General features: G+C 33.0%; 2 protein-coding genes and 1 long non-coding RNA gene across 5 annotated transcripts; 2 read left to right on the top strand and 1 right to left on the bottom strand.

Moving 5' to 3' along the window:
• The first annotated feature begins 407 nt into the window (after window positions 1-407).
• Window positions 408-125,868, top strand: Pu (GTP cyclohydrolase punch). 2 transcript variants are annotated; one of them, XM_085818273.1, is made up of 6 exons: window positions 408-780; window positions 62,742-62,851; window positions 71,930-71,985; window positions 72,075-72,106; window positions 89,707-89,791; window positions 122,699-125,868. In XM_085818273.1, exons 1-6 carry the CDS (start codon window positions 486-488, stop codon window positions 122,778-122,780), a joined length of 660 nt encoding a protein of 219 aa, XP_085674399.1. In that variant the 5' UTR covers window positions 408-485; the 3' UTR covers window positions 122,781-125,868. The 2 variants fall into 2 exon arrangements, with proteins under 2 accessions (XP_085674399.1, XP_035209432.1); XM_035353541.2 differs by lacking the exon at window positions 122,699-125,868 and adding an exon at window positions 89,876-97,284 and having other exon boundaries at window positions 409-780.
• Window positions 125,869-187,760: 61,892 nt separating this feature from the next.
• Window positions 187,761-196,044, bottom strand: LOC118194241 (RNA-binding protein Rsf1-like). Its single transcript, XM_035365457.2, has 3 exons — window positions 195,887-196,044; window positions 188,821-189,306; window positions 187,761-187,984 (listed from the first exon to the last, which is right to left on the bottom strand). Exons 2-3 carry the CDS (start codon window positions 189,300-189,302, stop codon window positions 187,966-187,968), a joined length of 501 nt encoding a protein of 166 aa, XP_035221348.1. The 5' UTR covers window positions 189,303-189,306; window positions 195,887-196,044; the 3' UTR covers window positions 187,761-187,965.
• A 186-nt stretch (window positions 196,045-196,230) lies between these two features.
• LOC118194222 (uncharacterized) lies at window positions 196,231-200,769 on the top strand. Of its 2 annotated transcripts, none has more exons than XR_004759067.2 (2): window positions 196,231-196,590; window positions 200,318-200,769. It is a non-coding gene; the product is annotated as an uncharacterized LOC118194222 (long non-coding RNA). The 2 variants fall into 2 exon arrangements; XR_015041634.1 differs by having other exon boundaries at window positions 196,231-196,580.
• The last annotated feature ends 5,498 nt before the right edge of the window (window positions 200,770-206,267 follow it).

The following is a 206,267-nucleotide window of genomic DNA, read 5'->3' on the forward strand; positions in this document are numbered from 1 at the left end:
GCACTATAATTAATACGCACCAGACCTACAAGAAGACGACAATTTATTTTCCTAAAAGGACGCATTTTAGTTAATCATGATATTTCCGAGTTTAATGTCGCTAAATGCAATGTATGGCAGGTTAAACAGCAAATCATCTTGGTTCCGTGAAGCGAAAATTCTGAAAAAAAGTGCAATTAAAAAAAAATTATCGCGTTCATAAATTTTAGATGTTATGAAACACACTGAATCGTGAGTTGACGATAAAGTTGTCCTCTAAAAAGAAAGAATATTTATTCATTCATAGATAGACGTCAAAAAAGCAATAAAATGACGCAACAGGTAAATATCAACTTTCACCAGCTCATTTTATAACACCTCTTTTCACAACCTGCTGAATAGTTACATCAGCGCCCTCTCACGGACGTGACAGCAATAGCGGGAAAAAAATCCTCCGAACGCGCGCCTGTTGATTTTCACCTTCCGCTCTTGTCAGTAGCGCTAAAATGTCTGAGAAGTCGACTCTCGCGCGAGTTTCTGAGACTCCTCATGCAAAGCAAAACGGTGAATCGTTATTCAATGGTCATGGACGTAAAATACTGTCAAAATTTCGTTCTTACGACCGCGACCTAGCTCCCGAGGAGCCGGAGCCTCAACAAGTGCTCGAACTGACCCGAGTTTATAGGCAACTCCTGACTGGAATCCGTGAGGATCCCAATAGGCAAGGACTGCTGAAAACACCGGAAAGAGCGGCCAAAGCATTTCTTTTCTTTACCAAGGGATATGAGCAAACTTTAGAAGGTAAGTTTCTTAAGTAATAACTACATTGGAAGATTAATTGCTTGCTGAAACTTTCATGTTAAAAAGATGAAGATCCTCCGAATAGGATTTTGCACTTTTATGAGAAAAGGAGTGGGATCACAGGCTGAGGGCCCACAGTATCACAGAGACCTTTAATAGCAGTGTCCGTGTGAATTCATTGGATTCTATTTCTTATTATAGATACAATAATAATGAAACTGAATCCAATAAATGTTATGGAATCCATACAAAACTAATTTTAACAGGCAAGCAAAAATTTGTAGGTATATTTTTCAACGTGAAAGTAACACAAATATACGGAAGAAAATTTAAAAACTTGGGTAAATTTATCATTTTTCATATCGTTTTATATGAAAAAAATTAAACAGTCTGAATTTAACATATTTATACAAAACACTTTTGTTTTATAAGATACAATTTCTCTTTTATTTTTTTTAATTAATAATAATAATATAATTTATAATTTTTGTTTCATTTCATAATAAAAAATGATGTAAAATAAGGCAGAAAGCCTCTTCCAGAAAGTTAAGCTCTTCAAAAATCTATTTCATCACCGGTCTACGAGTATTATCTAATCTCATTATAGCAATAACGAGCCTTCACGCAAAAGACGTGATGGAAATATACTATCGCAAAATTTCTATTCATTCTTAATGACTGCAAAATTACGAATGGGAAATTTTTTACCGCAATAAGTAACTTATTTTTTGTAAAGACTATTTAAAATAATGAGGTCATAAATGAGTTTCTCTAGAATTAAATGATGCATGCTATGTAAGAAGCATTTATCAGTTTCTTAAACTTTAAAATAACGAAAATTGTTAATAATGATGTTTAGTATATAGTACATTCTTTAAATGTATCTTGTCTTTATGTAATATTCATTATGCATACATATTTATTTATTTATTTGTATATGTGTATGTGTGTGTACGTATATATAAATTATTAAACTACGTTAAAGATATACTCATGTTGTGACGAAGTTTCTCGTCCTTTACCGAGTGTCTTCGTTGTGTAATTGAAAGCATGTCCGGCTGGCAATCGGAAGGTCCGGAGCTCGAATTCCAGCTAGGGCACTGCTAATTTTTCCTATTTCTGTATTTCAAAAGCTTAACAGAATCTACAAGTGACCCCGAACTTCAAATAGGATAAATGATAATTCGGTACCTCCAGAATTAGGCCTTTGGGTCCTTCCCCTCCCCCTCAGTTACTAAGTAGGTCAATGTAAATAGTCAGTTACTAACTAGTAACAATGTAAATAATTTTCTCCTTCCTTGACGCGCGCCTTCGGGTTGTAATTGGAAGTTCATCCCGCTGGTATCGGACGATCTTGAGTTCAAATCACAGCGAGGACATCGTTTATTTTTCATATTTCTTGATCTGAAATTAGCCTAATTATTCTACATTGCGATTTGTCATTCAAAGAAAAGAATCACCACTTTCCCGCTCTTTTATGGTTTTCTTGAAGCTGTAAATTTTGGTTTGGTCTGATAAACTTTCGAGCTTTCATAATTCTTACTGTTTTGTAATAAAGTGTTATAATTTTTATTACATTTAGAAAACTATGAATATTAAATAATTGCAACAAGGTTAACTGCTGTTGTTTTTGGATCGGAAGAACATTCTCTTTTATCGAGCAAAAGACTAGTTTGCATTCCCTCAAACTTGAGTGAAGTTTTTAATTTAATTCCAATAACTAGCAATGAAAATTCACTGTATTAGCATTCGCAGTTCTAAAATTCGTAAGATACTTTATTTTCTTTAAATACCAGTCTTACTAACGATAACTTCTGTTTGAAGTCAAGCAAAAGTGTAATATTTTTAAACAAATACAATTATATTTACCACAGACTTGAAGACTTAAACTCTGACTAAAAAACTGCTAACTGGATTTAAATATAAATTTCAGATGGAGCGAAGAAAAAAAAAAAAAAAAAATGCAAGTGGCTTTTATATTACTTTAGTATTGTATTTTTTGTCTGTAAGCTACTTACAAAAAAAAAAAAAAAAAAAAAAAAAGTGAACAGAGCAAACGAGTGTGAACTGTTATCACTGTTGTGAAGAGAAATCAAATTTCCTTGGAAATCAAATAATAATCTTTTATCTGTTACATAACTAATGTTTTGCAAGCATTCCTTGACATAAGAGGAAAAATTGATGGGTTTTTTGACAGAAGTTAAACAGCTCACTATCAGATCTTGATAAAATCGCCATTCCCCCTCCCATGCCTCGAGCCAAAAGAGAAGAAAAAAAGAGTTCCTCCCCCCCTTCCCATTGAGAAACAGAACAAATGTTTAAGATTTTAAGATTATGGGTTCAGATAGTATGAGCGAAAAGTCACAAGAATGTTAGCGTAATAGTTATAATTCTTACAAATGTAATAATTAAAAGCAAATCGTATGTTAATTACAATACTAAAAAGGTTATATTATTTTCTTACTTCAAATTATTTATTATCTCATTTTAGATACTCTTTGTTGAACTGCAAATTAAAGACCCTATTTCAGAAGGGACCTAGAAAATACTATGATAAAGTAATTTTTAACTACCATCCTCGGCGGTATAATGGCTAATAAAGTCGGTTCTTATTAGATTATTAGATTCGGGTTCGAATCCTGAAAAACTTAGGGAAGTTTGTAACTATACAGGGTCTTTCTTTGCTGCATGGGAGACACTTAAAATCTGTGAAAACGAAAGTCCCTTTGAGAAAAGAGTTTAAGAAGTTTAAGTCCTATGAAACGAACGACAGGCGCGCTTTCAACATCCCCCCCACACACACACACTCACTTTTCACGAGGCAATTTAAGTGGCTATTGCACCCAAATAGAGGGATAGGTAAATTGCAGCAAATTTTAGCTAATATGTTTCTAAGCTTATGTTTTCTATACCACGGCAGAATTGATGGAAAAAGTGTATACTGGTATCCAAAATACGTAAAAGTATTGATGATGCACAAAAGCACTGATTTCTCAAAACCTGCTACATAACATTGAATAAATTATTGGCCAGGCTTGGTGCATAATATAAAATCGATAAATACGGGCTGAAAATCAAATCTAAAAGAAATAGAATTGAGCAACAGAAGACAAAGAAATTTTAGAAAAAGAGAATAGGAAATAAATTTAGAGTTTTTATGTTGACAGGGAAATAAATGATCTCACCTAATTCATGCACTTACATCACAACGCAACTTCACACTTAGGTTGCTAATTTCACTTTGGGAGTGAACATTCGATTGTTCTGCGAACATGATCTTCATGGGAGTAATATATCTAAGTAGAGAATTTCGCAGTACAGTTAAAAGGTTTTTCTCCCGCCTTCTTAGCGTGTCTTCGTGGTGTAGTGGTCAGCACGCTCGGTGCGTATTCGAGAGGTCCGTGGTTCGAGTTCCGGCGAGGGCATTGCTTATTTTTCACGTCTCTCAGCATAAAAAAACTTAATGTCTCTACACAGTAGCTATTTCAGTGGTATCCTTAATTATCTTGTGTGAGGTTCTAGTTAAGAGATTTGGCTAGCCAATTGATTCACCCATTGCCTTCAAGAAATTCATCCATCAGGTCTGCTTGATGTAGGAAGCGCATCGTCCATAAAAAGAAATTCAAATTCACATGTCACTTGTAAAAGGCTTTGCGTAATGTAACAAGACTTCATTTTATATCGTGGGCCAGTGGTTGGCAAACTCATTCATCAAAAGAGCCAAAGATAACCATTGAGTATCTTTGGCTAGTATCGTTCTCTACAACGATTAAGATTTCTTTTAAGAGCCAAATTTCTTTTCAAGAATCATATTTAATTTAAGATCTTGATTTGAGTCGATTTAAACTAACTACTAACATTAAATAAAACCAGATATCTCAATAATAATTATTTTATTTTTCTGACCAAAAACGTTACATCAAAATAAAAATATGAGAAAATATGCATTTAATCTGAACAATGGCATTGCATTTGTCAGGATTACATGTCACTGTTTTTAATTTCAAGCAGGATTCTATGTTCTTATCGATAAGGCGATTTCTCAATTTATTTTTGATAAGATTTATGCTTGAAAAAGACTGTTCGCATGAGTACACATATTATTATATCTTCCTTCTCTAAGTCTTCCAAAGCAGACCATTTATGCTGTGAATTAAGATCACATTAAAGTTTCACCAATTTATCCATATGAGAATTAAGGCCTTTCTAATTTGAAGCTCCGTAAATTTTTCTTTTTTAACTCCAGTAACTGCCTTTCACTGCCTTTCAAAAGCGCTAAAGTCAGTATTAAAGGAAGAAATATTCAATTATGTTACGTAGCACTGATAGTTTTTTTTTTTTTTTTTTTTAAACAAAGGCTTCACTTCACTATGCTATTTCCAAACTTCTGAAACCTCCGTAGAAAAGCTTTTCTCATATTTAAAACAGTTGTTTTGAAACAGTGTCAATTATCGAATTATTTTTTGGCGATGTTTCATCAAACGTGGAAAAGAAATCAGTGTTTCTCTTTCAAAATCTTGAACTAAAATGGCTAATTTGTTTTCGAATAAAATGACTTCTTCCAACATAAAAAATGATTGTTTCCTTCCTTTCGCTTGTATTTTACGATTAAGATTACTTGGATGAGAGGTAACATATCCATGAATTAAATTTTTGGATCCACTTGACCGCCTATTAATTCAAGATAGTGAACATTCCTCTCAAGGAGGAATGTTTTAATTTCTAATAATAACAAAGCAAAAAAGTTTTCAAACATTTCGTCTTGAAAGCCAACGCATGCAGCAGAAGATCTGCACGTTCAACTCTACATTTCAGCTAAAAATTCTTTAAATGGCGATGATAAATAGCTTTAGCTACGATTGTGTTAACAATCTAGATCTCCTATTTCATAATATCGCAAATTTCTTCTAGAAATGTCTGCGCATAAAGCGCTTTGATGAAAGACGCAATGATAAACAAGTATCTTTCGATTAATTTAATAGAAACGAAACCTTTTCTTCCCGGTCATACGTTTTACCCCATCTGTTGAAATTGAAACAATTCTATCTAGTAGGAATATGATACTTCTCTGTAGTTTCAATTAGAGCATCTGCAATATCCTTGCCAAATTTTTTACCTTTCAGTGGCAGAAATCCCAAAAGTAGTTCTTTAGGATCAGTAGATGAAGTGAATCGAACAAAAAGTGAAACTTGCGTTGTGTCAATGTCCCGATATTTGTCAACAGCTGTTGAGAAAGCTAAAACTAATTTAAGATCTTTGCTGATTGGTTACATTTGAAGACATCTTGACTTTTCTATCTTTTACTGATTTAACAGACAATGGTAACTAGTGAAATTTTTAAACAGCTCTTCGGATGAATTTACAAAACAACTTTTAATGTATTCACCATCTGTGTATAGTTTATCTCTCTTCACTAACAATACAGCTTGTACTCAACAGCTTTCTTCATCGCATCACCAGCGGGAGTTTTATTTTTAAACTATGCGTGTTTAATCGTAAAGTATTTCTAAAATTTAATTTCTTATTACGTGACAGTGTTTTTTGACAAATAGGAAGGTCTGAGTTTTGTATAAATGCTGACGATTCGATCCACTGAACTTTAAATTCACGATTTTCGTCTTCCATTTTTCTTTGAAGTCATATTAAATAAATGGCATCTAAAAATATGTTTCGTCTTATAACAATAAAAATAGCAAAATAAAGTTATAACAGTGTATTAAGTAGATGCCAAAAATACCTGCGAGATCTGCAGCTGGTTGAAAGACACAAGTAGCTTAATGCGCCGAGTTGTACCGTGGCCTTCGAGATAACACGGTTACTCAAAGGCCACGGTTGTACTCTTGCCTTTCGAGTGAGACTATTCGGCACGCCAGCCTCGTTCGTCACTATGGTCAATATTATGGAATTGGTGATCAAGATAGTCAACACAACTGGTAGTAAAGCTGGCTCGCTCTCGCTCAACCAGCACTTCCTAGACTTAACTCGTGTATCTAGGGGGTGCTGGCTCTTACGTTAGTTTGCATGTACCTCTTCTGCGCTTACATACCCCGGGCTCGCCTGCGCTAAGTCAACCACACCGACACTCAGCATTTTTGATGCGGAAAAACTTTTATATTATAAGATAAACGGAAGATCTTTTGCATCGTTCACTAGCAACAATGTACACTATTTTTCGAAACATTATTTGTAATGAAATAAGTTTTTATTCTTCATTAAAACAAAACATTTATGTCATATGTTAAAAACTATTTTAGTTTTAAAGCCTGGAATGTTAATTCTGATTTTATTCAAACGATAATGCATTTTTCAATATTTTGAGGCTTTTATATTTATTTTTGTCTTAAAAAAAGAAATGCAGAAACAGATGCTGGAGTTTTTAAACCTGAAATAATTAATTTTTGAGTTTCAATTATTTTATCTAATAAATAAATCAATTATTTTTTATTTTTACATAATTTTCTCAATTCTCACCTATTCATTAATAAGGAAAAAATTGAAATATGTATATGCTTTTTATTTTTTAATTTTAATTTATGAGCGGAACGCAAAGTACGGGTCTTCTGTCATACAGCCTTATCTTATAAAGCTTTGGACAACTGTAGATCGCGAAACATTGGTTCCATTGGCAACATAAGCTCACGTGAGAGCTGTGAGGCTTATCTTAACAGCATACAACGACCATTCGCATTGGGAATCACACGAGCCTACCGTACCACCTCCACCGATGCCATTAACGTACTTGCTGGTCTCCTTCCCCTGCACATCCGGGTTGAGGAGGAGGCAGCACGCCAACACATTTTGCAACTTAAGAAGGCAGTTACTTTTGACGATGAAACACACTACCCGGATGAGTACGAAACAAACTTCTGCCCTCTTGACGTCCACCCGGCAGAGAAAGACAAAGGGATACTTATCTCAATTAATCCCACTGCAACTCATCACTCAAGGGAAATGACCATCTATACAGACGGGTCTAGATTGGACGAAAGAGTGGGATGCGCCTATGTCGCCACGAAACAAGACAACGCAATCGAGAAATGGAAGGGACAGTTAAGACAACATAACAGTGTCTTTCAAAGAGAAGCAGTGGCAATTGCACAAGCAATTCGCTACCTGCACTCGCACCAGCATAGCCATGTCACCATTAAAACGGACAGCTTATCATCGTTATATGCCATTTGGAATGCAGATCATCCCTCGGAGATTATACAGGGAATCCAGAGAGATCTTAGAAGTAACCCCCAGTACCGCACAAAATTAGAGTGGATAAAGGCTCATGTTGGCCACTATGGCAATGAACTTGCCGACAAACTCACCAAAGAGGCAACAACTGACCCGCCTGATGCACCAATTATCATCCCATGGCCGCATTCGTATTTAAAGAGGACACTACGCCTAAGGGCTACTGGCATGTGGCAGAACGAATGGGACCAAAGCACCACAGGGAGAAGAACCCACTACTTCATCGGCTATGTGGACACTAGCTGAAATGTAGCGAACGCACAGTTGGTAAGGTTCATTTCCGGGCATGGGCCCTACCCGGAATATTTCTTCAAGCGTGGCATAAGTAACACAAGTCAATGTGCATGCGGCGACTCAGGCTCACCAGAGCACTATCTAATGTCATGCCCATTAACAGAAGGACTGCATATCAATCTCCCTGAAACAAATCGCCAGCCGTTCTGTAAATATATGATAAAACAGCGGCACTTTATTAAAAAGCTGGTACAGTTGATGGACAGACTGTCCGACTTAGATACAGACTTGTGTCAGCCATAGAACAACCCAGCATGTAAAAACAACTTAAGCATTTTAAAAAGGACATGTATTGCAATGTAGGAAAACTGTCATTCAAGTGAATTGTAAGAAACTATAATGTAGACTAGAAACTCACAGTATAAAGACTGCCTGTATTCATACCTGGAAAGTCAGTTGCATTTAACAATGTGCATGTACTGTGTAAATAAATTTCGGCAAATTATACCGTAAGACCATATATAATGAACCGATATATAATGTAGGCATAACGAATGTATGAAAGTGCATATATCTGTAAGCAAAGTAATGTAAGGGAGTGTAATATATGTAAATATTTTTGTGTATCAGTAAGCTATGTATAAGTAAGTTATGCAATTTAAAGTAATGCAATATAAATGCAGAAATGTCTTATAAAAATGCATGGGTAACATATATGTTTTGTATTATGAATAAGGGATATAGGATGTCTAACGCAAAGCAATGTATGTATTGGAATGCCTATTTCCTGTACTGGAAAATTATGCAATAAGTACCCAAATAACATGTAATGTAAGTAACCTGTAAGACTATTATGTTTGTAAATATTTGTATCTAAAAAATTAATCAGAATGTATCTGCATGTATCTATATGCAACTGCAAGTATATGTAACCTAAGGTTAAGCAGTGTAGGTAAAATTAAGTAATATGTGAAGCAGGCATGCCTGACTATGTATGTATATAAAAATAATGTAACGCAAGGCACATGTAATATTGGCATATGTAACTGTACATGCAAACTGTATTTATATGCAATCTACAAGTAATGTAGGTATATTTATTGAAATGTACAGCTAAAAACTGTAACTGTACACAAAAGTAATCCAACGCAATGTAAGATTAATGTAATTCAGGTAATGCATATGCATTGTATGCCGGAAATGAGAGACAAAGTCAGTATGTAACTCTGTAAATCACGTTATCCATAGAATATGTTAACCAGCAAACAAGAATGTAATACTAAATATTAATAGCCCTTGTGTGGCCATGTAATTGCTCTTTTGAAAGACTCAAGGTTCAACTCTAGATGTTGGTGGACGTGGCGCTACACCAATTAACCGACGGTAAAGGGGTGGTGCCCACGTCCCCCGTCGCATGTCGCATGTAGAACTCCTGTGTCGCCGCCCTGAAAGTGCCAAATAATGATCCTCATTTGTTGTTGTGGATCTTGGTCGACCTTGTCCGGGTATTCTCGATATGGACCTAGTGTCTTGAAACTATATCCACAATACCGATGGCAGTGGTCGTTACATTGAGTTCTGTAGCCACCTGCGATTGTGACTGGCCTGCCTCTAATCTACCGACAATTCTCCGTCTCATTCCGTCATCCATACGTTTGTGGCTGTTTATTTTACCTGAATCTTTATAAAATTTACCCAACTGTTTCGAGAAACACTGTGAATGTCGAGAAGAAGTACGAGCACACAAGTCGCCGAAAAGTCCTCGTCCGCTTATATACCCTCTACAATCATAGCTCACCACACACGTACGTGTACACTCACTTACGTATTCGACTTATATCTGCATAATTCTTCGGCGGCATAATTGGTATCTTTGGTTCAATACTTTTCATGAAAATAGACATAATTTTCAAATTCTCTTACCTTTGCTCGCAAATTTATACCTCTTATATATTGCGTGGCCTGTTATGACCATTAGACTAACTTGCTTGGTTGGGTGGGTTGGGATGCGCCCATTTCTGGTACCTCCTATATATTTGAAAAGTGAAAAAAATATCAATTTCAATTTTATAAAAATGTTTAATGTTTTTTATTAGATATATTATAAATTAAATGCATTTTTATTTAACTCAATCAGATTAAAAAGTAAAAAAATAATAAAATTCATAACTGCATCTGTTGCTTTCAAATAGCTTAGTTTGTTAATCAATAACAAACCGATTCGATTTAATAGATAAATATCTTACATTTTGCCCACAGATTTGAATGAAAGTTGAAAAAACGCGAAATCATAGTTCGAGACTAATATGCCCTTTGGGCTAAAAATTCTCAGAAATAATTCTAGTACTTTCACTATAGCAGTGGAAAAATATCAACCCGGAACTAATTGTTGGTTTACGACATCGAATTCAAAAGCCAAATCCGTGGCAAATGGCTCAGTGAAATAGAATTTACGCAGAAAATATATGAAAGGAAGTAATGAAATATAGTAAATGTTATTCGGGAAAACCCGTGAAATCTTCAGCAGATTAAACTTAATGAGGTCAAAGAATTATCATTAAAATTTTGTTAAAAAATCAATAATACAGAAACAGAGTTCTGCCTGATGTAAATGTTATTATACGCAAAATACCGTTTCGTTAATTCTGCGTTTTAAAACTTCTGGTCAGATATATAAGAAAGCCTTATATAGGTCAGATATATAAGGGTGTTTTTCTTAATAAAATTATATTTCATACAGAAGATGATACTCGCAGTATAACAAATGATACATACAATTGGATAAAAAAGAAAAGGTAGAAGTAGTAAGGTTAATAATTTTCAGTACCCTCTGTTCCTTAATTTTAAATGTAGTACTAAATTCTAAAATTGCATTATATTTCAAACTTCAACATTCAAGCTCTTAAATTGAACATGTTTTCAAATTTACGAATTTTGCAAAGGGCAAGGGTTTAGCCAAAATATCTGAAACATTTTTTTGAAGTTGGTACGTAATCCGCTTTTATTACTCCTTTATCTTTCAAACCTTTAATGAAATGGTACCGGGTATCAATATGCTTTGATTTCTTACTATTTTCATAACTTTTTAAATGAATTGACCCCTAGTTTTCTAAATTTAAATCACAACACAAAGGCTTTTCATGTTATATCAGCTGCCGTACTAGCTAAGGTAACAATTTCAAGTGAAGCTACAGATGCAGAAATATATTCTACTTCACTAAAAGATGTGGCAACATAGTTCTATTTGCTTGAAAATATCTGTAATATATTTCCATAGTAAAGCATTACACACCCTTAACACCTTTGTAAACGCGCTTGAACACCTTTGTAAACGCGCTTGAAGCTCTTGTCGATTTATTACCAACCCAATCTGAGTTTGTAAATGCTTCAATTCATTGTTTTGCTTTTGAGTTATGCGAGATACGTACGTACATACGTTCGTACAGACGCCACGAAAAATTCTCTTCAGAATTAATTTTAATGCAGTTTTTTATATATATATATATATATATATATATATATATATATATTTTGTAGGAAAAGAGTCTTTTATTCTACCTTACGTACAGATATCACGCAAAAACATCGTTAAATTGCATTCGAAAGCGGTCAAAATGGATATTTTCGTTGAAATATGCTGCCTGAAACTTTTTGTGATTACAATACTTCCTTTTTACTTCGTACAAGGAAGTAAAAACACAAATCACTGTTTTTAAAACCTATTGTAATCAAATAAACTACTGCAATTACATTGGGAAATTTAATTGAATGCTATGTTCTGGTACCAATTTTCTCTTCCTTGAATCTTTCATATCCGTAACGATACTAGAGATACTAGAATATTCGTGAGCATCCATGCCATCGTGGCGTGATTCTTGATTCAGTTCCTCTCAATATTTTATAAATTAATTAAATTTTATTTACAGATCTTTACACATATAGAAAAGCATTTCGCAATGCACAAATTTCTCATCTCTTAAAGTTTATGATATTTATTCTTCAGTGAGTCTCAGACTGGAAATTTCTTTTCATAGAGCCTCCAAAGCACGATGTTCGTTGTCTCGGAGCGAAACATCTATTCACTTCCTTCCACTTCTTTCTCTTTGTCCTGTTGGCAGATTCTATACTTGTAAATTCAGCAGATGTGCACACATGCTATTAACAGCACTATTTAAAAGTGCAAAGACTTTGAATAAATGTTTTTAACGAATTGTTTTTTGCTAATGTAACTGCTGAAGAATCTATCTATATAGTATATATATATATAAAAGTATCAAGACAACATGAATATATAGTGGTCAAGAATTTTGCGCATTGAGCTGCAAAAAAATTTTTTTTATTTTATAAGTAAGAGAAATGTTAAAAAGTTAATGCTAAAAAATACATTTGACACTATATATTTCCTTAGCAAAATTGTAAAATCATGTAACAACTAGAAACAATATTAAGGTAGTAAAAGCTATCTCGTAAAAACTAAATGTTAAAATTAAAAATCGAGATGACTTCAAAATCTAAAAGGGTGAGAAAAAGTTAAGAAATTTTAACGCACAAAAAATTTTAAAAAGGAACTCTTGTAAAAATTATATACATTTCAAATACACAGTAAATATGTATGTACAAAAAATTGCAATAAATGGTAAATAGCTCAATTCGAGGTTTGAGCCGGATTTATCAAGAGAAAAGCAGCTCAAAACTCAAAACAAGTTAATACCTACAGCGCGTTTCGCCAAACGATAATAACTGAAACTATAAAATTTCTTAGTTTTTTCTCACCCTTTTTTACTTCCTTGTACGAAGTAAAAAGGAAGTATTGGAATAGCGAAAAGTTTCAGGCAGCATATTTCAACGAAAATATCCATTTTGACTGCTATCGAATCCAATTTAACGATGTTTTTCCGTGATATCTGTACGTAAGAACAGAATAAAAGTTGAAATTTTGTATATAGGACTGCTATAACATGTAGATGTCCACCTCGTATTTTGTTTGCAATCGGCCGCGCCAAACTATGTATATATAATTATATATATATCCACTTTGTTACCCGGTTCAGTGATCTCAGTTTCTTTACTTTTATACGTTTGTAAATAGTCTTAGTTTTTTCTCACCCATTTTTACTTCCTTGTACGAAGTAAAAAGGAAGTATTGTAATCGCGAAAAGTTTCAGGCAGCATATTTCATCGAAAATATCCATTTTGACCGCTATCGAATCCAATTTAACGATGTTTTTTCGTGATATCTGTACGTAAGGACAGAATAAAATACTCTTTTCCTCCAAAAAAAATTATAAAACTGCTTTAAAATTAATTCTGAAGATAATTTTTCGTGGCGTCTGTACGAACGTATGTACGTACGTGCGTACGTACGTATCTCGCATAACTCAAAAAGAGTAGCCTCAGAACGTTGAAATTTTGTATATAGGACTGCTATAATATGTAGATGTGCACCTCCTATTTTGGTTGCAATCGACCGCACCAAACGTATATAAATATATTTATATAGAAATTGTAGTAAGCTCGCCTAAAAGTTACCAGGAGCTGTTGCTCCAAAAAGTTCAACACGTTTTAAAAAAATTAATACATATGAAAATCAAACCATTTAACATGTAAAACATTAAAAAACAAAATCAGATAAAAAAAAGATAAAAAATTAAGCGGAAAATGGTAAATTAGCCTAACTCGACTTCCAAACTGGCTTTTCAAGGGAAATTTTATTTGTTTGAACGTCGAATCAAGCTAACCCCATTACGCGTTTCGCCGAAACAGACAATTGAAACATTTTCGCTACCAATTTTTTTAATTTAGACAAAGTGTTAATGGTGCATCGGCTCCAGAAAAGAATCTGATTAATTTGAAAATTTGTGTTTTTCGCCTTTTGGATTAGCTTTGTAAGCGAAGACTTCTCACGGTAAGTCTCCTTTGATAATTTATTAAAATGGAACAGAAGACACTAATTAAGAATCGAGCACATATACGTGCTTCTGTAACTCAAATTATTAAAAATGTAGATGAGTATTTAAAAGAAGAAAAACAAGAAGAGTTAGAAAATTGTTTGGAATTGTTAAATAGTAAAGAAACTGAACTACATGATTTAAATGAAAAAATACAAAATTTGATTGAAGATGAATCAAAATTAGATTCAGATATTAACACTTCTATGGAATATAACGATAAAATAATAATAGCGAAGTCTAAAATCAACCGTTATTTAAGGAAATACAATACTCAAAATATCAGCACGGATTTAAATAATTCATCTACAGAAGTTGAAACCAAAAGACAGATTGAAGGCAATGTGAAATTGCCCAAACTGTTAATTCGCAAATTTTCCGGAGATTATAACGATTGGATGAATTTTTGGAATTCATTCAAGGTCACTATTCATGACAATGTTACACTTTCGAAGACAGAAAAATTTAATTATTTGAGAACTTATTTATGTGGAAACGCAGCATCAGCCTTAGAAGGTCTCTCAATCTCAGAGGCTAATTATGACTCTGCTATAGACATTCTTAAAAATAGATTCGGTCAAAGTGACCTTATTATCAATACACACATTTCTAATCTCTTAAATTTAAATCCCGTTCAAAGTTCAAGTGAAGTGGCAAAATTGCGAAAACTTTATGATACAATTAACGTTCAAGTCAGAAGCCTTTTAGCATTCGGTGTGAAACCAGAAACATATTCCAACATGTTTATTCCAATTTTGATGAAAATTGTCCCGAACGATATAACTTTAGAATTTCATCGTACAAATACTGAAAATCCTTCAACCTATGATTTAAACAAATTTCTAGACTTTCTCCGATTAGAAATAGAATCGCGAGAAAAGATTAATTCGTTATCCTTTCCACGCAAGTCAAACCCGGAAATGAAAGGTATTAACAGATATCCATCGACGCCGAAACATAAACAAACTGTCACCACACATGAATTTATGGCAGCCGCGTCATCAAATGGAAACTGCATTTTTTGTTTTCAAAACCATGACTCAGAGTCCTGTTTATGCCTTACAGTTAATGAGAAGAGAGATATTTTGAAAAAACAAGCGCGTTGTTTTCTTTGTTTGGCCTCTAAACACAAAATCTCACAGTGCCGGCAACGCCAAACTAAAGTTTGTAAAATTTGCAAAGGTAAACATTCAGAAGCCATATGTTTTAAATCCAGTTGGATAGTTAAAAATACACCAAGTGGTATAAAGGATAGTATATTAATTTCGAAAAATGATACACAAACTAAGGAACAGAAAGAAGAAATTGTTTCGGCCGTTTCACATAATGCAAATAATACAATTCTTTTACAGACTTGCATGATAAAAGTTAAAACAGCTAAGGAAAAGGTGTTTGCCAGACTTCTCTTGGATAGTGGAAGTATGAAAAGTTTTTGTGCTCGCGAGTTAGCGGACAGGTTAAACCTCGAAGTCATAAGTAAAGAAAAATTGACTGTCTACACTTTTGGGAATACTTCTCCCATCCAAAGAAATTATGACGTAGTTAAATTAACTTTAGAACATAGAAGTTCTCCCGATTCTAGAATAGAACTTGAATTATTAGTAACTGATCATATATCAGGTACAGATATTCCTCCTCCTAAATCAGAAGAAATTAGGCAAAACAGACAATTAAAAAATTTGCTGCTCGCAGATTTTCCCGACTGTAAAAAACCCATTGCCGTTCTAATTGGTGCAGATTATTATTACAACATAGTAATGGGACACGTTAAATGCTTAAGCAAAAATCTTGTTGCAGTGGAAACTATTTTCGGCTGGTGCCTACATGGACGAAAAGGTGATGAGGATGTCTCTTTAGCTTTCAATGTAGTTGTAGGGGAAGATTTGATTTCCAAACAAATAACAAAATTTTGGGACTTGGAAAACTCAGGACTTATTGATGAGAGAGAAAACTTCAATTCAACTGAAAATGAAGTCGTCGAATATTTCGAATCAAATATAACATATGAAAATTCTCGCTATAAAGTTAGATTGCCTTGGAAACATGACACATCAAATCTAAATAATAATAGGGAAATCGCAGAACAAAGATTTCATCGACTTAGAATACGATTTAAAAAAGATCCTAATCTATTTTCCGAGTACAGGAATGTATTAAGAGATCAGTTAAAACAAAATATTATCGAACCAGTTTCAGAAATTTCAAATGAAGAGGATGTCGTGTTTTACTTGCCACATAGGGAAGTTATACGCGAGGATCGAGCTACAAGTAAATTACGTATTGTTTATGATGCATCATCGCATGCCCCAGGATCCATTTCTTTAAATGACTGTCTACATGTTGAGCCAAATTTATACCCTGAAATATTCGAAATATTGTTAAGATTTCGGTATAATCTAATAGCCTTCACCGCAGATATAAAACAAGCCTTTTTACAGATTCTCATACATGAAAAAGATCGAGACGCAACCATGTTTCTGTTTTCCGACTTCCCTAATGATGAAACCATTTCTCCTGACATATATAGGTTCACTAGAGTTTTATTCGGAGTAAATAGTAGTCCATTTCTATTAGCCGCTACCATTAAACATCATCTGAAAAAATATAATAAACTTTATCCTACAACGGTTAACTTTTTGAATGAGAACGTATATGTAGATGATGTGATTGGAAGCCAACCAACGATCAATGAAGCATTAACTACGAGTCTAGAATCGGTCCAAATATTTAAGGAAGCAAGCATGCAGCTTCACAAATGGCATAGTAACTCGAGACAATTACATGAATTGTGGGTAAAAAAGGGTATCGTTCCAGATGAAAATCCTGAAGATTTTAATAGAGAAAATTTCCCATTTAAAGTCTTTAGGTATGGCATGGGATAATTCAAAGGACTTGCTGTATTTTGATGTTCGGAACTTATTGTCTTTCACATCTAAACCAATAGAAACAAAACGATTTCTTCTACAAGTGTTGGGTCGGATATTCGATCCGATTGGAATTTTAGGACCTTTCACTGTTAGAATAAAGTGCTTAATACAGAAGATTTGGTTGTCACAAATAGATTGGAATGAACCGTTACCTGAAGATTTGTCCTCTGAATGGAGAAAGTGGTGTGAAGAGCTACCTCAAATGGCTGAATTCTCCATCTCTCGTTACCTTTTCATGCACTCGAACATTAATGTCGAAAATCTCGAACTGCATTGCTTTTCAGATGCAAGCGTCAAAGCCTATGGTACAGTCGCATATTTACGTTTCACGACAGAAAATAAAGAAATCAAAACGGCCTTTGTCTCTTCTAAAAATAGGGTAGCCCCACTAAAATCCCTTACTTTACCGAGGTTAGAATTAATGGGGGCATTGTTATCAGTTAAGTTAGTCAGCAATATTCTGAAAGCACTGAAATTGAGAATTCCGTGCTATTTTTGGACAGACTCAACAATTACTTATTTTTGGATCCAGAAACAACCTGAAGCCTTCAAACCCTTTGTCAGGAATCGTGTCGAAGAAATACAAAAATAGAGTTCACCTCAAGATTGGCATTATTGCCCAGGTGTCGACAACCCTGCCGATCTCGTATCTCGGGGAACGAAGATTTCCAAGTTAATAAATGAGGCCATTTAAACGCAAGGTCCCCAATGGCTTCAACTCCCTCACGAACTTTGGCCAAGATTAGATATTAAAAAAACAATAGATGAAAACAAGCTGGAATACCGAAAGAGATCCGGTGATATACATCAACTTGAATGTACAATCGAAAAAAGTGCAGATGATCTTTTCGACATATCAAAACATAGCAAATTAGAGAAGGTGTTAAGAGTCACTGCTTGCACAACACGTTTCATTAGAAAATTAAGAAAAACTAGCGACATTCAAGGAACTCTCACAGCTGAAGAGTTACAAGAAGCAGAAAATTTCTGGATAAGATCAGAGTAAAAGAAGTTTTTTGCCGAAGAATATAAATCCCTCAAAGAAGGTAATTCAGTTGGAAAAAATTCTCCTTTGTATAATTTTCTTCCTTACATTGATGAAAAGGAAATCATGAGGTTGAGAGGAAGACTGGAATTTTCTGACTTCTCACTAGATAAACATCCAATAATCTTACCTAAAAATTCTCGACTAACGATTCTGATTGTATGCAAAGAACATGAGAAGATAATGCATGGAGGAATTGCTGCGACTTTAGCTAAAGTCAGATCATGCTTCTGGATTCCTAAAGGACGACAGTTAGTCAAAAAAGCATTAAAAGGTTGTATAATTTGCCAAAAATATTTAGCTAAACCATCAGACCAGATGACAGCACCCTTACCAAAGGATAGAATCCAAGAATCGCCTCCATTTGCAGTCTGTGGAATTGATTTCGCCGGACCAGTTCACGTAAAGAATTCTAAAGACATTCGAAAATCCTATATTGTTTTGTTCGTTTGTGCAGTAACCCGAGCTGTACACTTAGAACTTGTATCAGATATGTCAACAGAATCCTTTTTACTTGCATTTCGCAGATTTCTGAGCAGAAGAGGAAACTGCGTAATCATCTACTCTGACAACGCCAAGACCTTTAAGAGGACAAAGAAAGAACTTGAGAATTTTTCAAAAGTTTTAAAAGATGACAAATTAAAGAATTTCATTGCCAAAGAAAGAATCCATTGGAAATTTATAATCGAACGAGCCCCATGGTGGGGAGGGTTTTATGAGAGACTTTTTAGATCTGTTAAAGAATGTTTAAAAAAATCGTAGGAAAAGCATTGTTGACTTTCGAAGAAATGTCTACACTACTTGTCGAAGTGGAGTCAGTTCTTAATTCACGACCTCCAAGTTACGTTTACAACGGCAATGACGAGCCGCAACCGTTGACTCCAATGCACTTCTTAAGCATTGGACAAACTGATTTGAAGTATCCTTTGATCTTTGCTAGAATCATCGGTAGCGAAACGACAAGAGAAACACTGTTAAAAAGAAAGCGTTATCAAGAATTGCTGTCAAAACAGTTGTGGTGGAAATGGAAGCAACAATATTTATTAGATCTTAGAACTGCCCATTTCTTGAAGAATCCGCAACTTCAACCAGAACTAAAAGTAGGAGATGTTGTTTTAGTCGAAGGAGATAATAAAAACAAACTCTTATGGAAACTTGGTAGAATCATGAAAATTATTCCTGGACGTGATGGTAAAGTCCGATCATTCGAATTAAAAACTGGTAATGGGACTTTAAAACGTACTGTTCAACATCTATATCCTCTTGAACTTTAGATATTTTGAACTTTAACGATTTAGTTATGCTTTTTTCTTTTTTTGTCTATTAATGATTAAATTGAATATCCTTAGTTAAGTTTGTTCAGTTAAGTGGAAAATATTTTAAAATTTAGTTCATTTATTATTTATAACATTTATTATTTGATACCTGTATTGGAATTGAAGTGTTTGACTAATTAGTATTTTTTAATATTTTTATAGAATAGTGATTTATGTACTTGATTGTATGTATAACTGAGTTAGATAAACTCTTGTCAGAGTTCAGGTGGGGAGTGTGTTAAGGAATATTCTTTGATATCGCCAAGAGATGGCGTTAGGAGTCCATCTATTGGCTTACTTGACCTTTCCCCTTCTGAACACGTGACTTGAAAAAATATTCTTCTTCTTGAAGGTAGAATTTCGATGCACTACGCAATAGAATTCGATTGAGATTTTAGCTGGAACTATTCAGTTCTTACCTTTTGAGCATTAAATATTCGATTCAGGCATTTTAGCCTACATTGTATATATGTAAATATTAAGTTTAATTAAAATTTATGGAAAACCCTCCAGGCCATGCATCTCGTCCTTTGGATTATGAGTGATTCGACTTTGATCTAGAACTTTCGTTACAGTGTCTTGGAAAATTTTAATAGTCTCAATTCTCTGTTCCAATTTCCCGACGCGTCCGCACAAAATGACACATTAAGGTGTTAAAATATGTAAAAACTATTCCGATACATCTTAAATCTAGACTAAAATAAAAATAAAAATAAAAATAAAAACAAAAACAAAAATAAATAGGGGTCTACTATTAGTCCTAAATATACAAAAACATACGGGCTGGGCCTGCAAGCTTAAAGATTTATAATTTTATATATTTTAGAAATCTGTAATGAAAATCTGTAATTAAAATAAAAGCAAATTAAGATGAAAACCAACAAAGTGGGTCTTGCTAAGACCAAGAAAACGTTGTAACAAAAGAAACAAAAAACTGACCTGTGGCGATGCAGAGCTCTCCCTCTTAAAACTATGTTGAAAAGTAGTTGTAATTCCCTTCTGTGTACTTCAGTCGTGTGACGTATGTAGGGGGGAGCGATGTTCTGTGGGCATCAGCCAATACGAAATGATTGTCCCTTAGCTGCAACTCGTCTCCTATTATCGAAGGGGGTCGGAAAAACGTGAAAAGATTTCAATTCAATTCAATCATAGTCTGACATGTAGTTGGAAGAAAAAATTGTGACTGAAAGTGAAAATGGCTAATTCAGCTAAAACTACAAAACTTGGCCACAAAAGCAAGAGTAAAAGGAAAAAACAGTCATTTGTTAAAAAAAGTCGTAATTCTTCAAGCTAGCGGGCGATCAAGCTATTATGAAAAACGAAAAGGCCCGATTTGTTAATAAAAGCAGTAAAATTGGCCATTATAGAAATTTAAAACTATTTACACAATAGTATTTAAAAGTAAAGTGCTAAAAATTTGGAGGAAAGAGAATGAATAAACAAGAATTATCTGTACATTTTTACATTAGATTCTCTAAATCAGTCATCCATCTTAAACCGTCCTTCGGGCTTTAGGCATAAAATATCATTATCTACTTCAAAAAATCTAAAAATAGGTAAGGCTAATGCCAGCTTTTTTTAGGGTATTTTTAATTATTTTATGAGGAATTAGGTTACTTTTCAAAATAGTTACGAAGTATAGTATTTCTTCTTGTAAGTATTTCGCAGTATTGCAGATTCTTTTTATTCTGAGTAGCTGTGAATAAATTGTGTTAAGTATGACTCTTTTGGAAATATTTGAATTCCAGTTAGTTAATTTAAGTGTGGAAAAATTAAATTCTCTTCTTTTTTCGTAAACTTTAATAAAATTGTAATCTATAATATGTAAATCAAGGTAGACTACATTATGCTGTTCTGTATTTGTTTTATTTAGTTTTAAGCATGCAGGGTAGATATTAGCTACTTCTATTTTGTTGTAGTTATTAAATGCAATGACATCATCAATATATCTATAGATGTGTTGGTAAAATATACGTTCTTCTGTACTGAGTGAACGTACATAGGTCAATTCTTTTGTAAAAAGGAATAATTCACAGACAGAGCTTGAAAAATTACCGCCCATTGGGATTCCCTGTACTTGTTTATAGATGCTATTGTCAAATTGAATAAAATTATTGAAGAGCACGCTGGAGAGGAATAGTTGCCATTTTTCGTTGCTGAGAATGGTAGAAATTTGCGGAAATAAATCTGGAAGAGCTAGTAAACTTGTAAAAATTTCTTCAAGTGGTAGAGAAGTAAAGAGTTTTTCAAAGTCGTAGCATTGGATATGGTCTATTTTAAGTGAATTCATAGTTTTAATAATTTAAGAACTAGTTCGTTACTAGAGATCATCCAGTTGCAATGCAGACCCTCAAAATCATAGTTATTAATTAGGTCACGTATCATACGAAGTTTTTGTGCAAAGAGATAATCTATTTCTTTGAGATAACTTTTCGTACTACTATAAACCTGAATTTTATTGGAGACTTATGAAATTTAGGTAAGGCATAGAGATTGGCAAACCTGTTGTTATATTTCTGGGGTTGTATTTTTAGTCTTTTATGGAGTGCTTTAAATTTATTGAGAAGAATCTTAGTACTGGTAGTGATTTTTTGGTAAGTGCAGGTGTTATTTAACTCTTTATGCAGAAGGTTGAAGTAGAATTGTTGTCAAATAACACTAAAATTGTTGCTTGCTTTGTCAATCTTCGTGATGATAAAGTGATCTTGCAATTTTTGAACTAGATCCTCTAGACGTTTTTTATTGTGTAAAGAGTTGAAAAAAGGTGACTTGAACAGCAAACGTTGAAATTCTTTAATAAGTGCAGCTTTCCATTCAAGAAAAGTTATAGTGGGTAAATTGGATCTATTACTAGCTAAAATAATAAATTTATCAAGATCATTATTGAATTGTTTGAGGCAGACGTGTTTATTAATACCGAAAGTAGGACGAAATTTGGTGCCAAGTTGCAAAAGGGTACGTATTTCTACATCTTCAATGATATTAAGATGTCCAGTAATAACATGTTGGTGGAAAGGATCGACATATTTTTTGTAGACAGTCAATTGGCAATTACATTTGCTATTATCTTGTATAACGTGGTGGTTGATAACTAGTTGACCTAAGGTTTTTTCAGATTTAAAACAGGGTTTAATTTGAAGTGGTTGGTCAGCAAGCAAGTGCTGAAATTTTTTTAAAATGCTAGGTATTTTTAACTTATCGTAAGAATGGTGTTTGAACTGAATAGTACAAAAAAGTTTTTTGTGAAAAAAATTTCTGTTCTTTAGTTTAAAATTTCAGAAGTCTATAATCAGATCCTTGACTATTTTGAAGCATTGAGAAGGTTGATTTACTGTTTTTATCAGATTCCATAAGGTAGTATTCTTAAATGTATGAAGAAGTTTTATGGCATTTTTTGCGAATTCTTTATGTTCAAGGTAGGAATTAAGATTGTGAATAATTAATTTAAGATCTTGTGATGAAAAAAAAATTTTGTTTTTGGTATCATCTCCTCTAGATCCTCTGGTAGTGGTAGTGCTAAAAAATTTGAATTGTCCATATATAGAGATTTCTTGCTGTCTATTGGTGGTATTACTAAGATATGCATTCAGTCCGTAAGGATAAAGTGACTTTTTTTGAAGTATGTAAATCGATTCCTTAAACAGTCTAAGTTTGGTGTTTGGAACAATATCAAGCACGTTTATTTCTATGTTATTAAAATTATGTAAATTATAATGTTCAAGAATTGCTGTAAGCTGATAATCTTTGGTGCTATTATTGTTTTTATTTTTAAATTTTTTTATATGAGATCTATGGTTATTAATTCTTAGGTTGAGAGGGTTTTTTGTTTCACCTATATACGTGAGAGAACATTTTTTACAGGTAATTTGGTAGATGCAATTGTAAGTCTTTCAAAGTGATTGTGTTTTACTTGAAGTAGAAGGAGGCGGAGTAGCATTAGCCTTACAGGTTTTTCAAAGCTGGTTGCTTCACTTAATTATTTCTATGTTATTTATCTGAGCCAGTGATTGAAAGTAAAGAGGGAGCTAGCCTGCTTTACAGTGTTTTTTGGGAGGAAGACTAACCTATCGTGAAAGTGGAACTGTAAACAGTTTCCGGCAACTTATAAGCTAAAGCTTAAAAACCTAAAAAACTAAATACATCAGAACTTACTGACACTTTTTGCGCTTATAGGTGCGAAAAAGAAATAATATATCAAGCAAGGTGGTAATTACAATACTGAATGACCAATTTAGTCTAGAAAACATCTTGCGCAATATGCTGCAAAATAAGTAAATTAGAAATTGTAGTAAGCTCACTTAAAAGTTACCAGGAGCTGTTGCTCCAAAAAGTTCAACACGTTTTAAAAAAATTAATACATATGAAAATCAAACCATTTAACATGTAAAACATTAAAAAACAAAATCAGATAAAAAAAGATAAAAAAGTAAGCGGAAAATGGTAAATTAGCCTAACTCGACTTCCAAACTGGCTTTTCAAGGGAAATTTTATTTGTTTGAACGTCGAATCAAGCTAACCCCATTACGCGTTTCGCCGAAACAGACAATTGAAACTAAATCTTTAAGCTTGCAGGCCCAGCCCGTATGTTTTTGTATATTTAGGACAAATAGCAGACCGCTATTTATTTTTGTTTTTATTTTTATTTTTATTTTTATTTTTATTTTTATTTTAGTCTAGATTTAAGATGTATCGGAATAGTTTTTACATATTTTAACACCTTAATGTGTCATTTTGTGCGGACGCGTCGGGAAATTGGAACAGAGAATTGAGACTATTAAAATTTTCCAAGTCACTTTGTCTAAATTAAAAAATTTTGTAGCGAAAAAGTTTCAATTATCTGTTTCGGCGAAACGCGTAATGGGGTTAGCTTGATTCGACGTTCAAACAAATAAAATTTCCCTTGAAAAGCCAGTTTGGAAGTCGAGTTAGGCTAATTTACCATTTTCCGCTTACTTTTTTATCTTTTTTTATCTGATTTTGTTTTTTAATGTTTTACATGTTAAATGATTTGATTTTCATATGTATTAATTTTTTTAAAACGTGTTGAACGTTTTGGAGCAACAGCTCCTGGTAACTTTTAGGCGAGCTTACTACAATTTCTAATTTACTTATTTTGCAGCATATTGCGCAAGATGTTTTCTAGACCAAATTGGTCATTCAGTATTGTAATTACGACCTTGCTTGATATAATATTTATATATATATATATCCACTCTGTTACCCGGCTCAGTGATCTCAGTTTCTTTACTCTTATATATTTGTAAATTGTACATTTTTTGCTTTAAAAATTATTGTATTATGTTGTTTTTATCTTCCGGTTAAGGTTTTTATGCCTTTAGTAAATCTGTATGCAATATTTTTAGAATTATCAACAATTTTAAAGTTGTCTAAATGCCGCTAAGCCTTTTTGATCGCGGCCATTGATGTTTACATTTGAAACAGCAGACTAGTGGATTTGTTGCCAATCTAGAGAAACTTAGCTTCGCAACAACAAAGATAGCGCCTTCATTTATTATTGCCAATTAAATCATGCTTAATCCTTTCTGGATTTTTTTCGAGGAAGTAAGTGTTTAAGATTTACTCGTAATTTTTAATATAGATATTTTGAGTTTTTATGTATTTTTGCCTTCTCGCGAAGTGAGAGCTTAATTAATTTAATGAGAAATACTCAACTGTCTGTGAAAAACTGTTTCCTATTTGTTTTGTTTGCTTAATTTCTTTTATACATCATTCTATTTTTATTATAATATTCGAATAGAAAATGTGGCAACGATTAGATAATTCTATTCTTTAAATGATATAAATTTTGTGCATTATGAGTTATAATATGAACGAAATATAATACTGCTAAGTGAATCTAGTGCCAGAGTGTAGCTATGGTAAACAAATACTAGATTGAATTTTAAAGAATGCATTTATTCTATTGTGGTTTATGCGCTGTCGGCGAAGTAGATTTAATTCAATCCCATAAATTTAAATGAAATGCAAGAAAAAATGCGTATAATTTAATATTCCTTACAAGGAAGTCATGTGGTGTACACATCAGATTTTTATTTTGAAGTCATCTCGATTTGTAATTTTTACATTTATTTTTTACGAGATAGCTTTTACTACCTTAATATTGTTTCTAGTTGTTACATGATTTTACATTTTTGCTAAGGAACTATAGTGTCAAATGTATTTTTTAGCATTAGCTTTTTAACATTCCTTGTAAGGATCTTAAGTTTTACTAACGTTTATTTTATTTTAAATCTTTACTATCACTTCTTATTTTCTACTTCCGGCCAGAATTATAAGCGTTAAGGTTTTTATGCAAAGTTTGTCTGGCGAACGCCAAGTATTTAAGTGTGGCCTTTTTGCCAAGCGAAAGAGAGGAAGCAGTGAGTTCGAAGCAGGCCGCTTACCTTAGAAGTTACGCAGTTGCTATTTGCCTTCCAGGCCAGAGGTTTTAATCCTCTTAATAAATTAAACGTATTGTAGTGTTCACAGTCTCTGTGCTACATACGCTTCCTGTTATTATAAGGCCAATCTTCCACGTGTGTTATTCTAAAGTTAAATTAGAGTTTAGTTTTATTTTTTATACCTTTTACGTTAGACCCCGAGTGGAGGGTCATTGTATTCCGAAGTACGGAAGTCATTGTATATAAAGAAAAATAAAGGGTTTTGTATACCCTTCGTCTGTATCCTGTCTACTTACTACAATTAGTGAACATAGCTTTAGTAAGCTCTCTGTTCCTAGTCAGGTCATTGTATGTTTCCGAAGAAGGTTAGAAGAAACATTGAACCTGATATCCTCTTATAAAATATATAAATATATATATATCACTTGTACACGTTTCTGTTGTTTCTGTTTATATATATATATATATATAAGTGTGTATGAGTGTCTTAACTGACTGCTGTAAGAAGCTGTTTATGAAAATGAATGTTATCTATGAATGAGCACGTCTTAGGAAAGCTCTTTAATAAAAAGCTTGGTTTCAAAGCTGATGTGAGAGGGCTTACAGTTACAGATGGACAAAATATTATGCAAATATGCTTATAGGATTCTTTCATTGCGTTGTATATGAGTCAGTTTCTTTAAACTCTTGTCTGTTGTTATTATCAATAGTGTGTCTATTATCAACGTTACCTTACTTTTTTGTCAAATTACATCCTGTCTTATCCCCGAAATAACATTTACTCAAGATAAGACTTTAAAGTAATCTAACTGATTTCACAAAATGTGAGTGAAAACATAATTTAATCCTTCTAAATCTTGAATCGGTTTCATAATTTTGGGACAGTAATTAAACACGAAACTTATTTGAACCCCTACGAAATAAAATTTCAAAACATTCCTTAAAAAAAAAAAAATAAAGATACTCGAGTTGTCTTATCAATTCTTAAAGAAAAGCAATAGCTTATCTTCCATATATAATTCATATATTCGCCCAAAGAAACAACAGCTTTTGAATTTTTCTTCCAGATAAATTCATAAGCAATATTTTACATTTATGCACATCTATTTTTTATAAACACGAAATATACACAACATATCGCTAGTGATATCTTTTCTTTACGGCGGAATACGTCGTACCGATCCTTCGTAACGTTGCCTTAATTTCTCAGACTTAAGATAAATATCGAATCGAAGAAAAGCTTTCATACTTTCCGGATTTGGAGTGTTTTTTCCCCTTCCCCCTAAATACTGTTATCTCAGTCGGGAATCTATATCTAATGTTTCACAATAGAGACAAGCGTGTTACAATCGGGCTTAATATATCAATAGCAATCGTGCTAACTCTTTCTAAAGTAAAGACAAGCTACGTCAGAAACACCGATAACAGCTATCGCATTTTCTAACTTTATGGATAAGTATTCTTATGTTCTGATATGCAGCTTTACTTTGTTATCAACCTTAAGCAATATGCAAAATGACGCAAAACAGAAAAAGTAACATCTGTTATGCACTACATGTGATTTTTCATTTAAGTTTTACCTTTGTTTATTCTGATGTAAATGTTTAATATTCTTGGCTAACGTAATTTTTCTATGGGCCAAGTCTTTAATATCGTTGCAGTATTATTAAATAAGTAAAAATAAAACAAACTGAATGATAAATTCTAAAATATATTTTTGATCCATTGCAATATGTAATATCAATTTTATGTAAGCTTGATTCGTTCTGGTAAAATGGGAGTTGTCCACTATGTTTTAAATAGGTGTACAAAAAAGAATTCGCGGGGGGGGGGGGGACTGAAAAGGTACGCATCATGCTTCTTTACTGTCTGCACGATGTGTTGCTTTATTTTGGTTATTTGCACTTATATTTTCAGTGAAACATTTTTAAGGGTTTAAGTCAGGTTTTGCAACTATTCTGCCAACTTGCTAATGTAATCCTTGTTTGTTATTTCAGTATATTTTTCTTCTTTCTTATTTCTCCTGTGACGAAAAATCATGTGTAATTTTCTCTAACATTATTGTCAACGTTTTACATTTTGTTCAACTGCTGAAACCTATTTTTTTTTCCAAAATTTCCTGCAAACACGCTTTTTTTCATATTTTAATTCATCATATTGTTTCAAATTTTAATTCTGTTGTCAAATTTTGGAAAATTTCGTTGGGTTTCATTTCAGTTCAGCAAACATTTTTCGGCTTCCAATAGCTTTAAAATGGCAAATAATATCACTTTTAAGTTATCACCTCTTAAGCATTCCTCTGTTACAAACATACAAATTTCAGTTAAAGGAGATTTATTTTCACTATAACTTGGGCTTCTTAAATTAAAATAAACAAATAATTACAATTATCTATAACAGAATAGACAGCTCTTGTTTTTTATGTTTTATTAAAAGCACCATAGATTCGTTCCTGTAACTGTTTAACAAACAAATTAAAAAAATCATCTTGGCTTCCTTTTCCTAAAGTAACTTTATTCAAATTCAAACTAACCGATTAAGACACTCACAGCGCTAAGAGACTTAAAAGCAGCTACATTTTTGTTATTGGTTTGTTAATGATGTTCACTTTTAAAAATTCACCGCATTAAATGGAGAATATCCACATTAAATAGAAAATTCCCCATATTCCTTAATTAATTAAAATTCCACATGGAGCGAAAGCTGTGGAATATTTTGCTATAATTAATTATTAAGTCTACGTTATTTTTCATATACTTCATTACTGAAAAGTAATGCTTAAACAATCATATTACATTTCGAAGTTATTTATTGAACAATTTTTTGTTACACAGTGTTACCTCGGTATGCGTTATTAATTCGTTCCAGATCCTTGGACTTACTTCAGACTGATCGTATAATAAATGAGCTTTTAAGAAATATTTAAGTAATATATTATTTTAAGTAATAAGAAATAAAAGATAAATAATTAATCCGTTTTTTTTAAATCATGTTGTTATTACTACAACACTGTGTAAAACTAAAATACAAATGTAGAGGTGAGATATGTACTGTATAGAAATGAAAATTTGCCAAATTTAATCTCTTTTTTGTCTCTTTTCTTCTGTTAGTTCCCTACTTGGATCCTGTTGAGGATCACCAGCTCTGAGCTTAACTAAATATCTGTCTAAAGAACTTTGCTTTTGCCATCTCTTCAGAATATGTCGAAACCGTGACGCTATTTGGTCATTCTAGACAGTGCTATTGTGGTTTATTTGAACTTTGTTGGAACTGTACTTCTCTGCAAAAATGTTTCATATCTATCTATTTGGGAAAGATTTCCTTGATTAATGAAGTATGAACTTCCTCAACCTTCTCCTCATCTCAGCCTAGAGCCGTCTTAGTCTTCAGCTAGTTCTTCTTGAATTCTTGCAGATTCTCAGTAGTCAGCTCTTTTTGTATGACTATATTAAGTCCTCTACGTAATCATCACTCAGATCCAGAACTCTAGACCAACACAGAGCACTGGCACAGCCTCAAAATTCATTTCAGACTTGTTGACCATTTCTAACAATTCAAAAACTTACTGGGGAATAAAACCCTCAATCTTTATAAATTCCCCAAACTCATTAACAAAACCATTGACGATATCTTTATAAATACAGCCTTCTTCATGTGAATGCTCTTAAAATTATCAAAACAGCCAAGGCTGGCTTTAAATACTTCATTTTCTTTGTTCGTTCTCATTTTATTTCTTAAAAACTCGGCATATGTCAATTTTGCTTTTTCGCAGATTATCGCCTCTGATACGCTGCCATTAGCAAACGTTTTTCCTATTGTCCAGATCAAAAGCAATTTCTCACCATGCCCTAACGTCTCTGGTCTTTGTGTATCTGTTGTTTGCAACGTATTTGGTAATCGACTTCAGCCCATTCACATCGTTATCCTAATTAAAAGCGTCTTTATTTTTCACAATCGTAGATACTCTCGTTCTCAATATATTGTTACGAAATGTAAAGGCGCAGTAAGATAGCTTTCCCGCAAAGCAGTTTTAGGGTTGCCATACTATGGCAAGGAAAAGCAGGGTTGCCACATTTGGCGAGAATCGCCCATTTGGCGACAAAATTGGCGATATACCATGGACGGATGGAGAACCTTCTGGAACGAATTCTTACCGGTTTAGCACAGAATGTTCTCGAACACAAGCCGAAAGCTATATAAACACTGCTGGTCCGCAGTCAGTGAGTGTGCGTCTCTCATCGAGTGAGTGTGTGCTTCGTCTAGCAAGCTGATAGTCAGTCATTGAGCGAGTGTCTCGAAGTCTAGCGCCGAGTTGGTCGTCGAGTGCATCGAGAGAGTCTTTTAGTGCATCGCGAATTAGTGCATCGTCGAGTGCATTGCGTGGAGAGGCTCAAGAGTACGTGGAGTTCCGAGAACGACCAAGCAGATCTGGGAGCTGTACTCGGGTGCTTTGCAGTGAAGCTGTGTCCACCGTTATTGCCTGACAGTGTGAAGGCTGTGTCGCTGAATGTGTCAGCGTGTTTATAACAGTTCGACGACTGTAAAAGTGATTTTGAAGCTATCTGATTAATATCGGTAAATAAAGTGTGTTTCGATACTTCATCAAGTGTCGTCGTTATTCACTCCAAATCTACGAACCGCGTAAGAACGTGAAGTAAGAGAAAAACATAACAATATGATCTGCAATAGCGAATATGCATGCCATCTTCATACTTTGCAACAAATGCTTTTTTCACCTCCAAGCTGATTTTAACCATTTTCTTTATTGCTTGACTTTTGATTAACTTTCTTAAACGACACTCTTAACGAGTTTACAAAACATTTATGCAAAGAACACGTTTTATTAAAAACACGCATATTATTTACTGAATAGTAGCAACAAGCGTACTGATGCTTATGTGTAGTCGTAGCACTGTCTCGGTAGAGGTAAACAAGGGTAATGCTCACAATCGTGGCTCAAGGAACTCCAATCATATACCAAATAAAACGTTTCGCGTTCAAACAGGACGTATATCAAGTTTGACGTATTTTAAACCGTACGTATACCAAAGTACATTTGCATTTTGTATTCGTCAAGATTTTGTAAATTTGAATATACCTGAAATAATTCAGAAGTAATAATTTTAAGAAACGATAATCTACTACCAGTAATCGAATGCAAAAGACCTTAAACTTCCATGTTTCCACCTCGGTTCAATTCACGCAGACTGACTGAATTAGTCACATGGGAATTCTGCAGTTTTCTCATTTCTGTAAGGTAAACAGGAGCTAATATCTATTATATTCAGCTCCCTTACTAGGTTTTCTAACCGTTCCAAGCTTCTCTCCCTATTTATTTTAGTCACATCACAAGTATTAATTAACTATAATTAATTATCGCCACGCGAAAATACATGCGTTTATTTCATAAATGAAAAACTTAATTATTTAAAACATAGATGTGATTTTATTTCGCTAGATCCTTGCATATGAGGCTTGCAAGGAACATTTTCCGCAGTCGTAGTAATTTTTATTTTGTAGGGCGCCAATTCCATTTACTGTAAGCAATAGACATCCCGGAATAGGTTTCTCTGGAGTTGGAGTTTAAAAAGATTGATGAACAAGTTTACAAACATTTAAATAGTTGATGTAGATTTTAGCAATCATTAGCAGTGAGTAATATAAAGTATTAACCCCGTAGTGCTTACGATTATTGTAACTAAATTGTACTCGTATTTGCACCCGGTAGGATAACTCAAACATGCTTGTAATAAATTAGTGTAAATTTCAGTTTTTAATAAAATCTTGCGCAGCAAAAATATTAACGAATGCTTCAGTAGTTTTGTATGGAAATGATTTAATGAAACCACAGTCACATATAATAATAGTTTTAAGGGTGTTGTTGAAATTTTTGATTTACTAGATATAATTGTACGTCAGGCGTTAGACATCTGAATGTCCATTGCTTCAAGAAATATACCAAGTTTTAGGATTTTATGTGAAAGCTGCTTAAAACTGCGCGTAAATAATGAAGCCAAAGAAAATGATGGGGTGGGGTGAACCTGAAACCGCCTGCTGTTCTTAACACTTGAAAACCGATTTCAAGCACATAAAAAGGAGGAAATATGTCAACAGATTTTTGTTTACCTACGAAAAATAATAAAACAGATGCTTCTAAGATTTTTAAAGTATTATAGAAAATTTGGTACTTTTCCGTTTTGCCGGCGCAAGCGATAAAGTCGCCAATAATGGTACAGCCGATGCCAAACTGAATATTCTCGCTGGTAACCTTTTAAGCCTCATTTTCAAAACAAGTCGCAGCTTTTTCTTATCAGATTGATTGTTTCTTTCAATACTGGCATAAAATTACATAGAATTTTTATCAGATAGTTCAGTTTTATGTCTAAGGCCATTTTTATTAAGTCAATCAGGATGCAATCACAGCGCTTAACCCGAAGCCGAAAATATAGAAAAGGTAAAGTCAAGGGTTAAATTCATCAATTTTAACGAGAATGCATTAGCTAAGTAAAGCACTGCAGTTTTACATAATTTCTGAGTAAGCTATTCGTACGAATTGAAATATTTCTTGCATTTAAACTTGTGTTCCAAATTAAGATTTAACGTGAAATTAATATAGATAATTATTGAGAGCATTAGATTTTTGTAGAGTAGTTTACGTGAGATGAGATCGCTTGGGGTCACGTGATATAAACCGGCGAATCACGATGTTGAACCATGAAAGCATAGTAAATTCTTAAATTAATGTCTTTTTACAAATTTATTGTCTTTATTTATTGGCTTCTTATAAAATTTTAAGCGATATTAAAATGTTTATGTCTTCAAAAAAAGAATTCTTAGAACTAACATTTTTTAAATATTTTTTATGTGTATACTGTATGTTGTCGCCAATAAAGTCTGCTTGGCGATATTTGCGCCGGCGAAACGGAAAAGTACCGAAAATTTTTCAAAGATAATATTTTATTAAGTTCTTTTCTTCTCGAACCTGAAAAATGAATTTTTAGCAAATTTTCTCTATTGATAGCATTATATCTCTTAGGAATTTTACAGCATATTTGACATTCATCTTATTGTGCAATGACGTAAACTTATGTAACTGATAGGCATAGATTTTTTAAACCATTCAAATGACTGTTACTTATTATGACCTTTTAATAGTTTCCCCTAAATCCTTTACACACGAGATAATAACTTTAAAATTATTTTCTATAATAAAATTACTAGACCGTTGTGTTTCCTGTTTTACTATAAGCTTTTTAATGAATAGATCAATAAAACGAACAAAAAATTATAAAAGTTATTACATTTTTTGTAAAGTGATTAACTACTAATTCAAGTTTTCAAGTTTTATGCATTAAAATTAATTTAAATAATTATTCTAAGAAACTTATTTCTACTCAGACGTAAGTAGATAAATGCGCATATAATTATCTGAAATTTTAGCGCATATTAAATACAGAATTTCAAGGAAATATTGTAAGGTGGACAGCAGTCATTCACTTTAAAATAATAAATAGTTATCTAATATTACAATTATCTGGTTTCATGAATTTTCACTAAATTTTCAGGAACAGGGAAAAGTATTATACTGTCTCACCCATTTCAAGTGTTATTTCTCATTAAATTGTTTCTAATGTATTTATTTTTGTATTTCATAAAATTCCAGAATTCAGTTGCATTTTTACTAGAGAAAGTTACCAAAATCACTCCCATCTTGAAATCACTATTCTTGTTACGTCACTGACGTCATTGAATTACTGCTCATAAAACTTGTTAAGCATAAGAAGATCTGTTCGAATAAATAAATCGAGAAATCCGAATGGAATCTGTGAGGAAAGAGATTTAGCGGTCGAACGAGCAACGGATGACATTGAGCGATCATTCGAACGAACCTTTTCGACAACTTAGAAGTGATTACTATCAACCATCCATAACGTGATGACGGACGAATTTTTCGGGTTTTTTCCTCCTGCGTGATTTTATGATGACAAAACGCCCATTAATGAAAGTTCGGTTATTTAGCATTTCTTTTTTTAATATTAGTTTGAAATTTTGAAACATGATACGTTTTCTGTTAAAATAGAAACAATGAATTCCCCTCTTTTCTTTCCTTCTTTCGTTCTCTCTCTCTCCTTCCATTTTATTTATTTATTTATGTATTTTTTGGTGTCTGTGTCTGTGTATGTATACATGTGATGAATTTCAAAATAAACATTTCACATTCAGCCTGAAAAACAGATTACTGCTTTTCTAAAACGTTACATAAATACTGATTTCTCAGATACTACGTGCAAACTGCTTATAAATAATTTCAAACAAAATGGCTTGGAAATGATGCGTATAAACATACACAACCAGACATTTTACTAAGTCCCTCAGTCTGCGTAACATTGGAAACTAAAAAATTAGAAGTGAAAATTTTTTGAGAATTTCAGAATTTTTTTTAAGTAATTTTAGAAAACCCAAATCAGTGTTTCTTAACCGTTTTTAATTTACTGCCCACTTTTAGAGGGAAAAAAAATAATTACTCATCGCCCGCTATAAATCCACATCTGTATTTGTTGTAAAAATGTGTTATGAAATTTGTTATTATTTAAAATATTTGTTATAAAAATATATAAGAATATAAAACAACGCTGGTGAGATCAGGTTAGATTAGCTAGGTATTTTCCAACTCTTTCATTTTTTGAAATTTATCATGGAATTTCTTTTCGCAGATCGTCATCTGAAGCTCTCTGACTTAAATATCCGTTCAGCAGTTTATTGTTTGGTTTTTCTGCTTTGAACAACAGCTCGTTTTAAATACATAATTACTGGTAAAATCGTACTGTCTCCTACAAAGATACCCAAACCCCACCAACGGCAATCCTATGCTTCTCGCCGAAATTCGAAATTCGTAGACTTGGTCTGATGTTACTGCCAACAACAATTAAATACACCATTTTTATGTTCTGTATTTGTAATTTCTGAGCATTTTTAATTAATTAAAAGAACTGTCGTACTTTTCGATAAAATCGTACCGTTTTAGAGGTTAAACTGGAAAGTAAACAAAGATCCGATTGCAAGATTTTCTTTCAGTGATTTTAATTACGCTGATAAAGAAAAATCATGGAATATATATCACAGAATATATGATTAATCAATTGCATTCTATCCATAAATACTATATCTTATATATAAATTACACATATACTAATATATATACATATATATATATAAAATAAGGTAAAAAAAATGTAAATCAAAATTCTAATTTAAACTAACGGTAACCCCTTAATTTTCCCTCTCCATACTAAAAATCGTAATAACTTCTCTGGATTACGTCATTTCTAGATCAATCCATCTTCCATGGCCTGCGTAACGCTGATGACGTGAGTAATTCGGAACTTAAAATTTTGTTTCTCTTGGCGAACTTCCATATTGGATAAATGCACACTTTAGCTAATCTGTGCGTGCTGCTTGGACGCAATTTCTCTGTGCTTTCTTCCTATCTCAATAATATAAAAAAATGTAAAAGTTCTTGAATTGGCACGATCAGTGTTGCGAGATCGTGAGATTTTTGACAAACTTGAACTACTAAAATTTTAGTATTTGCGATTCTGCGAATTTTTGCAATCTCCATCATTTCTTTAAGCTACTTTTTGCGACTTCAAAGAATTTTTTTAATATATCGTAAAATGCTTTGTAAAACACAGAATTATGTACCTTAATACTAATATTCATGATTTTAGTGCTCTACAAATTTTGTTTTTAAGACAGTGCCCCCCCCCCGCCTGAGTTCTATGATGATAACGAATTGAACAAAAGAACTTGCAGCTTGCGCGCCATCTATTGGGTATCCAAACAGAGAAAGATATAAAATTCATTCTCCTGATTATAATATTGCTATGAACTAAAGAATAGAAAATGACTTCAAAATCAAAGCAACTGCATTTTTCTAAAACAACTGCATTTTTCTAAAACAAATTTAGCAGTGAAAGAACAAACAAGGCTTTCTTAAGTAATCAGAATCTGGAATAAGTCCATCATCCCCAGAACGGAAAACTCACTGAAAAGCTTTCCTCAATTGAAATGTTCACAAATAAGCCCCCCCTCCCAAAAAAAAAAAAAAAACACTGAATTAAAAAAAAATTTAACTACCAACTCAAAACACTTAGTACAAAATCGCTAACACTATAAACGTGAGGAATATCTTTCAAATTAATTTAAAAACAGAAATCTAAATTAAATGAGACTTATTTACAAAAGGAATGGATATTTAAACAATTGAAAATGAGCAATATAGTTTTAAAATTTTTCGTTAAAGTTAAGATACGTAATTAAAACGACTAAGGATCGAAGTAACTATGATGTCGCAAAATATCACGTGATCTCTGACGTCACTTGCGAATTTTTTAATCTCCTTTTGCTACTTTAGTTGAAAAATTTCTGGCAACACTGGGCACGATTAGAGTATCAAGTAAACTGTGACTACAAATGTGAATTTAAATAAAAATGGAATTTAATCCGCCTCGACTGCCAGATTTCCTGTTCATTATGGTGGCGTAGTGGTGTGTATTTAATTATGGCAAAGCACACTAGGGCTCTGCCTAAGGGGAGGGATGCCTTCGTGGAGGTCTTTCTAAGGGAAACTGGCTCGTATACACGTTACACATGGGGAAAACCACGAAAGCACCCATACAGCCGGCCCGTTCGCGGGATTCGAACCTCTGAGCGAACGACCAGTATTCAGCGGCTTTACCGCTCGGCCGCTGGTGGGCCCTGTTTATTATGGATTAGCATTCTATGCAATCAAAATTCTTCCTTTCCAATATGGATCTACTATGCTCTGTATATTATTACATATATATTTAATACAGTATATTATTTTATATATTATATAAAAATATATGTAATCTTATCTGTTCCATAAATCTCATCATAAAATAGATAAGGCTTATTTTTCTATACATTTGAATTTCAATTGATATTTATTAAGTTCACTAAGATAAGAAAAGTGGCTTAAAAAAGGATTTTATACCGTATAAGAAGAGAAAGCTTTTTTTTTTATGGGCATGGTCTTTTGCTTTATCCGAATTTTCAATTATTTGAGGAACCCATCGGTCCATATTACCTTGAATAAAAGGAACTCCACTGTACTTAATTCTTTTAAAGAATCTGATCCTAAGTATCAGCGTCATAGCATTCCAGTTAATCTCATTTTCTGCTAAAGATGTTCTATTTTCTTTCAGACCAAGATTTACAACGCCCTTCTGAAGGTATTAACGTTGATTCCTCTTTATCTCTTTAGTCATGGCCTACATTGGAAAATATCCGTTAAGTGGATTCTTTCGTCAGCTTCAGGAAGTTTTATTTACCCCGCTTAGTCTTAAACCATAAAGCTAGAAAGTTTAGCCAATAAGTTTTAAAATGCTTATGTTGCATCAGGTGTTTGTTCATTTCTTTGGATATAAATGAACGGCAAAACTATTAAAAATTTGAATCCTATAATCCAAGAAAATTATTCACGAGTTTTGCTTTGAACGTTCTTTAACAGTACATTTATATATTTTGACACATCAAAGTGTCACACCAGAATTCCAGGAAATTTGGTATAATATAAATCTCCCTAATATCTAACAGAATAGTATCAATTACCAAGAATAGTAATAGTATCAAGTAACAAGTGTCTCATGAGACATTCGGGAATTGCACTTGAGTAACTAAAAATTGTTGTTTTAGATCAAATAATTGAAATGCCAGATAAAAAAAAATGTCGTAGTCTTTTCGGAAAAGAAAACTGAAGATATAAAAAGCATTCTACTGATTTACATACCGTAGAATCATTAGGGTTTTTTATGCTGGAGAAGTGAAAAATGAGCAATACCTCGCCGGGAGTCTAACCTGGACCTCTGGAATACGCGCCAAGTGTGCTACTGTTACACCACGAAGACATGCAGAAAGGAGGGAAAAAATACCTCATATACTCCCCCTTTTAAAGGGCGACTGGGGAATAAGAGACCCAAACGCCCAATCCTATGTAGTGAAGAATCATCATTTACCACCTTTTAGTTCGGGCGCTACTATAGTGGCATTAGGTTATTTTGAAGTAGGAGACATGAAACATGAGCAATGCCCTCGCCGCGACTCGAACCTGAACCTCTCGAATAAGCGCCGAGTGTGCTACCGCTTACACAACGAAGGCAATGCAGAAAAGCGGAAGGGACTTTTTCTTTCGTATTTTCATGGATTTAATGGTATACAAAAGCAAAAGAAATCCATATTTACTCTTAATTCGCTTCAACATCAAAACCTTGGCATCAAACCCTCTCTGCTGTTCAAAAATGCGAAATGTCTGTTTCGATAGCATCTAAATTACTTTTATGAGAAATTTTATAGCCCTTTAACTTCTCTTTTCATTCTAAAAATAAAAAAGCGATAATTTTCCTAACATAATCTTTACTCACTGTAATTCTGAACAAAATCCGTCATCTAATCTCTATTGCGCAGTTATCGGTAAAATCTTAACTCAACATCTGGATATCAATCTGCCATGTGATCTGAAATCTAATCTGGTCTTTGCTGCGCAATCTCTCTCTCTCTCTCTGTCTTTGACTCTTTATTTCCAAGTCGATCTTTGATTCATCGCTCTCCATCTTTTGTCTTACTGCTAACTGCGTTGTAATCTAAAATGTGATGCTCTATACAAAATTGCGGTGCACATATTGCGGCTATAATCATGTGTAATGAAAAATATGATTTCGATATTTAGTTCGTATCCAATAATAAAATTATGTTCATTTCGTCCACGGCTGCCTTGGTTATGCATATTAAACTGCGCAGGGAAACAATTGCCCAAACCAGTTACAGCTATCGACCTTGTCATCCTATTACATGTATATACATATACAGTATTAAAAAGACAAAATAGACGAAACCTTACTTTAAATTTACTGTATCAGTGGACTGCATGAATGGAAGAATGGGAATTTTCCTTCCTAAAAGCATCACTGTCAACATCAGTCATCAAACATTAGGAGGCATCTTATCTTCTCTTTTCTTTTCTATCTCTCGACTCTACTTGAGACTCACTAGATCTTCGTTTCACTCAAATTTGTTCATTGTGATTAGCTGTTGTCTAGATTTTAAAGTATTTCTACATTAAGACATAGCATTATCAACGACAAAGCTCATGTTGTAGCTTGTGACTGCTCAGGGTGATATGGTTATGTGAAAACTTTGTATCTTACCACATTATGAATAAATTTCGCAGGTTAGAAAATTAGTGTAATTTTTTTCCTGCCTCTTCTTCTGAAGACATTTTTCCCCACATTTGCCTTTTATCTCTGCTTCTGAAGATTTTATATTTCTTTCTTGATGAGCTGGTTTTTATGGTCCTTTAGTAACTTCGCGTCTTGATTCGTAGCTTCATAGCCCTTAGTTTTACTTAGAGACAAAATGCCATACATAATATAAAAGTCCTAAACTCTCATAAATATTTCTCTCCCCGAACATGTGCTCCTCGAAGCCCAAATTTGGAATTTGTTTTTTATATATTTCACGCTATGTTAATTAATGTTATTCTGATTAATAAACTCTACGATTTAAAAGCAATGTGTTGCTTTGACAAAACGTAAAATATTTATGTTTCAAATTTAATCAGAAAACTCAGCGATTTAAAAGAAATGTAATGCCACACAGCAAAGCTTAAGTTTTTGTCTTTCAAATTTAATCGATTTAAAAGAAACGTGTACCCGAAATAAAATATTTTTTTCTTCCTTGCCATTTTGCTGCCATTCAGCAAAGCATAAGATAATTAATTTTTCTCTCAAATGTAATCTGTCTGTTATTGATTACTAAGTGATTTAAAAACAGTAAACGTAATCCTTTATTTCTATTATCATTAATTATATTTGTTGGACCTGAGAAATTACATTAGCTGGACTCATTAAAATCGTTGTATATATATTCTTTTTTTATAATAACTATTCTAGGCGGCTAATCGTGCATGTGATTAGTCCAACAAAAGATAAGAGCGGTGCTTCCCTACGAGTGGACATGAACCATCTGTTCATATTTTGAATTTTGCTTTAATATTAATATGAAAAATTAATTAATTTTTCTAAAATGCCACAGGAGAAAAACAGGCTTTTGACATTAGGTAGAAAAGAATGATTTTACCTGCAATAGTGCAGTGGTTCGCCTCTACTCAGAAGGCAAGTGCTTTTGAATTGGACTGAATTGATCATGGCAAAGCACACTATAAGTACCTCACATTCATATTACACGGGGGGGGGGAGTCGCACAGGTGTGTCTGATGAGTGTGCTGTCTGAAAAATGGTATTTGAACTGCGAAAGTCATCCTACGATACACTTTCATGCATTCATTGTTCCATGAATTAAAATGTAATGATGGTGTTCGATAAGACGAATTTTGCATTGCAAACAAGCATGCTCAACAACAAGCATGCTCCAACAAGCATGCTCAGATTTGAACAGAAAGGATGTTCCTCCTGTGGCGTATTTGGGAAAAGGAATTTTTTTATTATATGGCAAACATCCTTCTATAAATGTCGATCCGTTTGGTTAGTTTTTTTGATAAAATAGTTGTGATAAAATTTGTTCTCTTACTGAAGAAAGTTGGAGTTGAAACACTTTTTCAGGCAGCCCACCATTAAATACTCGTGGTATCCTCCTCGGGTGGCAAACTTAAAGCTATACATCTCATTTTCACATTATTCCACAATACAATATGTGGCATCACGAATCTGTTTCTCTCGTAACACCCGGTAAACTGAAGACTACTTTTTGAAATGAACGGATATTCAATATCTTCGTGAAGGAAATTTTCAGCACCGTTCGTAACCTATTCTTTAGAACAAACCATACATTTCATACGTCCTTGCTTCGATTGAAACCAGCAAAAAAATTAAAGTTATTTCATTTTTTAATTTAAATATTAATTAAAATAAAGTCTTAAAGCGTAAATAATAAAATTGCTTAGAAACTTTAACATGGCGTCCTTCTAAGGATTAATCTATTAACTAACAATAATTTCAGACCAATGAGATTTCTTTTTCTGTAACTGAAAGAGAATAAAAGCAGTTTCCCTTGTTACAGTTCTTTTCCGAAAGATCTTTCTTATGTTCTCATTCTTTCCCAAACTGGTCAAAAAGCACCGGAAATGGGAGTATGAGAAGCACCTCGTTAGTGGACTATTTCTCTTTTTGACGCAACCAATTCTTCGGAACAACCCTTCCGTTCGAGTGGAAAGCGCAAAATCAAGTAGACCGTAGAATCAGGAGAGCAGTTCCTTTTTAAGGAAAGGAGTAGTTGAGTAAGAATTTTTTTTTGGTGTGAAAGGAAAAGAAAGCTAAAATATACTCAACAGGTTATGCGCAAAAAGTTGAAATCTGATTTCCTTAAAAGGTCTAAAATTGTTCCTTGCCATTTTTACCGTTTCGCATCTCAAAGTATAAGTAACAATAACTGAGCCGTCCAGATGTGCCAGTGATTAGTGACGCTGATTGCCCTACCTGAGTGCACTGACTGCGCACTCATAATATATGGCGAGTCGAAAGTGCTCTCGAGAGGCTTAGTGGTAGGGAAGAGGCGTGGGAGACCCTCGGATCCATCCACGGGGTTGCTCTTCCTCAAAATCGGGGCGCACTTACTGTCGCACTCATAGTATATGCCGAATCGAAGATGCTCTCAAAGGGCTTAGTGGTAGGAAAGAGGCATGGGAGACCCTCGGCCCAGGAGTGCTCTTCCTCAAAACTGGGGAGGAACTGAGAAAAGTGGTACTGCCATTTACATGATTCTTAAGGCTTATGCCAGTGACAGCAGCAAACTTTTACTCCTTGTCACGATAACATCCTTGGGTTTGTTCTGACTAGGTCAGATAATTAAGATTAGCAAAAACAATAATTGAAATCTCACTTTTAAAATTCTGCTAATTTATTAACTAGCTAGCCTTCAACTGCTGTGTACAAGATAAGGCTCTTTTAAAACTTAAAAATGGTTAGTTAACTATACTGATATTAAAGATAATAAAAATTTTGTTCGCAGCGAAATTCTTTAAAATAAATACAAAGTGACATACATACAGTACCTGTACAGAAAGGAGAAAATGCATAATTAGAAATCTGAATCCTTATTTTTAATATTTTTCCTAGAAATAACGTGATCTGCAGTATCATGTTTTAAGATAACATATTAAAAACACAATATGTGCAGAAAGATATCGCTGAATATTTCAAAGGAAACTAAGTTCTTTTTTAGCACAGAATTTTTGGTAAACTAATGGCATTTTATTATCCGTTTAAAGGTTTGGTTGACGTTATTTGAACCTAAGAAAAGACGTTCGAGCTTTAAAATAAAAATTCGTCACATAAAATAAAGAGCTCTTGTTTTTAAAATCTGTGAAAGCTATTTATAAGTGCTCGATCAAGTTTCTTCATTTTCATTTCAAGAAGATTTATGATGGTGAAAATATAGTTCAGTCTTCTCATAACTTCTTTCTTTCTTCTTTCTCTCTACATTCTCCCCATCCTAAATTCTATAGGATCTTGAATAAAATTCCCCGCTTTACTGTTAGCATTATGTTTACGTATAAGGCAACTTAGTTTATCTTGGAAATAGTTTGGCACTAACATTTTAACAGAACGTTTAAGTAAATGAGTTTGTCTTATGTACAAATAACTTAACTGGATAACTTTTCGTCAGCAATTGTTCAACATTTGTCGAACATAAAGTCTGCGCCACAAATTTTGGGCGCTTGATTTTGATTGCCAAATAATATGTTCAGGCTCATAAACCTATTGTGAAAACTCAGCTATAAACTCGACTACCTCGAAACACCGACAACCTCGTTCAGTACATCTCAGAACATTACCATGACATCATCCTGGCGCAAGAACCATACTGTCACCAAGGAACTTTACGAAACCTGCCGACAACATTTAATTTCGCACGAATAATTTCGCACATGTAATTTCGCACGAAGTTACGGACTCATCTCAAGCACCAAGAGCTGCCATCTACATCATCAACAAGACGTGGTCACAAATAGTCATCAAGAAGTACAGAGATATTATCACTATTTCAATTTCAACATCAAATTCAGATCTCTACTTTACCAGCGCTTACGCGTCACCAAGTCAGGAACTAGAGACTACACTTCACTATCGCCACCATATACTTCAAAGACACCCACGCCAACATTTGATTTCTGGAGATTTTAACGCCCACAGTAATTTATGGGGTTATCCCCGTAACAACACCAGAGGCATGCAGATGGAAGATTTCATCAACGCCCATAACCTCTTACTACACAATACCCCAGAAGACCCACCAACCTTTGTCACAATCAACGGAAAAGGGTGGCCAGACCTAACACTCTCTTCCCATCACTTAATCAACAGGATTAACAATCGTCGTATTTGCGAAGATGAGTCCATCTCAGACCATCACATAATTACTTTTGATATCGTATTCGAGGTTCCGCACACTCAAACGCTACGTTATCGCATCAACCGAAATGCAGAAAAGAAATTTGCTAAAGCTCTGAACTCCAAAGCACATATCATTCTCCATGAAATTCAAAGCATCAACCCCAAAGATGAAGTTAATGCATATGCTACAATTCTTACCAAGCATATCCAAGAAATCAACCATACGTCCCTTAAAATCAAAACAGTCAACCACAACACGAAGCCCAACTGGTAGACCAAGGAACTACGAGCAGAGCGCCAAAAAAACCAAAGCTCTAAGACGAAAATTGAAAAGGAGAACGACCGACGAGGAACGCAAAGCAACATGGATCGACTTTAACAAGCAACGTACAATCTACGAAAAGAAACTAATTGAAGCAAAACTAAAATCCTGGACTACCTACTGCACGAAAAATCAAACTACCCATGGAGCCCTTTACAAAATGACCACTTCCAAGATTTATAAACCAACTCAAATCCACGCAACAACCAAGACATCACAAAGTAATGGCACGGACCTCACGAGCACCACCATCAACGGTATCCTGGACGTCTTCTTGAAAGACGACAGTGCAGAAGATACAAAAAAGAACTAAGAACATCCACACAAACACCAAACACACCATATGACATTCCATTCACAAGAGAGTAAATACTTCGAATCGTAAAATCCCTTAACAACGCCAAAGCACCAGGCCCCGACGGCATTTATAACCAAGTCCTTAAGCTCATCAACAAAGTATCTCCAGAAATTCTTCTCAAGTTTTACAACAAATGTCTGGCTCACCACTGTTTTCCCAATTGTTTTAAAATTGGACAAATAGTGCTCTTCTAAAAGAAGAACAAGAATCCAAAGGATCCAAGCTCGTACCGCCCGATCAATCTTCTACCAGCTATTGGAAAATTACTCGAAAGACTCCTCATAAATCGACTGAAATACCATGTAATTCAAGGACAATAAAATCAGCTCTCGCCAATTCGGATTTAAACCAAATAGCTCCACCATTCATGCCATCGATACAGCACTAACGCAAATCCAAGTTAAAAAAGGCCGACAGTTACAGTCTGCGTTGCTATGCCTCGACCTGAAGAACGCTTTTGACTCTCTTTGGTAAGCAGGCCATCAGAGACCTTCAATGTCCAAGAAACCTCTATCTAACAACAGCTGACTACCTGCATAATAGAAAAAGCATAGTACTCCGCAACAACTCGGTCATCACAAAGCAATAAGCAAGAGGATGTCCACAGGGATCGTGTATGAGCGCGGACCTCTGCAATTTCAATTTTAACCATATTATCGACCATCACTGGCCTGCCCACACACAAATCGTAGCATTTGCAGACGATGTTGCTTTCATCATCAACGGCCGCTCCAGAGAACAACTCCAGGAAAACTGCAATAGCACCCTTCAAATTTTCAACGCTCTATGCAAAAGAATAAAACTACAGATTTCACGCCAAAAATCGCAGGCACTGATTGTCCATAAACCAGGACTAACTATAACTCTAAACCCACATTTAAAATAGACAACCACAGGATCCGATGTGTGAAAACGATTAACTACCTCGGCCTCAGCATTGGATAACAAGTTCAACTGGATTCAGCACTTACAGAACAAAAAACTCACCACTATGAAAATAGCACAAGCTTTGAAGACAATGCGTGGTTACTCATGGGGCTTGAACCACCGAATTATGAAAATACTACTTACAACGTGGTGAACAAGATCATCACATATGGAGCCGCTATTTGAGCAATACCTATGACCACCAGAAAGGTGCGCACTCTAAACGCCATACAAAGACCTTTCCTTATAAATATCACCAGAGCATTCTCAACTACCTCTAGCAACGCCCTACAGACACTGGCAGGTGTGCTCGCCTTCCCAATCCAAGCACAAATGGACGCAATCTCCACAATAGTCCTCCAACTCAAGAAAAATACTTTCATCACCCAGCTTTGAATCTTCAAAACCCGCACTGCATTTTCGACAAACCACCACCCACAACGGAATACACAGCTTTCACTGACGGCTCAAAGATCGAACAAAAGGTTGGCAGCGCTGCAACCATCCAATATAACCTTAGCTCACACACAGAATGGCAAGGGCACCTTAGAGATCTAAACAACGTGCACCAAGCTGAACTGTCAGCAATCCTCTACAGTATGCAAGAGCTCCACCAACTACCAACGGACACAGTCCATATCGTCAGTGACAGACAATCATCAATCTATGCTATTAAAAATCCCTGCACAAATTCACCAATAGCCTGTCAAATACAAACAATTATCAATTCTAGCCAAAAGAACTTCGTTCTTACATGGACGAAAAGTCATAGCAATTGCGCCGGGAATGAAAGAGCGGACTTCCTGGCAAAGCAGGCAGCCTTCGAACAGTCAGGCACTACCATCCACATCCCATGGCCCTGCTCCATACTGAAGTTTACTCTAAAAGTGATGGCCAAAGAGGAGTGGCAGAGACAATGGGATCAAGGACCGCAAGGCAGAAGGACGCATTCACTTCTCCCATGTGCGGATACTGAGCGCAGCATTTATAATTATTATCTCTTTCAATATATCTCTGGTTATGGACCGTACCCAAAGTACTTCTATGAACGAAACCTTTCAGAGACTGAAATATGCGTTTGTGGCAATCCGGGTGATCTAGATAATTATTTATTTTAATGCCCAATAACAGAAGACTATCATATCCGCCATCCCACAGCACCAGGAAAAGACTTCAAACGCTTCCTGATAAAACACCGGAAAATCCACATTAGTATCAAAAACTTAATTGACACACTCCACCGTCACGGCTTGGAACTGTGTGCTCCATATAACTGTTTTAAGTGCTTCTTCTTCTCTGGTACGAATGCCAGTTTTTCCAATGGGGGTGCCTTTATAGTCATTGCAATAGTTTATCTTAGTGTATCAATGTCAGACCAGATTTAGCACCTAGACAATACGACCACAGTTATGCACATTTAAAAATGTCATAACTGGAACTGGTGAACTCTACTGTATGTATGAACTCTGACCCAATTCATGAACTGTCAATGAACTGTGAACCATCTATGAACTGCTACACTGTCCCAATAACATCACATTAATATCACAATAACTTAGCCAAGATAATAATGTTTAATGTTTTTCCATTCAATTTCTTTTTGTTTATTTGTTTTTATTTGTGTACATATACTTATTTATAATTTCACCATCAACTGTAATGTATGGTATTGTATTTGCAATGTCATTGTCATCAGCAACTGTATCTCCCGTACCACAAGTTCTCTATGCCCTAATTTCAATTAACACCGATGCGTGGCGTAAGTACGCCCTGTGGAGGTGTTTATCTCAAGACGGTTAGTGTGAAGGAACGACATCAGTTCTACCAATGGCGATGTGTTGGTGCTTCCCACACTTAGTCCTGTCCTATAATAAAAGGTTAAGCTAGATTCCAACCCTTATTTCATTTAACAATATTGCATACAGTGCCCTTTTTGCTCCTGGTGGTGAGTTTTTGAACAGTTTTTTTCCGCGGAAAATAAATTTCCATGCCTTCCTTTACACGATACCAAATTTAATATCATTTGGCCCAGTAGTTTTCCTTTTATGACATTTCAAAGTGGAACTTTAATTATAACCGCCCTGTATATTCGAAGCACAGTCCCTGAAAAAGCATAGGACGGTGAAAGAATTCAAACTGAACCAGAAATATGCAAAGTTATGGAATAAATTTTGGCTGAAAGATATTTGCTAAAAATAATGTTACATAAGATCCACAAAATGTTTAAAAATAACTCTTGTCATGTAAATTAAACTGTTAAAAGAAAAGGGGATTCAAGAATGACGTCAAATCATCTTTCACGTGTCATATGACGTCACTCTCTTTTTCTCTCTCACTGGCAGTAATTAACGCTCGGATGAATCTTTTCTTTCACCTGATCTCAATGAACCGTCCGCGAACTCACATTACTTCTTCAAAGCATCCCCCCTTCTCCCTGCTAAATTCATTCTATTCTCTTTTATACCCGAAAATACTATAACGCACCGAAACTAAAAAAGAAATTTAATGATTGGAAGCGCATGAGCCATTTTAACAGCTAATGCTCTTTGGATAGTATCAGTCGCAATTTAAATTCAACAATTAACCTATTTATTAATATGTAATACTCAGCATTACAATAGTTGAAATATTTATTCATATTCTTTTATATTTTCTAAAAATAATCCTCAAGTAAAAGCAATGCAGTTTAATTTCAAGAACTAACCCGCCGTAGGAAAAAATTAACAATAGTAATGATAATAATAAACTTTTTTTTTAGCTTTCGCATTGCATCAAAAAATCCGAATCCTATTTTATACATAACAATAATCATATAATATAGTGACTCGCATCTGTTTTCGGATATTTGTATTTTTTAAATTTCAAAATATTTCTTGCAATGAAATAATTTGTTCAAAAGTGTTAATTAGTAGCTCCCATAAATAATTCGTATACTCCAAATTTTTGTTGAGATGCTCTGTTAAAGAATGTTTCTTGTTATAATTTTTGTTTTAAATTAAAATATATTACAATTATCGTCTGCATATGGAAATTATTACTTATTTAGCAAAATAGATTAACAGTTCCATACTTGACGTGAATATGGCAAGAAACTACAAATTAGCGACCATTTCTGTTAGAAATTTAAAAATTCAATTTTCGGAAGGTGATAAATGTATTCGAAATATCCCCCCCCCTAAAAAATCGTTGATGTAAAGCATTTAACTATTTTTTATGTTACATATGGATAGAAATTGCATAGAACTACTGAAAATGCTCTGAAATCTGGACGACATTTTAAGCTAACATTATGTAATCCCAGATTTAAGATAAAAAGACTCCAAAACTAGAAATGTGAAACGTTCAGCAGATTTAGAAGAACGGTTTGCAATAAAAGTCAATACTGATTCTGTTAGAAGAGTCATTAGGACATAAGGATACAATGCACGATTAGCAAAAAGGAAATTCTTATTCAACAAGGAAAATAACAAATTCTCAAAATTTACAGTAAGCAAAATTTTATCACATTGGAATATGTATTTGCGGAACAGTCAAAATTTAGAATATGAGGGTCCGATAGGCAACTTAGTGCGTGGAAAGAAATTAAGAATTAAATTCGTAAAATATTATCGTCTTCTGTTGAGCACAGAGGCAGAAGCGTTATGGTTTGGGGATGTTTCGTTGCCTTTGAAATGCGAATTTTAGTGTTTATCGAAAATAAAATAAATTAATATAAATATCCTTCATTAAAATCTGAAAACATCAACAAGAACACTTCGAATGCAAAATACTTTCAAGTTCTATCATGCTAACAAGCCTTATACGGCTTTAAATAATTGATTGTGATTATTATACAATGTCCTGAATTTAACAAAAACTCCTCCATATTCTCCGGACTTAAATCCTAGAGAACAAGCATATAGTGAATTAGAGAAGAGAATAAGAAAACACGATACATCTTTGAAAGTTCTACTAAAAGCAAATTTTACCTAGGAATGGAACCAATGGAACATTCTTATATGGACAATTAGTTGAATCTATGCCAAAGCACGTGAAAGGTACAATTTTAGGTAAAAGATATTCAATAAAACATTTCTCGTTACTTCTCGTGGTCGAGATGACATCCGACCTAAGGCTGTGGTTCCTAATGGATTAATGACAACCTGACAAAAAAAAAGCGATCACCAGACACCCATTTACTGAAATTACTTCAAGCATTACAAGTCACGGTCTGTTACATTACGTAAAATATTACATGGTCACAAGTTCGTGCTTCGTTAGACTTACATTATTCACAGTGATGTAACTACCCAATGAAATACTGAACGTCCCATTATTTTTGTTTTTATTAAATATAAACTTTTATTCAAAGTGTCCGAATACTTGCGTGAGTTCACTTTTAGAATATTTTGATTTTTTTAAAATCAAAAACGTTTTGAGTAAATTATTTAAAACCAAGTAGGTTTTAAAATTAATGATCAATAGTATACGTGAAGGAAAAATAAAATAATTTTGTTAATACTTAGTAACTGATTTGTGCAAATAAAGCTGACAAATAAAAATGTCCGAAAACAAATGTGTGTGCGATTATGGCAAAGCCTCAAGGGCTATCTGCCTAAGGGAAGGGATGCCTTCGTGGAGGACTTTCTAAGGGAAACTGGCTCGTATACACGTTACACATGTGGAAAACCTCGAAAATGCCCATGCAGCCAGCCCGTTCGCGGGATTTGAACCTCTGACCGAACTACCAGTGTTCAGCTACTTTAATGCTCGGCCGCTGGTGGGCCCCCGAAAACAAATGAACCATTGTATATGATATTATGTTATATACTATATGATAATTCTCTCCCTCACTCTCTCTCTCTCTCTCTCTCTATATATATATATATGCATATATATTGTAGGATTCCCCACTGTGTAATTCTAAGTTACCGTTGGAAGTGAAAAAATCTTAAGAATTGATAAGCGAATAATCGCTTGAGTTCGTGTGATAGGAAACAAGATATAAGGGTAAAATAACCCTTTATTATTCCAATCAAGTGTAACAGAACTCCGTCTTGGAGTTGTACAATAAAGCCGACACTCGGGCTTAAGAAACTAAGAATTAAACTAAACTAATCTTAACTAAAGAGATATAGCCGAAGCTATCAAAATTCTAACAGAGTTGGCTCCTTAACGCTAATTGACTGCGAAGCTAAAATTCGAAGGCCTAAAGTACGGCCGAGCGTAATAATACCTTACGAGAGAGTAGCCTAAAAAGGCGGACGCGTGCTGACCAGAATATCTGGTATCTCTCTGACTAAGACAGTAGAACTTCGCGGTTAAATACCACTCTTCCTCACTAGCATTCAGACGTGATTCTAAAACTACGTTCTGGCCGGAAGTGGTAAGTTGAAATTAAGAAGCGATAGGAAAGGAAGTTTAACTCAAAATTTAACTATTAATAAAATTAGCATAGTCCTTACAATATATATACTCATATTACAAATTAGAAATTAGAAAATAATTAATAATTATTACTTATGAATGTCGCTCAAAATGCTGCGAAATTAATGAAATAATCAAGAGCTAAATAAAATAGAATTTATATCATTCCACAGTATGTATTTTTCTTGAATTAATTTTGATTCTCATCCAGATGTAATTTCGAAACGTGGCTCTGTTTGAAAAGTCATTCGGCTGCTCCTTGAAGAGGACCAATGAATTTTCAATTACTCTTTATTATTTAATAGTGTATCAATTTTGTTATATTCATTTATTTTTTATTCAGTTTTTATTTTTATTTATTTTTTCCTTTCCGTTAGTAAGAATGCCGCTATGGAATGGTATTAATTATATGTTACTTATCTCTTGAATATGCATACATACTGTCATTTGAAAAGTGAAACAGACGCAAAAGTGAGAGGATGGAGACTAATATCCCCTCTGGTGCTGAAATATCTAGTTCAATGCATGCCAAAAATTATTAAAACGTGTTTATAAAGGTTCATACTAATCCACTACTATGTCAGAAAAATTTTGAAAATTTGTTCTCAATTTGTATTTGATAGTACAATAAATGCCCCAAAACGTTTGCAACACAATTTCCAGTCCAAATGAAAAAGTATTGATCTTGTAAGGAATGTAAGCATCTTGTAAGTTTTACTAACGTTTATTTTATTTTAAAACTTTACAATCCTCTCTTATTTTTTATTTCTGCTCAGAATAAACGCGAACAGATTTGGTTATGCGAATTGAGCTTGTAAACTGTTAAGTATTTAAGTTGTAGCTTTTAGTCAAGAGAGAGAGACTTCTCGCTACCTTACCTCGCGCGCGCTTTTCAGTAAGTTCCTGTCTGCCTTTGAGGCAAGAACTTAGTTTTCTTTGATACTTGAAAACGCGTTGTAGTCTCCCGCATTCTGCTTACTATATACGTAAAGTTTAAAAGGCCAATCTTCGCGTTAGTAGTCTTTGTAAAGTATGTGAGTTTAGTTTTTATTTAATTTAGTTTTAGTTCTTATTTTTACATTTCAGACCATAAGTACTGGTCTTTGCATGCCGAAGTGCGGGAACGGCTATAAACTGTGAGAAATAAAGGGTAATTTATTTCTCACAGTCATTTTTGTCGTATCTCCTACCCACTTGCACGAACATAGTTTTAGATAACTCCCTGTTCCTACTCAGGACTTAAGTTATGTTTGCAAAGGCGATTAGAGGAAATAGTATCCCTGATTATCTTTAATTGAATATTTTATTTTGGGGAAAAATATATAGTATAAAAGTACACTAAATAAAATTATAAATTATCTTTAATTCTTTTAAAATATTTGACATTGTTAGGGAAATTAAAACCGTTCCGACACTTTTGTACATCACTTTGAATCACCCCATCACTTTGAATTACAAGTACCCCCATTGCTGTATGGTGCAAAGAAAACTACAGAAATATAATAGATGATGCAATAAAAAACGATAAATCTTTGCATTGCGTCATCCTTCAAATGCAAGATCTACTTTAATCACCCAGTGAAAAAATTCATACTAACATTTCCGCAGATCTAGACCATAAAACTGGTTTAACCGCACGCAGATCACTAAAATAATTTATTCAATGAATTCTTTCAAGGTTAATTTACATATTCAGGGTTTTCCTTCTGAGAATCCGTCGCTCAGATTTTAAGGTACAGCATTTTTCTCTTTTTACAGCTATTTTCCTTGAAGCCCGTTAGCCAATGCATGCAAAAATGAAAGTACAGCTGCTTTCCGGCTTTTTGTAAGGTCTGTATTGAGCTGGTTTATGATGAAAGTTTCCTCATAAGGTCATAAGATAATTCAGTACGCTTTTTTGAACGAACAAAGGATTGGCCTAAATTTCAGATTTAACTGAACTTTAATTTTCGTTAATTTCTTAACAAAACACTGCAATCATAACTTGCGCTTACTCTCCCCATTTATGATTGCATAACAACATATTGCAATACATCTTACTTTCACACGCATTTTAAACTACAAAATGTAACAAACCTTGAGTCACAGGGCCTCAAAATTAGAAGTAGGCTATGACCTGAACGTTCTGTCATGCGGTTGATAATTCACGAATTTCGTCATTCAGTGTATGGCATATTCCACATTCCGAATTTTAACAGATATTTTTAAAAAAAAATTTTCGTTTACAGATTCAGTTCATTTCAGTTGACAATGAATGAGAGCACCTCTTCTTTACCAGTGATTAACAGTTATTATATCACATCCATCACTAACTAGATTTATTTTAAGTTTAAATACTAATTCTAAATAATTTACATTTTTCATATTATAACACGTAATTTAAAAGCGTAAATTTTGAAGTATATTTACACGAAAGAGGAATAAAGAACTAAAAATAAAATACGATTGCATTAAAAATAAAGTCTACAATTCATGAAGTGCGTAAAGTTCGATGAAACATTTATAAAAATCGATCATATAAAAAATGCTAATGCTTTAATTTTAAGAGTTTACACCTTATGCTCATGAAATAAAGTTATTATGGGTAAGCATATTAATAAAATAATGAAATCTAAAAAAAGGAAGAAATATACTATTGTGATATTCATATTTTTAAGCGGGATGGAAAGTATCTTTTTCCAATACAGATTTGCCCGATATGTCCAATGATACAATGCTGATTTGTCCCGATATCGATATTTTCAAAAGATCAAATCATAATGCTGGAATTTATGCAGCAAAAAGAGCAGAAATCTCAACGAAAGAAAAAGATTTAATGATACTCTAAAAAAAATCGAAAGATAATCTAAGGGTAACCGTATTAAATTCAATATCTTAATCCTGTCATCGCTAGCTTGGCGCAGATTCTTAATTGTTGAAGTTAATATTCTTTACTCCATTCCATATAAAGGCATTCATGTCCTACTACCCGGATCATGTCATAAAGTGTTACAAAAATTCCAGCACCTTTATGCAAGCGGTCAATTGCTTATCAAAGACCTTCATATAAGTATCCCGGAAACCTTGACTAGGTTTACTTTATTCGTGATACCGAACTTCATAAGAGTGCTGGCACATTTGTACTCTTATTATTAGGGCACTCTTGCGTCTAGGGAGTGATTATCAACTTGGAACAGGTGCCATTACCTTCGTGCCTTTATGCTGTCGAAACGTCCAGCCTTGGTAAGCCATGGATAACTTAGTAAAGGGTACAGGCACCTATTTCTCCAGTTGCCAGCACCAGTTACACCAACCTCATCCACTCTCTGAACACAATAAATAAACCAGAACCAATTTTTTTTAAAAATGATTACTCATTTTGGAGAACCCTTAGAAAGGTTTCTATCTGGTCGAAGAGGCCTACTTATTAAAAGTGCTAGGCTTTGTTATGATGGATTTCTCACACTCTTATGAATATCAGTTTTAATTTTAGAATTAACCTCATAACGATGTCGACACCTTTCTTCAGGTTGAAAACTGATCACTATAAGAATGTGAGCATTTGTATGCCGCGATATCCATCTGAAAATTTCTATCTTGGCAGTGTCGACTATCTATCTTGACAGTGCCGACTTGAAAAAATATGCTAGTACTTTTATGACAGAATTCCATTATTCTGGGGCACTTTTATGAAAGTTTCTGCCTTTCCGAACAGTGGCCAACTTGCAGAAGGTGTACTGGCATCTTTATGAGAGGGCACCGTTATGAGAGCGTGTCACTATACGACCAGGCCAAACTAATAACCTAGAACTATACTTTTTTAAGCAATATGAGTAGGAGAAACATTCTATTTAAATTTTATTTACCTTTAACCTGTCTTTACGCTAGCTCTACAGGATTTGAATCACTATGTGAACATCATAAACTTAGTTACGGTACATTAATTACTGAAAAATAAAAATAAAAAAATTGAAAGTAATTAAAACATACGCATTCTTACAAAATTTAAAAGAAAATGTGCAAGAAAGGAAGTAACGATTAAAAGGAAATATTAGAAATAAAAAAAAAATGCATTACTTTCAAATTTGTTAGAACACAAGAATTCCAAAGAAATGACAGCTTTATTTATTACTCTTAGTTTCTCCAAATGACGAAAAGAATGCCTTCTTTTAGTCTCCCAGGATACGGAATCTTCTTGAGCGAACATCTGCAGCCTTTTAATCTGATTGAAGATCCGTCACGGATGAAAAGATATCGCTCTGTCTTGTTACTGCATTGTACATGGCCTTGGGCTTTAGGGAACTGTTAAGGTGAAAAGTATTTGCCGCCGGACGCTAAATCACAAAATAAACGAAAAAGATCGCAAATGGAATATGGAATCGAGATCGAGATGACGCTCTTTTTTTGCAAAGCAGGGGTCGCTTGGGAACCATAACGATATTATACCCCATTAAAGAATAAGCATTTTCTCTCATTAAAGACCCTGAGATATTATTTCTTATACCTCATTTTCACGTTTTTTGAACGTTTTGTGCTTTCTAATGAATTTTGCTACGCTTTATTAAATACTTATGTTTTATCCAATTTTATCATTGAATTATGACGCAGCCAGTCAAGAAAATAATGTACCATATTTACTCGTGTATTTTTCCCTCTTGCGTAAATGTTCCTTTTAGTTTTTAAGCAGAAGGTTCTAAAAACTTTAAATATTCATGCAATTTTCCCCTTCTTCGAGACGTTCAGAAAGTCAGCTCCTTCAAATTTTAATTTGGATGTTGGTTCTCTTAGTGATTGTTTTCTTCTTATTAATTCATTTGTTCGTGGAATTTGGGTGCATGGACTTTGAATGATGAAGCAAAAACAGTGAAGAGCTTCAAGAAAACGAGGGTATCTAATGCTCTTGATGGTTCTGAAGATCACTGTACGTGAGAAAACAAACTGATGGTGAAGACGGATGAAAATGATGACAACGGCAATGACTTGCAAGCAGACGACAGAACCTCCAGGAGCATTAAATTAGCAGTGGACAACAAATAAGAACCGGACAGATTCTAGATACGAGAGAGTAGAAATGAAGATATCTCAGTTAGTTAGGAATATTAATGTGTCTATGTATTTTTGTTAGAACGAAGGTTTCTTTTCAAATAAATAATATTGTATTAGTTACCGGGTTTGTTCTTACTGTAACCGCATCCTTCGGAAATAAATTATCCGTATAGTTTTTTCTTTTCGATTTCACACAATAAAATTATAAAAAAGGAGGAGAAGATAGGCGAGTAAATATAGCATACCTACATAAAAATGAAACTAATTTTTGTTGCACGCGTCAAAACATTCAAATGTAATATTCTCAAATCTGGCATTGCTTTCAACAGGTTTCTAGTACACAAGTCGTGCTAAAGACATAAATACTCAATTAAGTGCTATATCTAATAAGCATATTACTCTTCTTCGTGAATTTAACGTGCGTCTTCTGTAGGCAATACGCACGGCTCAAAAATGCTAGAATACATATAACTCAGATTAACTAAAATTATAACAATTAGTGAAAAGACGCTCTAATTAGTATATGACAATTAGCGGATACTGTCTATTATGCGGATAGGCTTCGGTTCGAATTCCAGATAAGGCATAAAAGTACATGTCGTTTATTTCGCAATGTTGTGTAAACATTTCCTTCCTGTACTATATGGATAAAAGTATCCGGACATACAATGTTGTAGGATGACAAACTCATAAATAAATATTACTAGGATTTCGGTTCATCGTTCACATTCTGCACTCATTTGGAGAAAACTTCATTCTGGTTTTTCATATATGCACGCAGCTTTTCATGCGTCTGTCAGAGTTAGAGCGAATCTAAACATTGAATTCAGGTGGTTTGGTTTCCCCAAAATCTATGTTCCATTTCTTCCCAGAGGTGTTCAGTGGTGATGAGATTGGGACTCTGTAAAAATCAGTTCAGTTTTTCCTTACCCACTTCTTCAAATCACGGAAGTATTACTTTACTTTGGGAGGAAAGGATAGTTACCTTGTAGAGTCATTAAGATTTTTGGAAGCCGAAAAGACGAAAAATATGCAACCGCCTTCGCCGGGAATCGAACCACGGACCTCTGGAATACCGGCCCAGCGTGCAACCATTACACCACGAAAGCACGCTAGGGAAGTGGGAGAAATACCTTATAACCTCGCTAATAAAAAAACCTTACTTATCCGTTTAATAAACAAGTATATGAATAAAAGCAGAAACAGAAAATTCATGTTCGGTATCGTGGAAAAAACCGTTTCTTTTGATAGGTTATCCCGTGATATTTATGTCCTGATCATCTCGAAATTAATTTCAGAATTATTTAAGAATTCATTACATACATTACATTGCTCACTATGAATTCATTACATTGAATTCATTACATTGCTCACTATGAATCATAATTTAATAATCTATAACTTTAAATGAAAAAAAAACTGCAGTTTTTACTTCCTTGTACGAAGTAAAAAGGAAGTATTGTAATCGCGAAAAGCTTCAGGCAGCATATTTCAACGAAAATATCCACTTTGACCGCTTTCGAATGCAATTTAATGATGTTTTTGCGTGATATCTATACGTAAAGACAGAATAAAAGACTCTTTTCCTCCAAAAAAACTAAAAAACTGCTTTAAAATGAATTCTGAAGAGAATTTTTCGTGGCGTCTGTACGAACGTATGTACGTACGTGCGTACGTACGTATCTCGCATAACTCAAAAACGAGTAGCCTCAGAACGTTGAAATTTTGTATATAAAACTACTATAACATGTAGATGTGCACCTCGTATTTTGGTTTCAATCGGCTGCGCCAAACGTATATAAAAATATTTATAAATATATCCACTCTGTTACCCGGCTCAGTGATCTCAGTTTCTTTACTCTTACATGTTTGTAAATTGTACATTTTTTGCTTTAAAAATGATTGAATTATGTTGTTTTTATCTTCCGGTTAAAGTTTTCGTAATTCTGAAAGCAATATTTGTACAATTATCAACAATTTAAAAGCTGTTTAAGTGCGGTTAAGTTTTAAATAACATGTCGGACATATTTGTTTACATTTGAAACAGCAGAATTGTAGATTTGTTGCCAATCTAGAGACTAAGCTTCGCAACACAAAAATAACGCCTTCATTTATTATTGTGAATTAAATCATGCTTAATCCTTTCTGGAATTTTTTCGAGGAAATAAGTATTTAAGATTTACTTCGTAATTTTTAATACAGATATTTTGAGTTTTTATGTATTTTTGCTTTGTCGCGAAGTGAAAACTGAATTAATTGAATGAGAAATACTCAATCGTCCGGGGAAAACTGTTCTTTTTCGTTTTGTTTGCTTAATTTCTTTTATACATCGTTCTAGCTTTGTTATAGTATTTGAATATAACATGTGGCAACGATTAGATAATTCTTTAAATGATATAAATTTTGTGCATTTTGAGTTATAATATGAACGAAATATAATACTGTCAAGTAAACCTAGCGCCAGAGTGTCGCTATGGTACACAAAGTGAATTTTAAAGAATGCATTTATTCTATTGTGGTTTATGCGCTGTCGGCAAAGTAGGTTTAATTCAATCTAATAAGTTAAATGAAATGCAAGAAAAAATGCGTATAATTTAATATTCCGTACAAGGAAGTCATTTGGTGTACACATCAGATTTTTTTATACTATATTTCTGCGCAATTTCAAAGGCCTGCCGTCTGGTTTATATAGAAAGTTATCTAAAAAAGACCTAAAATGCCAAGTGATATTGTTATGCCTGCCTTGTTTATATTTAATATTTCTGCATTAACTAATATTTTTTTACATAAAAATCATGAAGAAAACTCAAGCATTCAAAATGGGGGAATTAGTAGTAAAATTTAATATTATATATACCAATTAAAAACATTTCAGTGTTCTGAGGAACATAACTGTCTTTACTCGGTAATAAGATTTTTTGTGACTTTGTATATATTAGATAGCAATTTAAAATATTTTGCTTCCTTCCTTTCCTTTAATGATTTAAATATCATCTAATGAATAGAAGTTTATGAAAACAGAGACTAAAATAAGTAATTATATAAGTTTAGCTAATAAAAGCTGTTTAAAGAGTAGATCCAAAAAGCTGTGCCTTTCAGTGGGTTAAATTTACGTTGTGTTACATTAAAAATCGTTATTTAATTAATTCCTTTCATAAAAAAGTATTAGTAATTCTTCATAAAAAATTTTACTAAATATGATTATTATGAGGAAGACAAATAAGTTTAAAATTTTAATACCTGCTGTATGTAGCAGGCATTAAAATTTATTTATCTTCGCGTTAAATGTTACTTATCTTCAGATTTTTAATGTTTAAGTTTCCTCCTTGCTGTATCTGTAAACATTTATTAGCTAATAAAAATATGTGAAATATGAAAATAAATGTATTTCTTATTTTTTCTTGGACTCGCAAATCATTACACGAAAATTTAGTTAAATTTTTTTAGTCGGAAAATGCATGTCTACATGCAATGATTTGTAGTTGCTTTATTTTTTTACCACGATATTTTGAACAACGATAAATCTGCGAAGTTTTTTTACATCCGTTTATTTTCTAACAGGATGTTTAAGACTGTGAAACTGCTCGAGGACGATTTTCTTTTGCTTTGCTTTCTACGCGATGCTTTTACGGTGATATTTCCAGAGCAACCTATTAGAAACTGCATAAAAATGATCAGGAATAACTGTGAAGTTCTAAACGTCAAGATTCTTCCATATGCTCTAGCTTCCTTTCGGAGAAAACTTATAGATTATTCTTAAAATACAGAATTACGCAGGATTCAGATTCAAAAGAAGTCGTGTTTACTATTATAATCAATTACTTGCTTATAATCAGAATATTTAGCAATTAGTTACTTTTCTTTAGATTATTCATCTATATAAAATATGCTATTTTTAAGAATGAGAGGTTGTAATTAGGAAGAGGCTTAATGTTTTATTATTTCAGTTTTAAAAAGCTGCATTTTATGACTTGAATATTGTTAAGTTGTGGAACATCGAATTCATCGGCTTGACAACATTTGGGGAAAAGGTGCTGAACTTGGGTAATCCCATCAACAACTGCGCTTTTATTTGATTCAGTTTACCCAGATTTGGATGGAGGCGGAAAAAATATTAAAATTCTTGAATCTACGTATTTAAATTTATTTATGTACAGGAGTTTTACGCATGAATGAGGAGATCGCGTGAAAACGCTGCTTTTATACCAGCTGCTTAAACTAAGAATTATGCATCTATGCAGTCTGTTACTTTGTAGCTGCATCTTCGATCTCCAATGTGCTATGCTTGACGCATAATCCTTGATTCCTTTCCATAAATAGGAGTAAAATACTTATCTGCTGTTTTTCAAAACTTCTAAATGACATATATCATAAAACTGGCTCTATTAGTGGTCAGATAGCGATTATTGAGAGATACATGATGCTTTGCATAGCCAATACACTATTATACATTGGTTAATAATTAATTAATATGGCCGTAACTAAATTCTTCACCATTCGATCTGCATTTCCGTTAAAGTCATAAATTTCGCTGTCATGCTTACAGTGCCTCCCAGCAAATGGGCTACCTGCATTGGTCTTTTCGTGGTTTTCCTCCATGCGTAACATGGATACGTGCTCTTAGAAAGTCCTCCATGAAGGTTCCTCCTCTTTAAGCAGGTAGCCCTTGCATACTTTTAGATAACGAAACAAGCCATGCTTACAATACCGTCATAATGAAGACGAAATGTAATGTATGAACGAAAATAAATGCATTCAGTTAACTAAGTGAACAAACATACTTAATTTATTCTAATGTATGGAAATGAAAATTTTCAACGACTGAAGTTCAAACAAAAATCCTGTAGGGTACGGGAATAGGCATTATTTTTTAAGTGATATTTTTAAGGATAAAGATAGCTATTTTTAAGAAACCTCGTATAATCACATATAAAAGGGAAAATTCAGAAAGACTAAAAAGGGTGGAGGATACTACAAAAATCAGTCGAAAACCTTCGGTGCGGAATTTACCTATGCCATTACCAAGCTTTAAAACCCCGCTGAGGGGTCTTTCTTTTAGGGTTACCGAGAAAAGTACTGCGAAATTTTATTTCTCCAATAAACATTGGTTAGCATGGATTTAACGCGTATTCGATCATCGATAACTTATGCTAAATAGTCTAAATGCATATTATTATTTTGTTAACAGCATGTGACTGAGAAACCCACCAGTTGCCGAGCTGTAAAGTCGTTGAACATTGGTAGTTCGACTTGGGGTCGATTCCGAGCGAACGGGCTTATTGCATGGAGTTGCGAATTTTTTCCCATGCGTGACGTAGATATGAGCCAGTTGCTTTTAAAACGTCCTCCGCAAAGTCCTCTGTTCCTTCCCATAGGCAGAGAGCCCTGAAGTTGCTTTGCTTTAATCAGTTAACGTATTTTAACACCAATAAAAGTAAAATCACGGTTTCAAAGAGCAACGTATCTTTATATCACAACTCATCCTTCAGCTTTTTCTGCAACTAACTTCAGTTTCCAGAAGCTTATATATCGAATATTATCTCATTTCAGTAACCAGAACTCTTCTGAACCTACATATCACTATTTTTGAATATTACTATGTATACTGAGTTTACTTACTGGCTTTATAAAATATGTATTTTCCTGGGAAAAAATTCAACCAATGAAAAAATGGTATAAAAATATGATAATAATTCTTATCAGACTTAATGATTCAATACCATTTACCACCACCATATTATTTAAGCAAAGTTCGGTTAACCCAAGTTTTACTATATTGTAGGGGGGGGAGGAGAAGAGGGGAAAAACATGCATCCAGCTTGTTTGCCAGGATTTAAATTTGGTTGAATCATCAACTTTCAATGGCCTTATGCACCCGCCATTGGTTGCCAATTGTAATGAATTTCTATTTATTTATAACTTATTTGGAGCTGTAATCTGCTTTCTTAAAATCTCTCGTATCTGAAGCTCTATTGATCTAAAATCTAAAGTCTATCTTGATTATCAATCGTAAATAAATCTGCCTATCTTGAAACATGATCTATAACTGATACTTCCAATTCGTTCCATCATTTGCGTTAGGATAAAAACAAGTATTAATTTCATTATTAAATGTCAGTAACTGAAAGAAATGTTGTAAAATTTTTATAACATACAGTTGTTATAACTCAGTACTGGGCACACTGGAACGTTTTAACAAATTAATAGTAGATATAAAGCAGTGTAACGTATGTCGTGACCCTTCTACACTTCTTGGCAGCAATTCTGGCATAACTGGAGACAGTTCATATAAAACTTAATCCATAATTTAAAGTTCGCAGTACTTCACTTAATACGATTAACACGTAACCGTGTATTGTGAAAGACTATGTTCTGTTGCAATGCTCAATTTACTGTAGTCACGGTTCACGCAAAGATGACAAGCTTCAGAAGTAGCTGCTGTGAAACTTGAATGCACTGCACTGTTAGCAATAGGGAATGACTTCAAAATTATTACTGTAGCAAATACCTATTTTATATACAGACATGATTTACATTTGCTTTCGATTACAGTTTTCATTTTTGCAAATAATAAAAAAAGCATCTACCCATATTTTATATAATAATTTTGTATTTTGCTGGTGCAGTGAGCCTATAACGCACTACGTTTTCTTATTTGTCCATTTGGAAGTCGTGACAGAGGCCACTGTTTATGTCAAAAGTGAATCGCAAGACGCGCCGCTTATAGGCGAGGACTGGAAATTAAATACTATACGAATTTAGATATTCACTGAATGAAACCTAAAAACAAAGTACTAAAACAAATTAAATAAATTCCTGTCTTTGCCAATCAAAAGTTAATGTGAGAGTTAGGAAATTACTCAGGTATCAAGACGAGGAGAACTACCATCTGTCATTATGATGTATCATTCTTGGTCTCTTGATAATACAGTCAATTGTAAGATCATAATTAATAATTGCAGTGATTTCAGGACAGACGGAGGTGGACATATTATCAGAGAAGTGGTAAGAATAGTTTAAAATATATTCATGAACATTTAGTATGTCGATGTTCCGGCGAATAACATAATTCCTAATAAACCAAGGAGATTGACCATAGTGAGCAGGATTTTATTTTGTAAAACTTCTCTTTTATATTAATGATATGCCTGACTACTTAAGAGTTTTCATGCTTCTAGACAACCTTATTTGTCTGTCAGTTCTTTCATCCCTTTCGGACGTCCACAAATCTAAAATTTTCCAAAGTATCTATTGAGAAAAATTCTCATCTAAGCGACTGACGCTCTTCAAGGATTAATTTCAAAACAATTTTAACACTTTCCTACGCAACTTTCTATTAAAACTGTTCTACCTTTGTATTAATGTTCTACATTTATTTCAGACGTAGTTAATGACGCCATCTTCGAAGAAGATCATGATGAAATGGTAATTGTAAAAGATATCGAAATGTTCTCTATGTGCGAACACCATTTGGTTCCATTTATAGGAAAGGTAAGCATTTATTTGCTCTCTAGTAGATAGATAATTTAATAATAAGCGTAAGTCTTTTTTACGAAGGGGAGTCTTTGTCTGCCTGAATTTTGAAGTTTTCAGCAAGATATTAAACATCAAAAGACAATGAAAAAACTGTCGGAGCTGTGATCAAGTAAAACCACTGAAAAGCTGTTTTGTCCATGGTTCATATCCTGACATTTTCATGCTTCTTCTTCCATTATAACTTTATAACTCTATTTAAACTGGCAAAGAAAAATACCAATATAAAATTCAAATTAGACAAAAAGGCAAACTTTGACTGGCGTAGATCTTCAACTAAATTCAATCGATTTTAAGGACGTTCAGACGTAGATCTCTATTCTTTGCTTCGGTAGAGGAGAGTTAGCTTTACATGTATCAGAATTTAAAAATACCAATAAGAGGCCTTTGTGGTATAAAAAGATTGAAACACAATTTCTTTCTTTCTTTGCTTTTTCAATAGGAGAGTTAAATTACATTAAAAGAGGTGGATTAAGATGCCTACAGTAGTAATATTATGGAAAATATTAAAGTATGCTCCTTTGATTTATGTTATTGCAGATAATAAATAAATTATCATTCTGTTATATTTAGTAATATTATGGAAAATATTAAAGTATGCTCCTTTGATTTATGTTATTGCAGATAATAAATAAATTATCATTCTGTTATATTTAGTAATATTATGGAAAATATTAAAGTATGCTCCTTTGATTTATGTTATTGCAGATAATAAATAAATTATCATTCTGTTATATTTAGTAATATTATGGAAAATATTAAAGTATGCTCCTTTGATTTATGTTATTGCAGATAATAAATAAATTATCATTCTGTTATATTTAGTAATATTATGGAAAATATTAAAGTATGCTCCTTTGATTTATGTTATTGCAGATAATAAATAAATTATCATTCTGTTATATTTAGTAATATTATGGAAAATATTAAAGTATGCTCCTTTGATTTATGTTATTGCAGATAATAAATAAATTATCATTCTGTTATATTTAGTGATTCCAGTACCTGGCCAAAATCGCATTATCGGTATTAGGTATTTTTTTAAACATTGTACCAAAATACCAGTATTAGAAATTTTTCAAAAATGGTACAAAAACAGTTGTTTCATTGCTATAATTATTAGTTATATAAAAAAAATGCATAAAATGTAAAAATAAAGACAATTTTATTATGTACAAATATAAAATTAAGGATCAAATGTTATAATCAATTATCAATTAACAGCAGTAAAATAACAATTTATAACATTAAAAACTAAAAATATATTATAAAATATTTGATGTGGATTATTAGAGATAATTTTTGCTGCTCTTCATTTAATGTATTTCCCCGAATTATTCTAAATTAACCGATTCCTCAAACCAAGTTGAAAATGACATCAAAAACTGCAAATTTTGAAATTGAATATGCCAATCAAACAAAAAATGTAGTCACACACTAAAAAATGTTAGTACAAAATTACTTTTAAAATTTTGAAATGTTTCAGAATCATATAAAATGTTTTTATTCTAATGTCAGATAATTTTAATAACCCGTAAATAGAGAGATAAACACGTAAATCGTTTCTTTTTCGTTCAAAGAATTATTAGACAATTGGCATTTGCAATGAGTCATTTAACCTCTGACCTTTCAAAGCTGTTTTAACATTGACAGTAATCCACCAGTTACAAATCAGTTTTATGAAACCCGCAGTACTGGCATAACTTGAAACATGATTCTTTCTCCTTACCAATAGTAGAAAGGGCAACAATAACATAATTGTTAAATAATAGAAACCAATAGTAGAAAGGGCAACAATAACATAATTGTTAAATAATAGAAACCAATAGTAGAAAGGGCAACAATAACATAATTGTTAAATAATAGAAGCCAATAGTAGAAAAGGCAACAATAACATAATTGTTAAATAATAAAAACCAATAGTAGAAAGGGCAACAATAACATAATTGTTAAATAATAGAAACCAATGGTAGAAAGGGCAGCAATAACATAATTGTCTATTAAAACAAGTTTGACATTTCATCTCTCAAAGTTGCATCGGTTGAGTGATTTTAAAGAAAATCCATATATATTGCTGAAGAATTGACTCAATTTCATAAAGCTGTTTTAGTGATTTAAATAAAGTAGTGGTTAATGGTATTTTCTCAGAATTATGAAAATCAGGATAATAAAACGCTTGGTCACAATTTTTTGATTCAACCAATTATTTATTATGCTTTTAAATACATGAACGGAATGAGTGATAATAAAAGAAAGGATCACCTTTATTGCATGGGTGTTGATAAACAAAATTGGGAATGGGAGGAAAAAAAATACATTGCCTTTTCTGTTTACTCGTAGTATTATTATCACTGACTAAAAATTTAGCTTTAAATCCTAAGCTATGTAAACCAGTTACTGTTTTCTTTAAAACAGAAAAAGTTCTTCAGCTTGGATTCTTTTAATGGGCATTATATGTACAACTTCTTTAAATGATGATAATAAACTTTATATCACAAATACATATGCTGCATTTGCAAAACTGTCACTGTTATATGGCATACGAACAACATTTCCTCCCTTATAATCTATTTATGGTTTCATGTATATTTCATCGCACATTAATAAGGTCTTCTGAATTCAAGCCATTTACTTTTCATTTAATGAATAAGAAATTCATCAGACTGATCGGGGTTAGTATTAAATCCAGAATATAGCTATAAGTTATTCTTGGATGCGGCATAATGATATTACACGTACTTCTAAAATATTTATATGCACTAGGAAGACATAGAGAATATAAAATAACGAAGAAAACATACATATGTGATGAATAACGCATGCTTTCCTTTTTACAAATAAAACTTGATAGTTGTTTTAAAATGTATTCCACGCTTTTCTGTTATTAACCATCATCATTATCTACAGTTTTCAGTAGAGAAATAGCTCCATAACAGATATGTCACTTTTTCTAGAAGCTTTCAAGACATCAGCATCAGTTTTCGCCGACACTTTTAATGGAGGAAATCTTTTAAAATGACGTATCCTTTCAGCCCTGGAGGTTCTCGCTCTCGCAACACCGTCTTTTCCAGGATGAACTTCCAAAATTATTCCAGGAGATCAATCGATGCGTCGGGCATGATTTGCCCAATTAGTAGAATAATGCTAACGTGTAACACATTATTTTTTCTTACTCCCTTGTGGACTAAAGGAGAAATATACTCATTTCTAAATCTTTGACTAAGATTTTTCAAGTAACGTCTGTACATACTTTATACGTTTTATAAAGGAAGATCGGTCTACACTGTCAAGATCTGGAGTTTCATTGTTGCTGCCTCCTTGAATAAATATTCTGGTTGTCAGTGGTACCAGTTCATTTGGATTATCTTGTATGTAGATCCGAGGTCTAGCATTTATTATTGATTCACAGTCTAGGATCATGCTGAGTTCTTGGTACTCTACGGAGGATTTTACTTCATCTAATTCTTTTCCCATGGTTTTTAAAAGCCGACAAAGACATTCAAGCGATTCCTTCATATTGGTGACTAAGGAGTTCCTTAATACATTCGTGCATTATAGGTTCAATAAGCATATTTAATTTGAAGAGTTCTCCAATGAACCTTATATTGCCTAGTTGTCTGCATCTCATTTTCTTTTCTTCTTCGTCATACTCTAAATTGAAGCTTTTTTTTCCATTTCAGGATATGCAAATTCAATGGCTTTAATTCTGTCTTCCCGCTTAAGCTCATTATTCCTATCTTGCTCAAACTCTTTGTGGCACTTGTTATTAGGAGCTTCCGGAAATTTACCTGCTGTCCAGGTTGTCTAGCTAAAGGCATTTTGATCAGTGTCAGTTGTTTGCACTTATTAGCCTTAGGAAAACTGAAGTTTGGTCCAGCAATTGTTTTTTCAGAAACCAAATCAATTATTTCTTTTAGCTTATCTTCTAAAAGGAATAATTGATTTAGTTTTTGAAACCTTACATACGATTTATATGTAACGTTTTCACTTGACCAACAAGTGTTTTAAACTTTTGAGTACTCAATTTGTTCAAGATTCTACGAACTTTCCTATACCAACACTGAATTTCAGCAGTCTCATCAGCAGGTTTCTCCATCTTATGAGATGGCTTCTAAGCATTTTCTGCCTCATATAATTTAATATGTTGCAAAAAAGAGCTTGAAAATGTTTTTTTTTTTTTCTTTTCTTTTCTACTTTTCCAAGCTGACTTCGATGACTAAAAGCAGAGAGATTTTGGTACACCGCCTCTTGCATATGTAGGCATAAATGCATCAGTGTACTTTCGAACAAGAAGCGATACTAGTACAGCTTTAGTTTTTTTTAGAATATAAGCCTTGTCTTTTGTCACATCTAGATTTGGCAGGCTTTTAGGTTTATATAATGACATAGGTGAGACTTCAACTAAAGCAGAAAATCCCTATCATACGGTTCCTTCCCTTCAGCATTTAGAGGGCTCCACTTTTCTTTATATTTCAAAACTAGTTTGCTTTGTGCATCTTCAGATATGTTTTCCTTATCCTCGCTTTCTGCTCCAGGTACAACTGAATACGTTTTTCTAGTAGGCTTAAGAAGAGATATCATTCAGAGGTGTTGACGCAGCTGAGGTTTACGGAGTATAGAATAAATCAATATAAATAAACACTCTCATCCCACGGAGTGAAGAAGGAATTCACGAAGTACCCTCAGTAATAGCGCTGTTATAATTCATATACCAGTTTTAATAATAATCTACTTTTAATTATCAGTTTCAATTGAAATGCAGTAAATGTATAAGACCCAATATGTGTACACAACAATATGTTCAGCATTTAGAGGGCTCCACTTTTCTTTATATTTCAAAACTAGTTTGCTTTGTGCATCTTCAGATATGTTTTCCTTATCCTCGCTTTCTGCTCCAGGTACAACTGAATACGTTTTTCAAGTAGGCTTAAGAAGAGATATCATTCAGAGGTGTTGACGCAGCTGAGGTTTACGAAGTACATTTGCAATGCTGTACATTTGCAAATTTTGAATTTCTTCTCCTCTAATACAATTTATGAATCTCCAAACATAACACCTTTGAACGAGATGAATTAATATGGTCAACTGAAAAATACTGAACATTGATAGGATAGCGCTGCCGTTTAGAGTCAAAAGAAAACAATAGAAGCTCAAGAACTACAGCGTTTGATTTAAAAAAAAAATTAGCATTTTTAGGATGTTAAAAAAATGAGAAATTTCCGGTATGTTTTACATAATAGTACTTTTCAAAGAGTTAGGTTTGCAGCAAGTGTTAGCTGTAAATTGTTTCTATTAATTCTAACTCTCTTATCATCGGCACTTTCTCTATAAGTTGAACCTGGTAAATGTTTGGGCAGTCAGGCAGTTGTGAAGGCACAAGATTCTTTTGAAGCCTTCGAAGAATCAAAATTAATTTTTACAGATAATCTTTTCTCACCAAAATGTTCGATTGCTCTTTCAATGACTCATTCGACAAAATGTTTTCCGTAAAGCTAAAAAGGATGAAAAATTCAATATTGACTACCACTGTAGATTCGTTAGAAAATCTGACAAATAATTTTTAATGTAAAATGAAAATGCAGGTTTCCTTTCAATACGTTAGGTTTTCATTCAGAAATAAATTTAGGAAGTCTGGAAAATGCTAGCACGCTGAATTCTAGTATTTATACTTTGTTTACATTATTCTTCCAAAATACTTCCAAATGCTTCCAAAATACATTAGGTATTTTGGAAGCAGGAAACATGAAAAATTAACAACGCCATCGCCATGAATCGAACCGCGGACCTCTGGATACCGGCCCAGCGTGCAGAACCACTACACCACGAAGGCAAGCTGGGAAGGCGGGAGAACCCCTTTTAAAGGGCGACTGGGGTTTTTAGGGGACCCAGTCGCCAAATTCTGAGTGAGGAGAATCATATTCCAACACCCTTTTAGTTCGATCGCCACTTGTAGAGACATTAAGTATTTTGGAAGCAGGAAAGATGATAAATTAACGACGCCTTCGCCGGGAATCGAACCGCGGACCTCCGGATACCGGCCCAGCGTGCAGAACCACTACACGCTAGGAAGGCTTATAACTTATTAGCCTGATATTATAGAAAGGTTTATGAAGTTCTCGCTTACCTATTATTAACATAAATGTTATACTTTAATTAATATCTCATTTCATTACAGATTTAATTAGGTGCTTTTAAATTAATTACTAATGCTCTTAATCTAATTTTTAGAAAATCAAAAATAAATACTTTTTAAGTGTTTGAAATAGAATATCTTTTTCAATTAAAAAAATATCATGCAGTTTAAAAAAATGTATCGTACATACATTAGAATGTTTCGATGGGGTGAAATTCTGCTGGCGAAATGCATGTAACCACTTCTTGCATATCGAATCTGATTTGGGCAGTAAAACGTGAGGACTGTATTCGGATAATTTCCTCTACAGTTAGATCAACAACAAGTACAAACTATTTTTCAACAGATTATCACCAAATAAAATATTTTAAAATCTTGTATAAACATTCATGCAATATACAAATCTTCCGCTAAAACCCTAATCACGCGGTACCATAAGGTGAGTTTGTTCGCTACCATCGAAACAACCGTATGGTTTGTTATGCCTACTAGTTCGTCACCACTGAGATAACATATATATATATAGAGAGAGAGAGAGAGAGATAAAAAGTAAGAAATTTAATTAATTTTCAAAATTCCCTATAATATATATATTATAAGGAAATTTGAAAATTTATTGGTTTTGAATTTCATTTCCTTTGGGTCCTTGTGGATTCGGCTCTAAATTTTTTGACATTCAAAACCAATAAATTTTCAAAATTCCTTATAAAGTACATAATATATACGTATGTTATAAGGATATTTGGTTGTTGTTAATTGATGGTAGATTGGTTTATCCCCTTGATAAGTCGATTAATCTGCGATCAATGACAATAGCTACTTTTTTCAATACTTAAATATTTTGATTTTTTTTTTGGGGGGGGTGTTTCAGATATTTATGTTTCTTTCTAAAGCAATAGAAGTTTAGAAAATACTATTTTAAAAAACTAATTAAAATACTGATTAAAAATTTTTTTAACATTCATTGTCTAATACTTGCGCTAACGCTGCAAAATAATAAAATAATAATTTATTTTCCAGTTGTATATGTTGTTTTGACACAAAGCAAATAACTGACACACCTTTACTTATACAAACATTTGAGTAGTCTACCCAAGTATTGACATAGACTATGATTCTATTTATTGATGCTGTAAGGGAAAATTTTCAGTTTCCTTTTGATTGTAACAGAAATAATTTTTCTTTCAAAAAAGTTTAATTTGAAATTTCATAAATAAGAAATTTACTATGATTTCATACTATACAGAAAAAAAAACCCTTCAATTTGACATTCGCCTCAGCTTAGATAACCAAAATATTCTCGAATTATAGAAACTTTTTTTAACTTTCTTGCATTAAAATAAAAGAAGTATTGTAATCGCAAAAAATTTCGGGTACCATATATCAAAGACCGTTCTCAAATCCATTTGAAGGATTTTTTTTTTTTTTTTTTTTTTTTTTTTTTTGTATGACATCTATATGTACGGTTAGAATAAAGGACTCTTTTTTTTTTCGAAACGGTTTGTAAAACTGATTTAAAATGCATTCAGAAGAGAGTTTTTCATGATGTTTGTACGTTTGTATGTATCTCGCATAACTCAAAAAAGAGTAGCCGTAGATCACTGAAATGTTTTACATGAGACTGCTGTAACATGTAGTTGTGCACATACCCTTTTCGTTGCCATCAACCGCACAGAAGGCATTATACTCGTATATATTCCCACCGTTACCCACTTCGGTGAACATTTTTATTCTTATAATGTTGGTAAATTGTGCGTATTTTGCTTTAAAAGTGGTTGAATTATGTTGTTCTTATGTTCTGGTTAATTTTTTAAGCCTTTAGTTAATCTGCACGCAATAGGTATAGAATTATTAACAATTGAAAAGCTTAACGAGGCCACCACTTATTTACATTTAAAATACTTGGCAGAGTAGTGAATTAAGTCCAAGGAGGTTGGAATAAATAAGAGTAAGCCTGCCCCATTTGTCCTGTGCGATAAAAATGAAGCCATTAAACGTCAAGGCATAACATCACGACTTATCATGGCCGGTACCATCGGCGCGCTTCTGGATGGTTTTGTTTACATTTTAATCAATGTTGCCTACATGTTTGCTATTCATCATTGAACGCTTTTAAGTCCCCCGTTCTAACTTTAATACTTTTAAGATGAATGATAAATGATAAATTAAATACTATTAAGTATATAGAAAAACACAAGGATTGCAAATAACAGTTTCAGATTTAATATAACCTAGATACATGAAAAAGTGCAAATGATAATTATAACACTAATGTATATATGGTAAAATCTACAAGACCAGTGGAAACTTCATTGCTATTTTATGCAAATTTTGTCCAAAAACACTTTTCTGAGTCTCTGAACGTTTACGCAGTCTTATCCATACGCTTTATGGCGGCCATGATAAGTGGTGACGTGATGTTGGTGACATTCCCTGGGCTTCATTTTTATGACGTCATGCTTACCCCATCAATTCTAACCTCCTTGATCGAATGTGAGACAAATGATTGATGTTGGTACTGCCAACATTGATGAAAAACAGATACGTATTTCAAATAACAGTAGATGCTTAAAAGTTAGATTTAATCCTTTAATTAAAAAAAATGTTATTTATAGCTAATACCAAAAATACTGGTAATTTACCTTAGCAAATACTGGTTTCAAGAAAGTGCAATATAGTATGAAATACCGGCATTGCAGATCACTAGTTATATTGAATTATTACTTTGAAAAATGCAGCTTACTTATTGAGTATATGATAGAATTGTTATTAATTATTGTATATATGAATAAAATATAAAACCGAATGTAAAATGTTTTATTGTGTCACGCTTTCTAGCTTCGTTGCTTACATTTTTATTTTGGTTGTAATGAACTTGCTTTAAGCATATTATTCTGTTACAGGTTTCAGTTGGTTATCTCCCAAATAAAAAAGTTCTTGGATTGAGCAAATTAGCAAGGTAATAAACAAAAGTACTAAAAATATATTTTAACGTTCCATATATAGTTAACATTATTACTATTAATTCTTTGTATTTAATTTTTTTAGGATTGTGGAAGTGTACAGCAGACGTTTGCAAGGTAAATATTTTCCCTGTTAATAGTTTTTGTGCATTTAATAAACCTACAATATTTAATTTGTTAAGCAATCTAAAAATCTACATCACATATTCTTTCAAAATCTGCAGTTAAAATATGACGCAATGAAACTTTCTTTCTTAAAAGAAGATGCAAATTTTTTCTACAGTAGACTTAAAAATGATGATTTCCTCTGGTAACAGAATATAAATTTAAAATACTTCATTTCTTTTTTGGCGCAATTTGTTTAACACCTCGAAATGAAGGAAGAGTCACTGCAGTCTTGAAGTGCCTATTCTAAAGTAACCAATCGACGACGTACAAAATCGGGAAAGCATTAAACTTCAGTGCGTTGCTCAAGTCATTCAAAACAGGGTAACCATGTAGTATGCGATCTACTGCTTTTAGTTAGTTATTTACTTCTTAGACTAGCAACCTGCCCGGCCAGCCGTCTGAAACAATTATTGAAAGAAAGAAAAAAGTATGTAGAACGATTTTAATGAATCGAGCTAACGTAATTTCAGGGGTCCAAGTAGTAATTAATAATACTTGAAACGCATCTGCGTTTTCTGAACCTTTCAGTAAATGAGTTTAGCTCCTGATAATGCATTCTCATTAATAAGTTCACAAGGCGCCTTCAGTTCGTTTGTGCTGGTTAATTGTGCTGAAACAACTGCAGAATATGCGATGTCCTAATGTCTTATTTGAAGTAATCTATCGTTATCTTAGTAATCGTTATGTACAAGCAGCAGCAGACAGAGGGGTCTGTTGAAAGATGTTCGCAAGTGTCTTGTCTGGGCCTGCTCCTTTGGAACACAGCATTGTCACTATTTAATGAAAATCCGCATGCAGAAATTTTGGCTTTCGCTTTTTATTAGTCCTTTTATTTACCCCCTATTTTGACTATTAATTCGCATAAGTTTAGTGTTACTTATGATATTCTCACCTGGCTTCTTTACTTTCAAAGTAGTCAAAAATCATCTGCATAATATTCCCAGAAACATGCCACCCACAGCAACTCCATATTAGGTATTATCTTCACGAATGCTCCAATTATAGTACTCAAAGTTTGCAGAGTACTACTTGAAGGCCTATACGTGGGGACTCACAATAACTTCCAAAGTGAGAAACCTGACAGATACTGCACAAAAACCGTTCCTCTTGAGCAATCATGAAGGATACAAAATCTGACCAACAGTACGTTGCATGTCCTCTCTGGTTTGCCAGTGCTGCATCTGGTAGAGGAAGGAGAAAAGTAATAGTTTCACTGAGAGCAAAACACCCCTAGGCCGTTCACCAACCCACAGTGTTTAACATGAGCACCAACAATACTCAGTGGCCTGAGTTAGAGGCCATGGTAATGTACATCTAAAGGAGTTAAAAGAATAGCTACGTACCCCGGCGTAGGCACACTGAATAGGTACTACTCTCATGCTCACACCTGAAGACAAATCTTTTGATTCAGTGGCAGCATCATTGTGAAACTGACATAACCGGTAGACGTGTTAAAATGAATGTAAAATTGGCACCACCGGTAGACGTGTTTACATGTTCTCTCCAGAACCAGGCCAGAAGCTCATAAGCGGCTTTTCTCAGTTTCACCTGTTCCTAACAGAGTTCGGGCTTTTCATGACTTATTTGTATCTGGTCTCCGGAAGCTGGAGAGCAGCCGTTGACCGGATCACTCTTGTGAAACAATATAATTTCACTTAAAGCAGCCAGCCACAATACTTTTATGGATTGAGAATTTTCATAGAATGCGTATGCTGAGAACAAATTACGTGAATGCGCTGTCATTTTCCATAATACTGCCAAAAAAAAAAAAAAAAAGATCACTAATAAGTCAACAATCATCCCAAACACCGCCAACACCAATCTTGTCCCTATACAATATTGTAAATTAAGCACTATGCAATATTTTCATATACCATGTTGCATATCGATATTACTACATTATCATATAGCTCCCTACCTTGAAATATAAACAACTGGTTGACGCTAAGAGAAATCCAAATTAACTTGAATTCACTATATAATGCGGAACTGGAATATTGAAGTTATTTAAAATGTGATTCGGATACAAAACATATTCTAATAAATCTAAATTTTATGTTTTTTCTCCAATTTTATTGAATATTTTGTAACTCTCTTAAACTTTTATTCTGACAAAATCCTGAGTAGGGAAAAAAAGCTTTTGTTAGTCAAATTGCTTTTAAATGCGGTGAAACAAACCTAGAAATATTGGACATATTAAAAAAAAAATTGTGAATGAACTTAGAAGTGTATCTTTCATTACTGTAAAGCAAAATTAAAATATAATCTTAATTCCTTAAACATTGATTGAATCTTCATAAAAAGTCCTGTAAATGTCTACAGTAGATTAAAGCAGTCATATCTCAGAAAAATAACGATAAAATTCGCTAGGAATGGAGGATGAAATCTATTCAATTTTAAGCTTCACTGAGAATTTATTAAGAGATGATTCAACGTTATCTTCGCTTTTTTTTCCTTCCTTGTACGAAGTAAAGGAAGTATTGTAATCACAAAAATTTCCGGGTACCATATTTCAACGAAAATATCTATTTTGACCGCTATCGAATGTAACTTAACGATGATTTCGCGTCTTCTGTACGTAAGGACAACGCTGATGGAACGAGACGGCTCCCGACCTAATGCGACCTTATACGCGACAAACGGGAATAAGTGCCGTCCCGCCCTTGATCAATCCACAATGTTGCGACCCTACAGAGCAAGGGCAGACAAGGCAGTACCAGTATGGTTCCTGCCGAGCCTTACTCTGTCCTGAGAGCCCTCAGGTCTTCTGTGAAGTCTGCCATTATGCCCTCGTAATTGAAACTGCCTAAGTACAGATCCTAACCAGTACTTCCCAGGCGTTCGCCTGAGTCAACCCCCTCCGGGGGAGTTGTACGTAAGGACAGAATAAAGGCCTCTTTTCCCAAAAAGAATTATAAAACTAATTTAAAATGGATTCCGAAGATATATTTCGTTGTGTCTGTACGTGCCTATGTATGTATCTAGCATAACTCAAAAACGACTAGCCTCAGAACGTTGAAATTTTTGTATATAGAATTGCTATAGCACGCAGCTGTGCACCTCCCTTTTTGGTGGCAATCAATCGCACCAAAAGTATATATATATATATGTAAGAAAAATAAAGTATAAAAATTGTAGTAAGCTCGCCTAAAAGTTACCAAGAGCTGCTGCTCCAAAAAGTTCAACACGTTTTAAAAAAAAATTAATACATATGAAAATCAAACCATTAGACATGTAAAACATTAAAAAAACAGAATCAGATAAAAAGTAAGCGGAAAATGGTAAATTAGCCCAATTCGACTTCCAAACTGGCTTTTCAAGGGAAATTTCATTTATTTGAACGTCGAATCAAGCTAACCCCATTACGCGTTTCGCCGAAACAGACAATTGAAACTTTTTCGCTACAAAAAATTTTTTTAAATTTAGACAAAGTGTCTTGGAAATTTTAAAATTATAATTACTACCTTGCTTGATATAAGCAAGGTAGTAATTATAATTTTAAAATTTATAGATTATATTAAAAGGGTTTTTTTTAATTATAATTACTACCTTGCATGATATAAGAAAAATAAAGAATATATAAAAGATTAAATTAGCAATGTGAATTTCCCTTCTCTATTCTAAAAATAACATCATCTATTTGCACTGCGTCATTTCGAGAAAAATCTATGTCATATGACTCTTACGTAATTATGATGATGTAAATGGAACTAAACCAGCCAATAGTAATTTCACAGCAATATTAACTGTCCAATCAAAATGCTTTGAAAACCAAAACTAACTCAGTCTGACTTGAGATTTCATCCTGAACATGACTTTTCTACGCTCTGCCTTAGCTGATCTGTAGTTTATCTGCTGCTGCTTTCTTGCTACAAAGTTATCAAAAATGTAAACCCTTTCGAACAGGCCCATTTAATGTGCCGACTTGTGTGTAGCCGCCACATATTACTAGAAATAAAACTGAAGATTTAATCTGCCTTCGTCTCCAATTTCCTAGTCATTATGGATCAACATTTATACGCAAACAAAATTCCTGCTCCTGAATAAACATGTTTAAACATGCTCCTGAATAACCATGCTTTTAAAAAATATGTTTTGTAAATATATATGTAAAGTATATATATGTAATATATTCAGGAGCAAACAAAATTCCTGCTCCTGAATATATTACAATGTATACTTTATATATATATATTTACGAAACATATTTTTTAAAAACAAAATATAAATATGCCTAGTTTTTTCGCGCTTTAAACTGCTGAAAATTATCATTAAGACATAAAGTAAGAAATTTAGATGGGATTAAAATGGGAACAAAGAACATCATTCAGTTTAACACTTTAATTAAATCTTAAAATCAATTATTCTATAAAAATATTAGACTCAAAAAGGTGCCTAAAGAGTGGTGCTCAAAAGGTTTTTAATAATTATACTGTAGATTTGAGTAGAAAAATCCATAAAGGTTGAATTTTAGATTTTTTAATATTGTAATTTAAAATTACAGAAAAAGGTAGAAAAAAGAAGTAAAACAACTTTTGTTAGAAAAGAAAAAAAAGCCTTCATGTTATGGGCTTATTATGATAACTTTGAAAATATATAAGGCCCTTGTTTAGTAACAGAATTGTAATTAAAATAAAAATAAAAACCTATAAACCCTTTAAAACATCCTTCTTCATTCTTCTCTTTCGGAGCTTTCAGATAAAAAATTCATGCTTTTAAAAAGTATTTATAGGGTGTAAATTGCTTCATATCTCTTTAAAAGACTATTTATGAACTTTAAGAAATTCCATTATCTTTTAAAATTTTGGTGAGAATTAGAATTTCTTCTTTTTGTGTTTCTATTTCAGTGTAAACTTTTTTAATTCTGCTAATTTAGTTAATAATAGTATTCGCAATAACTTTTTTTAAATATGTTGGAGTTCCAATTTATAAGTTCATTAGTAGAAAAATTAAAATCTTTTCTTTTATCAAAAAGTTTAATTTCTGTTAGATTATGAATACTTAGATAAAGATAAACTATTTCTATTTGGTTTTTATTATTTATTTTTAGTTTTAGACAATTTGGGTAGATGTCGCTGTTTTCGATGAGATTAAAATTGTTGAAAGTAATAATATCATCAATATATCTATAAGTGTGTTCAAGTTTACTGAAATCGTTAGCAGAAAGGCTCTTTAGGAATTCACATTCTTTAAAAAATAGAAATAAGTTACAAATGTGAGTGGAATATGAACTTCCCCTTGGATTTCCTTGCTTTTGCAAGTAAAGAAAGTTTGAATGTTTAAGTGCTCAAGATTTTTACACTGCTCGACATTGAAAATTCAGCACCAAGAAGGAGTGGTCAGAAAGTTATAAAATTTGGAAAAAAGACAGAGACAGCAAGCAGCAATAAGTGATCTTTATTTCAAAATGATAGTCAGAATGCAGAGCGAGAACGGCGTCGGCTCAGTAGGATGTAAGACCACCGCGGACAGCGATGCACGAAGAAACACGTCTAGGCACAGTCAATAAGAGTGCGGATGGTGACCTAAGGGATGGCTCTCCATTCCCTTTCAACCATTTGCCACAGTTTCGTCTTCTAAACGAGGCAGGGGCAGAGTCTGCAAATGGCGTCCAATCACATCCCACACATGTTCGATTAGTGACAGGTCAGGAGACTACGGTGGTCAGGGAAGTATCTGTATACCTTGCAGAGCATGTTAGTAGATGCGAGCACTGTATGGTCGGGCGTTATCCTGCTGAAAAATTGCATTAGACAGTCCCTGAAGGTAGGGGATTGCCACCAGCCGTACTACATTATCCAAGTATCGTTGGGCCGCCATAGTGCCCTGAATACGAACTAAAGGTGACCTGGAATCGTAGGCAATAGCGCCCCAAACCATTATGCCACGTTGTCGGGCGGTGGGGCGTTCCACAATTACTGCCGGATTAGATCTGTCTCCACGCTGACGCCACACACGTATGCGGCGACTGTCACTGGATAAACAGAAGCGTGACTCATCTGAGAACACGGCGTTTCGCCATTCTGTCATCCACATCACTCCAGTCCGGCACCATTCTCAACGTTAGCGTCTAGGGGTCAATGGCAGTCTTCTTAACGGACGCCGTGAGTGCAGGCCACGTTCAACCAATCGACGGAAAATAGTTCTGGTCGTCACGGGAATATCCAGGGTATCTTGCACATGCTGCAGAATCGCGGTACAAGTGACTTGCGGGACCGCCACAGTTTGTCGGCGGATGCGTCGATCCACGCGTGCTGACGTCACCTGCACCCTTCCTTCTTCCCACATTTCCATGTTCCAACCATGTTCGCCATAGCGGATGCACCGTACTCGCATCCATGTGGGTATATTATTTAAATTTGACGGTTGCTTCTTGGTGCTGAATTTTCAATGTCGAGCAGTGTAAAAATCTTGAGCACTCAAACATTCAAACTTTCTTTACTTGCAAAAGCAAGGAAATCCAAGGGGAAGTTCATATTCCACTCACATTTGTAACTTATTTCTATTTTATTTAAATTTGACGTAAGAATCAACCCGCCCTTCTCAGTCCGATCATCATACTCCTCGTAAAATCGTCTATCTGCTAGAAGTGCCTTCGTTGACGGCGGCCTGGCATTCTCTCCTATTACATGTATCCTCCGGGACAAAAGCCAACTTTCTTCAATAATTCGTCTGGCAGAAATAACGACACGAATATTGCCCATTCTGCACGTTCCTTCCCTTATATCTTACTTCACGTGCGTCGGAGAACTGTGCATTTCACATCATTCGCATAACTCAGTGACGTGTATCTACTCTAAATCTTGCATAAATTTCTGACCACTTCTTCTTGGTGTTGCATTTTCAATGTCAAGCAGCATAATTACTTATTTATTGTAAGTTTTAATTAAGACTTTTCACCTAAGTGTTATAATTGCACTGAAGTTTAAAATACTTTGGATTTTATGATATATGTTTAAAGGTAAAATTTTAATTTATATTTTTCACTGAAGTATTTTAATTTTTCCCTTTCGGTTTCAATTCTTTAAACAAAATAGAATTCTCTTTATTTAAGGTACAAGATTCTAATTAGAATTTACTTTGTTTTCTCTTTGCTTTGGAAAAAGGGCAAAATTTTTGCGTAAACTATTATAATTAAAATACCTTTAAGTGGCTCGTCGGCTAATTCTGGATACAAAAAAAGCAAGGATTTTTGTAGAAGGAGAGATTTCAGTTGATTTCAATGTTCCTCCCTCCCTCCCCCCTATGAAGTGGCACTGAAGTTGACTGAATTCATCTTCTGCTATGTTCGTGTTTTCTTTAAATTTCATTAAAAAATTTTTAATTGGAGTATTGCTTGTTTAAAAGTTTAGGTTTTTTACATTTATTAAATTCTTTGTTTCATTTATAGTATTATTTGAAATTTATTAAATATGAATTTCAAAATTTTTGGTCTTTGTGAAATATTAGTTCTAAATTTTTTACTTTATATTTATATATACCCACTCTGTTACTCGGCTTAAGTGCGGCTAAGCCTATTTTTTTTACCATAGCAGCCATATTTGTTTCCATTTGAAACTTAGCAGAACAGTCAATTTGATGCCAATCTAGAGAAGCTAAGCTTCGCATCAGCAAAGATAACGTCTTCTTTTATTATTGCGAATTAAATCATGCTTAATCCATTCTGGAATTGTCATTTAAGTTATTAAATTATACCATATATGACTCAGCATAGCGTCCACAACAATTAGGTCAATTTTTTGCTTCTTTATAGTGTCTTTTTGCCAAGTGAGACCAAAAGTAAACTTTCAGTTTTGAGCACCGAAAAATCTGCCTTCTTACCCGCTGGCCGAATTGCTTGTTTTTGCGTAAAAACTCTAATTTTAACTCTAAAAATTGTTCTTTAAACTGTTTTAACTGTATTTTTGTTTTATATTTTTAAATTTTCAATAAAAATATTTTGAGGTTTCATGTATTTTTGCCTTGTCGCGAAGTTAGAACTGAATTAATTGAATGTGTGAACTGAAGAAACTGCAGTGTTGATAAGAGCAAAAAGAAATTAAGGACTCATAAACTTGATACGAGAGACAAAGATGGAAATAATTAAATGTTCTGAAAACAGTTAATCTTTTGCTACAATATGATGTTTATACGATGTAAACAGATCTACGATATGTTCACTTTTGAAAAGTAAGAGTAAAATTAAGAAATATGTTCAAAATTATGAAAATATATTGTTGCGTGCGTACGGGTTCGTTATGAATTGAATGCACAAGTCCGATGAAAAATGAACAAAATTTATTATTATTACAACAGATAAAACAAAATGCTTAAATTTCCTCAGATATTCGTACAATACTGCAATATCTTACAGTAGTGATCTTTTAACTACTCAAACGTTCAACAGAACTTAATTCAAAACAGCTAGAGAAAGCTAATCCGCGAATTCGCTACAGTCAACAGGAGCAGTTTGCTAAACAAACTCTTAAAACAACAACTAATTGAACTGAAAGGTTTTCCTTCTTTTTATAAGCTTTTTAAATTACGCGTGAGATTGTTCTAGCAATTTCTCGAAATCAAAAGAACAAAGAGATATTTATTTATCAAATGTTAAATGCACGTACTCTTGTATTTTTAATTTTCCGGCTTAGCTTTCTTTTAATATTCGTCACGCGCTGCACTGCACGGGGAATAAAACAATTTTATTTATAATTCTATTAACATTAACTATTTAAATACCAAATTCGTAACAATATCTTCAAAGATTTTTTCTCAAACGACACGGCATACTGACGTATGAAATCGAAAGATCTTTGTCAATATGGATTGATGATCAGCATCAAAATAATATCCTTTTGAATTTTTCAATTATTCAAGCTAATGCTCGTAGTTTACATGAAGATTCAATAACTGGACTAAATGCAGATTAAAACGCAGTTTTTCTAGCAAGTAATGGCCGGATCGACAAATTTAAAATGAAATATTCTTTACATAATATTAAATTCAGTGGAAAATCGATTGAAACAGATAAAGATGTTGTGAACGAATTTATTTCCTCATTGTCCAAAATTATTGTAGATAGAGAATATTCTCTACGTTAAATATTCAAAGTAGATGACACGTGTTTATTTTGAAAAAAAAAAAAATTGCCTAATCGTACATTTTTATCGAAGGAAAAATCAGTTGCCCCTGGGCATCAGACTTCCAAAACCCGAATGACATTGCTTCTTGGTGGATGCTTAGCTGATGATTTAAAATACAGAATTGCTTCTAGTTATTTTGAAATCAAATAAAAATGCCTTAGTTACTGAGTTTATATTTAAAGATTGGGTCACCTTTTTTTTCGTGCTGACAGTTAAGAAATATTTTTAAATTTAAAGTTTTAAGTATTGTAAAATGTAACTTAAAAATTAAAGCAATTTAAAGCATTATTTATCTTAGACAATGTTCCAGGACACCCAAAATATCTGCAGAATTTATACCCGAAAATTAGCGTTATGTTTCTTCTTCTCAACGTTACCTACCTCCCTCATACAGCACATGGACTAAACAGTAATTGCCACCTTTAAACGATGTTATATGAGTACAATAATGACTAAGACCAAGGCAATAACAGATTTTTTGGAAGAACTATAATATATGGAACGCAATAAACAATATTCTATCTCTGACGTTTACAGGAAGTTTTCCGTCGGAGTATTTCTTTAATGGACGAGGCTTGCAGCTGGGAATCCTGGAGTTTTCCAGTAAAATTTTTTGAGCTGTTGCATCAATATCATTCTAGATCGATGTTCACCTCTAATGACACAGAGATGTACCAAACTGCCAGTGTTCAGAGATTTTACCATTCGGCCGCTGGTGGACACAATGCGCCTTGGGACCTTGTCTAGTCATCTTGGTTTGTTTGGGATCTCGCTGTAATTAAGTTGGAGACTTGAATATCCTTCGTCATATTACGTGCTGCGGTTAGCTGATCTATTATAGCTTATATTTGACTTCTGTAATTTCTTCAGAATTCCTGACACTTTGCATGTAGGAACTATTCATAATGACGCGTTCAGAATAGAGTTTGTTTCCTTGCAATTGTTGCCTAGGGAACGCATTACAAGCCCTATAACTTGAAACACGGTTCAAACCACAGTTTGCACATTTTGATGGAGCGTTCCTTGGCTTTATGCATGGCCGGGATTCGTGATCGGATTCACATCTGATACTGCGAGAAGGAAGTTTGCATGCATTAGGCTGCAATAAAGTATTTTCGGTTTAAGGTGAAATCAAACTCAATTTGTACACAAATATGAAATTGAATCAGTCAGATATCTTCCATTCTGTTTGATGACCTTTTGCCATCTTTCTGACAACTTCATGTAGAACTTTTGGTCGTTATCATCAAAAACCTCAACCAAGTGAGACTTGAGATCATCTTTATTAATGAAATTTTTACTATTTAAGAAGTTTTGTAAACATTGAAATAAATGATAATCCGATTGTGCAAGGTAGGAGCTTTATGGGTTATGCGACATCACTTTCCAACAAAGCTCTAATAATTTCGTACCGTGTTGATAAAGATGTGTGAAGACACACTACCGTCATGAAACACAATTCCTTTGCGCTTTTCCAATTCTGGGCTTTTCTCTCTTTTATTCTTTCCTCCAATTTCTTAAATTATTGGTAGTAAACATCTTAGTTAATCGTTTGGTTGCTTAGAAGCAGCTCAAAATACAACACCTTCGTAATCCCACCAAACTGATAGCATGATCTTTTTCCGATGCAATTTGCCTTTCGATATACTGATTAATCGTAGCTTGGACCATAATCTTCGTCACTTCGTGTTACTGTAGATGATTCATTTTTCATCACCAGTGACAGTTCGTTTCAAATGAAGGTCGATTCCATTAAGTTTGAAATGATTATCTCAAATATTGATTCGTTGCGTTAAATTAATTTCTGTCAATTCATGAGGAACATAAATATCAAGCTTCTTAACGAGTCCAAGACATCTTTATGTGAGTTTCAGTCGTTGTGGGTGATACATTTAAACTTTTTGCAATATCGTTAACTATTTATTATATGACTATTCGATTCAATTATAGATTTAATTTTGACATCAGGCCGGCCAGTACGTTGGTCACATTAAAGTGAAAAATCTGCAGAACGAAATTTTTAAATTCTGACACGTGCTTTCTGTTAAGTAACTATAAATTTCACATATCCTTTTGTGAACCTCAACCGCTTTCTTACCTTTATGAAAGTAAAAAAGTGAAATATGTCGAAATTGTTTATTTTGCACCCCATGTTAAAACAGACCGAAAACTAATAGCTGTAGACAAAAATCCACGGAATTTGCTTCTAAAGCAACCTAAGTATGTCAGCTGCCAAATCTCAAAAAACAAAACATTATAAGACTAATACTTACTCGCATCGAAAAAGCTAAGTCGTGAAACAATCAAAGACAGCAAAGTTCGACACGAGAATTATATCAGCAAGAAGTAGACTCTTTTTAACACGCTAGACAGTTTTATGGAACCGAACCGAAGTTTAGGTACACTAACCCATTATAAGCGCTAAAAAAATCTTGAAAGTAGCTAAAAAACGTCAGTAGGAAGAGAATAATTTTATACAGAAATCAACGGGCAAAGCAAACCTAAAACGAATACAGCGCCATCTGCTTCAGTGAAATCTATTTAATGCTAAATGTCATCTGTTTAATAACCATTTTTAATGAAATGTGAAAAAGCTGTTAGAATTGCGAAAGCACTGGAAGAACCGGATTGTAATTAATACCATTAATTAAAACATTTGTGAATGGAAAAGGCTTCAAAGAAATCGAATTCACCAACTGAAGAAGCTTTGTGGATAATTCTCTCAGATCCAAAATTAAAATTGTGGTTATGTGCCCAAATAATATTAGCTATGGAAAATTTGTTTATTTCACGTAGAAAATAGTCTTCTTTTCGAAAATATATGCCAATATTAGGCTGCTAAATGCTATTTTTTAATGTACAAATCTCTGTCATATAATTACGTTCTGCCGAATTCGCTTGCATGTGGTAGCACAAAAAAATATTCGTGTAGCCTCTCATTAATAAATGGCGCGTGGTAATAGTTAATAAAGTATAACAGCCGCGCTGAATCAGATTTTAAGTATAAAAACAAAACAGTAAGAATTTCCAAAAATAAATCGATTACAGTTATAATGATTAAAATCAGATATTAAGTATAAACGAAGCATTAAGAATTTTCAAAAATAATCGATTACGCAAAATTTAATTGAGTAAAATTACAGTTGCTTAATTAATTATTTAATTACATCTGATGCTTAATAAACAGAGAAAACGATGCTTAATAAATTTTAAAATGTGTGTGTGTGTGAGTATGGAAAAGCCTCGAGGGCTATCTGCCTAAGAGGAGGGATGCCTTCGTGGAGGACTTTCTAAGGGAAACTGGCTCGTATACACGTTACACACGGGGAAAACCACGAAAACGCCCATGCAGCCAGCCCGTTCGCGGGATTCGAACCTCGGACCGAATTACCAGTGTTCAGCGACTTTACCACTCGGCCGCTGGAGGGCTTAATTTTAAAATGAAAAGAACTTCAAAATAAAATATAAAGGAGAAATTCTTAATCTAAAGGCTATTTCTGTTAGCTTGATTCGCACAAAAAGAATGAAATAAAACAATTGTATGACTTCTTGACCACAACACGTTGCTCTTAATATCTTTATATTTATGTTAGCCAATAAATATAAAGCAAGATAATACATATAAAGTAAGATAAAGATTTATTTTAGCCAATAAATATAAAACAAGATATTAACAGCAACTGCAATTTTTTAGTGTGGTGGTTAAGAAGTTATATAATATTTCATTTCAACCTTTTAGTGCGAATCAAGTTAACAGAAATAGCCTTCAGCTTAAAAACTTGTTTTTTGCGATGACAGTTACTGGAAGTTTATGCAAATTTTATTATTTTCAGTACATTTTCTGCCAAAAACAAGTTGCATATTGAGCTAATAGACAATATCTATTTATACTTCTAGGCAGATAGACCTCGTGTGCTTTGCCATAATTTAATAATCCAATCTATTTATACTTCAATATTAATTTAAAGTAAAAACGATTACATTATTTCTAACACATTCATAAAAGATAAACAAAGGATTATAAGGCAAATTTATATATATATATTATATATATTTAATCTTCTAATTTTCCATATTTTAGCCTTGGTTTTGCCCATGTGTAACGTGCATACGAGCCAGTTTCCTTTAGAAAGTCCTCCACGAAGGCATCCCTCCCCTTAGGCAGATAGCCCTAGTGTGCTTTGCCATAATTAAATACACACACACACACTCCATACTTTAGCCAGTATAATATATATATATATATAATCTTCTTCTAATTTTCCATATTTTAGCCTTGGTTTTCCCCATGTGTAACGTGCATACGAGCCAGTTTCCTTTAGAAAGTCCTCCACGAAGGTATCCCTCCCCTTAGGCAGATAGCCCTAGTGTGCTTTGCCATAATTAAATACACACACACACACTCCATACTTTAGCCAGTATTTAGTTAAGTTTTGATATACTACTTGAAATCAAGTTCATTAAACTTTTAATATTTTCTTTCATTAAATATACTTTTAATTAACTTCCTTAAGGAATTTTTGGGAAATTTCTGGAAATTTTTTAGAGGTTTTTTTAAGGACTTCGTTTCAAAAAAATTTTGGGAAATTTTACTTTAAAACTTTAATTTTAAAACATTTCAGTTTTACTTAATTACTTTAATTATTTGCAATTTTCACACAAAAAATTTTTCACTTAACGTTATTTACAATATTTATACAATTTTTCAACAGAACACACTTTCACATTACAAACAGTTTACATTTTTTATTCACAATACCACTTAATTTTATTTTACTTCAAGCAAACTTACATCTCTTGATTGGCTCAGCTACTTAACTCCTTAAATAATTGATAATTACTACCTTTAGGATTTTTAATTTAATTTTTTTATATATTTTTATATTAATGTTTGCAAAAATTTTTTAATATAACAAAGATAGCAGCTTGACACTCAACTCTACATAAGCGCCATCTATATAATTTGAAGAACACACTTACTTCTCTTTAAAAACACTTTTGCAGACCCCAACACTCAGATAGTAGGTAAGTTAGAATTAAAACTTACTATTTACTTGCTTTAAGTATTTTTTAAAATTATTATGTAGTATTTAAGTATTTTCTAAATATGAAATTATATTTTTAAGTATATATTTGTTTTTTAAAAATTGTGAATTAGTTCTTTTTGTTTCTTATTGGTTTATATGGATTATGTCTAGTTCTTTTTTAGTTTCTTTTTATTGATATGCATATTCGTGTCGGTGAGGTTTCTGTAGACAAGGGTTTCTAAAATACATTGGTTTCTAGATTATTTTTTATTTTTTATAGAAAATTAATTTTTTGAAAAATTTAATTTTTTAAAAAAAAGTTTAATTTAATACTTGACTTTACTTGTTTCTCTAAAGTCTTCATTAGTATTTTCCTTTTAGAACTTTAATTCTTAAATGCTAATTTCTAAGGGTACCACTTTATTGGTATTTCTTTTTACTTTTGATTTTGACTTTTACCCTTGCCTGCATGAATGACGAAACACGAATTGAATGATTGGAGAGTTAGGTTTGAAGGCAACTTCCCCTTGATAAGTCTGTCTCCTGCCTACTCAACAGTCATTCACTTATGCACTTAAAAAAAAAAAAAAAAAAAAAAATGTTTGGTTTAATTTTAATTTGCTAAATTCGTGAATTTATTTTCTTGGATTGGTTTTGCACTTGATTTGCTTATGCTTCTGAATTTAAATGATATTGTAGATTAGTTCGAGAATTAAATCTTTTATATGTTTGCACATTTTTTTAAAAAAAAATTTTGGGTTTTTTTTCTTTATTTTGGCTTTAAATTTGCCTTTTTACTTTATACATGTTTGTTAAAATTTAAATTTGTTTAAATTTAAATATCATTCCTTGCAGCAATGGCGCAAAGAATATTCAAGTAAATTTGTATTTAAATTAAATTTATTTAATTGAATTAAATTTATTCTTTTGAAAAAAAATATATATATATATATATTGCGTGTTTTTATTTTTATGTAAACACACAGACATACAAAACAATACTGATTGCCTATGAAGAGGTTCCAAAAAATTTTAAATCACAGCGTAGTTGTTGCTATGATTAAAATTCAAAGAAAAGAAATTTTAATTTCCAAATTAAAATTGGGAGAATATCATTTATGCCTTTTCCATAGTTAAAATTTCGAAATGACACCACGATCTGCACTTTAAAATATTCAATCCTCCTTTTAACGAATCATGCTTGTAATTTTTTTCATAAACACCGAAAACTCTGAAGGTCATCTTAACAGAATCATGAGCCCCCAGGTTTTTATAGTGGATATGGAGCTATACAAATCTATACAAAATCTCAAAAATAATAATGAAATGGCCAATTTCCTTTTATGTAGTTTATGCTGTAGTGTGTTAATTCTGTAAACTCAATTGCTCCCTTTGAATGTGTCTAAGGCATAAATGATATTTATAAATAAAAGTCTTTTCGAATGAATGCTATTTATGTGGGTACTATTTCGAAATTCATGGTCCAGTAGCTTGCAATGACTATTATCAATAATGACTTGTGACAATAAAAAAATAAATAAATAAATAAATAAAAATGCTATAAAATTCACAAAACGACATGAAAATTTCAAAAATTTATTACAGAATGTTACCAAATTTACTTTAATAGAAATGACTGTATATAGAATTTCTAGCACTGCAAACACTTCATTTTTCAAAAATCCTGCTTTCGGTACTTATTGTTAAATATGTTGATGAATTTTATAGTAAGAAAGGGTTCTTCAAAAAATTAAAACTATGAGCAGGAAATAAAGAAAAATGTTCATAAATATTTGAAATCATAATAATGTTACAAAATGTCCAGCCGCGGTAAGATAGCTTCCCTGCAAAGCAGGCTTAGGGTTGCCAGAAAATAGAAATGGTTGGCAAGGTTGCCATATCTTGCAAGAAATCACCCGTTTGACGACATTTGTCAATATGCCAAATACGATTGAAGAACCTTCTGGAATGAATTCTTACCGGTTTGGTGCAGAATGTTCTCGAACGTAATCCAGAAGTTATATAAACCCTGCCGGTACGCAGAAAGCGCCTACTCAAGAGTCAGTAAGCGAGTGTCTCGTAGTCTAGTGCCGAGTGCATCGAGGGAGTCTCTTAGTGTATCGCGAGTTACTGCTTAGTGTATCGCGAGTTATTTATCTTAAGAGTGTGATGAGCTCCGAGAACGATCGAACTGAGTCGGGAGCTGTTATCTAGTGTATCGTCGAGTGCAGTTGTAGTGTGGAGAGTACTTAGAGTTCCAAGAACGACCGAGAAGAGTCGGAAGCTATACTCTGGGTGCTTTGCCGTTAAGCTGTCTTCACCGTTGCCTAATAACCTGAAGGCTGTGTCGCTGATTGTTTCCGCGTGTTTATAGTAGCTCTTCGACGACTGTAAACGTGATTTTGGAGCTGTCCTCAGTAATACTGGCAAATAAATTGTGTTTTCATTCTTCATCAAGTGCTGTCGTTGTTATTCACTCCAAATGCACGAACCTGTAAGTGGAGGAAAACATAACAATAATAATGTATCAATGATGCATTACTTCCTTGAGGCTATGGTAACCATTCTTCCATGAAATTCAGGGACAAGACAACAACAATAACAACATCAATGATACATTGTTTTAACCTTCATAATCTGTCACGAAGTACTATACACCTTTTTGCTTTTCACAAAATAGTTTTGCACAAAGACGAATATCAATGAAAATAAACATTTTGCATAATTTTATTTTATGCAATTTCAAAAGGAAATGAAAAAAAAAATTATTGGCTTTAAACACAAATTTTTATTTGATCGAATTAAAGCCCTATTAAAAAAATCACACTATGAAACAAAAACCGTAAAATACACCTTTTAAAACTTTAATTATATATTTGTAAAAAAATTTTCTCTTAGAGTAATAGTTGTAATAAATTGTAAAAGCCATCGCGTTTATTATAATTTTTTAACTGGATGGCAGTGATGTAAATTGTTTACAAAAGTATTTAAATTACTCTTTTACTTTTATTAAAATAATTTAATTGTTCCTGTTCTAGAATTAGAGCTGTCCTGTCCTAAAATAATAATAATAATAATAATCCATCAAATTTTCATTAGTTTTATTTTAAAGTACTTTTTAAAAGTATTTTTATACTTGTGTTAATTTTTCAAATCAGAAATGTCTATCCGGTTGAAAAATACAAATGCCAAAAAGCTTAAAAAGATTACTGTTTGCTTCTCTTTGGAATTGTCCTAACATAGTTCTGATCAGCTAGAAGTAAAATTGTTTGATCTCAGGCGACAGTATAATCTGAGGATTTTACTCATATAGTATAAAAAGCAACTAAACTGTATTTAATGAAATAATATTTATCTTTTAAAGCAAACTAATTATACAACATTATTTTTGTTTTCCTAGTTCAAGAACGTCTCACTAAACAGATAGCTGTAGCTGTAACTGAAGCCATTGGACCCACAGGAGTTGGTGTTGTAATAGAAGCGACGTAAGTATTAAATTTTATTATACGTAATAATTTTAATCTGGAAAATAAATGGCGTTTATTTAAGTTATTAACATTTCATTCCAGACACATGTGCATGGTGATGAGAGGAGTACAAAAGCTGAACAGTAAGACAATAACAAGCACAATGTTAGGAGTTTTCAGGGAAGATCCAAAAACAAGAGAAGAATTTTTAAGTTTAATTCGTCAGAACTGAAGAAACAAAGAATTATATAAATGTTACATCAATTAATTTCTGAATAACAATGTTACGTGCAGATTTAAAACGCAAAAATCCATTAACCCTTCTGGACAGTTTCATGTTGCTTCCAACTTTTCTGAACTACTGTCGTCCACTATTTACAGTAAAAGCTCGACCATCCGGAAACTTCGGAAAATGCTGAACTCGGGATACGCGAAAATTCCGAATAACTGAGCGTATAAAGAAATCACTTAATGGTAGAAACCCCAAATGAATGAAGAAAAAATTTCTGGTTTAATATTATAAAAAGAGTCATTTTATTTGTTATTAACTTGAGTATCAAAAGCCTACATTTAAATTATGTGAGATTTCGTAAGAAAAAAGGGCATTCCAGACATAAATGAAGTAAAACTTAAGATGCAATCCGAAAATTCACCGAATTTTCTACTATTAAACTATCTTTCAGCCCCAGCCTCCACAAAGGCGTTAATAAAGAAACATTACACGTTCAAAGATTCTCAAATAAAGACGTCTTTATTTATAGCATCTAATAACCAGGCAGATCGAGAGTATCTCGCATTCTAAAACATTATCTGTAATTAAATATTGCTGCCACTCACAAATTGTATTAGCATATCGTTTGTATTTACGAAAAACGAACGTCCTTATATTAAAATAAATACTTAACAAGCGGACGATACACAGATGATAACAAAAACATCACAATCTATTACGAAATTCCATTGACCATGAAAATTGGCGGTGATCTAGCCAAATTTGCGCCCGTCATTTTGGCAGAAGTTTGAAGGAACAGATCGCTTTATTTAATACAGCGTTTCTTAAACTGTGGGTTGCGACCCCCAGGGGAGAATCTCGGGATCTGCAGCAGGGGTCACTAAAAAATTTAGCAGTTTTGATATTTCTTTAGCTTATTATAATAATTTTACAATTACCAAATATTTTTACACAATGTACCTGAAATTAGATTAAGATAAGACAATGCAGACAAAGAAAAACGGAAAACGTTTCAACGCATTCTTTTTATAATAGAAACGTTTATTTTACTTTCTTTCCACGTGACGCTGTCATTTCGTCTGTTACTTATTTAAAATTTTCACATTGTTCTATGCTTAAAATTAGAAATTAAATTTAATAACTTAAAACTGCAATAGTTATATTACAGTAACAAGTGAAAAAATTGACAGTTTCACACATGCGTGTGTCGGATTTGCGCAATGCTTATGGTGTCCCACAAAATTTTTATAAATATTATGGGGTCCTGGGTCGCGAAAGAATCTCAGTGGTAAAAAAGGGGTCGCGACTGAAAATAGTTTAAGAAACCCTGATTTAATCAATCAACATATACAAGTTATGGATATAATATATAAAAAACTTAAATCGCTGGTCAATTTTTCAGATTGCCTTGCGAACAGTGTTTATCCACGTTAACGTAATCGCACTATTGTTGATGCTAGGATGCCGTAAATTTGGAAATACTCTGCTACATGCTGTTCCGTTGAAGTCCCAAAATTTATCATATTTCCGAGATGAATAAAATATAAAAATAATACCATATAAAAAATCTGAAAGCTTTCAGGTTTTATATTACGCTCAAAGGGGCGTTTTTTTAACGTTCAGCGTGTTACTTTTATTTAGTAAATATCATGTTATTCGCACTTAAATCCTAAATTTCAACTCATGAGCAATATCGCAATTATAATTTTAAGAGAGCACTTCTTTAAAATTTCCGATATATATATATATATATCAAATGTATGATCTTAAATTCACTTAGTGCGAAATCGAGTTATTCTACTACTTGCGCAATTGCTGCAAAGTAAGTTAATAATAATTTATTTAATAACGAAATATTGATTTATTCACTCAAAATTGAATTAGCGAAAATGCTTAATCAGAATGAGTTCTTTAGTGCTCCGTAATGGTTTTTGTCATCGCCTTATTACTTGAGTAAAGGACGAAACACCTTCGTATTTATTTCTTAATTATTGTTCATTAAACGGAAGTTGGTTTGTTCCCATTGAAAAGTCAACTAATTTCCGATCAATGGCAATGATTACTTGCTTTTAATTTAATTACTTGATTTTAATTAAATTTCTTTTTACAATTGAAATTTTGTTATTCATGATTTAATTCAAGTCCCCATTAAACATTTTTAACAATTTACATTCAAGTTACTTTAAAACAATTTTCAGAATTAAACTTACTATGGATTCACTCTTTTTAGATAATTCTACTAAAATTAATCTTAGGAGATAATATAATCAATATTTCTTTAGTATATATATATATATATATATATATTTTCTTTTTTCCCCGTACAGTGTAGTCATAATATGAAACAGATAATAAAATAAATTCCAAAATCGGGCTTCCATATGCCCATATTCAGGTGGAGACGTACGTTATTCAAAATCTGACGGCTCTAGGTACCGTTATTTTATCACAATGTGAGAAACATATACATTTATGCAGGTTGTTCACCATTTAATTTCTTTAAATATAATACAGGGCGATAATATTTGGTGGCAACAATTTGAAATGTGTTTCTCAGATTTAAACTTTTGGACGCAAAATGTCAAATCGAAATTAATAGCCCTTCTGGGCTAACGCCTTTTGAGCTAAAAACAATGTTAAAAAATAAATAAACAGCCATTAACTTATATTGTTTTCTACAAAAATTAAACCGACTTATTGAGAATTAATCAGGTTATAAAGCCAAAGCGTTATTCACGCTTATCCATTACTGGCGTTAAATCGCACTGTTTGGCGACAATTTTCGTTTGATTCGAATCGTAGTTCAATTAGTGGTATAAACGTTGTTACAAATCTCTTATTTTCTTAATTTTACACTTTAAAAAATATCTGATGTGGGCATCATATGATTTCCTTGTACGGCTTTTTAAATTATACATATTTTTTTCTGTACGTCATTTAAACTTATATCCTCGAATTTCATTAGAGATATATTTCTCATTCAATTAATTCAGTTCTCATTTAAAGGTAAGGCAAAGACGAGTAAAAACTCAGCTTCATTAAAAATTGTAAAATACAGAAAAACCTAAAACACCAAATACAGTTAAGGGGAAAAAAAAAAAAAAAAAAAAAAAAAATTTGGCCGACGGCAAAGAAGACCAAATTCAATGCAAAAATTTTTTAATTAACTTATGATCTCACAAAAAGACAAAAAAAAGGGGCAAAAAGACACTGAAGTTAGCGCACTGATTGACTGAATCAAAGACGTTAGAATAGATAGAGTAAATACTATTGCGTTGGATTTTTAAGCGTACGGAAATTCAGTGGTCGATTGCATTTATTGCCACCAGATGTTTCTGTGTTTAACTTACGGGATTTGGATTCGGTACTTTTCCGTTTCGCCGGCGCAAATATCGCCAAGCAGACTTTATTGGCGACAACATACAGTATACACATAAAAAATATTTAAAAAATGTTAGTTCTAAGAATTCTTTTTTTGAAGGCATAAACATTTTAATATCGCTTAAAATTTTATAAGAAGCCAATAAATAAAGACAATAAATTTGTAAAAAGACATTAATTTAAGAATTTACTATGCTTTCATGGTTCAACATCGTGATTCGCCGGTTTATATCACGTGACCCCAAGCGATCTCATCTCACGTAAACTACTCTACAAAAATCTAATGCTCTCAATAATTATCTACATTAATTTCACGTTAAATCTTAATTTGGAACACAAGTTTAAATGCAAGAAATATTTCAATTCGTACGAATAGCTTACTCAGAAATTATGTAAAACTGCAGTGCTGTACTTAGCTAATGCATTCTCGTTAGAATTGATGAATTTAACCCTTGACTTTACCTTTTCTATATTTTCGGCTTCGGGTTAAGCGCTGTGATTGCATCCTGATTGACTTAATAAAAATGGCCTTAGACATAAAACTGAACTATCTGATAAAAATTCTATGTAATTTTATCCAGTATTGAAAGAAACAATCAATCTGATAAGAAAAAGCTGCGACTTGTTTTGAAAATGAGGCTTAAAAGGTTACCAGCGAGAATATTCAGTTTGGCATCGGCTGTACCATTATTGGCGACTTTATCGCTTGCGCCGGCAAAACGGAAAAGTACCTTGGATTCTTATGATATTTAAATTCCATGTTATTGGAAATTTTTATTTCTGCTTATAAACTGTGAAAGTAAAGTACGCTAGCAATTTTTAGGTAAGTAAGGTAGATATTATGAACACCACTAATTGCATAGAAGCTGAAGTAAATTTTAAAAATTTCTTTGAGTTTCTAGAAGCTTTAAATATTAATGAAATAATATACATATTATTAAAACTAAAATATACTGTTATTGAAAAAAAAATTAATTAATTAATTAATTAAATAAATAAAAAGTTAAACGAATTAAAAAATAGTTGGTACTTTAAAAATACAGAGCAACTGTAAAGAAAGGTTCACAATATTTGCACAAAATTTGCTTTGCTGATTGCCGTGTGAGATTGTATATAAAACATCACAAACATGAAGCCAAGGAAAATCTCATCAAAGTGACGTCACAGCTTCCATAGCATGGACCTTATAAGAGAGGTCCATGTTCTTTCTTATAAGGTCCATGTTCCATAGCCACCGTACAACATACTGATAAGACTACAAAACATATTCTTAAAAAAATTACACTGACTCTGAGAGCAAATATCAGTGTCTGCACGCTCAGGAAAGTGTCCTTAAGCAAAATTTTCATAACACATCATTGAAACTTTCACTGTCTTTTAGGTTTTGCCATGTAGGTCTTGCAGTTACGTTCACACATTTTCATGTATCTAGGTTTTATTAAATTTGAAACAGTTATTTGCAATTCTTGTGGTTTTTCTATATACTAAGTAGAAAATCATTTACGTTAAGTATTAAAATTAGAAAAAGAGATTTGTAAATAAATGTTGAATAATGAATAGCTAACACATAGACAACATTGATTAAAATGTAAACAAAACCAACTAGTAGTAAGCCTATGGCAGTGGCCATAATAAGCGTGACGTCATACCATGATGTTTCGTGGCTTCATTTTCATTGCACGGGACATACAGAGAAGGCTTACTCCGTTCATGCTAACCTCCTTGGACTTAATTCACTTTTGTGCTAAGAGTTTCAAATGTAAACAAATGGAGGCCTTGTTAGGCCTAGCGCCACTTAAACTTTTGAATTGTTGATAATTCTACAACTACTGCATGCAGATTAACTAAAGACTTAAAAAAACCTTAACCGGAACATAAGAACAACATAATTCAACCAACCACCTTTAAAGCAAAATATGCATAATTTACCAATATATAAGCCAAAAAAAAAAAAAAAATACTCAGCTAACCGAACAGGGTAGGAATATATATGTTTGATCCGGCCGAGTGCAACGAAAAAAGGAGGTGCACCACTACATGTTATAGCAGTTCCACATACAAAATACTACGGCTACTCTTTTTTGAATTATGCGAGATACACATGGGTGTACAGACGTTACAAAAAAATCTCTTCTGTATACATTTTACAATCCGTTTTGGGAAAAAAGAGTGCTTTATTCTATCAGTTAGCAAATATGCCATGCACAAAAAATCATTCAAATGGATTCGAGAGCGGTCAAAACGGATATTTTCGTTAAAATATTATACCCGAAATGTTTTGCGATTACAATACTTTCTTTATTTCGTACAAAGAAGTAAGAAGGAAAAAAAAGGCGTTTTTAAAATTCAAAAATATTTTGGTTATTTGAGCTGAAGTGAATGCCGAATAGTCGGACCTTTTACTGTATAATAAAAAATCAATGTAAATTTTAAGCTAAATATTTTTGAGTGAATTTTTCTGTTACAATTAAAAGCAAACTGAAAATTTTCCCTCACAACATCAATGAACAAATTCATAATCTATGTCAATGCTTAAGTAGAATACTCAAATGTTTGTAAGTAAAGTGTGTTAGTTGTTTGCTTTGTTTCTCTCTCCAGCAATTTTAATAGCATATATTAATGTCAGAAAATTCCAGTAATTATGATTCTGAGGATGAAAAAATTGGAACATATCTAGAGAAGTGAAATGAAGATTGAGAAAGAAAAGCGGCAACACCATCCACCTGATATGTCGGAAATTCGAAAAATAAATAGAACTATTAGTATGGACAAACAATGAATTACAAAAAGCGTATGAAAAATATTTGTTTAGTTAAAAAATAATCATTATCAAAAAAGGAAAATATATTTATCCAAACACAGAATTATTGCTAATGCAATGCTGCATTTTAGTCAGCAGGCCATAAATCAGGTGCCATTAACACAGTTGGGGATCTAGGTACCTCTTTCAAAGACTCCTATAACACATACTTTCCTTGTTATAATGCAGAAAACAAGACTCTTAAGAAATTACAAGAATGATTTGGGTGTCCATATAAAAACTGAGGCCCTAATTGGTAAACAAGCAGAAACAAATTCAAGCAAGTTCACACACATGATAAATCAAATGCAATTCAAATACAAAATAAGTGCACCCATTCACAGTGTATCTACATGGGGCAGCATTTCTCCACTGCGTGGCAACCAACCACAAAATATGAAAACCAAAGACTCACACACGAAAACTGGAAGCTTTCAGGACTTTCTTTTGCTATGACGCCATTTCAACAACTCCACGTTGACTTTATAATGCATGATAGGTAGAGAATTATTCCTAACATCGTTCTGGTATAAAATATATTAACTTAAATTTTGAAACAATTTTCTTCTGTAATTTTTTTACATTTATATACTGAGAAAAACATCAGTAGAAGGAAAGATTTTTATTCATCAAAGTCCTTTTAAATACAATAAAAACAAAATTTATCATTAATGTACATATTATTGTATAGTTAATAATGTACCTTACATCAATGTAAAATAAAATTCAATTCAAATATTAACCAATTAAATATTCCTTGAATCTTCGTAAAACGTTCCAATGCTGTATAGTAGATTCAGATACTATCAAATTTAACAATGTCGAAAATCTTTAGGGATGAGAAAAGGAAACTGAACAATGAAATTAGAAGACATTGAAATTAGAACAAAATTAGAACACATTTTCCTGAACAGATTTCCTTAACAGGCTAAAAATTTAAAACTCAAATGGGAATTCGGGAAACTACCGACAGAGTTGGTAGCAATGTCACTGGGATTTCTCAACCAGCTATGAAATATATTCTGTGAGACAAGAATGTTATTTCAAAAATTCTAAAACGGTTAAAAAAAAAAAAAAAAAAAAAAAAAAAAAATTAAATGCAGGCTTACCTCATAAAAAAGAATACCCGCATAACTTTCAAAGTAGTAGGACTACAAAAAAAGGAGAGGAAAGAAGGTTTATACAGAAAATTATTTCTTTATATTATGATCTCTTCAAACTTGAAATTGCCATCCAAGTTGCCAATTTTAAAACTTGGAACTGCCATCCAAGTTTTAACCAACATCATAAATTTTCAAATTAACAATAAATTATTGGTCTTAAGATCCTCGTAGTAAATAAATCCTATATACTGAATTCTTTATTAAAAACCACAGTTTTTAGTTCCAGATACCATGTGATTGCTACACACTCAGTGCATTTTAATTTCAAAGCGTTTAATAAAGAGAACTGGAACATTTTCTTCAACAATTCTAAATATGCACATTCTAAGTTATTTTATTGCTGCTTTTCATACAAAGAATGTTCTTTTTTTAGAATAAACTTACGAAATGCATGAACATATGATTTTATGAAATGCTTCTTCAATACAAATTATTTAATCTATTTGTTATAACTTTACAAATATTTAAAATTTGCATTCAATTTTGTTTAAAAATACTGTTTCAATTACGGTTTGCTTACAAATATCAGATGAAAGAATTTATCAAACTGTTTTATGCCATATGCTTGTGTCAGAAAAATGCTTTATCTTTTTTTTTTTTTTTTTTTTTTTTCCGGTGCATGTGTATGTGTCTGTGTGAGATATGTAAATGCTGTATTATATAAACAAAACATATATTTGTGAATAAACATATGTGACTCATAGTGTACAATTACTGTACAATGTTTGAAAAATTTAACAGTATATACACATTTATCTAAACACATATGTAAAATATTGCAACTTAGGGTGACTTCACTTGGCCTTTTTTTTTTTTTCTCTCTAGGAGAATGAACCCTTTTAAAAGTAATTATACCTCACAAATGCAGAATCATGTTATTCTTCAGTTATATCACTGAAGAAAATTCAGTGTACAGGCAAATCTAGAATTTAAGCATTTTATTTTTTTTACCCCTCTGGTCTCAAGGACAATCTAATGATGTACTACTGTATTTACCTTACAGTGGCATTTCCCAAAGTGAGATGCAATGTCCACTGTATTTGTCAGCAGGTAGGGAATCCTCAAAATATGTACATTATGAAAACAAAAGTATTATGAAGAGAAAATCATATAATTGGAAGAAGAATGAAAGGTCATGTCTGCATTTATGCTTTGCATGCAGTTACTGCATTTTGGAAAATCACAATATCTACCTTTTTTATTAGATGATGTATGTTCAAAAGTCATTAGTGTGCTCGAAACTGAATTACTGTAACATAAATTTGTTGTTGTTGTCTTGTCCATATTAGATGGAACAATAGTTGCCACAACCTACTTCGAAGAGAGGTTGGACTGCTATTCCCCCCCCCAATTTTGAGGGAGAGCACTCGGAGGAGGGGATCCAGAAGTCTCCCACCCCTCTCCTCTTCCACCAATCCACACGAGAGAACTTTCGACTCGCCGCATATTTAAAGTACCGCCATGCTGCACGGACATTATACATTTACAAACATCCATGTCTTCTCCGGCATTTGAACCCGAACGCTTCGGTACTATAGTATGCTCCCTTAACCACTATACCATCTGGACGACTTTCACAACATAAATTTGTATCTTATTTAATTACTTATAATGAATGTATTATCGATCTCTCGAGAAAATGTTTCAGAGAAAATAATGACACTGCAGAAGGAATTTTATACAGTGAATTAAGTATCATTACATGCAGACATAATCTCTTTTTAAATGCTCAATGATGGCCAAACATGTTGAAGTACATACTTCATCAGTGTCTTATAAATCAACAACAGACACTTAGAAAGTCAACATCACTTTAGTAAATGTTTCCATACTTATCCGACAAAAGTCCGTTTCCAGAGTGCACAACTAGAGGGTTTACAAAAAAGTACCACATTTTTGTCTTTATTTAAAGATATACAGAGATGTTAAAATCAGATAGAAAAACAATCTTAGGATTGTGCAGATTTTGAAGTACGTATCTATATTTCAGAAGGGAAAAAGAAATTTCAGTAATACAAATAGCAAAAAATTTTATATGGAAAGCAATGTAGAGCAAAACAAAAATGAATATAGCAAAAATAGTACTAAACATGAAAAACCTAAAATATTATAATTTTAAAAGAGATTGGAATGCTTATGTTATTAACTAAAAAATAAAAATCTTTCTTAAGGTAGAAGAATTCGGAGAAATCTAATTTACTAACTGAAGAGGACAGTTTTTGCAGATCCAAATTCAAGTAAAAATTCTGATTAATTGTCCAATTGAGATTAGCTATGAAAACTTTATCCTTTTGGGACATATGATTCAAGTTCCTTAATGAGAAATTTCAATGCTTTTCCAGTTTGGCTCTAATGTATCAAACCACAATGACATGAGATGCTAAAATTCCACAAGAATTAAAATCAGAATTGGGATCTTTACGAATCAAACAACGAATTTTACTGATAGGTGAGAATATGCCTTGAAAGTTGAACTTTCAGAACATTACAGCAATTGTTTTAATTTATAGAAAGATTAAATAGTTATCAGATAAATAGTGCCAAAATTTACTAAAACATAGCAGTATCTTTTTGTCTAAATTTACGCATTTTTCAGCTAAACCATGTTGCCGACTTAATGTCCTTATCGACTAAATATCCTGTTGATTACATGTACTTGTTGACTAAACGTCTGTCAGCTAGATGTCCTATCAGCTAATTGTCATGGGCCCCTTGTAAATACTTGAGATACTAACAAATATGCAAATTGACATAAGTATACAATGTAGGGTCTGTGACTCTGAACCTGATGCTTACTCTTCATCACCATTTAGTACAAACAAATACTTAAATTTTTGTGCAGAATGCTTTTAATGGCTGTGAAGAATTTAAGATAAAATTATTTTGCTAAGGTATGCATTATCTATTACTTGAATGCGTAACTTATTTATGCTAATTTATGAAACTGTTGAGTATGATGCTCAGACTCAAATCTAAAAGAGCCTTAAAAATGTGTTATAATCTTAAATCTAAATTCCCCTTATATCTTCGATACAAGAAATTAAGTCATCAAAAACTGTAGAATAAATAAATAATAAATTATGAATTGCATGGTGTACCATAATAATTATTTTTTATTTTGCCACAAATAATAATGAAGGGCCATTTGTCAACTGAATAAAACAATATCACACACAGTGTTTTGAAAAAAAATATGGATTAAAGCTTGAGTATCTTCATCAGCTTCTAAACTTTCAAAGGGAGAAAACTGATATATATATTTATATTATTTTTTATCTTACATATATATATATATATGTAAGATAAAAAATATATATATATATATATATGTATAAGATTAAAAATGTGAAAGCAAATTTCGAATTTTAATCGCCTATAACCTCTTTTATTTTTTATTTAATTTAAGGACATCTCTCTCTATCTGAAAATAGCACCATAAGCGTAAACTGCATCATTCAAATTAATCATGCGATCTTACGTAACCCTTAATGCAGATGCCTCTTGACCAACAAAGTAATTGTAAACCAAAACTTTTGACCGCCTTCTTCCTCTGAACTGATGTGTCACTTTTCACTTCAGCTGTTCTCTGTGCACTGCTCGGACGTAATTTTGCTGTGCTCCCTTCCTATCGCAATAGTTATCAAAAATGAAACTGTTTTTTTAATAGGCACGAGTAGAGTGCCAAGTGAATTGTGGCCACAAATGAGAATTTAGATTAATATGGAATTTAACCCGGCTCGACTCGTTCCTCTTCAAAAAATATGGGTCAACGTTTTAAGCATCAAGTATTTACACCATCAGTATTCCGCCCATTTACGTCTCGGTGTTCTTACATAAGTACTTTCAAAATTGTGCTATCATTACACACACGTCTTTGTCTATATATATATATATATATATATATATATATATATATATATATATATATATATGTATATATATAGACATATATATATATATATATATTTGTAGAATTTGACTTGATTCACAGCATGAGAGCACGAAGTAATATTTAAATGGTTTATTTAATAGAAAGAAATAAAAGTATATAAAGATGAAGTTAACGGTATGCAGGATTAACATAATGATGTAAAGGCATAACATCGAAAGCGCAATTAAAGTTCATAAACTCTTGAAGACGTGTGAGCCGTCTGCTCACGTCTGCCATCCACTCTCGACCAGGTCTCAGCGCTGTCTGGGATGATTCTTACTGCGCTGGGCTGTGATGGTATACTGATGACGTCATAATCCTGGTATTCTAATTCAGCATTGGACGTTGATGACTCCCACAGCTTCGGCCAGCCTGAAGAGGCATCGTCCTCGATGTCTGTTGAATGGACATCACCATCATGTACCTGCAAAGATAATAATAATAAAAAAAAAAAAAAAAAAAAAAAAAAAAAAAAAGAGTATCAGGTCCTTAGGCTTTGAGCTGATACAAACATCAAATCAATTTGACCATGGCTTCATATGGTCAGCCGCAGTAGATGTCAAATTTGGTCCTTCATGGCATACTACTTTCTCAACTTCATATCTATCATTTGATCGAACAGCTATGATTTTATACGGTCCATGAAACTTAGGTCGTAGTTTCAAACCAGTCCCATATTGAGTTCTCTGAATGGCTACCAAGTCGCCAATCTTGTATAGTTTCGGTTTCTTACGTTTCTTGTTGAATTGTTTTCGATTCTCTTCTTGTATCTTCAAAATGTTGTTTTTCGCATCTTCTCTCATTTCGTCACGTTCTTGTATCAATTGTTTTAGATATTCTTCATTCAATATCTCACTAATTCTCAAATCTTCTTTATTCTTCATTTTCGTGCCTATGAGAAGCTCAAACGGTGAATATTTCGTACTTCTCGTAGTTGTACTGTTGATTATTCTCTGAACATCTGGAACATACTTAAACGATTTCGTTGAATCTTCATGTGATAATTTTGACAAAAAAGGAATCAAAATTCTATGAATTCGCTCAATTTGTCCGTTACCTCTTGGAATACCGGTAGTAATTTTGACATGTTCTATTCCTTCTTCAGTACAATAAGCTAAAAATTCTTTCGATGTAAAGGCACTACCTCGATCTGAAATAATTCTGGCTGGATTTCCAAATACAGTCTGTTGTTGCTTCAATTTTGAAATAACTTCTTGCGTAGTTGGTGATTTCACTGGATAGAACCAAGTAAATTTCGTAAAAGCGTCGACAACAGTTAGAATGTGTTGGTATCTCTTGTTCGTCGATGGAAGAGGTCCAATAAAGTCGATATGATACGTACTCAAGGGAACGTTTTCTTTCGGTACAGGATGAAGAAATCCTTCTGATTTTCCTTGCTTCTTGTTGTACAGTATACATTCTATACAGTTAGCAATTACTTTTTCAACTTTGCATTTCAGTCTGGGAATATAGAATTCTTGCTCTACAGCATTCACAGTTTTATCTACAGCAAAGTGACCTTTTTTATGTACCTTCTGTATGATTTCATTCTGTAAGGATTCTGGCACTACTAGAAGATCTTTACCATTTTCAAATTTGTACAAAATATCATTTCTCACGAAGAATCTATTTTCTTCTCCCTTCTCAACTAAATTCTTGATTAACTTCACATGTTCATCTTCATTCTGTTGTTGTACTAACCGAATCTTCTCAGTTACATCGGATGTGTATGATGTTAAAATTAAAGCATTTCTACTTAAAGCATCAGCATGTTTCATTTGGCTTCCTGAACGATGTACAATTTCGTAATCGAATTCTTCAATAAACATTGCCCATCTCGCAATTTTAGGAGTTAAATCTTTCTTATCTAAAGTTTTCTGAAAAGCACTACAGTCAGTTACAATTTTGAATTTAGTCCCTAACAAATAGTTTCGAAATTTCTTCAGAGCTTCTATTACTGCAAGGGCTTCTAATTCGTAACTACAGAGTTTCTCTTGCTGCGGTGAAGTCTTCTTACTCATATAATGGATTGGGTGATAATTACCATCATCAGACAATTGGAGTAATACCGCACCAAAGCCTTGACTACTAGCATCAGTATGGAGTTCTAATGGATATCCTTGCCTAAATATGTGTAGAACAGGTGCCTGAGAGAGAATTTCTTTTAATCTGCAAAAAGCTTCCTGTTGTTCGGAATCGAACTTAAAACCAATACCTTTTCCAAGTAAGTCACTAAGAGGTTTAGCTATTTTAGCATATTGAGGAATGAATTTACGAAAATATCCTGTTAGTCCTAAAAAGCTTTGTAGTTGTTTACAGTTACGCGGTTGTGGAAAGTTTCGAACAGCAACAGTTTTGGAAGGTGATGGTCGAATAGTTCCGTTTTCAATTACATGTCCCAAAAATTCAATTTTACGTTTTAAGAATTGGCACTTTTTGAAATTTAGTTGTAATCCATACTCCGAAGCAGTTTTGAGTACTCTTTCTAATTTGTCTAAACATTCAACTTCATCATTAGCCGGTATGACTATATCATCCATATAAATAATTAGTACACCTTCATTTAGCAAGTCACGAAATACTGAATAAATGTACCTTTGAAAAACATTTGGACTAATACATAAACCAAAAGGAGCTTTAAGAAATTCGTAGATACCATTATGTGTTACAAAAGCGGTATATTTGGTGCAATTTTCGTCTATGTCTACATGGAAAAAGCCATTTTTCAAATCTAGTGTCGTGAAGACTTTTGACTGTTCTAAGCGATCAAGTACTTCCGGAATTAAAGGCAGTGGAAATTTGTCTTTAATAATCTTCTTATTCAATTTCCGATAATCTATACATAAACGTTTCGAATTATTACGCTTGTTACACAAAACAATAGGCGCCGAATAATTAGAATTGCTAGGCTTTATTATGCCCTCTTTTAGCCATTCCTTAATTTGATCGTCAACAAATTTTTGTTCCGCAAAAGACATGTATCTTCTATTTTGACAGACAGGAATATCATCGCATAAATTTATTTGCATCTTGAAGTCAGATTGTCTATTTTTCCGAGGCTGGTACGAATTAATTAAATTACACAGTCTTTCTTTATGTTCTGCATTTGAAATATGCGATAAATCAATCTCGTTGACAGAAATAGCATCCACCAGATGTGAAAGGTAATTAAACGTCGAGCTACTTCCGCTTTCGGGACTTTTGTTTACATTAACAGAGACGCCAGACGATCGCGAAGGATCATAAGCATTCTTCAATGAGATAGCAATATTCAAATTTCCCATAACGCAACGCACGTTAGAATTTCGAGATGACTCAGCAGTTATCAAGTTTACATTACTTTTATTCCAATGAGAAATTATTTGAAGGCCATTCTCAGTAAAAGAGAAGTTAAACTGACTCAATACATCCAAACCTAATACAATTTGATTACATAATGACTTAACAACATAAATTTTCGTACGAAGTGAAAACCCATCAATTGAAATATCAGAAATAAAAAAGCCGATAGGGTACGTTTGTTTTGATTCAATTCCGTTTAATGTGATATCACTACAATTTAAATAAGGAGAACCAATCTGCTTGTATAACTCTACGCTGCATATCGTTACATCTGAACCAGTGTCAACTAAACTATCAACTAAATGATTATTTATTTCTACAGTCTTCCTAATTCTATCCTTGTCACAAATTCGTTGTAATGAAGCTGCTTGATGTGTCTCGGGGGTCTGCTCTGGACAGTTTGTTGAATAATGCCCGAACTTCTTACATTTTATACATTTTACACCCTTTGATTTGTTTACACAATGCTTAGAATAATGCCCTAATTCCTGGCAATTAAAACATTTGACCTTATTAACGTTAGATTGATTTCGGTTTGATGACGAAAGCTTACTTCTATCTTTAACTTGAGTGTCTACTTTCGGTTTCGGATTTTTAAACTTATCATTGTCCGATCTCATTTTATCATAAATTTTAAGCCTTTGTTTAAATTCAGATATTGTTTCGCAACCATACAGTATAGTTTTCCTAACCACAGAATCGGGAATACCATCAATAACATATTTAATTAATGAAGCATCTTCAATGTTACCTCGCGAACACATTTCTTTCATTTTCAAAAAATACTCATCTAAAGATTCATTAGGCATTAATTTACGTTTACATAACATTTCATGCAACTCAGCAGAATTAAAAGCTTTACCATATTCAGATTTCAAAAGCTTTTTTAACTTACACCAGTCATTAACTTTAGGTTCACTCTGAATAAATAGTTTCGCTTTACCTTTTAATGATCTTTTAGCAAAAACTAATTTATGCAAATCACTCAATTTCAAAGAGTTTATAACATCTTCAAATTCATCAATCCATTTATCAACATTTTCATATGCATTACCAGAAAAAGGATTAACAATACTTTCAATATCAGAAAAACTAAGATGAGGTTTAAAATGATCTTGAATTGGAAGCTGCATACTGTTGTTTACTTGAGACTCATTAAAACCAGGATTGTCTCTTTGATTATCATCAAGCATTACTTCAGAAATTTTATTAATAGTTTCATCTTCAATATCACTATTTTCTTCATGCAAAATATTTTCAAATAATACAGATAAATCACATAGGTAAGAGACAATTCGGGTTACGACTTCCGTCTTTAAACCTTCTGAATTTATGCACAGTACATTGCAAACTTTAATTAACTCATTCAAAGTAAAACTATTCTGCACTGCATCTATTTTCTTATTAAATTCTTCAGAATCTGGTTTAAATATAAAGCCAGAAAATTCACGTAATCTTTTCCGGTTATTTCGATCTCCATCAGTATTAAAAATAAGCTTATGCAAACTTTTGATTTCAGAACTTTTACTGTTCTTTAAAGCTGCTTCCAATTCTGGAATTTCTACTAATTTCATATTGGAAAGAAAGTTTTGTACTCACCCGACAGATGATCGTCGTCAATTGGGTAATCCACACTTTATACGAGTAATCCAATAAATCGAATAACTTGTGACAACAGTTCACTCAGTTCACAGTTCAAAGCACAGTTCTACTACTCGCACATTTTGGAATTCGAGGCCGCACGGTTGGTCGCCATATTTTTTTGTAGAATTTGACTTGATTCACAGCATGAGAGCACGAAGTAATATTTAAATGGTTTATTTAATAGAAAGAAATAAAAGTATATAAAGATGAAGTTAACGGTATGCAGGATTAACATAATGATGTAAAGGCATAACATCGAAAGCGCACTTAAAGTTCATAAACTCTTGAAGACGTGTGAGCCGTCTGCTCACGTCTGCCATCCACTCTCGACCAGGTCTCAGCGCTGTCTGGGATGATTCTTACTGCGCTGGGCTGTGATGGTATACTGATGACGTCATAATCCTGGTATTCTAATTCAGCATTGGACGTTGATGACTCCCACATATATATATATATATATATGTGTGTGTGTGTGTGTGTGTGTGTGTGTGTAATAAGATGACTTGGAATAAGCTGGGACAGACTGACGATGATTTTCTTTGTTAAATCATGGAGAGACTTTACTGTGTAGTTCAAAAGATGCCACTGAAAGGAAAGACTTGTAGACAGACATGGTCGAATTGAATATAATTTTTATTGGTGAATACAAACTAATTATCAAAAACATATTTTTCATCACACATACTCATGGATGCAATACGCAGCCCATAATTTTAAACAAAGTATCACATTTCAGATAATGGGATAGTTAGTAGCAAGACAAAGGAAATGGAACAAAATAGCATCTTGACTGCAAGAGAGCTGAAGCTAAAAGTGCACAATTATCCAACATCAAGGTTCACCAACAGAAGGTTTTGGTTTAGGTTAGAAAGGTTTCAGTTCTCGAAATTTTAAGTTCAGGTTCTGAGATAATTGCGTCATCAGCATTACGCAAGCCATGGAAGATGGATTGATCTAGAAATGTTATTACAATTTTTAGAATAGAGAAGGGGAATTAAGGGGTAACTGCTAGTTTAAATTATAATTTTGATTTACACTACTTTATATATATATATATTGTTACGGATTTGATATTCCCCGTGCAGTGCAGCGCGTGACGAATATTAAAGGAAAGCTAAGCCGGAAAATTAAAAATACAAGAGCACGTGCATTTAACATTTAATAAATAAATATCTCTTTTTGATTTCGAGAAAGTTCCAGAAAATTCTCGAGCACGATTTAAAATCTTATGAAAATGAGGAAAGCCTCTCAATTCAGTTATTTGAGTTAGTAGTTGGAATTGAATTGAATAGTGTTGTTGTTGATTTAGCTAGTTCTGCCAGTTTGGAAATAGCGGATTCATATTGCAATCGAATTTTGTTAGAATTTTCTGAGCTCAGTGCTACCCTCGGGTATCACTATAAGTTACTCTTTTAGTGCACGATCGGACTTACAGGAGGACAGCGACTATGCGGAATCAGATGTTTCTTTTGCTATCGGATTACCAGCAGGTATTTCTAAAGAGACTCAAGAACTTTCTCGAACCCCCAAACCGGTTAAGAAAGCTAAAGCAAAGAAGTATACAAAGGACAAAACTGAAACTGTTGCATCTAATGCACTTGCGAGTGATGTATCAGACAACGAATTCGGAAATAAGACTGAACTTTACCAGGTTGAGACAAATCAGGAAATCGAACAATTTCTGAGGAACATGATACTGCAACAAGGAGTGGATAATTTTATGGAAAAACTCAAATTGATTGGATTCAATCCACCCAAGATGTCACCGACGGAAACCATGAGAAAATATTCCTCCTAATTGAATATATTCCTCAGGTGATGAAGGAGCGTCCGGAGGGCGACCAAGCAAAGAGCAAAGACACGAGCAAAGAGCATCTGCGATGGGGAATAGCCGGTAGTCTCGTGGACAGCACTGCGGTAAGCCAGTAAAAACAGTGGTAATTTCTTGTGCCAGTCCTGTTGGTTTCTGGAAATACTAATGAGAGGTTATTAAGGACTGGGCATGTATTGACGTCGTTTGGGTTTTGTCAGTGCTGAGTAGTTTGCATAGTTCTTTGATTACTGCCGAGGTAAAATTCCTTCCCTGATTTGACTGTAACTGAAGAGGCACTCCGAACCTGGAAATCCAGTGTTGTATCATCACCTCAGCTACTGTGACAGCCTCTTGATCAGGAATAGGATACGCTTCAGGCCACTTACTGAAGTAATAAATGACAATGAGTATATGTATTTGTTGCCATCAGCAGTTCGTGGCAGAAGTTCCAAGAAATAGACGGCCAAGAACGTGAAGTGACTTACTGGAGCAAGTGCCTGTCTGAACCGAAGAGGAATTACTATGTCAGCAGGAAAGAGTTGCTCGCCATAGTCAAAGCCGTAAAACATTTCCATCACTATCTATACGGCAGAAAATTCCTCCTCCGCACTGATCATGCATCATTGGCCTGGCTCTTAAATTTCAAGAATCCCGAGGGTCAAATAGCCAGGTAGATACAGTGACTACAAGAATATGACATCACTATCCGTCATCGTAAGGGATCATCACAACGCAGACGGCCTAACAAAGAGTTCTAACCAGTATCTTGAAAATTGTAACCATTTAAACATTTGCTTGATTTTAAAAGAAATCAAAGATGTACTTCTAGTACATCGTCGCACGAGGCGAAAGTTCAAAATGCGAGTTTATGAGTATGTAAAATAAGAACGAAAGATGTTCTTCCTCTTGTGCTACGCTGGCATGGAGGGAGTCAGAGGAGAAGTCATGTGATCTTGAGAAGGAACCTGGTTGATCGAAATCCTTTAAAACATCTCTCTTCTATAAACAGTAGTCTCTCTCTATAAACGGTATCTCTTTCTCTTTACGCGCATGCGTAGCGGACGCACGCATTAAACGCGCATGTGCATAAAGTTTGTAGTTTTGAGGTCCGGTTTATGGACGTCCGGATTAAAGACTTTGTACTGTATAATGAAATTATTCAAAATAAATATTACTCACACATTTTTAAAAGAAAGAATTACACTGGATAGAAAAAAAAAAAACCTGGAATTAATATATTTATTAAAATGTACAACTACACAGTACAGAGGTTCCTTAACTACACTACTTATATTTGAAGGGAAATTACACACACTTTAAAGAAAGGAAGAGAAGAGAATAATTGTGTTTCTAAGGGTAAATGAAGTAAGAAATATAGTTAGGCAAGAAAACAGACGTTACAATTAGTCCCACGGCGACAATAGGTGCAACGCACGATGCCACCGAGTCAAAAAGACGCCAGGCAATTATTAAAACAAGCAGTTCGTCACGCTGCCTGTCTGAACATGCAAATTCTTGTCTTGTTTCAACGCAATTTCGAAAGTCGACTCAGGTAAAACCTAGAAGCTACTAATTAGGATCTGTACCTAGGCAGTCTCGGCAACGGGTGTTTAAAATCAATTTCCACAGGACTGTCTAGCAGGCCGGATTGGTGGCCCGGTCTGTTTGACAGTGTAAGTGACTTTGTTCCGCTGTCCGAAGTGTTGGGCCCCTGTTAATGGCAGACAATTTTCCCATCCCTCCAGAGCGGGGACGTGGAATATGAGTCGCTGAGTATTCCTGTTGACTCAGCTTAGTCTTAGGTCGTCGACTGTGTCGATAGGTTAGCGACTTCTTGGATCGCCTCTAGTAGCTGAGGCGTTTAACTGTGTTAAGGCAGCCTCCATCTTGCTAGGTCTGAGTGCCCCTTCCTCCTAGTACGCTGTCTTATTTGACCGAAAGTTATAACCAGGGCAGGAGTTGTCTCTAATGTTCTCTTTTGTCTTATTTGAAAGTGAAAAATATGTGATGCTGATAAGTATGTAAGGCTAGACACATTCGACAAATTGCTTAATCCTTATTTTGTGTCTATTGTCGAAATAGTAGTAATTTGTGTTAACATTTATCTTTTTGTGATTGCTTGTTGTTATTGTTTTCCTTCATAAAAAAAGGTAAGTGAAGTTACGTATTATGTTAAACTTAGGTTAACTTTTTAATTCGGAAAAGCAATAATTTAAGCATAATTACTCGAAAACTGTTTACCTCTGATGTTTGAACCATTGATGTATTTTTAGCCGCGTAAATACTAATATCTAAACCACTTTCCTCTCGTAGTATGCGATAGTCTTTAATAAGAATCTTATTCGTCCTTCATTGGTCATATCTGTTGTAACACAAAATACTAAAAACTTTTCTTCAATACTCATGTCTATATTTTCTAAATTAAGATACCTCATTAATATCTACTTTTGATAGCTGGCATCAGGGGTACAATTAAGTAAAATGGAAAAATACTTTGCCCGTTTGACCTTACTTAAAATAATTTACTTTATGTTATCCACTAATAAGCTAATTGTTTCAATTTGAATTTTATCTTCAAGGTAATGAAGTATATTTTTTTAGTTTGAATTTTATCAATATATACAGACAGGACAGGGTCAAATTTTATGATCATTTCTATACACTATTTTATTATTTCTTTCCAATAATTTGTTACTGGAACCACGGAAGGCTTAGTTTTGTTTGGCTAAACGCTGAATGGCATAGATAGATAATTCTTTCAATAACATCGCGGATTGCGCCAATGCTTAGTGTCTTATTTTTAATAAATTTTGAAATTCCTAATAAACAGGTTTATTCTTTCGTAATCGTTCTAAGAAATCGGACCAAAGATGTAGATTTCGGAAATGTATTATATTTTTTTCATGAAGTTTTAAAGTGCTCATTTAAGTGGTTCCAGTCGTTAAATTCAGAACTACTCGTTTTTACGTTGCTGAAACTGTTAAAAATTTTGCAACAAAAACAATAAACAGAATTGTTTTTGGCAGAATTTAGCAACTAATCCCTTTTAACTCTTTCGTGGTTTGACAAGATTCGACAAAAGTAAATCTTAAAAAAATTAGTCCTTTTTTGTCTTTTGGGAAACTGAAACTCGAAACCAAGTTATTCAGGATCATTTTCTATTAAGGTTTAAACTTGGGATGGCAATAATGGACTTGGGCATAATCCAGAATCATCAGGCAGAGACAAATGCGAATTTACTGCAGGAAATGTAGACTTGACTAGTATTTCTTCTATTTTTTCGACCGGCTACATTGAAGTTAAAGCTAATTCCCGGGTGAAAACACTTTCTTATTCAAAAACTCATTCTGATTATTAGGTTCTTTTGGAAATTTCAATGCTAGCTGAGACGTTGATCGACAACTAGTGCTAGTATCATCAGCTTGGGTATTCTCTCGGTTTTGGAAAAACTGAGTAATTTTAAAGTTCTGGTTTATTAAGTCATCCTCTCACTTTCTTTTTCTTCATTGCATTCTGATACTCAGACAGTTTTTTCTGTTTTTCTTCCGACATCTGGGGAAAAATCAAAGCAGTAAAAGCAGAAGTAAAATTAAAATGAAAGTAGAAAATAACTATAATAAACTATTGCATAAAACAGTTCTTAAAAACACTCGGAAAATAACTGTTTGAAATATTTTACCTTACTTCTGAAAAACTGAGTATATCTTAAACCATTGCTTAGAAAAATATATGAACTATTAGATCAATACCAAATACTAGTACTCTTTTGTTTATTAAAGTAAATGAATCAAATTTAAAGTATCTATTTAAGACGTAATGAAAGAACGAAACATTTTCCTTCTATTTTCCATATAGCTAAAAATCAGAAAAAAAGCCAATTTTGAATTTCAGAATACCTTGTACATTTTTACATCTTCAAATCTCAAATAGGTTTATTTTAAATTCATTGGTACTCCGTAAGTATATCAATACTTTCTTTTCGAAAGATAATAATTTTTAATTTAATAAACAAATGGAGCATGTAAAAAAAGCATTTTTCAAGTAATTATGCTCAAATCGTCGCTTTTCTGAATTAAAAAGCTGACCTAAGTTTAACAAAATATGTAACTGTGCTTACCTTTTTTATGTAAAATAACAATAACAACAAGCAATCACCAAAAAAATCACAAAAATGATAATGACACATTCGCATCGGCATGACGTATTTTTGTTTCAGCTCAACTTACGTCAAAAACTGCAAAAAGCATAAACTGATAAAAAATCAATGTGATATAAATAGTATAGATCTTGCGCACAAACTGCAGTTTTCGCAAACTTTTGGAGGTAATGTAGCATCGCCAGTGGAAATTCTTAGCTGTGTCGCTGTCAACAACATGGTGTGCAAAAACGAATTTTGGATATATCCCTAGATATCAACCTTACAGCACTTTTTGTGCCTCTTTGTAACCACAGTTTGAACCTTGTCGTAAACTACACTGCAAAAAACAATTTATTCAGTGCAAACTTATTAGATATCTAAATTAATTTGTTTTTAATTTTAATATAATAAATAGTGTTCAGCAATATATTTGGTATCCAATGCGTTTAATACATTATTTCGCTTCCTTTATAGTGTAACGTTTTTATAACATGTTGCGGTTGTTGTTGACTAATGCTCACTTGTCTGACTATAGTCAGCCCAAGTTCATGAAATTCCTCATGGCAAGAAGCGCAAGGTAGGCCTGCCGTTGGCAACAGCCTTGAGCACCTTACAGGTGACAGTGCGATTGAGCTCAGTTTCGGCCCCAATTTTGATGAGGGTCATCCTGGGGGGACGGGTCCAAGCGTCTCCGACTACTCTTCTTCTACCACTAACCTTTCAAGAGGACTTTCGCCTCGCATACTTAGACAGCCTCCATGCCGCATAGACACTATACATTTACAAATATCCATGTCTTCTCCGAGATCCAAATCCGGGCCCTTCGGTACAGCAGTCAACGACGCTAACCACTATACCGTTTGGGCGGTTTTTTTATAGCATAAACGCATGTATAATTCTTCAATAAACATGTTTGAGTGTGGATTTTAACAAAGCACAAAACGTTTGCATATATATATTTAGACAAATTTAAAGATAAAATGTAATTTTTTTATTTTTCATATTATTATGTTAATAATGCTTCATTTTAAATGTTAACCATAAGCAATGTCCCTTTAATATCGTCACTACATAAAGGAGCTCGCTAGACATTTGCACGATAGCGCCGATTACGCTTGGCGCGGGCCTGATTAGAATAACTCTTCATATGTTTCTTTTTCAACAGACAAAATTTAACATTTATTTTTTATAACAAGCACTTTTTTATTATTTGAAAAGTTCCATCTTCACTTTTTTAAATTCCCGATTTCCTGAAAAAGTTCAAATTTTCTCAGATTTCTTTTTGAAAAATTATATATTACTCCTGATCATTTTTCATTTCCTCGACTTTCAAGGTAAGTTTCAAAATCCTATATTTAACCATTCATCAAAATGTTTGCATATTAATTAATATGAAATGAAAAAAAGAACAACTCCTACAATGCATAAGAAATTAAAGGCTACAGTAACCTTCTTGGTATGTTTACAACTCCTGCAAGCTTTTACATTTTCATCATACAGTAAAATTCTTAGCCAAACCTGTTTTAGTACTTTCAACAGTAACCAAAATTGTAAAATAAGGTGTATTTCCATCCTGAATTTATCAAGATATATGCAATTGACAAAATAACAAACATTGCACAAAATTTCTGCACGAGTATGAAGGCTTTTACAATATCTTCAACCATTTATCTTTAGCACAAAAGCATAACCTACAGGCATTTCCTTAAGTTACTAGGATAAATAGTAGTAACAAAAGTGTTTATATACTAATCAATAATATGAAATGTAAAAAAACACTTAAAAAGTTTCTACAGTACATAAAAAATTTAAAAGCCTATGAAAACCTTCTTGATGCGTACACTACTCCAGTTGTTCTTAAACCTTTACTATACCTACAGGATAAAGTGGGAAGAAAACTGCAATAGTTGAAGCATAGCATAAATAAAATATTTATGAAAAATAATAACAATATGTGGTACCATCCCATTATCCACCTAACTTTAAAAAGAATCACCAAGCAAAGCACTATATTGTCAAAGTAGGCACCATAGTCCTCGTTCATTTGCACTTTCGCAGCTGAGGAAAGATGGTTCGTTAGTCAAAACCATCGAAACTAGTCCTGGAAAATTTGCAAATATAATGCTATTTTTTGTTGTTTGACTTCTAAAATAACTAATGGTTGTGCATGCATTTAGATCAGCGCATAATGTTGCCATTGCTCTCCATAGTGGTGGCAGTTAATTCGTGCCGTTTTGAAATTTGAAGGTCATGTTTGTAGTTTCTGGATGTTGTGATCAGTGTGTGGAATTTTTTTTTTTTTTTTTTTTCTTGTAACAAATCATAATGCCACTGTGAATAATGAAAGAAAAGTGTGGCATTTTTTCAGAAATATAGTGCTTCACCTACTAGCAAAGTGTAGAAATGCACATTTCATAAAATTAACTTATGCAGTTCTCTAAAGTTTTTTTTAAGTTACAACAGGTCAATGTGTACGTGGAGAACAATGCCAGTTTGCTCTGCAATTATCTGATATTTTTTAAGTTAAAACATATTGCTGTGCACATGGGAAGACTCAGAAGATAAAAAGTTAAATTGTTCATTATACATGTTTGCTGCATTTTTAGTTCAAGGTAATTAATTATTATTTTATGAAATTCTGAGTGTTTTCGTTATGCATGGTTCTTTTAAGGAATTTTTATTTTTTCACTATGAATGTTTTTATTTCATGCCTTGCTCTTTTACGCAATTTTCGGCACAACACAGTGTTTTTTAAATGGCTACTTTTTTTCACATGTTAGGATGATGAAAAATTAATCATAATTATTGTTAATTAATACAGTCAAAAGTCGTTAATCCGGACTCGTCGGGACTTCGGCGATTCCGGATTATAGATCATCAGTTTAAATCTCGTAAGATGGCATGCAGAAATTCTAAAATTAAAAATATGAAACCGTAATTTAAGAAATAAAGAACAATTATGATCTAACGGGTATCAAAATTTATAAAAAAAAAGCTTAATATTTATTTGTTTACTTTATTAAACATTTCTTTCAATGTAAGTTGTTTAAGTTGCTTCGTTTTATGTGATAATACTTTCTCTTTAATTCTATAAACAGACATAATTTCTTGTTCAGTTACTAAGTTCCACTGTTCAAGTCCCGTTAATTGCTGTGCCGAGAATACCGACTAACTTGTCAATCGAATTTTTTTCGTTTTCACTAACCTCTCTGTCACATTCTTCATGTCTTTATCCATTTTTTGCAGCAATTCCACTTTTTGTTTGTTGGACATCGAAACATATTTTCGTTTTGTAGATCCTTTGGAAGTTCCAGCATCGGAAATTCTATTTGACATAATCGAAAGTTCAAGTTTACTTTTATAAAATTGCTCTTACAGTCTGCAAAAAATAATAAGCGGGATCCAATTCGAAGATTAAGAAACAACGCAATCATTAACATTAAGTGAAATAGATAATTAGATAATTTTAGCTTACACCGTCCGTTATACATTAAACGCGCAGGCGAAAACGTATTCTGCACTTGCGCACACGCATATGCGCAGTAGTCAAATTCTTACGCGCACGCGTAAAACGCCTGTGCGCATGTGCCAACGCGGCGCATGCGCAGAAAGTTTTTAGCTTTGAGGTCCGGATTATAGATCATTCCGGATTATGGGTGTCCGAATTAACAACTTTTGACTGTAATTAACAATTGGTGACTTTGCGGGATGTTTGGGCAGATAATTCAATTGTACCCAATATATATGTTACACGATAACCCACAAAAATGTACAGTAAAATTTGAAACATATTTCATGAAACAAAATACCTCCTTAATCCTTTCTCTGAAAAAGCATTATTTGAAAAACAGCAGATTCTAAACGGCAAAACAATTAATGAATAGCAATATGAACTTTTATCTAATAATCTGAAATGCACCTTCTGCATGGTTAACAGTATAAAAAAGCATGCATAAATTAAAATTCTTACAAATTCTCAGAAAGCACAGCTGCAATCTTGAGATATGAAAAACCAGAAAGTTTATGTTCTGCATGGAGACCTCATTTTCATAATAAATAAGTAAAACTGATTTAAATTCAATGCATAATTAACATTACTGAACTACTTATGATATAACTCTTATGCAAAATGCATTACTATTTAATCAGATATTCTACATTTCATGTTCATTGGCTAGTTTCATTCTGTAATTTTCTTACACTTTTATACTGAGAAAAATCCTGAGTAGGGAATAAAAGCTTTTATTTCCAAAAGTACTTTTAAATATAATGAAAATAAAATTAATATAGGTACTATTTTATGTATAAACTTGGTAATGTACTTTGCATTGATGTAAAACCAAAGTAAATACATAGAGTAACCAATTAAACCAGCAATTTCTAACCTATGGTACATGACAGCTCAGTCAGGGGAACAAACACAAAAACATAATAAATAATGGCAAAAAACAGTAGTCTTGCAGTAAATGCTGATTAAAAATGTTTTATTAGCATTTACTACAAGTTAAATTTATCAGAAAATTAAAATTTTGTGATATTAAGCTTAAATTTTTGATTATAAAATAATTAGTAGCAACTATACCAACCGACATTTTCCTAAATGTTCAATAAAGAAACGGAGAACACTCACCATGAGCTTTCTTCTTCCATTTTGAGTAAATGAATTCATGAATGGTGAAATAGCTTCCTTGCTAAAATCTGTTTCATCAGAATTCACAATAGTGATCTAATATTTTGAAAACATTTAATTAAGCAATTAAAGTTACAAGCATAGCATTTTACAAAACATACTATGGACTCAAAATTCTACGCAGCTACAATTCAAAATCAAAACTTAAGAGTACTTTTTAAAGTTACAATGGTAGCAGAATGCGATACCACATCTATCATATCATTCAATATCCTATTCATTACACACCGCATGTAGCCATTCCTTTCCGCACTCTGTTATTGTATATCATATAAATTAACTGGAATTACAATCATATGAATTAATTGGAATTACATGTGTCATAAAATTTATTCATACATTTGCAAAAATACAAATGTCACTAAATTAGAAATTCATATTATTAATCTTTTATGCTATGGTAATAAATTAATCAGCATGTTTATTTTTTAATGTAATTTATCACACACTTTAACAGGAAAAAGATATTAAATAATTATCTTTACAAAATTCATCTACATATATCAATGACAAAAGTAAGGGCATTTATGTAACGAAATCTAATAATCAAATTGCACTTTCAAAAGCATAAGCTATTATCTTTATAAATTTATAAACAGCAATCTATGCTTTCAATTTCGTGATATAAAATTGTAGATGTATTTTGTAAAGAGAATTATTTAATCTCTTGCTCCCATTAAACTATATGATAAATTATTTCCTTCTTTTATGTCATTATTTTATGAATTTTAAATAAAAGCTTACTTTAAAAACACCGTCTAACCCCCCTTGCAATTATTTTCACACCTACAATTAAGTATGCCCTGCTTAGATGAAAACGACTGCTTCATCAGAGATGGTAGATTTACTGACGGAAATTTATATTGTTGCGAAATGCCCAGCTGCGGTATGACAGCTTCCCCGCACAGTGGGTTAGGGATGCCAGATTTTGCGTGAAATCGGCCATTTGGTGACAAAATTAGTGATGTGCCACAGATGAAGCAAGACCATTCTAGAACGAATTTTTACCAGTTTTCCTGGGAATGTTCTCGAAGACCAGTCTAAAGCTATATATAGACTGCCTGTATGCAGAATAGGAGAGTATGTTAATTTCAGTAGTAGTGCTTTGAGTTCAGAGATTAGCTTGAGAGCGATCAACCGAGTCGGGAGCTGCACTTTAGTGCTTTGCCGTGAAGCTGTCTCCACAGTTATAGCCTGATAGCCTGAAAGTTGTGCTGCTGATTGTTTCAGTGTGTTTGTCAAGAGTTTTTTCGATGACTGTAACACATCTTTAGAACTATCCTGTGTGATACCGATGAATAAATTGTGTTTTGATTCTTCAATCAAGTGTTGTCATCAATCACTTCAAATCTAGGAAACCATAGAACGCAACATCTTCTTTCATAAATGCAGTGAATCACGCAATGCAGTATGCCAAATCATCTCATCTACCCTTCTCCGGAGAAGGAAGGACCATTCTACCTTCAAATCAAGAAACAGTTAATGTTGTTCACGATGTAAATGGGACAAGCTGGAAAAAACTGGTTTTCGCCACCAGTCGAATCTGCCCTTGTGAAAGGAGCTTATATTGCATTTAGGCAATTGTCATCAATCACTTCAAATCTACGAACTCATAAAACGCAACATGTTCTTTCATAAATGCAGTGAATCACACAATGCAGTATGCCAAACCATTTCATCCACCCTTCTTCGGAGAAGGAAGGACCATTCTACCTTCAAATCAAGAAACAGTTAATGTTGTTCACAATGTGAATGGGACAAGCTGGAAAAAACTAGTTTTCGCCACCAGTTGAATCTGCCCTTGTGAAAGGAGCATGTATTGCATTTAGGCAGTTTTCGAAAGTAACATTTAAAAATGTTTTCATGAGTCTGAAGCTGCAGAATTACTTTGAAATTCAATTTGTTCCTTAAAATTGTGAAAGTTATTAGTCATGACATCTGATACACTACAAATGTAAATTTTCTTTGCAAATTTAATGAAGATCTTTTTTTTTTATAAAGCTACTATATAAAACTTAAGCATGCAATAATTACACATAATTGCTTTGTGTCCTATTTTATAATTTTAGCTTAAAATGTCAGTTTTGTTTCTATCTGTTCAGTGGGTACAATCTTTACACATAAAATTAGTTGAAATAGCAGATTTATTACATTTCTCATTTCATATTTTGACAAAAATGACATTATTACTTTAGGCTCTCAACTGGATTACTTTAAATGGAATCGAATAATTAGGAAATTTAATGAGTAGTATCTCTACAAATAATTATATTATGGAGAATAAATTTTGCAGCTAATTCTATTTGTTCCATATTTTCATTCTGAAATTATCTCATTTTCAAAATAAAATTAGTCTTTTTTCTAAAAATCTGCTATAATTCTACTGCATTATTTAAAGACTGTAACTTCCCAGAAGCTATGCAAATTTGAACAAAGGGTTCTGAACAGCTGATTAATTTCCTTTAAGAAAATTCATTACTACGACGTTACGTATCACAAGACTTAGGAATTACAACTTTAATTTACTTATCAGATTGGCTTTTATAATAGCCTTTTTTTCCTGCTTCTTCATGAGCTATGAAAAACACTATGGTAACTTACTGCTAATTTAAGATCAAAGTTTTGCCACCCTTGTTCTAGATCAGTGGTGGCAAACTACGACCCACAGGATGATATTGTTTTTTACGTGAAAAATAAATTAAATTACACGCTATTATGCAACAGCCAAAAGTTGACTTGAAATGCTCTGAATATTGATCGTAAGTGACGCTGTGCAAATGTTTCTGCATCGCACGAGCGTGTTGATGTTTTTGCTATAGCCATACATGTCGTATTGTCTGTCCATGAACTCAGATACTTCTTTCTTTCTATTTTACTTCATTTATTACCCTACCATTCTTAAAATCAAATAAGAAGAGAAAAGTAGATTTTGAATGTTGTACTTTTAAAGTAAAATGTGGAGTGCCAGTTATGTTTAATGTGCAATGACATAACAGTTGAGTGAAAAGAGTAGAATATACTATGCCATTACCAAACTAAGCATGCCACACAGTATTCAAACCACAGAAAATTAATTACCTTTAAAATTGGAAATTCAAAACAGAATGCATCATTACAATGTAATTAATTTGAAGCACCCAGCTTATGAATAGCTTATTTATTAGACACAAAATGTAAACCATTACCAACACTGCATTAATAAAATCAAATCTGATTGTGGTACTGAATATCATAGATATTACTGATACTGCCAACTGCTAGTATTTATTTGAAAGGTCAATACCAAATCTGAGGTGTTTGGGGAAGCACTGAGCGGTGTTTCAGGAATTAGCTTCAATAAATACAGTACAAAGTCTGAAATGCGGACGTCTCTTATCTGGAGTGATCTAAACTCCAAACCTCAAAGCCACAAACTTTTTTTTGGAATGCTTTACGCATGCGCATTTGATTTTTCCTTCCATAATAAAACGTGTGGAGATTTTTGCTTAGAAATTCCGATTCTTAATTTCATTTAGGCACTAAATAAAAGACATTGTTATGAAAAAACAATCATATAAGCATAAATTTGTGAGATTAATAATTTGGCTCTGCAGCTGAGTGTCTGCTTGGCATTACATCTCAAACTGAAACATTCACCTATTTTATATCCCTGACTGCAACCTGGCGAGCCATTATTTATTATATTTCCCTTTCAACACCGCATGTTTATCAATACATGACAGCTTCAGTAATAACTCATGAAGTGATGTCTAAACTTTTTTTTATATTAGTAATTGAATAACAGGAGTAAGGCAACCTTTTCTGCTAACATTACACTTGGCAATGATTATAGATGTTTTAAATGCTCTAAGAAATGTTGACAGGGAAAAATTCAACAAAAATTTCTTTTCATATGCTAAAAATAGATTTTGTATGAAAACTCATAGGCCAAAAGATTACATTTAGTGCTATTTTAATTAAGAATAACTGACATCACCGTAAACCCAGAAGCGGGAAGAATTTAGGGAAGACACTGGACGGCAGAATTTACGGAAGACACAATTTTTGGAATTTGGGAAAGCACTGAGCGGCAAAATTAAGGGATGAGAAGTTTTTTTAATTTAGGGGGAGAAGCACTGGGATACACAGTTTAGGCATAGTGAAAATTTAGAACTTAGGAAGGCGCTTTGTAGCAGAATTTATAGACTGCACCAGGCGGTATTTAACGCCGGCCCTAGATAAAGCCTAGATATGTGGAAGTTTATTTATTTACGACTCAAATTAGTTTTAAACATATGCAAGAAATAAACATAAATATAGTAAATAACTAATACAATTCAGGCTTAATTCAGTACGCAATAAGAGCAAGTCGAAATTTAATGGAACAATTTGGTTTTCGTCGTCAATCTTGTGATACACAGCCAATAACGTACAGTCAAAAGTCGTTAATCCGGACACCCATAATCCGGAATGATCTATAATCCGGACCTCAAAGCTAAAAACTTTCTGCGCATGCGCAGCGTTGGCACATGCGCACAGGCGTTTTACACGTGCGCGTAAGAATTTGACTACTGCGCATATGCGTTTGCCCAAGTGCAGAATACGTTTTCGCCTGCGCGTTTAATGTATAACGGACGGTGTAAGCTAAAATTATCTAATTATCTATTTCACTTAATGTTAATGATTGCGTTGTTCCTTAATCTTCGAATTGGATCCCGCTTATTATTTTTTGCAGACTGTAAGAGCAATTTTATAAAAGTAAACTTGAACTTTCGATTATGTCAAATAGAATTTCCGATGCTGGAACTTCCAAAGGATCTACCAAACGAAAGTATGTTTCGATGTCCAACAAACAAAAAGTGGAATTGCTGCAAAAAATGGATAAAGACATGAAGAATGTGACAGAGAGGTTAGTGAAAACGAAAAAAATTCGATTGACAAGTTAGTCGGTATTCTTGGCACAGCAATTAACGGGACTTGAACAGCGGAACTTAGTAACTGAACAAGAAATTATATCTGTTTATAGAATTAAAGAGAAAGTATTATCACATAAAACGAAGCAACTTAAACAATTTACATTGAAAGAAATGTTTAATAAAGTAAACAAATAAATATTAAGCTTTTTTTATATAAATTTTGATTTTCATATTTTTAATTTTAGAATTTCTGCATGCCATCTTACGAGATTTAAACTGATGATCTATAATCCGGAAAAATCTATAATCCGGAATCGCTGAAGTCCCGACGAGTCCGGATTAACGACTTTTGACTGTATAACAGACACTATTAAGCTAGGCTAAAATTATCTGAACTGATTCTAAGTCATTTCAGTTAATGTAGCAGACTGTGCTACTCCTTAATCTTCTAATTTGATCCAGCTTATTATTTTTTTCAGACTGTTATTATTACAGCAATTTTATAAAAATTAAGCTTAAACTTTCAATTATATCGAAAAGAGTTTCTAGTCCTGGAGCTGCCAGAGAATCTACAAAGCGAAACCATCTTTCAATGTCCATTAAACAAAAGTGGACTTGCTGCAAAAAATGGATAAAAGCATCTGTCTGTCTCAAAATTATGCGAGGAGTATGGCCTTGGAAAGTTAAACTGTATATGAGATTTAAAAAAAAAGGAACTTTTTGAATTTTTTATGGAAGCAACTTAAACAACTTAGGTAATGAATTGAAGGAAATGTTTAATAAAGCAAATAAATAAATATTAAGCTTTTTGGGGGGAAATTTTGATAACTGTTCTTTATTTTATAAATTACGATTTCATATTTTTAATTGTATAATTTCTGCATGCCATCTTACAGATTTAAATTGATGATCTGTTATCCGGAAAAATCCCAAATCCGGAGTCGCCGAAGAGTCCGGATTTCGTACTTTGTACTGTAGTCTGCGTGGAACAACTACAGGTGAAGATATCTTCAGGGAAATGGAAAAAAACATAATTTTCAATGGAACCATCTTTCAATGTAAGTTAAAACAAGTCACAACTGATGACAGAAAGAAGAAACCATAACAGGATTACTTAGACAATTTTTTATGGTTGTGAAGAATGTTTAAAATCTGGACAATGGATATCTGTATTTGGGAATACTTATGAATGCGAGAGACATTTTTGAAAATGAAGTATGTAAATTAAAATAAATGTAAATTAGAATTGAGATAAATTATTAGCAGCTGAAAGGGGCCGGGTTTGAATCCCGGAGAAAGCATGGATGTGAATTGTCTGTGTCCTCATAGGAAGTAAAGCCAGCCGGCTATTTGGCGTCTCCATAATAAAATGACCACCACTTCCGGACCTTAGTAGTGGTGAAAGCCTAAAATGGCTTGTGCCGCCGTTAAAACAAATTGTTAACAGATAACTATTTGTAAACTTTAATGGCAGAAAATATTAATTTCAAACCCCAATATTATGAAACATTATCTCCGAAAAAACAATTACATTCTTTGCATTAGAAATTTTAATATAATTAAATATGATTTTTTTTATGTAAATGTAAATTTTTTATACTTTTTAGCCTAAAGGAGAACTTTAAAAGTTCAGAAAAGCTATTAATCTCGAAGCGGCATTTTCCGTCATTTCTTTATAAATGGCGTATCACTTTAAATTTTTGCCACCGAATATAATGGATGGCATAGATATCTGTATTATATTTAACGAAATTAAGTAATAGAGAATTTGCATAAATGTGTGAATTTTTCTCGCATTATGAAAAAACTACGGTACCTATAGCCATTAAATTTTGAATAATGTAATCCTCCACCTGAACAAGGGCACCTGGAAGCCCGAATTTTAAATATTATATTATCTAATTCATATTTTGTAAAACTACGAAATTTTTTATTAACAAACTCAATGATTTCAAAGCGAGCAATTGCAACACTGTACAGAATTTTTTCTTAATCTCCAGCATGTGACACTATCTATCGGAAATTCTGAAGATATGCCATTTTTAGATATTTTGTAATACTACTGTTGAACTGAATTTTATGTGGCTTAAGTGCAAAGAATGGCATACTTAATAAAGGTAACAGCCAAAACATTAAAAAATTTCCTCTTTGGGCATAATGTAAAATCTCAAAATTTTTAGATTTTTTTGGGGGGGGATAAGTTAGTAAAATGTGTATAAATATCATGTAAAAGTCATAATAAAAAAATTGTTTAAATAATTAAAAAAAAAAAGGTACTTTTTTTGCTGTATGACAAAATTGCCCATTTATATCTTCGTGTTTGCTACTTGGCCGACTAAGCCTGGATTTTACAACTTGGCCTTTTCTAATAAAAGTTTACTGACCCCTGTTCTAGATATTAGAGTAGCCTAAACAAAGTTCTATTATTTCAGGGATACATAAATAGCATCATAATGGTTGAAAAGACAAATGCCGATCTGATCAAAGTACGAATGTACAGTTTAGAATGTGCTACATCCAAAAATTCTACTATATAATAAAAGTTGATTGCATGCATACTGCATATCACTTATATTCAATTAAATTATTATTATTCAATTAAAGTATTTTATTACTTGAAGGCAAAAAAACTTTACGGCAAATGTAAAAACTCATTCACCAAGAGACGAATTTAATATTTTTCTTGAAGTAAAAATGAAAGAATATTTACATTTATCCAATAATATTCAGAATAAAGTCATAACAAATTTTAAAAAATAAAAATACTCAACTTCATTAATTCTTAAATATCAAAATGACAACAATTCATATTTAAAAAAACTAGCTGAAATTACTTATAGGTAAAGGACATTTCACCAAAATCCATCACACTAAAGTAATTCAGCTAGTAAAATCTTGCACTTATCTGAAATAGATTAAGATGAGTATGGTTAAATATATCTGTAAATGTTAATCACAAATGTTTTTATGAACATAATTACCACAGTACCCTGCTTCAGTAATACATGAGTAAAAAATACTTTTCTAAGACATGTAGTAAGCATTATAAAACTATTGAAAATTATTTTTCCACTTTTATTCGTGGTCATGAGTTTCTTCCCCCCCCCCAAGTCATTAAATTCTTCTAAAATCAAAATTTTTTTTTTCCATTACGTATTTATATATCATACAGAATTCAAAAATCATTCAATATATACAGGTGCTTTGCCTTCAATTCAAAAATCAAACAGTATACATGAAGGTGCTTCTCACTTTACGACCAAGTTCTGTTCTGATGACTATGCCAGTAAAGGAAATTATCGATAAGTGAGACGTTTGTGCAAGTAATATAAGAGCATTCAGAATTATAAAAATTATGCAAGAACCTTCAAATTTATCCATAAAAAACATGCAGATGTACACTGGGGGGGGGGGAGAGAAGAGCCAGTTTTATATCTCCCGTTCTGCTGGGTCGAATGAACTTGCGTTTTTAATGTCTCGAAGCAATAATATTTTTAGCTTCTTAAAAACCATTCCACTTTATAAGTTTGTTATCAAAAGGTAACTAATTTTTTGTATCAAACAGGTAACTAAATATTAATAAACTAATTATAAAAGAATGTAATAAACAAACAATTTTTTGGCAATCATTAAAAAATTACTTTTTAAAATAACTGTTTGCATCAGATGAAATAATTATTAAAAGTTACCAGAAGTTAATAAAAGGAAATACAAAATTAAAAAAAAAAAAAAAAAAAAAAAAAAAAAAAAAAAAAAAGGAAGAAGCTATTCAAGGAATATATGAAATAAAATTTCTATTCAAGAAATTTATGAATAGATATAAAACTTTAAATTCATTTCCATTCCAATAATATATTTAAAATTCATCAAAAGGTTTTATTATTGAATAATGTCCTGTCTGGCATGCACTGTCCTCAATCATGCTTATTATAGTAAATACTACCATAAAAATATCTGCATTATTTTTCATAGTAATAAAGCAAATATAATACCTATATACATTGCTGGCCATTAAAAGTGCAACACCATAAAGGAAAGCAAATAAAAAAAAAAAAAAAAAAAAAAAGATATTGTGCATAAACAATATGGCATGAAAACAAAATGATCGAATTTGTAAGCAGTCTGGGGGTTTATATGGGTGCGGAATCAGTAGAAACAGCTGCCAGCCCTTGGCAGCTAAAACGGCCATTACCCGATTAGGCATGGAGTCGAACTCAGCTTGAATGACAGAAACAGGCAACTCATTCCATGCTGCTTCAAGTCTATAACACACTTCATTAACCATATTAGCTGGACACGAGAGGCAGGCCAATATCTCCGCAACTCATGATCAAATGTTTTCAATGGGTAACAGATTAGAGATAGAGTAGACCAGGACAGCAATCAAATACCCTGTATATTGAGGACGGTCACAATGCAATGTGGTCTTGCATTATCTTGTTGGAAGATGCCATTTGTCAGGCCTTGAAAATAGGACACAACCACTGAACATAAGACAGGGTTGCCACTCTAACAGGAGAAAGAAATTCCCTGACTTTTCCAGGTTTTCCAGGTGAGTTTCAAGAAAATTCCAGTCTATCCACGTAATGTACGTTGGCTGTGCTAAATGGGTAAATTAATTATGGTATTACTTGTATTGTGTAGCAAATTCACTTAATTATTCAATAAATCCCAGAGGACAGTTATTCCTAATTATTCTTGGTATACTTTGTTTGATAATTTTGTTTACTTTTCCACTTAAGAAACTTAATAAAATTTAAGATATATACATTGGATAACAAATGTGTGTTTTATTTAATTATTACTCATGATCATCACCAGTTCAACACGAGGCTAATCCGGTCCTTATAAATCACAACGCATGCTAAATAGTTAGGATAGATTTTAGATAAATTTAATTTGTGTGATGTGTCTTCTCATAAGACACCTTAACACTTGAAAACACAAATATAATTATAATATAATAGGATTATAATAGGAGTTGTTTTCTCCACTGAAGATTGAGATTAGAATCTTCCCAATCTGGAATAAAATAAGGCTTTTTTTGCAGACATTCTGCAACTAAACGAAAGAAAGAAATCTATTTAATGATATTATTTAATATATTGAGGTATTTTATATTTATTTCGCAACATACATAAGGAAAAATATGTGCATTAAATTTCATCATGGTACGTCATCATACTGCTAGAATTAATTTCAGGATTATGCCAGAGAAAATTTCCTGAAATTTGGAAATATTATTTACTAATAATAAATAAACTTACAGGGAAGAAGCAACATTAAATGACAACATTGATGCGAATAACATAAAAATAAAGATAATTACTTAAAAATTGAATTAGAATAATCAACGATATTTTTACATGGTTAGCCTAGATGACTGATTATTATTTTTTATTTTACTGCAAAATGACAAGGTATTTATTTAAAAAAAAAAAAAAAAAAAGGTTTAAAAAGATTTTGCACTAAAATTCTAGTATACGGTAAGGCCTTGGCATGATTTTGAAAATTGTTGCCAAGACCAAAATGACCCGTTTACTGCTCATCATTATGTCGTCAAATCCTGTTGTACCATACATGGAGATTATTCTAACCAAAGAATGTCTATGTAAAGAAGAAAAGGTTCCATACACGTAGAATGCTACTATGCCACTAGAATGTGGAGGGAAAATTTGCCAAGGGATTCGGCGACGGAACCTGGTGGCCAGAATTTCCCTCTCCGCGTTGTGTACAGGAAATTGAGAAACACATGTTAAGAAGAAACGTTGAAATTAAGAAACACGTGTTAAAAAGAAACGTTCTTTGACAAAAAAGAAAACTACGAAAATCCATTTTTCGCAATAATTTCAAAAATGGATTTTCGTAGTTTTTTTTCCCCTCAAAATAACTAATCCATGAATTAATTTACTTGCGCGAAAAACTATTTTCTTTTCCTTTAGAGTTTAACCACTTGCGCTACGACAAAACTTCGCGGTTGCGGTGGCATGCACTACAATATACAGGATTCATAGCCACATTTTAGTTAAAAAAATAAGCACCTATAAGCACTTTTCAAGCACATTTTAAGAAAAAAAATAAGCACCTGTCTAATTACATTATACACAACTGCATAACCTTAAAAATTAGACTTGTAATTTAAAATATGAGAAATGCAGTATTTATTAAGAGAGAATAAGCATTACCTCAACCATGGAAAATAATTACTTTTATTTATTTATTTATTTTTAAATTTTAAATAACAGTTTAATTTACAGAACTAGTTTACAATGAGAGGAAAAAAAACTATGCAGAACTAAACTATATTACAAGATTTAATGATGAAATTTCAGTTCAAAATAGAGAAAATAAATAGTAATAAGACATATTTATTGTATTCGCTTGGAACCTAATAATAAGTACAATTTATTTTTCCACTCATATTGATATTTAAATAATTTAAATCTAAATTCTGAATGGCATTAAATTGCCGGAATGGAATAGAATCATTCTTTGCTTGGGTTGGTAGACCGCAGAACTTTTAGTCGTATTCAATCCAGATTGGAAAGCGACAGACAAAAAAAAAAAAAAAAAAAAAAAAAAAAAAAAAAAAAATGCTTGTTTTGCAGCGAACTGTAACAGTTTCAATATTTGAAATTTTGCGGAGAAAGGGGAGAACCTCCCAATCTTCATACTGTATAATGTATTGGCCAAAAAAACAAAATTATTTTTACTATTCGATTACTTTCCCTTTATTTAAGCCATTCTGAATATTATTCCTCAGAAAGCTGTGTTAAAAAACAAACATTTTTAAAAGTTTACTATACTTCAGCAGTTACCGCAACTATGTTATTATAAACATTCATACATATGCTCATAATATAAGCATAACGATCATAATAAACACGAATATGAACTGACCAAGCGGAACGAGAATGCAAATTATTAAGATCTTGATAGAAATTCAAACGTGTGTAGTATTTGGGTGGGAGGAAAAGAATGCCGAACGTACCGGAATTTTCTACTGCTTTCGCAATTCTTTGACCAATAGAACGACGGGCACCTGTCTGTACTCTTCGTGCATACCAAAGGTTATGTTAATGCAGAGAAAGAAGAAAAGCTATTTCCGGGAGTATGATTCACCATCTGACATTCCATATTAGGAAGAAAAGTTGTTTATTTAGTAATTTCGGCTTTGGTACGGAAAAAAATAGCGCGTTCATTAAAAAAAAAAAAAAAGCACTAAAAGCAAAAAAAAATAAGGACTTTAAAGAAAAAGCAAGCACCTATAAGGGCCTTTATAATTTATTTTCAAATATAAGGACTTATAAGCACTTATAAGGACCGCCACGAACCCTGATATAACAAGTGGTAAAGTGTCTCATTTACGCCGCTCCGTGTCTGCGAGTGCAATCCAGAGCTGTAACTCGAGAAATAAACAATAATAAGGAGACGTGTGCACCACGTAATTTTCATTTTTGCGATAAATGCCTGTCGACGTGGTGTTCACGTCGCTCGCGGTTTCAGACAAAAGCATCTCAATGTGCGTGGCACGTCTTTTTAGTGCAAGTGGTTAAAGAAATTTTAAACGATATTCATTTTATGAACTCTTGATAACGTGACCTTCGAACTTTGACAACGGTTTCGAGCTTTGGCGACACATATATCTCGCGTGCACAGCTGTTTCCCTCTCTATGATGGAACGGAGCCACGTCTGTTACAGAGAGGTTTTCCTTCTTTACAATACATATTCTTTGATTCTAACCTCCATGGTACCGTATTCTAGGATTAAACCCATTTTGTTTTATACGAGAAGAGGTACTTTCTTTAGTTCATGCACTGCACATGCGATTCTCGAGATTACTGGAAACCAAAAGTTGCGGGAAACTTGCTTTGCCTTTCTAAAAGACAATCATGCCAGCTGCCCAAATGACACTCACGTGATACACAATTCGCCCAAAAAGTTATCTCTTCCGACGTCAGCGCAAAACTCGCTTTTTTCGACGGGATTGTTGTATGAAATTGACTTTTCTAGATTTTGACTAAAATACTTAAATTCCCTGACTTTTCCCTGAATTTTTTGGTCAATTTTCAAATTCCCTGACTTTTTCCGGTTCTCCCGGTTTTCCAGGTAGCGTGGCAATCCTGATAAGATGTAAGAAATGTACCCATCCACATTCAAATTACCATTAATCTGAACTAGAGATGTGCATGTTGTCCAAACCATCACACAAGGTGCAGGCAGGGCTCCTACGCCAATTCGAATGCAAGCAGGCAATGTGCAGTCTCCTCGGAGCCAGGCATGTATATGGCCGTCAGAATACTACACGCAGTACCAGGACTGGTCTGAAAAGACGACATTGTGCCACTTCTGCTATCCAGCCTTCTCATTTGGCGCACCAGAGTCGTCATCTCTCTCTGCATTGCATAGTCAAAGGAAGCTAAAATAATGCTTGCCATGCTGAAACGGCGATGCACCCTATGAGCAGATATTGGGCCTGCTGCAAACATGCCCATTTTCTGACTAATGGACCATGATGTGGTTGTAATGCTGTTCAATATGACCCTCAGCAACACACTGTTTCCATTTTCGCATGAAAATGGTTGGATACTGACCAGTATGACGAGCAATATCATGGAATGAAAATCTACACTCTCGACAGGCAAGGATCCTGCCTCTATCGAATTCCAATGCTTGCTGGTAAGCATTTATTATTATTATTTGAGGCACAACATGATATTCTGAATACACTCCGAACTTACAAAAACAATGTGCAACATGTGGTCTTGCATTATCTCGTTGGAAGATGGCTTTTAACAGGCTTCAAAGATAGGCCACAACCACTGGACGTAACGTGTCAGAAATGTACCGATCTGTGTTCAAATTTTGGTCAATTCGAAATAGAGATATGGCTGCCGTACCCAATGGCTGCCCAAACCATCACACCACGTGCAAAGCCCCTATGCCGATATTGAATGTAAGCAAGCGACGTGCGTGGAGCCTCCAGACAGGTATACGACCATCAGAATACTGCACACAGAACCGAGACTTGTCTGAAAAAATGACATTGTGCCACTCCTTTATCCAGCTTTGTCGTTGGGCTCACCAGAGTCGCAGTCTCTTTCTGTGCTGCATTTGTCAAGGGAAGCCGGAGTAATGGTTGTCATGATCATAGTCCACACTGCTGCAATCGACGCATTGTATGATAAGATATTGGGCGTGCTGTCAACATACTCATTTCCTTATGACTAATGGTCCATGTTTTCCATTTCCTAACTAATGGTCAGTGATGTGGTTTTACGCTTTTGCATGGCTAACCTCACAATATGTCTGTCCTCTCGGGCATTAGTCATGGGAGGGCGTTGAAATCCTGGATGCCGTTCAGTATGACCCTCAGCAATCCATTGATTCCATACTCACATGACAGTGGTTGGATCCTGACCAGTGTGATGGGGCATATCACGGAACGATAATCTACACTTTCAATAGGCAAGGGTCCTGCCTCTATCAAATTCCAACTCTTGCTGGTAAGCAATTATTTTATTCGAAGCATAACATGATATTCTGAGCAAACTCTGACCTTAGAAAGAAAGCGCTTTCCGAATGAGAAATCCACTACACAACTTTTCTTTTATGCAGTGCTTCAGATGTCATATCTTCTTCCATCAGCATCTAAATATGTGGAAATACTAATCATTTGCATATTCCAACCTCTTCTTCCTTTCATGTGATTTTAACATACATCAGATCATTCCTTCCTGGTGTTACAATTTTCATGGTCAGCAGTCTATTTATAAATGTAAAGATATTGGTCTGTTCCTTATACACAAGACAGAAAATCACTAAGTAAAAAAGAACTTTGCGAAAAGTAAAATCTTGTAAGAAATTAACTAACATAAAATTACATAAAAAGTAAAGTGTACAAGAGATTAACCAAATTTAAAAAAAAAAAAACATAAATAAATAACATAATAAAAAATAAATATATAAAATGTAACAAAGCATAAAATTTGTATCCATTACAATGTGTTTAAATCAATTTAAACAAGCTTGCTGAAGATGAAATGTCATATGCCCATTATGGCAAGTTCTGCAATTTGTTAATGTTCTTAAAAATTGCAGGTTCCTTTTTACTTGTATCATTTCTTTTACTATTATTTTTTTAGCAAAATATTTGAGCATCCCAAATATTTTTTTTAATTATACCTTCAGCCAGCATATTATCCTGATAACATACACAAGAGCTAAAACATTATGACCACCTACTCATTAACGTGTTTAGCGGCCTTTGGCCTGCAGAGCAGCTGGACCTCGCCCTGGCAAGATAGTGAACAACTTACCAGTCTTGCAGTTTCAGAGATACCCGTTCTGAGACTTCGGACTATCAGAACTCTAAAAATTGCAAGAATGATTTCTTACCTTCTCCAGCAGCAGGTAGTATCATTCCCACTTTATTGCATGTCTTCCACAACATCCAGACAAGTTCATTGAAAATTAGGGAATGGTCATAAAGTTCTGGGCCATCAGTGTATGTATAAATGATCAAACAATTCTGAAGTTAGCATATTAAGTGGTTGACCTAATTACCATATTTGCTGGTGTATAAGACACACTTTTTTTCGTTTGAAACAAATAAATATTATGCCTTTTTTTTTATAAATTTTGATACCCTTTAGATCATAAATGTCCATTATTTCATAAATCATGATTTTATATTTTTAATTTTATAATTTCTGCATGGCATCTTACTAGTTAAACTGATGATCTAATATCTGGAAAAATCCCAAATCCGGAATTGCCGAAGTCCCAACGAGTCCGGATTTCAGACTTTGTATTACTTTTATATTTAAAAAACTATAAATTCATTATAATGATCAGTAATAAAATTTATCCTTCAAAAATTTGCATAAAAAAAGGGTGCATCTTATATGCCAGCAAATACGCTATCTCTGATTTTGTGCCTTAAAGATTCATAAACAGACAAAAGTAATTTTTGACTATATTGTAAAAGTAACTGACATTTATCAGATTCAGTAACAGTTCTCAACTTTTGATTATAGTTTAATTTTCTATTTTCTGTCATTAGGATATGTATCCAGTGCTTCTTTTAAAGATTAATTTTTCCAAAACGAAAAAAAATTATTCAAATGTTGAATAAAGAAAAGGGATCAACAGGCTTCAAGAATTAGAACTGTGAATTTCAAGTGATATATATACAATCACAAACAGCCTATTATTATTCACTTATTTGGACCAAAATACGCGAGAGCGAATAAGAAACAGAAGCCACAAGTCAGCCAAGTACAGCGGATGTACGGGTGGTCTGCGACATATGGGAGGATCTGCAGTTGCAGCTCCCTAGGAAAATGCTTTATCAAAGGTCAGGAATTCCTTTAAGTGCATGACAAAAGCAAAACCAGTGGGAGGTGAACACGTGCACCATTTTCTTTGACATGCGCCTCCAAGTTTTCGAGGAAATGAACAATAGTGTCTGGTCCTCCTGAAAGGAATTCCCGCCTGTCAATCATGATTAAAGTTTACACAAGAAAGCTATCATTTCATCACCTTTTGGGGATGATTTTAGTGCCAAAGCTTTGAATGGCGAGCATTTTATCTCCCTCTTAACCTCAACATCTTGACCTCGAAACACGAAGGTTTCTTCAGACCACTTTAGTCCGTGAACAGTGTGTGTGTCTTATCTCCCCTGCCAAAATGCCATGATGGGACTTGACGTTAGCTGAAAAAAAAATGGTTTCCTGGATAAGATCAAGCAACAACCACGAAACACAAGTGAGCATTGGTTGGTGGAAAGAACCGGATTGGCAAACACTACAATTTCGTGCTTGATAAAATAAGAGAATGGGCACAATGTGGTTGGTTGGTGGAAAGAACCGGATTGGCAAACACTACAATTTCGTGCTTGATAAAATAAGAGAATGGGCTGCGAGAAGAATGTTCACAATGTGAAGGATAAGGAGGAACTTCCAAAAAACAGAAGTGTGAAGGCAAGGACCCAGATGTCGACCAGGCCCTTAATGAATGGTTTGCCATTGTTACTGGATGATCTGTGCGAGTAAGCGGCCCAATGTTAAAATGCAAAACAGAACTCGCTAAAAAGCTACGGACGGTTGGTTGTCTCGATAGAAATCTAGACATGACATAAAATTCAAGAAAGCACATGGCGAGAAACAAAGTCTGATAGTTCAAATCCTGAAGATTAGAAATCAACAAAACTGCCAGAGCTTCTTGAAAATTTTTCAGCAGATGACATCTAAAATGCTGATGAGACTGGGCTGTATTATCGTGCTACACCGGACAGCTCATTAACTTACAAACATGTTGCACTCTCAGGCTCCAAAAAAGCGATGGATCGGGTAACTGTCTTGTGCTGCTCAAACATGTCAGAAACGGACAAGAGGAAGCTGTTGGTTATAGGAAAAAGCCTCGCTGCTTTAACCTCTTCGCGACGGGCGAATCATATATGCATTTCGTACGGACGCATGTGAGGCCCGGGCGGTTCACCCGTGCACTCCTGGAGAACTGGCCAAGTGAACGGGCAGTGCAGATATGCATTTTAAGCTGAAACAATTTTTAATAGCCACTAGATGGCACTCTGTGTCCATTACATTTAAACTGAACGTAGTTTTAGTATTCTGACCTTCAGATTGTTTATATTCTGGCTGTTTTTGGTATTTTGCTTGTCAGCTGTGGCTGGGGAGGGGGGAAATCCTAATGTAAACAAACGCAGCTCGACTCTTTAAATCGCTGAGTGCTAATGAAAACATTCTCCTGCTAATGAAAACATTCTCGTATCTGATTTATATCCAATTCCTTTTTTATTCTATTTTTTTCCTCTACTTTGTACGGTCTTTTAGGGTTACTGTGCGGAGTTTTTTTACGTTTTGCATTGCCTTCAGATATATTTCCGTTCCTTCTTTTTTTATTTAGGAAAGCCTCACCTCCAGTCTATTATGACGGGAAGGAGGCGCTATTTATCAGAGGAAGAATACCCTAGTATGGTTAGTGAACCATTTACTAACGCAAATGAGAGTACTGATTCATTTTCTAAGGAGTTAAAAAGTGATACTTTTTCTAAGAGTTACAAGGTGATACTTCTCTGTGCTTCAAAATTTACCACGCTCGTTTTCATTTTAAATTTTGTTACTTCTTACTGTAAATAGTCTTTATTGTGTTCTTTTTAATAATTTTAAACTTTATTGATGGATTTTATCAATTAAAACTTTAGAATAATTTGAATAGCTCTTCCGAAAAGTATTATGGAAGATAAGCAATTTTTTAAGTATATTTCCGTGTAAAATAAAGAAATAAATGTTTTAAGGGCTAATTTTAACATATATAAGAGCTCAAGTAATAATCTAAAATGATACCAAAAATTACGATGCTAGAAGCGAAACTTTTGTTTTTCTGATTTTTGTTATAAAATTAGGCTTAACGATGCAAAACCTCCGTCCTGTACGGTGATTGCCTTCGATTCTCTTCTGTCCCGCACGAGCATTTTAAACAAAGGTGCGCCGTCGCGAAAAGGTTAAAGGACTTAGAATGGACAGTTTACCAGTTGTGTATCGTGTGAACAGAAATGCTTGGATGCCCGCTGAGCTTTTTAAAGAATGGCTGAAGGTTTGGGACAGAGAGCTACAACGGCAGTCGAGAAAAAGTGCTGCTTCTTCTTGACAACTGTGTAGCAGATTCTCATTTAGATTGCTTGATGAACGTTCAACTGAAATTTCTACCTTCCAGGACCACAGCTTTGGTCTAGCCAATGGACATGGGCATCGTAAAAAATTTGATAAGAATTTGAAAAATTGATGTGCAAGGTTGGTTAATTACATCCTTGAAGCAACTGAAGAAAGTTTGCTGACCTCACCATCAAAAGCCAGCGAAGTCAGTGCAAAGGTCAACATCTTACAAGCAGTTACATTTGTGGCCGACAGCTGGCAAAAAGTGAGCAGTGAAACAATGCAGAACTGTTTTTCTTACTGTGGCTTTCAGCACTTGGTTTTGGAGATGGATGTGGACATGCTCACTGAAAGTGAAAATGATGATTTACATGTGGAACTTCAGCAGGTACAAAATTGTGAAGAATTTTTATCCATTGACAGACAACGAGCTTCAATGCTACGATGAAAATGAAGATTATGACACTGCAATCGTTGCAGCAAAACACACGACAGCATCGGAAGACCAAGAAATTGATGATGATGATGCCGCTAATAAATTGGTGCAAGTGACAACAGAGGATGCGAGGAAATGCATTGAAACTTTGCATCGGTATTTCATGCAGGAAGGAAATGAAGGCAGTCCCATTGCTGCGTTATATGTTTGTGGCGATTTCGTTCACGTGCAATCCGTCAAGAGAACGTGTCAGATCACAATGGATAAGTTCTTCAAATGTTGACTGGAACTTGGTAAGAAATTGTTTTTATTGTGCTTACATGTTGAGTATCGTGGAGATTGTTTCTTAGAATTTATTTCTAAATTAATTTTCTCAATGAAAAAAGTTCGACTGTATTTCTTGTTTGTACATGTATATTCGCCAAACTGCACCATAAAGTTCATAATTACATTTTAGTTCATCATTTACATGTACATTTACTGTTTGCTACATATAGCACGTCTCATCTTACAACATAGGACATGTTCGTGAAATCAGACCAGCCGGTTATTAAGACCAATGATCGCTTCCCGATGTGGTCCGATTAACAGGAATCGACTGTATTAACAAAAGGACAAAATTCTGGACCGGATCATCACTTGTTATGACAAGTTGTTTCAACAACAGAGGCATTATAAGGAGTTGGTCTGCTCCTGATAGGCCCGTTGGCAACATTGCAAAGCGCAATTTTACTAACAAAAAGATCATGCTTTGTATCTGGTGGAACTGCTGTGGTATTTTGAACAAAGAGTATCTGGAAGGAGGTAAAAGACTCCATGGTACGGCACACAGCAAGATGCTAATTTATGTTGATGTAGCTATCAAAGAAAAACATCGAACTGAGCGAGTTCCAGCGCCAATCAGTAATGTTAAAGATAATGCAAGAACACATGCGTCTGTATTCATTGGCTAGACTCTGTACGGACTCAAATGGGATATTTTGCCACATCCACCACATAGCACTGACATCACTCCTACCTTTATCCACAACTGCAGCTACATTTTGCTGGTGCTATCTTTCATTCTGCAGCACAGGATGTCTGAAATAAGGCTGATCTGTTTTTAAATTTGCAGCCACCAAGTTTTGGGGCTTCTGCAAAACTACCAAAGCTTTGGCAGAAAATCATAGATTTGGGTGGTGATTAACCGCACTTAGGTACTGCTTTCCTGTTTTTCTTTCTAACTTTATTTAAGAATGTTTTTCATTGGAAAACTCGTTACAACTACACGTTACAATTTTAGCTGTTCCTAGTTTATGAATAGTTTTCTATAATTTTGAAAATTTTAATTAAAATTAGGCTGTGACTGCAAATTTAGACAGCAACACTCATAAAAATATGCAAATTATCGATTCATTGCAGGAGTATTAGTTTGAGTTTGTGCGAGACCCTTTACACTGCTTGGCATTAGTCTTCTGATTGTGATGCCACCGAACAGTCAACCACTCATGCTCAGACCTTATTCTTCGAAATGATTTAGTTGTCATTTTAAGGAGGAGGATCCTTTTACAGAATAATTAATGAATGAATGGTCACATTCAAAACATTAAATAATGCTATCTTACAAATGGTACAAATATAACAGATTACAAAATTTCTTTTATGACCCATGCTACTTTCAAGTGGGATAGTAATAGTAGTTATTTGATCGGATACATATTTGTGAAGGTCTGCTGATAACACCTTTAATTATTATCCTATCTTGAAGTAAATGTGGATGGTAAAGGCAATTTGTCTTGATATTGTTATATATAGACTGTAATGCCATTAACATTTAATAAAAAAAAATTGTATCTCACTGGTTTATTTATTTGTTTAAAGTTCAAGATGGCACAGTTTATCAAGAACACTACAAACAGTTTATCAAACACAATCAGTTTTGCCATTTTGTAGTTTTTTTTTTTTTTTTACATAATTTTAGGAGATAAATTGATGTGTATGATCAACCTCTTTTTAAACATTTATTAGTCAGCAAGAAGGCTTTTACCATTTTCCATGTTTTTCTTTTACAAAAATGCTGGCTGGAAAATTCACAATCATTCCAGTCATTCTGATGTATATTTCTGTTTTCTGAATCTGTATTACACATTTCCCCACTCCCTCCCGCAGTGTGAAACTGCCTTTTTCTAAAATTTATGTTTCTCAAACAGGTGAAGTAGGCTTCGATTTTCACAAGTTCTTATTCCTTGCTGCATTAAAATTAAATACCAATATTTGACACATTGTAAAAACTGTCTACAAAGACAAGAAGCCAATTATTCTAAAATGGCTCTAAAACTGATTGTACTTTGTATATCAATGTGGTATTGTTTGGGATACATATCCTGAAGGACTAGATAGGACTTAGATATAACCAGATAAGCTTTTACAAGCCACTTTAACTGTGTGTGCCTATATACGTATTTCATAATTTTACTTGTCTTGTTGTCAGGTCTTAATTTTTAAAATTAGAAGTGTCGGAGTCCTATGGAAGATCGTCAGCACAGAGGAACAAAACTAAATACATAAAATGACTATTAAAATCATTAATAATTTAAAAATTGAAAAGTTAATTATTATCAAAATAACTAATAATTATGCAATTAAATAAAATTTAATTAGCTATTATTTATTTAAATAATTAAATAAAATGCAAAGATATAAGCTAAAATTTAACAAGTGGTTTTTGATATAATTTCATTGCAAAAAATAAAATTCGAGATTCAAATTTCTACTGAAACTGTTGTTGAGTTACGGAGAAAGAAAGAAGAAAAGAGAAGTGCCGGAGCCTTCATATTTAGGGCTCCGGTGTGTGTTCCAAAAACTAAGAAGTACTGGAGCCAGGCTCTGGCGCAATTTAAGCCCTGGTTGTTAAACTCAAATACATAACTTACATCTTCATGAAGTGATGGCTTTATCAAAAGATAATTGTTGCTCCGGTGTGTAGATATATAAAAATTTGGGAATGAAGCGATCCTATAACGACTGAATTTTAGCTCAGTTCCCTTTCCGTGCACTGGAAAGGAATTCAGGATTATTTAGGAAGGGGTATTTCAGATTATGTTTCCGAGGGTTATGGAAGATGGAAAAAAAAATTGTGTGGAAAATGGAATTCGTCACTGAGTGGTCATTTCGTGAACTGCGACAAATAGAGTGCACTGGGAAAACAGATGCAGGACAGATATTGACACAGCTCTGTAATGACCTAAAAGAAACTAAACATGTTATATTATCAACAATATAATACACAGAATGGGAAATTATTATAAATCTTGCATTTAAATTAGGAGAGACTACATACCTCATTAATTTTTCTATATACTTCTAAAATGTTGCAACACCAGCTTTCACCTTTTTTCGTAGCTATGGAAATGATAAAAATGAATTGTGCAATAATTTTGATGATTAATTTTATGAAGAGAAGGGTACATATAACATAAATACCCCACCCCCGAAAAAAATAAATTCAAAGTGAATTCCATGTTAGCTGAAAGTCAAGAGGTTAAATAAATCCGAGAGATTACTACTAATCATTCTGATGCTAAATCAAGAAATTCTTTGGAATGTAAAAAAAGGGGGGGGGAGAGATGCTCTAAACCAGGGTTTCTTAAAACTTTTTGGTGTGTGGACCCCATAAGCATTGTGTAAATCCAACATACGTGTGAATGAAACTATCATTTTCTTCACTTGTACTATAATATACTACTTTAGTTTTAGATTATTAAGTAAAATGAACGTTTCTATTATAAAAAAATAATAATAAAGCATTGAAACATTTTCCTTTTTTCTTTGTCTGTATTGTCTTATCTTTCAGATACATTATGTAAAAATATTTGGTAATTGTAAGTACAAGAAAGAAATATCAAAATTGTTAAAATTTTTGGCGACCACCTACTGCAGGTTCTGCTATCCCAACTGGAGTTACGACCCACAGTTTAAGAAACTCTGCTCTAAACAGTAATTAAATACCATGAAACTAGTTTCAAATCTTATTATCAAAAAGAAAGCTTTTCTGGTTCAGAAAATATCTGATCTTACAGGTACAATAACTGTTACCTGTTCGCTATTGTAAGAAAGCTGAAAAATGTGTTTAAGAATGTTTTGTTTTACTCGTACTTAAAAATACTTTGCTGTGTATTTGTCATAAAAGGCAAGATTTCTTCTAATTCATTTATAATCATTTTAAAAATAATAAAAAAAAGTTTTTTCACTTAGAATTTTTTTTACACACGTACTGCAATATGAAAGAAGCAAGTTACATAAACAGTTATATATTTAAGAGACAAAAGAGAAATTGGTAAATATATGGTAAAATATGTGATATTTAAAAATTTCTGAAATGTGATACTCATATTGAAATGTTTCACATGCTACACATATAATATGCAGTTTATAAAAGAAAACTTAAAATTTATCTATGCAAACCACCTACTTCTCCACTGCATTTATTAGACAAGTAATTTTTCCACTACATTTGAGAAAAAAAGATATTTTTAAAAATTTCATCCGGAAAAATGAAAATCCCATAATTCTGAAAATTGGCATGTTCTCGCTGAATTAAATAAGTAAACCTTCCCTCTTGATAATGTTCCATGAAAACCTTGAAATTGTTCAGTTAGTAAAAGAGTAATGAGTTCAGCAATGAGTAAATGAAGACGGAAGCACTGATCCAGAAGAAAACAGATGTAATTTTCTCAATTGTCGCATTTTAGGTTAGTTATCCAAAACTTCCTTCATACATTAAGATAGAATAGCAGTAGAATTTCTAATTTGTTGATAATACAAGGAATATATCAAACTTGACAATCAAATTGATGTCATTAAAATGTGAGATTACTAAAAATTGAAAGTAATATCTGAAGAACTGAAAGCATTCAAGGTACAGTTATACCACCGTTCACATGCATACACTTCGTTAACAGATGTAAACAGCTTAATGGGAAGCAGGTGACAAAAATGGCCAACTTCGGAACTTTGCACATATTCCCAGACTAAAGGTCATACCTTAGGACTCTTGCTTTTCTTAGATGATATTTTCCTCATGACAAATGTAAAAATGATCACGACTGTCAGTAGTCAAAATATCTGACTCCTGCATGCCCCGCATGTAGAGATTTTCCTCCTAAATTCCTCTAAGTTCTGCCCCGCATGTAAAGATTTTTCTCATAAATTTCTCAGAGTTCTGGCTTTTAACAGTTTCTCAGTTTGCATTAGCAACATTCTATTGCACTCAAATTTATTATCTACATCATAATGATTTTAAAAACACTGATACTACAAGTGCTTCTTAACTTACAAAAAAGCATATCTCATGGTCTAGTCAAAGCTGTGATATACTGTGCATTATTATGTCAAGTTTATCCCTTAAACTTCAATGAATTCAAATGTTACATGGATAGCCTCTTCTACATAGCATTTGTTGCACATAAATTGCATGTCCTGAAAGGAATTACCTCCTAATAAAGGAGAATTACTGCACAAAGACTTAATGAATAAAAAAATACATAAAAAGATTATTATTAAATTTTTAATATACTTGTGTGTATCTGTTAACTGAAGACAAGCATCAAATGGCTGGCAGAGAATAATGAAACAGAGAAAACCAATTGGATTTTGGATTGGACCAGCATCAAATAGCTTGTACAGAATAATGAAATAGAACAAAATTAATTTACTTTGGACTGGTGGAAGGAAAACAATAAAGAACACAATCAAGTGTATCATATGTCAAAGACAATTAGTTTGTAACGTCAATTCTCCTGCAATCTCAGTAGAAAATATGCTCTAGAATACAACTGTATTCCAGGTCACAGGTGCAGAAGACAGACTTAGAACTAGTTGTTCAAGTATTACACATGGAGAGATAAATATCATTATCTACAAATGCTTCCTATTTTGATTTCAAAAGTTTGTTGTTCATAAGAACAGTCCCAGCACACAATAAATTGATAATTGCCAAACTTTCTGATGTTCATCCACTATTAGAAACAAGATTCAAGAAGTATCTTTTTAGATAATACAGAAGAAATTCAACATTGCTACAGCAGTTCACTGGGAGAGGATAGTCCATATAAAATTTTTAAAATCTCCGACAGATTCCAGTTTTTATCGGTTACCTAAAAAGGTTTGTTAGGTTTTTTATGCTCTCCCTGAGCTTGTAGTCTAGCAGTTTCTTGTTGCACTTACACCTTTTTAGAGTGTTAGGTGCTGGATTACATTCTTCTACTTTTCTCAGTGTTTTTCTCATTTCATCATATCAATGTTTAGTTTTCTAAGTAAGATGACTTAAAAAACTTTCTCTTTTTATTATGGTTTTGTGTGTTAACTTTATTAAATATGATGTTCTTTGCACTTACACCATATAAAATTCAACTCAACAGCAAAATCACAAAATATTAAAAAAACAGCTTATCTTCAAAATTTCCCAATATAATCTTGCGCACTGGAAATAAAAATGTCTTATTCCATACAATGTTGCTAGAGGGCACTTTCAGATCCCTTAGTTTGTAAATCAAAAATTCATAAATGTTTTACAAAATATGAAATAAAAACACACCATTCTATGGAAAAACAGAATATTTTTTATTAGATAGATCGTGAACTAAATGGAATTTTTATTATTTAAATCAATCCGGTTTAGAAGACACAAATATTCTAAAAAACAGAATACAATAGAGCCCCTCAAAGTCGATATGATGTGGACTGAGAGACTGTCGAGTTTTACGGAATAAGGTTTGGGGTTTTCACAGAACTTTTAATATTTAACTGTAAATTACTCTAGACAATTATATCAAAATATTGGACATGGAAAAGCACAGCATACAATTAAATTAATGTTGATTATTTCATTTCAAGTTCTAGCACAATAAGAGTCATGAAAAGAACAAATACCCAAAGATAATTGAGTAAAAAAACTTAACATACAAAAACAAAGAAAAATTATTAGTAGTTCTAGGTAGAAAAATATCGTGTGATGGTAGATTTTCTCTAACACTAATTCCATCGTCATGCAGCTACCCCACAGGCGACACAGGGGAGGGGGGGGAGTCCATCCCAGATGCACCTTACTCCTCCATGTAACGGAGCATTAGTGGCTTCAGTGGCTTTCAGTCCTTCACTATGGGTCATCATTTTAGCTTTTCTGTTGTCCCAGTCTCCTCGTTTTCAGATTCATCTTCATTTTTATCCATAGTTTATTGACTTCCATCAGTGAAACTATTTCTGCATGTCCTAAAATTTCACAATTTTCATCTTGTCTCATTCATTCTTCAACAACACCATCATTAACTTCTTCGCAGCCTGGAATTTTCTTCAGTCAAGTATTTCATAACTTTCTGTCTCTTCTTTGCTATTGTTAAATTTGTTTCCTTAATAGTCCAATAACTTGAACAGTCCAGAAACAAATGAGGCTTATCTGTTCAATTTCACTCCAAGAATTAGCCATCCTTTCTCTATGGCTAGGGCAAGAGAAGAAAGAAGTTCATCTCTGTATTTTTTCTTCAATGACCCCAAAACACCCTGGTCTATTGTCTGATACACTGAAGTTACTTTAGAAGGAAAAAATACTGCTCTTATATCTTCATCTCATGACTGTTCTGCATCAGTCTAGAATGAAAATCACCTTCCTTAGTAGTTTTTTTTATTTTAAAAACTTTTCCACCAATGGAACGAACTGCTCCATTGGTAAAACCTAAAACCAATCATTAAATATTGCTCCATTCATCTATGCATTTGACTGATTTCGGTAGCAAACAGGAAAATCATAGTTAGTCCCATTACTGTTCTTTTTTATGTTTATTTAAACCCCCGGGGGATTTTTTTATTTGCCTATAAGCGTTAGTTTGAGCTTATGGCTGCCTGTTGCATTCCTGCATGCCAAGACTTAACTCTTTCCTTCTTTTGTAGCCAGGTGCCAATTTTTCTTCTCTGGATGGCAGCATTTTCGAACGTAGCAGTCGAAAATTCAAACCCGTTCGGGAACTATGCAACTTCAAATCACCAAATAAGAAAGACATAACATGCTTTCAAGACTATTTGTAATGAAGAAAATCCAATAATGTGCAACATGTAACAGACTGGATAAAAAGTATAGACGGAATTTGTGAGATACGAGTCTGTAAAAATCTTAAATGCAGATGAGACTTGGTTATTTTATCGAATTAGTAAAATTCTGTGTTCCACAGGAGAAAAGTGTTGAAAGCAATAAAAACTTCAAGGAATGCCTCATTGGGCTGCTTTGTTTTAACATGGAACAGTTTAATTAACTATTTGTAATTTGAAAGCCAAAAAAAAAAAAAAAAAAAACCCAAGACACTTTAAACAATGAAACCCCCAAAACTTTATTGTTGAATTGGTATCACAATAAAAAATCATGATGATGCAAAGCATGTTATAATATTTGACTGCTCTTCATGAAACAATGTCTAGAAAAAATAAGAATGTTTTGCTATTTCTTAACAATTTGGCAGCCCACCCACTAAACTTAAATCAATGAAATTAGTATTTTTTCCACCTAATGCAACATTGGTATTACAATAGCCTTTGGACCAAGATATAATTAGAAGCATGAAAGTTCATTACAGAAATACATTTTTAAAAGCTGCTTATAGAAACTGCAATTACCTTGCAAAATGTCTCAATGTATTGAATGTCATTCAATGTATAACAAAGGCTGTTAAATTCATACAACTAAGTTGTGTTCAGCATTTTTTTAAGAAAGCAGGATTTGAAATTCTAACTTCCCTCAACGAAAATATACTAATGAAAATGAATTATTTGAATTTTTCAAAAATCAAAGAAAGTATTCAAATGTAAGAATATATTGAAGTCAAAATAAAACATAAGATCTTTTATTTCAACTGTAGTTCATCAGGTTTAAACAGAAGGGCTAGTTCCTTCCTCCTTTGCGCAACTCCTTACAGACATGACCTTATAGGGGAGTTAAACAGAAATAATCCGATGCCAGTACGTAACATCTGCTCCGATTTTGCCTATGTGAGGCAATTTTCTTACAGGGTCCGTACACATTTCTGCACACGAAAATTAACTACTTTTAAGGATTATTAATGAAAAAATTAAGGACCTATGAGCAAATAGGAACTGAATAAATTCAATTAAAAATATTATCTATGCCTGAATTTCACTTTTGTGATACTATCCTAAAAATAAAAGATCTCTAAGTAGTCTGCATTATTACTAAACATGAATTAATTAACATAATTATTAAAAAATTTGAGAATAAAATAAACTTTATGCAATTTATCAAATAAATAGCATTAAATATTTTACGCTTACAACAGATGGACATATTTGAAAGAAGTGACATTTACGTTTTACCAACAGTTAGCTTTATGTTGATTTTTTTAAATGTCTCATTTTGTCACGTACTTGGTCAGTCTAGAGGTTAAGTAAATAGCAGGTAGATTTTATAGCAGGTAGATATTATTTATTTATTATTTAATTTCTCATATTAAAATGAGAAGTAAGATCATAATCAGCATGATTCAGAACAAAAGACTGAATGTTGTTACTGCTGCTGCTTGTCTAGAGAGAGACCTGCTCATTAGAACAAACCTGAAAGGCCTGATGTAGGCAGGTGTCCTGATGTAGGTTCGCAACTATTGAAAGTTAGTCGGGCTCTGTTTGATGCAGTTCGTGTCGTAGCTTCGTGTAGAGTTTCAGGGGTTGTAACCCAGTTAATATACTTTAAGGTTCCAATAAGCCATTAAAGAACCACAGATGATAAGTAATTTTGTATTATTTTAAGTCTCACTAGATTCAAAGAATAAGTTTTACTTGAATTTTTACATTTTTGTGTTTTATCTTGTGACCTCAGTGAGTATTAACCAAAGGCAATAACTCGCTTTAATACATAGAGATAATTTTTAAGGGTAAGCAGTTAAATATAAATAATTAAATTAGGTAATTAGATAACCTTAGTCATTATGGATTTACATGGCCACAATTAAATTTTATTTTTTAACAATATTTGTTAAAAAAAGCCCTATTAAAATCAAAATCTAATCAAATTTCACAGTTTAAAATACATGTAACTTATAACATTGATTCTAAAAATATATTAGGATAATTACACAGTAAAAGCTACAAAACATTTATGTTTTGTAACAACAACACTCAACAATCCGTCATTTTAATTTGAAGCCTTCCCAAACATTTTGGCTAGTTTATATCGATTTCCTTCTCTTTAAGCATCTTTTCTAACAATTAGAGATTTGTCTCAAAATGCAAACCAATGCTCTTGCTAGTTTCTGCATCAACCTAACTGCTTTATCTCCTAACTTGTCAACCTCTCCACAAAGTACCTATAAGGCTTTACTTGATCTGGTAAAAGTTAAAAAGTCGAAAACCCAACTGATGTGAAGCAAACTATCGCTATGTCTGAAAATAACTAAACATCAGACAAAGGTTTAAATAAGCCTCTTATATAAAAAGAACTTAGAATACAAAGGCATGTTCTAATGCTAACAAAATCATTTACAGCTCGCAGTGACATAATTAAACAAGAACAGCCAAATTCAAACTAAAAGTGTGGAACTAGTGGTCAAAGATTATACAATTTAATTTAAATTTAATCTGGCTCAGTAACTCTATCATATGAGGAAATAGAAATGGGAAATTATAGGCTAATATAAACAATTGGGTAATTTTCATAATAATAACTGCACATTTTCTTGGAAGAATAATTTTCTTTGTCTTTATTATTTTCTTTTTTCAACACGTTTCCTTTTCATCTTAGAATTTTTGGATTTAATTAAAGATTTCAGTTATTCTAAAAAACATGAAATGCATTTAGAATGCATAGAAAATGGCTAATTTTATTTCTTTAGTAATATAAACATTCAGAAGAAATATCTATGGTAAAGGTCAGTTACAGAGCTGATGTGGCAGAATTTTTAGAATTTAGTGACACACTGAACAACAAAATCTGGAAATGGCAAAACTTTTAGAATTTAGAGCAGGCATTGGAAGCAGAATTTAGGCTCCACAGAGATTGCATCAGGTGGGAAAATGCCTAGTGCCAGCTTTGTGTATGATGCATTAAAACATATTAGATGAATCTTTTAAATTGTAAATTTTCAATTTCTTTATTAATAAAAAAAATATCTTTCTATAATGCTTGCCCATGTGACAAGATTAGAAGCATTTTTGATACTTTCTATGCTTGTGTCTAGTGAAAAATAGAGAAAATAAAGGGAAGGTAAACACGTTAAGAAAATGATTCTAGTATCAGGAGTAAAACATTCGAATATTATGTTTTCATTGTTCTTCCAGACGTTCTTCAAAAAGTAAGAAATTCATCGCAAACTTTCAGTAAAATACATCCATTACGTGTTGATACCATGGAGACATTTTTAATTTTGTCACATATTCCTCGAATCTTCTAGAATCGCGTGTCTACAAATCTTGCCTTCAAATCCTTCTAAACTTTCCAAGCTGCAATGGCTAAAATACTAAAGAAAAATTACCCCTACCAATTCAGTAACAGCAAAAAGCCAGAAATATTTTGGAAAAAAGGGAGGGAAAAAGGGTAAAATTTATTTTATAGAGAAAACCGATGCATATTCTGAGAATTTTGAATATTCCGAGACAATTACATGGGAAAAACTTTTACTATGAACAAATTAAAAAGAAGATATTTTTAACTAATTACTTAGCTAATTTTGCTTTTGCTAAGAGCCATTTCGTAAATTGTGCTTTATAGCATTATACCTTCTTTATTTTTCAGAGTCAAAATATTGTATAAGTTGCCAAAATGAAATTTTATAATATGACAGCGAAAATTAAAAATGCTTTATTTTAATATTATTTTTTAAATATAATTTCAATATATTACCATTATTTTAATGAAATTTATCAATGTTAGGATGTTTTAAAAAAATATATTATATTACATATAATTTCAATATATTACCATTATTTTAATGAAATTTATCAATGTTAGGATGTTTTTAAAAAAATCGTCCAAAAATTCTCAAATCTCGGAATTAAAATTTTTTTTTATAGAAACTGAATCTTAAAATCGCCAAAATGCTAATAAGTCGCCAAATTTAGAACGGTTTAATAAAAGAATTCAATCTCCAAAAGCAAAAAGTTGTTTAAAAACTTTTTCGAAATGCTTATATCTTACTTCTTGCTTAGAAACTCGAGTATCCCATCAATTATATTAGAAATAGAAACAAATTATAACCCATAAACCCATTCAAAACATAACCATACATGCCAGTGAATCGCCGAAAATATTCCCCCAAAAAGCTAATTCACACTCAAAATAGCAATTGAAAAAAAAAAAAAAAAAAAGAGACAGAAATTTCAGATGATTAAAATTAAGGACCTTCTGCTGATTTTGGCCAAAATTAAGGACTTTTAAGGACCAAAAATCAATTCCAAAAAATCTAAGGACTTTTAAGGACCGTATGAACCCTGTCTGAAGGTCGAATATCCCAAATTAATTTTAATCATATGCATTTGTTTTCTAATAACTTAAATATTTACAATAATTTACACATATATAGTTTTAGTCAGTTTTCCTTTTAAATTCTTATACTGTAAAGTATTATTCATGTAATATGGCTTCTTGCACCGTAACGCTTACAGAAATACAAAAAGAAGAGATATTAATACATTTCATGCTTTCCCAAAGACAATTTGCTTCTGACGAAAAAATGGATACATAAATGCCAAAGACAAGATTTTATTACAGTACAAAACATCAAAGTAATTGGCATAAAAATACCTGCCTCCTTGGTTCCCACTTTTGAAACATTAAATAATTCTTTTTAAGTGAGCAAAACTGTTTTATCAAAATTAAGACAATAATCTTACATATTGTATTTATTTAACATGTAAAACAGATGTGAGTATAAGTTACAAAATTTTAAAAATATCTGTTGTTATATTGAATTGGATGAGAAACATGCCAAAGTAAGATTAGGCAAAAGAAAAAAACCATAGATTAGCAGAAATTTTGAATAAGCTACTGATTTCAAGGACAGTCAATTCCTTTAGCAACAGGACAAGTGGACTTGCCATATACATTTAAAACTAAGCCAATCCAAGATTGCTTTTTGTTTAACTTTAAATAGCTGTGATTACATGGCAAGTTTAACCCTTTGCAGCGTTGTGGTCGCGCCTTGAAACCACCAATTTTCGAATTTTTTTTCCTCCTCTTCTTTGCAAAATTTTTGAGTGAAAATCAATTGATTACTGATCTTTTACCTCTACATAACACACAATGACTGCAGAATAATACATGTTTTAGGTCTTAGTGCCTCAAATCGGAGCCTTTTAAAATTCGTTTTCAATGAAACAAAACAACTTCCTTTTATTAATATAAACAACTTTAAATTTAAAAAAGTTATTCATCGCCCATCATGATTTCTATCATAAACAATAAAAAATAGCAATAATTAAGCTGCACATATAAAGAAAACCCTCTATATGCTTGGCATTTGCTTTATGGTTTCAGGGCATGACCACTGCACCACTAGAGCATTGTGTCAGAATGCTCACGAAGCTCTAGAGGCTCGGTGGTTACACCTTGAAACTACTGCTCTTCACAATGGCGTTTGCTTGCTTCTCAAATAGGAATGTTTATTTTTACCTGGATATAGATAACGGGTTTTGAAACCACAGAGTTATTTTATTACTAAACAATATATGCACCTGCCCAGTAAAAAAGGTCTTTCTTTTCCAGATTTTTTTCTGACCTCAGCCCACTTGCTCCCCAAGCTAGTATTGAGATTTTATAAATTATTTCCTGTGGTTTAAATTTAATGTAAATATACTTTACTATAATTAAAATTAGAAATTGCATAAATTTTTATTTAAATTAAAAATATTTTGGGACGAAATATGAATAAAATAAATATCAATAGGAAACGAATGATCTGTACCAAAGTCAAAAAGACCAAGCCCCCCCCCATTAACATAAAAAACCACAAATTTCATGCGCTAGATGAAAAGAAACTAAATAACGCTGAACACATAACAGTGAAATTTAGATCCAGGTAGTGTACATTTTGTAGCAGAAGGATGAAACCTCATAGAAGATACACGTGTGAAAAACATGCAATGTGGGTTGTATGTACCAAAATGACAAAACATGATGAAAACATGCTTTGGGCAGTGTCACAAAAAAAGTTTGTTCTTTGATACTTAACGGGGGGGGGGTCTTTTTTTTAATCCTTATTTTACTGAGTTTTTTATCCATTTACCCAAACGTCTTTATTATGTAGATACTTATATTTTCACTGCTATAGAAAAATTACATATATGTTTATTTTTTAATTTTTCCTGACAATTTACTTTGTAAAATAATGTAAAAAAATTATATATAATGCAATTCTTAGATACATTTTTTTAAAAAATTCGTAAATTTCATCATTTATTGGAAACGCGCACGGAGATAGGTAAGTTTTTTTTCCCTACTACCTCAGTAAGTTTCAAAGTGTGACCACCACCCACAGAACAATGGGCAAGAGTAGACTTTTTTTTTTAGACTTTTTTTTTTAATTCATATATTATTTGTCTCTAGGATCATAATATTCAATTTCTAGAGTTTTTAGTTTAAAAAATTATAAAAATACTATCGCATGCTATGTTCAGTGTAAAATGCATACAGCAGTAACATTTTAAGTTAGCTAATCTAAAATTTTAGAGTTAAAATTTCTCTTACAAATTATACCTATCTTTCACACACTTCATCACTTATCTTTTCACACATTTTAAATGCTGGTTCTTCAAATTAAAAATGTTGATTTCTATGATGTGAATTGCATCTCCATGCTTCAACATGATTATGTTGTCACTTCTCACTTCCTGTTTCAGGAAAAAAAGCTCTATAACATTGACATTTTAAGTCCCAGTAGTTCATGATTGAGCTTTAAAAAAATAGGCTGCAAAGCAGCAAGGAGACGAACAAGAGTCAGATTGAAATGTTACAACATAAAAAACTATATATATATATATATATATATATATATATATATGCCTTAAAGTATACCTCCCAATTAAAAAATTCACAATAACTTGGTGAAGTAAATTAATCAGTAGCTTTAATATCCACATAGAAAAAAATGCTCGCAATGCACAGAATTTCAAACACATCAGTGTAAGAGATTATTTCCAATAAGTTTCTGTAAATACAAAACTACCGTATATACCCGCGTATAAGTCAAGATATTTTGGACAAGGAAAAAAAGAAAGAAAGAAAAAAAGACTTCAAAGTGTGTGGGGGGGGGTCGACTTATACGTGGGGCCATAAAAATTAAAAGAATCGGAAGTTCAAAAATTTCTTTATACAGTCAAAAGTCGTTAATTTGTCCATAATCTGGAATAATCTATAATCCGGACTTCAAAGCTACAAACTTTCTGTGCATGCTTCGTGTTGACACATGCACATAGGCGTTTACGGCTGCGAATATGCGTGTGCGCATGCGCGTTTAATGTATAACGGACAATATAAGCTAAGCTAAAATTATCTAATTCAGTTAATGTTGCAGAATGCGTTGTTCCTTAATCTTCGAATTGGATCCGGCTAATTTTTTTTTGCAGACTGTTAGAGCAATTTTATAAAAGTAATTTCGATTATGTCAAATTGAATTTCTGATATATATTTATTAATATGTAAAGGATCTACAAAGCGAAAGTATGTTTCGAAATCTGAAATCTGTTTATCAATTTCACGCTGCTCTGCAACGGGAGAGGGGCGGAAATGCCGCGGCGCGCAATGAATTGGAAATTGATCTGTCAGCACTATCCTTATCTTCAAGGCAGATGTTTTTATTTTATTTGGCTTATAATTCCTTACTAAATGTAGTATTTCATCTCGATGTACTCTGTCTTTGATATGATTTAAATCAAGCTCTTCATCATTATAATTCGCTTCCGATAATGAAGAAATGACAGAGACGTTATTGAAAACGAAAAAATTTCGATTGACAAATTAGTCGGTATTCTCGACACAGCAATTATAGGACCTGAACAGCGAACTTTGTAACTAAACAAGAAATTATGTCTGTTTTATAGAATTAAAGAGGAAGTATTATCACATGAAACGAAGCAACTTACATTGAAAGAAATGTTTAATAAAGTAAACAAATAAATATTAAGCTTTTTCTTTTTGTAAATTTTGATACCCTTTAGATCATAATTGTTCTTTATTTCATAAATTACGGTTTCATATTTTTAATTTTGTAATTTCTGCATGCCATCTTACCATATTTAAACTGATGATCTATAATCCGGAATCGCCGAAGTCCCGATTAACGACTTTTGACTGTATATTGCAGTTGTTTTCTTCCTGCACTCAAATTGGACGACTTATCAAATAAGTCACTTACTTGAAGTAATTTCATGACTTAAATTATGTGACGAACTAATCACAGAGTTTCATACTTTAACTAGAGTAAGTTTCAATTAAACCAAAGAATTTTCGGCCCCCGAACAACTGATCAATAAAAAAGTTTCGCCAACACGCCAAGAAAAGAGAAATGCAGATAGTTTTTACGTACGTATAAGTCTTTATAATAGTTATTGTTCATTCATGAAATATTTTTGTTAACAGACGTACACGTTAAAATTAAAAAAAGTAGCCCACACAATAACTGAACAGTTTTGAATATTTCTTTTAACTTTTAACCCTCTGAGCGTTATGACCGGGTTTAGGCGGTCAAGACGGCCTACCTCGAAAGCGTTACGGACGCTTCTAGGCGGTCACTGGAAAAGTGTTCGAAAGCGTTACTGACGGTTCTAGGCGGTCAGTGGTGAAGACCTCGAAAGCGTTATGACCGCCTTAAAGCGGCCATACAGATGTCTCCTGCCCCCCCTTATTTCTGGAACTCTGGAGATCTTTAAATGACAAATCTCAGTAGGAGGCAAAGAGGGTTGCTCTTTTTCGTTTTAGACCGATATGTTTAATCGCCAAGAAAACGCTTGAGCATGTAGTGGTTTATAAAAACAAACGTGGACATTCTTCGCGAAATAAAAAAGTAGCATGTAAGCATGTTTTTTCAATACTCTCTTTAAACAGATAACATTTTCATAAAATATCCTTTAGTTTTTAAATTGAATGTTCAGAAATATGCGAAATGCTCTTGAATTCAATTAAAAAATAGCATTAGGAAATATTTAAACACATTTACTTATGGATATATAGATACATAATTAAAACCAACAAGTTATAAATTTTAATTATTCGAGCGAAACGAAGCGCATTTAATTACTGCATTTAATATGAATTATACATAATTACATGTAAAGAATAACATAATTAAGCAATAATTCAAATACAAATTAGCCATCAACAGTAATTTATAATAAGCGTATTTTGAACGGGTTTATGAAGCATAATCTAATTCGATAGTAAAAATAATAATGGCGAATTATTTATTCATTCTGGAACAATATTCATGGCTTATACTGGTTTGATGAAGTTCTGTTCAAATTCATTTCAAATATTCCAAATCTTTTTATGTACATTGATTTCAATGCGATTTTTATTAGAAAAACATTCAATGAGTTTGATTTTCTTACATAATTGTAATTGCATTGTTCAACGCAAAATAACTACAAGCATAAAGGCAAAGGTGTGTTAAAATTTCTGCATTTTGCTATATAAATTATTAAAATAACCAACCTACAGCCTAACAACTGAATGTCTGAAATATAACCCGCAACTTTTCTAAAAGTAACAAATTTCAGTTAAAAAAAACCGCAGTAAATAAATAAAACGAAATACTATTAAGAAAAGAAGCACGAAAATTTATTTTTTTATATTTATTTTTAGTTCAAAGGGGCAATTTGCCCTGAAGGACTTTTAATTTCACTTTGGCATTTTTCATTGAAAATTATAAACGGCGAATCACTTTTCAAATTATTGCCACTAAATATTATCGCTCTGTATTATACTTAAAGAAATTAAATATTGAAGAATCTGCATGAATGTACGCATGTTTCTCGCATTGTGATAAAACAACGGTACCTAGAGCTATCAAAATTTAAATAACGTAATCTTGCATACAATATGGGCATGTGGAAGCCCTAATTTGAATTTGAAATGTTTTATTATCGATTTCATATTTTATAACACTTCCAACGAATTTTTGATTAAAAAACTATACGATTTCAAAGCGAGTAATGTCAACACCGTACGAAAAAAATCCTATTTTTATCTCCAGCGCGAGAGCCTCTAAGATACAGTCATTTTAAAATAATTTTGAGATATTGCTGTTGAACTGAACTTTATGGTTTGAGTACGTAGAACATGATATTTAATCAGGTAACACACAAAACGTTAAAAACGCTCCTTTGGATGTAGTTTAAAATCTGAAACCTTTCATATTTTTATTTATTAGTCCAAAGGGACGTATTAGTATTTAAAACAATAGTCCGTGAGAGATTATTGTTTTAAATACTAATACAGTTTTCGATTTTGCGTTGAATCACTAGAAACGGCGAATCACTTTTCAGACTGTTGCCACCAAATGTTATTAGTCCCGCATTACATTTGAAATAATTAAATAATGAAAATCTGCGTAAATGTATGTATATTTCTCGCATTGTGATAAAAAAAAGGTTTGAAAAAAGGCCATCCAAGTTTGAATGACGTAATAATCCTACGAATATGGGCATGTGGAAGACCAAATTTGAAATTTGGAACTTGTTTTATTATCTATTTCATATTTCGTGAAACTTTAACGAATTTTTGAGCAACAATCTCAAAGATTTCAAACCAAGCAATAGCAACACTCTACAGGGGTGAAAACCTTTTTATCTCTAGCGCGCGGAATTGTGTACCAGAAATTCTAAATATATGCTCATTTTAAAATTATCGACATTGTTATTGAACTGAATTTTATGGTGTAAGTGCAAAGAACATTGTATTTAATAAATAAAGGTAGCACACAAAACGTTAAAGAAATGTCCTTTTCGACGTATTTTTTTAAAATTTTTTTTATTGTTTTTTGAATGTATGTTGTTGCCGAATGACGCACTAGTCGTGTATAATCTGAATATATAATAATTATTTGTGCTATTTTTTATTTGAAATGCATAGAATTCTCTAAAATAGTAGCATTCTTAGATTGAATATTGTCTAAGCAGGTGCAATGAACTTCATTACCATATCAAATACAGTTTCTTTTTAATTTAAAAACTTCGGTCTGAAGCACCTTTTTGAATCATAGTATAAGTTTTAATAAAATTTGTAGTAGTCCGAATTTTTAAAAGTATTTAGAATTACTGAAATAAAAAAACCTAACCTTTTTAGAATTTCTTTATCAAAGTATTACATCTTAGGCCAGCAAGACTTGATTAGTAAAATCTGGGAAAGGATCTATGATTGTTTAGTAAGAAGTAAAAAAAAAGTACTCTAGGTCTAAGCAGTAAAAAAAAAGCTTGTCCCTCTATAGAAAATTGTCACGTATGTTAGAAAAGATTTTGCAAGACATTAATATTTTAGCTTAAACATGATTTTTTTTAAAATTTAGTCTCTTGTTTTGGAGATGGTGTTCAAGCATTTTACCATAATTTTATTTTCACATGTGCAGAATTTTTATATTCTTTATTGATTGCTGTATTTTTAACTTCCATAGCATAAATAAAAGAAATACACATAGCAACTTCAGCCATAAACAGATGACTTAAGAGAAATTTGTTTTCACATATTATGTGAAAGACTAAATAAATATTAAATGCTTTTGCATTTATGTTACATGACAGTAATTTGAAAACAATAACTGTAGATGCGCAAAAAACGTATACTTATAACCTTCTGCATTTTTAAAGAAAGTACAAAATAGTTCAGAATAGCAGATGGCTTTCAGATCATTCAGTAATGTCATCGTAAGTATATTCTCTTCACGTTTCGGAAGAACTGCAGTAGTTCAGATTTGTCGTAAAAGTTTAATTACACCCCTGGGGATTGGCGTACTTAGGGAACGGAAAAACAAGCTTTGAAACATACTCATACAAAAGTCCTACCTTTTCTTCGACAGATAAATGACAGATGTGATATTTGAACACATGCTTTCAATCAGTTGTTTCCTTCTAACAAAGCGTCTTGCGCGGCTAGCAGGATCCTAGCAAAGTCTTGTAATAGTCTCTTGTTTTAAATATGCTGTGTTCGAACTCAGACTCAAAGACGGGCATTTAAAGATTTTATTAATGCTTTTTTTTTACATTCGACAATTCAATATTTGTTTACAAAATAAACACATAAATAAACTTGCATAGCAGATCAAAATTATGTTGCTGTGGATATGTTTCATCAACAGTTATTAGTAGTTATAACAGCATAACTAAATAAGCCCATTTCGAAATATGGATGATATTGCATTCATTATTTTTAATCTGAAACAATATCATGTTGTTATTACTAGATAAAATGGCTTAAAATAAGCTGACAGATTATAAGAAAATTTTTTAAAATGAAAATTGGATTCACTTTCTTTCACATAATTTATGACCAGTTCTTCCAAAATATTTTAAAGCTTACTTTACTACATAATAGAAATGTCTCCACGTTCGTTGTTTTTAGTTAGTTAGCAATTTTAATTGGAGCTGTTATATAAGAAGGCTATTTATCGTTGTTGTTGTGTTACAGTATTTATTTTATTGTATAATGCAAATTTTGATCAATTGGTTAATTTTATAATGTATAGAGGAACTTCAAAAAGAAAAAAAGTAATTTCCACCGTTATAATATGTCCTTAAATGGTTCCCCCAATAAAAACAGTTAACTAAGTAGTATACCACATTATATTAATTAATTTACTAACCAAATAGCAAAAATTTTTCAAATTCGAAATCCATCTTTTTACTAAGTACTTTTTGCAAAGTAACAAAAATTCTAATCCCTTTGTTGTTTAAATTAATGATAAACAAAAAATGTAGTTTTTTCCCCCCCATGAAATGCTAATTTTATGTTATTTGATAAAAACTGAGAAGTGCAAAATCAAAATCTGGCGAAATACATATATTTATGAATGAACACAGCACACAAACATTTCTTCACCCTAAGCACGAACACAAATAATATTTTAAACACCTTAAAATGAATCCAATTTCAAGGTATTTAATTTGTGATAGATAATGACAGCTGAAAACATTTTCCAATATTACAAGATAAAATGAGGGTATTTCTCACATAGTTTCACAAATAAACTCACAAAATAAAGAACGCTTTTTTAAATTTTTAATTTGCAGTATGTTAGATGCTTTATTGAAGAATTTGCAATAATATCGTTCTGATTTTTATTTTATCCAAGATTGCCATTATTTTTTCCTGATGAGCAACTTGCTAATTATTAGTCCAATGTAGAGTCTTCCTTCTGTTTTCTCATAAAATCGCCTTTGTAAATTTAGAGTTTAATTTAGCAAAATGTTTTCCACCTAAGTGGTAAAATGTCTTCGTAAAGGATTCCCTAAAAAAATCTGCCTTGTATTTATGTTGCATTTAGGGATATTTTCAAAAACACACGCTGCTGATTGTTATTTTTAATAGGTGAACAAAAGAAATATTTTTTTAAGAAAGAATATAACTTAACTGCAGCGCTATATCTTATTCCTAGATAGCGAAGCTTGATTACAAACTCAATTTTTAAAATACATTTAATTATCTGTATGCTTTAAAAAATGCCTTGTCTGGTAATTGTAAATGCATAAATCACTTGTTTTTTAAAACTAAGTGATTCACTCTAAGTTGAATAATTACAAATAGCATAATGTGAACAATTAATGAAGCTAGAACCACCAGTTTATTCTTATGTAATTAATAAAAATTTCATTGTTTCAGCATCTTTCTTCTTCCATACTAAAGCTCACATTTAAGCTTTAGAAAATAATCACATTTCTTTCAATTACCATCCCTCAGTGGAAACTAATGAATAATAGTTTTCATGCATAACAAAGGTGTTTTACTGGGTATTCGGATAGAAAAAAAAATTCTCGAATAATCTGAGTTGTTAATATATTTTTGGATAACATCCTGAGAGGAATTCATTAATAATAATAAAGCCATGAAACAAGTAAACTCAAAACGTCTTTGGAAGTATCAAAATCATGATCGATTCAGTTATTTAAATAACGCAAAGCTGCGAGGGCTACATGCCTATGAGGAAGGATGCCTTCGTGGAGGACATTCTGAGAGAAACTAGCATATTATACAGGGGGAAAACCAAAAGAACCAACCATGCAGCCAGTCAGTTCGCTTGTGATCGAACCCAAAACAGGTCAAACTGCCAGTATTCAGAGGTGTATCTTAACCACTGATGAGGCTTGGATCACAATCATGAATCTCCAAACTTATTCATCTAGACGTGCTGTCAATTTACCTTACAAGGGCAGCCCCCCCCCGAAAAAAAAGATCATTCCTTATATTCTCCTCCCTTAAGGACCGGGATTCGAACCTCAGATCTTCCAATTTTACTAGCTGGATCTGCTACTACTTGCACCACCACAGGACGCAAGGTAAACCAGTAAGTCTTTATAAATGTACTAGCACGACAGCATTAATTATATGAATTGTTGGGCATTTTAACTTCGAAAATTAGATAGAATAGTATTTGAAAATGAATATTATATTTAATTATTTTTAAGTTTGTTTGTAAACTGATTGTTGCCTTTCCAATTCAAAAAAATTTCGAATCATATCTAGATGCTAGATATATCATTAAAACATTTACTTGATTTGGCCACCCACTTAACTTACACGTTGACCATTTAAATAGAGCACTACCAATTGGCACATTCGCATCTCTTTTCTGTTTCGCATCTCTTTCTCGGAAACAAATATACCTCTGTAGTAGATTAATGTATAGGTAGCAGACATTCTGTCACTGTCAGCCGAGCGGTAAATAGTCGCAGAATACCGAGTTCTGACTTAAGTTCGATTCTAGGAGAACGGGCTGGCTGCATGGGCGTTTTCATAGTTTTCCGCATATATAACATATATACGAGCAGTTTTTTTAAAAAGTCCTATCCTGCGAACGGGCTGGCTGCATGGCTGTTTCCGTGGTTTTCACCATGTGTAACGTGTATACGAGCCAGTTTCCCTTAAAAAGTCCTCCGCGAAGCCATCCCTCCCCTTAGGCAGACAGCCCTCGAGGCTTTGCCGTAATTAAATAACCTAACCTTTAAAAAGTTCTCCACGAAGAGACCCTCCTCTTAGGCAGACAGCTCTAGCATGCTTTGATGTAGTCAAATAAGCCAAAACATTCTGTTGGCGAAAAAGCAAAATTGCATTTATAGTGAATAATTTCTAATGCAAAAGTTATACTTGTTACTAAGGAAAGAATTTATTTTTGTGTAAAATTCAGATTGCCTGAATTTTAACAATTCTCAGAAACGAAACACAAATAACAAGAAACTAAAAAAATATTTATAATTAATTAGGATATATAAACGATGTAATCATTAAGCATATTTTTAGTAAGAAAGAATATTTTGTAATAAATAAATAAAAAATATATTTAATATTAAAGAATCCTCTATATATCTCTACAAAGTATAAAAATTACAAATATTTTTGAAGGTGCATGTGTATATGTACCAGATAAAAAGATTTACATTGTTTATTATTCTAGCGATATTTTTAACCAGATGCATATTTTCCGGAGATTTTTTTCACCGATATACATTTTCAGGATATTTTCTTGGCATTCGTTTTACTCAAGTGGTTAGATTAAAGTGTTATTTTGTATGCAGTGAAATCTAACTAGAATTTATTTTCATTCCATAGTTGCTTCACATAAATTTTTGATTTCATGTAATATTCAGTTTCATAATGGCATTTTGAGATTTACTATGCTTCTCAGTTTTTTTTTTATTAAATGTCGTCTACAACTACTTTCAATAAAATACTGATATATAATAGGGAAATATAACATACACGTGCACTCATGCTCACAAACATACATCACCATATGTATACACAGTGTTTTGTTCTGTGTGTTTACATATATATAGTTTACATACAAAACCGTTTTAATAATTCCTACGAAAAATGTGATAAATTTTCACGAAATAAACTGCTTGCGTTTTCTATAGTTTAACATAGATGAAGATTTTAAAGTCTGAATTTAAATAATGATATTGTGTTTATATGTACTGTAATTACTGATGAAAGGATGGTTCTGAATTTAAAGCCAGGGTAGCTTAAATTACTAACAGACGGCAAATACACAACTTGAAAAAAAGCAATAAATTTAGAATTTACGGCAGCTCCATTTCTTGTCATAGTTAACAAAAGGAACAAACTGTGAAAGATCAAAATTATAGATTGTCCTTGCACAAAGGTAATGGTCTCCCATACAAAGTAGAAAATGTACAAAGGTGGTAAGCTTTTAGTTCAGTACCCCCTGGAGGTATATTTACGTTGAAGTCAACTTGAAGATTCCGCTATTAGGTGTTTTCTTTGAAAAGGGTAATATCTTTTTCAGCACATAACTATAAATAAGAATTTATGTTTTCATTACTTAATCTTCAAAGCTGTATAATTTGGAGCATCTGCTCGGAAAACTGTTAACTTATTTTTCATCATTTATGAAAAGAATACACACCTGCGTAAATGTCTTGGAGAAATAATACCGTTAACAATTTTGCTACAAAGATTTTTTTTTTTTTTTTTTTTGTTTCTATTAACATCTCGATAATGCACGTAGTATATAAATACTTGCATTGTAACTCTTATATAGTTAATTACAAGGAAACTGCGTTGTAACTCAAACTATAAAATTCAGTTCAACAGCAATATCTCAAATTACATATCTTTAGAATTTCCGATACAGAGCCTCGCGCTGGAGATAATTTTTTTTCCCCATACAGTGTTGCTATTGGTCGCTTTAAAATCGTTTCGTTTTTTTAATCAAAAATTCGTTGAAGGGTTACAAAATCTGAAATCGATAATAAAATAAATTTCAAATTCAAATTAGGGCTTCCACGTGCATATATTCTATGGAAAATTATGTTATTCAAATTTGGGTGGATCTAGGTACCATTGTTTTATCACAATGCGAGAAACATACGTACATTTATTGAGATTCTTCATTATTTAATTTCTTTAAATATAAGACAGAGCGATAATACATGGTGGCAACGATTTCAAAAGTGATTCAGCCTCTTAGCAAAATGCCAAAACGAAATTAATAGTCCTTCAGAGCCAACCTGCACTTTTGGACTTAAAAAAAAAAAAAAAAAAAAAAAAACGACCGAATGATGTAAAATGCACAATTTAAGGGAAATTTCCTTGCGTGACAAGGTATTCCAGATTACCTCAGCTTAAAGGTAATAATTTTATCAGATTTTAAATAATGAGAAAAGGGAATTTAGACTCCCAGGTATATGATATACCGATGAGACAAATAATATGTACGTATGTCCGATCTGTAACAGAACTGCTATAGGCAAATATTAAGTTGCATTATACATAAAGTTTTGCTTAATTTAATAACATATATAGTGAGACATCAGATAAATAAACAGCTAATGAGCAATATATCGAACAACTAAGTGAAGAAAATCACGTCATATCATATGCTCCTTTTTTAGAAGGCGGCTGAAAAACCGGCAAAAATATTTTGTAATTATGTTATTACATTAAAATTGCATAATTGAAACGGCAATAACCGAAGAATCGAATTATCGCAGTTAATTTTATATACAGTTTTAATTTAGCTGTATTAAAATTTTTAATACTTATAAATTACATTACATTATAAGGTATTTTTCCCGCCTTCGTGGTGTGGTGGTCTGCACGCTCAGCGCGTAATTGAGAGGTCCGGGGTTCGATTCCCGGCAAAGGCGTTGCATATTTTTCATCACTCCTGTTTTCCAAAAATTACCTAATTTCTCTACAGTGGCACCCGAACTAAAAGGGTGTTGGATGATGATTCTCCTTCCCCTGGATTAGGTGACCTAAAAACCCAGTTGCCAAATCCCACCTTCTTGGTATGCCTTCGTGGTGTGGTAGTCTGCACGCTCAGCGCATAATTGAAAGGTCCATGGTTCGCTTCCCGGCATTGCTTATTTTTCATTTTTTCTGCTTCCAAAATACCTAATGTCTCTAGAACGTAAAAAATAACAAAAATTGTGTTTATGATTTCTCATCCATGAATAAGTTTTTTGATAAAATTATTCAAGCTAATTTGTTTTAAGTGCATTCTGCACTCTGATTTATTCCAGTTTGGAATCAACGCTTCAAATGTATTTACTGCCTTTTTTTATGTCATACTTTCTCTGTGTATGTATATCATACTTCCTCAGAACGATATATGTATATAGAGGACTGTCGTACTTCCTCGGTCCTACTTTTATATTGAACTTTACCGGAAGCTCATTTGATTTAACTGTAAGCGATGAAAAATACGAAGGTTATCTGCCTAAAGAGCGTAATGCTTTCGTGAAGGATTCTGTAAGGAAACCTACCTCACATTTGTACTCCCTATGGAGAAATCCACAAATGCAGCCAGGCATTTGCCATGATTCTGGCCCAGGTCGAAAACTCAAATTCTTTGGGCTTATCCAATCGGCCATCAGAAGGCCCAGTTTTATAGAAAATTACTTGAATCAAGTCATTGAGAATTTAGTTGTCTAGAGCAACAGTCTGTACCTGCTGATTAGAACAAACCTGAAAGGCCTGATGTAGAGCAAGGTTGGGCAAGTGTTGAAAAAAGTTAAGTCAGGCTATGTTTGATGCAGTTAGTGTCATAACTTTGTGTAGAGTTCCAGGGGTAGTAATCCAGTTAACCCACGGGACAGCGCGTGGGGTGTATCATACCCCAACCCTACATAAAAGTGGAACACCTAACTTGTGAAACTGAAATTCTGTGCTGCTTTCAGTAGCTGAGTTTCTAGTTGTAGTTGACGTTCAGAACCGCTTTTCCTTTGTCTGTGTGTTTCAGAAAAAGATTTATCAGTATTTTGTTGAAACTGGGGTATGACACACTCCACGCGCCTGTCGGCGTAAGTGTTTTTCTGACTGAATATTTAGTTCAGAAATTTATTTCTAGAGTGTAACAGTAAATATTTCTACTTGCAAGTGATTTTAAAGAATTTTACATTAAATTCTTAAACATTTCTAACTGCATTATGATAAAAAGAATGACTCTGTATGAATTGGAGATGCAACGCCTGTGAGATTTATTAGAAATATTTGAAAGCGATGAAGTTTGCATTTCGAAAACTAAAGATGAAACTAGGAATATTTTCTACACTGTTTTGGTTTCGAAAAAGATAAAACATTAATTCCAGATGTTCGTAAAAAAACTGTTCTTATGCTTTCAACATTATATAACGATAATACTATAGATGATACTATTGGAGAAAATAAAACGTCAGGAATTATATGTTTTTATAATATGAGTAAAGGAGCAGTGGATATGGCGGATGAAATGTCAGCCAATTATTCAACTGCCAGAATAACAAGGAGGTGGCCAACGGTAATTTTCTCTCCTGCACTGAATATTGCTGTAATAAATACTTGAATTATATTACCTTCAACTGCTAATCCATCAACCAGAAACAGAAATCTGTTTTTGAAGGACTTAGCATTACAATTCATGAAAAAAAGTATTGAACAAAGATCAGAGATTAATACTTTACCAAGAAACTGACGTACTGCATGCAAAACAAAAGCAGAAGTTTCAATTCGAAGCAACTAAGTGTGAAAGATGTGATATATTTTTTGCCCTCGAGCCAAGGACAGAAGAACGTGAATGGAATGTTTAAAATGTGAAAACATTCTGTGCCAAGAGCACATGAATGTATTTCGTTCAAAGTGTGAAGAAATAAAATAAGCATTGTGTGATTCAGAAGTCAAACAACAAAAATCAGCGTTAATTCACAAAATTTTCACAGGACTAGTTTCGATGGTTTTACCGAGTAAAACCAAATATTTATTCGGCGTGTTATTGTGTCTTAATTAAGCATTGTGTATTAGAAATGCAATGAAACTTAGAGACATGATGTTAATTTTTTTTTTACTTTCATTTATCTTAACTCTAAGATTATTTTGGAAATTAATTTTTTGAAACCCAATTATTATTCATGTATTTATAATACACGAGAACAAGAAAAACAACTTTAAAACTAAATAAAACTATTTTTATCATATTTTAAATATTGGGGTATGTGATACCCCATGCGCCTACTCTAGTAACTTTTCTTGGTGCGAATATACTTAAAGGTTCCAATAAGCCATTAAAGGACCAGAGGTGATAAATTATTTTGTATTATTTTAAGTCTCACTAGATGCAAATAATAAGTTTTACTTGAATTTTTACATTTTAGTATTTTATCTTGTGACCAACCACATGAATATTAATAAAAGGCAATAACTCGCTTTAATATGTAGAGATAATTTTTAACAGTAAGCAGTTAGATATAAATAATTAAATTAGGTATTTTAATAACCTTAGCTATTATAGATTTACATGGCCACTATTAAATTTTATTTTTTGAACAATATTTGTTAAAAACCTCTATTAAAACCAAAATCTAATAAAATTTCACAGTTTAAAATACATATAATTTATGACACTGATTCTTAAACGATATTAGGATAAATTACAGATTAAAAGGTACAAAACATTTATGTTTTATAACAACAACACTCAACAAAATATTTATCCATCATTTTAATTTGAAGCCTTTCCAAACATTTTGGCTAGTTTATATCAATTTCCTTCTCTTCAAGCATCTTTTCTAAAAATCAAAGATTTGTCTCAATATGCATGCAAACCAATGCTCTTGCTAGTTTCTGCGTGCTGTATCTCCTAAATTGTCAACCTCACCACAATGTGCATATGAGGGTTCACTTCATCTGGTAACAGTTAAATAGTCCAAACTCTACCTTTGACAGACGTGAAACAAATTATTGCTGTCTTAAAATAACTACAAAGTCAGACAAAGGTTTAAATAAGCCTCTTTATATATTTATAAAAAGAACTTAGACCATAACGGCATGTTCTTACGCTAACAAAATCAATTGCAGCTCGTCGTGATGTAATTAAACAAGAACAGTCAAATTCAAGCTGAAAATGTGGACTGTGATCAAAGATTATATAATTTAATTTTAATTTAATCTGGCTCAGTAACTCTATCATATGAGGAAATAGAAATGGGAAATTATAGTAAAGGCTGAAATCATAACAGGGTTGCCACTCAAACAGGAGAATGAAATTCCCTGACTTTTCCAGGTTTTCCAGGTGTGTTTCAAGAAAATTCCAGTCTATCCGCGTAATGTACGTTGGCTGTGCTAAGAGGTAAATTAATTACGGTATTACTTGTATTGTGTAGCAAATTCACTTAATTATTCAATAAATCCCAGAGGACATTTTTATTCTTACTTATTCTTGGTATACTTTGTTTGATAATTTTGTTTAGTTTTCCACTTAAGGAACATAATAAAATTTAAGATATATATATTGGATAACAAATGTATGTTTTATTTAATTATTACTCATGATCATCACCAGTTCAACACGAGGCTAATCCGGTCCTTATAAATCACAACACAATGCTAAATAGTTAGGTTAGATTTTAGGTAAATTTAATTTGCGTGAGGTATGTTCTTAAAAGGCACCTTAACACTTGAAAACACAAATATAATTATAATAGTTGTTGTTTTCTCCACTGAAGATTGAGATTAGAATCTTCCCAATCTGGAATAAAATAAGGCTTTTTTTGCAGACATTCTGCAGCTAAACAAAAGAAAGAAATCTATTTTAATAAATTGAGGTATTTTATATTTATTTCGCAGCATACATAAGGAAAAAATATGTGCATTAAATTTCGTGATGGTATGTCATCATACTGCTATAATTAATTTCAGGATTATGAAAGAAAATTTCCTGAAATTTGGAAATATTATTTACTAATAAATAAATTTAGAGGGAAGAAGCAACATTAAATTATATGAATAACATAAAATAATTACTTAAAAATTGAATTAGAATAATCAACGATATTTTAGCGAATATAGTTATATTACATGGCTAGCCTAGATGATTGATTACGATTTTTTTATTTTACTGCAAAATGGCAAGGTATTTATTAAAAAGAAAAAAAAAGGTTTAAAAAGATTTTGCGCTAAAATTCTAGTACTATACGGTAAAGCTTTGGCACGATTTTGAAAATTGTCGCCAAGACCAAAATGACCTGTTTACTGTGCATCAAGATGTCGCCATCCCATTATTATTCTAACCAAAGAACATCTATGTAAAGAAGAAAAGGTTCCATACAAGTAAAATGCTATTACGCCCCTAGAATGCGGAGGGAAAATTTGCCAAGGGATTTGGCGACGGAACCTGGTGGCCAGAATTTCCCTCTCCGCGATGTGTACAGGAAATTGAGAAACACGTGTTAAGAAGAAACGCTCTTTGACAAAAAGAAAACTACGAAAATCCGTTTTTAAATTATTGCAAAAAATCCAAGAAGAAACGTTTTATCAAAGGACGTTTCTTCTTGGATTTTTCGCAATAATTTTAAAAACGGATTTTCGTAGTTTTTTTTTTTCCCCCCCTGAAAATAACTAATCCATGAATTAATTTACTTGCGCCAAAAAATATTTTCTTTTCCTTTAGAGTTTAACCACTTGCGCTAAGACTAAACTTCACGGTTGCGGTGCCGTGCGCTACAATATAACAAGCTGTAAAGTTCATTTACGCCGCTCCGCATCTGCGAGTGCAATCCAGAGCTGTAACTCGAGGAAATAAACAATCTCGTTGTTAGGCGACGTGTGCACCACGTTATTTTCATTTTTGCGATAAATGCTTATCGACGTGGTGTTCACGTCGCTCGCGGTTTGAGACAAAAGCATCTTGACGTGTGTGTCACGTCTTTTTAGCGCAAGTGGTTAAAGAAATTTTAAACGATATTCATTTTATGAACTCTTGATACGTGACCTTCGAACTTCGACACCGGTTTCGAGCTTTGGCAACAGATATATCAGACATGCACAGCTGTTTTCCCTCTATGATGGAACGGAGCCACGTCTGTTGCAGAGAGGTTTTTCCTTCTTTACAATACATATTCTTTGATTCTAACCTCCATGGTACCGTATACTAGGATTAAACCCATTTTGTTTTATATGAGAACAGGTACTTTCTTTAGTTCATGCACTGCACATGCGATTCTCGAGAATATTGGAAACCAAAAGTTGCAGGAAAGTTGCTTTGCCTTTCTAAAAGACAATCAAATTGGAGCTGCGAAAATTGGCTCTATGCCAGCTACCCGAAACGTGATATATAATTCGCCAAAAAAGTTACCTCTTCCGACGGCGGCGCAAAAAACGCTTTTTTTGACGGGATCGTTGTATGAACTTCCCTGACTTTTCCAGATTTTGACACAAATACTTAAATTCCCTGACTTTTCCATGAATATTTTGGTTAATTTTCGAATTCCCTGACTTTTCCCGGTTCTCCAGGTAGCGTGGCAACCCTGTCATAAACAATTGGATAACTTACATAATAATAACTAATCTTTGAAGAATAATTTTCTTTTTGTATTCAGTTTCTTTCTTCAACACGCTTCCTATTCATTTTATAATTTTTGTATTTAATTAAGGATTTCTGTTATTCTAAAAACACTAAATGCATTTAGAATGTACAGAAAAAGAGGCTTATTTTATTTCTTTAATAAAATGAACATTCAGAAGAAATATGAAATATCTATGGTAAAGGTCAGTTACAGAGCTGACGTGGCAGAATTTTTAGAATTTAGTTACACACCGAACAACAAAATCTAGAAATGGCAAAACTTTTAGAATTTAGAGCAGGTAAAGCAGAATTTAGAAAGGCATTAGGCAGCAGAATTTAGGATTTACAGAGCATCATCATGAAGATATCAGGTGGGAAAATGTCTAATGCCAGCTATGTGTATGATGCATTAAGACATATTAGATGAATCTTTTAAATTGTAAATTTTCAATTTCTTTATTAATAAAAAAATCTCTTTCTATAATGCCTGCCTATGTGATAAGATTAAAAGCATTTTTGATATTTTCCATACTTGTGTCTAGTGAAAAGTAGAGAAACTAAAGGGAAGATAAACATGTTAAGATTCTATTATCAGAAGTAAAACATTCAGATATTATGTTTTCATTGTTCTTTCAGAGGTTCTCCAAAAAGTAAGAAATTCAATGCAAACTTTCTGCAAAATACATTCATTACATGTTGATACTATGGAGATATTTTTCATTTTGTCATATATTTCTGAAATCTTCTAGAATCGTGGTTCTATAAATCTTGCCTTCAAATCCTTCTATACTTTCCAAGCTGTGTCTAAATTTCCAAGCAATGTCTAAAATCCTAAGGAAAAATTATCCCTACCAATTCTGTAACACAAAAAGCCAGAAATACTTTGGAAAAAAAAGGAGGGAAAAAGTGTAAAATTAATTTTATAGAGAAAACTGATGCATATTCTGAAACAATCACGAGAAATCATATGTACATATTTTTTAAACATAAGTGTTTATTATACAGAGTGGTTTGATAAAGCACTAGAGGAATATGAAAAGGCTGCATTCTTACTACCTTTTTTCCTCAAAACTCAATATAATGTCATACAATTATTCATACCAAAGAATAGATTCTAAATACGAATATTAAAAAAATATAAATAACACATAGGTTTTCCGACCCCTCCTACCTGAGTTTAATTATTCAAATAATCTCATTTTGAACAATCCTCACATAGTGTGACAACATATTTTCTTAAAAATATGTTCAATTTCTTAGGGTGAAGTTCTGCTGCAACTTCTATTCCTGCCAACCTTTTTACTCCAATTTTGAGTTCTTTCGAGAGATCGAATTACAGCCCGTTTTAGGACATGTTCTTTTACAAGCTCTAATGTTAAAACTTTGAAAAAAGCTCTTCAGTTCATATTCAGTTGGTCATTATTTGATCGATGAATAATAAAGCATTTATACCTGCAATGTCCATTAGTCAGAAAAATACCATTAGAGGCCAGCGGCGGCATTTTTTTGAAACAGACTAAGTTCCACATAACTCATCAACAGTATAAACATCGCCTTTAGTAGAGTTGCAAAAAGTTATCATTTCGAGCTTGAGCTGCTCTTTAGACAATGGATCGATTTGATTATCCTCATGCATGGATGATAGAATAAGAAACAATTTACTCTTTTTTGGAACATATGAAGTAAGAGTTAATTCTTTAACTCTAAACTGAAAACGCGAAGAGTACAGAAGCCTGTTCTATTTGGCAGAAATTCTGGAATTTCATGCTTATCTTTTCGAAACATGTCAATTTGTACTTTTTCAATAATTCATTGGCAACATTCAATAATTCATTGACATTTATCAAATCAATGGCAATTTGTGCTTTTTCAATAATTCATTGGCGAAAGGAATGCTCACGTACCAATTGTCCTTAGTTATATTTCTTTCAGTGCCACTATGCGATCTATGCGATTGATCTATGCGATCACGAATATAGTATGCTATGTCTTCAATACGTCTAACGCAGGTTGAATCTGATAGCTGAAGTTTTTTAATTTCTCCAATTACTTAATTTTCGTTGTTGAATTTATCAAATAGTACACTGGAAGCAGTTAAAAAACACTCCTTTACTATTTCTGCATCAGTAAATGGTTTCATATTCTTACCAAGTATATAACAAATTTCATATGATGCCCTTGTTACCGCTGCATCTTGCGACATCACCGCCGACATAACATTTTGTTGTTGCACCAATGAACTTTTCAAAGCTTTTCAAAGCTGCCAGTTTCTCCCATCTTACGGTGGATCCTCGAGGAAAAGTTTCACTAAACGATCCATGCTTTGTTGTAAAATGGCGATCAATATTAGATTTCTTTAATATAACACTTTCATGGCAAATTAAACAAGTTGCTGACCCATGTTTATTTTGCACTACAAAATAGTCAATTTTCCACTGATCTTGAAACAGTCTTCTTTCATCGGATATTTTTTGTTTTTTAGAAGCCACTCCTAACATGGTGAATAACTATTTTCTCATTCTTCACCCTTACTAGACACAGAAATACAACACCCGCACGGCACAAGCAAAACAAACATACTGACTTGTCTGCGACCTTAGTCAGGGGGGCGGAGCAGCACACTAATGTGGCTGCGCCAACATAAACAGTGAAAGCTAGTTCGCGTTGCATGTGTAATAAATAGAAAAGCTATACTTGGTAGAATACTTGAGTTCTTCCCCTTGGAATTACACAGTCAACAGTGGAAAATTTAATGAAACCGGTAATGTTTTTTTTTTTTTTTTTGGCTGTAATTGCACAGATGTTTGATTTGCAACTTAAACAGTTTACTAACAGGTAACAAAAGCGAAAGCAATGTGGCATCAACATTGCGTTCGCTTTATGATTTATTGCTGTGCAGAATTTAAAAATGAGCTTGTGACACAGCCCGTTGTGAGGTCTAGTGACGTGCAACGGTAGTAAGAGTGGGGACACTCGTGCTCGCTCACCAGGTCGTAAAAGATATATTTGTTGATGTGTCACTTTGGACTAGTTCTCATTGTTAAACATCAAAAGAAATCTGTAGTCTTCGTGGCTATCACGTCTAGTATTAAATTGCTTCCAACCACAGCAGCCCGACTAAATTCCTTCTAGGCATACCTTCTCATGCCATGCAATTACTGAGACGGACTGCACAATAAATGACATGCAATGTGCAGAACATGCTGCTTAAATTCAGGGCATTGGTTTCGTCATATCCCTGTCCACATCTTGCCCATTTTTATCAGCTAATCATTTGAGATTTTTATTGCAAAATTTTGAATACGGGGAATAGCTCAGCGAGCCCAACGAGATAGTATACTGGTAGAGAGCGTATTGCAACCTTCAACCGGTTCCAACATTAGTGTCACGTGACTGCTGCGCGAATTCTGAAAGTCCGGAAATACTTTACATTGCTTTCTATGGGACGAAAGACTGCTTGGTCACATAAAATTTAAGTAAAAATGGTTATTCGTTGCAGCGCCTATGGATGTAAAGAAAGTTTCGTGAAAGGAGGACTTGTAACCTTTCATAGGTAAGTTAAAACTGCATAATCTACTATTTTATTTTCAGTATTTTTGTCATTTTACTATCTCTGTTGAATTGGTTGGAAAGTTTCAGCCATATTGTATAAGAAAATTGCCGCCGTATATGACATTTTCAGCATGTATTATTAGCATCAAAATGTATTAATTACTGTGACACTATTTACAGGAATCACCCTTTACAAATAATTGAATTTTATATGTTTTTTCCGTGTATTCCGTTGAAATAGAAAGCTGCGCCAATTGGCGTTAACCTTTTTTCGAAACAATTACTGCCTGCGATAAAAAAAGAAAAATGCTATTATTAGCATTAAATTATTGAGAAAAGATTGTGCAATATGTTTACGTTGTTAAAAAAAAGCTGAAGATCTTGATTCATGCAACATTGAACATAAACAGTTAAACAGCATTATTTTAAAAATCAGATTACTTTTATAAAGCTCAATGCTTTATCATTTTCTATAAAATCAATTAAAATAAAAATAATCTGGATTATAATTCTGTCTCATCTACGATGCTGTTAGAAATTTATTGTAATTGAAAAAATGTGATATGAAAAACTTACCATATTTTAAATAGTATTAAAAAAAAAAAAAAAAAAAAGAAGGAGAGCGAGAGAATTTTTAACTGTAATATCGTTTTGATCCTAATAATAAATACTGAGTTGAAGTTTGTTACCGTTTGATACATATTCAGTATAAAATATTTGTTATAGTTAATAAGATGTATTGATCCCCGCCATGACATACACATGAGTGTGGAAATCAGTAATTAAGATTGCATTATTTTGTCCCAGTAATATAATCTCAAGAAAAGAGAGGCAATCAATGGCATAAATACATATAATACAATGTGATTTTCTTTTTCTCTTTAGGATGCAATGCATTAAAATTAAACGAGATTTTTTTACCTTCTCAAATATTATAACAGTAGTGCAATTAATTTTTTAACGTTATTCAAAATTAAAGTTTCCATCTCAATTTTTTTATTATTTATTTTAGATTTTCTTCCTAAACTTATTTAACTTAAACATCTTAAACAATGGTGCAAATAATTTAAAGCGATTATTAAAAATATAGATAAAATATTCAGGAAAAAAGGGGTTAAGTTATATATAAATATAATTGTAAAAAATCGAACAACCTAATTTGAGGCCATGGTCTGCTGACTGCTAGCAGACGGAAATAAAAAGCACTACCTGCCATATCAAAAGCGGGCCAAACTGGTGATGAACAGCCTAAGCTATCACTCCCCAAGAGCATTAGTCACGTGGTATATGTTGGTGACACCCTAGCAGACGAATTCTCTGTGGGTGAGCCGTCTACCTGTTAGCGTATTTTTCGCCGTATAAGACGCACTTTTTCTCCCCAAAATCAGGTAGGAAAAGTGCCTGCGTCTTATACAGCAAATATAAAAGCCCACCATGGCCCTCCGCTGCCCCTCCATCTCTGCATACATACCTTACCACAGGAATACTCAGCCACTCCGATCTCTCCTCTCTTAGTGTGATTTTCGACTGCTTGCTCCTGAGAGTGAAGGTGCTCGTCCCCTCGCTCTGCGTTTTCGCTGTTCTGCAGTATTAACCTCTCGTTTTTCTGAGTTTGACTATTGTGACTGAGAAACTGCTGTGCTTTCTCGATTGTGCATTCAGGTCAGCATGCAAAGCACTATGTTTAGTATGCTGTAAAACGACCTGCTTTTACCCTGTGCTTTTTAAGCATAGACTTTCTGCATTTCACTACTTCATCAACCGGCATCATGGAACATTTCCTGGACTTCATTGCAGCTGAGATTACTCAGCTGGAACTCCATCAAGAAGACAAAGGTTCCTTACCCCTGAAGAAACAAGAGACCTGAATTTGTTCAAAAAATTCCGAGCTCTTGCTGACCAGGAATTTGTGAACTCCAGAATACAGGACGACCGTGCTAAGACCAAAACTGATGACAACCTGGCTTCCCGCCTCTCCCAAAGATCAACGCTCGACGTGCTGAGAGTCCCGCCAGGTCGGATGAGGACTTTACAAAATACAAGGCTTTAGATGTCAGCTCTGACTCCGATGGAGAACCCAAAGGAGACAGAACCAGACGCACCAGAAAACCTGCGAAAAAAGCTGTTGCACCCCTGGCTGCTGCGACTGCTGCTGAAATTCCAAAGACTCACCCTGTTGCTGATCTCACTCCGCAACAGAATATGGACACAGACCCCGCCCCAGTGCAGACACCTCCAACCAATCAGAACGCTCTGATCAACAGTGCGAGAAAACTGCTGCCAATTATAATCAAAGACAGCAGATTCACATGGAATGACTTAAAAACGCTGTTTAATAATAAGAATTTTTCTCTGCACGATTTCTATGGAGAAAACATGAAGGACGGAATCAAGATTAAAGTGAAATTGCCCACCATTTATCGAGAAATGGTAAAAGTGTTAGAAGAAGAAGGCATCAGGTATCACTGCTATGCGCTTCCCGAATCTAAACATATAAAAGCTGTGATACGTAATCTCCCGTCTTACATGGACCCTGAGGAAATTATGATGGATCTAAAAGAACATGGACTCGACGTCGTGCGGGTCAACCAACTCACTATCAGGCGTAACGGAGAAGTTATTAAGCTTCCCCTGTTTCTCGTTACTCTCACACGCAAGGAGAAAAACAAGGAGATACAACAGTTAAAATTTGTGCTGGGAATGAAGATTAGTGTTGAGAGATACCGTGGCCGTAAGGGACCCTTGCAGTGTTATCGCTGTCAAGGGTTCCATCGCGCCCAATCGCACTGCAATCACGAACCACGTTGTGTTCGTTGCGGTGAACCTCATGAATCATTTAACTGTGACAAGGATAAGGCAACTCCGCCTAAATGTGCCAATTGTCATGAGATAGGTCATACAGCTAACTACAGATTATGTGTGCGTTTTCCAAAACCAAAAACCACTCCGGCTGTGAAAACGTTCTCTGATCTGGTAGTGCATAATAAAACTTATGCACAAGCTTTAAACACCGGCCTCGCTCCTGAATTTCTAACTGAAGCAAAACAAGTTGCAGCTGAGCTACGTATGCTTGTCTCTGCTCTAAAAGAAACTGGATTTACTCTGATGGCAAAATCAAACGTATCTCAAGATCATACTCCTGCAGCCCCTGTTAATGGCTAATTACATGAAAAAGTGTACTCCCGTACAAATAATGATATGGAATGCCTGCGGGCTACCCACCAAAATTACTGAACTGCACCATTTTTTAAGTGAGCATGATATTGACATTGCAATCATATCAGAGACTCGTGCAAAACCATGCCAACACCTGAGAATTGCAAATTATAATTCATACCGCTGTGATAGACTTTCACACAGAGGTGGTGGTGTGGCAATATATGTGAAACGTAATTATGCATCTTGTCTTATATCTGATTCAAGAAATTTTAATTGTGAGCAAACTACTGTGTGTGTCACTCTTCCTGTGTTTAATAACATCAATCTTTGTGCTGTGTATAACCCTCCAATGAATAGACTATGTGATAATTTTCTAAATAGCATTCTACCGGATGACATACCTACCCTTGCTGCCGGGGACTTTTAATGCTAAGCATATAGACTGGAACTGTCGTCGAACAAACCTAAATGGTAAAATTCTCCATGAATATATTTTACAGCAACCAGTGGCGCTACATGCCCCACCAGAATACACGCGGCTTCATAATAGAATTGAATTTTCTGATATACTAGACATTGCAGTCTCTACAACGACTATCCCCGTTGCAATGGAAGTATTTCATGAATTGTCCTCTGACCACCTCCCCGTAATCACAACATTAGGAGTGACAAAAACTTCTGAGTTCTCTACTAAGCGAATTACGAATTGGAATCTCTTTAGCAATATCATGAAAAATTCACCTCCTCGACTGCAAAATCTCAATACCAAACAAGGTATAAACACCGTAATTAATGCCTTAAGTGAAAGCATTCAAGGTGCAATTAAGGAAGCCAGTACTGAAATTACTAATCGTGATAAGGCTTTCAGACTGCCCCTTAATATACGACAGCTTATGAGAGAGCGAAGTAGACTGAGGAAATGTTATCATTTAACGTGGGACCCGGCACTTAAACGTGAAATAAATCGTAAAAATAAGCAAATTCAGAAGGCCATTAAAACCTTCAAAGAAGAACTATGGGATGATAAAATGTTAAATCTGGATTCTAGAGAAGGTACATTCTGGTCTTTAATCAAAAATTTTAAAACTTCCTTCACAAGTAATCGACCCCTCTATGACAGAGGTAATATTGCCATCTCCAATCAGGAAAAGGCAGAAATCTTCGCAGCACACCTCCAAGAACAGTTCTCGCCAAATGATTGGCCAAATGACTCTGATTTCGAATTAAAGACCCTCCTACGAGTGAGGGATTGGCTCAACGCCCCTTCAGTCAGACTTCCGATTAAATATGCCACTCCTACTGAAACGACTAATATTATCAAACACCTGAGACAAAAGAAATCTCCAGGAATTGATGAAATCGGCAATACAGCAATTAAAAATTTGCCGCCTAACATCATCTGCAGCCTGACAAGTATTTTTAATGCTTGTCTTGCTCTTTCTTACTTTCCAACACCTTGGAAAATTGCTAAAATTATTTTACTCCCTAAACCGGCTAAAGATCACACCCGACCAGACGGATATCGTCCTATTAGTCTACTGCCGGGCTTAGGCAAAATTTTTGAGAGAATTATCCTGAATAGACTGAAACCATATTTTCAGCATCTTCCGCCGGAACAATTTGGGTTCCGTGCTCACCTCTCAACAACGAAGCAACTTGTCCGAATAACTGAATTCGCTGGTGCAGCTCTGAACTGCAAACTTAAATGTTGCTATACTCATGCTAGACGTGGCGAAAGCATTCGACCGCGTCTGGCATGAGGGCTTAATTGCTAAATTAACTGACCTTCAACTGGACAGAGAACTCCTTCTGCTAATCCATTCTTTTATCAGGGATCGGACATTCAGAGTCTCGGTAAAAAACGAATTATCCAGCACTAAAATAATGACTAGCAGTGTTCCACAGGGTTCTGTGACTGGCCCTATAATCTATCTATTCTACGTTTCAGACTTTCCGAGATTGCATTTAAATCATAATTCTATGCTAGAATGTTATGCAGACGACACTGCCCTGGCAGTGAAGTCTGCTAACATCAATCATGCTATTCGGAAACTCCAAGACACTATTCCCTCCACAGAACAATGGTGTGGATATTGGAAGATACGAATTAACGCTCAAAAATCGCAGCTCCTACTCATAAGGAAAAGGAAGAAAAATGTTCCGATCAGGCAAAGTGTTCATCTTTTTAACGAGGCTGTGCCTATCGTGAAACAAGCCAAATATCTGGGCATCACCATCAACGACAAGCTCACATGGCAGCATCAAATCCAACAAATCAGGGATAAAGCGATTAAAGTCATGAAACGTTTATATCCTATGATAGGGAAATATTCAAAACTTTCGTTGGACAAGAAACGATTTATTTATCTAGCCACAATCCGACCCATCATGATGTACGCTTCGCCAGCATGGACTACCGCTACGAAGGGTGAAATCCAAAAATTACAAGTTGTGCAAAACCAATTTTTAAGAATTATCACAAATGCACACCCGTACGTGAAGAACAAACGTCTCCATGAAGATTTAAAAATGGATACAATAGTGGAATATTTAAGAAGAACTAACACGGCATTTTATGACGCCGCTAAGGAGTGCCAACATATGGACATTTTCAACCTATTTCACTATGAAATTTTACACGATGATAGGCACCTCCGTCCATATGCCGCTTTTCTACTCAGTGGAAACCAGGATTTTCCAACATAATTTGTGTTCTTAAGTATGTAGTACTCTGAAAAACTTATTTGACTTGTAAATAATGATGTTTAGAAATCTTAGCCGGATGATCATGTGACACACAGCCACGCCCACAAGATATTACTTATATTTTAACTGTATATACTATTTTACTTTTTGGAATCGTATTTTATTTTCTGCATTTATGACTGCAACACACACCTTTTATGAACTGATTTAGTACTATTTTATGTATAACTATTGTAAAACTTCAGATTTACAGCGCTACGATGCCTGGATACCTCATCGCCAACCAGATGTCTTATCGCTCATCACGTGAAATTGGTCACACCCCCTGCATCTGCTATCCTGTCTCCATGAGAACTACGTTCGGCATTTCCTTACCTGCAGCGCTCCTAGAAGCACCAAAGTTCGATAGCCGGAACACAACCTGCAATTTTGCAGGTTAATCGCGGCAAATAAAGCAAAGTGGCAAGGACTCGGCCACTCCGTTCCCTTCCACCTCTTGGCGCCGTCTGAGACCAGGAAGCCCTGCTCTGCCTCGCGCTGCAATTGGCTGAGCGAAGAGGCGCGTGCCTTCGCTCGCTCCCGCACTGGCTTTGTGCACTTTTTAGAGTCTCGTAAGCCAACGCGGGAGCGGGTGAAGGCACGCGTCTCTTCGCTCAGCCAATCGCAGTGCGGGAGCAAGCGGATAGCTGTGAGATATGTAGTATGGTATATCCGAATGAAATATATCATATTTCATACCACCCCATCAAGATGTCGAAGCAGAAGAGACTGGCATATAAAGTTGCTTTCAAGCTGGAAGTAATAAAATTTGCTAAGGAGCATGGAAACAGAGCAGCGGAGAGACACTTTGGGCCACCTCCAACTGAGAAAATGATAAGAGAGTGGAGGAAACAGGAGGATCAGCTCCAAAAGTTGGATAAAAGCAAGCACACCTTGCGTGGACCAACCGCAAAGTGGCCAGAGTTAGAGGTAGAAGTAAAGGAGTGGATCACACGTCACCGGCAAAATGGACTTTCTGTCTCAACAAAAATGATAATCTATGAGGCCAAACGCATTGCTGTGGAGAAAGGCATTCAGGATTTCACTGGATCACCATCGCGGTGCTATAGATTTATGAAGAGATCTGGCCTTTCTATGCGCACCAAAACCAGAATTGCACAAAAAATGCCAAAGGAATACTATCACACAAGTGTGTGATTGGGTTAAAAGGTCATTGGACTCCGTAAAGAAAGACATTGTTGTAAAATCATTCAAGAAGTGTGGCATTAGTAATGCCTTGGATGGAACAGAAGACGACGTCTTATTTGACACCAGTGAGGAAGAAAGTGATGACAATGACTGCGTGGATCTGTCCTTCCTCATTTCTGATAGCAGCGAAGAAGAGGAATTCTTGGGGCTAGAATAAAAACATGACAGCCTTATTTTTGTTACTTTCACTGTTTGCTGACTGTTTATGAGAGTAAAGATAGCTCTTAGTATGTTACATGGTTGACATAAAATTTTTCTTAAACTGCTGTTAACTTTATACAGTTGATATAAAATATTTTACTACAGAATTTGGTTCATAATCTTTTTTTTTTCTAGATTTGCCTCCTTTAAAATTGGGTGCGTCTTATATGCCGGTGCATCTTATACGGCGAAAAATACGATATATGAAGTCGTTGGGCGGGCCGCAGGTTGAGTACCGCTGTTCTATACCTTTGCAGTTTTTCATATTTCAAGGTTGGCAGCTAAGAAAATCCAACAGCTCTTTATAATTTCTCAAAAGCCTTTAGTTTTTATTTCTCTGAACTGGACCCTAGTGTGCTTTGCCCTAGTGTGCTTTGCCATAACTAAAATATACACACCATATTTACAATACTTTTACTGAGATAATCAAAATAAACTTGTAATTCATTTACACTGCTTTACAATATTTTTATCAAGTACATACAAACTGGATAGTAATATGCTTACATTACAATAGTTTTGCTCTTACAATCCTGTTTCTATTCTACGGGATGAGCTTTTTTTCTAGTGTTGATTTTCATTTGTTGTAGTATTTTGAATTGCTATTAAAATTATACTGCAAAGATACTATTCTTAAGGGAGGGGGAGAATTTCTTAGTACCTGGCTGAGCATAGCCTGATCACCTCCTCTATTTTAGTTTTCATCTGCTTGTTGCAGATGAAAGTTGTTTAGACAGATAGACCTTGCCGCAGGTATTCTCCACCCATTGCGGCCAGTACTCACTGCTTGGCATTTTTAAATGCAGTTTATCAGTTTCTGGGCAGTTGAAGAGGAAATGATCTGCATCACCTACCACACCACATTCACACAATTATGATGCTCCTATGCTGAATCTCTTAAAATAGGAGTCATTGGTTGCAGATTTCACAAAAATGTCTGGCGCTTCGTTGCCAGTAACACCCACATGAGCTGGAACCCAGATCAGGATAGGTCTGTCATCTGGTGGGATACTTAGAATTTCCTGAATATCTTGCACCAAAGGACTCCTTGTCTTGTGCCCTCAGATGGACTTCAAACTCGAGGCAGAGTTGCTTTCTTCCTAATTGATATTTTGCCAAATTGATGGCTGCTTTTAATGCAAGAAGCTCTACCTGAAAGACTGTATTTTTGTCTGCCAGTTGTTTTTCCCAAGTGTTAATCACTTTTCCTTCTTGGAGTACACTGTAGGCACAGCCTGTGCCTTTCTCCGTCTTTGAGCCATCCGAGTATAAATAGCTAACGCTTTCTCATTTGGCTGGGTGCATTGCACGCAAGTTTTATAGACTAAAAATTTTCCAGTCATTTTGGGTAATTTATACTAAGTTTCACACACATTTTCTTATGCATGTTAAGTTTATTCTTTTGATAAACAAATAATGTTCCCACTAGACTCTCCCATTTGTTAATGTTTCAAAAAGTTTCTTCAGGTATAATTTTCACTTCATACAAAAAATTAATTTCTTTTTCAATAAGTTTCCTCTTCAGATTTAATCAAAAGTTTTGTCATTCTAAAGAATGCTTAGAATGTCTAGAAGAAACGGCTAGTTTTATTTCTTTAATATGAGTATTGGGGAAAAAATATAAAATGATACATGATCAGGGCCAGCACCAGACGCAGTGTAGCAGAATTTTTAGAATTTAGCACAGGCACTGGGGGTAGGAGGTATGGTGCACTGAGACACATCACGAATCTTTTAATAAATCCTCAATTTCCTTGCTTTCTTTGATTGCTTGTATTTAGTATTAAAAAACAATGAGAAGACAAATACATTTGTTAGACTTCTCTAGAATAAAAGGGAGAAAATTCAAATATTGTTTTCACTGTTCTAAAAGATAATCATCACAAATTTCCTATAAAACACAACCATTATATGTTAATAATACCATGAAGTTGCTTCACTTTGTTACATTTTAATGGAAGATGTAGGTCTATAAATCTTGCCCTTTAGATCTGCCCAATGTCTAAAATTCGAAAGATAAATTATCCCTATAAATCTTGCCCTTTAGATCTTCTGCCCAATGTCTAAAATTCGAAAGATAAATTATCCCTATCAACTCTACATGAGCATAAAGTGAATTTTCAAGAGAAAACTGATATAAACTTGTATATCCTTAATTACATGGGGAAAACTCATAAAAAATTCTCAAATTACTACAATGCAGCAAGATAAAATATTTTTATTTTAATATTATTTCCTAAATAATTATTTTAATATATTCACATTATTTTTATATATATATAAATGTTATGATTGTAAAATTTTTTTTTAAATTTCATAAATCTCTGAATAAAAAGTTTCATATATACAAACTAATCTTGAAATCAAAGAAATATAAGCCTCCAAATTTACTACCTCATAATAAAAACCTCATACCCTAAAAAGGAAACTTTTTTTTATGTAATATTTTATGAACTCTTCGTTCACAATAGATTGCTTTGAAATGTTTGTTTCAACTGGATGGGCTGCGTGCAAGAGCGAGTATTGAACATTTATACTGAGAAATAGAAAATAATTTAGTTAATCCATCACATACTTATTTGTTAACTGCCAAAAGTATTCCTGTTAAGTGTTAATTCACACCCAAAATGGCAGTCATAAAAAAAAAAAAAAAAACAGACAGAAATGTCATACGAGCAAAATTACAAACTTAAAAAGGGCCAAGGAAAATCACCTTGCAATTTACTCACTTTCTTTTACTTACTTCACAGTATATTTCAATACTTCCAAATGCCTGATGCAGAACTTCTTACTATTTATCTTAAGCCTCAGTGCAGTTGTGCTTTTCTAAAATTACTCAAAACTTATAATAAAAATTCTAACTATAACTTGCCTCTCTCTATTTCAGTTTTATTTTCCAGTCCCATCTTAAAAAAACAGTAAGTGCTTACAATAAATTTAATGCTAACGATGCAGGCTCTTGCATAATACCTTCCGCCAAGAATTTTAGAATCATTAACCCAGAGAAATTTTAATTCGTGTTTGGAATGGATTTAATTTGCTGATGTGCAGAATAAAGGCTGTAGATTTTGTGTGAGAATTCATTTATTTGAGCAATATGTTAAACAAAGTATTAGAATTCTAAATCAAAGCTTAGATTTCTTCACTTGAGAAATCAAGATTCATCAAGCAATATATACATTAGGTACCCATCTTTGATTCCCCCTTTGATCCCTTGATGTTTGATTCTGTGATTTTTTTTTAACAAATCCTTCTTTTATTTATTTGTCTCGCATATAAGTTTTTTTCTGCTACCATAATATCCTTAAGTCTTCATTTTGGACTTTTTCAAAACATTTGAAATCTTATTATCACCTAGGCTAACATAAATAATATTTAAATTAATTATAGTTTGTAAATATTTGTCATCAGTTTTTCAACCCCATTTCTCTGAGCAATTCGAAGTTTGTCTGATACTTCTAGTTGGTTACGCCCACATTCCAGATGGCCGATAATTCTGCCACACAAAAAAAATCATCCAAATGCGTCCTTTGTGTCATAACTATTCGGTTATTGCACTGAAATGCTTATAAAGCGCCTGCGAACAATTTTATTTCTTTGCCTGCATTCCTTATATATCACTCTTACACTCTCGTCATTGTGACATGCCATCGGTGTCATCTGGTTACATCCTGAAATCTGCATAAGATTCTTGAAGATGTGTGATTTTATAGGTGATACATTTATTTTAGAGTTCGATTTCCACGCAAGTGTTAACCACTTCTCCTTCTTGTCCGAATTATCCTTAAATTATGGACACGAGTGTAAAAATTGAATTGAAACTGGCTCGACTGCCGATTTTTTTAGATATTATGAGGTCAACAAATTAGCCCCCTTCTTTGGCCATATCTAGCTACTCTTAGGCCCATATCACACATAAATTTTCTGTCGGGTTTACTCTAGAAAAAAAGACGTGCAAATTTTTCCTTTCTTTCAAAAAAATAAATAAGTAAGTACATAAATGCAAGCTGTTCATTTTCAAACAATTGGTTTCGAATGCTATCTACTTGTTTGTAATGCAGAACCAGTTTCCCCTTTACATGTTAACCCCAAAATGATCTATGACGATTGGCTGTTGTGACAAAGCAGAAAAGTTGTTCTTCTGAAACAGTTAGATGTGTGATAGCATCCTTATTCTCAACCAGCTGTCAATGAATCAGAATGCAGTCAAATTGATTCCACTGTCTTCAAACCATGTTCTATTTTTGAATGAATATTCCTTTATTACAATTTTTTGGATTGCATAACCACTGCTTACTTTAAAATAAAGCACCATAAACTATCCATTAACCCTTCAATTGAGAGCTTCAGCAATTTTTTCTTCCCCCAATACCAATCAGTCATAAATCTGTAATGGTAATCCGATCATTTGCACCCACTACAGTATGCAAATGGAATTCGAGCTGAGCTTGTTCAAGACCATCATAGTTTAGAACCATAATAATCGCTCTTTTAATGCTATGAGGTCATAACTTTGAAAAAAAAAAAACTCCTGGCTGTTCTGTAAAAAAGTCCCAAATTTTCATTTCACCCTACCCCTGTATTTTTTTCCAAAGCTACAAGAAAAACTACAACAACAGTTAACTAATGTGCAATCTTCTGTTATCGGAACCAGATTAAGAATTGCATGTGCACTGCGCAAAAAAAGGGGGGAGAGCTCTATCTCCTGTTCTGGGTCAACTGAGGAAATTCAAATTGCGTTTTTCACGTCTTGAAAGTGCGACTTATGGCACAAAATCAGACTTTCTGAAATAACATACTTTCCATACTCTACGACTCAAATTATGCCAGACTGCAAGTTTTGTAAAAATTGAACGAGTCATTTTTAAAAAATTTGCTCTTTAATGTTAATAGAATTTGGTATATATTTATTCTCTCTTTTTTATTCTTCCTTTCACATTTCAAAATTTAGGTTTATTCCAAATAAAATTCACCAATTTTTTTATTTTTTAAAAATTTTATTTTTTATAAATTTTTTGAAAAAAATTTTTATTACAACTTATAAAATTTTTAGTCATCTTACTGCAGGTGTATTTATTTCTAAGCATACCTGCAAAAAATTAAGTTTTTTAATTTAAAATTCTCTAAAATATACATGAATTTACATATTTTCACGAATTGAAATTTTTTTGAGCAATAATGACAAATGCGGTTTATGGATTTTGTTAAGGGTGAATTGCTGCAGCTATTTTTAACCTTAAATTTCAAATAAATTTTTTAGAGAATTATATGAATTTCCCCCCCTTAGTGGTGCATAATAAATATTTATTAATACTACATGAAAAACTATAAAAATTAACATTATTCAAATTTCTTTAATTTTTTTTCTTCCTTTTTTTATAAAACATTTGTAAATTTTTACCTTCGCCGTGGTATCGTCTGCTACTTTACTTTAACTGCATTTAAATTACTGAGAAACACTGCTTGATGTTTACTTTCACAATGTTTTTAAGCAAACAGGATGTTGACAGTTTGGGTCATGTCCCAGCTTTAAAAATATAAATTTTTACATTATTCCTCTGAGAATGTTTTAAGTAGTAATAATTGTCTCTTGCGTTGTAGATTATATTAAAAAAAAGCATATTCTTTAATATGGAAATCAGGCTTAAAAACTCTGATTTAGATTGTTTGCACCCGATATAATAATTGGATCACTTGGTGGTAAAGGACAATCACTGCTGGAGTGGTTTATTTCTTTTTCATTTAACAAAAAACTTTTACTTCAAATATTTATCCTTTGGACTTTGCTTTAAAACTTTTTTATAGTTAAAATGTCAAAAAAATAAAAAGCTGTCCTCAGCTAAAATGCATTTGATGCAACTGATATTTTAAATAATTTGACAAGAATTCAAAATTTACACAAGTGTAACAATCGAAGAATCTTAATTTTCTTGTGTCAGCACTGAAAACAAATATAGAAGGGAAAAGCAAAAATTTGAAGAGGCATCCAATCAAAGAAGTTGGGTGTTCACAAAACACTTGGACGTATAAAGTAACAAATAGCAGCAATTCAGTTTGTACTAATGGAAAGACAAAAATGATATTGCAGATTAAGCTGAAGAGCAACTGGTTTTCGACTATACGGTTGTAAAAATTTAAATTACTTCATAGAACATTATATCATTAACGGAGAATCTCAAGATTTCTCAGTTCAATTGTTTGAAGATTCAAGTATTTATCCAGTGGCATATACGGATATCATCTGAAGGCATTTTCCCTATTGATGCAACCAGACAATAAATGTTCCCTCTTTTATCTCATGCCTTCAAAATGCCCAAGCCTAACAAAAACTGATGAACAAATTGAATTGGATTATTATATTATGGCAAAGCAGGATCTTCTTGCCTAGAGAGATGCCTTTGAAGAAAGAAAACCAGCTAGCTCGTATACACGTTACATGAGTATGAAACGCCGGTATTTGCCGGGATTCAAACTCTGCAGCGAACTGCCAGTTTCAGTGATTTTACTGCTCGGCCGTTTGATGGCCCTTATGAAATAGAAGGAAATAACTTTATTTAAAATTAATGCCAGAAATACCCATATGTTTTGAAAAGTTGGATACTTTTTAATATACTTGCAGAATGCCGGAAGAAAATGAGCAAGACATTAAGAAAAAATAAAATACTTTTTTTTAATTTAAATTTTTTTATATTCGATTCTTGCAATTTTCAAAAATAAAATATTTGACTAAAATATTAATAACATTTTAAGATACTAAATGTAGGATGATAAAATTGTGTAGAGCGATGGGTACAATGATAAAACTGTTTAAAGCAATGTATGCAAGTCATCCTAAGTTAAAATGTTGGATATATTTATCTCTTATGTTGTCTTAAAATGTTGGTCTCTTATTTATATATCTTTCCTGAATGGAGCATTCATTGAAAGGCATGTTAACTGTACTTTACTGTATTTTCTCTTTTAATATAAGCAGTTTTCAAATGCAGCAGTCTGGGTCCCAAAGAATTCTTCCGAAAGAAACGCAATTCAAATAAATAAAACCAAATTCTGGAAAATTTATATTAATAAATATACTTGAAATGCACATTTCAAATGAATAAATAGAAAATTTTTAAACAATTTTCTGAAGAGACAATGCAACACAATTAAATTACCGTATATTCCGGAAGATACGCTGCGGCGTTTATGTGTTTAAAACTTAAATTTTCAGCGAATGCGGCATTTCTACCCATGCAGCGTTTAGGAGTCATTGTACAGTTTGGATGGCCTTGTCATTGTAGAGACTGATGCTGTTCCCATACAAAAGACCACTCAGTTGCTTTTTGCAAACATTATTTTGTTTACATTCTTTCCCTTGAATGGACCTACATGCCTTATTCAACCTAAACGGGATCTCAGAACAACATTCTTCCGCCTTTCAAATCAACATTATCATCAGTCTGAATCACCTCTGCCATTCGATGAAGCACATAACTCAGTTAAGTATTGAGTTAACATATTGAACTAAATATGAAAAGGTGATCTGATTTTTATTGTGAAAGATATGCAAATTATTTTAAATGAACAGCAAAACATGTTGGCTAGATCACTGTTTAAGTTTTTCTACATGGCAGAAAACAAGATGTTACTGTAAAAAGGAATTTTGAGTATAAAATCCATGAAGTTACATGAATCCTTTCTAATCACTTATCTGTTACTTTCAAACAGGAACTTCAGGATTACTTTCCATTGTCCTGATTGTCACATAACCATAGTAATAACAGCTCCAGATGGAATCATCTAATACTTTCTACATGTTCACTTTGTAAAATGCAAAAAAATGAAAACTAACTTGCACTAAAAAGAGATGAAGGAAAAAGTGCTAGCAGTGATACGACACATCACGATCGTTAATTGGAGATGAGCTGACAACAGCCTCAGAGAATTTATTTTAAAGGACTAGTAATGTTCCTTTAATGGGAGTACTAAGTTCTTGTACATGGTCCATTATAATTATGTATCATTTTCTCAAGGTAACAATGAGACATCTGTATCATTTTCTCAAGGTAACAATGAGACATCCATCAAACATACACAAACCAATATCCACAGCCATCTCTTAAGAGGCATGCAGGAATATCAGGTTCTCAAAGGTAAAAAAAAAATTCTTTTTAAAGGAATTAATCACTAGATATCTTTAACAGCTTTGTGTTCTGTAACTTACGCCAAACATAAGAGACTTAAAAATTTTGCTTGTTAAATCTTAACATTGCTTATAAAGAATTCATGATTTGCCTGAAGTCTTTTCTATTCAGAAGATAATTTCTCTCAAAGCTATAATTTTCACCCAGTTTGATTCTATATTTAAGTTTTATAAAATTTCATTTTAATAAAAAAGGATATTTCCAAAATTAGTTTGATTTAAATTATACAACTTCAGCAATATTAAATTTATAAAATCACGTATTGTTGAAATTTCTTCTATGTGGTAACAAGTGTGACCTAAATGTTTCTTTTTTAAAGTTTTGTTAAAATTGGTAAAAAATTTTCATGAACAAAAGATACATTTATAAAATCACATGATATGGTAACTTTAGTTATGTTAAATGTATGCTAACTTTTTGTGTCAACCTGAATGTTTTCAATTGATATAAAATTAAATTATACTTGCTTAAATTTTAATGTAGTAATAAAATTTTCAATTCATGTGTCAAAAATTGTTATAAAGTTTCAAAGTAAAATAAAATGTAATCAGGTCTATTTAAAACTTGTCCAGACTTGGTACTTGAATTTATTGCTTATTGTAAAATAATGCAGTGTAAATACAAGAAAGATTTTTTAAGAAACTTAAAAGTTTGAATTTTTTTTAACTTGTGATTTATACTCATTGTGCCTTCAGTAAATCTTATACTTGAAATGTGTATTCATCAAAAACTTCAAAATTTCCAGTTAAAATAGTTGCATGGATGCAAAAAATAATCTTTTCAAAACATTTGCAGCAGAATACATACTTGTTGATGAATCTTGTTTGTTTTCGTTGATTTCAAATACTTACAAATATAGTCGCCATTCTCCATCTATAATTGAAAGTGAAAAAAGAAGAAATTCAAATACTGGATGCTCAGAACATGTGCCATTTTGTAAATTTCAGTTCACATTTCATGTGCTGATGATGAGGGGAAAATAAGAGTTGGTAATTTTCCATTTCTAAATTAATGACATTTTATGTATTGCTGGCTCAAATTTTATATGCAATAAAAGGAACTGCTTTCCAGCTTGTCCTGCTGTAAAAATTTGTTGGTAAACACTTACAGCTTCATATTTCAGTTACGTAAAAAGGTACAAAGATAACTGTTGCAGTTTTGATGAAATTTCCTAAATGTTTCAAGTAAGCATGCAAAGATTAAATTGCAGGAATAAGGTTGTTATATCTCTATATGGCTCATTTGTATCATCCAGCATTTTTAATACGAAGTATGAAAACGAAGATTGGCAGTATTGATATTTTTATTGTGATCATGAATACAACACAGACGAATATGAAGACTTAACTGATGAGTTCTCAAGGTTAAAAAACTCAAAATGGACACATAGTTTGGTGAAGACTATAAACAGCATTATCTGGCAACAGATGATTTGCTCCCACACGAGCAGTCCGAGGTTCAGGCAATGGCTATTGAAGATGAGCAATCCCCTACCAGTTGCTGCCGTTTCTGTTTGAATAAAAAGGTTGGTTATGCGTTAAGACGTACAAATGCAGGTATATAATCAGAAGAGTTGAAGCGTAAAACAAGGAATAAGTGTGCATTGAATGAGTAACTGAAAAGTGAGCTCAAATCATTAAGTCTTTTCAGCATTAAAAGTATAAAGTCCTTTAAGAAATAAATGCAAATACAGTAATTCTTTTGAGTAAAAAATGTAAACAGTTGAGCAGATAAAAGTTGAGGTTATTACTTTGCTCTTGCACACATTTGAAGATTACAGATGAATTAAATTATATAATTAAAAGCTAAGGAGTTGCTTCAGTAATACAGCTTAATAAGTATAAAACTCAGTTGAATTAAATATTAAAAAAGATGCATATAATCAATCATATCTGGTTTCCAAATGCACTGCAAGTATCTTACTATATGGCACTAAACATTCTTATACTTCATTTCACAACTGGATGACATAAAATTGCATGCTAATTATTCTTTTTAAATCAATATGCAAGATGAAGGAATCAGTATTGAACATTTGTCATTTAGGATGCATTTATCCCTTTGTAAAAGATCTTAAAATACATTGCAGCAATAAAATTATATATTATGTAATATTTTTAAAGATGTTTAAGCACATCCTTATCAAAAAACATTAAAAGTGAGACTTTCAGCCATGACAGATGAATACCTGCAGTCAATATGGTACCGTTTCACAAATACAATGATTTTATAGTCAATATGTTAACATTTAAAAAATTAAATTTACCTTAAATGGTTTAATTCAATATATACAGAAAATTGATGAAAATAATAACATCAATTACTAAGATAAACAAAAAAGTTACCTCTGACCCATCGGAGAACGGCTTCGATATCCTGAACTCCTATAATCACTTCCACCACCTCCATAGGAAGGCCTATCATAGCTGCTGCCACGATCTCCACCATAACGAGATCCTCCACCTCTTCCACCACGATAGCCACCACCACCACTTCGGAATCCAGAATCATAACCTCCACGGCCTCCACGAGAATATCCGCCATCTCTGCCTCCACGGAATCCTCCACCTCCACGACCACCTCGCCTTCCACCTCTTCCTCTGGAAATATCAACTCTAATTTCAGAGCCATTAATTGTTGCTCCATTCATCTCTTTAATTGCTTCATTGGCATCCTGGTCATCTTCAAACTCAATAAAAGCAAAACCTGGTGGATTACGTGCCACCCAAACTTTTGTTAGATTACCAAATTTACTGAATTCTCTCTCCAGGTCCTCTTTTTGAATGTCTTCACTCAAACCTCCAACATATACAGATGCAGACCTCATTTTTCTAAAACAAATTAATGAACATTATTATCTACAATAGAAATTATCTAGAATTATTTAAAAACAAATATACACAAAAAACTCAAATTTAAAATTCTGGTCTTAAAACAAAATCAGCCATGAAATTTAATGCCAAATATATCAATCACTCTGGGCTGATTCTTTAGTGTTCAATAACGATAAAAGCTTTCTATGTTCATCTACTAGATAAGTACTATCCAATCAGCGGCTCGCGAGTGCCCATTTGCCCAGAATCCCATCTTTGGGTAGCTGCCATTCACTATCAAAATACTGCCATGAGATCAAAAACATTAATCCTAATATAAAAACGTACATTAGCATGTCAAATACAGGGGCATTTATCTACTCATGTGTTAGCAACTTCATTTTGTCCAGTTTCATTGTCTAGCAATTTAGTTTAGCTTTTCTTCATTGAAGAAATTATTCTTTCTGCAATACCCCCTTCCCCATTTCAGAAAGAACAAACATCACATTCTTCCATTCTTGCCTCCTCTTAATTCTTCAGATAGTAGCTTTTTTTTGTGGTTATAGAAAGAAGTTTCCAATTCTGAAAGATCATTCATCTTTCTGTTAGTGAAACATTAGGCTTATCTACATTGTCTAAAATCATTTTTAATTCTAACCTCTATATCATCAAATATGAACTTCTCTATCCTATTGCTTAATCAATAATAGCTCCTTTTCCTGCTTGCTTCCTAAAAATGGCATCACTTTTGAGAGTTCTTGCTTCTATTTATGCATACCTAAATTTACCAGCAAGATTTGTAGCTAATGAATCAGTTTAATCACTAATGACAAATATCAAATCCATCCACCTCCTTTACATTTATTAATGTATATAGTCCATAAATAAAAATAGCTCAGTTTGTCAATTATTTTTTTTTTCAATTCACTTTAATTTAAAATTCAAACTGTCCAACAAAAACTGGAGTCTGAGTCGACCAGTTTTTAACGACTCCAGCTGACTCCTTTTACCCAAAAAAATCTGCCAGATTCCGACTCCACAGCCCTGCTGCCAACAGTAATAAGCACACAGTCTAAATTAGTGTTTTGAAACACCAATTTTGACTTTGAAACAATTACTGTTTTGAACATATTTAGTGCAGTGCAAAATATTGAACATCTGCAAGTTGAAATTAGCTGCTAAACTTAAGCACATGTATGTCAATTATAGCTTGTTAAGTACAATAATTAGAAAAATTAAATTCAATTAAGAGAAAAGTATGATGCAGCATATGCAGTTCAAAATTAGCAGATTAAGCAAAGATTTATTTCTTAAGGCTGGTAGAAAAGAAAGATGTTAAGCATAAGTAAAAGATTAGCATGGAAACATGTTCATCTTTTGCGTACATTTGAATTGTATTATTGAAATGTATTTCGAATTAATTCTATTATTGTAAATTTTAAAACATGTATGCTTATATCTAGCAATTTTTCAGATTTTCATGGCCCTGAAAAAGATCTCCTTTCTAAAAACCTATGTCATTAAACTGCCAGAGACTTATTATCCTAAAGTATATCCTTTGGCGACTTATTTTAGTTGCTGTTATGAAGACCACTTTTTAATTTCACTTTCAGAGACCGCCTGTTTCAATTTTTCTGTTTGCTTGTCCAGACTGGATATGTGCACTGTTTGTTGGATTTAACAAAATGTGCGAAGTGATTAACAGTTGATGCCCAAAATATCCATGCCTGCCTAATAATGAATATGTCAACCATACATCAGTCATAATAGGGTACTTTTCCATTTCGCCGGCGCAAATCTCGCCAAGCAGACTTTATTGGCGACAACATACAGTATACACATAAAAAATGTTAGTTCTAAGAATTCTTTTTAAAAAAGAAGGCATAAACATTTTAATATTGCTTAAAATTTTATAAAAACCAATAAATAAAGACAACAAATTTGTAAAAAGACATTAATTTAAGAATTTACCATGCTTTCATGGTTCAACATCCTAATTCGCCGGTTCATATCACGTGACCCCAAGCGATCTCATGTCACGTAAACTACTCTACAAAAATCTAATGCTCTCAGTAATTATCTACATTAATTTCATGTTAAATCTTAATTTGGAATGCAAGAAATATTTCAATTTCGTACAAATAACTTACTCAGAAATTATGTAAAACTGCAGTGCTTTACTTCGCTAATGCATTCTCATTAGAATTGATGAATTTAACCCTTGACATTACCTTTTCTATATTTTCGGCTTCGGTTAAACGCTGTGATTGCATCCTAATTCACTTAATTACCAAAAATTGTCTTAGACATAAAACTGAACTATCTGATAAAAATTCTATGTAATGATATGCCAGTATTGAAAGAAACAATCAATCTGATAAGAAAAAGCTGCGACTTGTTTTGAAAATGAGGCGTAAAAGGTTACCAGCGAGAACATTCCGTTTGGCATCGGTTGTACCATTATTGGCGACTTTTTATCGCCTGCGCCGGCAAAACGGAAAAGTACCCATAATAGTTATTTCCTTTGCCATATGCTTCTTAATCAGCAGCATTGGAATCTCCACTGATCTCTTAATTGTTATGAAAGAGTTTTCAACAAAGGCAATCTTTCAGACACACACCACTGCAAACTTCCTTAGTTAAACAAAAACTACTCCATCTATTCGGTTAAAAAATTTACTGAGAAATTGAAGAATAAATTATATTACAAATGTGAATTATAAGCATGATGCTACAATGTGCAAAATCATAAGCAGCAATATAGAGGACAAATAACACAAGAGGAATTGCTATCTGCAAAATCACTAGATTCCTATACAAGGTTCGAATTATTATCACCATTTTTTTTTTCTTTGCAGAGGTGTTCCCAGCATATTTTTCCACTTCAAATAATTTATGGCTAATCTTTGGAATATGGTAACAGGTAATTTGGTGACATTTTGATAAGGAGATAAAGGTTACTAGCTAGGACTTTTAGCAGCGTGCATGCATAAAGTCAAGAGTGTGCGCAATGCCATTTTTGTGCAATTCTGGGATTTGTTTTAAGAGAAAATAGGTCGACGTGTACACGGATACCATGTATGTGCAATTCTTAAAAATACGGCAAGCTGTGGGCAATTCTGCACTTTCTCCCAATTTCGCACCTAATCTTTGTCATGATTAAGCACTTTTGTTCCATAAAAGTTCTAGCATAAGCAAAATCGAAAAGTTACCATAATTCAAAAATTAATCCAATTTACTACTCTTATTTTAGAATGAAGTTTGTTTTATTTAACAGTCCAAACAACGTTACAAAGGAAAAAAGTTATTGCATGATTGATTTTTGATGAGCTTAGCTAACAATCTGCTTTTGATTAAAGATGGTGAATATGAATTCGTTACAGTGAAACACACATTAGAGCTACCTCGAGGACTGATTTGGTTTGACTGTATGAAAACAATAATGAATTAATTCAGTGAGAAAGCATTCTTAAAAACAAAAGGAAAAAGCAGTTTTGCAATGTATGTCAAACTTTTAGCACACTAAAGCAATAATTTGTGGGGATCGATCCATACCTTAAAAGAGGCACTCAAGTTCATCACTGATCCAATGTTAATTTATTACAAAAGGGAAAAGTATGCAAAGTCTACTTAACGTAATCACATAATCCATTAAATTCCAAAACTTGGGGGCATCTAAAATACATCAGAAAAGTTACTTCACAAATACATCAAATGGTACTTGTTTTTTCAGAAACCAAAGCACCAAGGAAAAAATGCTCTTAAACGATGCAGTTAACAGTAAAAATGTCAAATTGTCTGAAACTGTGTACACTGTATGAAAGCAATGCCTGTTGTATGAATCTTCTTATGCCATATGAGAGCAATTGTAGCTGACTGCATTTTCTTTTACCAGAAATGTATCTTAATCTGACTTCCAGACTTTATGTCCTGCCCATCCCCTTTGCTGGAATTCAACAGCTTCATTTTCACTGAATGTTAAGATATTCATCATTTTGTATTTCAAAAAAAAAAATCTCACAAATAAAAATTTTCTTGTAATTTTTATTACTTAAATTTAGACCTGATCTTTAACTCGCAAAGATATACATGTGCTTTACACACATGAAAATAACTGAAGAAAAACATAACAGTTGATGCACAAATTAAAAAAAAAATACGACCACATTTCAGTCTGTTTTCAGTCAGGCTTTAACCAGCAATTATTTGCCAGCGGATAAAACAAAAGCATATCATATAATGTATTGAAAATCGTAAAAAAAAAGCACTCTGAAACTTCAATCTTCTGCTAATCACCAAGCAAACCTCTTATGCATTTTCAGTCCATTCTCTAGTTTTTATTTTAATCCTATAATACCTAATAATCTGATATGAAAAATGCCAAAATGTTTCAGGAACTGGAGTTTTACATGAAAGTATTAACATAGCTCAAGGGCTTTCAATAAAAAATATATATGGACATTAAAAAGTCAACAGCAAAAATTACCTTTTTACCAGCAAATACTTTGAATCTACAATGCAGCATTCCATAATTTATTAAAGATTAGATTGTTATGTCTTCACACCTGTTTAAAAAAATAAACTGCAACATTCTGCAAAATTACCTTCTATTGATGTTCCATATTACGGCTAATCCTCATATCAAGACACATAAAATTGCTATTTTCTCTTGAAATATGGAAACCCGGGTTTTACATTATGCAGAATGTTATAATGTAAAACAATACTTATTTGGATATAATTCTGAAATATATTTAGTTAGATATTCTAAATTTTATGTTCTTCAGTTAATTTTCTTTTGCAAATTTCTCATCTTAAAAAAATCCTGAATAGGTTATAAAAGCTGAATGAAAATAAAATTAATAAATGTACATACAATATTGTTGGTAAGCGTAGTAGTTATGTGCCTTTTATTAAAACAAAATACAAATATTAACCGATTAAAAATGGTTCTGCAAATAAGAATTCAGATTAAATGAATTTAATAGAAAAATCATTGTAAAAAACAAAACACTTGCCTTAATAAAGGCTACAAATTAAAAATAACAAGATTCAGTAATCTGCGAGAGGTGATGGAAAAGAACTGGCAACTGCGTTATACGTTTACAATCTTTCAGGGTTGCATGTTTCTAGTTATCAAGAACATTGTCACAACCCGACTTGATTAGCCAACACTATTAAGTGAAAAGTTTCAAATTATAACAGATAATAACTGAGATAACAAAATTCACTTTTTTTCTCATAAATATAACTACTGAATTAAATTATATCAGATGTAAAAATCTAAGAATTCATAAATTTACCATTATCAGAAATTAAGAAAATTACATCAAAATAAGCACACAATGTACATAAAGAATAGTGCAACACAAGCATTGATAAAGTTAAAACTTGCCTCCTACTGAATCATCCAATTATTAGATTCCTAATTTACTTATGAACGCTACCGATTCTTACGTAAAACAGCAGAACATAGATTATGTTTTTTGGCTATTTTATACTTCAGGATTTAAACTGCTTATGATGATTTCCATATTTCAATTTTTTTTACCTGTCTGGATATTACTCCCAAAATAGCCATGATGCAAATTTCATATGCAGAATAACGCAACAGATTAAAGCCATGTACCGGTAACTCTAAATATTTACTTTGCAACTCAGGGTAAGCTATTACTAAGGAATATTTTTTTAATTTTACCAAAAATTGGCATTTCAACCAGACAGGCATTTCAGAAGTCCCCTTTCAAAAACAAACACAAAAAAAAAAAAAAAAACATAGACAATGTTTTAGCAAAATGGCGGGTTTTTTTTTATTCTCTCCCATCAACACTTTGAATTTTACTCTTCCCTCTAGAACATTGGGTATATTTTTTATTCAGAATTTTGTCTAATTTTCTCACTAAGAACGTTTTCTTATAAGTCTTATTGCTTTTTACGCTTGCATCGCAAAAAAAAAAAAAAATTAAGATGATAGATCGCTGCGTTCATTAAAGCGAAGTGTTACGCTGTGATCTTAAACTTTGCAGTCTGTGTAACGTATATAATCGGACGCATCGAAACAAAACGAAATAATGCAGATATTAAAACTAAATTGACGTTATCTGCTTGAACTTTACACACGTTAAACTAAAATATACAGTTCCAAATTAGCGAGCGAAAAAATTGATAGCAACTACCCTCACAATTAACAATAAATCAGAAACGGCACAATCACTCTTAGGTTTCACAACGGTTATCTACAACACGCTAGCGCCCACGAAAATCTCTCGAGACAATGCAATCGATAATGGCGGCCATAGTTCGCATTTCAAGGCCGGCAAGACGCCAAAATTTTTGCGACTTACTAAACGCTTTCACATACAAGCAGATATTAAACATACTGATTTTTGAATAATTAAACCATATTACTGAAAATCAATTATATTATAACAGTAATATGCAGCACTTCGAACAAATTGCGACCGGCGCATTTCATTAAAACGTACAACCTAAAAACAAATTTTAAACTATGTTCCTGCAAAAAAATTAAAAATAATATACTTTACTTAGCTTTCATTTAGCTTAAAGTACATTTAAAAAAGATCTAATAAATACTTACAGGTATTAAAATGAACAAAGAATTTTCCCTGCGACAAAAATTCGACGAGCAGTTTTCTTCTACGTCTACTCACTGAGGAAAATGGCGCAAAGAGGTAGATCGTTACTTACGGTTACAGTTGTAACAATTTCAACAGGAGCTCTTTCTTCCTCTTCTTTACGTGGCAAGCAGAAAATATAAAAAAGAAACTTTATAAAAACCTAAATGCAGGAGATTTTGCAAGATTTTCAATTTAATCCGACATAAGTGCAATGGCTCAACTTATTATGCACAGGACGTTTTAATTTATAAATGCGAGTAAAAGTTGCCCACCTCCCTCACCCAAAATGTCAGAACCTTAAATCTTTTATATAGAAGTAAAATACACATCCCGAATAATTTTTTCAAAATTTTGGAACAATCTTCATTTTAAAAGTAAAATTCTTCATCGCAAAGTTATTTATCAAAAGTTGTAATTATAAATTAGGGCTCTAGTCTGGACACAGTCGAGATGGAAGAACAAATCGTTTTTGCGATCAACTCGACAAAGAGCGAGTCTCGTGTTATCGTCTCGATCATAACAGAGATCGATCAAGGCGTTGGATCGACGCATGGGAAGTTTTTCCGTCAGCTGTGTAGCTGCCGTTTAACTTTCTGACCGTAGACAGACAAAGTAGACAGGTCTAGAGCTAACCTGAAGACGGCAAAGGTCACGGTAAGTTTCTGTAAGTGTACGTAATGGATATTTTAATTTCTTAAGATTTGCGAAAAACTCAAGTGTTTCCTGATAGAAATAACGCATGTGTTCTACTTTTATTGGATTATTTCGACTTACCAAACTTAAAGCAAACTTATAGACTTACCAAACTTATAGCACGGACCCTTATTAACAAATTAAAGCCATACTTTAACGGAACATTCACATTAAAGACAGCAATAACACCTGAATTAAGGGCAAGAAATAATTCGCTTGTTTTCATATCTGAATGACACAGGCTTCTGGCTATTAATCTATCAGAAAAGAAATTCCTCAATTTAATTTTAGTGAAAATAATATGCTTGGAGTTTTATAAAGGAGGAGTGCATCGGCTTATTTCATAAATGCACATTACTTGACTTTCAATACTAATTTAGCTAGATAACAGAACCTAAGGCTCCTCTAAACCAGGCTGAATCACCAACTTTTCTCTCTTGGCGAGGGAGGGAACGCGCTACCAATTTTGGCGCGTTTATCGCACACGCTGGCTGAATGTCTGCTGTTTTTTTTTTAAAGATTTATTTTATAGACGCGCGGCATTCAGCGCACATAAACTTTTCGGATAATTAATTAATTCTCGAATAGTATATAGACGTTTTCACTTAAATAAAAATTTCGCGTATATTTTGTAAACATATTCAAAATAACTTATTCTTTAGATGTTTCAGTTTCGTTAGCAGACTAAAATAAATAAGATATGAATAAAAACTTTCAATAGTGTCAAATGGGGAAATAGTTAAAGCGTAGAGTGTGCAAATAAATTTATCTTAATGACATTTTAACAAAAATTTCCATAAAAACACTGTAAATTCATACTAAAAAAATAACTTAAGAATATGTTGTCATTTTAGTCTGAGGTATATGGAAATAATTGTGCAAGACTCTGAAGAAACACTTTCTTTTAAATGCGTGAAATATTTCATAACATATATGGAAGAAGAAAGTACAGCATTCTGTGTTTTGGATGACTTTCACCAAATGTAATATAAATACGAACTAGAAACCGTAATAAAAAGTCCTTCCTCTCCAATCAGATCACCTTTGTGTTGCATTGTATTTGTAATACTTCTAAAAATCCAATTTTTACCTAAATTAAAAAACAGTTATTCCATAAAAGATAATAAATTTGAACGTATATAGAATGAATTTTGTAATTTGGGTTATGTTACAAAATAATTCATAGTTTATATATTTTATACTAATAATTTAGATAAAACCTGTCCAATTTAAGAATGTGTGTTAACCACATTCTTAAATTGTAAAAGGATGACTTAACCACATGTAATTCATTTCAAAGCATAAAAGAAAGCTTATTTTTTATTTTACACAGCAACAGCATTTTCATGCAGTCAAGTGTTTTTAATTGTTAGTTATTATACATAATACTTAATTTTTAACACATTCTTATTAGAAAGCCTAACTAAGAAACTTCTTTTTAAAGCCCCACAGTAATTGCAAAGAATGTCGTTAAATTTACAAAAGTATTGAAGATATATTGAACAGCATTATAACAAGAAACTACTGTACAAAATATGTAAATTTAACATAACTTCTTTTTTAGTATTTGCATAGTTTCCTCCAAATGAACCTTAATGGGAAGTTATCTTGCAAAAATTTAAAAGTATTAAAATAGCCTCTATTTAAGATGTAACTGCATTTATAATTATTTTGTAATTGTGAATAGATTATATTATTGCAATTAGATTATGCACTTACAACATAATTGCATAAAGTAATGAAATTAAGAGTTCACAGATACAATGTAATATAATTACAAAGCAATTATCTAAATTGTAATTATAATCACTTATTTAATACCACAATATTATTACAATCACAATGTAATTTAAATTGGGTACTATATTTGTATACCCTCCACTCAAAAGGAGGTACTGATAAGCCTGGAAGTTATTATCAACAAAAAGCCTGTTCAGGACAGTTTGATGACAATTTCCACCGGGCGAAAAGTACATTCTTAAGCCCAGGCAAATCATGACAATAAAAATCATTTAGTCTCATGATTCACTATATTTCAAACCCTAAATTTGAATTCTGCACCAAATTATTTACCTATATTTTAATATACTTTATGAATTATTAGAAGCGATATGGCAAATATCTTCTAAAAATAACTGTAAAATATTTGTATCCATTAATTGATTCAGATACACACTTTTATTATTTAAGTATATCAAAATAACAGTTTCATGTTCCTGAAATACAAAAGTTATGAAAAAAGTTAAAGTAATATTCTTAGAAGCATATGATATTAGTCACCAGCTGCAAAACAGTTAATTTTTTGCCCTAAATACAAGTTTATTACACAGTAGTCATACGTGTAACTTAATAACATGGTATATAAAAAATTAATGATAATAAGTTTATCAGAAATGAATTAATTCTGCAAATAAACTTTCTGCATTTGAAAATTTTCTACACCTGAGGGGAGGGAGAGATCTAGTAAAATTAGATTTATTATAACTTCAGTTAGACCAAATACCTTCTCTCTCTCTATATATATGCATCACTAAAGAAATAAATAAAATTATCATGCTTAAAAAACAGATGTACCATACCAGTTTTTTTCCCCTTGTTACCCTTTACATTGAGAAATAACAAACAGTACAACGCTGAAAAATACTATCTTTGAAATTTGATTTAAATGAAGAAACACACACCATCTTTTTATTTAAGCATTACACTTCAAAAACAGATACACATACCAATTTATTTTCACTAGCCTTTATACTAATAACATGCCATATAAAAATGAAAAGAATTATCCTTGAAATTTAGATAAAATGAAGTAACACAATGAAAAATTTATGCACACGGACATCTTTTTTCTATTGCATGTTGTCTGACATGATCCACAAGTGCCTAAAAATGTACCCAAGGAAACACATTTCAATATTAACAAAAAATTGTTTACAGATTAAAATTCATTCATTTCATACCAGTATTATAAAGATCATGCATGAAACAAATCTGCTTTCCCATACTTTTAAGTAAAACTGAACTGAAATTTTATACTGGAAAATATGCTATATTTCTATATATTAGAAACAAGAAAATAATACCATAATAATATACTCATAGCCTAGCAGAAAGTAACATATATAACATCAAACACAGAAATTTATATACTCGTAGCCTAGGAAAAAGTAATACATATTACATAAAACACATAAATTATTTAATATAAAACATACATACCTTCTAAAATTATTTTACTTTTTGTTTCTTATTGGCCGATGTTGATGAATATGAAACGTTATGGGCTCTTTTGTTGATAAGATGCTGTGTAAGGCCTTTGCATCTAGTAATAAAAAAATTATCAATAATTACTTTCTTAAGATTACAGCATTCTGGCATGGCCACATGCGTACATTTATCAATTATTCTTTCAACTAATTCTTTTGTGATGGCTGATTGTAAACGAAGGAGTACATCTTTACATTTTTGAAATTCTCGTTCAGCTTCCCTACATATTTGATACATTCCTGAAGAGATGACCTTCAGTCCACCTTTATTGCTATGTTTTGTAAGAATTGTGCGATGCTCGGGTATGTCAGGTTCCAGCATGTCCTCTGAAATGGTCATAGCTGTTTTACAATTTTCACATATGCTTTTTTTTTTCAACAACTTATTATATATGGCTCCTGCGATGTAATGTATATCATTTTCTTCCACAGCTGGGGGCAAGCGACGTTTCACTGCCACTGCAGAAGAGGTAGATGGCACTACAGAATTGGAGATAGGATGCAAGACCTCCTTTCTGATAGCAACCTCTAATTCAGAAGCATCAAAGAGGCTGTGGTCACTTTCAGAACAATAATTTGGATTATTGATATCTGAAATGAACTGTGATAGGCACACTAATTTCAGTGCTCTCTTGGCTTGCAAAGCAGTAGGCTTTGCACCCAACTTTTGTCTAATCTGTGAAAAGGCATTTTCCAGCGCATCTTGTGTCAACCTGCCTGGTAAGAAAAATGTAAACCCCTCGGAAAATAATTCTTTTGAGAGTTTCACAACACTCAATGTGCTCATAATAATGCCAGTTTGAAATGGCTTCCATGCTTTCCCAAACTGAACAGTTTCAGTCACATGAATGAATTTCAATAAAATATTAAATTTCTCATCTTGATTTTTGATAGTGATGCCTTTTTTTGGATGCCTTGTAGTCATAATTGTAAACCATTCTGCTACAAGTCTCAGCCACCATGCAGAAGTTAATGCTTCTTTTGCAACTTGGTGTAAAATACCTGCTTTTTCAATAGCAGCAGCTGTTTTTACAGAAAACAATTGCACAGCAGATGCCCCATTCATCGAGGAAAAGTGTGTTGGGAAGAGATGAACTCTGTTCAAGTGATGTAGAGATCTCAGGGCAGCATCTGCTTCTATCTCACTTGACCAGAGTCGTTTCACATACACTGAAGATACTATCCTCGATGGCAAGGCATGCTGGTGGCGAAATTCCTCTGGTAATATTATAATACTTGAAAGAAATGTATTTCTCATATTTTTAATGAGATGTGGTACATCTGCAATACTGTGAATGAAAACATCAGGTCCTCCAATGTTGTAATTTGTCTTCCTATCTCTCCTAGAGACAGACACATCCAATGACGACCACATTGCTCTGTTATTGCTTCCCATATCTGAAACAGAGGCTCTTACAGTTAAACCTATTTCTGTAGCTGCTACTACAGTTCTATGAATTAGATCTTTCATGTCAGAACCTGATGTTGAAGGCCCTGTTAATTCATTGGCAACAATCTGTTTCCATGATGTTTTAAGGCCTCTAAGCATTACAATAGTGTAATGCTTAGCTTCCTAACGTAACATTTCCAATGAATGACTTAGACGATGTATCAAAATCTTGATATGAAGCTATTTCCATTTCGTCAACTAAAAAGCAGCAGTTCCTATCAAGAGCATCCAATGAATGAACTTTTGTCTTGAGGAAAAAAAACAAATTTTCTAAAATGCCGAAATTAATTTTTATGTCCCTAATCCTCCTGTTCAAGGTACTGTACGATGGTGCTGGATATCCAGTACTTCTGAGGTAATTATATCCATGTTTGCTCAAAGCAAATCGCATCTTCAGTCCTTTTATAATGGACTTTTCTGACCAGTTCCTTTTTGACTGCACAGCAAGGGTTCCTACTTGCTCATCGGACAAAAATGATGTCAATTTTGCATCTTTTTCTTGAAGCTGTTGCTCAAGGAATTCTATTTTTTTTTAACAACTCTTCATTTGAAGCAGGTAGAGTTTCCTAAATTCAAAAAGAAATAGTAAACATGTTATGCTGTGATTATTTTTTTAAACAATGGTTGACTGAATTAATATATTTGTAATAACAATGATTTTTTCAACAATTTTTTTGGAGAATATTAAATAATTTACCACTTCAGTATTTGGCTTAGGACATCTTACTTCTCTTATTCTCTTGTCAGTTACAGATGGTAGTGGATTTGGAATGCTAAAGAGTGTTGGTACTGCAGTTTTTCTTAGTTTTTAACTATCTTTGCATAGTGACTCAAATTGAGATTCCTCAAAATGATCCTGTAAATACATAAAGTAATAAAAAAAAGTATACAAAATAAATAAAAGTACAAAAAACAAACCACACGAAAGAAATGTGAGAAAAGTGTTTCACACAGTGAGGTTGTGCCAAAGGCAGCAAGCATGAACTGTAAGTAAGTATAGGCAATAAATAAATATGCAGGTAATTAAATTAGGCCCAGTATTATAAAAAACTGAAACAATAAACAAACCATGTCTAACATATCAGCAGCAGCATCTTGTAAGCTTGGGCAGAATTTAATTATCCAATATTTATTTTTTGCCTATAATTTAAAGTGTTCTTTAGAACATTATCCAAAAATTAAATGAAGTAGTGTTTTGCTATAAAATTAAAAACAACTAAAATAAAACTTTATATTTCTTGCTATAGTGCTCTTACAATAGATAAGAAAATATGAGTTCACTTCACCCAACTTTTAAGATACTAGGCCGATAAATACATTTATAATTAGAGCAGACTATGATTCTTGTTATAATTGTAGTAATGTTTATTGCTTTAATTGAAATATTTAATTTTTAATTCTCTAATCATTCAAAACATAGGCCTAATTTCGAAGCACAGTGCCAACATGCATTTTAAAAAGCATCAAGGCCAGTTTAAACGACAATTTTTTAAATTACATCCCCACAGACATATCCAATTAAAGTTATTAAAAACTCTAGAACGTAGTTCAGTAGCTTTCTGAATTTGTAGGCAATTTCTTATTTAGAGATGACAACACAAAATAACGCTTCAGAAAATATTATTTATCATGTATAAAAATCTGCTTTGTAACACATATCAGTAATAACTGTTTATCAATGTCATGAGGATTTAATTTGACGAGATCACATTCTTTAGAAGTATCAAATTCATGAAAGGATTTTGGCTTGGCCTTTGAAATTCATCATTATAGGCAGATTTATTTGATTGTTATGCATGCATTAAACACTACACATGCATTAAAAACACTACAATTATTTTTGAAAAATACACATGCAGTTTCACAAGTTTTCTGTGCTTATTTGAATGTTCTGCATTCATTTCTAAATCTTTACTCCATTGCCAAATTGTATAATACTGTGATTATAAATATATGGTACTTGCAATTATTGAAGTCAGATTATATATATTTTGTCTCATACTATTCAATTTATTCTATTGACTTCAGATGTCAATGTCAAAATTCTGGAAGTTATTTTAACCAAGAAACATTAGTGGGCACCGTGCATAAAAAACTCATCTAACTTTTTAACAATAGTGATTATAAAATAAAGAAAAAAATTATATATCATTCCAACGATATTGCAACTATAGTATATATAGTATAATGTTACATATATCTTTAGCAAACATTCAGATTTTATCTTGACTTTCCAAATTATGATTTGTTTTTTAATAAATTTCAATATGCTAATGATTTTCATGTTACATTAGTATAATTTCCACAATTAGCACAGGAAAACAAAATTTGCGCTTTATATTAGAAGAGAAATTTCTTTTCCACATTCAAAACATCCACATTGGCGATGTTTGGCGACGGGTACATTAACCCTAGACTAATTTAATTATAGCTATTATTACAGAAATTAGCAGATACTTAGGTTATTGTACACAAGAATTTCACTTTACTTACACATTATAAACATCAGAGAAGATATAAACTCTAAATCAAGGCGTAATTAACATTATACTTACTAAGCAAATTTCAGCGCTTGGACCAGGTTTCCAATTGTCTCTTCGGCAATTATTTACCCATATTTTTCTTCTTTCTTCATTTTTAGGAAATTTTACCAATGTATGACCTTTCCGTGAATGATTTGAACAATTAATAGCTGCACATCCGCCCATTTTACACAAAAAAAACACAAAAAATTGTTGCACCGTAATTACACAGCCGCCATTTAATCTCCCACTTGGGATAGCGAATGCCTGATGATTCAGCCTGGTATATAGGAGCCTTAACAGAACCAAATTGTCAATCAGTTACCAAACAAATCTAAGCACATCTTAAATTTCCCTTTTTCTCATATATTTTCCTCTTCTCCCTATGTGCTATTTTCCACATGGCATTTACTTCAGTTGGCATAATAAAATATCGCCCACATCCTTAAAGAAGCCAAATTGTCGCTACCAAGGCTGGTCTCCGAAGAATATCCCAGAGTTGTTCAACAGCCTATTAAAAAAATGTGTGGAATAACAACATACAACGGCTTACTATCCCCAAGCTAATGGAAAGGTCGACGGCGTCCCTAGATCTTTCAAGACCGCACTTATAGCACACAATAGCCTGGAGTGAAACACTTCCAACTGTTCTACGCATAGCTATGCAAGAAGACTCTGCATACACCATTGCTCAAATGGTTTAAGGATAAAATATACGATTACCTGGAGAATTTTTCCAAGATAGCATAACTCCTACATACGGAGTATTATGAAGGAGGTGAAACTGCCTAGTAGAAAAACGGGTCCTAAAATGTCGCGTTTACTAGATGGCGCTGCTGTTCCTTCTTAGCAGTTCCAAATGTAAACATTTATTGAATAGCTAGGCGTCTAAGCTTACTAGTGGATGAAAAAATGTTTTTGTTTTTAATGTGATCGATTGCGTTATTATCAACGTTATAATGCTCTGCTCTACTCACAAATGATTGCATTTTATTCCTCAAATTATAAAATTAATTTACAGCTTTCATGCTGTAAGGCTTGTAGTACTTTTATGAATGATTAATTTGAAGATATTTTTCAGTCCCTCCCCCTTAGAAAAATAATCATATTACTAGTTATAATACTTGCTGTGTATATGTTAAATTTAATTAGAATAGGTTCTTCGCGTCTCTCATTTTGTAAAATGCTTAGATACACAGCTTGATATAAACTGTGGCGAAATTTTAATGAAGCTTATAGAATTTTTTGCTTCAGTCAGTAAACTTTCTATCATAAGAATACTATCATAATGAGTTATTCTTTTTTTTATGAATCAGATGTCAGTTTTGATTTTGATATCTTTATCGTTTTCTGTTAAAAAATTCCATATCTTTGTTATTTGAGAAGTATGTTTCAAATTGATTTCACAAGATTTTAAAATACAATTCGGATTTGAATTCAGTTAAGTATTCTGAACACTTGGTTATGCTGAACTGTATATTATTCATAATTAAATATAAAGAGCAAAAAATATTGAAACTAATTCAATCTGTCTTTAATTTTGTCCTGCTTGAACTAACTTCTAACCAATAAATGCAATATTTTAACTAAAAATATAATGCATATCTTTTTTATTTTAAAAGTACATGTGCTCTTTTCCTCCAAAGGAGAAAAATTCTATCCCATTTAATAGCCTAAAAGATGAATTTCTTATGTTTAAAAATATTTTATCACAGTTATAATGAGATAATATTTTCTCACTGTTCAGTTTCAAATTGGTGCATGTAGCTTTTTTGAAAAAAATATTTTGCATGTGTTATCTTTTACTGGAAAAGATCCCCTATTTTTTATTTTCATTTATTGAACTGATTATTTACTAACAGAGTCTAATTACATTTGTTGCAAAACTACCAGTTAAATATCAGAATACCTACTGTGGGCTTGCTGCGGCATTTAAAAAATATCATTACCTATGTAAAACTAAAGTCTGTTTTCTCTTGCAGTAATTATTTACTTTTTTATTCTCAATTTAATATCTTCTTTCCAACGATTAAAGACTCGCAGTGAAAGAAACACGTTCAATTAAATAACAAGAATTTAATAAAAATGTAACAGTAATTATATAAATAATCCCGAAACAATCTTAACAGTATTGTTTTATATTGTCACACAGGGGTGAGCTATAGGAGGCTAGAGTGATTCGTTAAATTTGTGTTCTGTTTGAAAGCACCTTGTTCTTTTCCACCAGCAGTTGAGAAGCAAAAGTCATCAAACACTGCCAGTTTGGTCCTGGGTTCGAATCCCGGCAACAGGCTAGCTGCATGAGCATTTTCCTGGTTTTTCCAATTGAAATATATATATATATATACAAGCCAGTTTCCCTTAGAAATGAAGGTATCCTTACCCTTAGGCAGATAGCCCGCAAGTTGTT

This window comes from Stegodyphus dumicola, chromosome 6, assembly GCF_044657685.1.
Source record: "Stegodyphus dumicola isolate Sdum_Otavi_A_Nest chromosome 6, ASM4465768v1".
NCBI classification, from domain to species: domain Eukaryota; kingdom Metazoa; phylum Arthropoda; class Arachnida; order Araneae; family Eresidae; genus Stegodyphus; species Stegodyphus dumicola.

Coding starts and splice junctions, on each gene's coding strand:
- Pu (XM_035353541.2), top strand. CDS start 486: ATGTCTGAGAAGTCGACTCTCGCGCGAGTTTCTGAGACTCCTCATGCA. Junction 71,986..72,074: donor GGATTGAGCAAATTAGCAAG/GTAATAAACAAA, acceptor TAATTTTTTTAG/GATTGTGGAAGTGTACAGCA. Junction 72,107..89,706: donor GTACAGCAGACGTTTGCAAG/GTAAATATTTTC, acceptor TTGTTTTCCTAG/TTCAAGAACGTCTCACTAAA.
- LOC118194241 (XM_035365457.2), bottom strand. CDS start 189,302: ATGAGGTCTGCATCTGTATATGTTGGAGGTTTGAGTGAAGACATTCAA.